Raw genomic sequence first — 220,866 nt, forward strand, 5'->3', positions numbered from 1 at the left:
ATATACTGGTAATCTCAATGGGCATGCTCATCTCGGATGCATAATTCCAAAATCTTTTTGAATAGCATGGTCAGGTAATGTTTTTGCAGTGTAATTCTTTTAGCGATACAGCAATCTATAAAACGACATTAAATCAAAAATATCCCAGGGTGGAAAAAAGAAAAAATGCTGATGCGTGACCAAGGTGTGCTTTGCTGGAAAATACATAGCTTTTCTGCTATGAAGAAATAGGTACAACTATTCCATATTTTTCTAGATTTTTATCTATAATCAGGTCTGTTGAATCTCGAATTTCTTTTTTATTGAAGGATCAGCTTCAAAGGACACTCAAGTGAATTCAAGGTAAACATTTATATGTTTCTTCTTATAAAAGGAGTTGTTATGAAATCTGTTATTTTCTATTTATTTAAATTATTTTGTCACTTAAATAATGACCAGAGTACGGTAATGCTGTGAATATAGGACTTCCCTCTGAGGTTTACATTTTACACATGAGGTCTAGGATGAATGATACTGGTCTCATGCCATTTAAAAAATAAATTCAGTGAAATGTCTGCTCTAAGTGTATAAGAAAGATACAGAAACGAAGACGTTACTCTGTATCATTTTAACACTAAACAGAAAAGTGTCAGTCCTAGTACTCCAGAACCAAAACCAAAAATAAACAGAAATAAAGGCAAAGCTGATCAGCCTCATTTAGCTGTCTAAAATTAGTGAAATGCAAACAATTAATTAGATGCAGTGTTTAAAGGAAACTGTATTTTCAAAATTCTATTCAGTGCCAAAAACTATGGGTTATTAGTAATAAAACAAGCAAGATAATAAATTATTTCAGCATAGTCTAAAACTGCACTCATAGCCTTAGACCCCAGGAGGAAAATACAAATAATCTACCTAGCTTCATATGTTGGATAAGCAAATGAAACCCCCTAACTGGACTATTTATTTTTGTACAGAGATTCGCATGATGTACGTATTCTTTGTGATCCCTTCAGATTACACTGCTGATCTCTTGACTAGGAAAAATGCAGTAACAAGTCATACTGCTGATATTCTCCTCTCTTTTTTTTTAAACACCTAAATGTTTTAGCAAATGTTACAACTGAGTATTCCGTGACCAAAACTGCTGCGCACAGGAAAAAAAAGGCACAGTCAAGTCCGTATTGCTTCCATGTTAATTTGCGTTTATGTGGTTGGTTTACATATTATTAAAGCCACCCATCTGATCTATAATGGCAGCCCTGCTGACACTGTCTGACCCAGTTTGACAATCTGGATAGAAATTGTAGGGCTGGCTGTTCAATGTCTGTGACTTTAACAGCATTGCTTTGGGTCTGGAATCAATTCTCTCTGTTTACAGACCATTTCACAGCCCTTTACCTGCAACATCACTTGTGTCAGTCCCATAAATACTTTGGTGTATATAATGCTTGAATTAGCATAATGGTTTAGGCACAGAGCTTTAAGCACAAAGAAGGACATGTCAACATGTTCTCTTCACTTAAGCAATTAAGAGCCATTATGCTGCTTCACTGGAAATATCATCAAGGTTAAAGACAATCCCAAACACCCCTCTAACCTTTTTATTCTAAGTCTAATAAATGAGGCATAGAAATTGAAATGTTAGTAAACAGTGCTACTTGCAAGCTCTTTTTGTATCATGTTTAATCAGACCTCTCATTCACCACTTGTGAAGTGTAAGGAAATGTGCACCTTAACCATGGTCACAAGTTAAAAGGATTCTTTACCTTTTTGCAAAAGCTCACTTCTCTGCAAAGGTTTATTTTATGTCTAATGTCAAGTTCTGGATGCTCTGACGTGGCCGTGTAAGAAAAATGAAGTACAAGTATGCACAGGTAACACACAGACTGGGTCACATCATAAATCTTGCCAAAATCTTTCTCGGTATGTGTAGGTAGGTGTCATCTGATTGGTTTTTTGATGTTTACTCCATGCTTTGTATTTTTCTCTCCATGTTACTTAGGAAAATGACCCAGTGGAAATTTGTTGTTGTAATGGCTTTATTTTTGTTCTAAGCCGGCAAGATTCAGCCTGGCCCAGAACTAAGCCACAGTTGCTCATGTGCAATTCTAGTGAGGCGCAGCATGGAGGAACCTAGGCACGGAACCTTCATGGCCTGATTTTGGGGTGTTTGGTGGTTTGTTTTTTTGTTTAGGGGTTTTTATTTATTAATTCGTAATACTAAGTCCCTTGATTCTGAGGGCTTTGAAAAATGGGAGAGAATGAGCAGCTGTAGCAGACAGAGAAACTGTAGGGAAAGGCCTTAATAGCACAGAGAGGACAGAAGCCCAGCAACACTCCTATAGGCAACGGAGCAGCGTGCTGCCCGCAGGCATCAGAGCAGCGGGGCAGGGCAGTCTTTTCACTCGGATACTGCCATTGTCCCAGAAGACTCCACAATGTAGTAGAGGCAAGGTAGCCCCTAAAGCTTCCCTTGGAAAGGTTGACCAGCACCACAGACCCCAAAATCTCTATCCCCCCCTCCTGCAGTAGCACATGCAGCCCACAGCGTGTCATTGTATTGCCTAGGTAGCTCAGCACCAGCTTTTGCACCTCACAAGCCTCATCTTTGACCAAAAGGGACTACTCTGGTAGTAGTAGAGAAGAGTCAGACTCCAAGCTCAGCAGTCTTGAGTTGGTAATACCCAGGACAGCGCTACCTCAGCGTTTTCCTAGATTATGTCTGTCTACCAAGCACCCTCCTAAGCTAAATTCTTCTTTTGCTATGGCAATATTTGAAATGTTTCATGTTTAGGAAATACTTGAGCTCTGTTGTAGGTCAACATAAATGTTGGAGATGAAACAACTTTCTTTTATTAATGCTTTGATTAATTTTTAATTTTTATTAATGCTTTTATTAAATTTTTAACTAATGTTTTGAGTCACTTCCCCAAATCTTCTGGAAAAAGAATGAGTGGGCAGTGTGGCCTCTCTCAGTTGTCTAAAGGCTTTAACAATTATATGGCAAGCACATGTGGTGGCCAAAAGCCAGGCTTCTCAGGCATGCGTTGCAGTAGTTGCTCTCCAATGATTACATGCTTCCTACTTACACCTCTGTAAGTTGTACATCTGTTAGCTTTCCTATCAGGAATTTCACTGGGCATCTAGGCTGCTAGAGGCCACACTGCTGAACACCCAAAGGCTCAGTAGTCAGTGGCAGCTCCCTTCCTATTACCCTCAGGAAAGGGGCAGCAACCCTAAACTGTCTAGCTGGGGCTATGCTTAGCAGTCTCAGTGGCTTCGTGGGCACAGCAGCTTGCAGAGTCACATCTCCATTCCTAAATCTTTTCTTTTTCTTTCTCTTTTTTTTTAAGTATATGATTTTTATGTGCTCTGAAGAGGATGGTTAGGGTCACTCTAATTTCAGTTTTCAAGAACCTCACCATTCACCAAGAGAACATGCTGAATTTTTGTATGAATCATCTCATCCCGTCTGCATGTAAACTCCATCTCCCCTTCCTACTGCCACTCCATGCTGAGATACGGCAGCAGCTGGAAATGGCTGTTTCACTCCAGAAGAGGTTTAAACAAATCTCACCTTCATTTCAATACCATCAGCTTAAGCTGCAAACCCAGAAGCCTGATGGAAGTGAATTGCCTTCCTATTTTATGCTACCCCCTCAGGACCATCCTGAGAAGATTGCCAAATTACAGCAGAGATTTCCTGAGAATGAGGCAGAGCTGAAATTAAGTTAGGCTCACTTTTAAAGAGATCCAGCTCTGGTAACTTTATAATTGAGCCATTTTGTTCTGCTCTCAATCAGCTTCAAATCAAAGGACAAATTGTTAAGCGATACCATAGGTTGCAGTTTGGAAACTGACAATAATAAGCAAACATTACAGTCTGATTTGATCTGCTCTCACTCCGGTGTAATAACTTTCTTTGAAGGTTGGTTTGAGTTACATGATAATGCCTGGAGGCTAAGAACTTGATTTTGTTCTTCCAAGTTCTGTGTGCTGCAATCTCTGTACTATATATCAGAGGATGCTTGGCAGCTTCTCTTGACTAACCATGAGTGTCATCCACATTCTTCAGGTGAGAGAGCCACAGAGCATAGCCAAGCTGCGCTGCATCAGTGCATAGCCATCTATATTTCATAAGTCATATGGTTTGATAAAAAGCTGCAGATTACACATTCAAGGTGTGCCAGAGCACCAGGGAAGCTTCTGCAACAGGATTTCTGTTCCAGGTTCAGATCTCGTGAGGGAAGTTGTGTTCCTTCCCATGAAGTGATGTTTGTCTTCCACTGCAAGTGTGCTCCCCTGCTTCCTGAAGAAAATATGCTGGAGGAGAGTCATTTGGTAGAATTTGGAGCTTGGATGGGAAACCTGTTTTACAGAGATGAGAGTTGTACAGAGGGGTCATTGCAGAAAGGTCTCTGCTCTCAGGAATAGAGGCAGTACATTATACACTTACCCTGTACGCTTCATACAACACCTTCCAAACTGACAGCTAGTTAATAGTCTCTTTTCTCTTCTATGTTTAGAGCTACAAAGATTGTTTTTAGTATATAGTAACACTTTAGCACCTTTTGAGGATCTCAAAGCAGATATTAATTAAGCTTCCTAGCACCTATGGGAAGGGAGTAAATAGCCCAATTGCCACTTTATAGAAAGGAAATGACTAGCCAAGGTCATCCACTGAGGCAGAGCCAGGAATAGCATGTGGGTGATAAAACAAGAATTACACAGCTGCCTTTTCTCCAAAGAAAGATAGCCCAAAAAAGAGCTCACCTGAACTTTTAATCAAAGTTGGGGGAAAAATTGTGCAAAACAATTCATAAGAATTTTCCCATCTACAGCACAAAATCTCTGTTACATTTTCCAGCCCTATATCTGAACAGCCTCACTCCACTTGAGACAGGACCTGTGCTTGATGAACGAATACAGTAGATATTATGCTCCTAGTAGGAGTCTTTGATAAGTCATTTTTTTTCTTTTAGCCTTATTTCCTAAACATGTGGACACATGAAGATAATATTAATTCTGATATGTTTTCTGTAGCAAATGTTAGTCTTATTGACCTATTACAACAGCCTCCAATAGATCCGAAATTATGAATCTACAATATTCCTAGGAATTTCCTGGTTAAAGAAAAAGTCACAAAGGATTATGACTACAACTGAGGATAAATGACATGAAGGACTTGAAATGTATTGTGTTGCAACTCCTTTTGGGACCCAAACAGTGTTGACCCATCCCCTAGAAATGACAAAAATACAGCTAGATTTGCTTCCAACCAGCTGCTAGGATTGAAATTCCTTGGTAGAAATAAGAATCACAGCAGTCTCTGCAACGCTGTGGGAGCTGTTTCTTTGGTTGTCTTGTGTTGGAAGTAGTTTGGTAGTTACTTCTCAGGGTTGTTCTCAGCAATGGATATTCAGCACTAGAAAGAGAACCCAGAAAATATTTTGATCAACACAGCAGAACTTTGGCCATTTGAAACTTTCTCATTATTGCTCCACAACAAAGGTTGTGACTGAGATCATGTGTTCACCTTCTAAAACCTGAATACCTGCTGCTTGCATTCAGGTAGATTTACCATCTTCTGTTGGCAGTGTGGGACCTACTACAAGAAGTCATTCCACCCAGAAAGAAAGAGCAGGCATAGCCACTAACTTTCTCATTATTTTATATCTCTCGTTTGTCATTCAAACATCCCTGTCCACTTTCACCCTATAAAAGAAATTGCAATTGAAAGCATGTTCATATGTTTTGAGGCTAGAGCAACCCTGTGATCATTTAGATTTATACAGGCTTTAATTTAGCTTTATACATTTATACATTTAATTTAGTTTTATAAATTTAGCTTTATACAGACGTTTCTTCCACTTTTTTCTACTGGAAGAAATAAAGAGCACTTGTACAAATGACATGTGTGTCAATCTTTAGGTCACAATGCTTCCTGCAGTTGCATCCCAAGTAGGAGACATCAAGCTAAAGGTATTTAAGAATTAACAGTCTGTACCCAAGACAGGAAATGGAGTTTATAAAACAGGTGGATGAAGATCAGTATTCACTTGCATCACATTAAAGCAAATCCATTTATATTTTATTTCCTATATACTGACTTGAATGTGCATTTTTACAATAATCAGACTCCATGGTTTCTGTAGGATATGTGATATTTGCAGGTGGATTGGTATGGCCTGGTAGACTTTCCATGTAAGAAATGATCCTCAGAGGAGACGAGGGGGACACTGCCCAGACAATTCTGTAGTGATCCACCAACTGCACCAGCCGAGGGTTTGGCTTTCCATCCTGAAGCCACACATAGATCATAGTACTCTTCGATAATGCCATAAGTTGCACTTAAATACAGGGAAAAGTTAGCACCCGGTGCTCTACGCAGCAACACTTCTCTCGATTTTTGTACAACTGCTCACTTATATCGGTATTGCTATCCTGGGTGCATATTAACCATGACTGAAACAACGCCCATTGGAAGTCTTAAAACCTTAACCACCAGTTTTACTTCTAAAATAAAGTAAACTGCCAAAAGTTCTGATAAAAGTGACAATTTATATTTTTAAGTAGTACGTCCGGAATTTTCCTATAGCTGTAGACAAAGGAATTCTTACCCAGATAAGTATAAGAGCACCAATAAATTTAAGGTAGCTTATGCAAGTTAGGCACTAATGAATGTCATCTTCTGTTTTGTCATGAAAAAAGATCTTTCTGCTGCTAAAGGAGACTGATTTAGATTATGAATAGCTGTAGTGATTTGCAAAAATGGCTCCAGAGAGATAGACTGAGATTCCATATACTCATGGCACTTGAGGTTTCTGCCCTTTTTGTTGAAAATTAATTTGTCCTGTGGGTTATTGGATTCTGGCTCAGCCAATGTATATTGCTCAGTCATCACAAATTTACTTAAAATTTAGTGTAGCTGAAGTTCATTCAACAAGACAAAAGTCTACAGTTGAAAGCTTCTAAAAATCTTTTTAAAAAACTGGCTAACGGTGTAATTGAAAGCGCTGGAATCAAAGTAGATTTACAAAATGTTTTGCAGGTATCCATATATGATTTATTATATTAAAAAGACTCTTTGGTTTCCTCTTTTGATGGGGAAAACAAATGGGTGGTTTACTGTCCCCTTGATGCAAGGGGCTCTTAGTGTTTGGCCCCTTGCCTTGAACCCAAACTCATATTCCTAAATTGAGAAAAGGTACCTTGTAACATGTTCTACAGCTTCCTACACTACTTCTTTAATTTGACACATATTCTTTTTTATGGAATAGGGAGAGAAACTCTGGTTATAAAATGTCAAATGCCTCCCCTCACATATAATTTTTTTTCCCTTTCCTTCCCTTTCCCACCCCCCCCCCTCTTTTTTTTCTTTTCTTTGTTTACCTTTGTTGCCCGAGTAGAAATTTTGTTTGTATTCTTGGAATCCCCATCTACTTAGTGTCCTTACTTCTTAGGATTAAACGTTGCTGATGCTTGTAAATTTGATGTCCCAAAGACAAATAGGTTAAGGCTAAAAAAAAATCTAATTCTGTTCAAATCAGCAAGCTTCTTGTTTAAATTAAAAGGCTGTAACTAATTTGATTGATGGGTCCAAGTCATCTCTTAGCCTCCATGTTGGTGAATCTGACTACTGAATCACCACCAACAGGGACCTGGAGGTAAAGGTTATCAGAAATACAACACACAGAGGTAGCTGTGGTGCAAAAACTAACAGGGGCAATGATATAAGGAGGAATGATTAAAGAATAAGCAGATCTTAAACATTCACAGGAGAGTGGTTTTTCATTAACTATAAAGGATAAAAATCTTCTTGAAGAGAAATAATTCTCCTTATTTTAAGCTTTATCGGAAACAGTTTCATGTCTCATTTAAATGATGGGGATTTTTAAAAAGAAAAATATAAAGGCAGATAGAACTGATGGCATATGGGAAAAGCTCATTTTGTGCACAACTACTGTGGATGGTTCCCAAGTAGAAAGTCTATAAACAGTTTGTTTGTGTTCTTTCTACCAGGAATTATGCTTTAAAAAGACAAACAAGAATTTAAAATTCAGTTTAAATTTAATAATAAGATCACTTCATACACACCTCAGTCAAATAAGAGGAAACCTTCTGAATAAAAATTCACGCACAGTCCAAATCTCTGTTCAGCTGGCTATTTTTTATGTTTCAATTTTTTTTTCCCTAGCTCTAGTGATATATCTGAATATAACTGATCAAGTTTAAGCTATGAGGCTCTCATCTTTTTGCTTGATACACAAGGCTTATACAATTGCAAGAAATGAGATACAGTGCGATAACCAAATCATGACACAATGGACTGGAAATTTTAGATTAATAAACCTCTTTCAGAAGAGAACTAAATAACTTTTACAGTTTTATCTATGGCTATTTGTTTCTTTGAAGATTTATGGTCCTTGCAACAGATATGCATCTTATCTTTCACTCTTCAGATTAAAGAAAGATGATTTTAAACAGGCTTCTGACTGGCATAATCTGGAATTGCAGATGATCTTCCTTTAAAAAAATGCTAAAAGTGAACTTGCAAGTCAAATGAGAATATCATTACATATGTCAAAGGGGTCTGAGAAAAAAATCTGCATACAGCTAAACAGGATCTAATCCTTACTATCACGACCCGGTATCCTCAGGCAGCACTTTATCAGCCAGGTGCAATCCGTAATGCTTAACAAGGAATTAAAACTTTTCATGCTGCTGCTGCTTTAATTGATTGATGCTAAAAGTTTAGAAACTAAAATCTAACCAGCTATTACAAAGCTCCTTTAACCAAGCTTTCTCCTTTGAAAGCGGGATCCTCAATTGAAACTGGCAGCCCACATTTTTAGGTTTCAAGCAGCTCTGTCATTCTAGGAGGAATGTGTCTGCCACTTCACACGATAGCTTGAGCTGAAAGACATGTACTTTGAATCAGAGAATCAATAGAACACTTAATGGACAATTAGGAGAACAGCTGTAGGACTGTCAAAGGCCCATCTGTACACGGCTCAAACAGCCTCGCCTGGACAGGGCACGGAAAACACAGCTTACTGCCCCAGGGCACCCGCTCCCATTACAAAATCCCCCTTTCATTTCACATTTAATGTTAATATAGTATTCTTTTTTCATTACAAATTTTAACACGTGTAGAAAATTATGGAAATTGCTCTGGCCATTTGTCAACTTATATCATGTGAATTGATCAATAAATTTCACCACTTTGTTGTTAATGTAGATAAATTTTGGCATTTAATTAAGCTACAGTGAAAATGTGGCCACTTTTAATTTCAGCAGATGCTACCTTTTCATCTGTAATACAGAAATACATTGGCAAATACAATCCAGTCACTAAATATTTATAGACAACATGACAATTCCTAAAAGAGTTATCATCAATGATTTTGGTTCTGAAACAATTAGCATTGTTTAAAAGAGCTCATGTGGAAAGCTGAAATAAATTCTGAACAGCGGATTAAGTTATGGCTACACAGATACATAGGATATATAAAAAGCACATAAATCTACAGAAGTTATAAACACATATGCCCACACTGATTATTATAGGAAGAGTGTCTACAGCATATATGTGCACAAACATGTAAATTCTGATAAACCAAGATACAAATTCCCGTATCTGTAAGTACTCATGCACTACACATACATCTTTACAGATATCTCTATGAATTAGACCTGTAAAGTGAGATTTATCTTTTATGGAGCTGCTTTGCAAAAACGTAAGAGAGAGATGGATCTCAGGAAGTAACATCACAGAAGGAAACATTTAATACATAAACAGTTTACATAGAATAACTAAAAGTTGACAAAGGCATGGTTGTTTATAACAATAAATGTATTTAATTTTAAAATACTGAATGAATTTCTAAACCACAGTAATCAGGCATTAGCCTTTAAATTTCCAGGTATTTTTAAAGCACACACAGATTTGGCCAGACAATAAGAAACATAAATGAACATTTTAGGTTTTCTATATGGCCTTAGGGACCCCAAGATGAAATCCTGCCTCTGACAGCCAGAGGCCCTAGACACAGCACTCAGCAGCAAGGCTTGACATGACAAACTGCTGTATCTCATTTGAGTGGGTAGGGGGAGGAGGTTGCCTGGTGGTGATATTGCCAGTGCCTCTGGGGTAGAAAAACCTTGAAATCCCATTGCTGGATTTGCTATAATCCCCTGACCAAGCAGGCTCCCACCCTGACCTGCAATTTTTGCTAAAGAACTTGTTTATCATTTAGAGGACAACCGTGCTGGCAGCATGAACTTGTGTGCCAGGGAACACGCAACAGGGAAATCAGTGGTGGTCACAGACCCCTAATCCTTATGAAGGGCTCCCAGTAACTTGAGCAGACAGGTTCAACATCTTCCCACACTCAGGCAATGAAACAATCCTATATTCAAGCACCAGGCAGACAGGCAGATGTCCAGCACCCCATAGGTAAAATTCCTTTTGTTTGACTCGGTTGTGAATTTCTCAGTCACTGCTAGGTAAAATCATCTAACTTGGTTTAAAAAAAAAAAAAAGAAAGAGACAAAAATTATAAAGGGATCCACTCTGACACACCAATCACTTTTAAAGTGGAGTTTCTGGTTTTGTGGATTTGTCACCACTGCTGCATGTTTTATTTTCAGGTTTTCAGAGAAACTGGTCAGCAGATTTCTTGAAGTCGTGGGGGAGTGCAGGGAAGGGGACCGGAATACTGTTCAAACTGAGACTAACTGGCTTTTAGCTGAGGATTTGCAATTCACACAGAGAGAACAGGGAATTCAAATGCAGTAACTGTGGTTTATGTATGGTATTTGAACCACAGGGATACGTCTGGACACTTCATAATATACTCAATAAATATGGGACATTCTAACCAAATCTTGAGTCATTGAAATTATCTCATTGGACTTTCCTCTAAAACAGAAAGCTTTGTCTCAGCTTACCAAGGCTTTTTTTTTTTTGCATTTCACAGCATAGGCATTTACTCCTCGAGGACTGGATCAACACATGAGTTCAGTGCATGCCTGCGAGTCCCATTCCTGCTGGCACTGCGCGGCAGAATCTCCTCTTGCCGGGAAGGAGCGTTGCTACAGAGGTCTCACAGCCAGGCTCTCGCTGCAGCTTCTGGGACATGTCACCCAGCCTACCTGCACACAGACAGGCTTTCTTGATGGGACTAAACTCCCAGCACCCTCCAGAGAGCCCGTGCATGTGTACATACACTCACTGGAATGCAGGCACACACATAAGGAGGAGAGCGCTTCAAGTGGAGGGATGATCCGAAGGGAGATGCTGATGGGAAGCTGTAACTTCTGCATGACTTGACACTCTGGTGAGTGGAGAGAGGCCTGTCAAGATGGTATGTGGGAGTTACTTTTAAAATCTTGTTTTGTGGCCTGGCACAATGTCCCATGCATTTCATGACAATTTTTTCTAGTAAAACTAGAAGAACTTCAGAAAAATAAAGCTAGCTTAAAGGTTTAAAAAAAATCTCAGTGCCATCTGCTGCAGTTAAATTTCATGTGCACCCACAGTGGATCAACGGTGATCCCCACTGCTGAGCTGTTTTAACACGTGCCCTTTCTCCCCATTTCTGTGGCAGAAGCAGAGGCAGTGAGCAGAGTGCGAAAGGACCCACCCCAGGCAGCGGCATGGCACCAGACCCCTGAACCCTGACCTGGCAACTACAGCTCCTGTGTCATGCAAGCCGGCCGTGCCATAGGGTCTTCTTCAGTGCAGTGAAAATGCTTGATGGTTTCAGACAGCAGTGCTTGTTTCTCAGCCTGATGGCATTATGAGAACTATTTACAAAGCTTTTAATGGTGAGGACCTCGACTTTGTATATAGGAGGGGATGACACTAGAACAAACAACAAAAAAGTCTGTTAAACAATCTTTTCTTTAAAAAGATCAAGAACAACAAATCCACTTGTCTGTTTCACCAGCAGAGCATTTTTGTGGGAGATCCCTATTTATCTGATTTATTAGAAATGCTCCATTGAGACACAAAGCATTTTTCTAATAAACCTAGAGGTTAGCACTATTGTTTTCAGTACAGCTGACCCTTGGATTTGCTGTAAAACCAGAATCATTAGAAATGCTCCATGGGTTATATTGGAGCATTTCTAATGAATCAGAGGGTCAGCTCTACTGAAATAATGTAAAATATCTAGATTCATGAGAAAAACTCCATTGAAATGCATGGAGTGTTTCTAATAAATCCAGATTTTAGTGGAGCTCAACCCTGAATCCATTAAAATGTTATGAAAAAATAGTTACTGAGCATGTACCTTAAGTACTTTTGTCTGTGTTAATCTCTCATTTATTTTAAAATGCGTTGTAAAAATAGCAAAAGGCATCAGTGAAAATTTGTTATTTAAAGTCTGCCATTTCCTCTACTTACACATGAGCAGAAAGCCACTGTTGCCACCAGAAAGGCAGCCCCTGGTAGCTCATGAGATGTGCCTGGCTGGCATTGTGCTCGGGCACCTTCCAGGAAGGGGATGCACACGCACGCACGGGGCTGTGAGCACATGCGCATCGCACCAGGTGCACGCGAGGCCCTGGTTTACTGTGGTCTCCCCCACATTCGGCACATACCAAACGGGAGTGAGCACTGTGAGAGCTACAGAGCCTCAGGCTGCCGCTGGCCAGAGAGGAGCTGTGTGTTGAGAGCTCTCAGGTACCTCAGTCTTTTCTCAGTGTGAGGTTTTTCACTGCAGGAGGGATCGTGACTTTCTCCACAGCCACTTAACAGAGGCCAAAGCAACACTGGTGTCAATTCCCAGGAAAATTCTTCCTGAGTCCCCAGAGCAGTTTGTTCTCAGGAGAGCCCCCTCACCCAGGGATTGCACTGAAGGGCAGGTGCAATTCTTAAGCTGGATATTTAACTGCCAATTACCTATGGCAGCTGAAGGTGGTTTGTGATGATAAGCAGCAGGTTCCTGGGCATTCTCCTCCCAGAAGCGTGTTGTTCCTGACTTCACAAAGGGCCAGCTCACTAAGAACAAGAGAAACACATGTACGGCGGAAGGCAGGTCAGAAGTGTTTGGCTTGTGTATCCCATGAAAGAAGCTGAGCCTGAAGCGTTTTCCCCTTTACTGAATAACAGATATAGAAGAGGATCTCTCTGTGGCTTCAGGTAAGGGGCGACTTCAGGTAAAAACCTTGGTACGGGTGTGAGGCACTTAGGGCGTGTGTCCCAGGATGAGCTGCCACGCACCATGAGGCTTCCACAGTTTATCAGTGTAGTTACTGATGGAGACGTTATGCTGTCAATACTTAAAGAGAAATCACAGCCTGCTTTCTCCTGCAAGTTAGATGTTTATTCTTAATTTACAATCACAAGGCTGGCAATAGAATGAGATTTTTTATTACCACCAAGCTGAATTGGCTTTTTCAACCATTTTTACTGTATAACACTATTCAAAGCCTGGCGGACTTTCAAGTTTACTTTAAGGCAGATTCAACAGCTGTAATCTTCTATGAGTGTGTGTCCTAAAGATGAGATGGTTTTGGCTTAATGCAATTTCAGACTTTGTTCTTGCCATACAGCTAAATTACATATCCATGGCAAGTGACAGCTTTAACCTACTTGTCTGTTCAACGTTGTCAGCTTGATAACACCCTGAAAACTGAGTCCTATGATAATAAAACCCAGTTATTATCTAGTAACATGTTAAGGGCCAGAACACAAAAACCCAAACAGGAAGTCTTTCTAATTTATTGTTTCACAGTGTAACAAGAAGTAGTAAACAGCAGCAAATTTAAGGGCATGCATGAGCCTGTCCCTCGTTGTCTCTCTCGCTTGGTTAAATCCCTCCTCAAAGCAGAGTTGAAGCTAATTTTGTTGATTTTTCAGGTGAACTTCATGTGCAAGTTGCTGTGGCAGGTTTTCGTGATGATGACGATGATAATGCCTGCTTCTCTTTTTTTTTTTTTTCAAAGCTAGGGCTTCATTTTTGCACCTCTTATCTTCCAGAATACTACTGCTGAAATGCACCTGCTATAGACACGGCACTGCACATACGGGCCAGGTACAACGCCGGGGAAGAGTTTTGAGAAAGGTTTGGATCAGCTACCCTGTGACAATCTCCTGCTTTCAGGTAACACATCTCAAAAGCACTGGAAACATATGCAAGAGGCATGCTTGTATTTATGGGCTCAGCCAACAGACCCTGAGTGAGTGGCATGGGGTTCAGCACACCTGATGCAGTAGGTGAAAAAGCCGAGTTGATTGTGCAGGAATTGATTAGACCAATGTTATGTCGGGCTGCTTTCTCCCTGCTGTTTATGATGACTGTCTGAAGGCAGGGTAAGGAAGCACCTGGAGGTCTGGACGTTGCTGCTCTGTAATCTCCAGCCCACATTTCAAAGTAATTAGAAGGCATTGCAAGCAGCTTCTTTTTAGTTCAAGAGCAAGTCATGTGCCACTCAAAAACGGCAAACCAGTGTTGGACAAAGGCGTATCTCCACTGCGCTGTGTAATGCTGGAACCTCCAATACTGCACGTTCATTGGTGAGGAGTCACGATGGGATCAGCACCAGGGCAGAGAGCAGCAAGGCTGTGAAGTCCTTAAGCAGCTTCTCACTTCTGCAGCTTTACAGCCTACCTTAAATGTATTTCAGAACAGTTTGCTTAAAATTAAGCACAGAAAGACAATACATTCATCACATCCCCTTTACAAGGCTGTTCAAGGAACTAGGCTTGTGTGTGTCGTAGTGTTTTATGGCAACGGTCTTTCTATAGGTCCCCATGCTTCCAGCAAATAACAGAGAAGCTGGCTCGCCTCAGATGTAGACTATGTTCTGTTTATTTTATGAATGCATACAGTCAGTGTATCTGCAGTTTGTCAGCTTATGGTGCTGTTCATTTAACTGCTTTGTACCTATACACACATGTATGAAATGTATATAAAAAGTATATTAATATAATTCTATCTCAACAGATTTAATTCTTAAATGCTACATATACTTGTTTAATCTCTCATTTTAGAAGCAGGAAAGGTTAGATTATAACATCAGGTTAGCTCTCTTTGAAGCAGGTAATAATTAAGTTGATTCACTGTTGCAATTACTGTCAAATCCCCCTTAATTACCACGGATTTTATAGCAGCTTCATTATACGTCTGCTGTAATGCATTGTGGCCCAAAGGAGAAGTGTTGCAGGAAATTCTGCATAGCATGTATAATTCTAACCTGCAGTTAAAGCTTCTAGTGAAAGCCTCTGCACTAAATTTATCTTTTTTTGACATTTTCCCCCCTATTATTTAAAGCAGTTGAACTGAAGGAACACCACTAAAATATACACCTAACTTCATAAGTGAAAATTGATCTCTTCACAGGTATTAGGAATAAAAATGGAGAAATGGTAAAATTAGCAGTGAATTATTCTCAGGAAACTGCTCAGCAAAAATGAAGAACACTTCTGGTCTGGTGTCATGGTGGGGAGAAAACTTCTGCCCCGTCCTGCAGATCATAGACCCCTGACCAACCTTTCCCCGCTTGAGCAGCCCCACTGAATACAGTTTTTAAGGTGGTAACAATTTGTCGGATCAGTCCGCTATATGTGAATATTCTCATCCATTGTTCCTTTTACATTTTATGAACTGGATTATATAAATATAAGGCACATGCACAACCAATAGCTTTGACAGATTTTATTTCACCTGCATATTGAATATGCTTTTACAGTATATTATAAAAATATTTGATGAAAATAGCAATTGGGGCAACCCTAACACCTGTCTTAATATCAATCACGTAAGAATTTTTAAAGCAACTCTTCTTTAGAACTGACCTTCCAACTAACTTTTGTAACAACATAGCCTCATGAAACTGCTGCTTTATGGCTCATGTGTCACTGCTTGTTTCCATTGGAAAAATCTTTACAAATCAGGGTCTGTAAATTGAGCCTGCAACAGTTCAAAACAGATAACCGAATAATGTGTCCCATGGATTCTCTTGTAACGAAGGAATTTACTCCACAGAATATATTAGATGCAGAAAGGGCTCCAGTGTCAGTGACACTATTGGCAGCTGTGTTAACAGTTAAGGAGCTGGCTTTGTATAGCAGTACAGTTATTAAATTTCTCCAGAGACCATGACTCATTAATCAAATATTCATACATCTCTGTAAATACACACTGAACAGAGAATACCCTCAGAGTTGAGCATCCCAGCACAAGTGCCCTTTCATGTAACACTGACAAAATCCTGAGAACATGCGGTCATGTTTTGCATTTCTAATGCTGTAAGTACTCTTTCGTACCCCAATTCCTAAAAACAGAACACAAATGATCTTACTGATCGCAAGTGTTACACAGTCACAATTAAAATTGCTTCACTATTGCTTCATACCATCTTTTTAAAAGTGAAGACAGTGAATCAATTCTTCTGTTCTTTGTTTACCATCAGACAAGTAACTTTTTCCCATACGGATGGAGAAACCCAAGGCCATGCTCCTATTAATACAAGAATTTGTATTAGCATGAAAACAACAAACCACTGGTTGAACTGTGAAGGCCAAAGAACTTCATATATTTGCAAAGACACGAGCTTGTTGTACTTAACAAAAACTCTATTTTGTGTTTCCACACTGCCATAAAGTGGCCTGTCTTCTCACCTGCTCCAGGGGAGGCACAAACATTGTCTGAACAGAAGTTTTGACCTTGGCCAGGTTGAGATCACAGTTCAGAGCTGAAGCATCTCTCTGTGATCAGTTGAAGCTCTTCTCTATAAGCCTTTGAAAACATCCAGTTTTCTGTTGGAACTCCCCATTCTAATGCATTTGTATCTAGGACTTTGGGTTTGATGTTGCAAGTTCTGATTTACACTTCTGATTCAGGCTGTCTGTGGGCTGAAGTAGTCAGATGCCTTTATATAGTGTTATTTGGAAATGGGCATTATCATGTTGCTGAATGTGGATTTTTAAATTTCTGTACTATTGTGCTCTGCTGACCTCAAGGGAACAAGGGAATGAAGGAAACGACCTGAGCAAGTCCAACTCCCCGAAAGTGTGGCCAGCGCAAAATCCCAGATGATCTTGATAAAAGAAGGGGAATTTACAGATAAATCCTGGAAAGAGGTAAGTCTCAGATTATATTTGTTTATAGTTTTTAGAGGCTGGGACATAGAATTCACTCCTGGAACCAGTCCCTTACTGCAGATTTTGAAGGGAAATTTGTAAATTTGCATAACATCTTTATATTCTGTAAGTAACATTCAAATGGCTCGGTTTAAGGATTGAATGCTGATCAGAAAATACTTCCTTTTCAGTTCCCTTGCTAATAAATATAGATACTCTAGCTTAAGCACCTCCACAGTTCCTACTACATTAATTTCAGTGCTTTTTAATTTTCTTTAACAAGGCTTGGCATTTACATTTTAAAATAATATCCTCTCCTATATTTAATTAGGGCACTGATTGAGACAGGATCGCAATAACCTCTCGCACTTCTGTATAAGAGAAAACCCACCCCCCTTGCCCCTCCACGAGCCAACACATGCCAATAAAGCAGTTGTGGGTATCTGCTGGTGCCACAAGGAAAGGAGCACAAGGCTGCAGTTACAACCCCCCTTGCCTCTTCTCTACCTAAGTACAGAGTCCCAATCCTGGGCATCCTACAAGTAATCCCACTAGCCTGCATAACCTTATCCACTGACCCAGCAAGCTGCTGGATGTGGATAAATACCTAAAACATTTACTTTAATAACGTTCCCCTGGGGCACAGGGATTCACTGGCAGGATCAGAACATAGGAAAGGAGGAGATGGAAAATAAGAATAACGTGTGAGTGCTGAGTGGAGAGCCCACAAAGCCTTGCTTTTAACACACGCCTCAACACCCACTAAAGCTAGGCGAAAACAGCAAACATTTATTTGTGCATCTTCCTGCATAAATAAAACCCTGCTGATTTGCTTTGATGGCATTTACGACCACATTTATTCATAAACATTAGAGTGAGCAAGTTTTTATTTGCAGGAGCGTTCATAGAAAACAAAAGCGTCGTGAATTCTGGTGTGAATAAATACCAGAGAGCTCTCACACGAGAAGGGCTTCTGCAGTCATTAAGTAAAGCTCTTTTTACTATTCACACTGTAAATACAAACAATTACAGCTGCCCGTGAACTGCTTACCAACAGGGAAGGGACCTGTTTATAAAGCTCAGTTCATCCAATTAGGCAACAGAAACCATCTCATGAAGATACCCAATCACAGGTCAAACGATGATCGCTCCGGGCTCAATCCTGACTCCCTCGAATGCCTCTACATCTTTTTGTCAATGCCAGTAAGCTTCCAGCATTTTAAGACCCCTTTATCGTGACGTTGGCATGACCTAACCAAGATGGTGGGAGGCTGTAACACCTTGTGCTGCCAGACAGCAGCTGTAGGCTGACAGAGGCACCAGCCGTATGGATGGCATAAGCAGCATTAGGCTGAAATACTGCTGTGTGTTACGCCTTCCTGCGCAGGGCTGGGGAAGTGTGCTCCACGCACGGGGAAGAAGAAAGGCATCCATACTGCCATAGTAATCAACTGCAGGGCGGTAAAGGACCGTACAGAAACCTGGCATATTCTGCCCTCTTGGAGGCTCCCGGCAGCACAAGAAGAGCTGGTGCTCCAGCCCCTCTGGAAGCTGTATCACCATGGATGAAATCGTTGCATAAACAGAACACAGGGCGGGCTGGATTTCAAATATGCTGTTTATATTCATTTGTGGCATTATCGACCTTTCATAACTCACTAACGGTTGCTTTTCATTCCATCATTCCAGTTAAAAGATTGTCAATAACTCTGGAAATAAATCAGGTCTCCAGAGTGAGTCCATTTTCCTACTGTAATTAATGGCAAGCAGGAGATCCCTTCCCTGCCTCCCCAACTACCCTGTTGTGTCCTTCTGGCTGCGTTGTGTGCAACTGAACCGCTCGTCTGCTTCTTGTTACCAATGCTTCTGGGTTTGGAGGGGGAACTGAAAGGGAAAAAAACCACCACAAAACACTTCCCTTACAGCAGAAAATTTGTAAGCCAAGGGCAAGGGCAAACCCCACAACTGGGGCCTCTGGTTGCCCCTCTAGCACAGCTGGGAGTGGCAGACTCTGCCCATGGCCACTGCGCAGGCAGGCAGCGCTCAGGGGAGGAGGGCGATTCCTTTTTTCACATTCACACTCCCTGTTTTCCAACTGCATTTTCATGCCGATTGCAGATAAATGAACCTGATGTTTGAGTGCCAGTTGGTGTACGTAGAGCAACCACTTGTTTGCTGTTGCTGCTTTAGCCAAGGAGCATGACACCATGCTGAATGCCAATCAGGTGTATTTACCACATTCTTTTAAAAGTCCAAGGCCACGTAGCCCCCTCTGGGAGCCAGCGAACTCCGAATAGATCCAGACCCACAAGGTCTCGCCTTGCACAGGAGCCAGGGAAGAGCGGGTTTTGTTCAGGAAGTGAAGCCAGTGCTGGCTTTGAAAATCAGGTGAGGGTGACACATGGCGTTGCCTCAACACCAGTTGCCACACTCGTAAGGAAACGTAGCAGCTGCCTTTATGTAGTTCTTATTTACGGATTCATGTTCTTGTTTAGGGGTGTCTCATTAACGCTGTGGGGAACTGCTGAGGGAGACACGCTTTGGAGACTCACACCTTGCTGTTGCTGGAGCAGAGCTGCTTGGAGACCTTCAGTGACAAGCTGGAGTGGCCTCAGTTTTACAGCTCTGCTGAAGCATGGGGGTCTGGCAGGAGGGAAAACACGTCTTTAAAGAAAGGCACTGCAAACCACTAATTCTGCTGGTAGCCGCAGATGGGCACTAATGGGCTTGACTATCTTTCTGTTTCTAGGCCTTCTGGAAGTTGGTCTGCAGTTCTCCAGGCTGTTTCTCTCTGAGGTCAGTTGTCTCTACTATCACTGGTCAATAACTCCCTCTCCTAAATGGCAACTTTAGAAACGCCCATTTCATGGGTCACAGAGTCACACCGCGAGGCAAAACCAGCCTTCCAGCCTCATCTGCCCGAGAGCCAGCCCTGAGGGTCTGCTGTCTTGTTCCCCATGGATTTAACCCAGCACACTGGGTTTCTCCACCAGTCTCCAACCCTGTCTAAGACTTTGGGTTGTAAAGCTGTCAGTCAGCTGCTGCCTTTCGTGATTGTCTGCAGGGAAGGTGGGCACGGGCCAAAGGTGTTTTTAAAGGTCACAAGTTTGGCTTGAGACAGCAGTGGCCACAGAGCCAACAGGAAAGAGATGTGGTGGCTGGTGGCTTTTTTCCCCATGGAGGAGCTGCACAGCCAGGTCATGCTGAGAGTTCCTTTACCCTACACCACACAGGCTTCCTGACTCCCAGTCCCAGCTCCGGCGGTGCTTGGGGAGGGACGCCACCTTCGCCATCAATTCTGAAAATGTGATGGGGTTCTGGTCGCTGCTCAGCTAGAGGCAAGTCAAAGAGGACCTTGAGGTCTCACATTAGTTTGAAAAATGAGGCCAGTATCTTTGCTAGAAGGGGAAGGCAGAGTCCCAGCTAATCATTTAGAATCCCGAGGTTGTGTCAAGCTAATATTAGATATTATAAACACACACAAAAATGTTCCTTCTAAAGAAAAAGGAAATGGCAAAAAAGAAAAAACCGAAAAGGTTATTAGGTGATTAAAAGCTCAGACTTTGAAAAGAACTACTATTTGCCACCTTCTGTGGTACGTGCAGTCTGGTTCTGTCAGGCAAGCAAGTAATCAGCCAGTGATTTGTGGAAGTCCTTTAAGAAAATAGGCCACTGCTGGGTGTGTGAGTAACTAATGCTCATTTGGTTTGTGTTTGAAGGCAGCAGCAGCAACAGTGATGACACAAATTAATTGCACGGTTTTCAGGAGATAATGCAGACGAGGTAAAGAGAATTACTACGCGATTAACATAGTTTCCAATTAAAGTCCCCTGTAGTTACCGAAAAACATTAATTTCTGGTAACTTGGTAATTTAACTTGTGTCACCACTGTACATGAGTGTACCAGGGCAACTTATGGGCTTGTCTATGTTTAAGCCTTGTCCAAAAAAAATGAAAAAAAAATTACTGAGAATAGCCATTAGTTTTTAACTTCAAATAGAACACTGTGGTGGTAAACTAAAGGATTTACTAACAGATTAAGGATCAAAAACCAGCTGCTGTTCTAGCACTGAAGTCTTTCTTACCATTAAGTCAAAAAGGTAAAAAAAATATTTTCCACTATTTAAATAAATTCAGCAAAGGTGTTTTCAACTCAGCAAAGGTGTTTTCAACCATTACATTTCTTTATCAACAAGTTGAAATAAGACAGAGACAAATGAAAATATTTCACTCTTCCAAAGAAGTTTGCTGTTGAGATGTCAGAACTACATTTTTCTTTTAAACATTTAACTTCCTATAGGTTTTATATTTCTATTTGAGCATTTCTATTACAAAAACACCAAACCGCAAGTCTTTTAAGTAGCAGCTCATTTCTGGAGACTCAGCTAGCTTAGGTAGGTACATGCACATGGGATAATTTTATTTTTTTTTTTAAGGTACCTGAACTTCAACCGGTGGCATTCTGGAAGAGGGAAAATTCCTCCTTTTGTTCCCATCTCAGATAACGCTTCCTGTGCTGCAGCGGGATGGAGTGGCCCACGCGGTACTTGTAAGTGCGCAGCACAGCAAGAGGTACAAAGGCCTAGACGTCAAAAACTTGCAGAATTATCATGTCTGAGCAGTTTTTAGTCTGATGACAAAATGCAATCACCAAGTAGCATCATTACTGTTTTCATCATGTGTTTCCAGAACATCCATCTGGTTTTACCCCATTTCAAAATGTAAGTGTACTTCCTGGCAGTACGGGATGAGCCGTTCTGTTGCCACCGTCCCAATTGCCAGGCTTGTTCCCGATAATGTTATGAAGGCTGCAGTGGGGTAGGATGGATAAAGTCTTTCAAAAGAGATGTGGGTCTTTGGATGACTTGAGACATATATCAGTGTTGTACAGTAACTTTCATTCTAAAAAATAAAAGTACCACATCATCGGGGACAGCAGTCCACCCTACAGCTGCACGTTTGTTAATTTCATGTAACTTCATGTAACTTTTAACTTCATGACAAATATTGCAGACTCCTGTGCATTAAAGCCTCTGAAGCTTATTACATTTTATTATTATTACTACAACAACAGAAGCTGTAAATGGAAAAGACATTATCGATTCAACTAATCCGCTGAATGCAGATTGTTCTTCACTGTGCATTTGTTAGCCTTTGGGCCAGTTTGGTTTTTAACAGCCTTACACGACAAGACTTTCAACGCTCCTAGGTGAGAATATTACACAGCCTTGTGCTCCTCAGCAGGAAGCTTTCCTTGAGCATCTTCCCCTTTCCCAAAGACGTCTCCTTTTACTACTCCAACTCCTCTCCCCTTACCAGTGCACACACACACTACGTATTTGTAAGCTGTAGCACTTCCCTCCCTTGCCAGCCTCGCTCTTCAGCTATAGAGTAACAAAGCCACATAGCTACGAGTTAATCTTCCTTAAATCCATCCCTGCAGGCTCCTGATCATTTTTCCTGTTCTTCTGTGCCCTTTAATTACTTAACGCCTTCCTCATGGAAAGGTAAGCAGAAAGGAGAGCATCAGTGAAACCAGATTACACCAATTATATCCCCCCGCTCTGTGACTGAAGCTTTTAATGATGCAGCACAGGATCGCATTATTTTTTTTTCAAATGTTAAAGCAAAGTACAACTTCACATCTAATTTCCTGTCCGCTGTTACCCAAAGGAACCACTCAATGGTTTTGCATTATTTTTGCTAAAGCTACATAAACTTGTGCTCTACTAAATGGGAATCTTCTATTTTCTAACTCTGCACTGACATTCACAATTCTCCTCATTTTGACATCTAAATTCCATAAATATGTTGTTTACTCCCTCTTCTGGGCTATTAATGAAAAATATTAAGTAAGATCAACCCAAACATTCTCACATACATGCAGCATCTAAAAGTAGTATTATGCCAATTATTAGTAGGAATCAACAGTGCACAGGTTACTAATTTAGACAAATGACGTATGGGGTCGTGTTTTTTTTTTTGAAAACCAGTGAACACAATCTTGTTTTGGCTTTTTGGAATATTAACTCAATTAACATGTGCAAGGGTACACTCCAGCCCTGACACATAACATGATCTAGTTCTGCCTGAAATCCATCGATTAGTCACTTCTTTCTCATAAAAGGAAAAAAGGTGTTTTAATGAATACACGTGATGCTTATTATTTGGATTGGCAACATTTGTGCCTTCTGTGCCTGAACGGCACTTAGAATAGGTTAACATTTGGTTTACAACACAACAATAAAATTTGCCTTTATTGCAAATAAACAGAGTATTCACACCTTACAATATTGTTTTAGATGCAGGACTATATTCACTCTTAGAGGATCTAATATTAATATAAAAGGCACATGCATTTAATGTTTTCCCACCTTTTTTATTTTCCAAGCAGTGTTAATACGTATTTTAAATATTGCATTTACTTTGTTAAAACATGAAACTACTTATGTACATTTGTTTGCAGTCTGAGAACACACACCATCAAATAATCATTTGTACAGTAATAACATGTATATAAAAAAAAAATAATCACAGCCCAGAATTTTTAACATCCGCTCCCCCATTTGCGTTGATTTAAAAGCTGCGCTAATAGGAGAGAAGCCTCAACATTATAGTAGTTGAAACAGGAAACAAACACCGCTCTCTTCTAATAATTGTCTTCAGCTGCTTTGATTGGTTGCAGTTAATATTAATAGTATAACCTTTAAAAATTGTGGGGAAAGGTAATACTTTATCTTCACTCCTCATATTAAGGCTCCAAAGCAAGCTTAATGAGAAACCATTATAAAATCATACTGCTAAATAGTATCTTAACTCACAATTCAGCCTATATAATTGTATCAGTATTGCAACTGACAATTACTACTGATATATCAAACTTATCTTTCTTACACTGTGCTGCTCGGGATGTGTGTCACGATTACAGCATTAACTACTATTGGGGCTTACGTAGCAAGACGGAGTAGCGTTCTACCCTTACCACATGAATACAGAACTCAAATTTTGCTTACAGACAGAAACACGGTCTCAAAACCTATGGATATGCGTCCATGACACAAACCCCACAGGCATCTGGCAGCCTCTGCTCGGAGTTTGTCCTGGGCTGACATGACATCAGGGTCACAAGTCAGGCTTTAGGGACTGGCCAAGCTATTTAAGAGGGCGAGACCAGGACAGAGGCACATTTCAGCATACCTGGCTCTAAACAATGCCCTCCATCTTCACTAGCACAACGTGACATTAAACTCCTCCAACTAGTAGTGAACAAAAATAATTAGTAAGTACATTTATAAATGACATTTTAAAGACTATTAACATATAAAACATTATCTTTATGAAAATAGACCAATTTCAGCGCAAGCTTGCCTTTTTTGGAGAGGAGGACACATTTTTTTTATTTTTGAAAAGGCAAGTGTTCTCCTGGACAGCTGCCAATAATCTTGTGTAAAATGTCCTTAAAGCAAGACAAACTCCTCTGTACTAAATCTTTTTAATCTTTTCTTTTCATCCTCAGAGAAAAGGTCATTTTCTTCATGGAGTGGACTGGAAGCAAAGTCATAGTCTCTAGAATGACCCTTTACAAAAGTAAACAAGGGATATTTCTCTTTAGATGAAGACTTCAGCATCTACAATGTAAAACACGCACCAGAGAAAATATTAATTGGAAACAAAGAAATACAGTAAGTAGTGATACTTATCTGATGATGACTGTGAAATAAAAAACGCATTTTTAAATTTGTATTATCATCATATTCAAACATAAGCATTGCACAATCTAAATGTTCCTTCCTCCCATTAACCATTCATTTATTTCCATTTCTTCTTCAGGTAGCTGGTAATTTTATGCCTAACTCTGCTTCTCGTTCCATACAGATCACCTCTGTGTGCTGTCTCTTTCAGTGCAGCTGGAGCTCTTTGTAGGAAGATAAAAACCCCTACAAAATACTTAACGGCTGTAACACTCTTCTCAAGCACAGGTATGAATTCTGCAGCAACTAAGCATCTCAGGGAGATATTTCTAGCGTAGAATCAGCATGTATGAAAATCAATGTTTTTATTAAAAGTTTAAACACCTACATCTATGTCAATAAGCCAATCGAGAGCATATGGCTCAAAACAGACTGACAACAGTAGCAGGCTGTTGTAACCAGAGTGCCAAAAATCTACGTATATAAATCTAAAAACTGAGCACGTAAAAGTGGCTGGTGGGGAAAGACAAATACTGAAAAACAGATCAGCAAAATACCTTTAATAGCAGATAAAAATCCGCCAAATACTGAAAGAGTTTTCACCCTTCCAGGCTGATTTGGACACTTAATTGTTTTGGGGGTTTTGGGGGGGTTATTTTTTTTACTTTTTTTAAATTTCTTACCTGCTTTGAAAAAACAGCACAGTCATGCAGTAACATGCAGAATTATGTTAGCCTAGACGTATATCCTGTGTGGAACTAATATCACTAAACATAATTTCATGAGAACAATTAATCTAATACAGTAAAAAAACCCTAAATAGATCTTTAAACAGTAAGAACTATTTTAAAAAGGAGAGTTGGGGCTGAGGGGATGTTTTAAAAAAAATAATCAATCATAACAAAATCCTTGATTTTTACTGTGGTCTGAAATTTTCCACTTTATTCTTGTCTATTTTAATTGCATTTGGCTACTTTAATGTGAAACTTGGGTAAAAAAGTAAGAAGCTATAGGAGAGACATGCACACAGTAATAGGCAAAAGCAAAAGAAGAGTAACAAATGAGCGCTAGAAAGTAAAAAGTTTGTAAGACATACAAATGCTTTGTTTCTTGAGAAGACTAGATAATTGGATGCAAACCCTTTCAACTCCAGGGGCTGAATACAAGCTGCCTTAGTAGGAAGAGAAATTGATAGCCACATGAAGGCTGTTTGCTGGTCTGTGAGTGGATGGATGGACTTAGGCCAGCTCCGAATTCCAAGTTTCCCACAGAAGACTCCTTGGAACACTGCATCTCAGGGGACGCATGGTGCCCAACAACCATCGCACCTTTAAAGATGGTCCCTCCAAATCAGGACAGAAATACACCTGCAGTTCTACTGCCATTGTCTGTGTTCAACTTCCCCTGACACCTCCCTCCCTGCAGGTACAGGTAACACCTCTCTGTGTGTGAAACACTAAATACAGAACACAAACTGGATAGACAGGCAAATGCCTAAACAAGAGTCGAGTGGAACTTGGTTAAGGTTACTGTAATTACTATCATGCTACATCACACTTAGTGATCACAGATGAGTTTGAAACTCTAAAGAATATTAAAGTTCTTTAGATACCACTGCAATGATTTCTACAGAGAAGTTTCTCAATAAACCTCAATATTTTTTAGTATTTCAGTGTTAGACCCAGACTGCCACTGTTGTTGCTGCAACGATTAATTCTTTGTGCTGAACTACATCCAAGTTCAACACTCCATCAGTACAGAGAACTTTTCATTTCTGCTGAGAACCTGGGCTACAAACAGGCAAATGCAGTTGTAGCCCAAGTGGATTATTTATTTGCTGTCATGGGTTTTGATAGGGAAACAATTCACTGCATTAGCAGCAAGACAAGCCTGGTACCAGTTAACTAACAATGTAAAGTAGCTGCAGAGGCTGTGGCCAGGGAAAGGCAGAGCCGTCCCAGGGGCTGTGCAAGGCCAGAGCTTCTTGCTGACCTCTCGGCTCTGCCACATGGTGTGGAGAAGCCAGACAAACTGCTGTGCCTGCTCGGTATTTGTGCTGGAAGTGCAAAACAGAACTAGGACTACAGCCAGTCAGTAAATCCATCCTTCTCAAGTCTGGATGTGTTTCCAGGTCTCCCTGATCTATCAGCTATTGAATTCCAGCTATTATTAAACTACTTAACAATAGCTGCCTAACTAGGCAGTACAGAAACAAAGGGTAACTTGAATGCGATTTGGATGGAGTTTCATCAGTCACTCCATTTGGGCCTTCGATTTCAATGCCCTAATTTCTCTATTACTGAATATATGGCTCATAAGGTTTATCCTCAAATAATAAAAGGTAGGTTTTTTTCTTCCACCTCTTATTGCCCACAAAAGCAGTGAGAACCTGCATTTTTTTTACGTACGGCACACTGGGAGTGTACTGTGCTTTGCAGTTCAAGAGTCATTGCACTCAAATTGCAAACAAAGGGAAAAATAACGGAAGAGCAAGAAAAACCAAAGCATGTGAAGGAAGGACTGAAAGATCATAGAATATTTCTCGCACTGTATTTGTACCAAAACTTTCCTCTGTTTTCATACTTATTGTGCCTGAAATGTATTTATATAAAATAATTTCACTAATATTAAATAATTTCTGTCTAAAGTACCAGGATACCAGCTCCAAGACTTAGATTAGCCATGAGTATTTTCACAACATATGTGCAGAAAAAGATACGTACTTAATCCCAAACTTGAAAGAAAAGACAGAAGGGGGAAAAAAGAGAGAGAGAACTTCCAATATGACCAATTTTGTAATTAGGGTTTTTTTATCGTGTTATTACACTCATTCTTATATATGATAGAACAGGAAATCACGGAAGAATAGAAACTTCACCATTTAAACTTCCCGTATATCTGTTGCTTAGGAACTTCTGCTCCTTTAAATCTATTTTCTACTTCTGTGTGTAAGAACCAAAGAAACAACTTCAGCATCAATCAATACCTATGAGAGATTATATACACTATTAAGTTTAAGAATGCTTTGTTGGCTATAATACTAATACCACTTAACAGGACGTTCAGAATGCTGCACAAACATTTAATTCTTTCTGCTGCTGTGATAACTACTGTGGTTAGAATATTAAATACGTGACCATCTTCTGCTGCCGCTGCAACCTTTCACAGACTATTTTTTTAAATCACAGAATGCAGTTATTTGCTACCACGGCCAACACAACCTCTTAACAACGCTGTATTTCATACACTCGCATGCTGTACTAATCAAGGCAGAAAAAAACCCCAGTTACGCTTGGACCTGAAGGAACCCCTCGCAGTGTTTTTCAAGCGGAGGGGCAGCACCAGATCAGCTGGGCAAGGCCCGCTCCCCGGCCTCCAGCGCTGCTGCCGAAGCCCGGGCGCTGCCTTGGGCTGGGCGGCCCCGCCGGCAGCGCGGCGCCTGCCGGACATTCCCATTTCAACAGCGCCACCTGGCGGGCGCGCCACGCCGCCACCGGCCACCCCGCCATCGCCCAACGGGCTCGGTTTCTCACGATTGTAAAAGCGGCAATAAATACCGAGGGCTGTGTCTGTTTAGAAGAGCGAAGCTGATTCTCTGCCCTTATCCCTACGCAGCACACGCATGCCGTGCTGGCTTGAGGGATCGATTTGGTAAGGTCGACACCCACCTTGGTGATTTCTTCAGATGCCTTCTCGAAGTCCTGTACCGTTCTACAATAAAATCCTATCGTGCAGCTCGGATCCATTTTTTTGAATGACATCTTTTTGGGAGAAGGACAGTGGAATGACTGCAAGTTTCACGATTAAAAACATGAAATACACAGTTACGGTTAGAATGGTGCAGACCGATGCATTTACTTTTTCCCACCAACAGCTTTAACATACAATCCCCCGTATCGCTTGAATTAAAACCCAGCACACACCTTCCAAGTAATTTCTCCCCCCGCCACCCCCAAACATTCAAGTAATTCCACTCTTCTTCACATGTATAAAACCTCCTGCTGTTTATGCTGTATATACCAAACTTCTGCGCGCCACCACGTTAGTTTGAAATCTGTCAAAGGTCTGCCGCTCAGAGCAGTACTTTATGAATATTCCCAAGGCAGAGGAGGTGAACGCTCTTCTGCAAATTGAATTTGTAACAGCTTTTGCACTATCTTACAATTACTGCTTTACTACCACCGCCCATTGACCCTCTCCCTCCCCCAGTCTCTGTAAAAGAGACATAATGGAATAAACCAACCTCATGCATTTTCCTTTAGTAAATGAAACGGGTTAAAAACCCTGCAAAACCCACAGAAGCAAAGCTAGATAACACTGATCCACAAGTAGGAAAAAACCAAACAACATGCTGTGCTTTATAAATGTTTCTTTCCTAACGTGAAATCTCTTTTCATGACAGATGATGCTCTGACAGTGCAGCAATCTGATACTATCAGCAGCCATGCTCTAAGAAAAAGCAAACAAATACAAAACCCCTTTCCCAGTCTCTTCATTCCCAGTTTATGAGAGAAAAGGTAAGTGTATGCTTTCCGCTGATCCTGTGTTTATTTGTTACAGGAACTGTAGTTTTGGTGAAGCTCACTGTTTAATAACTGAAATTATTTCATCACCCCTGACTGTCTCTCAAAGGTTGTCCTCTTTATTGTGCTTCCAGCATGCAGGACTAGCCCGTCCACCCTACCTCTATTAAATCACTAGCAATCCTGCTACAGCTGCTCAGTAACAAATGCTAACACGCCTCGTCTGCACCACTCTGTAACAGAGATACCGCTGTACTAACATGCAGATTTTGTTTTTCATGAACTTCCCCAGTGAATATGCCGTGCTATTGCCTTTCACAGCTCCATGTCAGCTGTACACAGCTCCAAGCTCCTCTGGCACCGCTGCTCAGCACAGAGCCAGGACAGCTTACTACCACCACAGGAACACCAGGACAGAGCAACGCAGGAGATTTCTCACCAACACCGCTGTGCTTCCTCTATGAAGGGTAACTACCAACTGTTACGATCTCACCTGACTATAGCAACAGCAACCCCTGACACCAAACATCAAGCAGCCTGTGTATTAGAAACTGCTTTTGTCTTTTTTTTTTTTTTTTTGCCAATCAGAAAAGTCGATCTGCAGAAGATGACAGCACTAGTTACCTAATCTGAGCGTGCCTGTCAGTGTAATAGTTTTATATATTGAAGTATATAATTCTTTACTTGTGATTACAAACCTCAGTATTTCTATTAAACCTCTGCTAAATAACAGAAGCAGAAAATAAGAAGTTCTATTTCTACAAGACTGATTTTAGTCACCATTTTTTCTCCTAATTCTGTTCAAATTTTAGATGCAGAAATTATATTTTGAAAATTCATTCCTGAGTCATCAAATACATAAATCGAACCCTGCCTTACATACCACATTTCGGCAACAACACTGTAACTACAGTTGTGCTGTACTGTTCAGGGCAGCAGTCTTAATGCTACACAAATCACCGTAAACAAAGAGAAGTGGGTAGGCTTCTTTTTTTTTTTTTTTTCCACTCCTCCAAACAAATGGATTCTGGAAGCCAATACAGAGTGGATTGATTTCCAACTTATTCTGGACAATTTGTCAATTTTGAAAATACTCCCTACAGATAAATCTAACAAGCAACTATCCACACTAAGAAAGCAATTTCTGTTTACTTTTGACATTTCTGGACAAAGATATAATACTATCAAATGCACTAAGCATTAAATTCCAATATATTTTCTGTCTGCAGAAAAGCATTAGGTTGCGATCAAGCCAAACTGCCAGCTTGCGTACATTCAAAATACATTTTAAAACCTCATTATTATTATTATTTGGAAATTCATATTGATGCCAGTCTGCAGTATGATCTGGAGGATTAGTCATGGAAACAGAAACCAAAAAGAAGTGTATTTTTTGTAGCTTGGACACTGAGCTGCAGTGTGACCCTTAAGGAAGTCACTTGAGCTCCGCTTCTCTGTGCCCTTCCCATCTTTTGTCTGACTTTCCCAATTAAACTGTAAAATCCTCAGAGAAGGCACTGTATTTTACTACAGTTATTAGCACAAAGGGGCAAGGACCTTGGTTATCATCCCTGGCTGCGGCCACAATACAAATAGGTAGAGCTGGGACTTGCTAACTCTTCTTCCAAATACCTCAACAGGGTAAAACTAAAGCCATCTCTAAAAATAATGAAACTCTCTGTCTAGGGTATTTTCTGATACATTTTTCTGCTATGTTCCTTTTTTTAATTTGGAATCTTCTAGTTTTCTATATTCACTTCTATATTATATGTCCCACTAATTAAAGCATCTTGTTAAGTATAAATACTGAAAAATATGTAGTGTTTGCTTTAAGTGGGCCCCAGGATTTGACATTAGCCCTGTGTTAAGTGCTTCGACATATTTAAGTACTTTTCCTAAATACTATTTGATGGTATTCTGATTAAAGTATTGCGGTCAACTTCAAGGTATGTTAACAATTCTTTCTTTTCATGACACCAATAGACAGGACCATTGCAGTCCACTCCACTGTTCCCAGTTTAAGTTAATTCTTAGCTGCTCTACAAAATAGAAGCCATGAAGATACATGACTTCATTACACACCATTTGACTTACATTCTAAGTGTAAATAGTCGATTTAAGATCACCTACTCAGTTCCTCAGGTGTGAGATTGAGTTGTGTACGACTCACTCCCACGGTCTATGGGACTTTCCTGTGAACCTTCAAGAACTCTACATTAAGCAGCTAGTATTTTAGAGGTGGTGGAGATAAATATATATTCTTCCTTATTTAAATGTGATACATTGTTTCTTAAGCTGTGTTTCCACATTTAGGAGTATTTAACTTCACAGAGCACAGTGGCATGAGGAACCACTACTAGTAACTAACCAACTCTTCTCCAGCAGTTGATGCTGTCCTAACCAGTGGATGCACCCAGAGAGTGTTTCTACATTGAATGAACAATTGCTCCAAGGAGACTGGAAGTTCATGTGGAAGTTGGACAGAAGATCAAGGAGAGTTTGTAAGGATGCGGCTGAGTACTTCCTACTGTGAGTACTGTTGCTACTGAACACTTACTTCTGCAACCGATCATGTTTTCCCATGGCACATGTAAATTGAGTTCTTTAATAATCTCCTTTAGCTTTATCTATTGTCAATTCAAGTTATTTGGCAACAGGTTAAAGGAAAGGGAAAACACCACTGTAAAAAAAGCCACGTATGATTTCGAAGACCTAGGCACAGCCCAAAAAGATGCATCCACTGCATCTAGATGAACCCAGAAACGCATGACCTAGAAAGGGGTTGGGGGCAAAGAAAGAACAAATGCAGCACCTACACTTTCAGACCTGTCAGTTTCTTGGAAACTGCTATTCCATAAAACCAGCTTGACTAAAAATAATAATAAAACTCGTTAAAAGGAACAGTTCAGAAGACTTGAGTAAAATTCATCTAGTGAAGCACAAACCTCACCGGTAAGCCTCAAAAATTTCTACTTGTATGAAGACAGACAAAGTGACCTGCAAAGTCATCAGGAGCAAAAGTTACAATTAAAATGATCACCACCTACTCCGGTATAGAAACAGGATGAATTTCTGAGTAAAGCAGCAGCAAGTAAACCTGCAGGAATTCTGGTTCCAAACAGATAACAGGCTTCTATTATTGAATACTACAGTAAATTCTCTCCATGATGTTGACTGCAACTTGAATTTAAAAAAAATAAAATTAAAATGACCAAAAAGACAAACTAACAAAACCAAATCCAAATAACTCCAGTTTAAAATCTGCAAATATGGCTGTTTTCTTTGATGGAAAAATACTTAAATGATCATCTATTTTTGAGGTTTTCTGATCATAAAGAAGAAACAGACAAAGATTAATAAGGTAAAAATTAAAACCCCATATTGAGTTTTTAACCTCTGGTCATTTTTGTTGATTATAGGCCTATAAAGAAGGGCAGGACTTTGATAAATAACATGTAACTGTAAAACCATAAAGATGCAGCTAGCCAGAACATCTCTAAATAATTAGTGTTTGATTCATATGGGAAGAAAACAGTGCCAGGTCTATATCCATACTACCTCAAGAGGGAAATCCTTTATGCTGACATCTACAAAAGATTGGCAGTAATGAGGATCCATGTAAATCAAACTGTCATCTACAAGGACAAAACAGAAGACAAGTAATTCAAAAAACACCTTATTATTACACTGCTTACAATCCAATTTCTATGCAGAACAGCTGGAAAAAAAAAAAAAAGCCAGCAAGTAACCGCTTGCCAGGCTGATATTCATTGACTGAAGCATAGGTTTTTGCAGGACAGATTAACTTTTGCATAATCAAATATGCTTGTATAAGCAGAATTTTTATAAAGTGATGAGACTGTCATTTAATTTTGGGTGATAAAATTACTTTTACAAACACACAATTATATTCTGGAGTTTGCATATGAAAAATGTATTGTGCTACTTCATCCTGACAGGAAGAATATATTGCTTGTCATTTAAGCATCAACTAACACCACTTAAACTAGTAAAAAGTAAATATGTAAATAAGAACTGCCAGATAGTAACAGCAAACGCTCCTGAAGTTTGGTGAAACAGATAAATTATGCCTTGTTTATGCAACAACGGAAATTAAATGTACATTTTACAGAATCCAATTACCATATGGAGTAAATGACAAATGACTGGACTTGGGTAGATATGATGAATTAATAAGGTACTCATTTTGCTATTTTAATCATGCTATTTCCCACTGGTTCGATATTAACTTCCTAACTCTTAAAGAAAAATATTGGAGAGACATAACATATTAAAACACTAACCTTGAAATCCAGCAAAGTAATACGACTGCTTGGGTTTGCCACCAATAATACCAACACAATACTCAAGGCTTAAAATTCCCTACAACAAGAACATTAAATAATTAGGACAGTGTTAAACAGAGTAAGTATTAAACTGAATTAAAATCTTTGCTCTCCCTTTACTGTTTTCAGGCAAACAGCTTTTTTTCTTTTATTCTCTTTTTTTAAAGACTGAATTCATGACTTTCTTGGGCCTTGACTCAATTTTTAGAGGCTTACAACTGACCAAAGTGAAAACATACCACCACAAATTCCAGAGAAAGTCCTCCCTTTTCATGGGATGCCCATAGATTGAGAGAACTGGCAGTATCATTTTTGAAGAGGAGACAAAACATGATGTCATACAAGCTGAGCACAGGTTGCTTGGTCAAAAGGCAAAGTGTTCAGATTTACAGAGTTCATATACATTTACATTCTGTGGCCCTGAGGGCCCTCTTCTTTTTGCATTCAAATGTACAAGTCTGTCTAGAGTATGAACTTTTACATCATAGGGAGAAATGCCAGTTGAAGCAAGAGTAATTACAAGACAAAGCTCTAAAAACAAGAGCCCAAAACATGGGAGGAGAGACAGACACCCAACAGACAAGCCCCATAAATCTTACTGGATATTGACTGTGAGGGTAGAGGAATCAGAACCATCAGTATGTAACCGCTTTGAGAAAGAGACATTACAAATACACCTAACAGGATTTAAAGAGGGACATGGGGTGAAATACAGGAATCGTTTCAGTCTGGAGGTGTAAAGAAAGATACTCCTCTACCCATGGCAAAGCTAGGAGCCGCTATGGACAGAAAGCTGGCATACCAGCCATGGGCTACAGTCACACCAGTGCTGCCAGCATATTTCTGTTCATTCGGCTTGAAAAGAGTTGGGTTCTGTAATCCTCGTGCCTGTGCTAGCACACAAACCTAGCAGATTTATCATTACGTAATAAAATGCTGATTTTATCGATATACTTGTAGTGCTGGGGAGAAGGATTGACCTGTAATACACGCAATTTTACCAAGGTAAGAACATGTCAGTAGTTTACCTGACTGAAATTCCTCTGTCCCCCACAAGCTCTGGATGCAGTCACAGACAACAGACACCAAAGAAATCACCCTTGATCATCTCTCTATTAAAAGTACCTAGCAAAGAAATGGAAGGAAAGAACCTTCCCTCCCTCTCCCCTCAACTTATTTCTACTCTTCTCGCTTTTGTGAGGTTCTGTTACTTAACAGGGCTCATTAGGATTTGTGAATATTCAGTCTTGGCTTAACACAGTTCTCCATTAGTTATCCCACCAGCTCCAGTGGGAGCTGAATTTTGCCAACATTGAGCACTTTGGAAAGCTGAGCCCAACTGTTCTAATGCAATTGAAGCCCAAGACCATTAAACACTCTGAAAACGGAACAGCCTTTAAACGTCCATAAATCACAGTGGTGTTCCTGTAGCACTAGGCAAGCATTGGGTCCAAAAACTTGGATAGTGGCCCAAACTGGGACAGCAATCCAGAAGATTATCAGCTGAGCTAAAGTGAAATCTCCATCAGCTGGCAGTCGTATCTATATCCTCTCCTCTAAGAGATCAACCATTAAAAGTATAACTGTTACATTATCACTGTATAAGCAGGGAAAACTGCTCTCAACAAAATGATTAGTATTTAGTGTACTAATAAGACCAAAGGTTCTCAAGATAAAACTTTCTCTGCTTAGACAATGATAATGTAACATAACAAAACCTGTTGTACTCCTCACCTGAGATGCTAATAAAGTCAACTTCAGCATGGTTTATACAGGTTAAGAGAAAGTACTTCTTATTTAAAATATGAATGAGAAGGCTTTTTAAAAAAATACTCCTCAATGGCTGAGCATTACAGACCGTTAAGGCAGATCAGAGGCAAAGGCTGTAACAGCTAAGGACACATCCTCTGCCTTTGAAACAGAAAGGGAGCAGAGCTGCTTAGAGTAATGACTAACTGTTTAATCTATGGGAATTTTCTTGTAAAAGTGAATTATAAAAAATTTATCAATTTTCATCCATAAATATAAAATCCTTTGTAAAAATTACCTCTTGTACTACATTCTAAAATCTGCATTTTTAACTTAAATCCAGACCCCAAGAAATTTAGTCGCTTCTTTTGAATAGTCAAGATAGAGATTGAAGTGACAAATATATGCAATTGAAAGCCCTCTCCATTGCTTCCATCTCTCTCCATCACAGCCTCCATTATAACAGACTGCAAAAGGCAGTACCGGGCTTGGTAAATGAGCAGCAGAAATCGCCCCAGTAAAGCCAGTTGTACCAGGCAAGCTTAGATAACGTGACTGTGCTGTGAAACCCACTGCCACGCAAATGTATTTCACGCTGCCCAAAGAGTGTGTTTGAGAGCTAAACTGAGAAAACCTCTGCAGGGTAAAACTAGACATAGATACCTGTCAATAATAAAAGCCAGTATTAAAAGAACTGGAGTCACTGAGAAAGCCTTATGAAAGTTGCAGAAGCAACTGTTTGTTAGCTTACAAACAGAGGCACTGTGTGTCTTCCTGGACCTGACTGATTCAAAGGCTTTTTTGAAGTTAACATTGAAAGTAAAGTTAGGTTGCTGTAGATCATGCCTGAGACAACAGGCTTGTCTTAACTGTGTCAGAATTAATCAGAAAAGAACTAAAACTTTTCCAAAAACAACTGTCTGAAAATACAAGGAAAAGAATCGGGAAAGAAAAATAATTTAATAGCTCCATCACTTAAATAAAAGGCTTCATCTCTTGATCTCCCCATGCCATTAAAAGAGACCCAAGTATTTTTCTTAAATTTTACAGAGAAGAGACAGGCACCAAAAAACCCCAAAGTGAAACAGAACAAAAAAAAACCCCAAAGATGTTACAGACTTAGATTTTGTTCATGCTACTACATTGTGGTATTTTGAAAAAATAAACGAAGAATTTAAAGACAGATAAACAGCATCATGGGAAATGATAAAGTAGCAGGGCTAAGAGAACAATGTCTTAAGAGATGTATTCTTGTGCTCAAGAGGCAGGATGACAATACATCTTCAGGTAGTAGTACCATATGCAGAACCTCTGCTGTGGGTGGGGGGATGGGGGGGGGGAAGAAAAGAAAAGAGGACATCAAAGGCCTTCCTTCCCCCTGCTTTCTCCTTGAGTTTTACTTTTTTTCCAGTTTGTTTTTATTTGTGGTAACTGCTTGCTACTCCTGCATCACTGTCCTTAGAAACATTCATCCTAATGTCCAGATAGTGGAAAACCACCCAAAGTTGTGACTAAAGAGATCAAAAAATTCTATCCTCTCTCTTTAAGGGAAGAAAAAGACAAAAGAAAATGGGAAGAACAAACAAGCAACAACCTTAAACCATTTGACATTTAAGAAATCAAGAAACGGAATAAGGTATTTGGTATATTTATATTTTTAAATGCTGTCTGATACTTACTATAGCACAACTCTAATAGCATATGTAACTAAATTACCGTTTGTAATTTCAGCCACTGCATTAATGTCTTTTCAGGTAGCTACTTTAGGAGTAGGACAGTTATCACTGCTTTACCAAGGGACATCATGTGCTCTGCAATTATGTCTGAACTTGTAATAGGGAAATTTAAAATCTGTAAAGTCAAACTTTACAACCTTCAACTGTAAAATCACCACCACGCATTTAATAGGTAGAAGATTACCATCATGAAGTCGCTTTTCATATCACCTCGTACTAGTATTTGAAAAGTGATTGAACTCTCATTTCATACCTTTACAAACTCTAAGTAGTCCATGTTTGTTCTCTCTCCACCGAGTCTCACAGGAACTAATATAATTACAGCTTTTGTGTCTGCTTTTCCAGAACCCATAAAAGAACACTGTCTGTCAATAACATCTGAACTGTAGACTGAAAGGAGACACACAGAAATATTCATATTTAAAACAGAACTGCTAGCTTTTACAAAGACACACCTACAACATGTCATCACTTAGTCTGACAAACTAAAACTGCAGTCCTTCAAAAACGGACTATCCTCCTGAAACACAACTCCTGAGTGACTGATGAAAAACAGTGTTATGCCTCCTCATTTTCAGCAGTATTTCATAGAATGGTAATCTGCTGCTGCTGACATAAGATACATTGCCAAGGAAATGCAGAAGGGGTAGGGTTAGGAGAAAGCCAATAAATACTTATTTACTTCATATAAACTTATTCTAAAAGGAGTAATTTAAAACTTGAAAGCCTACCAGTAACACAAACATCTATGCTTTTAAAGAAAAAAGACAATGATTGATTTTAACAAATACTCAAGTTCCCTGTCTAAAGTTAACATTGCACAGTCCTTGAAAATGAGTGAAAAAACTTAATGTAGTATTATTGCTTATTCCCTCCAAACTAAGAGAGATGTGAAAATCATCACCAGGACAAAGAAGCAAAAAATGAATAGAATTTTAAGTTTCCACTGTCATTGTACGTCAGGCAAAACTGGTTTGTAGTGTATGATTAAGCAGTGTCTCTTTAAATCTAGTTTGACTGATTACCCCAGGATGTCGGTCTCGTCTGTCCTATCCCAAGATCAGTTATGACATAACTAAAATTTCTGGCAGCTAAACATGGCTACTGAAGTAATACATTGTGCTTCGATTTGAAAGACTATAGTCATCAGTGTAAAGTTTCACCACACACTTAGTTTATCTTGTCATCATTTTCTGCTCCTGAATATCCAGCGCTCTAAGCTCCTCTGCCCGTTATTGATTATTTAAAATGCCATGCTGGAGCAGAAGAAAGGTTACCACTGACTCGGGTTAACTATCCTGCTCACATCTTTGAAAATGACTTCTAACTAGTCTAAGAGACTGGTGCAATGGTTTTTTTCCACTAGAAAAATGAGTAAAAGTCATAAAGAATCCCATGAGGCAGAAGACAAATAAAATGTAACTGACAAATGTAACTGAACTGAAGTATTTGAAAAGTGATTGAACTCTCATTTCAATCAGCAATTTCAACAAGCAATGTACGAAACTTTCAAGTTGTGATACCTGATTCTCAAAGAGAACAAACATCTACATAGATCAAAAACTCCTTTGTCTGTTTATTTTTTTCTGTTAGAGCTCTACTATTAAGTGCTTACTGAAAGTCACGGAAAGCATCTAAAATGTTTGCAAAAATCTACATAATCACAACATTTACCTGTACAATCCTGAGCAACATAGACTGTAACTCCTTGTAGCTCAGGGTCTCTGGCTTCTTCAACAGCTTTTCTAAGTAGAAAGACAAAAGTATTTAACTAATCTCTGATTTTAAAGACATTAACAGTAAGTAAACATAAATTATTAGATTTTTAGAAACAGGTTGGTTATAATTGTGGTTTGGGGTTTTTTTTGTTTATTTTGCCATTTTTTTGTGGTGGCGGTTGGTGGGTTTTCTTAATTCAAGACACGTTCCATTCCTGATAAATACAGATGGGTTGGGGAGTGGGTGTGTGTTTGTTTCTCAACACTGGATCTTGGTATCCAATGTAATATGGCAACATGTTGTTACCAAGCAAAGATGACAATATCTGATTATTTAGAAGAAACAATGAAAACCACATAAAAAAGCCCAAAGAAACACATTAACTTACACTGAAATTCATATTCACTACCTAATTCTTCTGTTTATAACAATTTTCTGTCATGTATATTGAGATAATAAAGGCTAAATTTGATGACAGAAATATTTTCAACTCAATAGATCTCTTTAATTGACTTCATTTATCTACCCACAAATTAGCATCTCATGTCTATGAAAATAAAGGCTAACACATAAAAACCTGTAAGGTTTCACCAAAATTTTCAAAAAGATAATTGCTATATTAGGCTATCCTCAAAAGAGTAAGAGTAACGGACCTAAAAACTAAAGGAAAATATATGTCGATAGTCTGAAGCATGATCATCAATCAAGGACAACATTTGTAAAGAAATTAAACTGTTCAAAATAGAAGATTAGCCTTTGACTTCAATACACGCTTGCATTAAATGGTCACTATCCCTTTATTTCACAGTATATTTTGAGGAATCGTTTAATACAGTCATTCTCAAGTTATGAGCGAGCTATACATTGTTAGCACTGCTGTAAGAAAGAAAAGAGGTCTAGGAAAGGAAACCTTTGCAGTGCTGGAAATTACCAGTGGGTTTGTGTCGAATGTAATTCTGGACCACATGCCCCCCTGCTCCCATTATGTAAACAGGCTACTGCAATTTAAAGTAGGCAAAAAGAATTCTGACAGTTTCTATCATCAGAAAAAATCAGAAGAAAACATAAATAATGCTAACCTCTCACATCACTGCATGCACTTGCAGGTATGCACATAGATACACCTCACTATTTCAGTACAGGTTCACTTAAGATTAATATACTTTTATACTAAAAATTAAATTTTTCTATTCACATGTATGTATAAATGTATGAACTTCAGCTTCTGCTACTTAAAAAATGTATTAGTGATGCCGTTTACAGGTAAACTGGAATCCACTGTGAACATAAGCTTATAAGGCTATTAAAAACAAACCAAAACAAAAAAAATCAGCAATATTCAAAGAAATGGCTTATAAAGGCAGACAGTATGGAGAAATTTGACTTTCGACTTTTTTCTAACCACACTGAATGTCACAGTCCTTTTACTTTTACTGTGATATAATTATAATATTAATAGTCCCATACATTTACAGTTTCACAAGAATTTGATGTGTGCAAAGAAATGCTGAAAACATCAATTTTAGCTCTGACATTTCATTACACTATCAGTACATTACAGCCCCCAGGTTACAGTATATATAAAAAAAAATAATCTATAATGTTATGCATGTTCCAAGGTTGAAAATGTGGTTAGTTTTTAGAACATTTCATTAAATGCAGCTCTACTTAAAAGCCTAGGTCTGGGAGAGATACTTGGCACTTCTATTGCCCAAAATACAGGAAAACAGGCATGTAGGTTTTTTCCTGAAATAAGATTGGATAAAAGCTCAGAGTTCAATCCCTGCACCTACTGCTATTTCCCTTCCTGCCTGTGAAAAATCTCTAGAATTGCTACTAATATGGACATTTTACAAAGCTAGTAATGAACAGTTAGATGCTCAATTAAGCCGAAGTAATCTCATGACACTTTGAAATGCTTCTCCTGTAATGTGTAAGGCACGGTAACAACAAAGAATAAAGGTATTTTTACCTTAAAATGTGTGCAACAACTGCAGGTCCGTACCAGTCTCCAGCAATTTTTCCAGACTTCTTTCCATATTCTATTAGCTGATGTAAGCCAAAAGCTGCCAGTGGAAAGTCACCAAACCAAGAAATTATTTTTCTATGATAAACTTCATTTCTCATTTCATTGTCATCACAGTTTCTCTTTAATGTTCCCTGATGATGATTTGACAGGATTTTGGGTTCTCTTTCTGCCGTAAGTGATGCTTCAAAGGATGCTGTCAGCTTTTTCACTGTATGGGCTGTCCATGATTCAGAATCTGAATTGTCAATGTCCAATGCATCTGGCCAGACCCAGGCTGCAGCAAGAAAGTTTAAGATGCGTATTAGGCTTAGCATTAACGTTTTGGTACACTTACCAAAGCATGTGCCTTTCTCCCCCATGTTCCTCAAACCAATAATATATATTTTACATATGGAGATGCAAATGTCGGTGTTAAAATGTAAACAACTAATTCGAGTGGAGTATAATTTGCTTTTATTTTCTGCTGAATGATAGGTGAAATGAAATACTAACAGTGGTACATTTGTTAGCAATTTATATTATCCAAGATAGAGGTCAGACTCCACGATCCCAGTCAAACATATAAGATATACCTGATTACAAGGCACAGGTTACAAAAAAGTTAGCTATTCAGTACCATCTAAAAAAAAGTTTTATCTGTGTCAAACAAGATGTTTCAAAAGCTGTTTTTAATTCTTCTGGTTTGTCAGTTATTAAAAAAATATAGGCAAACCTGAGGAATTATTCATGAAAAAACAAACACTTCTTCCTGGCAAAATGCCAATGCAGATCAGCAGAAAAATAGACATTTATTTATTCACTAGATTTGTGAATTCTTTGCCTCGATTACAAGACAAACTTGTTTAAATATTATTCAGCATAGTATCTACAGTCTGCATTTCTAGTTAAAGGTTTCTCTAACAATGCAGCCTACACACCGCGTTCCTCTTACAGCATAATGGTGGTTCAGCATATCTAGAGAACAGAAATGCTTCCCTTGTCAGATGACTGAAAGTCTCTCCCACAAGTTCAAACAACTACTTGCAACACAAAGCATGTGTTCCTTGCTTGGACCACAGCGAACATACTGTTAGATCAGAATGTATCCTGAAGGTCTACAACAAACATCCCTGAAGGGGAAGGCTGCCACGTGCAAGCAAGGAACAAACCACTACAGAAGAAGTGCTTTTGCTCAGTGAGCCAGATTTGGGTAAGCTCCTGGAGGGTCAGAAAGCCGCCATTACAGCACTGAGAGGCAGTAATTACTTTTCTGACAGGGCGCAAGAACTGCAGCCCTCCTAGCTCCTACTGAAGTACCCATGTAAAAGTCTTTGAGAAACAAAGAGGAAGCACAGAGGCAACGATATTTTAATTCTAAAATCTAACTTAAGGCTCCAGTAATGTCACAAGCATTGCTGGTGATAGCCATAATCCATGCCACCCACTCTTATTACAGTGTGACAACCACCTTGTATCAATGCCTCTTACCACGAGCGGCACCCCTCTGTGAAACCTCGTGTTCATTTTTCATTGCAGACCCAGGCAGACGCATGCATAAGCTCAATGTAACATCACAGGCCTTGCTATTCCTTTGCATTTAAAGTCAAGTGTCTTAAGTACAGGCACTTCAAAGTAAAACTTAGAAGCACCTTAATTTTTAAAATAAAAACTCATTTACAGCATCATTCAGCAATATCTAGAACATTCCACGGAGCAGTGGAAGTGTAAGTATTCCAGCTCGTAACTGCAGTCAAGTTTTGCTTTGTAACAGAAACAATACCATTAAACTATAATGAAAACATCTCTGGGAAAAGAGTAAACAGCGATGAAAAACTTAATGTAAACACTTAACTATGTTTCAAAAGCTACCCAGACCTCATAAAAAGCTTTTCAAAAGATAATTCACCAGCTGTCAGAAGACTAGGTGATGAGGAAAGTAGTCCAGAAAGACCATACATATTCCTTCTTCCTATACATTTGGACTGCCATAGAAACACTAGCACTCCAGAATCACCACATCACTTTCCAGATTAGGATGCATGGGGGACAGTGCAAGGAATTTTTTGTAACCATAGATTTTAAAGATATAAACCAGGGGGGGGGTGGGGTGGTGGTGTTTGGGGTTACTTTAGAACGAGCCATTACACATTCCTACTCACAGGTAGTCTTCTGATCAGATTTTCAATTTTTTTAAATGTATGTATAACAAAAGTTACATTCAAGAGATTTCTGTTCTCAGCGGAAGTATTTTCATACATCTTGATATTTGCAGTCAGTTGAAAGGGATAATGAATGTTTTATGACTTAAGTATCCACCACAAAAGGAACATTCTGTAAGGCAATCTGACAGTTCGGTCCTGACACTGCCAAGAAAGACAACTTTGTGATGCAGCTGGTTTGGGACTATGTTCACAGCTTACATCATAAATGCACAGTACAAAGGATTATCAAAACAGGCTTTCAGAAATATCTTATCCTAAAGTATTCCTGGGATCCAGCAAATGGCTGAGTAAACAATACACTGTATTCTCTCTAACTAACATGCCTGGGTGGCTTCAGGTCCATGTCTTGGATCATTTTGACAATAAGCAGTGGTGATAGAGGACACGACCAATTGTTTGAAAGGGGCAATGTGGTAGATTTATGGAAGGGATTGAGAAGAAGGTGGAAAGAAAAGGTGGCTAATGAGAAACAAAAATATCTCTATGCAGGACATGGCTCAGCTTGGAAGAATAGGGAGGACACGCACGCTTAGCCTTTGAAAGCAGAAAGTGTTCCGAGTCTCTTAAAGCTACCTCTTTCAAACAGCTGTGACAGAGAGTATTTTGAGCTAGACAGCGATAAAAAAGGGAAGTTCCTCTGTAAGTACATGCAGGGGGGGAGGGAGGAACTGAAATACTGAAAATTTCAACACAAAGAATGATGTATTGAAGTTAGATTAGAATCCTTCTATTAACTCAATACATTAATACTAGAAGAAATTGAATAATGTACAATTTTAAAACTGCTAAAAGAACATCACTTTTGCCATAGCCCACAGCTATGTGCTGTGGAACTCATTTCCACACCCTGAGTTCAAGAAATGAGCAAGTTTCAAGAGAATTGGACACTTGCATGGAAAATAACAATACTCAGGTACGGGATCACACATTTTTGTAGTGTTTTACCTCACAGTTAGCATCTGTGGAGTTTCCAGTCTCTTCCTCTGGCACGCTTTGGTATTTCCTTTTACAGAAATGGAAGAGTAGGACAGCTAGATCACTGCTCTGATGCAATGTAACAATTCCAATATTAATAAGGAGTCCAGACTCAAAATGAGCTTGTACTTTCGATTTGGGCTACATAAAGACCATCACACTCTCCACAGAATGGCCATGCTTATCATGCTGAACACTGAGATCTTCCCTCAAAACTTACCTCTACCAAGAAAATGAAGCATAAGTCCTTGAGCCAGCAGCATTTGACCAGTTCTCAGAGTGCAACCCCAACCACAGTCTGTTGTTAACACAGACCCCTTTATCTGAGGAAATTCCTCTCTGTAGGTCAGCCATATTCTAGAAATAAAATCTTTACGGAACTCCTCAACATTTCCTGAAATCTCTGTGTTGATTTTATCAAAATTGGACCCATCTGTAGAGAGTTCACCAGATTCTGTAAGGCAAAGCACAACTGAAGTTACAACTTGATACAATGCTCCTGTTATTAGAAGGAAAGTAAACCCCATACAACTGTTCTATTAGAAAAACTGAGAAAACTTGCAAAAAATAACAATCACTTCAAATAAAAGAAAGGAAAAATGGAAGGCAAACACAATAGAAATGTGCCAGATGGGGGGGACGCAATGCAGCCAGCACTACTGTGCCAACAGAATCATTGCCTTGCAAGTAAGCAATCACTTAACTCACCTAAACATAAATGGTCAAATAGATTCTTAAAAAAAATGCACACTGGAAAATGGTATCAAAGGCATTGGTGTAGTGACTCTTTGTACAGGTATTGACAGTATTTCAATCAGGAGCTTTTAGAAAGAAAATCTCAAATTGATAGGTAAATAAAGTGCAAATTACAGCACTAATACAGAAAGAACAAGACTTCAGTGTAAAATCTGAATAAAGCAGGTTAGGATGGGTCGCATTAGTGGCGGTATGGATATTTAAATGAGTATTTTCTGAGCTTTTCATAGTTACGTTTCGAATTCAGTAACTGGCAATGACAGACTTTCTAGAAGATTAAAAATATATCCACAGAGCTCCTGCCAAGTAAGATTAGAATGAGTTAAGTGCTATGTACATACCATCAGTTTTGAAGTGGTAACATTTTCCCAGCAGAAAGACCGGGGAGTTTCTACTGAAGTAAGTTTTTGTTTTCAACACCCAACCTAAAATAGGTGCAAAACAAATACACATCTGTGACTGAAGTATTCCAAACAGGAATGCTAATAGCATCTGGTTAAGACAAAGGTAACCCTTGAAAGGGGAATATAAAGAAAATGTATTGAATTTGGGGTTTGCTTTCATAAAAGTTTAATAGTTCTATAGATCACAGATTAGAGTTCTGGTTTAACAGTAACAATGTTACCCATATACGAATGTTTCAATATTAATACAATGGCACTGCTATGCAGAAATTGTTAGGATGCAGAAATCCTAAGGCTGAGCTTAAGTTGCTTTGTCTCCACTGTGAATTCATTACTGCATAGTTCGATTCTGTGAGGCTTCTGACTCCTGTAACATAAAATAGGCTTCACATATGACCAGTGAAAATGCATGAAGTACAGCTCTTCCCATAGGATTAATTAAACACCACAAAATTAAATTGCAGATTTCAGACACAAAAGGGGTAGTACAATATGCTATACAATATCAAAGGGCCAGAATTCTGCTTTTAGGTTTTGACAGTGTCCCCAGGCAGTAGCTTTTTCACTTAAGTCTAAATCCTATGGTCTTTCACATCCTAAACCCAGAGTTTCTTAACTTTTCCTTTCACATATAGGGTGTAATGAATACTATTCCCCTTCAGCCACATGGTAGCCTTAAAGAAAGAAGAAAAAGTATCTTTTTGTCTTGCCAGACATCTCCAAGGCTGTTATGAGAATTAACAAATTTATCAGAAACCTGGTGGTAAATCTGAGCAAACTCAGTCCCAGAGGGAAACTAGAAGAACTAAGGTTAAGGACAGATTAGTGAAGGGCACACTTGAAAATTTGTTTGCTTATAAACAAATTACTGATGTTCAACTGTGGAAAAGTACGTTACTCAAGTGTGTGAAGTAGACTCTTCAGCAGAGTTTGTATTTCACAGACCATCCTATTTTTTCCAGAAAAGTACATATAAAAATAAAAAAATCTTTGCGCAGATGATTCCATTTTATCCCTGTTTAAAAGCCTAAGCAAATCCAGTGTCATTTACATAATCTATTTACTGTTTTCAAAATAAGTAATTTTAAAAGAAATTATGCAAATCTAGTTGAAAAATTAAAAGTTTGTTTACTCAGGCTGCTCATATTATCAGAGTAAAAATGGTTTCAAGAATCTTATTGCATTTTTATTATTGGTATTAGTTAAGTTTCTGAGTCATGATCCCACTCATGTCAACAAGAAAAATTCCGTTCATTTCAATAGAGACAGGATCTTACCATACACTGTTTCACTTACTGTATTTCATGTTGTGCCATGCAGACATAAACTTTGATTTTATCTTTTCTACTTCATCTGTCCCCGTGGCCTCCATATTCAAATTCTAGAGAAAAAGCCATCGCTGTCTTGCAAGACATTTAATTCTGCTACTGTAGAAACAAAAACATAAACAGATCTATGGGCACTGAGAACACAGGGTACAGTATCACCACCAGAGCACACAGGTACTTAAGCCTAACATGACTAGAAACGGTAATGAACTTGCAGAATCCTCCACTACCAGGTACAGAGAAGCAATCACATGTTCCATGAATAACTAATAAAATAATTTCATTCCAAATATACACCAATAAAATTACTACACAAAGCTAAATAAAATATAATGTTCTCCAACAGCTCTCTATTGCTCAACAAACTGATCTAGAGCATATAACCTGTGCTGGCATACAAGTACACTCATTCTAATTGGCAGTGAAATGAAGAGATACCACGCTTTTCACTAAATAGAAGAGATGCTATTCTCTTCTGCTGAATAGAATACAATAAGCACTGCCCTCCCCCACCCCCATCAGGGGTTCTGAGCACCAATAAACAAATCTTATTTATTGCCTCAAGATATCTAATCAAGAATTTTCTAAGCCAAAGTTTACAGGCATTGAAGGAATTGAAAGACAAAGTGCAAGATGTGCTGTGTACATGTGCAAAGCAGAAAATGTGTAGCACTGAAAACGTGTAGTAAGTGACATAATTTTGTACAGAATTAACTTGCTAGAAAGGTAACATGAAAAGATTATTAGAATACTGTTATAAAATCCGTGTTTACTTTATATCTCTTCTAATTATTAATTGCAGTGCAAAAAGGGCTCTTTTCTGATTTGTGCTGTCTACAGCAGTCCAGCTGTATTACGAGTGGTAAAATGGTGGCAAGAGCCACTACATTGCAGATGAATTCTGTAAAAACTGCTTATAAATTTTTCAAGGGGACGAGTGGAAGGGAATGCATTTTTACTGACTCTAAACTGCATAACAAGATGGACTTCACCTTAGAAGCAACCTAGACTGGTAATAATACAGAAAGAATATATACTACCTTTATCTCTGTTTCTAAGAAATCTGAGAAAACCCTTTGTAGGCCATCTGCACCATTTGTAACAGGGAGTTTGCTATTAAGTAATAGAGCTTCCTTCACTGCATGTATTCTGTCAACGGTTCACTTTAAAAGAGCAGATACTGGAGGTTTTCTTGATGCTGTTTGGTAGCTCAAACCCTTGCACTGATAGCTGAAAAATTACAAGCTACTGCTGCAATGGGAGATCTTGTGGGACATCAAAAGTTGATCAATAGTGGTACATCAGTGCAACCTTCACTGAATTTTTAGCTAAGCTCTGATAACATCAGATGATGACACGAACAAAAGCAAACCATCTTATTTAATTAACAAACTTGGATCAGGAGCATACGCCATCACTGACGCTACACATAACCTCCTTACTTTAAAAGGAGAATCTAGAACTGTATTTACCTTTCCATGCGTTATTCTCCATTGAATTGGGATCAAAAGCAGGATGAATTCTAAACCATGTTACTTCTCTCTATGGGTGGCATATTTTAAGTAAAACCCAGCCACTGACAGTGTAATCGAAGAGAGTGCGATGACGTCAGGGTGCCAATGTCTTCGGAGCCTGAGGGTACATGCACAGCCACACTGTTTCTGGGATCTGTAGGTAGGGCAAGGAAAGCAGTGGTCTACTGCCCAAGCAATACCCAGCATGTTTTCCTGCTATTTCATTACATTATTTCATCAAAATCTGCCAACAGCTTTTTGATGAACAAGAGGCCGTGCAAGCTCACAAACACAGGGGAAGATGACATTTTTTAGCTAATGAAAACAACAAATGGCTACAACCTTACTATGATTAGCCTTGTGTTAAGGTTTTGTAAGGCAAGGAAGAAAAAGACAGTTTACGGTTAGATTTTAATTTCCTGCCTTTTTTCCCTTTCTTTTCTTTAGGGAAAAAAAGAAAAAAAAAAGACTGACTGACTGTATCACTGACTCTGGATGGCGAAGCTGGTAAGATGAACTTCTTCAGGACATGTGTTTGGTCCGGCCTGTCCTCACATGATCAATCAGTGACAGTCATTTATGCAGAGGCCACTGATTGCCTTAAAAGCCAATACCTACAAAAGCTCCCTCTGGCTAAAATTAGAAATGAAATAAACTCTACCATTCTGAAATGGCCGGAAGAAAAAATTATTGAAATGAGAAAGAAGCTCATTTTCCTTTAAAAGACAACGGTCATCCCAGCACATCTTTCTTTCATCCAGTTACTGTTCTTCCCAAGCATTATACTAAAGATGTGAAAAGGACTCCCAAGAAGAATGCTAACACAAAATGGGCACATTTATTCTACTGAAAAAATGCGGGCTCTTCCCATCAACGTAGGAAGGCATCAGTAATAGCTGTGCTGAAATTAATGGAACAGCATCAGGAGAATGTCACAGGGAATACAGACTGAAGCCCAAAAGGCACAATGCAACCCCCATTATTAAATCTAAAGCTAACGGCTTTATACTGAAGCTGCCTCATTTAAGAAGTTACCTAGAATGTACATTACTAGGACAATGTTACTTCAGAGAGTGGCAAGACACACCTGTAAGGAAAAGAGACCTGTCCTCTCAGAGCTGTCATCACTGTCTGCTGGGGGATGATGGCAGCAAGGTGACAGTTTGTTACTAGCCATGGAACCCCCCCCCTAACAACAGAATTAGTTTGTTTTCATTAACAACGCAAGAACAACCTAATGAAACTGCAGTGATGGGAATGAATGAAGTCTAAATGTGACTATCTTTATTAATTAAGAATGAAGACCCCCTTCACTTTTTTTTCCTACCTGGGAAGAAACTGAACTAGCAGCGGTGACAGTCAGCAAAGCCCACAGAGAAGTCCCTGACAGAGGATAATGCCAAGGGGTCATTTTTAAGGAGTTACCCCTTTCCAGCTGTAAACACATATTAAGACAGATAGAAATAACACTTTCTAAAAGGCAGGTGAAAAAACACAGCTTTTTTTTTTTTTTTTCCTTTTTTAAAATTCTGTAGCAAAGACGGCACCTTTCGCCCATCCAGCATTTAAACCCGAGCAAGCGCTGCCGGCGGAGCAGACGCCGCTCCGCCCGCCCGTTCACCCCCCAGCTCCGGGCGGGCGGCAGCGCTTTGTGCGCTCCCACCGGCTCCCGCGGGCTTTGTCAGCAGCCGCCGGGGGCCCGCTCGGCGGCCCCGTTCTCCCGCCAACCCGCTGCAGCGCCGGTACCGCGGCCGCCCGCCGGCGGCACAAGCAGGGCCGCCCGCCCGTGCTTCACCCCTCCCGGCGAGGGGCACGCGGGAGAGCCCCGGGCCCTGCCCGCCCGCCACCGGCCGCCTCCTCGCCGCCGCCTCGCCGCCGCCACTGAGGCGTTTCGTCCCGCCCGGCGCCGCGGGCCGCGCTCCCGGGCAGCGCTGCCCCCTGCGCACCGCGCTCCCCTCACGGAGCCTCACGGGGCGGCGGGCGGGTAACGCTCCCCAGCTCGCGCCGCCGCCGCGGCCCTCCGGGAGGGGGGTGTGGAGGAGCCGCTCGCACAGCACCCCGGCACCGGCGGCCGGAAGGCGATGAGGCCGCTGCTTACCCGCCCGGTGAGCTCCGTGGCGCAGCCGGCCCAGGAGCGGCCTCCCGGGGCTTCAGCCGTGAGGGAACGACGCCGAACTACAGCTCCCGGCGGGCGCCGCTGCGGGAGCGGGTCGAGCGCGGTGGCGGGCCCGCGCGGGGCTCGCTGGGGGCTGTAGGCCGGCGCGAGGGCGGGGGCCAGCCGCCGCCTGAGGAGGCGGGAGGAAGGGGCGCGGCGGGAGGCGCCAGGCCCGGCTGAGGCGCCTGAGACGGGCCGGGTTGAGGCGGGCCCCCGGGAAGGCGGGCGCAGCGCGGGAGGCCGCAGGCTTTGCGCGGGAAGCCCAGCCCCGCCGTCAGGCCCCACCAGCCCGGCCATACAGGCCCGCGCGGGCTCTCCAGCTGTCGCTTCAAGGTGTTTTCCTTTTTTTATTGGCGTTTGGTTTGTGTGGGGTTTCGGGTATTAGTTTGGTTTTGGTTTTTTGTTCTGTTTTTGTGTGTGGCTTTTTTTTTTTTTTAAACGGTCTGTTCTTTGACTCCACTACAGCAAAATGGTTCCAGAATCTCCAAGTTCTCTGGGGGCCAGTAGCACTTACATCTCCAGCCTGAACACATAACCTGTTTGTTCACATACCAACCATCTTTTCCAATTCAACTTGCTGCTTTATTTGTTTTCTAAAAGTATGTAAGAGTAACTACATATCCTCTCTTCTAGACTAGATGTGCTGAGGGTTTTGTGGTTTGTTTTAGTCTTTTGTAAAGTAGGTTCTTCATTCATCTCTCTTAAGCTGCTTAAAAGTAATAATTGGCTCTATCAGGAGCCAAGGGTTTAAAAAGAAAAAAAGTGCAGGATTTGGAAAGGATGTGACTTGAATTTCTTGACTGCAACTGGCACTGCTGCCTAACATCCTAGGGCAGTGTGAGGGAAAGGCGACGTGCCTGCGTTCCCTGGGCACTCAACAGCACAGGTTTGGGTTGATGCAGGTTGGGTGTTGGTTGGGTTTTTTTTTCATTTTGTGATTTTACTGCCTTCTGCTGGTCAAAGATGATCAGACTAATTTTATTTTTTTTATAATCACCACACAATTATAGCACGTGATTTAAAATTAAGCTTCAGTACAAATGCATGGATGTTTCAGGTATTTCATGTTGGGTTTTGTTGCATAATCTCACAGATAGAACGTATTTCACATAGTAGATGTGATAAGTAAAGAGGTATTAATGTTCAAAGCAGACAATGTCTTGTTTTAAAGGTCTAGGTATTGGTTTGAGGTGGGGAAGTAGCAGATCACCTTTGTAATCCTTCCCCTGCCTTTCAGCTCACTGCTTGCCCTTACTAACAGCACTTCATTTCTGTGTTCCGGTAAATTAGTGATCACAATTCTCATGTCTTTTAGGAATCCTTCAGACCCTAGCAGCAAGCATCTCTGTATAGTGGCATGATAGTAATAACACTACCATGATAAAAAATCTGGAAGAACAGTCACATGTGGTTACTGTTCCTTTTCAAAACTAGAAAGGAGAGGTAATACACAGAAAGTGGCACGCACACCATATATGTCTTTATATTTGAAGCAAAGATAAAGATTTAAAAATAAAAACCACGTTGCTGTTTGTACTAAACTCATGAAGGACTGTGGCCCCACAGTGGTGGGTATTCTGTCAGTACAGAAGGAAACAGGCCTCCTACCTTCAGAATTTTATGACCTGTTTGAGGAATAATAGTTCTTTAAAGTTTCATCTTTGCTTTTATTCTCAAAGACAAAGATGAATGTGCTTGTCTGTTTGTGTATGTTCTTGAATATTGAGAGCTGAGTAGCTAACGTGGCTTGGATTTGGCTAAATGCTGAACAAAAAATTATTTAGGTGATCAGATGAAATGGCTATTCCCTTGCCTGAAATTAGTTGCCTGCACCTTCCTGCTCTGAAATTTAATAACCATGCCCTGATTTCATAGGCCACACAATATGCCATCTGGATATACATTGTAAATCCCTCAGGCAATCAGGTTATGAGAATGAAGATATTTATTTTCTGCTTTTTGCACTAGTCAGATCATACAAAAAAAGCTTTGATTGCAAAATAATTACTCAGGCAACCATAAATAACTGTCTGCAAGGAGAGGATTTTCTTCACATTCATTAATTACTATTTCTGTAGGAAAGATTTGCCGAGGGAGTGGGAGAAAATATTGCATTCAACAAACTTCTAACAAATGTCACAGAGTTTACACTTAAAACATTTTAAAGGCATAAAGGCCATGCAAACCATCTTTGAGCTCCATTTCTACTAAGTTAATATACTACTAATAAGGAAATATTTTAAATCTGTGTTTGTGGAAAATATAATTTGTCTTTGCTTTTTTCAATAGGTAAACCAAGCGGGTAACGCCAAGCAGCAATGCCAAGAAGACAAAACCCTAGAGAAGATACTTTTTGCATTATGGTTCTTAGAGATGCCATGGCTGCACAACATTCACCCACCAAATACTGCAGAATGGTAAGATAACACCAAATTGCTGGGCAGTCAGGGGAATGAAGTTTGTAATCCCGTATCTGCCACTAGCCTACCAGATCACCTGTGGGAAGTCGTCTAAGCATTCATCAATAATCTGCAATATATTTGGAAAAGACCGTTAAACATTTGGCCAACAGTATGTGCTTTCCAAAACACCCATTTGCCTGTCTAAACAGAGCAGACCTTGGGTCAAGGAGCTATAAAGAAGAGAATTTTTCCTCATTTATTTTTAGTTTCATTTCCGAGGGAAGTAAGCCATCTGTGATCTATTTCCCTCTGGAAAGTTTTGAAACTGCTCTGCAATTTAATCAAGTTTGCAGAGCTTCAGAGATAGTAAATACCTCCAGTTTCTGTGGAAATAGCTGCTCAGGTAGAAAGACACTGTGGAATAGGATAAAGGGAAAACACTGGAATCCAGGCTGTGTTAGTTCTGCTGCTTACAGAACTACTTGTTAAAATAAATGACAATAAGGTTGCTCCCACCCATTTAAGAACAGAAAACCTCAGACGTGCTTGTGGAAGGGTTGCCTGCGCTTAGCAACACTACTGGAAATAGAATGGTTAGATAAATGATATGGAGCTTTATAAGGATGAGAAGCATTATTGATTAAAAACTAAAAGCTATGAGAAATCTTTTGTCTCTGAAGCAAGCCTGTTGCTCCAGAACGTCATGGGTTTCGCAAAGAATTTGGGATCTTCAAGGTTAATAGTCAATGCATGCACACCATAAAGCAGCAAAGCAGCATGTACGCTTGAGGGATCCATTCAGGGCATAAAGGATTCTCCCAAGCTGCTTCTAGAAGTTTTCCCACCTGCATGCCCAGACTCTGACTATGCTGTCTGCTAAGGGTGGCCCCGAGGTCCTTTCCTGGACTAGACTCACATGTCTACCGAAGTGTGGATCTGCTCACATGCCTGGTTATGTCAGTCTGCCTGTGCAACCACTGTGGCAGCAGTTTGTGCGCCATCCTTTCAAGCAGTAACGCAGGATGAAAGGGACCGAGTGAGTCTACCCCTTCACTAGGTTGCTGATGAGGTGTTTGTTTCCACTGGTTTAGCCAGCATGCTTCTACTCATACCGCTCACTACATCCAAACCCAGATTTTCTTACTTTATCCTAGGATTAGGCTAAGCAAGAGGAGGCTCCAGTAGGATACCTGTAAGAATCTGTGCCAAGGCTACCCTTAATTTAAGATCTTAGTTAAATACCTGGAAAGAGTAAATAAAGACCATATTAGTGGCATTTACAGAGTATTAAACTGGGAGAGATTGTAAGCTATATTCAGAGTAGAAACATAAACTACCTGAAAATTATAAACATGAGCAGAAATTAATGGAAGCTTGGTTGGGAAGACTATGAGTCCTTATCTGAGGAACTTTTAAGTTCATGAACCCATCTATTAAAATGAAGAAATCTGAAAGTAATAATGCCAGGAGAGAAAGGATAAAGGCAAAAATGATGCAGACATCAAGTACTGCCATACAAAGAAGGCGCAGAAAGGCTAATGCAGCTGAGGATTCTAATTTCCATTTCTTCTTCAAAAGGAACTCTTCCTCCTGTAGAAGTATGAGTCTGGCCACCATTCCTGCTGCAATGTCTGCTGGGCTACCCAGCTGCTGCACCTAAATTCTGGAGGTATGTCCAAGAGAAAGGGAGGAACCAGACACCACTGCTGCTTCCCCCATCTTCAAATAACACCAGTGCCTGGAACTGTTGTGCTTCTCCCAGGGAGCAGAAGCATGATCCTCCTGTGGGTCAGGTTCACAGGCTGGGAGATTCCGCTCTAGGCAGAATGTTTTACACACAGCTGTTTTGCTTTGTGCAATAGTTGATACGATTTGATTTGGTGTCCAGAACTACAAAGTATCTCCCTTCCTTGCCATGGGGTTCCCTCGTGGTCTTCTGATGTCTGGGATGAATACCACCATTCCCTATAAAACTGGTCTTTAAAATGCTGTACTCAGGGCACCTTGGATTTGCTTCAAGCTCTGCTGTCATTAGCTTCTGCTATGCCTGGCTTGAGTCATCTATAAAAGAATTAACATGGATGTGAGGGATGTAGTGAAGGCTGCAGGCACCTGGAGAGTCCTTACTCCTTCTTTACTCTCCTAGTTTCTCATCTGCCTGTCAGAATCTGGGCACTGGGCAAATGAGGCTGCTCTTTCTTGCTCTGAGAACACCAGCATCTTCACTCTTGCCAGACATGTCTTGAGAAGATAATGATGCTTTACAGTTTATATTATATGTGCAGTTCCTTGTCTGTAAAGCAAAATATTTGCAAAGAGAGACATAAGATTTGGCCCTTAATTAATTTAATTCGTTTCACTTAGTTGCCAGTAGATGGCTCTCTGAATTTGCAATCCCTTATTTACTACATTGTTTACTGAATTATGTTGGACGCGTTTTCAGTGGAAAATGTTTTCAGAGTGTTTGCTTTGAGGAAGTTTGCGTAAGAAGAACAAGGAAGCAATGGACTGAGTAAATAGACTGCTAGCAAACAAGGCACAGGATCAGTTCGCTTTTTGCGAAATGTTTCATGGCTACAATCCAAAAGATTTTTCTTCTGCAGGACTTAATCTTATAATTATTAGGCTCAAAGAGTTATGTCTGTGTTTGCATGACGTGTTTACCAAATTTGATTATAGCCAAGTAAAATTCACTCTCAATACAAAAAGCATTTTGGTTATGTGTTTTAAAGGATGTATGTGGTTTATGGACCCAGTACCCTGGTGAATTGATTGAAATGCTTCTTCATTCACACCCCTTCAGTGTGAGACATGTTGTTTCACGGATACATGTGTGTTGATGGAGCACTGGATCTAGGCCATGAACTTCAGATAGGTGCTTAGCCCAAATGCAGCTCGCAAATGTAGGCTGAACTGTTCATGCATCACCTTTTTGTTACATGTTATCAGAGAAGAACAAAATGTGACTTTCAACATGGCAGTCCATGTTGTGATAAATTGCTGGGCTTCCTCCCAGCCCCCAAATCAGCAAGGTTACTAGAAGGGAAATGGAACAGCTACAGTGGAGACCCATCCTCTTTCACAGCATCCCTCAACTCCCAATTTACTATATGCTCAGTCTTTGTCTTGGTGGAGTACTACCACATCCAGGACAGGTGAGGATCACCCCCCAGCTTCTCAGAGACCACCTACCTGGAGCAGCAGGTACTTATTGCTGACAGCTGCATAAATGGGCTAACTCCTTTTTGGAGGCAGTGATCTCTTTCAAAGACTGATGCATTCTACTGTATAGAACAAGCTAGGTTCCTTCTTTGCTTTCTAAAACATGATGAAGAATTGCAACATATTAAGGCAGAGTAACTTCAGAATGCTCATAATGTTGATAAAGTTCTCAGGTTTAAATTGGTTACTAGAAATATGTAGCCTCTAGCCAAACATTAATTTAAATTAAGCTGAGCTGGATGGAGGTATTAATTGCAGTATACACAGTCCCTCCACTGAAGGTCGTCTTGATTTGTCTTCACCCTCATGCTGAGATGCCAGTCACCCCTGAGGACAATACACAGGCACAAACAACTTTATGAAAAATAAGCAGCCTAACACTCCAAATACATAATCAATCGCATACAGTTTCACCCTAATGTAAAAGAAAATAGTTCTGTTTCCTACTGCAGGTAAAATTTGCCACACCACAGTTGTTTTTGAATTGGAGGAAGCTGCTAGTTCTTAAAGAGATGCCTGGAGAAATTTTTTTTGCACACTGAAATTCCAGGTAACAGGTCTGTGTCCAATTGGTCACATTCTCCTCTTTGCAAAGCATGAGTTTCTTTCTTCAGATGAAACATTTCCTTCAACTAATTTGCTTTTAAGATGAGAAAATGAGACAGAAAAGTTACGTGACTCACAGTGCCTGTCTGTGGCAGCACTCACCTTAGTACTGGGAATAACAGTGTTGCCACGACATCGATCGTGCTGACTTGCCAGTGATATGGAGGCAGGATTTGTTGATACCATGAATTTTAGTGTTTGGCATTATTGGATTTATGACAGTAAAAGACTGCATTTCCTGCCCCCCCCCCCCCCCCCCCAATTTCCCTTTTTCCTTGACTTCTTTTGATTAATGCTCCACGCACTACAGAATTTAGAGTCAATCTATAGAAGCTCTTGGTTCTCTTTACAAGGTCATGTGTACATTTCCACCAACCTCAGTGGTCTCTAACTATTCAAAGTCATTGACACCAACTTTGTAGACTTGTGTCAGGCTGTTACTGTATAAAAAGTAATGAGGAATCTTTGTTATTTTTCTGAAATGCACTTGTTGATGTTGCCTCTTAAATGAATTGAGGGATTTTGTTCATATTTATACCAATTCTATGGAGAAAGCCTATTTATCTGCAAAGCAATACCCTTCCCTTGAGAGCACATAATACATACCGTATTTGGTAGAGATCTATTGTATATCCATTTTGTATCTTTGAATTGAAAATTAGTTTTTTCATCTTTGTACATAGATGTTCCACATTTGATAGGGTGGAGTTAGGTTTTTTAAATCTCTGTTGATACTTCTGTACATTGTATGCTTTGACAAGATGAGTGACAAACTGTTCATAAAGAGGTGGGCTTCTGTCCCCTGCTGCATTTTAGCTTTGCAGCCTACTGCAGTGATGATCTGCAATTAGTGCAGGGGCCCTTCACTGTCAAGGAGAGACTGTCGCATCAAAGCTCTATTGCTCCCAGTTTTTGTCCTGCTCTTCCAGTGAGGCTGTGGCCTCTCTGGCAAGGGTGGCAGAGCAGGAGGTGTATCCTCACCTCAGCTAGCAGTTTCAAACTCTGGTATCCACACAGAGACTTTCCTTCCCCGCGGTTTCAGATGTCAGAGCACATCTGTCAGGCGCGGCTGAGGTGTAGGCATGTCTCATCTGACTGCTCTTCTGCCAGTTGCCTCCAGCACAGAGGTGGGTGGGCAGCTGGAATCAAGTCTGCCAGAGTTCATCTGGCCAAGCTCTAAGCGGCAGAAAAAGTCAATGAAGAGCAGGTCACTGACAGATGAGCAAAGGTGACATCGTAACTCAGCAACTTGTTGCTTAAGTCCTCATGCTACAGACTTTGGAGAGCTCGGACACCTTTGTGGAGGGGACAGGCGGTATGGGTGGTGAGTAGCTGCTTCAGGCTAAGCCACTCCTGCTCATCAGGCAGAGACATAAAGTCACCCGTGTCATTACTTGCATTTTGAAGTGTACCCTCAGTCTTTAAACGGCCCACGCTAACAAATCAATTGTAGAAAAAAAAGCTGTATGTAGATTTTGGTGATGATACTGAGCTGACTTTACATGTCCCACAACTTAACCAAGTTCTTCTGTCTGTGGTAGTAACTGACACGAGGGAAAAATGAAACCTAAAATCCAAGAGGTCTTGTGATTGACCTTGGATACTCTGTGCTCTGTATGTCAGGGCTTCTGGGGCTGGACTGCTCTTTGCACCTCCTGGCAGCAGTAAGGTAATTTCCCTTTCCAGAAATGCAGGATTCCCACTTTCAGTTTGAAAGAGTTAGGTGGTGATGTTTTCCCTTCAGGCAGGACTAAATTAGCCCTCCTGCATCTCAGACTGATGCCATTTTGGAAAGGAACTTCCATATGGGGTGCAGGATGGGAAAGATGAAACATTTCTGGTGGTCCTTCATGCTTGGATCTGTTCTTGCAAGCGTGCACACTCTGTGTGAGAATTTATTCATAGAGTCACAGCATGGTTTGGGTTGGCAGCGACCTTTTACAGACCACCCAGTCCCACCCCCTGCCATGGGCAGGGACCCCTCCCACCAGCCCAGGCTGCTCCCAGCCCTGTCCAGCCTGGCCTTGAGCCCTGCCAGGGATGGGGCACCCACAGCTTGTGCAGATATGAGAAGGTAAATGGCTCATTGGCTTACCCCGTCCCCGCTGTGAGGTGGGCTTATCTTGTGTGCAATTCTACGGGCAGGCAGAGTGTTCCAGAGGAAAAGTCTGTGTCTTGGCAGACATCTGTGGGATAGTTGCTCCCCTCCCCCTTGGAGAAGAGCAGCCCTTTCTCCGTGGTGTACAATAGGTCTTTGCTTTGCAGCATCTCCATCTGTGTGCACGTGTGTGCGTGCATCTGTGTAACGGATGACAGCACATTTCTGTAGCGGGCCACAATCTTACCCACATGGGATTCACTTTATATGTGCACAGAGTCTGATTAACTCCAGTGGGATTACTCACACATGTATATATTTGCAGATTTTGGGGTCTGACATTCCCTGTGTAAACAGATACAAACAGAAAAGCAGAATAATTGTGTGCAGCTGGAAATCAGTGGCTTCTGCTAGTGGAAAAATTGGTATACTGATCTTGCAGTCGCAGTGTGCTGGAAACATTAGCACAATGCAAACAGATGGAATGGAATGAATTAACACTCGCTACTTTTGGACACTTCCTGGATTACTATTAATAGTTCTCTGGTTTAGATTAATGCACAGCATGTGTCGTGTAGCGTTGACTTTGAATTATCTGCCAGAATGTGTCCTAGGGTCAATCTTTTTTTAAAGTCCCAAAATAGTGTTGTTTTTTTTTTTTTTACCTCCCCACCCTCCACCTCCTCATCCCATTAGGATGACCTCAAATACAACACGTTTACGGGGAGACTGGTAGTAATGGCCCGTTCGGATGGAAAGGTGGCTGTGACGCTGTTCCAGTTGTCTTCTAACTCCCCGGCAGGGGTGGCTTTTAGCTTTTCTGAAGGGACAGTTGGTGCCTTACGCAGGGTATGGCACGGACGGCCACCGGAGCCGGGGTGCGGGCAGCCGAGGGCCCGGGGCAGCCCGGGGCCGTGCAGCCGCTGCCCGAGGCCGGCCGGCGGGGTCACTCCCCCGCCGCCGAGAGCCGGCTTGGCCCCGCGGGGGGCCGCTGGCGGGGTGAAGCGCCGTCCGCCTCGCCACGCGTGGGGACCCCCACCCACTCGGTTTTCTTGGGGGGATGAAGCGGCAGCGAGGGCGAGCGCGGAGCAACCCGTCCGAGCGCGGCGGGGCGGAGACCGCCTCGCTGCCGGCCGCTGGTGCGGGGCCCAACCGGGCCGGCCCCGAGGGCCGAGGGCCCGGCACCGGGGCTGGGCAGGGGAGCGGGGACGGTCACTCCGCCCCGCCGTATGTCTGCGAGGAGCGGCCCCTGACCGGGAAGGGGGAGGAGGCGGGCGGGCGCGGCGAGCGCCGAGGGTGGGAGCTGGGCCGGCTGCGCCGCGCGGGTGCGCGCCTCCGCGGAGCATTACGGCGCCCATTCCCGGCTCCCCGGCTCCGCCAGCGCTGAGGAGCGGCCGCGCGGAGCCCCGCAGCGCGGCCATGGCCGAGCGCCGCGCCTTCGCCCAGAAGATCAGCAGGTAGCGCGGCCGTGGGGCGGGGGGCGCGCTCGGCCCCGGCCCGGGGAGGGGGCGGGCTGCCGGGCCCGGCCGGCGGGGAGGCGAGCGGGGAACCCGCCGCCGCGCCCCTGAGGGGGGAGCGGGCCCAGCGCGGCCCGCGGGCGCCCGCCGGCCTTCGGGCTGCTGACAGGGCGCGGGCCGGGGCGTCGTGCTGGGCCTGCCGTGAGCAGCCCCCGGCCGGGCTGCCGGGCAGGGTCCGCCCGGGCAGGGTCCGCCCAGGCCGGCTCCGCGGGGCTGCGGTTCCCCCCGTCTACAACAAAGGGGTGGGGGATGCGGCCGGCTGTGTGCGCGGTGCCGGCCGTGCGCGGTGCCGCTTCCCTGGGGAAGCGGAGCCGGCGCGGGCGGGAGGCAGGGAAGGAGGAAAAGCGCTGTTTGATTCAGCTGCCTGCGAACAAAGGCCGGCCGGGCGCATTGTGCAGCCCCCTCTCGCCGCACAATGGGCGGCCCAGCGCTCCCGGCAGCGCGGCCAGGGTTTTCCTGCCGGTGCGGGGGTGCGGAGCCTGCCCCCGGCCCTGCCCCGCACCGGCTGCTCGCGGCGGGCCCGGCCGCTGTGCGCCGAGCTCGCCCTCCCGGCTCTGCCCGCGGCGGGGGGCCCTGTCCCGGCGCGGCGCCGCCCGCCTGGGAGCACCAAGCCTGCCTGCTCGTCTCCTTGCTGCCTGCAAGATGGAGAGAATAGGTCCCTTCCTTTTGTGTGTGATAAGCAGCTGGTTACTGTTAGCACAGTTCCTTGGACATGCAGAACTACTTGAGACTCACAGTGTTAAACATCCTTGTATTTTACAGTTTTGTGTTGTTTTGTGGTGTGTTTTTTTTTAAAGAGGAACATTTATAGGAAATTACCTGCTAACACCAGGTTTCTGCAGATCTCTATTCCAAGTTAAACATGTGGTTCCAGGTGGGAACCACAGTTTTTCAGTTTGCAGGTCTGACTGAATAGCCTTTGGTGACCGCGATACCTCTCCTAGCTGTAACTAGCAGCAGAGTGGAAGTGGGAGCCATCAGTTTCGCTGATGCTGTTCAGGAGGCTGTGGAGAATAGTGAAAGGAGTATCATTTTCATGCCATTGAATGAGAAAACTGTAGGTACAAATAGTTGTAGTTACAGAAGCTGTGATGGAGAAGGGTCATGGATGAGGGAACATGAGGTCAAAGGAAAAGGCTAGGTAGGAGGCAGAAGAGTGGCATCAATCCCACCCCGCTCGCAAGCTGAAGATGAGTGAAGACATTGCTGTTCTCTCATGGTTCTCTGCAAACCTTGATGTGCAGCAGCCAGGGTTTAAAGTGACAGATCAAGGTCTTGGGAGCAGGGAGAGGTGGGTTTGCTGCCACACCATTTTCCTGGTTCTTGATTGTAGTCACAGAAATAGTCAAGTGAGAGACAAGTACTAGAAGTGAGAGCATAAAAGTTCTGCAGCTGTGACAGGAAGTTAAATAAAATGGCCCTGGGGTGACCACTGTGGGTGCTCATAATGTTTCTACCTGTGTCAGGCACTATCTCAGTGTTCAATACATAGTAGCACAGATGTGCCACCTTTGTGTACCTTTTGGGCTAATCCATTTGATGGGTTTTCAGACTAACCAAACAGCAGCAGTGAGTGCGTGCAGGCAGAGGTGGTATTTTTGACATGTTGCATCCATTTGTGGAGTTTACTGTTCATGGAGGCTGTGCCTGTGGAAGGACTCGGGTGGTCTGCAATGAGGTCAGCACCCTCATTGCACCTCAGGTCCACAATGAGGAGCAGGGCTGTTGCATCTCCAACTCTTTCTTTTATGCTTATTTATAAGACTGCTGTGTTTCTCTCTGGGATTTCCCATATTGTAGTGTTGTCTTCTGAGAAATCTCAAGTTCCTGGTTCCTGAGCTGCACATCCAGTGCATGTGAAGGCAAAATCTTGTGGGCAGAAGGAATTATGAACCCAGGGGTGCCCAGACAGAGCTGTAGCCCTTCTTGTGCTGACACAGAATATGCTGCTGTGAATGTCGCTATCTCAGAGGTTGAGAGATTCAAGCAAGCCGCATACGGAAGTCCCAAGAGCTGTATTGGTGGCTGCTGGAAGCTCTCCCCTGTTCCATTGTTTAAAGAAGAATAAATCCATCACATTTTCACATGCTGCCCTCCAGTTTGGCTTACTCATCAAGGTAGACATAGCATTTGTCTTATTCACAGGAAGTAGCCATGCTGCACTTGGTTTGCCTGATAGCATGTAATTCAAATGGGATGCAATTCAGATCCACGAAGGTAAATTACCTTAAGACCTGCCTATGAAACAGAAGTAAGCTTCTAAGCTGGTTATTACAGTACTAGAGTGAAAAGAAACATGAGATTTGGCTGTTCTGTGTCTTAAAGGACCACAGATGGGGTCTTCAGAGTCCTGATTTACTGCCTGTGCTTTCCTCAACCAGTGTGGTGCACCTCAGGGGTATATATAGAACTGCGGTGCCATGCTGCATCTGTTTATTAGTCCTGGCATCTTTACGTGTTGGGGATAGCGGCTGTCAGTGACTGCTACAGCAGTTTCAAAATATCTGTTTCAGATGGTCTGTTACAACGTATCTTTCTGATTAGGTCCTGCTGCATTTTTGTTGGAAGACTTTAAACTAGAACAGATTTTTAGCCTGAACTTTGGCCATCACGTGTACTTACTGATTTCTTCTTGACTCCCATCAGAAGAAACTCCTGAGTTAAACTTACTATAGTGGGTTAATAATATGTGAAATCTTGCCTGAAATTGTTAATTTTTAATTGGTAATACATTTTTTATTAAACTGTATTGGAACTGCAGCATCATAATACTTCTGGAGCTGCATGTACGTTATTGTTTTTCCATCTCAGTGTAAGAACAGATGTACTTCTATTTAGTACCCCTGTTCAGCTGATACACCGTTTGGGGGACTGGAGGACACTTAGTGGAAGGGAGGATCCACACTGGCAGAGGTAAAGTTCACTCATTAAGGTGTTTCAGTAAAAGCCAAACAGTTAATACATTATCCTTGAGGAACCTCTAAGCTTCCTCTTCACTCTCAGCAGGGCTGGCGGCTCAGTACCGACCAAGCCGATTGCCGTGCCTGGCCTCTCTGGGGTTGTGCTGCGCTGTTCCCACCAAGCACACCCCTTCACCTGTGTGTGCTTCAGATTCCTAGTGGCGTTATCCCAGTATGTGTTGTGGGTATGGGGTTGCTTGGCAGAGAAATGGGATGTGAAAACCCCACCACCAAAAAGGTCAGTTCTGAGTTCCTGAATGTCCTGGTAATTGAAGCACGTTGTATCCCAGCATTCCAGTCTTTCCAGGGGCAGGCAGAGGAAAAGGTATGCAGGTTTTTGTAGTTAAAATATAGAAAAAAGAAAAAAGTCGCCTTTTAAACATCACACAACATACACAGTTCAGGCAAACTCATGTAGCCTTTCATGTGAGCCCCTGCCTCAGTGCTTTATCATTGCTCTTGGACCATCCTGAGATCAGGTCATCTAGGGAGTCCAGAACTGGTTCTTTGGTTAGTCCGTCATGATTTTGAAAGTGTCTTTCCTTGCTTTTTTTTTTTGAAAAAGAAAGAGTTTAGTGCATCCTTTACTGCTCCCACAGTTAAAAGAGTATCTTCCTGACTTGGGTTAACATACCTGCCTTACCCTCCATTTTGCTATGCATTTCAACCTCACACAAGGCCCAGAGTAAAAAATCACTTTTTGCCACTGGTCTTTACTCTCTTGCTGAGAATTTTCAGTTTTCCAGACCCCACATCTCAGTGTAGTCTGGAGAAAATTGTTTTCACCCTCATGGGTCCAGCCCCTCCCGAGGTCTTTCTGTGTGGACAGGAACCTCACCGTGTCATGAGGGACTGCTGTCTGGGGCTGGGGACTTCAGCAGAGCCCCGGCTGAAGAAGGATGACCCTGCTCTCAAACATTCAGTGATTTGGAAATTCCCTGTCATCCAGGGCTCTTACATTGTATATGGACAGATTTGTGGAGTAATCACAGCTTGTTGTCTTTATGGTTTTGAACTGAGGGAAAACACTTCTGTTCACTATGTTCACAGCTAGCATCTTATTTCTGCTGAAGCTCTCTTTACACTGATGGGGTACTGTAAAAGGTGACTTGGGAAGGCTAAACTTACATTTGTGTTCATTTAGAGTCCTTTTACATGCCTGAATGATGTGTCGGGGAGACTGACAGTAGCTTTTGCTATGCCTCAGGGTAAAAACAGGGATGGTGTGAAACCAGCACCCACTGAAACCGGTAGCAAAGCTGTCACTGGCTTCCATGAGCACTGAATCAGGCCAGAAATGTAGTGGTTGCAGCAGGATATTCATCACAGTTTATTCTCTTCCCACATCCAGATGCCATTTGCATTGTCAAAACACTATCACGCATAATTGAAAGTATTTTTAACAGAAACTTCAGAGCAGCTTTTTCCCATTCTTCAATAGTCACAATGTCTGCCCCTGTGCAGCCGTTGTGGATGTCTCGTGCGGGCGTCAGCAGCGCTGTGGGAAGCCTGAGAAAATCTGTGGCTGCTTAAAGCGAGCAAGAAGGCAGGGGGAGAACAGTTCATCTCTAGGGCTCCACTACAAAACTGCTGCTTTGTACAAGGCTTCCTTGTTTGGTTGGGTTTTTTTAATGTGAGGTGTGACTTTGATCTCTTCTGAAGAATCCAGTGCTGTGGTGATTTTCACAGTAAGGTATCTTGGGAGCTTATTCCCTTTGCTGCAGCCTAGGGGTGACACTTTCAGCCTTAATAATCAAGTATTATCAGAAGAGCATCACAGGCAGCATTGTATGGTATTTTCTGTTTTAATTAATGGTAAGGAAAAAGGGAACACATTGTTGCTCATCTTCTGTGTTAATTTAAGACCCCACACTTCCTCTGCAGTGGTTAGTATCAGGCTGGGTATTTCCTCAGCTTCAGGTTGTAAATCAAACCCGTTTCACTCAAAGGGAGAAGAGTTCACTTGGAGGGAAAAAGAACCTGGAGTTTAGGAGGAAGGCTGCATCCAGAGCCTGGCTGAACTGGAGGGAAGCTCAAGGCCATAGCTCTCCTTCAAGCAGGTTCCCTCATCCACTGCGACGCATACTTGGTGACTCACACCGTGGTTCAGGCCTGGAAGGAGCAGGTCGGCAGGCAGAGAGCCCAGGTGGAGCACGTAGGGGCAGAGGGACAGGTCATCTCAACTGCAGCGGCAAGATGCATGCAACCACCCAGTGCCATTTGGCTGTGGGGACTCAGATCTGATTATAGTAGGATACATGCCTCCAGCCACGTGCAGAGTGGTACGCAAGTGAGCTGGCTGAACAGAGAGGGATGCTTTCACTTTAAAAAGTAAACTATGTAAATAGAGTTTTCTCCACTGCTGAGAGAGAACAAGCAGCTTTGCTATGGGTTGGCGCAGATGCCTCACTGTACCAGGCTGTCTTTCTCAAGAGGCAAAGGCTCGCTGAGTGTAGAGTCACTGCATGTGACACATAAGATGAAGAACAGGCAGGAGTAACAGTTCTGAAATTGGTGGGATGGGGAGAAACAAACAATGTGCATTGCTCTTTCAGAATGGGGAGGGCTATGGAAAAGAGAGACTTCCTCAAATCACTGCAGCAGATGATCTAACTGTGTACTGACCCACCTTTTCTGTGAAAAGGCAGAGTTCTTAACCTTGCATGGAATAACTGGACAGGTCTTGGTGAGCCTTTTCTTGGGGATATCAGAAGAACTGATATTTCCAGTATGCTGCTTAAGCTAAGGATGGGGTGGGAAGGAAGAATTTTTGATTTTGACCAGGTAAGCCACACAGAAACAGAATTTGTTTTTGTGTGTAGTAAAGAAACATGGAAATGCAAACAAATGGTTTCATTTTGTTATTTGCAGCTCAGAGTATTTTGAGAATGACCAGTCTTGTTTTGCTTTAGAAGCCACTTCCAAGGGGATTTTTTTCCTCGCCTTTGCCTTCCCACGCCCCCCCCCACCCCGCCCTGCATGAACCACAGGCACACACAATAATTAACCAGTGACGAAGGTCAGAAAGAAGATGACTAGGGAAGATGTACTTTAAACATAGACGTTCATGAGGCTGTGGGCTGTAATTAACTGAAATGTTTGTCTAAGGATCTCTGGTTACATTTTGAATAAAATATAGTTATTAAAGAGGCAGTTTTTTATTTGTTCTTTTAATTGTCAAGAGCGTTAATGGCTCGTCTGTTCTGCCAAATGGATTTCTTTTTTTCCATTTGGAGACTTTTGAGATTTATTTCTCTTTTTCTGGTTGGGTTTGCTATAATAAACTTTTAAACCTAAGTTGGTTTGGGAAGCATAGCTTCTAGTTAGAAATAGTGCTCAGGGTTATAATATAACGTGAACTTACTAGTCATGAATAAATGGCATTTGTCATGGACAAATTTGGAGGAGGAGAAGGCAAGCATGTTATCAGTTTTAGGGAAACTGTGAACCTCTGTGATGAAGCAGTGAGTAAGCAGTCCTAAAAGTAGTCAGCTGAGGTGTTTTCTCAATAGGAAAATACTCATTTGGTTCTATAAAGCCCTGGTCAGGCCTTATCTGGAGTGAGTGGTCAGGGTGAAACACAGTGTGTTAAAAGGTGTGATTGCCAACTGGAACATAGGCGGAGAAGAGCCATCAGGGTGATCAGGGAGCAGAAAATCTATTGCAGGACCTGACCTTGCTCAGCTTCATAGAAGGAAGGCTGGGAGGGGACATGACTAAGTTTTGTGAATACCTTGTGAATAGGAAGGAGTGAGAGGAGGACTACTGAACCTAACTGATGATTTGGCACAAAACCAAATGAGTATAGATTAGCCATAAATACACGTGGTGATCAGATTACATTAGAATATGGTTTCTAAATGTCAGAAGCATGATGTGTTCCATTAGGGAAAATGGTGTTCAATCCATTTGTGAATACATTGATACAGAAGGGTAGCCACCAAAAGCTATGCATTAGACTGTAGGCTTGGAGTAAGCAGTAGTAAGTCCTGCCGTCTCTGCTGAGGAATTTTGAGGTTTTTTAGACAGTGGGTAGTTACTTCATGAGGGAAGAGGTTTGACTGGTAATTGTGAAAGCCAGAGAGATAGAATCACTTAAGACTTGAAAGTAATGATGGCGTCTTGGTCAAACCAATTGTTCAGTTCTGACTTTCTGTGATCGTGCTTCAGGGGAATTTTTAATATCCAGTGAGGTTATTAATAGGGCAGCAACACGGAGCAGCCATCGGTGTACAGCACATGGTCAGAAGCTGTGCTGATTAGTGCCACCATCCCTTTTGTTTTACCATGTTTCTTCCCCTATTGCATGAAATGACCTTATCAGCAGGGATGATGTCAGGCAGTGTAATAGCATCCATGCAAACTCATAGCGCCCCTGAGCAATGCTATAATTGTAGCCAAGTTTGCTTCTGCCTTGAGTTGGGGTAAAGTGCAGTCATAGCTGGAGTTAAGGGTGTATTGACAGGCTGTGCTCCAAGTACAACGCAGCTCCCAGCTGCTGCAGAGCTGCCCAGCTGAGACCAACATGCAGAAGAAGAAAGGACTGAGAACCTCTCTGGAGTCTCTATCACAATGCATGTCGCAGGTTTGTAAGAGGCCACTGCACGCAGGAGGAGCAGTGCTGAGTAATGTGGCTGGGCATTGGCAGTGGCTGCACAGCTGAGGACAGGTTCCCCCTCTAGCTGTACTTTCCATCTGGAAACAATGAAAATGGGGAAAGATTTTTAGCTTTTCCTGTGCTGTGCTGCATGGTGGAACGTGGGTTCTCATTTTTCCTGCCAGCCATGTGGTGAAGGGCTCTCTTCTGCGTATCATCAGGAATTACACAAAACACACACTGAATAAGAGATTGGGTTTAAACCAGAGATTGTCTGCAACCAGGGGGCAAGCTTTTAAATTTCATCAGCCACAGATGCATGGTGTTTTCCATGCCAAGCAGCCATTTTAATACATTCCAAATTTTCCTATAAATGCTAGCAGCATGCATGGTTTGTTCTCATGTGTGCGTGTCTGTGAGTGTATGTGTGCACGTGGTGGGAGCAGGGAAGATGGTTTTTCTGAGGGCAATCAGACAACCTGAATGTTGTCCATCCCCAGCAGGAGCTGTTTGGTCTGCTTTCAGAAGCCACCCTCCAGAAGTGAAAACACAGTCTCCTGTGGATAAAGGCAAACATGAACGAAATGACTTCTAGCAGCCAGAATACATAAAACTTTTTTTTTTTTCCTTCTGCAATCACTTTTAAAAAAGACAAAATAATGCTTCCTTAGCTAATCTTACTCCCATACTCTGGCCTGAGGAAACATCTGCTCTCCATGGTAGGCTTGGTTGTCCCAGCTAGTTCCCTTTTAAGAGTTCCCTTCTCTTCTATTGACATCAGTTGCTTCCACCGGCCCCCATTCCTGCCCACCAGCATTCACTGCTACAGCAGTCCTGATGCTAGGAACCCACCCTGATGTCAAGGTTTTGCTCAGGGGAGGTTTAACCATCTTTACTTGACAGGATTTTAGGAGCTCATGTGCCATGCTGACACAGCACGTTCACTTGAGTGAGAGATCAGGAGTGAGTCTGTTAGCCATGATGCTGTTCCCACAGAGGACAGATACAGCAGAAAAAACCCCACCTTTGTCCATGCAGCCTCTTCTTCTGTCTTACACACTGGTTAGAGTCTCTTTGGAGCCAGGACTTTCTTCTGGGAGACAGAGCGGACTGCAGTGCTGTGATGTGTTGAGTGACAGTTGGGAGCAGGTTTGTCACTAATAAAATGGTCATTGACTCCTAGAGAAGAGCACTCTTATGTTGGTGAGGTCCTGTAGACAAAGGACAGTCAGCAGCTTTTAGGAAAAATGTTTTTTTTTGTGTGGAAAAACATGGGTTTGGGTTTACTTTTGAAACAAAACCATTTCCACCATACTCAAAAATGTGGCTATCCCTGTTCTGCTGCTGAGGTGAGCTGCAGCTTACTGCTAGGTTACAAGGTGGCTGCTGTGGATGGTTGTCTTAGGGCTCGACCCATGGCTGTTTGTTAAGGCAGTCTTTGGCAAACAGCATTTCCCTCTCTGATGTGCTCTTCCTTTGCTGAGATGTTCACTTGGTGGATTTACCCAACTCTTGTGTTTTCAGGCTTACCATTGACAAAGTGGCTTATTGGGGAAAATAGAAAACCCCAGAGCATCACAGGGTGGATTTTACCCTCCAGGCATGGAAGGATTGATGTGCATTTTTCCTTCCTGGTGAGAAAAGCTGCCCAGCAGTGGGATTTCTCTCTGGCAGAGACCATAAGGCACCATGCCCTGCTAGCCAGTGCATTGCCTGTCCCCACTGCTAGTCACCATAGTCTCATTGCTGCCTTTCACATCAGTTGTTTCCCGTTTGTCATTGCCTAGACATTTCAACCCACCCTGCGTGGGACTGCTTTTCTGCCCCTGAGCTGGGTGTTGAAGGGGTTGGATATTGGGTGGAAAGTGGCTGCCAGTCCTCATCTCTCTGACTGCAAAACCCAAAAATGGGCAAGGGATGAAAATGAGAGGGCAGAGCACAGAAGCAGATGTGTGACCAGGCTTGGAACTGCTGAGGGTGGCAGAGAGCACTGGAGGAGAGCTTTTCCTCGGTAGGAACTGGAAAGAGCCTGCCAGGGACAAGTTTATTTGTGCTCAGGGTCATACGCATTTTATTGTCACAGATGTGCACAAGGGAGCAGTTCACTAAAGGAAAAAAAAATGTAATTGCCGTTAAGAATATATATATGCAGCCTTGCAAGAATTTTGTGATTTTCTGGGAATTTAATATAGAAGGTCTGTTTTTTTGCTGGCCAGTGACACTCTTATTCCAACCAGTGCACGAATATTTGGTTTCATTCCAACAGCAGTGTAAAGTGGTTTTGATATATCATCTTCATTCTAATTCTTCTACAGAAATAATGTTGTCCCTGTCTTGTTTCAGAACTGTAGCTGCTGAAGTCAGGAAGCAGATCTCAGGGCAGTATGGAGGGTCTCCCCAGCTTCTCAAAAACCTCAATATTGGAGGCAGCGTCTCTCATCATACAACTGTAAGTAATGCTTGGAACATGGAAGGCTGAAGAAGGTGTGCATAGTTATTTCCATTACCATTTGGAAAGAAATTGCAATGTTAACAGTTTGTTGACGTAATCGGCCCTGATAACACAGAGGAAATTCCATGCAAAACCCATCGGTTTTGGAGGTCTCTATCTTGCAGATCAGTTAGTGTAGCTGGGAATTTGTGTTTCTGCAGAATCTTTGGAGGACAAGGGGCTCCCTTGACCAGATGTTGGTTGGTTTATCCCAGAACAGCCTGAACTGGGCATTAAGTTCCACATGCATGTGTGGTTTGCTCCTTTGCAAGAGCTCTTTGCAAGCTCATGCACTTCAGGTGGCTGTTTTCTTGCATTTCTTGTTGCTCTTGAGAGTGGGACCACAGTGGCTCATCTACTCTTCAGAGGTATTTTAAATGTCATTGTGGAAGCTGAATGTGGTTATTCCTTAGGAATGTGTGTTTACTTACAAATTTACAGTCCACTTTCAAGAGTGGCTGAAATGTAGGCCTTGTTGTTAGAATCACCCGTTCTGAAGTCAGATTTTCTTGCATGGCCTACAGGTACATTCAAAATTTATTCAGTGTGGTGGTAAAAATGTCAAGAGTTCAGCATACTTTTTCAGGCTGGAACTGTATTTCTGGAAGCGTTCCTTTGATTTGGGTTGTTGCTTGAGGTCACAGCAGTTTCTTTTGCAGTAGTCAACTTAGAAAACAAATATTATAGCTTCTTGTTTTCTTCAAAGAGAGTTGATTAGGTCAGGTGGTACTGGAAATGCGCCCTGAATTTGATGGTCTGTGCAAGCTGAGTTCACAAGAGTTCTTCTCTTGTCTTGGAATAGGGTCCTATAGAGTTTCCTCAGTTCATGTACTGTTTTGTGTCCAACATAATGCATTAAAAGCTTTCTCATACAGAGCACAAATGCATCCTTGGACCTAGTATCATCTCAAAAGGGATCTCCAAGACTGAGTTGACCTCTAGCTTAGAAGAGTGACTTCACTGTAGGCTGAAGGTTCATCTTTCAGGAGATCCTGCTGTGCCAGAGTCATTGGGGATTGAAGAGGGCTGGAATTCCTGTCATTTCCCTCTGTATCAGCCCTGTGAGTGCAAGGAGACCAGAAGGCTGGCTTTGTCAGCTGTGTGCCCAGCCTTAATGGTGAGTGAGCATGAAGGAGGAGGGGTTAATGAGAGCGGTGTGTCCAGGGCTAATGCTTTATCACAGCAATCTCTGTAGGGGTGTGGAATGATAATGCGAAGCCCTGACTTGGCAGTTCTCTGTGGTCTTTTGCATAATCCAGTATTAGGCAATAGGGAGGGACCCCTGCTATTAGCGGTGTAGGACTGGATGGAGCACTCAGGGTCACTGAATCCATTTCCCTGTGGCAAGCTGAGAAATAGACTTCTGCTTGTGAAGGACTCACTGGATGTCCATCCTACAAGCTGCAGTGCCTCACTTGTCTCACATGTGGTTTCATCTTGGAACAAGTTGGCTGAATTGCCTTTCTACTCCCCATTGCTTTCATAAAGCATGATCTCTTCTGTGAACCTCTCCAAGCTGTTCCTCAGCCAAGCATATTTTTGATAACTGTTTTTCCTTGTATCACCTCCTTTTGCTCTGAAATGTCTGTTCCACTTTTTCTTCCTATTTCTAAGGTTTTTCCATTCTGCCATCATCAAAGTGTGCGTGCTCGAAGCTTCAGTCCTGTTGATCTTCACCTGTAATTCTTAATTCAGGATCAGATTTGTTGGTCACAGTATTGGCAGCCCTGTCTTCAGTTCTGGTATTCCTCATTATCCTGTCACTGTTGTATTTTCTAGTAAATATATGCAAGAATCTATAAAAATCCTGGAAAAGGTCATGATAACTGAAAGCAGGGTCTGAGCCTTTCCTATCAAACTGCATTGTGTGATGGTTGATGTGATAAGCTCCTAGTTTGTCATACTAAATTCTGTGCTGAGCAGAGATGCTCTTCAGAAGCATGGAGCAGTAGTTTGTAGGAGATAGCCCATAGGAAAAGTACGTTTAGTTAAGTTGTGAGTCTATTTCCTGAGGGTGCATAATATGACAGAAGTTTGCTTCTACTGAATTTTGGGTTAATTTCTCTCCTTTAGGCATCCATCAATCTGCTGTGCCTGCCTGTCCTGGTTTGATAATAAACATTATGTGGAGAAAACGCATTACTGCTGTGAAGCTGAAGTAACTGTTTGCTCTGGAAAGGTTCAGAAGTTTGTGTGCTGTTACGCTTTTACAAAGAAATAGAAGGCCTTGTATCTGAATAGCAGTTTTGTGTAGTCATACTGGTTTGAAAGCCTGGAGTAGGGTGCGTAGTGTGGATTTAAATAAGGAAATTAACGCTAAAATGATGGATATTCTAATACAGCTGTGTGTGACTTGTGTTTCTTGTATCCACAATGGGAGCAAGTTGCATTGTTGAGTGTGCAGCATGGAACCGGGGGATTTTTAACAATAGTGGGGATGTGGTCTCTCTTATCCAGTGCATCTTGCTCATCATTTTGAGCACTTCCATAGTTATGATCCAGATAAGGTCAGTACTGATTCTATGTTGACAGTTGCCAACAGTAGCTGGCTTGTGGTAATTTGTCTGATAGTCTCATCACACGCAGTCCAATGGAGACACTTGTATGGAGAAATGTCTGCTTTTGTGAATGCAGGGCCCTCAGCACTGTGCTCAGGTGAGCATTCTGTTTCTTGTTGACTGAAGCCAGTGCAGGGACTTTTCACAGTTAACAGACTTGCATGTGGTTGAACCTAGGATAAATGCAAAAACCTGTCAGCTGGATTTTAGCAAGTCTCTTGCCTTCTGCTTCACGAGCAGCAGACAAAATGCTGCCAGAACTGTTTCTAATTTAGTATTTGGTAGAGCTGGGGAGAAGACACTGCTTTCAAATGACTGTACAGGAGCTTGCAGTTTATTATTGTCAGCCTCCACCCTTCTGACACTTTAGGAGAAGCTGATTTTAATTGCACATCCCTCAGATCTGCAGACCACAGACACAGGTCCAAAGCATTCAGAGGCTTTTCCTGTATAACCAAATGTGCCGAATTGGGACTCTGTGCAGGATGCAGTCCTTGCAGCACTGAGCTTTTATTTTTGAAATCCAGAACGGAAGGCACTGACAGTTTGTTACTGAGAAATAGAAGCTGGAAAGGTTTTGGAGCTAGATTAAGGACATTTTATTTTTTGAAGTTTTGCAAGTCTCTGTAAATCCACTTGTAAATTGAGTGTGTGTTTGCATCCTACTGTTTGTGTTCAGGGTTGTAAGCCACGAGCTATGCTCATTTTTGGTGCATCGAGAGGTTCAGTATTCTCTCGTGGGAGCTGGGGCTTCTTGCCACCAACCTCACTGATTGAATGCACTGAAAGTGGAGAGCTTGCACTTCCTTTCAAAGAATTCCCCAGCATCTTGCAGGATGGAGTATTTGCTTTGTTTATTTGATGAACCGGACTGTTTACTACAGGCTGTTATAACCCCTGGTGACTAACCACTTTCTTTTCTTTCCAAGGTTTTGTTTTTTTTTTTTCTTTCTGTTGAGCAACTCCTTGTGCTATGGTGCTTGTTTAACTCTGTCTGCTCACCCTCTGCTGCACCGGTCATTTCTGCTCATTGCTGCATGCTGCAGCCTGGCGGAGGCCGGATTGTGCTCTCTGGATTTCTGCAGTAGTTTTACCTGGATGAAGCTGGATTGTGGATTGTCAGAGATTAGTGTGAGTTAGTGTTGAAGCAACCCAAAGCTTTCTCTGAATCTTGGTGTCCATGCCTCAGTTTGCTGTTTAATGGCTGCTTGTTATGCAGCTTTGCTGTAGGAAGAGCAGCGTTTTGGTTTTTATCTGCAAATGGACTCAGTAGTCTACTCTTTTCCCCTGTGTGTGCTATCCCTTTATGTGGGCAAATGATGTTATCAAAGGACAGAAAATAATCACTAGGTATCTGGACCACTTTCCCCCGCTGTTTCCGTCTCTTGTTCTACGTTAAGCAACTTAAAAAGTTGCTTAATGATATTTATATTGTTCAAATTAGATAAAGACTTATAAAATCTTGGATTTCTGAGTACTTCACTTTTGAGTGCCAAAGATAGTCATTGAAATGTTTTTGGTTGTTGTCCAAAACTTGATTTTTTTTTTTTTTTTGCCTAAGAAAAGAAAACTTTCTTAGTTTTTTTTTTTCAATCTGTAGAGGTATATTTTAATTAGAAGAGCAGCATTTCACAGAAATTGCAAATAAGCAGAATGAGTGTATATTCAGTTGTTTTACAGAAAAATCACAGCTGTTTCCAAAGGATTAGGGATAATACTTCCTGTTGGTGTATGTTACGCTATAGTTGAATGTTAGTGTGAGGAGGGAACACTGTTACAAGAGATGTTAATTAGTCTGGGAATAAAGAGGTCTGGATTCTTGGACGTGATGTGATCTGACCATGTCTGCTCTTGGAGCTCCATTTTCTTCATGTGAAATAAAGGTGCTGGCATTTACATATCTTTGTAAAGCGCTGTGGGGTTTATGGGCATTATCTGGACTAATTGAAGCTTTGTCTTGGATTTATCGGATGTCAGATTTTGGTTGTGTATTCAAAGTCTGTAATTATTCAATAAGAGAATATAGGTTCCTTTATATATTCTCGCTGTTTATTTCGTGTAATTTAAAAGAAGAAAAAATAATTTGTGCAAATTAATGGAAAACATTACAAGGGAAAACATATCCTATGTGGCATAAAAAAGGGTGTTTTGAAGTGTTCAGAGCCAAGTAATTTTATCACCAAAATCACTAAAATGAAAAGGAAAATGAGCCAAGTCTTAATGCTCTCTCAAAGCTGATTAAGGCTTAATAGTGTCTCCCATTATATGTGTTTCCTGGAGGTTTTGCCCTGCCTTGCTGAATGGTCTATCCTCATCAGGCAGGGGAGGATGGGAGAGGCATCCACATCCTCTTCCCTGCCTCCTCCCATTAGCAGTTACTCACAGTTAACTCTGCTCTGGTGCTGGCGCTTTCTTTAGTGACTTAAAACTATTTCTAAAATGGGTTCTGAGTGAGTCCTGTTGCAGAGGTCACGAGCATTTTATATGTTAAATTGGTGAGTCTGATACCCATTGAAAGGTTGCTGAGTCTCATTCATCTGCAATAACTTAAACAGTTTATACATTAGCAGAGGTAACTAATTGTAACTAAATGTTATTCTACCAAGTAAATTTGGTTGCTTAAACGAAGCATTCATGACAGGCCTGTTAATAAATACTCAGAATCCAAAAATGCTGTTAAATCCTACTCTTTGTTTATTAAAGTTAGTTGTGACACATCTTTTTTTGGGGATACAATGCATAAACAAACTGATGTTTAGTGGAAATGCTGCTAATACCCTAAACTGCAAAAAGTTCTTAATATTGGATTCAAATTGCAATGTAAAATTTTTCAGTCTAAGTCCCTTGCAATCTTTCATGCTAATGCTGTCACGGTCCCAGCAAGCAGCAGTGAATTGGAAGATCACTGCTTCATGATGCTAAATTACAGCTGCTTTCTCCTTGTCATCTGTGTTGCTGCCGATTGCCTGTGAAGGCTCAGGAGAGCAGGTGGAGAGTGTTTTGGTACTGGCTGCGAGAGTGCATGAAGGAGTAAGTCTACGTCAGAGGACACGTGAGCATGTAAGGTGTAGATGCACTGCTGCAGCTGTTCCTTTGTATATATGCGCTTGCAGTCTTTTGCAATAATGAGGCAGCTTAGATGCATTGTTAGCCTTTTCAGCGCTCAGCTAATATGAGAACCATGTCTCTATTACCTGGGCTAGCAGGGCTGGGTGGATGCACCCAGGCTTTGCACCGGCCTGGCTGATGCTGTCACTGTGCAGGGGTACTCACGTGGCTCTGCAGAGCCAGCTCGAAACAGCTGGCAAGGAGACTCGAGGCTGGAGGTCCACTGTGGTCCCCAGAGCTTTGGCCAGCAGGCTGAGCCTTACTCCATGATGACTGTGCTGCTGCAGCGGGCTGGCTGAGCGCTAGGGCTCATTGCTGGTGTCTCCAGGCAGGGCTGCTCAGGTGCACAGAGCTGACACCTTGGGACTGTCTGTGCCCAAATGTGGCTTGGACTGGCATGGTTTGTTAGGTGAAGCTTTGCACCCCGTCAGTGTGGCAGGCACAGTACTTCTTGACCTGGGCACATACAGAAACCACTTCAGCTGTCCCATTGTGCTGCTCCTGAGCTCAATAACACAGGCAGCCCAGCTCTGGTGTCTTCATGTGTCTCGTGGTTAATTCATCCATACACTGGATGAATTACATTTTCCACTGATAATTGAGATGTGACTGTGCCAAGTATTTTCCACTCAGAAGAACATGCACGTTTGTGGTTACCACGGTGCAGCTTGCACAGTTCAGAGCCACCGTGGTTTGCCTGTGTGAACCCTAAGGGTCCAGAGGGATCCATCTCTGCTGATCTGATGTAGTGTTTCTGCCAAAAGTGGGAAGTCTGTGATTTTTCTGCAGTCTCTGGTCAAACTGTTTGGCTTTTTCATTTCTGTAATAATGGAGCTTTGATGTTTCTGTTGTCTCAGTCTCTGCGCTCTCGGTTTTGGCACAATTTATCAGAGGGTAGCTCCTTCAGATCAGTCTCAGCACTTGCATTTGCTGTATCAAAGTCTTGGTTCTTCAAATACTCTCTTGGTGAAATGACATTATTCCTAGTCATCAAAGGAGAAACTGTCTTTCTTCTTACCCATCCTTGGAGGCATAACTCATGGCTTTTTGGGTTTGGTAAGAAATCGCTATAGTATTCCCAGATAACTAATTAATCTCTGATTAATATTAACATTTCTATACCCAAATGGCTTCTTACATTAGCAACCAGTTACAACAGCAAATAACCTAGCAATATTTGTACATAGAACATTTCACTGGTTTTGTGACTGGCTGTTATTTGTTACATGTAGAATCCCCCTTTAGGTAGGTATATTTACAAATATTTCCTTTCATTAGAGCCTTTTTCCATTTTGAGCATTGTGATATTACATGAATTTGGCACACATTGCAGATCATTGAACTTGTCTGTAAAAAGAATCCAGAACTTAAAAATTCTCGGATCTTAAAAATGGAGGCTTCAGACTATTCATAAACAATTTTTGTCTTAATAGAGAGTGCTTACAGAATTTTTTGAGGTGTGTTTACAATTTGAAATGAAGGACTTTTATCAGTTATTTTCTATAGTAATTACGTCTTTCAGTACACCATGCAAAAGAAATAATAAGAGCTAGAGCAAAGCAGGAGATACAGAACTGCATTCCAGAGGCAATACACATGTATGGGGAGGTAATGACTGCACTTTATGACTGGGGAGGTGTCATCCTTGTTGAGGGTTGGTAGCTGTTGATGAAAAGCAGAGATTGCCTAGGAATCTCCTTGGTTCATTTGAATATTTCCATGTATTACAAATGCAGCAAAAAAATTAAATGCAGGAGTTCTCTGTGCTTACTAGTTATCAGGCATATGAAATTAGGAGTGTGGGTCTTCTGAAATGCAGTAATATCAATAGGCAAATAATGGGATTCTTAGAATTTGGATCCAGCCGTGAGAATTTTTGGAGTGTTTAGGTGAAAGAAAATGTATTTTATGCAAGTAAAACAACATGTTTTCTAATTACTTGAGCATTGTCAGGGGTTAATATTGTACTGCTCATGTTTTGAAACTTCTTAGGATGACTGTGGCCTGTAGTTCAAACTTAAAAATAAATCTGATGCCTGTGTTTACCAAATATATTTCTTCAAACTGTTATCTTCTTTAACTTGCCTGCAGATATTTTTTTTTTTAAAGCATGTTACATTTCCCATATTCTCAGATTTACACTGCGTCCTTCCTACGGGTACATCAGATTTGACTCTCGTTGCAGTTCCCTGAGATAACCAATATCCCTTTAAGGGTGACGGGATTCTGCCACAGCAAGAACAGGCCATCTGCATTCCTGAATGCTCAACAAGGGAAGTGACTGTTTGCCCTGGAGACCTAGGATAACTAAGAGAAAGCTGGGGCTCAGCTTTGAAATGTTAATCTGCTTCTTCTGTCCTTCCAAGATTTTGCCCAGGGAGGCAGTGGGTGGGAAGCTGGTATTAATTTAGAATGTGAAGCTTTGGCACAATCTGTTACAGTTTTAGCACATTATAAATTGTTTAATATTTAAGGAGGTATTGAAGTTAAGATGGAACTTTGTCCTGCTTTCAAAATTGGCAAGAAATATCACCCTGATTTTGAAGAAGTGCCTAGATGCTAAGTAAAAATAGTAGTCAGGATCCTCCCTGTGATGAGGAGCTCTGCAAGATTAATTTTTCAAGTTCCCTTATCATATCCTTGCAGAGAATTTTACTCCCACAGTGGAGCAGGAGGTATAACTTTCCAGTCTCTGCCATTGTCATTTTTACAGGCTCCAAACTGTACTGGGATCCTCAGAGAGACTATGTCTCTGCCCTTAGGAATTAGGCATCTCATTTTAGATAAAAGGAAAATTGGTCTTGGATTGGGCTATGAGCAACTTGAGTTCAAATCCTTGTTCTGCCAGATGCATCCTGCCAAGCCATCACATCATAAACATTTAAAGTGCTGTTGTGGCTCCCTGTGAGAATAAGCATCTTGGGAGGGCAGAGGTGAGGGAGGGAGAAGGAAACATGGGGGACACGGTGGTTTTCATGTCTCTGCTGACATATGCTAGCTGGAAGAGTCTGCAGAATCATAGCTGGGAGCTGGGTGTGTTGCTCTAAGCATGTCCCACAAGACTACTCGTGATGTTTAGTACAACACGTGTGAATTAAGCAACAAAGTTCTGGAACAGGATCTAGAAATATCCCCTCTGCCCAGCTGTTTGTGTGGGGAAAGGATAGGCTAAAGTCCTTCAGGTGAAAATCTGAATGCCTTTGGATGCCAGGGCACACCACAGTGATCTACATAAGACTTCTTCTGTGCTTCAGCCAGTATCTGTGAGATTGAGATGATATTTGTCCCTTTTTTTCCCCTGGTTGCTACTGTGGTCCTTACTGAGCTACTGTACAGTGCCCAGGAGAGCAGACCTGTAGTCTTTAGGTACTGGTATAGGTGTAATTGGTTCAGAAAGGCAGCAAACTGGAGAGGAAGGCCGTTCAGGCATGCTAATTAAATACTTATCCTTTGGTCATTTCTTGAGCATGATGGAAAAGTGCATCTATGGCAAGAATTCCCATTGCCTTTGTTAGTGAGGCATCCCTGCTGCCTTTTGAATCGCCTTGCCCTGCACACTTCTGCTGGCTGAGCTCCCTCTGAGCATGGCTACTGCTGCCTTCCCCGTACGCGGTCAGCACTGCCGCTCGGCAAACCCCTGGTCACTGGGCCAGGTGAGAAGTCCTGCTTGTCAAGAGGGGTCTGCTCCGTGCACGAGGGAGCTGTTTGCAGTCTGCTCTCAGGAATGCCACAACAGAGCAGGTCTAATACAAATCTGGCCTTTGAATTTTTATTTTTTCTTCCTTGGTGGGGTAGAGCAGGCTGTGTGCTTTGCAGCGCGGTGCACCGGGTGTAGCTTTCCCTGCCTGCTCACCCTTTGCTCCTGCAGTCCTTGGGTGAGACGCTTGGCTAAAGTAAATGGGGGCTTGTTACCCTGCATGGAGTTACACCACATCCTCTAGCAGAGGCTTCTGCCTGTGTTGTCAGGTTTGTGCAGATGCTTCTTTTGTAACCGATGATGATGAGGCAGGTAGGTGCTCAAAAGAAGGAAATAAATAGGAGAGAGACATATTTCGGCTAGCAATGCTCTAAAACTACAGCAAAATACAATGTTTGCTGTCTAGAGAAGGACAAAGTCGATAGGAAACGAAGCTTTATTTTCAAGCTTTTAAGGGGATATAACAGTGAAGAATAACACAGCCTTAAAGAAGAAAGCTTGACTGTCCACGCTGCAGAAGAGTTGTAAACCTTTGAAATAGGGTTTTGTGATGCAACTGCTGAGAGCCATAACTGCAACAACACAGATGCACCCATGGAACGTGTGTGTTAAATAGTTTCTATAACCCAAATCAATCGGGCTGGTGTCTTAATTAAGCTGACAGAGCGTGTGTCTCTGGTCAGGTTAAGAACATATATATGCAGAAATGTTATTTGCAAGTGATGTGTTTGATTTGGGGTAATTGGGCTGTGTAAGCCTGAAAAAGGGAGAGTCACGTTTGATTTCTCTGTACTTCCAGTTTATCAGGACATTGTATTTGGTGTTTACGTTGGCAGGGAGCATGTTATGACCCTTTTACTCATACCGGGTGGCTCCTTTCTCCCTGTGTATTCCTGTTCATCTTAATAACACGAATAGTGCTTGCCCTGAGTAAGGTGGTAGCATCTGATCCTGGGATAAAGACTGAGTGAAAACTGTGTTAAGGAATTGTCTGAAAGGCTGTGCAAAATTCTTTCTATAATTACAGCTCACACAAAACTGAAGAGTATTTTTTAGGAGAGCAGCAATTGCAACTCTGGGAGCAGGCTTTCCTTTGCTTATTTGCCATGTGTAGTTGCCATTACTTTAGACTGTTCCGTAGTCCTGGTGGGGAAGATGGTGGGAGCTCCTGTACAGCTTTGGTTTCTGGAGGGCCTTAATAAACTCTTCTTGGAAGGAACAGACACCCTGTCAATGATTTCTTACAGTAACACTCCAGCATTATTAGGTTTATTAGCCACTTGGTAGGTGGACTGCATGTTTGCAAATACTTGACTGAAACCGTCCCTCTGCCTTTGGAAGTCTGAGGAAGAAAAACTGGCTGTGTTTTGTGGAGGAGGCACCTACTATTGCTTCCTAGGAGCTTTCATGAGGAATTGAAAAGGCTTTTTTCCTGGAAGCGGGATGAAGATACGCTGTCTGCAGCCTGCCAGCAAGCAGGGCTGTGGAAGAGGACAGCTTTGTAGCTCCTCAGCTGTTCCCCCATTTCTGCTGCAGCGGATTTCAAAATCTTTTATTATGCGCCTGGAACCGGGGCTTGCTATTCTTGTGGTAATCTGGCAATCAGCTGTTCATCAGAGTGCGCAAGGATAAGAGTGGAACTTTTGCGAACTGGGAAAGTATCACAATCCTAATGGGCCGGGGCAGTCGGCTCTTGGGTGCCTCCTTATTCTTCCTGGTGCTGTGAGGAGGTAAGTTGAGCCTGGAGGCTTGGAGGTGAGGTGATAGAGCAGGTTCTGCTCCTTAGTTGATGGTGAGGTTGGGTAACCTGGTCTTTATGTGAAGTTGTCTTGATTCCTTCACTGTGCGCATTTGATCTGATGGGTTCAAATGACGATTTCAGGTGACTGATGCTTTGGCTGGATAAAGCAGGAATAGCCTCTTGTATATTGTGTCTGTTCTTGGTCTCATCCACAGGTTCAGAGTGCATAAATATGCAGAGTGCACTCATATGCAGGAGCATAAAGCAGGAGGGAGGAAAGGTTAAGCCATCAGCAGTGAGAGGCATGAGATAAGCTCTCGTGGTTCAGTTCAGACATGGGGACACCATTTGGGTTCATTTTCCTTTTGGTGCATTTATTCATCCTTATTTCCTCCTCCTCTTTTATCACTTCTTCCCCCACAAATATCTAAAGCTTAAAATAATGTGCTTGCCTTTTATCTGCCAATAGTCTGACACGAAGTAGTTCCTCTTCATAACCATGAATTTATGTTAGGCCTGTTTACTCAGGTGCTAGAAATTATTTCTGGCTGCACAGATGGTGAGTCTAATACAAGCTTCTGGGTTTGACTTTTATGTTTGTTTACATCTTCATGGTACAATGGTACAATCATCTGAAAAGACAAACTGGAAAATTGTGAATTGCAACTTTGGGCCTAATCGTGAGATGTGTGAAGGGCTTGGAAAGCCCTGGAGTGCAGACGGGGGACATGGTGTTGGATAGACCCCTAAGCACTGCTTGCCTTTCCCGATTAGGTGCTTTTAACTAGCGAAGCCAGTTCATTCATCTTTTGTCCAATACATTGCAATGATCTTGTTGGACAAGTGAAATTTGAGTTGTAAAATGCCAGGAAAGGGGAAACATGGTGTCTTTGGGGCAGTGGCAGTCTCTGTCTTGTGCTGGCTCGGTCCTGCATATCCCTCTCCACTCTGTGTTAATCCAGAGGGTTTATTCCTCACCTGTGTGTAATTGTCTTCTGTTTATCAGGATGAATGGATTAGTAAAATCAGAGGGAATGAGAAGTTTCCTCTTTGTTATCCTGGGGAGCCGCAAAGGTAATTGAGTTTGTGCAGATGGAGACACAACACTTGCATGGTCAGCTCAGTTTTGCTGAGAAGTGCACTGGAAGCTGCCTTAGCTTTGGAGCTGCCACTGGGGAAGGGAGGTCAGCAGGAGGAGTAAAAGTAAGCCTTAAAATGTTAAGGCTTAAAAAATAGGGTCAGTTAACAGCTTTAAGTCACCCTCCCGGGCTACCTTAACCCTCTGGCCTTCTTCCAGTGAGTGTGCTTTCAGTGTCCAGCTCTGAGCTGCATCACGGCATGGATAGGGCTCTGGACTGGTTGTGAGAGGAGCTGGGGAAGTGTCTTTTCCCAGTGCCTCTGCAGCTTTTGCCCAGTGATTTTTGTTATTTTTATCTTCATTTGCAAAGAGTTTCTTACTCTTCTTTGGTTTTGAGGTTTATCAGTAGAAAGGATTCTATGCATGCGAAGTAGCAGTAGTGTCATGCAGCGGCTCTTCTGAAAAAACATGCACTTTTAGCAGTTTCTCAATAATAAACTGTCACACTTCAGTGCTGTATGTTTTGTCAGTTATCTAGTGCCAAATGGAGCCGGTCTATCTGTATGTAAGGAACAGATAGTGTGAGGTGATGACATGTTAACTGTAATGTGGGAAAGAGCAATGACAAGTTCTGCTCGTTGTGAGTGTTGCAGTGATGAAAACAATTAAAAGTATCTGGTTTGTATTTTCAAAAGTTCTCCAAACCACATACTTTAAATTCATTTCAAGAGTTCAGGATTAGAAGGGGAAGAAAGGTTATAGGGTCAGAATTAAATAGATGATGATGATGGTGGTGTGTTTCTTTACACAGAAATTACTTTGTATTTTTTACCTAAATTGCAGAACTAAATACTGAGTTCCTAGACATCATATTTTTTTGGTGGACCAGATTCTTATCTGGCATAAAGACATCTGGTCCAACTCACCTGACTTCATTGGAGTCACGCCATTTTTCTGGTGAAGAATTTGCCTTCTGTATTTCAAGAAAATTGTAGTATTCATTGAAGTTGGCTGTGGTAGGAGAGATTCTTTCAATACCCCCTGCGTTAGCCAAGTCTTTTTCCTTGAATAAAAAGTTGATTCATTTCAGAATTTTTTGGCAATAGAAGTTTTAAAACTGGAATTTGGGATTGGTATAGCAAAATTTTTGAGAAGCATGTCTAGAACTTATTTATTAAATATTCTTTTTAAAGGTATTTCCAGCAGAAGACGAGTTACAGGATAGTTCCCTGTCCCACAGAAATAATCTGTATGACAGGAGAGAGGAAGCAGTAAAGAAAAAATGCTGAATTTTGTCATGTATTTGTGACTCATATTAAAGCACTCAGCTTCGCTGGGATGTGCCAGGGAATTCTAGGAAATCTGTCAGTTGCTGTAGAGACAGGTTCCTCAAAACTTGTTTTTAGTGTTCCATTTTCTTAATGTCTATGTTTATGTACAGCCTCAGAGCATAATGATCTCAGAATATATATATGTATTTATATAATATACATATGCAGAAATACAGTTATGCAATGTGAGTATGTATCCAGTTTATGCATCATTTCTTTTCATGTAGCTAAAAAAAGCTCACTTTTTTTTGGTATGGTGAGATCAGTATTTCCAGTGAAATCTGCTGGTTTCCTGCACGTGTGTTTGTTCAGTCATTCCTTGCACTTTGGGTGCAAGCTTTGTGCCCAGTAAAGATGCTTGTCAATGTCCATTTTACTTGGAGCAGTGTACCTTCCTGGAGTAGGCAGGGTCATCGTGGCACTGAAGGGCCTAATATCAGGGAGAAGGGGTGGTTAAACTTGTATCTGTGGTAGACAAACATTGTGTTGTGCTCTCCAGAGAGGTGGTTTAATTCAAAATAATGTTGGTCTTTAGAGTTCTGTGGCTTCTTAAGTTCCTGGTAAATCAGCCCCTGCTCTGGATTTCTGTCTGGGGGCCGCACATGAGGTTGAAAGAGTTCTTGCATCCTGGATCAGGATGAAGGTTTCCTTTGTGATCAGAGCACGGTAAAAATAAATCCAAAGTCATACACGTGGGGAATAAAGTACAAAATTTTCTTTTGATGCAAGCTGATGAATTTCTTGAAAATAGATGAAAATCCTTTTTTTTAATTTGGGGTTTGTTTTTATTTTTAGGTGATGATGGTATGCATCACAGAAATATCCAGAGACATATCAGATAAAAGATAAGACTTGAAAAATAGCTTTGTGATGTGTATTAGCGAAGGTTAACACCACTAAGGTTAATTATCATCTGATGTTAGCTCAAGTTTCCTCAAGAAGGCAGAAAAGCTGATTTAAAAAACAAAGTAGAGCATGTGCATGTGCTTTTTCTTTTTTCTTTCAGCGTGTTTTAAGACCTTTCTGTCGCATGTTTTTCCCCAGGTACCGCTTACAGAAGCAGTGGACCCGGTTGAGTTGGAGGACTACCTTATTACACACCCAATTGCAGTGGAGTCTGGACCCCTGAGAGACTTGCTTGAGTTTCCTTCCGATGACATTGAGGTTGTGTACACCCCCCGAGAATGTCGAACGCTTGTGTCGGCTGTGCCTGAAGAGAGGTAGGACGTGACAGGGTGACACCTGGCTCAAGGGAATTAATTGTACTGCATTTGAGTATCTGCAAGGCTGAAGCCTGGAATTGTTGGTTGCAGATGCCTGGAAGAGTAAATATAAACCGAAGTGAAAGTATGTGTGTTTAAGAAGTCGTTATCGTGTCTGTGGTTTTGAAGGTGTTTGTTTCTGTTCTTTCAACAGTGAGATGGACCCTCATGTGAGGGACTGTGTAAGAAGTTACACAGAAGACTGGGCGATTGTGAACAGAAAGTGAGTTCCCTGTGGTATTTGTCAGCTTGATTTCGTATTTTTGCAGGTTGACTAGCTGGTATGAGTAGGCTCAAAAATTACCGTCCTGGCTACTGATTCCATGTGTCCCAGCTTTTAGTTGCCTAGCTCAGCTGAACCAATGCTTTGTGTTTAGCTGAAATGATGCTTTGTGTTTTGAAAATCAGATCTCAGATGTCAAAACCCCTTGGGGCATTTTTGAAAATTTAGGCCATTTTAGTCAACAGTTGCTGCTTTAGAATGGTGGAGAAATTAGGGAATGCGAACAAGTAAAATTATTTTCAGCATTTGTTTCTTTCTTTGTTCCATATGTTTTCAGCTCTTTTTAGAGAGCAGTTGCATTAGTTTTGTAATTATATAATATTCATGTGCAGTTACAACCCCTTGATAGATAAGGTGCCCTCTGCAGCTTTCATTTAGTCCCTAAGAGAATTTGAGAAAGTACATAATTTAAACAAGTAATTGTTAATATTTGAACTATCACAACACTTACCTAATGAGTGAACATTTTAGAGAACGTACATGCATTGATTAATTTATGCAAATTAGCGGGAAGGTTTCTGAGGGGCTTTACTTGGAACATACACTCTCTCAGATGATTGAAAGTCTGATAACTTCAAGAGCCACTGTCAAGGAGTAAGTGATCCATGTGATGTGCATCACCTACAAATGACTTGACTACAGCTACAGCTCTGCCCTTGTGGCTATTGCTACAATTCACTGGTTTAATGTTGTCCTGCGAACCACTTCAGGGGATGCTGAAGATATGCTTTGCAGTGCTAAGATGACCTAATAAAAATGTGTTTTGTAATCTCATACCAAAAAAAAACCACCCACCCACCCCCCCAACCAGAAAGAAACATGAGAGAGAGAGATGCTTTATTAACTCCCAGCCTTTGTGGGCAGAGTCTAGCATGTGTAGTAGGCTTGGACAATGTGACCCACCCAGCCAGCACACCTCTTGGCTTCTCAGTGACTTTCACTGGTATCTGGAATACCTGGCTGTGATTCCTCACTGAGGAGGTTCAGTTGGAGACACCAGAGCTTTTTGTCCTGTGCAGATCAGCTGCAGGTTGCATTCTGTGTCAGGGAAGGCATGAAGCTAAAGACATCAGAGTTGCCTGAGTGGGTTGAAGGCATGATAAGTGATTGTTGAACTACAGTCAAAAGTTGTCTTGCCCCTTCAGAGGAGGGCAATTAATTACCAGCACCTCTGAAGTTAGGTCAGATTTAGAGTGACTTTACACTTGTTGGTGGAGCTGTGATTGAAATGCAGACATCCAGGTGAGGATTATACAGATCATGTTGTTCAACTCCCAGGAATTATAATCTAGTGAGGAAAATGCTTTCCTCCTTTTTCTCCTCCCTTTCGTTATTCCCTGCTAGCATCTCTGTGGTTTTCACATGTCTGTGCAGCCTTCTGTGGTGACTTTAGTAATGGGGCGTGATTAGAACAATTAATTCGAGATGTGACCCCAGCACTACTTTGGGACTGCCTTAGAGTGTGTATTGTAAGGAGGCTGTGGCTCTGGCCGTATGAGTGTGTAAATAAAGACATAGTACCATTTGGTATCAAAAAAATTGTTAGTCAAAGAGATCTGATCTTGTCAGCAACAGTAGACAGACTGTTTACTAGCAAGCACTCTTACACCCTGGAAAGCTCTGAAGGACCTGATTCTGCTTATAAAGATGCTATGAGAAGATGCTCATTTTTGTTGGGGTTGGAAAGTTGTGTGTTTTCCAGAGGTGCTCAGGACTTGGGCGCTTCATGCAGTCTTACCTGAAGTCATTGTTTTGGCTTTCAAGTTACTAATATTGTCTACTCCAAGTCAGCTCTTGCTCCAGCAGAACCACTGGCCTTCAGTCCTCACGTTCTTGACCTGTTTTAAGCTTGGCATCACAATTGCACATTTTATGATGACCTTAATTGGCCATTGATAATCCTCCTTTTGACATCACCCAGGGTTGCTTTACAGTTGAACAGAGTCACATTGTAGTACTGGAATACTGGTTGTTGGATTGTTACCCAGCTATGGTGGAGGGTGACTGGAAATATTGTTTGCAGAGAGCAGTTTATGCTTTCAGTGGACCCATGCTGATAATACTGGGTTTGTTCTGTAATTCTGCTTCTGGATTTGGTGTCAAAAAGCGTGCTAAGATTGTATTTAAAATACTTGGTTTTCAGATACCACAAACTGGGAACTGGATTTAATCCCAACACCTTAGACAAACAGAAGGAGAGGCAAAAGGGGCTCCCCAAACAGATCTTTGAGTCTGATGAAGCTCCAGATGGCAACAGTTACCAGGATGAACAAGTAATGTACCTTTAAAACCTTGCTACATAAAACCTAATTTATAATCGCATTTTTAAAGTGCAGTCCCTTTCCCATTATAAGTTGCTTTTAATTTGTTGAATCTCAGGATGACCTTAAACGACGTTCAATGTCGATTGATGATACTCCCCGGGGCAGCTGGGCATGCAGTATTTTTGATCTGAAGAACTCCCTTCCAGATGCTCTTCTCCCAAACCTACTGGACCGAACCCCAAATGAAGAGATTGACCACCACAATGAAGATCAGAGGAAGTCCAGTAGGCATAAGGAGCTTTTTGCACTACATCCAGCACCAGATGAGGTATTTTTATATACATATGGCTGAGCCTAAGTAAGTGAAGGATTTAAGGAATGTGAAAATTGTCAGTCTGCCATGGATTTAAAGGAGTTAAGATCACCTATGTTTAATATCCATGGGAACCTTAGCTATTTTGTGGGTCACGTGGTTTTTGTCATATTGTCTTGCCATAGATATTACTTCCTGAAGACTGGGTTTCCTCTATGATTACACAATCCCCTATTATGTAGAAACATTAAAGGAATTTAATTTAGCATATTTATAGCTGCTGTGGTATGCAACATGCTGGCAAGCCTTGGATGAAGTTGGTGCTAGTGTCTTTGAAGACAAAAGTGATACTTCTTTTTGCTTCATAATGCTATTAGTGGTTTGTACAAGTGTTGTGTCTCTTAATTTCAGGAGGAGCCTATAGAACGACTTAGTGTCCCTGAAGTACCCAAAGAACACTTTGGCCAAAGACTCCTGGTGAAGTGTTTGTCCCTTAAGTAAGTATCACTCCAACAGACAGCTGCATTACAGAAACTGAGTATTTAAATCTGCTGTTGTATCCATGTGCATCTGCAATAACTCTGCTGCCATGTTTATACCCTTGAAGGGATGTAACATTGTTTGGTTTGGTCATAGGCTTAAAAGTCAGTTCTGTAAAGGATAAGTTATACAGCAGTGTGCATCAGAGTTGGAAAGTGTTTGCCTTCCTTGGCTTTTCTCTGTGTCGCTTTCCAGCCAGCCTGTAGCTATACCTGTTCCATGTTACTAGCACACATGCTTTATTAGACTCATTCAGGGCTCTGAAGTTAGTTAGTTGTGTTCAGCTCTGTAACATGGATGTTTAGGAGGGGAAAAAAGAAAAAAAAAATTAAGAATGCTTAAGCCTTCAAATGTAAGACAACCAAAGATTTGCTGAAGTTTAGTCTCAACAACCTTGACTGTGTCCCTTTAAGAGTGAAGACTTTATATACTTAGCAAGCATTAACTGGAGGAATAGAAACCTGTTAAACAAGTTTAATGAAGTGGAGCTCCTGAATATAGGGTTACCTGCAGCTGGTTCATTGCCTATAACTCTTCTCTAATAACACAAGGTAAAATTTTACTGTTATTCCCTTGGAGAAATAAAGTACAAAACTGATTTTCCACACTGCTGTATTCATCTTCTGTGTCCTCAGTTAGGTCAACCCTTCTTATTAGAGAGCTCCAGTTAGACTACATTGTGGCTCATAACTGAGATATATGTGTGGGACATATCTCCTGCTCGTAGAGTACTCCAGGACCTAATATAGCCATAGAGATGAACTGATTTTGCAGCCTTTTATGAACTGGAACAACATAATATGCAGTAGCAGTGGAGCTTCCTCTCCAAAGGATGGTGTCTTTAGTGTAAATAAGTTAGATGCTGGAAATTAATGATTTCTGCTATTTAAGCATCTCTTGCTGACTGTAAATTTACAGCAATCTGCCCAAGTACATGCTTGTTTGTGTACCACAGTCATCTTTGAAACTGTACTCAACAGTTGTAATAGCAAGCATCCAAGATCGTGCTTAGAGGCAGAGAGAAGTACATGGTTTCTTGCCCAGGGAGAAGGCTAAGATGACCTAAGCAGGGTCATTTTCAGGTTAATCTCACCTTTGTTGCAAAACTAGAGAAAATACTTGTTTGATGAGGCAGTCCTGCATGTTCTCCCTGTTGGCAGAAGGAGTTCCAGGCTGAAAAGCTGAGAGCTCTGTGCATGGACTGGATGCCATGGGTGGATCCCACTGTGGACTGGGCGTTAATTTCACAGGGAGGAGGTGCAGAGAGGAGAATGGCATTTCAGCCCCTGCTCACTTAAGTGTAGGGACAGGTTTTGAATGTTTTTTAATTTCTTTAACTTCCCAGGTGATTTAACAACTTTAGCTCTCTTTGGTAGGTTAGTGTTTTTGTTGGAAGTGTTCCAGTTAGCATAAATACTTGATAACAGTTATTCTGAACAACTGACGCCTTTCTGAGAGAGTTTTTGAGATATGGGTGTTTTCTGACAAAAGTTAAATGTTGAAAATTGCAAAAATAGCTGTTCCCAACTCCCGAGGGAAGGAGCTTTCTGGTCAGTAATATTGGGAGGAGCAGTTGACTGTTTAGCCCTATCAACAGGTCAGCATAGTAAATCAGCAACTCCTCACGGTAATCACAGGAGCTAAGTGGTCTGGCTGTCCTAATTAATATTTTCTCTCCCTTTAAGGAAGCTATTAGGTTGCTTTGTTTAGCTTTCAAGCAACACTTGGAGAAGATAAAAGCATTTATGGAAGTATGCTTTATGTCCTGTGACCCTAATGCCAGCTTTTCTGTTGGGTCAATAAGTTGAAATGACTTTCAGAAGGTCCAGTGAGCACCAACGCGTGTCCTGGTGGAAGTGAGCAGAGACAATGCAGAGGAAGCAGGACAGGAGAGCAGTGAGGGCAAAACTGGGGAGCAAGATCCCTTTTCAGCAGGGGCAAGCCCTTAGGTTGACTCAGCTGTTCCTGACTGACATCTCAGCTTAACAGTGGTCAGCTGTCACCCAGGAATGATCTGGGGAGAGGGTAGGTTATTCTTTCTTATAAAATGCAGGTCAACTGATTTTATGTGTTTCTTTCTTTCAAGATTTGAAATAGAAATTGAGCCCATTTTTGCAAGTTTGGCCTTGTATGATGTTAAAGAAAAGAAAAAGGTAGGTTACTTGAGTGATGACATTTCCACTGAAGCCTTACCAAACCTGTATTAAAAAAAAAAAAAAAAGGGTGTAATTAATTCTGGAAACAAACCTTTATGAAGACAGTGACATACCAGTCATTGGAAGAATGATGAAGGCATTTCATGAACCATCTTGGGTGTTCTTCTTCTGCTTAGTAAAACAGTTGAAGTATAACCACTTTTCTAAAAATATTATCTAATATGTGAGTGCCTGAAATCAGAATATATATCTGGTCCAATCTTGGCTTTCAAAAGTCTATTCCCCAGAGAGGACTTAAGTAACTGAAACCTTTTATTTAGATTAAGTTTTTATGACTTTCTTAATCTCTTTTTTGTGATGCAGCATGGTATGTGTCCAAGTAATATTTTAATAATGCACAAAAAAGTCATCCATGCTAAGATTGCTAAAATCAAAACAAAACTGAGGAGTCTTTTCAAGGTCTAAGTTACAGGAAATGCAAAATATATTTAATCCCCTATTTATGTTCTGTATTTAATATTTGAAGAGTCTCTTAGTTTTCCTAATTCAAGATAGTAGCAGTAGTAGAGAGAAAAATGTTAAAAATATGCATTTTGACATTTATCTCTTTAAGACTTGAATTTAATGCATTGAGTTTTAAGTTATGTAGATGAGAGTATGTGGAATATTATGTGAACTTTGTTTAATATTTAAATCACATTTCATAAGCCAATTTTATCATCCCATTACTCCATTTTTTTTTCTAACGTAGTCAGTTCTTTACTGACCTCTGGTGTTGATAACCAGCTCACATTCATTTTGGATTTGAAGCCTTGATACAGTCCAGAATTTGGAGTTTCAGCATAGAAAGCTCACTGTCTGTCTTTCAAGATGTGTTGTTTTTTTTCTTTTCCTGTGAATGATCTTAAAGATCATTTTCTATTTTGGTACTTTGATATTTTCAGTTCAGATAGCAATTGTAATTTCTAGTACTGTGATGGAACTACATACCTTACAGGAGCTGGAGGAAATTTTATAGGTAGTGTGTATTGTTTCCTCCATTTCCTTTCTCACTGTCCTGCCTTGATTTCTTAAGGAGGCAGTCCTTTTTTTTTTTTTCTTCTTTTTTTTTAATATGTCGTTTGAAAGGAGACACTGTTGGTAGTTTTTTACTTGTGTTTTGAAATTGTTGTGTTTATTAAGAGTTTAGCAAAAATGAGAAGTATAACTAATGCTTGAAGCTATCAAAATTCTTCCTTAGATTTCAGAAAATTTCTACTTTGATTTAAACTCTGAACAAATGAAAGGAATGCTTCGTCCACATGTCCCCCCTGCTGCTATATCCACACTGGCCAGATCTGCCATCTTTTCTATCACTTACCCCTCTCAAGATGTCTTTCTGGTAATAAAGGTAAGAAATGCCAGAGAAATGTAATTTATTATTGTCTCTTGTTTTGTATTTAAAATAAAATATAAACAAGTTTGGCTGAGCAGTTGACTTCTTATTTACATTTGGAGAGCAGAATTCTTTTCTCAAAAGTATAAACACCAGCACCACAGAATTCTGTTTCATTTCAGATTTCTTACTTGGTACGTTGAGTTCCCTTGTAACAGAAACAGTTCAGTGGAGATATGATTGCTGTATTACTGAAAAGAGCACAAAGGTTTGCTTGATATAGAGCAGCTTTCTGGGGCTTGACCTTGGTTTTCATATGAAACAATGTGCTGACTCCTTAAAATGATAGATAAGTGAGTGATTTAAAAATATATATTGATCTGAATCTCATTTCAAAAATGATATATGCCCTTAAGCCAGATTTTCAACTGTCTTTAAGAATTGAAATTGCTAAGAGAGTGAGATCCTTAACTGAAATAAAATGCCACATTGGTCACTCCTGGAATAAAGTATACAAAGATAAAAGTTATTTTCTCTTCCTTGATTTGATTCAATGAGTGCACAAATGTTACTAGTTTAGATTGGCATTTGAATCAGTTTTTGTGGCTGGTCTCTGCATAAAAATCATCCTGTTGTAAAAAGGGATGTTTGAGATGTGCTTTCAGTTTACAGGTAGCAGTTACATTGCCTGCTGTGTTTTGAGAACTGTTGACTGAGGTTTGTGCAAGTTCTTTTTCCACTGCTTCTTACACAAGAAATAAGCTTTTGAAAATGAATTAAACCTTTGTGGCATAACAGAACAGTCCCAGGTGACAGAAAGGCTTTCAGCAGTGTTGGAGGATATTCTGATCTCCAGTTTTTTGTATGATTCTCTGAATTCCTTCTAAAAATCATGTTCTGCCTGTGTACACATATTCACTCTCCTGATTTTTACAAGATATGAGGAAGAGAAAACCCCATATTTATGAGATGGGGATCTGGCTGAAAGAGCTTGTGACTGCACATTAGTGCTTGTAAAACCAGTGATCCAAGAGGAGCTGGTGGCTTAGGTGATTTTTTTTTATTTGATGATGGAAAGGATATAGCCAGGGATAAATAAGACAGATGCATAGTATGCCTTATAGGGTGAATTTTCACATGGGTCTTACTCACTGGGAAACCACTTTTCAGGCAGCTGTTATTGCTAGCATAAACTCACCAGGGAGTGCAAGATTTGATGGAATGTGCTTTTGTTCCTTAGGTTGTGATAGCCTCTTGGAGTTCTAATAGAGAAGTATGAATGGCACTTTATAAGCATGGGAGAAGTTTAAAGATATTCTAATCTAGTAACAGCATGTGCAAAGTAGTGGGTGTGGGAGGAAGGGTCAGGATTCTGCTGAGAGGAACAGTCTTCATACATGTGATAGGGAAGAGATTTCTATCAGAAACTGGGTGTTAAGCAGTTTTGTGTTACTCAGACTTCAGAAGCAAATGTAATCTTTGCCTAACTTTAATTATTTGATTATTTCTTTATTTGATTCGCAAACACACTGATTTAAAGTAGTGCTTGTTTTAGCTGAGCGCATCTGACGCACCGTTTTGTGCTGCTGCAGTAGGTCCTTAGTATGGGGAACAGAAATAAGAATGGAATTCTGAAAATGATGATGCTGAAGACAGTGTAAGCTGTCTTTAAGACCTTAAAAATGAGCTGAAAGTGGCTCTAGAACAGATCAAACCAAAATGAAGTGGTTCCCTTTGAACCTGTATTTTACACTTGTGATTCAGTTATAGCTGGAGACCTGGGAACTTAACAGTTCTAATAACTTGAGTGCAGTGCTTGTTCCCTGACTCACAAAGGGAAATAAAGCTTTAACTCTTTTGTAGTAGTTTTTGCTTCCTAGTGTTTGTTTAATTTAACAGTCCTTGTTGGATACATGTCCTTATAACGGTTCGTTTTCCCTTCTCAGCTGGAAAAAGTATTACAGCAGGGAGATATTGGGGAGTGTGCAGAGCCTTATATGATTTTTAAAGAATCTGATGCAGCAAAGGTAAGAATTTTTTTGATGTTTTGATTAAACATGCTACAAGTGATTTAAGGCATTTTGTTATTAACAAATTAAACATACATTATTTTCTTTTACCTTGGACTTAACAGCCACTGATACTGTTCCTGTTGTTAGAAGGATCCATTTTTAATTAAGAAGGTAGTCAAATTCTAAAGGCCAAAAAGGAGTCAAAGACCCTTGAATCTTGATGCCTTGTTGGGGTAGAGTAGTTAAAGGTCGTCGGTTTTTGTAGCTGACAGGGGAGATGTGTGGTTACCATCAAGCTCAGTCATCTGTGATTCCCTGTCCCAGAGGATCAGCTGTGTGCGTACAGCTGGGTCAAGTGAAGGCAGCCTTTGATGCAGTAAAATTTCAACTTTTCCATTGCTTCTGCAGCTTAACCCCATCACAGTACCTCTACCTTCCTCTAGAAGGGTTGGAAAGTGGATGAAATATGTTAAGAGGAGATTCTCCTTCAGGCCTGGTTTTGAATTGCAGCGTATTTCTGTTTGGTTTTTTCTGCTTTTTTCTGCTGCTTTTTGGTTTTTGTAATATTGTAAAGAAAGACCACACTCAACAGCAGGATAAAGCTGTCTTTTTTACATATAGTAAGGGCAATTTTAGATTTTTATACTTTAGTGTTTGTGTTTTTCATTAACAGTGTTCCTTTAATTCCTGTCTTTAACAGTTTGGGCATTGTCCTGGGAATTGTGAAGTGCAGTGGATAACATTATCCTGCCCCAGTTTGGCGGATTCTTTGTCTTTCCCTCATTAAATCCATCCCTTTTAAATGCAGCCTGTCTCCTTGCAGGCCTGAAAGCAGAGGTTTACACACAGGGAAGAATGCCATCTCATTCTCTGCCGTTGGTAGCTGGTTGCTCATTGCAGTATATTGGAGTCTGAGTGGGAATGGCAGGTTTGGTACAGTCAGGAGCAAACAGGAGTGCTGCTGGCACCTGCAGAATTCACTGACACCTGGACTATGGCCTTTCCTTGATCTTTTCACCCACAGGCTACTATTTGTTTTTCTGAAATGCTTTCTCCAATACAACAGTGATTATAGCACAGCAAATCTCTGATGTTACTAGCAGTCAGAAGGAGAAATCTCTTAACTTGAGCTCAGTATGCTATTTTACAACTCCAATTTGTAAGATGTGCAAGTGAGCTTGGGAAGGAAACCTTGGGTAGATAAAATGTGAAGTGGTGCTTAGGAATCTCAAAAATGGTTTCTTGTACAGTTGGGTTGAGCGAAGTGAAGACCAAAGTGTTATAGTGAGGACTGGATGAAGACGGAAACAGAGATGCCAGCCCTTCTTGTGATCAGAGGCTTTCCCCTGTGCTTTTTTCAAAGGAGATGGAATGTTCATTTGTTAGTTTCAATCAAACTCTAACAAAGTTCTGGCTTCCTAAAATTCAAATACATTTTTAGCTAAAGAAGTTAACATTTTTTGTCTACCTCTGTCTTTATATCACTGCACCACAATATGAAAAAATGGGTATTTTTCACCTCAGGTATATATATAACAAAAGTAAAAAACTACATTTCCTGTGAACAATAAGTGGACATGTGGCTAAGTAACATTTTTGAATTGGATTTGCAGGATGCTTGGGAATGTAAGTGAAAAGGTGATTTTTGAAGATCTTCCAGGCAAAGTGCATAAGCATGTCCTGAACTAGAAGAATGTGAGAAACAGCGTGCTCTGTTGTTACCCAGCCCTCTGTCTGGGGGCTTGTTAGAGGCCTGTAGGGAACAACCTTTATAGAGCAAAAAATGGATCTTTAATATGCAGAATTATGGAAAAGTCCTCCCATATTCCTCTTTTTCCTCAACAAAACTTGTATGATACTGCTTATTTGAGGAATGTTCTCAGTTTCCCATGTAACTCCAGATGATCTGAGCACCTGCTGCGTAAAATCACATTAAGAAATGCCATTTCAGACTTCACAGAGTAAAATTCAGCTTTTCTTGAAAGGGCAGTGGGCAGATGAGCTCACTGGGCTTTGACAGACTATTCAGGAGGCTTAAAAGCATGAAGCCAGCCACTCTGACTGTCCACTTGTCCTGTGTCTGGTGCTGTTGGCCTGATGGCAGGTTCTGGGAAGCAGAAGTCCGTTTGCCTAGCGCTTAGTGATCCTCCTCTAGAAGGTGCTATTGAAGCACAAAATCATTGCAGGTTAGAAAAGATACCATTGTTACTTACCAATCCTGCTAAAAGAATCTTTTTGTTCCTATTCCTCTCCTTTTAATCTCTTGGATTGAATATTTTCTTCATAGAATAAAGAAAAGTTGGAAAAACTGAAATGCCAAGCAGAGCAGTTTTGCCAAAGACTAGGCAAGTATCGCATGCCTTTTGCCTGGACGGCCATTCATTTAATGAACATTGTGAGCAGCGCTGGAAGTTTGGAAAGAGATTCCACGGAAGTAGAAGTTGGCACAGGAGGTACAGTATCTGGTGTCTGCATGAGGGAATGTGGACAAATCCAGAGTTTACTGAAGTCTTGATTCACACCCTGTAGCTGCCATTGCTCCTTTTATCGCTTTCCTCCCCCTGCCCTAGGCCTTCTGATAGTCTTGGGTCATGGTTGAAATAAAACAGAAAAGTCCATGATAACAAATGGATTTATCTTTCAAGGATTTTACAAGCAAACCATCTGTTATATTATTTAAAACCAGGCTTCTAAGACTGAGAGAGCGTTACAGGCTGATGAACATTTTCCAAAGGAGTGGATTAATCTTTGTGAACCACATAGCTCATCTGAAACTGCTCTTCAGCATCCCCAAAACTGCCAACTTCATCATCTTTCAGAGCAAGAGAAATACATAAATCTCCACACGATAAAGACTTTTATAATAGCAGTAAGGCACTGGGGTGAGGTTGCTGTGAGAGGAGCAGAAGTAGTCAGCTGTGCTTCATAGCCTCCTGATGCCTCAGGAGTGTGATTGTCTTAGCATAACCACCTCTTCTATCACGCTTATTGCATAATTTCCAAATGCAGCACCTATCTTCTTGTGTAGAAAATCCTGGTTGGAACAAAAGTAGGCTCTTGGACTATTGTTTTTCTCCTGTTTTTTAATTCCTCCCCATTTTTGTTTTTTGAAGAACGTAAAGGATCGTGGTCAGAGAGGCGGAATTCCAGTATTGTCGGAAGGCGTTCGTTAGAGAGAACCACAAGCGGGGATGAGGCTTGCAATTTGACCAGTTTTAGACCAGCTACTCTGACAGTGACAAACTTCTTTAAACAGGTATTGTATGCAGCTATCTAATTAAGGAGTTGCTCCTTGGACAGAGTGATTTGATCATGTGAAGTCAATTTAGACCTGAATGATTAATTTGTGATGCTCTCAATGCATGTAATGTCTGTTCCCTGATCACAGGATGTCTTTGAACAGTACGCAGCAGTTTTGTTACATCATGTGCTTAATTCTGCCAGCAGTGGGTCCACAGTAGATCGGTGGATTCTTTCAATAAGTCTACTGTGAATAATTACGTTATGGAATTTTGAATTATTAGCTGGTTTTGACCTGAACAATAAAGCATCATTATGGCATAGTGACTTGGCCACTCCAGCTAATAGAACTGGGTCTTCCCAGAAGAACGCCAGTTTATTTTGCTCCAGATTTATCTAACATGCACTGGATGGCCTTTTGGTACACGTGTTTGGAAAGATGCGCATGGAAGCAAGTTCACAAAAACTGAGGATAACTTCATTGGGTTGGGATGTACCAAAAAGTATTCTAGGTGTTTGTCCTGGTCTAGGAATTGCATAGCCTTTATCACGATGGTCAGTTGGCTCCTTCAGTTTCATTGGGTGATAGACAATCCCGGTGAAACATCAGCAGGCTCAGAACCAGGTTCATCAATGTGGTTTGAGGTTGGCATCTGTTCACTGGACACAACCAGGGATACCTGAGATAATAAAGCATTTCATTTCTGAAGCTGCTTTGCTGAGTGGCAGTTCTTAGCCAGAGCTTGGGTTTTTCCTGAGAAGCAGTAGAAAACACGATTAAACAGAATAAAATTTTTAGTTAAGCTTAGAAAATGGTTTCAGTCTACTAATGTTTGCTAAGATTTGCTTAATGCCACATCTGGCTAAAGAAAATTGTTATTTTAATGTCACCTTTGTGTATAAAAAGGGATTTACTAGTATACAAATGGGATTTTTTTGGCTGATTTCTTGATCACTGAGAATACAAAGATGTAGATTCTATATACTGAAAGTTGGTTAAGCTCTTCTGGGTTTTTTTTTGATTGTTTTGGTTACGTGCCACTTTCACTGTGGGTAGCCATCCAAAGTCTGCTTTTAAATACAGTAGTGTAAATAAGGAGAAATGTCATCAAGGGCATCAAGTTATGTTGGTGCAAACCATGTGAGTGGAGGGTGACTCATGACTCCCATGCTCCGTGCTTTCATGAAACTCAGTGTGACTGAAACTGGGCTCTGGAGACGGTATCCCTGGGGCCTCAGAGACACAGGGCAGCTCAGGAAGTTCCTTTTACTTGGGGCGTTCACAAAATCCAGTTCTGTAATGTATTCACCCAAAATGTAGAAAGTAAGAATTAAAAAATATTACAGCATTGGTGATGCAGCCATTCCACTGACCATGTTTTGCAGCCCTCTTTGTAAGGTACACCAGTTCAGACCTGGTCACTAAGTTAGTCATGATTTACAAATTTATTTACTTCGTTGAGGTTGTTTTCACTTGGCAACTTTGAAGGAGCTTGTTTTATTAATTTGTCCTTTAAAAATTGCTGAATGTTGATTGAAAATTTTGGTTCTGATTTAAGATTTAAGTTTCTGATTCTTCTGTGTCTTTTATTTTTTATCTCCCCTTCCTTTTCTCCCACTGAGTACAACTAATTGAATACTACCCAGCATTTTTCTCCTTCTGTTTGCTTCTTTTTTCATATTGTGATTTATTACCTTTATTATCAGATATCTTCTACTTTTGGATAGTTAGAGGGTGGCAGTCACATTTTCTATAATGTTTCCAAAATTAACAAAATTCTGGCCTACTAGAATGTGGCACAAGGAAGCCTGACAACAGACTCCTTCCAGTTCCCACCATTTCTTAACACTTCTCCTGAAAAGTAAGGCTTTTTTAGACTCAAACCGAAGAGAAGGCAGAGGAGAAGGAATGAGGATCACTACCTGAATGACGGATACTTTTTCAAACTATTATACTTGCTAAAAAGTGGATATTTTGGGGAAATCTTTTAACAGCCATTTTCAGATTTGAAAAAGATAATATTGATGGGGAGAGAAAAGGTTTTCAATGAGAAGTTCCTGCAGCTGTCATGATGATTAATAAGGAAAAAAGGAAGGAAAAGGATGGAGAAATGAACTGTAATTTAGCATGTTAACGTTAACACCTTGTTCTGGGAAGGTACCTTTTGATATCTCAGAGGAAAGAGGCTATAGTATTAGATGGTTTATTCATTCTCTCACAATCCTGAAGGGTTGTGTAGACAAGCATTTTCTTCCTGACATCCAACAGGAGGGTGATCGCCTGAGCGATGAAGATTTGTACAAGTTCCTTGCTGACATGAGACGGCCATCATCAGTGTTACGGAGATTGAGACCCATCACAGGTAATGAGCGGGATCTTTTTGGCTCACATTTGGTGTTAAGGTATGTGGTTCGTCCTTCCCAATTGCCACCCAATTCTTGTAAGTGAGCAGATGAAGAAACCCTCAGAAGTCATCAACAGCAATTCCTGGAAGATGACAAGCACTAAAGATGGTGTTTTGGCAGGTTTTCACTGGTATGTGTGCACATGCAGCTCCTGTCACGCAGAGGAGCATCTGTGAGAAGAGGGTGCAAGCCCCAAGGCACTAAACCCAGCACTGAGGAGCCTGTTTTCCTGAGTAAAAATACCACTCTAGCTGAGAGGAGATCTCTCTCCTGGCTCCCACCTGGTTAATAGGAGCAGTCTCCACCTCTGTTTGAGAAAGGGAAATAAAAACTCTGGCACACCAGCAGTGAAACATCACTGGTCCCTGACCTGTGCTATTCCTGACAATATTTACTTAACCTGTTCTAAAAATCTCCAGGGACAGCAATCCTGCTGCTTCCTTAGATCATCTCTCCCAGCACTCAGCTGTCCTTGTAGTGAGGTTAGGTATTAAGAAAACTGCAAAATTATCTTGCTACAAATTAATCTGATTATGGTCTGTCATGCCCTCAGGGCAGTTATCACGGCCTTTCAAGTACTTGAATACTGTTATTAGTTCACTGTTATTCACCTCTGTTTTGTAGCCTAACCAATCTCAGGTTTTTTTCAACCCTTCCTTAAAGGTTGTGATTCTAAAAATGCCTGTTATTCTTTGCTAGAGTTTCTTTAATCTGCCCATGCTTTTCTTCAAGCACAGTGCTCTAAACTGGTTGTTCTGCTTCTTCTAAGACCTCATGCCAAGCAAAGCAGACTAATTTGTCTCCATTGTCTTACACATGACACTGCGCTAATGTATCTTAGAATGGTTGTGGCTTTCTTCTGGACATTGGCTTATTGTCACTGCGTCACCCAGGCCTTTTCTACAGAGTTGATCCATGCCAATTATTTTTGGAGGTTTTGTTTGTATGTTTGCCTTCTCCTACTTAATGCAAGTCCTTTGCTCTTTTTTATGTTTCATCTTAGTCATTTGATGCCATTTCTCCCATTCTCCTGTCTTCTAAGTTTTCACAGTCATTCCAACCTCAGTGCCATCCGCCAGCAATAAGTGTGCGGTCAGTACTGTCACCTGACTTGCTAAGGAAAACATTCAATAGTCTTGGTATGGATTATCTTTCAGCAGCTCCTGATGCACCCTTCCAGTTTGATAGGCAAGATTCCTTATGAGACTTTGAGTATTATTTCTAACTATGGTTGGGCCTCCCAGTAGCATTATTTAGACTGCATTTCCTCAAATTGCCTATGAGAACAGTATTTGGGACTGTTAAGATACGTCTCTTCTGTTGGTTCTTATTATCTGGTGTCCCGGTCGCCCTAGATATCGGTTTGATTCTCTGTTACTTGTTTTTAACATGTCTGCATTGGTTGTAATTTATAATTTGTTTAGTTATGATATTAATATATAGGATATTAACCTGAAGGAACAAAGCATGAATATAGTTTTTGATTTAAATTAACTTCTATTTATTTTAATAAAACCATTTTCTTCTTACAGCGCAATTAAAGATAGACATATCTCCGGCTCCAGAGAATCCCCATTACTGTCTAACTCCAGAGCTGCTGCAAGTCAAACTTTACCCAGACAGCAGAGTTAGACCTACAAGAGAAATCCTGGAGTTTCCTGCCAGGGATGTCTACGTTCCAAATACCACATACAGGTTAGAGTTTTGAAATACTTTTCACGTTTCAGGGCCTGAGACTGGCAAGCCTAGAAATTCCTACCTTATCATCTGGTTTGTTGCAAAATTTGCTGTATCAGTAGGTCTGCTGTGCCAGAGGCACAAAAAGGGTCCAGACTGACACAGCAGAAAACACACAGTTGTGAAGGGACAAACATATCTGCATAAAACTTGGCTGTGAACAAGAACATGAGGGAGGTTTCTCCATTTCCCAGAATTCACAGTGAAATTTAGCTGAGTTCTTTTCAGTTTTATGTAGATTCTTTTGTCTGCTAAAGTCATAATTGTCTTACTGGTTTTACTACTTTTTGAACATTTTCAGTGCCTTTTTTTCTTTGAAGTTAGGGTTAAAAATGAAAAAAACCTGCATCATTGCTTCAGTCATATTTCCATTCTGATTTAAAAATAATTTCTTTGTTTGCAATGGTTGAAAAAAAAATCTTCTGAAGATCTGGAAGAAAGAAATGTTTCTAAAGTGTCTCGGAAAACAATAACCTTTCTATAGCAAAGCCCAAGCAGGGAGCAGATCTCTTTTCATTGTGTACCACTATTCATTTAAAGCTTTTTTTTCACAGTATCTTTGAAGACGTTGCACATCTAAGTGGAATTGTCTGCTTCAGCTGAGTAATTTCACCAAATTACTCACCAAATCACTTACTTCTTGTGGTAAAAATTAGATAAATACAAACCAGTTTTTTATAAACCAAAGCTTAAAAGAAAGAGTTTCATCAAGTTTCCTCTCTCATATCTTTTAAAGTTCTATTTATTTATTTATTTATTTATTTATAGAGGTTGGACAGGTGATTAAACGTTATAACACACCAGTACAAATAAGCAGCACTGTGTGATCTCTTCATAATAAATCCATGAGAATTAAAAGCACTTTTACAGTTTTTTTATGTAATTAGTACATTCTGTTCATTCATTGTTTCATTCTGACACATTACAATTTAAAACTTTTTCTCTATGGTTGCAAATGTTGAATAAAAAATCCTTACTGTACAAGGGTTAGGTAAGATATACAAGTCAATATGACTCAATGTAACTGCAGAACTGGGGTCTTTGTCAGTCGACACTTCCACAGCTGGGCATCTGCAAGTGTGTCAGTGGTCCTTCTGCCTCGCAGCATTCTGCAGCTGAAGTTAAACAAATGTGAATATGTTCTCAGGAGCTGGACCAACGCTGTCACATAGGTCGTGCCTACAGGGTTTGTTGCTTGGTGCCATTGACTCCATGGCAGCCGCAGGCAGCTGTTCTCTATCTGCAAGGTGTTTTGTTGTGTGCTCGCTTGGTCTTTTATTTATTTCCTTAGGTACGTGTACTAAAAGGTCACAAAGGGGTGTCTCTGATTTAATTTGTAACTAGAAGAAAAGATCTCTTACTCATTTCAGTAAGGTTTGAAGCTTAGCTCTTAACTTCCAGTAAGAAAGTGTCATTCTTAAGTTATGTTTTGAAGTGTGGTATCTAAAAGATTAGGCCTGTGCTCTGGCTTAGGTAGCTGTGTGAGTACAGTGCTGCAGTGAAAGCTGGCCTGAGCTATGCAGCTGAAAATTTGTCTGGAAATATGCAGAACCTTAAAATGGGGAAGTACCCGTCTTTTGCTCATAGAAACATTCCACAACAATAACATAAACTGAACATCAAATTAGTTACTTTACAAAATGAAATTCATTTTTTCCCTATAGTTTAATACCTAAATGTCTTCTGTAGCATTTTCCCAGCCCTTTGTTTACTTGAACATCTTTTGTGTTTCCTACTGTACAACCCATAAACAAATGCAACAGCCTGAAAACCCATTCCCTCAAGCAGTATTATCTAATACATGAATACGTGGCTGTTTCCTAGGCATTAGAGTTTCATCCTAGGGAGGTAGAAGCTCCATGAAAGTTACAGCACATTGACATTGGGGCTAGAGGGAATGAGAGTACTCACCAAACATACTGTAAGACCATCACAAAAGTCTCAGGTTTATGTATTGCAGAATACACCATATAGTGTATGCATTTAGACATGCATCTGTTATTAAATGTAACATGAACTTCTTTGATGTAGTAATGGTTGTTGTATATGTTCTGTATTAAAATGCATCAGGTTGAGCATTCAGTCAAAACTTTTTAAATCTGTTGGGTGTATCATTATTTTGGTTGACTTGAGCAGGTAGTATCTTCCTTTCTTAGGCTTCCAGTATAAGCCTTTTCTTCTGTCTAGTCTTCCCCTTGACCTTGGTGCGACGTATTTCCCGTTGAGATTGGTTTCCTCACACTCACTGTGCCACCAGCCTCCTAAGGAAAAATATTGTAATGTCAGTTACTGTCAATTGTACTCGTAACATATTGTGCTCGGTTTCCTCGTAGACAGCTCCTGGTTGCAACATAAATCTTCTTTAGACCATTTTTGGGAAAAGTGACAATTACCCAGTATGCCCAGATGAAATGGTGCTTGTACGTATACCCACTTACACTTGCAAGCTGAGGGCCGATACAGAGATGCTGTGCTCCCTGTTATTGTCTGCTTCACATAAAAGTAGTGGTGCATAGAAAACTGCACACACAAATACTGCCACTGAATTGGGACACTTAAGAAGTTAGCACCACGCTTTCATGTTTCCCATGACCCTCTGGAACTGACTTTCTGACTTGCTGATATTTTTCTTGGGTACAAATAGTTAAATCTCTGCATCTACAGGAGGCAGAAGTGTAAACAAATTCTCTTTTTTATTGGCTGGTGTCCTTTAACCACAAGCCTTGTAAGTTGTATGCCCAGTTCTGCTTGCAAAGGACTGGCAGTGGCTCTGTGCTAAAAAATGAAAGTTTAGCACTTTGGAAGTAATTGGCCATCTGCTCTGTGGTCACTAGAGCTGAGTAACACTCAGCGTTGTTTCAGATGTTAACAATTTGCAAGCCTACAGTGATGTACAGAATGTTTGTTGCATGAAGCAGGTGCCTGGAGGGCAATTCTGTATCCTCTGGTTTAATAATTTAATGCTTTTTCAATTGTTTGGTTTTTTGCTATAAACTGGCAAAATATAAAAGCTTCAGAAAATCAAAGAATTAGGAATCCTTTAACCAAATTATCTTTAGGGAGAAATGTCTTCAGCCTTGCATCTCTCTTGCTCTTTTGAGAGTGATTATATCATGTATATTTGACAAACACTTAAAATCTGCCTTTGCGTGGAAACTCACCATCATTCTTAACTTTTGTTTTGTAGTCAAAATGGAGTTAAGAGTCAGTTTGTCTAATGTTTTTTTTGCAAAGAACGATTAAACAATCTGACCTAGGGCTGCCACAACAGACCAAGCATCAGAGGAATAACTGCCCCTCAACCTCTGCTGCTAGTTCTGTTTCTGATGTTGGCTGTATGCACACCCTCACTCTGTTTTTGTTTTACCTAGCTATAAAATAGAATCGTGATGCCTCGTTGTAGGACCCTGCCAATGAAAAACGTATTCTGCCCTTTCTTGCAAGCAGAAAGATGTTGCTACCCTCTCTTTTCCGTATCTAAAGCCAGGTTAATATCAGTAACTACCCACTAAAGCATACTACCGTCTTTTATGTAACAAAGAAACTCCTGTGTTAATATACCCAGCATACTGATACCTAGGTAGCTTTCTGGACAGTTGAAGTCATTCGTAGTGTCCATGTCACGGTCTGCAGTTGAGAACCGCAGTTCTGTTTGCTCTGGCAGGGCGTTGGGGATGCTGCCGGAGATCCGTGAAAGCTGGAGAGTGTAGTCTGTTTCAGGGCCCCCCAGGCTGAATGCATACTCGATGTAACGCTTATTTTCTTTCCAGTCCTGCAGCTCGATCCGTAAGATGTAGTCTCCTTGTTTAGTAATGGAATAGGTCTTGTTCAGGCCTAGCCAGAATTCCTCTGCAAAGTTGTAGTGAATAGGTGCTGTTAATATGGAACTAGGCATGAACACACCATGTTTTTCAGATCTCTAACCCATACCTCAGGTAGCTCGTTCACATTAAGAATATCAGCATCTGAAAATACATGTTCAACTAAGCTGCATGGTGTCAGAATCAAGAGATGTCAGCGGTGAGGATTAGGGGACAGAAGTCACTAGGCAGAGAGTTAATGGGGCAGGGGTTATATGATGAACTTGTCCTAAAACCCTGTATTGCTCAAGCTGCTGTTTAATTTGTTTTTACAGATAACCTGCGGGTAGTATGTGTGAAAATACAGTATTTAAAAAGGTTTATTCATTGCTTTAATTAAATCAATAATTTGAGTCTTGGGGACTGTTGATCTTTTCAGAGGTCTCCTGCTACATTCTTTTTGTTTACCTCTTCTTAATTGCACACTGGTGATCAATAAAAGCAAGAGATATAAATGAACTGAAGCTTCTCTCTTAACTTTCCCACCTCTTGTGAAACTGAGAGGGAGCTCAAGATGTGCGTAATTGGAACTGTGTGACAAATGAAGCAAATGACATACATAAAACTTAATTGCAATTGTTGTATTTTTTAAGGAAAGAGCTGCAGAACTGAACTGTGATTTCGATACCCATGTGTACAAAGTGAATTTAACTTGAGCATTTTTCTTTTGCTAGAATTCTTGATAATTAGTTTAATTAGATTCATAAATTATGTTCATTAAGTAGCTTATTATCAGTGCCACTGGTATCCGTGCATAATAGGTAATTGACACAGGTAGAAATAGCGTAGCTGAATGTGAGTGCCATACATGCAGGTGGCATTTAAAGCAATAGAAGACAAGATGGTTGAGTAAAATATTCCCACAATTTACAGGTAACGAGCAGTAGCCTGTTATATATTATGACCTTAGAATATGTGGCACAGGACTGAGTAGGACATAGCTGAGTGTGATGCAGTCCTCTGCAAAATCTTTCTGACACTGAGAAGATGTGGCTTTGTGTTAGTGTAGTATATGGGAATTGGAGACCAATCAAGGAGCAACTATAGCGTTCGGTATGATCATACAGACTTCACAGGTAGAAGTCTACCTCAGTTGTGAGCTACTGTACCAAAGTGTGGGAAAGGTTGTGATATAGCAGCTCTTTACTGTAAAAAGAGGTGGAAGGAAGTCAATATTGCAGCCCACATTGGTGAGGTTTTGATCTCTGCTGTGTCTGGAAAGTAAAAATATTTTCTAAACAAAAGTAGACTCATCTCATTGTATGAGAAAAATAGGGAAATATGCTGGATGGGGAGGTTGTTGGGCAGCATTTGGTGCTACAGATTCTTTGAAGTTGATGATTAACAGGGGAATGTGGGCGTTTCCTCACCCTTTCTTGCTATGGAGAAGATTGGCCACTGTATGGAGAAGCCGGAGGTGCTTGTGCAGGGGAGCACACACAGCCTCGGGCTGTCTTGAGGTTGGAAAAATTATTGTGGTGGTTTTAAGGGAAACAGGATTGCAGGAAATTTGAGAGAAATTGGTGACAACAACTTGGTGAGGTTTTGCATTTGTGTGTATTTTAATGGCCTTGGGAGGTGCTTCTATAAATAGTAAAATCTCAGTAATTAAAATAGCATTTAAAGCATTCTGGCCTTGATTCAGCAAACATTTCTAAACACACATTTGAAGGTGTGTCTGAGAATTTTACTGAGTTGTGTTTTCTGTTAAGCACTTTTCGGTGTTCTATGAATTAGGCAAGCTGTTCAGATTTGTTTGCAGGTTTTGCCTGCTCTCATGTGAATACCTTTCAGTAAGTAGATGCAGCTTCTCAGATTAACTGATACAAAGAAAAGACACAAAAAAAGGCATTTTTACCATTGAGGTCACCAAAACCGTTTGTATAGGCATCCCAGGTTTGGTTGAAATCCAGTGATCCATCCACTCTGCTCTGGATTACGGTCCAGGAACTGCCTGCAAATGCAAAGGGGGGAAGTAAGTCACAAGCTTGGCTTAAGTATTTAAAGCACTAGAGAGAAGATGGAAAGTAACTGAGACCATCAGCTGCTGACATACAGGCTGCACTGCTGTGGCTGCCCTTATGCGAGTGAGCTCTTTACTGTAGTGAAGAAGAAAATGGGTTTGCATTGAAGGTGGCTCCATATGAATCCCACTTACTCTTCCTTTTGCAGCAGACCTGAGTGCACGTGTACTGAGCACCGAGAGCAGATGCTTGACTCATCTTGGCCTTGGCCTCATTAACTGGCCATGAGTGTGTCTTGGATGCTCCAATTTTGAAGCAGAATGAATTAGCTTAAATCTTAATGAAAGAAGTTCAAGTGAGCACAGCTGAACAGAACACAGCCTGAGTGTCCTCTGCCACACTTGTGGTGACTCAGCTCCCTGGACTTATTTAGTTAAGCTGCCTTAACTGGGTTGCATTTGTTTATGAGGGCTGAGAAACACAAACATAGAGAAAATGGTAAAAAAGAGAGATAAAATGTTCCAGACGTTTGATCAGATTGTCAGACTCCTGCTACTGATAGCACTTGACTGCTGGGAACGCGGCTCCACAGAAGGTATGAAGTGCTGGAGGCCATGCCCATGCCAGGGTTGCAGCGGACTCTTTTCTCCTAACCAGGTCATGACACCCTCGTTTTACCAGTTTCAACAAATGTAAGCAAAGGAGCTTTTTGTACAGGGCAACCCCATGCCATTCTGTTTACACATCCAAACAAATCACATGGCCCTGTCACGTTTGCATAAGTGTGTTCCCAGGCTCTCTGGGTAGCTGTGGCAAAGGGACTGTGCGAGGAAGCTGGGCAGGACACGCACAGAGCAGCACTGCAGGATGCTGCATTGTAGGGTGAAAAAAACAGGGAACAGGGAACTGGCCAGTGATGCATGATCTCTGGGTAGTGGCAAAAGGAATGGACAAATGGGTTCCTTACAAAGACAGTTTGGATAGGTGCTGCGTTCTAGTCCATGACAGTTCTGGACCTATAGGATACATAGCTACTGACTTACCCAGACATGATACAGGAATCCTGTCTGCAGGACTCACCTGTCTGGGTTAGGTTGTTGGTTGAGACGTAGATGTACCATTGTTAATGGAACAAAATTTTACTAAGGTATTTACTGTTTACTGTTTGCTTTTATTGTAAAAGCTATTAATGATTGCAATGTAATGGCATTTATAATCACCATTTTCATTAGCTAAAGGGGCTTGGTTTTATGATTATACTTAATTTATGTCACGTAATTGAAAGTCCTTTCCTTGGTATAAACAAGAGGTGAGTAAAGAATATAAGCAGTGTTAAGGACACTTCAGGATATGGGAAACCTGAGTTCAAAGCACAGACGTGCCAGTAAGAGAAGTCAACACATAAATCGTGATAAGATTTTGTCTGCTTTGGGATGAGAGACAGTTTTTTGGCTTATAAGAAACTACTTATGTGAAAATTGGACTATCACTAGGACAGTTGTCTTACCAAATTTCATTTCACAGTAGACATTGAAAGCTTCTGAGCCATTGGGCTTAATAGTGTAAACACCACTGGAGTGCATGCCGCTGTTATAAAGGGCAGTGCAGTCAGGAGCGGCACCTAGGAAAGCAAACAGCAGAGAGTTACAAATCCTGTTTTGAATGTGATAAGTTTTAATCCAGCTTTGTAACTTGAATTTCTCTATGGGATAGAGCCAAACCAAAAAATGGAATGTTTTTGGTAATCTTATTTTCGAATAAATGTCATTAAATGGGCAACTTGCTTTGGACTTGGTAGTACAGCTACTAAGTTGTACTGTGTTTTAAGTTAGGCAAGTTTTCAATCTAGATAGTTTTGGAAACCTTGTAAGGCCTAAGACTAGACTTTGGCAAATGGACTTTCCTACCCCTTGTAAAGTTCCCAATAAATACCATTGCCATTGCTGCAGACTGAAAACACCTTTCAACTTTAAAGAAAGCTCTTCCAGTTCTTATAATTGGCCAGTGTGAAGTAAATTAGTGCTCTGTTCATACTCTCCAAGGCAGGCATTGGCAATGCCAGAAGTGTCAGATGGTCAGGGCACATGTTTACAAGAGGTGAATGGAGGGTGAAGGTAGGGGACAGAATTACTGCATTATTGGACATTGTTCCTGTATGTCACCCCAGAGACAAGTACACGTGCAGCGGGGCTAAGTAGGTAATGATGTTCTTTCCAAAGCAGGAGGCCTACCTCCTTCCCACAGTGCTGTATATAACATAAGAGTCTTTTGCTTTTTATCTTTGGCTATTGAAAAACAACGCAAAACTTTCACAGAGAATACTGTGAGTGCAATGTATTGTGTAGTCACGTCTAAGAGATAAGATCTCACCATCAGATTTGTATGTTGCAGCTGTGGCGTTGCGCACAGGAAAGGGGATGGCCTCTGGTTCGGTTTGCTCCTCTGTGAAGGAGTTCTCTGTGAGTTCCTGGAGCTCTATGTGGTTTAGCTAAAAGAACCGTAATTACAGACTGTTAATTTCCCAAGGCTCTGAAATGATGAGGTTCATGTATCAAGCCGAACAACGTCATGCAGAGAATAATTTTTCTTGTGAATGTAATCCTTTAGGATACCCAATTTACAACATAAAAATAACTTTAGAACTGCAGTGATGGATTTCGGTTGCATGGATGTTGGCTGTGCCACTGCCCAAACATGTAGGATTCATGAGGCGAGTAAATGACCCATCCTTACAAGGTGCATCTTAATGGGCAAACAGATTTAACTTATTTCCTCAGGTGACATAACTTAGACAAATAATACCAACATCTAAAGAGCACAGAACCCAGAGCTCCTTAGGCTGAAAGGCATTTTCCTTTTATAGCTTCCTCTTAGGAATAAATTAAATATGAGCATGTCAGTTATCCCAGCCTTACGGTAACACACTGAACGGCAGAACACGGCTCCCTGTTGGAGTGAATATTGGAAGAAAAGAAAGAGGGCAAAAGTAATGATACTTAGAAGACCAATGGAAGAACAATAATATGATAGATAATAAGAGCGGAGGGGCAAAGAAAATTAGAAGTCAGAAAATACAGCAGCCTGGTGTCGGTAGATGGTATTTCAAAGCTGCGTTCTTGGTTGTTTTGTGCCCTGGCCATAGCCCCTGCCTGGCAGCACAGCAGTCTCCCACCCAGAAGGGTACCTGTTTGTGGTCAAAATTGTTAATACCCTCTTCTACACCCCCAAACTGTGACCAAGAGGGATGGCTGGCCCAAATGAATGGCTGAGCCATTGACTCCTTCAGTGTTACGAGAGAGAGCAAATTGTGAACAGAGACATAGAGATGGCTCGTGTACCTTGTCCTCCAGCTCCATTATTTGATTGTGCTGTTTGTCAAGTTGCACATGCTGGTCCTCTACAATTTTGAGAAGTTGCTTGATGTGGTTGTCCTGCTCTTCCACAAAAGCCTGAGGATAGGAAGGGTGGGAGGAGGGTTGTGGTTAGAAACAGCAGAAGACCTTCATAGTGGCACTGCCTCTATAACTCTTGTCATGGGGGCAGGTTTGAAAGGCACAAACCATTTAACATCGCCTTTCCTTTTCCAAAGGGTTGTCTGCTTTGCCTCTGAAGGGGTGAATTTCTTTGCCTCTGTAGTGAACACCCATTTTTTTTTGAGACAAACTACAGGCAGCTTTGTAGACCTTTTTTATTGTTGCTATTTTCCTTCCATTTTCATGTCCAGAACAATCAAGCTCTGTGAAGTTGGCCCTTGATTCAAACTGGATGTATGCCACTGATCAAAAAAGGGAACAATTCCCAGCATTCAGGGTATTGGCTTGGGATTTGGGAGATCTGGTTTCATCTTTCTGCTTTGACACAAGCAGCCAGTATTTTCTCACACAGGTTGCTTAGACTTTTTATGCTTTTGCAAAATACAGTTAATACTTGCTTTTCCATAGGAAAATTTATACCCACCTGAATACTTGTATGTATTGACATTAAGTCAATTAACGCTTGCAAGGTTCTTTGGTCCTGGAGGTCATATAGGTACTATGGATGTCTAAGTTTTAACTTTATATACTTTATACTGGTTTTATATTAATGAATCATTTATTATGAGGTGATGGCACACAAACCTATGGGTTTGATAATCACATCATTTTCCTGCTAACAAAGTTTTTTTATCATTGTTATTACAGAATTTCTTAAAACTGATTTGCAACAAAAAGTACTGAAAAAGATACGGAGCCTTATAATTTCACAATTTTCTCACTGATTCCACTGGGGAATTTTACTGCAAAACAAATTATATATCAGATTAAGACAGGAATCTTTTAAGATTATTGCAGTGATTTATTTCTTAAAATACACAGTAGTAGTACAGTGAAAAGGAAGAGAAAACGTGAGCTTATGTTGCGTAACTACTGATAATAGCATTACAGTTTACTTTGGCTTTGTGTGTCAAGGGCTTTCACAAGTCTACTTACTTTGAGTGAAGAAATTTCTTCTGTCTCTTGCATTGAAGGCTGGATAACGGCCAGTTTAGTGACTTTGTCTTCCAGTCCCCATACTTGCTCTTGGAGCTGGATTTTGTTTTGTATGAGGTCTTCAATCTTCAAATTCATCTCCTGTGAGAGGTTCTTCATCTCTTCATTGTTCATTTGCAGTCTGGCTGTAGTTTGTCTGAGCTGTTCTTCTTCTTCTTTGATTTCACTAGTTTGCAGTGAAAGCTCATAAAAGGACCTATCAAAAATGTAAAGTTTTTGAAAGATGTCATTCATCTGCCCCTTTGTCTTATGGACAAAGTCTTTAAGCCCGTGCCCAAGCTGGAGGAGTCCATTGGCTAAGATTCGTACGTCATCTAACATGGCAAATCTTGATTTCGTCTCAGGAGACACAGCAGAATCAGAGGAGGAATAATCCTTCTCAGCTCTAACAGAAAGAGCAAGTGGGGCAGTGAATAGAAAGACTAGAATGATTTTCATGTTTCCTGCTCCTGGTACTCTTTAGTTGTTCAGGGTGCAGAGACTTTTCCTACTAACAGTTTTTGCTGTGTGACTGTTGAGTTGAAGAATTTGATCTATTTATACTCCTCTTCATTTTAAAAGAGGCAGACCAACGAGTTGATGATTAAACTGTGTGTATTTGAACGCATGTAACCCCTCTCGAATGTAGGTTGATATCTGGGAAGATAAAACTGAGAGACGGGTATGTTGCTGATTAAACTGGTTCTGAACTTTTCCATCTGCCAGACCTTCTGTTATAAAATGTTATTGATGGCATGGTGTTTTTCACACAACGCTTTTTAATAGATTAATTTTGGGTCATAATCTCGATAAGGGCCTAAATTGCTTCTTGTTTATGTTGTAGATTCCTTTTATTGCCTGAGGAATATGAAAGGGTTTACCATACTTAAGAGCGCTGGACGCTGTATTTCAGGTTGTGCAGCTCCTTGATAAGCTATGGAAGGGCAAAATATTCCCAGGTGATTCACACAACTTGATTCTCATCTCGTACCATTTTCTGATGTAACTCATTGTGCTGCAGTGGATTTACTTGTCATCTAGTTCAGATTAAGTGAGAAAGAGGGAATTGGGTCCAGAGATTGCCTGGATGTGATTCTACTATGTTAAGGTTTGTGCAGTAATTTACACCATATAAAACTTATTTTTTAAGAGCTACTTTCCAGAGGTGGGTGAGATAAATAATACCTCACTTACATTTTTCACCTTACCATTCTTCTTAGTGTTTAAGATTCACATTACATAAAGCAAGTCTACAAGTACTCTGAAATAAATGTTCTGTGCTGCAGTGGATCTCTGCATGGAAGCATGTATGTTTTTTGAGTAGTATTGCAGTATGAATGAAAGGCATTTTTCTTCCTGGAATCACTCACAGTAATCCAAGAAATCAAAATCAATCCATGCATAATATAGTCTGTACTTCAGAGAGTTTTCCAGTTTTCACTAGGTTCTTGCATGTTTAGTAATTCTTCCCCTGTTTGATGTTGTTCATGTACATATACCTGTATGATATGAAGCATCAATAGAAAAATTATTTTAAAAATGAAGTTGTTATCTCATACGTTGAACTTCCTGTGTGATGAAGGGTTGATAATGTGCAGGTAACTTCCCCACCCATAATGAAATAACGTGAAAGTATTTTGGACCTCCAATGAATTGGTGAAGAATATTTTGTACCAGTATGATTTGGATCAGACTTACTGGAGTATCTGAACAAAGCACAGAAAAATGGCAGGACCATGTAGATCATCAGGCCTGGCACTGAGGAGAACGAGGATGCATTCAAAGAGAATCTGCTGGCAAAGAGGGGAAGCAAATGTGGGACTCGCCCTTAAATGCAAACAATAATCCCTGTTCTGTACCAAGAAGCAGCACTTCATTTTCACAACCCAAAGGTGCAGTTCTGTCCTGTAAAAAGTGAACCCAGTAATTTCTCATCTTGCAAGGTGTCCCACTGCAGTAGACAGTCTTGAAGGTCCTCATCCTTGTACACTGCTGAGACCAAGTACTGAAAAGTGTCTCTTAAGGAACAAACCTGTGAAGGCAAAGGGCTAAGTAAAGTTTTCCTTTTTCTGCTCTACTTCAGATATTTATGAATTCACAGCCTCATAAAGGCTGTGGCTAATCAGGAATTGTCTCTCAAGCATAATTTTAAAGTACTTGAGCAAAGCAGCAAAATAATGATTTAAAAATCCCTGAGCGCTGAGGGTTTGGAGGATTCTGGCCTGAGGTCTCGGCTCTGGCAGCACCGTGCAGTCGGGGAACAGGAGGGCAAGGACAGCTCTGTGCCCTGGAGTGTAGGGCTGCCAAGGGTCAGAGCAGCCTTTGCTTCATCTGAATTGCAGCTTGCTGTTAGCTCTTTAGATGCTTTTGCCTTTCAGGACAGACTGAAGAGCTATGAAGAGTCTGAGGTATGTGCAGGCCCATGCAGATACCCAAGTGCTCACCTAGTTCTGTTCAATTCTTTGCAGCTTGTGTTTAATCAGGTTGGAAATGTGCAGGTGGGAGATGCAGGAAGAATGGCTCTCACCAACTAAACACCTGTCTGGTTCTCTGTTGACAACTTTTGTAAAGCCATAGTTAGCTGAGCCTGGCCACCTGAGGCTGGGCATTATCTGCTCACCATTGGCAGATGTAACACGTGATGGAGAAGTTATTTGCTTAAGTACTCATTTGAGCCTGGGAGGCTATAGGCAAATGAGGAGTTTGGTCATGGGCTGTTCATTATAGCTCACGTACATCCATTCACTTGCTGATCATTTATTTTGTACTGAATATTTGGTGCATGGATAAAAACACGATGACCCCTTCATTTCTAAAGTAACACAAGTCACTCGTTGCAGTCTGACTGGTTGAACGCATTCAGGATGTAAACAAGCAGCCAAGAGGTGAGCAAAGTGCTAAGACTTCTTGCTGTGTCCCAGAGCTCATGCCACTGTCAGATCTCCAGGTGAGCAGTGGGAGCAAAGTTTAGTGCGGAGAAATGAGAGGGAATTAAGGCTGTGCATTTGTTTCTTCTCTGAAGCTTAGACATACAGCAGTTGACAACCCAAGACTGCCAGTGACTGCACTGGAGCTTCTCATAGGTTGAAAGTTATACACAAACTTATATGTGTTATTCTGTGTTGGGAGTTGATATTCACCTTTATTATGGTTAATGCTGTTTATTCAGTGGGTAAGTATTACATTGGTGTTGGCCATTGGGGAGCCTTCCTAAATCACGTGCTTCTCAGTGGTATTGCAGTGGGGCAGGGTAGGTGTGTCATCAGGCAGAGCAAAGTAAAAATATTCTAGCCATGCAGTTGGGAAGCTCAGTCTACACAGAGACACAGAACTGAGCAGGGACTTTTGTTAAAATGAAACACAGTTTAATCATTCTGCTTCTGCCTTTTTATCGGCACTTTAACTCCATATGTGAAAGTCTGGTAAGTAGGGCTTGAAGGCTAATCACTATTAATTCTTAATTTTATTGTGATAATGACTGTTTATGATCAATTCTCCGATCTGTGTGGCATAGGGCTTTTTTCCAGAGATCTAGCTTTGACAAAGTTGGTTGCTTTCACAAGGGATGTCCATGAGGTTCTAGTCTGTGAGAAGCTGTTCAGTGGAAGGCTGTCATGCCCTATTGCCCTATTAAAATTGCATTTTTTTTAGATTAGTTTCTAAAGAACCTCATCAAATCAATATTTACTCAACACTACTAAAATTCTGTTAGAAAAAGTGTTAGAACAATTAGGGTTATTCATGGGACAGTGGTCGTCCTGGAGGTTTTGCATTAAGTCATCATTCCTGCAGAATTTTCTCATTTGGCAATATCAATGGAAATCTATGAAGAGCTGTTCAAATGAGTTAAAAAAAAAAAAAAAAAAGCATCTGCAGGTTCTGGGTGGCACTTATGGCTCTTATATTGTACATTTCTGGGAAGTCGTTAGGGTTCTTAACACTTTAACTGTGAAAGGTTTGTTTGATAGTTTTTGCTTTGAGTGATAGACCAAGATACGTAGTACTGATACTGCTATTAAACACTTCCCGTGTTTAAAAAAAGTAAGATAAGCATGTGTTTTTGAAGGATTTGTATTTTCTGTAGGAAACTCATTGGAGTTTTTAGACAAAGTTTAGGTACAGTTTTTAGCTGGCCCTGACACTGCTCTTAAATAGGGGAACAAAATCCAGCCTCTGGCATCTGACACAGGGACTTTGAGCTGCAAAACTTGAAGAACTGGTTGCAAAATTAAGAAAAAAACCCCCACAAACCAAACCAGAAAAAAAAGTATAGACTTTCTGCAGTCCACTTCAAAGTACTTTCATGGCTTTGGTTTTACAGGGTATCAAATTAATAATTTTCTGTTGTTTTAGCTATTTCTTAGAAGTCTTTCTGTTTTGTCTCAAATACTTTTGAATTCTTCCTAATCCCATCACCCCAGAAAATGTTTATTCTTGGCTTAGTCTTCAGAAAAATATAGGTTACTCAATAAATAGCAGTGGCCAAGCAACTGGAGATCAGACGTTTTACTAGGTTTCTACAGCTTGAGAAGCTCCTGCGATATAACTTTACTGCCTATTCCTGTGCTGCAGTTGTCGTGGCTCAGCCAGCACATGGTAACTCGGCAAGCTACAGGAGCTTGCTTGTGCCGGGACACTGCTCAGACAGGACACCCTTTAGAAAGGTTTGTTTTCCAAAGGGGAAAGCCAGTCAAAATGCTCTGATGTCAAATATTAAAACCCCACAAATAGCTGCCAAGCACATTTCCATATTAATGCCAATGAAGTCAGGCAGTGATAACCTCGCTACAAAATACCACCTTTAGATGTCACAACAGTCGCAGAATCCATAAGTAAAGCAGGACACAGGAAAGCAGAGGGTAGAAAACCTTCTGATATGATTAAGCTGTAAGATTCAGGGGCTGTAGAAACCCTAAGTGGGAATCCAGCCTCTGAGAACTGTTAGCTTAGTCAAGGAAAGTTGTATATAACAAACATGATCCTGAAGATCTTTTGTGCACCTGTATGACCCTGATTAAATGGGTTTTAAATGATTTTTATAGTAGAAATAAAGCAAAGAAAAAGGTCTCTGGGTTTTACTGAAAAGGGAAATTTTCATAGTAGTTAAGACATTCCCTTTAAGAGTTAGGATCAGCTCTTAATATTTTATTACCTTTATGAAGGATTTTGCAAAATGGCTGCAATCAGATTGTATAAATATTTAGAGAAGTGCCAGTGCCGTTATTTCCATGGCTTGGGAAGCCTTCTTCCTTTAGTAATTCATTTTATGGAAGTGAAAGTACTTTTGAAGTCTGTTTGAGATAATGGTGTAAGCTTTGAATGCGTTTTGCTTAGCATTTTAATAAAAGCTGCAGACACAAGTCCTTGGCTTTAAAGCTTCTGGATGAAACTTTTATAGACAGAAATCTGTGAGTAGTATCATCAAGAAGTAGCTGTTACCTGAAAGCGTAAGGACTGGCAGTCCTTTTGTTTCATCAGTGTATGCCTAGCATGGTTGTTGGCCTTGCAGTGCTATTTTCATGGACAATTCCTTCTCCTTCCTTTATCCCTTCTATAAAGAATTGAACACTGTGATATGAGACCTCCCCACAATGTCTGGCCCACCAGAAGGTTGTTCTCTCCGCTTGCTGGGAGAACTCTCCACTGCTTGTATATAATACGGTGCTGGGGATGTCCTCTCCTGATTTCTGAAGACTACATTCAGTGCCACGCCACTTACCTTGCCTTTAAAAGCCCAGCAACTTTGATGCCTGTCATCTCACCTGTGCAGTGAGGCAGCTTCTACCATCGCTTTGCACAGAAGTCGTTTCACTTTTTTTCAGAGGATGGTGGTTACGCCTCTGGTGCCCTACAAAGTCTACTGAGTCCTGGTATTTGTGCACACAAATAGTAAGATGAGAACTTGAGAGATAATGAATCAAAGGAGAGAGAATAACAGAGGAGAAACCAAGAAGTCAGCCTGCCAGGGTGGCTGTTAGACAGGGGTATCGGTTCCTTCAAGAGATTTATCATGTTCCTATCAGTTTTTCAGCTGTCAGTCTCTTTCCATGGCTCTTGTAACTGCGCTTATGGTAGACAGGAGGATCCACAGCTTTTACCTATGCAGGGTAAGGTAAAATAGGATTTTTCATTTGGGGTCATGTTCTGATTTGGAAGCTGGGGGATTTTTTCCCCTCCTGTGTAAATTTTCCACAAAAGGAAGATGCCTGTAGTAGGAAGCCCTCTGGAGAGAAGCTGCCTGAACAGGAGCAAGCATCCAGTGCTCCCCTGTCTTACAGTGGGATCTGTGCAAGGTGAGCTTCTTCCTGATGAAATGTGGGATAACTGTCCTCTGAGCCTTTCATGTGACAAGGGCTTGAGAGGCAGTGAGTGGGGGAGCACCCTGTGCGTTTCCTCCAGTGCTGCTTGTTATGAATGCAGGCAAAGCCCTGCCTGACACGTAACATCAGCTGTAGTGTCTGCTTGTAGGTCTCTAGCACCCTCTTCCTAGAGTGGCATCAAATTGGTGAAACATCCCCTTTGCTCCCAGCAGGCCAAGCCTTGGCAGAAGAGGCGGTAGGAGAACTGCAAGCTTGGTTTAGGCTCATCTCTGCTATTCAGCATAAATCAGTCCTAAGCATAAGACTGGTTTTAATATAGGGATCCTGTAGCCTGGCTTCACAAATACATTAAATCCTTCTCTTAAGCACTAATAATACTTAATAAAAGTTTTATGAGCAATGTACATTTTAGAGTAAATTTTCATATCCATTTTCATTTTAAAAAGAACATCAAGGAGCAAATGTATTCATGCCAGAACAAAGTAATTTAGTAGAGTAACAAAAACGGCACAAGCCCCCTCTGAAATAGTAAGAGAGCGTTGATTAGGCAAAGTGACCAATGGGGATGGGATTCAAAAACTTAATTCACCATGAAGGACTTGAAAGGGAAGAAATTCCCACATGCCAGCTAAGCATATTCCTGTGCCTGGAGGGGTGGAAAAGAGCCTGGCTTCATATGCTGCCCCGTGTAGCCTCCTGGAGCTGTACAGCTGGGCTGCTCTGTGCAGGTACAGACCTGGAGGAGGTACCCTTTCCTTCAGAGACTCTTAGGGAATTCTGTAGGACCAGGATTAGCCTGTTCCTCTATAGAAGGGAGTACCCTTGGGTACTGGGGGGCAAAGGGAGTGGCCATCGGAACCAAGTCCTCAGCTGGGATTCATTTGGCAAGATCCTGATGCCTGGTGCAATTGCAGGCAGCCTGGGGCAGCCCACCTTCCCAGCTACTCCGCCAGGAGACTGACCCACTGCTAGCCCGGTGCACATTGGGTACCCATGGCATCAAAAAAGGTGCCAGGTGCCTTCACTGAGCAACCGAATTACCGCCCCCCTGACAATCAAAAAAAGTGTCTTTTTGTTTTCAATCTACTGTTGCCAGCACTCTGTAATGGCTGCTTTATTATGCTTAAAATGTTGCCCTGCTGTGCTCCTCGCTTCAGTTTTCTGTGCCCATCTGTTGTCTCTTGTCTCTTGTCTCTCTGGGACAAGGAACAGTTGAAAATTACTTACAAATTGTGTTCAGATTCACTGAATAGTTCCCCGAGGGGGACAGAGGGGAAGGGAACCTCTTTTTCCTCTTGCCTTACAAACCAGGGCTTGTTACAGAATTGTTGCTTCATTGTTGGAGCAAAATGCAGCATGCCAGTCTTTTATCCCTAGCAGGTGCCAAGCAGTGACATGGACCTCCCACTGAACCACTGGGCTGCCAAGCAGCCTGTGGTGAGCATCCCTCTCAGTTCCTCTTGTTGGAGCCATAGAAGCTGGGATGTCCAAGGGGGAATGATGCTGGTCTGGTGGGCAGGGCTGTGTGGGAGATGGAAAGGGGATTTCCAGGCAGACTTTTAAAAGATGTGTAAGAACTCATACACTTTACTTGTTCGGGGGTAAAAGAAGGTGTATTTCCTTTGAATAATCGAGTCTGTTGAGCGCGATCATTCAAGGACTTTTTTTTTTGTCTCTAAAAGGACATGCAAAGGACTTTCTGCAGGTATAAATTACTTGCTGGTAGGGCAGGCGGGGGCTTGCAGCGGATGGTTTTGCTAACGATGTGTGAATCCAACTTGCGTTTTGTTGGCAGGGGCTCAGCAGGGCTAAGAGGACGGAAAATATTGCAGAATTTCACATCTTGTCACTCTTGCGTTGAAAGTAATCATAGACTGGGAGAAATGGAGCTGGAAGGGGCTTCCAAAATGTTACCCCCAACCCTGCAGTGAAGGTTGAGGTTGTCTATAAACTGATCCAGACAGGTCTTGGCCTCACATGTCCTCAAAAGCTACCAGAAAATGGAGATTTCACACCCTTCCCAGGCAATTTGTTCTACTGCTTAACTAGCCTTACAGTCAGAACATTTTCACTCTTTTCTAATCTAAATCTCCTGTGCTGCAATTTCAGCCCATTACATCCTGTCATATTGCCTGTGGATGTGATGATCACTTTATTACTTTGGTCTTTGCAGCAGTTCTTTAGCTACCTGGGAGTGTTGTCATTACCTGTGGCACCAGCCATTCCCTCAAAACTAAACAGTCCTGGTTCAGTCTGGCCATCCCCGCTGTTTTCCAAAGCTCCTGACTATTCTGGCTTCTTAGATGTGATTTTTCTAGTTGGTCCCCGTCCTTCCCAAAGTGTGGTATTCAGGCATGGAATTGGAGACACTGTTCCATCTGAGTCATTGCAAGGATTGCATAGCTGCTGAAGTTACAGATAGGTATTTAGTTTAATCCATTTTCAGAGGAGAGGTGTAACCTGAAGTCATCATGATGTAAGGAGATTTTTTTTTAAAAAAAAAGGGGTGGGGAAAGGAAGGTCACACAAAGGAAGGTGTTTAACAGGAACCAGCCACTCTGTGCTGAGCAAATGAACACTTCTCAGTGCTTCTTTATTCATATGTTTTCTTTCCACATTAACTTCTTAGATTGTAGAATCACTGGAAAATTTTTAGATGTATTTTTCGTGTACCTATATAAAGTTCAAAAAATTATGACTTTTGATGTCTAAAATAAGTGGTAATTATCAAATTGCTCATACAGGTGTGCACTTTTGTTGATGAAAAGACCACCTGGCTACTGGAAAACGTCAAACCCTTCACTTTGACTGTTTCCATAGATGTTTAAGTAATAGCATTGATAAAGGCGTGAACCCTCTCATTCTCACATAGAGATGCTCACCTGATGCCTTTGTCTCTTGCAGGAATCTTCTTTATGTTTATCCTCAGAGCCTTAACTTTGCTAACCGCCAAGGATCTGCCAGGAATATCACAGTAAAAGTGCAGTTCATGTATGGAGAGGACCCTAGCAATGCTATGCCGGTAAGGGAAGTACTTTGCACTCTATGGGAATGCTGCATGCCGATAAGGCAGAGTACGTGTTGCAGTCATAAAATCACTGTATTAAAGAAAACTTCACAGAAATAAATCTAAAAATTACAAGTCCAGAGGAATATAAAATTACAGTATTTCAGAACAAAGAGTATGTTTGTATACGGTTTGCAAAGTAACACTGCAGTAGCTAGTACTTTAACCTGAGATGTTTGCGGTGGACACCCTTGCATTTGGAATAGCATCTTTGCCTCTATGCCAGAAAAATTAAAGGTGGTAGTTATACTTTTGTTCAGGGCCAGAAGTGATCAACACCTGGTGAAGATCTGCGTAGGGGTGGTTACATTCATCAGTTCTTCAGCCATATATGTGTGCATGTGTAACTGGGATTATTAAAACTGTGAACTCTTCAGTGACTAAGTAAAACTGCATGTAAGTGAAGGGGCACATAACAAGCAGATGTAACTGTACACAGCTGCACGGACTTGTGAATGGAGCTGTAAACGACTCTCTGAGATTATGGAACAAATTCTTGGCACAGTTTTATAGGGGGATTTCTGTGGTTGTTTTCTTTTTTGCAGGTCATCTTTGGCAAATCTAGCTGTCCTGAATTTTCCAAAGAAGCCTACACAGCTGTAGTATATCACAACAGGTAAAACACATGACAACTTGTGAAAGGACATGGCTCCATATGGATAGTGTGATCCCACCCAAAGGAAGTTTTACCAGTCTGAATAGTAGAGTAACTCACCAGTGACTCTGTCTCAGTGTTAATTATTTAACAATGACTCTCTGGACAGCAGTCACAACAACTGCAGTGTCAGTTGATACTGTTGTTGGAGTTTTGCGATGAGTAGGAGCTGGAGTCTTTGTTTGCTGTGGTACAAACCAACATTGTGTCAGGGGCTGTAATCCTCAGCACGTAGCCCAGCTCAGCAGATGCTGTAAGTACAAGCTTCAAGTTAGTAGTCATGAAGATGTACGTTATAAACTCATGTTAGCATGTGCTTCGTAATTTTGCTGGAGCCTTTTAGACTTTAGTTACTGATTGGCAGTAATTGGTCTTGAAAATAATTTCTTTTCAGCCGGAGTAAGGAGTGCTGAACCTGGCCTTAACATGTTGATAATCTTTGTAGCTGTACCAGGGAGAAAATCCTGCCCTGCAGGCTGGGGGCTGGGGCAGTCTCCATCTTGAGACAACTTGAGTTTATTGCTCAAGGGGAGCAGCACGGTTCAGAGTGGCTGTGTGAGGAGGGGGCTGCTGCTTTCATTTTTTGTAGACTGTAAATGCATATGTGAAGTTTTTCCAGTCCTTGGTGATGAGAAAGTGAAGCTTTAATCCCTTAGAATAGTCCACATACTTACTTTCCTCCAGATACTCTAACTCAAAGGATTCGGTCTTGAGTGTGAGGTAGTAAACCACAGTTTGTATTGATGACTCAGCTGAGTGTCTGGTCTCTGCACAGATCACCTGATTTTCATGAGGAAATCAAGATTAAGCTTCCAGCCACTTTAACCGATCACCACCACCTGCTTTTTACTTTCTACCATGTCAGTTGCCAACAAAAACAAAACACCCCCCTGGAGACTCCAGTCGGATACACCGTGAGTGCTTTCAGTCTTTATGTTTTTCAGCACAGGATATATTCATAGGCCATTTCATAAACAACAATGTTTAGCATCATTGTTAACTCACATGCTATTGTAGAATTTCAGAATTTGACAATCAAGCCTGCAAGGTTCAAGAAAGCCTTAAGAAGTGTATGTTTTTGTTTTTTCTTTTGTTAATTCCTTCTCCTTAAAGTGGATACCAATGCTTCAAAATGGACGATTAAAGACTGGTCAGTTCTGCCTACCTGTTTCATTGGAAAAACCACCACAGGCTTATTCAGTGCTTTCTCCAGAGGTGAGTTGTCCTTCATGCTGAAAATCAGCAGAAGAATACTTCTGTTAAAAAGTGAGAGAATGTGTGTTTTTGTGTGTGTGTGCGTGCGCCTGCCTGTGTATCTTTAACTCTTAGGTTAGTTATTTCTTAAATACTGTTAAGTTTAGGTAGATATGTGTGTTTGTGTGGGGGCATGTGTGTATGATCTGACAATAAAAGGAAAAGAAATGGCAACTGTAATTAGAAGTGCCTAGAGCTCTGCCTTGTGGCATGTCCTCACTCGTCTTCCCATTAACCTGCAGGTTCCACTCCCTGGCATGAAGTGGGTGGATAACCACAAAGGGGTTTTCAATGTAGAAGTTGTTGCTGTATCATCCCTCCACACTCAGGTAAATGTTAAGAGCAGCCATTGTAATACAAAGAGTTTGATAGCCTTTTGACAGTTGAAAGACTGTCAACAATCTTATTTTCAGTTCTGAGCCAGCAGACCTGTTATTCCACATTCTGCTGTAAGTATATTTGAGAAGTTCTGCTTAAAAATATGAGCAGTTTGGCCTTTATTCACAGGGGTTGAATGGCCAACAGTGTTTTCAGCCCTCAGGCTGTTGTGTTTAATAGAACAGATCTAACATACAGTCCAGGCGTATGATGTTTTCTTGTTTTACCTTTTCCCCCCTGCCTCCTGTTTCTTGATGTGTTTTTCATCTTTCTTTGATCTGAAAAGAAAGATGACAATAATTTTGACTAATCGTTTCAACTTTTATTAACTCCCCGTATTTTTATGTTTTCTGTGTATTTTATTTGTGCTATAGACAGTAACGTGATTTTAGTGCGTTTTTGTCTGTTTTTCAAAGAATACTTGTCTGTGGGTCCTCTAATTTTGCCCTGACAACTTCTGAACTGGTATCAGTTGAATTAGATGTACAGGCAGAACTCTCAAAGATGCTGAGTTTCTGCTAATTTGGTGATATTAAATAGGCAGACAGAAGAAGGAGGGAAAGAATCCATCCATGAGATACAAATCCTTAGAAAGTGGAGTTATTTTTGGAACTTCTTGCTGATTACTGTTTTTTTTTGCTTGCTTGTAGGACCCTTATCTTGACAAGTTCTTTGCACTTGTCCATGCTCTGGATGAGCACATGTTCCCTGTGCGAATAGGAGACATGAGAATTATGGAAAACAACTTGGAAAATGAACTGAAGAGCAGCATTTCAGCTCTAAATTCCTCTCAACTGGAGCCGGTAGTGCGATTTCTTCATCTCCTGCTTGACAAACTGATTCTTCTGGTAGTAAGACCTCCTGTCATTGCAGGCCAAATAGGTATTCTATTTAAGTTTTATGGAGAATTACATAGCTGAAACTTTGACACTTCCAATTTTATCACATTTATGTAGAAATCAAAAAGTCCATTTTTATGCTTTAATTTAGTGCTGCTAATATACCATGTGTCTTCCAAATAAAACATGCTGGCATCCGGATCAGTAGTGATACATACAGGGACAATATTTAATACAAAGTTTTCCAAGAACGACTAGTAATTTGGTGTCCAAACTGGGACATCAGAAAGGAGCCTGACTTTGATAAGTTGGATGCTCAGCATTTTCCTAGCACTGCAGCCTTTTCAGGTGTCCTATACTGATATTCAGAAAGTAAGAATTTCAACCTTACTAGTCACCTTGGAAAATCTTGAAGTAGGTAAGATAAGAAGAGGCAGATGCTCTGTGTTCCTGTAGCTATTGTGGATCTCATACTGTCAGCACGAATAATCCCTCCCTTTTCTCCCTGTTACGCACGATGCTCTGGCAGTACAAAAAAAGTCTGAAGTGGGTGTCAGGATTAGATCCTTAGTATTTAAAATAGCAGTTGAGATGTTTTGGACATGGACATGGAATATTCGTATCTAAGACTGCTTTGGAAATAGCAATAACTTATTTTAGAAGGGTTATCTTTCTGGGGAAGAATTTTGCTTGAATTTTTATTTTATGTTTTCAAGCTCTTTCACTTGTTTAGGTGCTCTGTATTGGCTTGGTTTGTCTGTATGGAGCACTGAGGACATGGGTGTCTAGTTTTTAAAAACCTAAGATTTACAGTCTCCAGCTGGTGTCTGCTTCATCCCTAATTTGTTTAGAATATCTACCTTGGTCCATGTGTAGATTTCTGTGCTCATTTTTAGAACAGACATTTTTCCAAAACGCAATGGAATTGTTCTTTTTGATATCTTTTACATTTTGGCTAAGGCTTAAATGGAAGAAATCATGAACTGTGAAAAGTATGATAAATATCCAAAGGATATTATCCATCTATTAAGCAAGGATTTGATCTTGTTACCATTGCAGTTGATACCCAAAGTTGGGCTGGTTCCAGAAATCAGACCTAAATTCATTAAATTTGTTATTAATAAAAGTGGAACCACATCACTGCAACACCTGTCTTCCTGTCAAGGTTTTTATTAGACCCAGTTCAAATACCAGGTTCAGTTTTTCATGAGAAATGCTTGCTATACTCTAACAAGCTTCACAATTTATCCTTTAGAAGGTGGACAAAGTGTGTGTTTAGGATTTGCTCATGGGTACTGCTGCAGTCTAAAACAAACTCCTCACTTATTACTTTCAGTTAACCTGGGCCAAGCATCTTTTGAAGCGATGGCATCAATCATAAACAGACTTCACAAGAACTTGGATGGAAACCAGGACCAGCATGGCAGAAACAGCCTTCTTGCCTCCTATATTTATTATGTTTTTCGCCTACCAAATACCTATCCCAACTCACCATCACCAGGTAGCTTTTTTTTTTTTCCATTTTATTTCAAGTCACAGTGTGTTAAAAGCAAGCAGAAATTGTTTGCTGGCAGGTGTTCTTGAGCTTCAACTGTGTGGCAGGTTCCCTGCCAAGCCCTGTTATTAACTTCCTCTATGATCCAGTGTAGCCATTTACAAGATGAGTTTAATTACAGTTAGCTATGTCAGAAATTTAACTGTTTGATGGTCTTAAATAACAGTGTCACCCCTGAAAGGCCATGAGGCTAAATTATGGAAAAATGCTAGGTCTTTTAGTTTGTTTTTTTTTCTGTGGCAGGTTAGACAGATGTGGTATGCTCTTGGCCTCCCATGTTTCCCAGTCTCCTTCGCTAGTACTTTTGGACTTTTATCCAGGTCCAGCAGAAGTTGAAACACTGGCAGAAGAGCATGAAGTACTTGAAAACACATGTCTGGGTACAGGAGGGAAACAAATTAATTCCACTCCTGCTGAGAACAAGGGATATATCTGTGTGAGGGAAGAGGTGGTGTGAATGACAGCCACAGAAAACTAGGCTCTGGAAGGACTGTTGTGCACAGCACTTGCTTCTTGCATGGAGTGGAAAACCTCTGAGAGGTGTTGAGAAGGTTTTGTACTTAACACTGTGCCCAGTCCTTTGGTGGTTTTCAAGTGTGGAGTCTGGAAAATACCCCTTTAACTAAAGACATACCTTACACTGGCTGCCTAAATCCACAGGGAGCTTCCTGCTTCCCACAGATCAGTGGATAAAACAGGTTTTTAATCCCACCTCTTTCTCCCTGCTGCTTGCCTTGGAGAACCAGGCAGGGGAAGGCATAGGGAGGATTTCCTTATGGGCCAGACCTACCGGTTATCCAAAGGGTTTGCTGCATCGGGCTGGTGTAAAGCAGCATGGGATCAAGGCTCTGACTGCTGATCTAACAGGATGTACATCCCTGTAGGTCCTGGTGGCTTAGGGGGATCGGTGCATTATGCCACCATGGCTCGATCTGCTGTCCGACCGGCAAGCCTTAACTTGAACCGCTCACGGAGCCTCAGTAACAGCAACCCAGATATATCTGGGACCCCCACCTCACCGGACGATGAAGTTCGCTCGATCATTGGCAGTAAGGTACGCATACACTGCTGAGGGTCTTCCAGGAACTTCAGCATCTTTTATTTAATCTTTAAATAACAGGGAAGTTTTTGTTATTTTTTTCCCTATGAAAAGATGTCCCTACTAATGGCCCCTTCTCAGACTTTTTTTTCCGGCAGTTGCTGGTAACACTGCTGAAACTCTGCTCCTTGAAAATAGTTGCTGCTCTCTCTGACTCGTTGGAGACCACTCTGTCAGTGTTACTTTCACAAATGTGGTGGCTAGGGGCAAGAGTCCTTCTGGACTTGTCTGCCCAAGACCAGTAGGACAAGAACGGTTTTACTACCTCACTTTTCACATGGCCAGCAGCCATATCCTCTGGTTATGTCTCCCCAAACCTTGCATCACCTCCCTTGCCACCCTGCGATCCCACTCTCACCTCCCAAACCAAAACTCTCTCTTCTCCTCTGCATTCAGCACTAACGGCTGCTCAGATGCTTTCTCTAATATTTATGTCCAGAGCAGGTATCTTGCACACAGCAGGAGCATTCCTATTCCCTGCATGGGCCAGAGAGGATTTTGGATGGTTAGCGAGTCAGCTGTAGTCCAGCCAGCTGAGCTGCAGTGTGAATTTATGGTGTGCTAACTCTGCACCCACACTGACTCTCCACACCTAAAAGTGACTTTCCAGTGTGGACACATCAGTGCAAAGCATCTGACATGGTCTTACTTGGGCTCTTAAGGGCTCAGTATATGCACCTACTGCAGAAGGGCCTGTCCCTCACTAGTGATTTCCAAGTACGTAGGACTGCTATGGTCCCAATTTGAGTACTTCAGTTTTGCGCCTAAAATAGTGGGATGAGCCAGGGCACACCTGCTGTGTTGGTAATTCCCTTCCCCAAGAGGGGTGCTTTAGCTTGTTTGGGGTTCTCTTTTTTAATCTTCGAACTGTGATAACTTGCACAAAGATGAGACGCTTTCCCACCTGTGACCCTTCGCTCTTCCAGCACAGATGAACTCCTGAGCCCTTTCAGAGAGCTGTTACGTTCGATCCTTTGGAAGATCAGTGAGCAGGTTTGTTAATAAAGTCATCAACCTGACTAAGCAGGCTTGACACTGGTTGGTCCTGGGTTTTCTAACAGCAAGAAAAACATCATTTCAGAAAGAGGTTACCAATTTGAAATGAATAACAACATAACTTGCTGACCAAGTAAGATGCTGAAGAAATGTGGGAAGGCAAATTGTTATTTCTTACATCAAATTTTGGACTTAGAAGTCTTAAAATATTTTAAAGACCACTTCACTGTCTTGCTAATTAAACAACCCTGACCTTTTGTGAAATGCCATAGGCACTAATGTGCATATGGAATTTACACAGGCTATCAGAAGTTTAACACGTGCTGGCTTAGTGAATAATGTCACAATACAAAATGAAGAGAGATTTTCTTCTAGAAGTGTTCTCCAGGCTTTAAAGAAAAACCTATTCTGTGAACAATTGTTGAGGGAAAATTTTCCTTTAGGGTAGTCTGAGCATCAGAAATTAAGCTCAGTCTGACTATGCAGACTTGTGGTTGAATATCATTATTTCTGCTTGTTAATAGACAAAAGTAAGACACTTCTTGAAATGCTGAAATGAGTAAAAGGGTTCAAAACCTCCTATTCTGTTTCTCCTAGTTAATGGTTTAAGCACATATACCCAAATAAGGAACCTGCACTTCAAATTAGAATCTATTGTGGGAGGCTTTCTGCTTTAAAAAAAACAAATAGTGTTTTGTTGTTTGATAGAATCGAGACGAGTCCTGTATTTTTTTTTTATTGTACTGAAAGATATTTATAGGTTTGGTAAATATGCTTTAAGTCTCCTATTTATCAGCTTCTTACTTAATTTTGAAAATTCAAATAGTCATGCCCTTTGCAGGGTTTGGAAGGTTTCTCTGTATTTTCATAACAGAGGAAGTTTTAGGTCTGCCACTTAATTAGCCTTCATTTGTGAATTGAAGCCGTGTAAATTTTATGCCCTACTAAAGCAAATTTATTAAGTGTCTAAAAAGACCTATGGTGAGATTTTACACTTTGTGTTGTGAACTGTTTGAGATGTGCTGGGATAACCCAGAAAAGATCGTAGAGTTTCATTGCTCTGACAGTGGATTTTTGCCAATGTGTGTCATGTTCCTGCACAGATCCAGCTGCAGGTTCAACCCCAGAGGTAGAACAGGATCTAATAGCAGTTTTGTGAACTTTTGAGTGACTCTACCAAGCAGGAAGAAACTCTTGTACTCTTATTTTCCAAAGTGGGAAGAATATTTCCCTTTTCAGACTTATACAAAATTACTTCTACTTCTGCAAACATGGTATATGTTTAACTTTATCTCCAGAACCAGAGTGACATGATTAGGAAGGCTGTGAGCAGAAATGTGAGTGTGATAAAGGCATTTTCAAAATTAGATCTGATTTTACAAAACATGAGCTTAGTTCAGCATTCTGCAAAGTCCTTTCGACTTTAATTCACTGTGAGCAAAATAAAGCATGTTTATGGGTCTGAGCAGGGCAGAGCACTTTGATTTATTTCTTCCAAGAAGTAATTGAGATTAAAATGCTCTCCTTATGTGTGTTCAGTATTTTTTTTTATTGGACATCTTAAGCAAAATTACAGCATTGCTGTACTCTGCATAGAGGATAGCTTCATGGATTAATGGTTTGAATCCCAGTTTACAGCTCTCACTCTGGGTTCAACCTTGAGGTGGATTTTTCATTGCTGAGAGAATAGATTGTTAGGCTTGGTGGACGTCACAGCTGATGATAATCGCTGTGATGAGATGGGCTGCACTTTTGCTTTCATGTATTGGGAAAAAGCCCCAAGCTGGCACAGAAACTAGGATTGAAGGCTCTCACTCAGGTAAGGGTCAAAACCAATGTGTGGAACTTGTACGGAACTGCTATTCCATTGTGGCATTGCCAAACTGTCTCTGTTAGAGCTGGTTCCTGGGACCCAGGAAAATCTGTTGCATCCCACTGGGTGTTCCTGACTTGGGAGCAGCCTGGGTGATGACACAAGTTTAAACTTTTCCCGTTCTTCTTTCTAAGTGTCTTGAGAGGAGAAGGGAGTGGAGAGAGAGGAGGCATTCACAGTATTTTTGCCCATATGATCCATTGCAGGAGTAGAATTTGGAGTACAAGCTAGACTGAGCTTTTACAAAGCAGGATGATTTTTCAGATATTTTGCTTTGCAAAGCAGGTTGGTTCCAGAAAAGGTATGTGCTGCGCTGCCCAGAGGAAATACCCAAGTGTCCGTGTGAGATCTTGTTCACAGGGTTACTCTGCCAGTGGTGCTGCATTTTTATTCCATGAGTAGGAAACCTTGTGAGAGCTGACAGTCAGTCCCTTTGAAGTGCCTCAGTGTTTCTGTAAGGCTTATAGAGCTTCTGCGCTGTGGGCTAACAAGCAATCTACCCTGACAGTGGCAGAAACCTCAGAGAGCATCCTTTATGGTTTTCACATCTGTGCACCAATTTTCCTCTGCCACACCCTGAGTCTAGGCTGGCTCCATCTACTGAAGTGAATGGGTTTAAACTGATGAAAGTGTGGGATTTTTCAGGAGGATAGTTTTTGAATGTTAACCATTACAGATAAGACAGGTTGGACCAGAGCTGTTGACAGGATTAATGTGATGTATGTATGTGATGAGATATGAAATAATCCTCTGGACTAAAATGTCTCAACAGACACCTGAGAATGCAGGCTGCTGTAACAGTGCTATTTGATGATGTGTTTGCGGTGTACCCAGTTTGATTGCTTTTAAGGACTAAACTTTGACTACTGTATGGCATGCAACATGTAATATTTCTTTCCTTTCCCAACTGCTTTCTATTACATGCCCAGGGTTTAGACCGCTCCAATTCCTGGGTAAACACTGGTGGTCCAAAAGCAGCCCCATGGGGATCCAACCCCAGCCCAAGTGCAGAGTCAACACAGGTGGTGTCTTCAGTAGAGGTTTTTCTGGCTTTGTTTTCCCTGATGTTTTCCTGTAGAATATCTTCCTTTCAGTGCATACTCCAATTTTGGTGGTTTGGTGTTTTTTTAATTATGTATTTATTCCTTGAAAATTATGTGACTTTTACTTTATAAATTAGCATCTCCTCCACCACCGCCTCACCACACTGCATGAAAAACCTCAAATGCGTGAACGTGTCCCCTTCTTTCATTTCAGTGGTTGCTGGTCTGTGAAATGTAAATGCTGTGACTGCTTTTCTTTTTGTTTTCTTTTCTCTGTCTGTCTGTCTCTCTCTCTCTCTCTCTTCCTCTCTCTCTAGTTTCAACTTCAGGTGGAACACATTTCTAAGTGGGAACATTAATCACAGCTTCATAGTTTTGTCCATGTTTGCCATTTCTTTTGATGTTGTGAACCATTTTACCATTTTCATCAAGCATTTATTATTCATCATCAAGTAATCCTTCATGACTATTTGAGTGGAATATTGTTAAACCAAAATTGATTACCACATGTAAAATTCTCTCTTAAAACATGTAAATTTGAGTGCTGGAACCAGTGACTTGCTAGGGCCAATTGTATCTGTTCTGTGTTGCAAAGTATGAAAACTTTATAGCAGCTTCAGTCAGAAAGAGTTAATTTCTTTAGCCCCTGTTGCCTGCTGCTTTCCACTGCATGGTTGCCCTGAACGTACCTCTCAACTGCACCTTCTTGCAAGTTTATTAGTCTTCCAGAATTATTCAGTTGGAGTTCACTTGCACTCATGGCAAATTATTTTCAGCAGAAACAGAACTTCAGTAATTTTCTCATTCCCTGTGCCAGTAGCAGCATCGCTGTGGGGTACATCCCCACGTGCTTGGTCTCTGGTAGATTGAGAGGTACGGACTGAAATTTCAAGTATTACCTCCTTGACATATGCATGTTGATAAAATACAATGATGAAAAAGTTTCATGCTTTGCAGCATTAAGTGTCTTTGTGCATAAGAACATGCAGTTATTTAAATAGCCTGTATGTCTTAAACCAATAAAAAGTACTGTCATTTTGTTAAAACCAAATCTATAATGAGTAAGAGTTTGAGAATGCATAAAAAGATGTAAAGACAGTAAAAGCCTACAGTTGGAACAGTATTTTTGTAAACGTACATTGTCCTTGAGCTGCAAAACCCATCCACAGCAAACTTTAATGTCCTGTCATCATTCATTCATCTCCACTCCGTAGGCTACGGATCGAAGTTGTAATCGTATGTCTTCGCACACTGAGACGTCAAGTTTCTTACAAACATTAACAGGACGATTACCAACTAAAAAGGTAGATTTCAGTGAAGACAATTGATATTGTGGGGCAGGGAGGTCAAGTCATTCTGAAAACATGATGCAATCTATTCTTTTATTTACAGCCTGATTTTTTCTGAGGTCATTAGGAACTGCTGTTGCTTAGCACCTCTGAATATCCAGGCTGTAGTGAATATGAAGTATCCTGACAGAGTTGAATTGGGAAGAATAAAATAAGCAGGAGTAGCTCGTCTGATTTAATGTCCATAGTGTTTGGAGCCAGTTTATTACCGGCTCTTTAAAAATATGAATAGTGCTGTCTAGACATGTAAATGATACATTCTTGTGTGCAAAATTATAATGTGTTAGATGGCTAGCATTACAGCTGTGTGCTGAACTCTGTTACATAGATGTTAATCCAAAGTGACTCTAGAAAGTTAATGGGAGTTACAAGTGCACTCCCTTGGAGGAGGCGAGATCCTCCTAAACAATGTCAGAAAGGCAAAATGCCCGACTTTTTGTGTAATGAAAATGGGATCACTGACAATGTGCAGTCTGTGGGTTGGTCCTCCCGAGAAAAGGAATCAAAGAGTGTTTCTTACCCCCATGTTTCCTCCTTACTGTTTTAAGTCCTTTCTCACAGAAAATATACATCTTTGTACAAATCGCTTTATATGTCCACTTTTTACTCCCTTTTCCTGCAAAAATCAGACCAGACAGAAAGGTAGACTTTTAAACTAAACTAATTTGAGCACCAAACGTTTGGTTTTTTTTTGGGAGGGTGGGTGGAAAATTCTTTTGACACTTGAAATTCAATTTTGGAGCAAGATGCTATGAAACGTTTCTCATATCACATATCATAACATAATCCTTCATTGTTAGTTGGGGATTTCTTTAAGGGATGCCACCACTGCTGTCATGTTTCCAGTTATTTATTTTGCTTAACCTCATTGTTTGCCATACTTTCCATGGACCGTGCTACCATTTCTCATGCGGACTGTTTTGCGAGCTGATCTTGAGGCTTGGGCTAACTCTAGATTTGAATCTGTGTAGCTTTTCCACGAAGAACTGGCCTTACAGTGGGTCGTGTGCAGCGGGAGTGTGCGGGAGGCAGCCCTGCAGCAGGCCTGGTTCTTCTTCGAGCTGATGGTGAGCAAACTGGAAACACCTTGCTTATTGTCTTACAGTTTGTAGTTTAAAACATGAACAGCAACAACTGCAACTGACTTTGTTGTAATTTATATCCTATAGGTGAAGAGCATGGTACATCATTTGTATTTTGCTGACAAACTGGATGCGCCAAGAAAGAATCGTTTTCCTGAGCGTTTCATGGATGATGTAACTGCTTTGGTCAGCACAATTGCTGGTGATATAGTCTCTCGGTTTCAGAAGGTAATGGCAAACAATTAAACTGAACCCCAGTCAGAGCTCAGGCATCAGACCTCCTGCATGTTGTTTGCGGGTGCCTAGACCAGGAATTGCTTGAACACATACAGTGTGCTGCTCTTCATTTTCTTTCCCATTTTTCTTTTCCTTCTTTCTAGGATACAGAAATGGTCGAAAGGCTCAACACCAGTCTTGCGTTTTTCCTCAATGACCTGTTGTCTATCATGGACAGAGGATTTGTTTTTGCTCTTATTAAGACCTGCTACAAACAGGTGAATGCAGATAAATATTATGACTTAACTGTGAACTGTAGCATAGCCTATTAGTCTAACTTTCTTTGGACAGACAATAAAGTATAGGCACACAATTCTGGGATTCAGGTCTTTTTAGGGAAAGCAAGGCATTCTCGGTAGTGATTTAGAGTTTACGCCTCTCTGATTACACTCTCAAATGTGCATTAGGAGTAACTCCCTTGAGTGAACGGACATGCAGCGGGAAGAAAGAATTATTCTCTCTGTTCACCATGTTCAGAGTAATTGAATCCAAAATTAGTAGGAGGTTTTGTGAGGGAGCACCATGGTTTGTCAGCGGGTCTCTCAAGGACACATTGACCCTGTATGATCATATTGATCACCACGCTCCCTTTCCATCCTTCTGAGGATGCAGGGTCTCCTCCCCCATGAGGAGGGTTCCTACGTTAGGCATTGGGAAGCTTTTTTTGCTTTATGTGTGGGAGGGAAATCACCTTGAACCACAAAGTTTTCATTTGACTAAAAACGTCTGTGCTGACACTGTCTACAAAGGAGATGACAAGGTATCAGGAGCTTAAGCTTGGACTCATTTTTGCCCCACAGTCTTTAAAACATTTTGTGTAAGGTGCAAGAACAGCAACATTTGAGCTTTGTTGCTTACTGTATTTTAGCCAACCTGCATCTTTGACCTGTTAATGCATGACACTGTGTGGTCCTGCTTCTCACAACTCCCTACAGAAATCAATAGGATGGGGATATCGTATGTGAAGTACATAGTTCTTAATTTGCTTATATAAATATGGCTGTTATATACACCTTGTATTAATAGACATGCCGTTGGCTGGGCTGTGTGTGGCTCCTGTGCATCAGAGGTTTAATCTGTAGCACAAGGAGATGATGTGGATGTGACCATTTGATGATAGCAAACTCTTCAGTTCTTGCTTCGGAAGTGTTTTTGGGGAGCAGTGGTGGGACAGGGGGCTCATGGCTGCATTTATACTCTTTTTTGGTGTTAACTGCAATTTTGTGGGATAAATTTGCCAGGTGTCTTCAAAGCTGTATTCCTTAACAAATCCAAGTAACCTGGCATCTTTAAGGCTGGACTTCCTTCGCATCATTTGCAGCCATGAACACTATGTCACCTTGAACTTACCCTGCAGCTTGCTCACACCACCTGCATCTCCATCACCATCTGTGTCTTCAGCAACTTCTCAGGTATGCTGTGACAAGGATCCTTTGTGAAAACGCAAGCTGCGCTTTGTTCTGAGACTTAAATCGTATGAGGCAGTTGTATCACCTGTATTTTCAGTCTCTGCTTGCTAATATTTTTTCCAAGTGTTTATTTGGAAATTAGGTTTACATACCACGTAGGTTTTGATTTATTTTGATCTTTTATTACTGAAAAAAGAATGCCCATATCCCTGTCCTCATAGAGACCACAGACTGTCCTTAGGAACTTAGTCCCCTCCTATATTGGACAAACGCGTGAGCATGAATAAGTCACTAAAGAAAATGCTTTGTCCAGTGTTACCTTTTTCTTACAAAACAAGGATCTTTCTAGCACACTGTAGCCTAGTTGTAGCCTGCTCAGTAAAAGTAATTTGAATTAACATGTCATTCAAGTGGATTAATTAGTTACAAAATTACATAAACTAAATCAAATTAAAGCCTTCTTAAGAACATCCATACCCGAGTTCAAAATTTAACTAATCCACTTTTAAAGGTGATTTGGCTTAACTTCCTTAAGGCCTGCCCTGTGGTGGGAAGGCAACAACAACAAATGATTAATAGAAGAGGTAGTGAGTGAGCTTGGATGTAACGTAAGTAGATGTGCCTAGATCCAAACAAAAAAGGGAAAATGTAGTTTATGTGAGATGGTGTTCAATTCTGAAAAGTGCTTCTAATATATTTCATAAGCTTTGACTCTGTGTTCCAAGGGGCCTCATTATGCAACTTCTGAAACTTGATTTTTTCACAGAGTTCTGGGTTCTCCACAAATGTCCAAGACCAGAAGATTGCAAATATGTTTGAATTGTCTGTGCCTTTCCGCCAACAGCATTACTTGGCCGGGCTTGTGTTAACAGAACTGGCTGTCATTTTAGATCCTGATGCAGAAGGGTAAATCTTTACAATTTTTTTCCCCAAGAATTTTCTGTAATTCCAAGCAAATGGTGGATGCAAAGCAAGTTCTGGCATGGCCAGAATGGATTTGAATTTGTGAGCTGAAAAGATAAGAAACCATTTCTTGAAGAATCCTCTTTTTTCTCCCTGCTCCTCATGTTTCTTACTTCCTTAGCTCTGACTCTGTAAACATGATTTCAATCACATTTTTCCAGCTGAGAAGAAGGGAAAGAGGTTCCTGCTGGAGCCCCCAGCTGCCACAGGGGCACTGCTGGAGCTCTAAGAGGAAAATAGCTTTTCTCAATTGTAACAAGAAAATAATTTTCATCATTTAGGAAGTTTCTGTTGCTGGTGGTTTTAAATGTTACCGCATATTTTGCCTGTGGTCCTCCCAGCTCTTTTAAAACATAAATTATGCATTGATGAGGCCCCTGCGGGTTACATAAATAGACAAATACAGTCAAGCATGCAGAGTTTGTTGGTGACTTGCCTGGCTTGTGCAGCAAATAATTTTCTGAAGTAGGAGTGTAGCCTGTAGTCCTGACATCCAGTCTGTTACTTGTGTTATTTAGAGCTGCATTTCTGCCTTGCCTCTTTAAAATGGTTTTCAATGGAAATTATTGATTGCTTCCACAGTCCTAGGTTCTCTCACAGGCATTTTTCTCAAGGTGGACTCAGAAATATCAGCCGAGTCGACAAATGCTGATGATTCATGGTTAATTCTGCCCCTTTACCAAGAGGTCGCAGGAGTTAAACATTCATTCTGTTTCCCGTTGGAGAAGAAAGTGATGCCATAAATTAGAATATTTTCTTGTATATGTACATAACACACCGCAGTCCCATTTTTTTTGCCTGAAATGGGAAAAGTGGCAAATTTTACCCATATACACTGTCTACAGAAATCCTTTTTGTAGCATAGGAACATCCTGTTCACTGGTTAGAAATCAGGTCCTGTCTTTTGCCCTTGTTCTTCACAAACTTTCTGTTCTGACCTACCTGCCTCTTGACCTTTCTCACCTTGCTATTCTCAGCAATTAAGCTTGGACCAGGTTGGTAGTCTCTGCCCAGCTGCGTAAAGGAGCTATCAGCATGATCTTGCTGGTGTCCACTGGGGAGACAGCTTCTTTCTCAAACCCTGTCCAGACAGGAAAAGGCCACTGATAGCAGTTCAGCTCTGGAGATGCATTTTGAACAAAGCTCCTGAATTTTGGTGGAGATGTATACCAGCAATGCATTTGGAGTTTATTGTTTTCCAGAATGACTTGCAGTTGGCAGCTTACTAGCTGTTCTCAGGCTTCAGTGTTTGCCCTGGTAGATCCACCATATAAAGTAAAGCAGTTTGTTCAGCTCTGCTCTTCCCTTGCCCATGAAGACAGTCATACAGTATCATCAGAGGGTTCAGACATGCCTGCCATTCAAATGTTTTGGCCACCACTGGAAAAAGCTCAATATTCTTCCCAGTTGCATTATTCTGCAGCAGGAGTGGAGAGGGATGTCCGTCTAGTTGCTTATCATGTTAGAGCTTTGCCTTAGGTCTTGAGAAGTGATACAGAGCCGTAAATGTGTTTTGCCCTGAGCAAAATATCTTAAATTTTAGCTCACCCATTTTATAAGAACTCTTTGGACAGACAAGACTGTGGTACCCTGGTGCCTGAAGGTGGTGCCTTAGACAGATCCCTTTGTGCTAGGTGCCGTACAGTGACGCGGTGCGGTACAGTCCTTCTCCAGAGCACTGGCAGCCTTGGAAGACATTACAACATGCAGATGATGGAAGCTAGCTGAATGTGAGAGTTACAGAGAGGAAGTCCATGCAGCTAGACCCTGAACAGATTGTCTCTGCAAACAGTGCTGTGGCGCTTTGTTTATTAACTCATATTGTTCATTTCATCGTGCCCATGTTGCCCGTATTGACTGATGGTACAAGGCAGAAGTGAGAAAATCGGAATTTGGCCCTCAGTATTCAGTGACAAAAGTCAATTTCCCAACACTGTGCGGTGTTGACACAAATTCAGGCCAGGGCTGAGGTAACAGAGGGGATGGTTGGAGGGTGGCAAGATCAGTTCATTGCATTATCAGCCAGAAAGTTGAATGGGCCATATTTCCTCCTCTTCGCTATGGATCGATCCACCACAGTACTTGCTCTGTTCTGGAAAAGCAAAAAAGAAATCCATGTAGCCCTAGGTTTGAAGAGCGCTGCTTTGTTTGGGTGTGTTTTCCCTATACGCAGTTCTGTGGCCTGCAGGGCAGTTTCCCTTGAACTGTTAGAAACACAACTCAGGTGCCACTCCTTCAAAATAATGCAAAGACTTTTCTTTAACCTTCATTTGAAGGAACCAGTCACTTAAATAAGCATTTCCTTCCTACTTGTTAAGGCTCTCCCTAATTATATAGACAAGGAATTCTAGGATCTCATTACAGCTTGATGAAAAACCACAGGAAGCATGTAGCTACAGCTAGCTGATGTCCTCCTAACCTGTACTGGTGTCGTTTTAATCATTGTAAACCCCCAACAACCCAGTCAAAGCCTCTCATCTTTTTTAACCAGAACTCAACTCTACTTTTCAGGTAAAGTGGATACTGCCTGAAATTCAGCACTTGTTTTAATACCTCAGGTCTGAACACTGAAGCTTATGTTTTGCTAATGCATAATGTATGAGCTTCCTTGGCTGCTTCATGCATGGGGTAAAGTTGTCTTCTTGGCCTGATTTGCCTACAGAAGCAAATAGCTACAGAGATACCTGCTATTTGCTCTGAGAAAGTTTTGCCTCTGTGTGGTGGCTGAGGGAATTGAAAGAAGCAGAGCGAGTTCTTGAGAGATTCAGGGGAATTTGTGTTTTCAAGGCATGAGCACCAAGTAGGCTCATGCAGGGTGCCCTGCAAAAGGGGTGGTGTTTGGGCTCTGCCATCATTTGCATCTTAATAATGAAGGCCATTTTTTGCTGTTTTTCCTTCTACCCTTCCATTTCTTTGGCACTTATTCAGAGTTACAGATCTGTAGTCTACTGTTTTGGTTGAATAATTTCATGGGGGGGTCAGGGGACTGAAGCAGAACCTTCTTCATCATTTGATAAAAGCAATGTTCTGTCTTAGGAGGGCTTTTCTCTCTGTAAATGGTGTTAAATAGAAACAAAAAAAGAACACAACAAATGGTTTCGCTAAATCCACTGTCCTCTCAAGTTTCTCTCCCTGTTTTCCATATTCCCTAAGTTCTCCTAATGGTCTTTAGTAAACTCAATACTTCAGCATAGCAGTAGCTGGGACTTTGGTTTTGTATGGAAAATATGAGAGTCCTTACATTATATTGGGTGTGCACTTCTGCAAGATATTTTTGTACATTTTATATGGCTTAGTGGAAAGCCAGCCGTTTGTCAAATCCGTGGGAGATCAAAAAAAAAATGTGCAGTGGGTTTATGTGAAGTTAAAAATAAAACCCAGGGGTTTTTTTTTCTTTTTTGAAGCCCTTTAGTTACAAAGTATAGTTTGCTTTGAAGATATTAACTAATCTGCTTGACCCAACTCTCTTTTAACAGTTTATTTGGATTGCATAAGAAGGTCATCAACATGGTACACAATTTACTGTCCAGTCATGACTCAGATCCACGGTATGCTGACCCACAGGTAAAGGCCCGGGTGGCCATGCTATATCTACCTCTGATTGGCGTGATCATGGAAACCGTGCCTCAGCTTTATGACTTTACAGGTATTTTATATTCTGTGCTTTGAGTATACGTTCACCTGCTCACGGGACTTGAGTGTTTGGGTGGTAAAACTGACCTACAAACCCCTTTAGTGTTGGATGAGATAGTTTCTATTTCTGAATTATAACTTTGACATGTTTTCACATCCATTTCCTAAACTGCACTTGCAAAATGTATCTTCAGTGACTGTTAACATTCAAAAGCTGCACTTGCTTGCATGAAGTGAAGAACTAGCAAGGCATTTTAGTTTACAGCTGGCTGGCTACTGTGTATGTGTAGCCAGCCTCCCCATATGCCTCTGACCTGCTTAAAAAGTCACCCCGCATACTGTACAATTCTCACAGCAATTCCAAAGGATAAGCAGAGTTCCTCTTCTTCCTCTCAGTGTGTGCGCTGTCAGCAGTTCATTTCAGGGGTGCTTTGTGCAGTGCCCTGAAGAGCAGCAGAGGTGGGTTACTTCAGACCAGGGCAGGGAGTCCAATCTGGGATAGTTTGGAATTTGGAGTTGTCTTCTACATCCTTTGAATTTAATGACAAATAAAGCTGCAAGCAAAGATTTGGTGTGAAGTATTCAAAGGGACAAAAGGTCTATTTTCAGAAACATTCTAGATACTGAGGCTGTGTGGGTTGCATTTGAAAATGGTTGTTTTCTTTGCTTTGCATGACCTGAAATAATAGTCCTGTTTACTTGGATCCCATGAGTGTGATGATTTTCAGTTTGCATTCCTAGACTGTTCAATGAAACTAGCACTGTGGAGGGAGGCTGGGGAGAGAAGCTTTTGAGTTTGGGGATTGACTAGATGCACGTGTTTCTCTGCAGAGAGTCACAATCAGCGAGGGAGGCCAAGCTGTGTCGCTGTTGATGATTACGAAAGCGAGGGTGGAAGCATGATAAGCCAGACAGTTGCCATGGCCATCGCAGGAACATCTGTCCCGCAGCTCACCCGGCCCAGCAGTTTTCTACTCACCTCATCGGTACAAAGCCATTTCTCCTTATTCCTTGACCCTCCACCTGTGTCAACAAGCAAATATTTACGCATGCAGGTCCTGGACTCATATCGGTTTGCAGCTGGGTGTTACCCAGGGAGGCAGAGGGTGAAAGACAAGGGGGAGCAAATCATGTTTGCATGTTGTTCTGCCTGTTTCAGAGAGGATATAAGAAAATGCCAAGCAGGGATAAAAATCAACAAACCTCAGAAAAGAGAAGAATTTTTTGAAACAATCTGATAAAAGCTGTGAAGTGCAATAGTCGTTATGACCTCTAAGCCCTAAGCAAAAATTCCTACCACATCTAAACCCCACCTAGCTGAAAACATACATGGGCCATTTCCCCTGTTTTCTGCACAGGGAGAGAATCCTCTTGATTCCAGTAGCAGGCAGGCCCTTCCATTTCCCCATCCTCCTCCCTTTAGTCCTGTCAGGACCCTATTTTGCTGGGGTTTACATGCACTCAAAGTGAGACACTGATACATACATGTGATAATGAATGGAGCCCCTCTGCTTGACTGTTAACCTGCAGGAGGTTGTTAAAGGCATCTTGAGGGAAGTGGGTATTGGCTGCCTGAACTGAAACTCATTCATATAACGTGATTATTCTGGTTCAAACTGGTGCTTCACTCTTGCAGCTTGACTGTCTGTGGGCTCCACTGAACTGTTGGGTTGGGAAGGAGAAACGTGTATCTCCCAGTTGTTAGTAAAAAATGTCTGTTCTCCTTCTGTTCCTATTTGGTACTTATTCAGGCTGGGGTGGTAGCTGGTGCAGATCCATTTGGTGATGGAGTGTTTGAATGCGAAATACAGTGTGGCAAATGTCTTGACCTGTCTGTTTTAGAGTGGCAGGCAGCACTCCACCTTCTCAACGGAGTCCAGCCGCAGCCTTCTGATCTGTCTCTTGTGGGTGCTCAAGAATGCAGATGAGAGTGTCTTGCAGAAATGGTTCACAGACCTGTCAGTGTTGCAGCTCAATCGCCTGCTGGATTTGCTTTATCTTTGTGTATCCTGCTTTGAATACAAGGTACTGCTATACTGTTTAAACCTCCTGAAGTTTCTTCTCCTGAAGTTCCTTCTAGGGCTTGCTGAGAAAGTTTACACTCCCATCCTTTACACGACTGCAGAAAGGCATTTCCTGCTCTCTCCTAAGTATTTCCTGTATTCACAACCCCAAGGCTAAGCACGTCTCTGTGCAACCTCTAGCCTTTTTCCATGTTTACTTTTCAGCCATGCAAGTGTCCGTGCCTTGTTTCATTTAAGCAGTTTGTGTTGCTTTACACTCATCTGGGAACTGCTGTAGGGCAAGGGGATAGCTCTTGGGCATCTTGCTTGCTATCAACAAGAAGAGAGTTTTCTGTAGCAATGCTGGAGTCTAGGTAGATTAGCTAGCTAGCAGTAAAACCTGTATTCCTTGCTTGCTGTGTATCTTTAGACAGGAAAGATATTTTGACTTGTTAATACTTAAAAAATATCCCAGATTGAAAGGATCACCACTCATGGTCTCATTTGAAACTTGCAGGGCAAGAAAGTATTTGAAAGAATGAACAGTCTGACATTCAAGAAGTCAAAAGACATGAGAGCCAAACTTGAAGAAGCTATTTTGGGAAGCATAGGGGCAAGGCAGGAAATGGTTCGAAGAAGCAGAGGACAGCTAGGTGAGTAGTCTTCTGTGCTGTCCCCTTTTTCCAAAAACTGCTACTCCCATCCCCAACAGTTACTTGCAGCCACCTGTAGTATGGGATTCTACCCATCAAGATCTTCAGGCAAAGAAGCCCCTAGCTGTTTGCAGCTGGCATCGCGCTTCACTGGGTCTGCAAAATCTCTGCACTTTTCATGAGTTCCATCTGCAGGCAGTTTATTTGTTACTTCCTTGCTTTTGTGTGCATGTGATCACGTCTCACTTATGGGGTGTTCTTGCCCGAACTTCTTCCATTGTAGCATCTTTCAGAGCCACATTCTAGTACATCCTGTGCAAGGATCAGAGTGGAAAACAAACCGCCTGATCTTGCTTTGATAGCTCTGAAAACACCTGGATATTTCTGCTAACTTAATGAGTCTTGAAATAGCCAGTAGTTGGGGTAACAAGCACCTTCTGATGATTTTTGCTGTTTATGTTGTTGGGGAGGAGGGATGGCCCAGGGGTTAGGATGAGAATCAGAACTGTGGTTTTGTCTCTGACTCTGCCACAAGCCTCCTGGTACATGTGAGCCAGTCATTGTGGGCTAAGCTGAATAAATATTTTAGAGCCATAATTAATGAATCACTTCAGAGAGATGGGGACCTTTGTGGGTTTTTTCTTAATCTGGCCTGATTTCCTTTATTACTTGAAATTCACCTGCCCTCCCAGCAGTGAGAATAAAGACATAGAAGACTGTGAGGTAGGAAGGGGGGGTCTCAGCACCACTCTGAGAACATCACTGTGTGCTGGTTAAGAACAGCAATGTCAGACTGCTGAGGATTGCCACACCCAGGCTCCTTATGTAGTCTGAGGAAGGTGCTTTTCTCACCAGCCCTGATAGCTGCCTGCCTGATTTGAGTATCTCAGCTGCCTCTCTCCGTTAGCTCTAGAGTGAGCTGGCGTGTGGCAATGCACGAAGTGGTCTGTGTTGCTCGTTGCTCTCTTGCATACAAAATTGCTGCAAGTAAAGTTGCCTCTCGTGCCACTCAGCAGTGACAGAATTAGGGGGCATGTAAACATCTTGGGTGAGTGCCACAGCCTTGGCCTCTAAGAAGTCATTGTTTGCTGTCAACTATCACTTGTGAACAAATCTAGGGTTGCTACCCATGCAAAAAAAATTAGCATTAGATGACTGCTGTTGTTTTGATATTATCCTGCAGAGAGAAGTCCTTCTGGGAGCGCGTTTGGAAGTCAAGAGAATTTGAGATGGAGAAAGGATATGACTCACTGGCGTCAAAACACAGAAAAGCTTGACAAGTAACTCTACCTTATCCTTCTGCATTAACAATGTGACAATGCCTGTGAGAACACAGGGTCTCTCTCCCTGTAGAAGGTCAATGGCAGCAGTCCACTTAGCTCTCATGCAAGCGAGTTTGGGCCCTCAGCTGGAACAGGGCTGGCAGTGTGCAAACAGATTTTAGTGCAACACTTCCCTGTCTAACTCTTTGCTTTTCCACTGTCTCTTGCTTTCTTAGACTTAAAAATGGGATTTAAAGAGACTGATGTAATCCATTACCTTCTTAAAACCCTGTAGTAAGCTGTAATTTAGAGAGAAGGTCCATTAACAGTTTTCACAGATAGCATATATAGCTCATGTCATATTTCCTTTATTCCATAAGAGCATTCTGGAGTTGTCAAAGCTCGCTTTCCTTTCCTGTCCTAATCCATCACTTTGATTGTTTTTCCACATGTGCTGTGCTTTTAGAAGCCACAAACCAGCCAGGTACTGTAGCATTGGTGTGCAGTTCTTATAAATTGCCATTTTGTACATCTGCAGACTCAATCATCACAGTGTTGTTTGTGATGCTTGGCAGAAGTTTTCAGTGTGTGTGCACAACTGATTGGAATGAGCTCTTTCTGCTTATTACACCCGTTTCCTTTAAAATTCCCTCTCTTGGTGTGGTTTAATCCAGAGGGCTCAGGAGTTGTGTTTGAGCTTCGCTATGCACGTTTTCTGTTTCCTCAAATTGCAACCTGCAGTCTCCGTCCTCCCAGCAAAAGAGTTGTTCCTAATCCTAGGAAAGCAGTCTCAGCCCAAGTGAAGCTCTGAAGAAACTGAGATATAGTGTCCTCGGAGTCCAGATGAGAGATCAGGCCAAATGATACCCTTAAAGACACTGACTCTTCCTGGAGTAGAAAGTACATCTTTACAGCTTCTAATTGCTTTGTCCAACACAAGAATGCAGTCTCATTTTATGTTGAGTAGTGGCTTTTTGTCCAAGACTCCAGTCCTGTTGAGGCATCAGGAAAGCCAAATGACCAGTGTGTTCCAACCTGCTAATGAAGTGTAGGTACAAATTCTGCCACGGTGCAACTCCAGAGCTGCGGACAGAGTTACACTAGATTAAAATTTGGCCTGAAGAACTCATCAGTTCACCGCTGGCACTGAATCTGAGCCCACTTCTTTCCAGAAGGAGCTCACATACATGTTAAACAGCTGTGGAATAACTTGATGGTCAAAGAATGGTATCTTACTACACAAAATAATCTTCTTGGATAACTCTGGAAACTTGCTTTTTGATCCATACTTGCTCACTGTGACTTGAGTCGATCACACTCCACTGCTATGACACTGCAAGTGTGTCCTGCATGCATAGGTAGAGTCTGGCCCTTTGAAACCTAATAAGCAAGACATTTCACACCGAGAATTGTGCACAGCTAATTGTAGGTGGTATTATTTTATGCAGATGGTATTATTTCATATAGGGCCAGACCCCAAGCCTTCATGTTCTGGAGCCTGAGGAGTAGATTACTGAGTGTATGGCCCAGCTCCCAGGGGAAGCAGAGTGTGGCAGGGGAGGGTTGCTGCAATATTCAGGTCCAAGAGCCGAGTCAGCTGCCATCCTCTTTGTTGTGTATTTTGCTTGGATTTTGTCAGTTCCCATGGGTCACACTCCTGCTGTGATTTGGCCTGGTATGTGTCTGCTGGAGATGGCACCTGTGGTAGGGCAGGCCATGGTTGGACTCTTTAAATACACTACTGGATCTTTGCCAAAGGCAGCTCATGCCACCGAATTTTGGTGGTTGCTGCCGAGTTCCTGGGCCAGCGGTGTGAGTGGGTGTATGAATTTTGTAAGACTTTCCAGGAAAATGAGTGCGTGGCGTATAAGAGCAAAATTGTGGTTTTTCTTGGAGATTTCTTGGAGAGGAAGGTATTCTTCAAGAACTGTAGTGTAACGTGGCTTAAAAGGACAAAGATTGCACCCTCGCAGTATTGCCCTCTGTGCTACAGCTGGTCTAGCTGCTAGGGTCACCAGTGCAGATACACTAGCTCGTGTAGCACCACCTTGTGTCCATAGCCTATAACATAAAACCATATGTTCTGTTCCTGGTTGTGCTGTTGCATGCCTAACGATGCTACTAAACCAGTTTTGAGTTGGATTTTGATTCTAAACTGTTGTGGTGTTCCTAAAAGAGTAACAAAGTGTCAGAAAGTAGCGTGATCTCTCCTAGCATGATGAACGTAAATCCTGTGTAAGTTTGTATATGTAAAAAACCAAGTCTTTCTTCCTGTGCCGTAATGGTTGTATTGAAATATCCTTGTAGTGTTGTCTGGTAATAAAAATATGCGTTTTAACTGGGAGTTTTTTCACTAATGAGAAAATATTTTTGACTGGAAAGTATGTACATCTACTACTTAAACAGAAAGTAATTTTATTGCTTTCTTTTGTCTGATTAGATCGAGAGCAGAGATAGAACACGAGGCACTTATCGATGGAAATCTTGCAACGGAAGCCAATCTGATTATTTTGGATACACTGGAGATAGTTGTACAGGTAAGTGTGATAAGAAAATAGAGATGTAATAGCATTATGATCACCTGGCCAGGCAGCAGTTTGTTAAACAAAACCGTCCTGCGGCTTTTAACTGCCTCAATGCTATCAGAACTGTTCAGCTTCCCTGCTGCAGTGGGATAGGTGGTAATGCCTCTTCTAGTCCTCAGCCTGTAACGATCTGGTTTGACATTGCAATAGCTTCCTTTAGTCCTCTTGAAAGTTGTTCCATTTTTGTAGTATAAGAAGTCGTTGTTCAAAAACTCAGTAATGAACTGGAAACATTTCCGAAGTCCTGCCTTATTCTGATTGCTGTAGTCCTTCCCAAATCTGCCTCAAGTCCTTAGGTTCCAGGTCAGCCTCCTGTATCTGTGCTTACTTTGCACGGTGCAGGAAAGCTTCCAGGCTCCTTGGTCTGTGTGTGCAGGTGAGCAAGGACACGTGGCAGTTTTGTCCCCTGCTTTCTGTACAAATGGAACCTGGGCATGGGCTGGAAGCAGGCAGCAGCAGGCTTACCAGATCTGTGTGAGCTGCAGAGACAGCCAGGAATCCCAAGACTTGCACTTTGCACCTGAATAATCTACCTAGAGGCCAGCTACAGACCTTCCCTCTAGTAGAACAAGGTCCCCAAAGGTCAGAGTCTCACTGGGTGGAAAGCATCATTATTTCTGTAATGAAACAGGTCACGTTTTGATTACCTGGGGGTTGATTCAGTAATGTGACTGTTTTGCAGGCCCAGCTAAGTGGGTGATTTCTCCATGCCAGAGGGCTTTTCAGCAGAGTTCTTCTCCCTCTCCCTCTCTTATACACACACGAACATGCATGGAAGGTTAATTTTTGCTCATGCAACTCTTGGTTTACTTTTGACTACAGACTGTTTCTGTGACGGAGTCCAAAGAGAGTATCCTCGGTGGGGTGCTGAAAGTGCTTCTGCACAGCATGGCCTGCAACCAGAGTGCACTTTATCTCCAACACTGCTTCGCCACACAGAGGGCTTTGGTTTCAAAGGTGAATTCTCTGCAGATGCTATAATATATCCTGAGCAGCACTAATGGAGATAGAACTTTTTCTTCCTTTGCATTGGGGTCACTTCACCAAGCGTTTTTTATCTTGCGCAGTATCGATTTTCAGGAAGTGTGATCGGGAGATTGATAAAACCTGACTGGTTTTCATGATCAGTACCTGTATTTATGCATGTTGGGTTTGACAGCTGCACACAGAGGTGTGGTTCACACAGTTTGAGTGTGGTGTGGGTTGCTGCTGGTTGGCAATAAATGGGCAGAGGCACCTAGTTTAGGCGGGACCACAAAGCACAGGTGGAATTTAAGCTGTATGAATCTCACTTAAAATGGATTTGTTTTACTGGGCCCTTCATTTAAACAGTTTTCTGGTTTCTCTAAGTGTACTGGGAAAAGCTCAAAGTTTTAAGCCTGAGCTTTTGGAACTGATTTGAATCAGTGTCATGGGTGTAGATGTAGGAGCAAGTTGTGGGGGCAGGTAAAAGAAGATGCCTTCCAGTGCTGCCAGTGAGTATGCTTGGCCTTACTGTAAAAGTGAAGTAATTGAAATTAGCACCAGCCCCCTCAAAACAGAGGGGACTGAACTTCCTGTCATGCCAGTGTATGCTCATTGCTGAGGGTTGCCCTGCCTTTTTGTCTGAGTGCTCATTCCTGTCTGTCCCAGCACTAATTTTTTAATTTGCTTTTTTTCCAGTTCCCTGAGCTTCTGTTTGAAGAAGAGACTGAGCAGTGTGCAGATCTTTGCTTGAGGCTCCTGAGACACTGTAGCAGCAGTATCAGCACGATACGGTCGCATGCAAGCGCCTCTCTTTACCTACTGATGAGGCAAAACTTTGAGATTGGGAACGTGAGTACCCTGCTGCACTTTATTAGGTTATTACCTGTAAAGTGATTGGGGATTCCTGGATGGAGCTCTGTGTATTCCTGTGGGAGAAGGGCTGTTGGAGGGCTTACCATCAAAACAAGTGTGACAGGCAAAGGGTAAAGAGGCATGCAGCAGTGACATGACTTTGCCTAGCTCCTGATCTTGCAGCACCTCACACTGCTGATCAGTGCATAAGAGGAGTGTCCAGTCTCCAGTGTCAGGGTCTGAGCTGTATGCCCAGAATCTCTTTGCAGGCAAGTTGCCTCTTGTGTTGGTTTATAGAGAGATGCAGAGCCCTGCCTGGAATATCCACTGCGAGAGTTTACAAACATGTCTGTTTGGAAGGTTTTTACACTCTTCAGAATGGACAATTTGCATTCAAGGTGCTGTTTGGAGGAACTCTCCTATGCCTTGCACGCCTCTAGGTGAGAGCAGAAACAGCCACATGGCCCTTTCTGTGGCAGAGCTAGTATGTGTGTCCTTTATGAAAGGGCTGTGTAAGTGGAGGTGAGTTAGCAATGCTGGGATTTTGTTTTCATTCAGATCTTACCTCTAATTACATCTTTGCTTGACTCACTCATCTGCACTTTAAATTGTCAAGAAAATTCCCTGCATTAACTCTTCAAGTTGGTATTTTGCAGGCATACATGTAGCTATGTATCACAAAGTGCTCCTCCAGACATCTTTGTTCACACTGCTTTGGTTACAGTCCGCTACAGTGGGTAGCAGAACTGGAGGGACCCACTGGTTCTGGGCCCAGGGGCTGTTAGTAGATTGATAGCAGCAAGTTAACAGGTGCTCCAGTTTTTAGGCTACACCAAACCAAAAGCAACTGTCTAGAATGAAGGCTGTATCATGAGAGGGAATTGAGCATCATCCTCTTCAGGGTGTGTGAGAGGAGAGCGTACAGAAGGAGAGAAAACTAAAACTTTTGCAGGAGAACCTTCACCTGGAACTAGATAATGCTGTCATCGGATTATGAAGTTCAGCATCACCAGAGGTTTATTGTAATCACTGCTCTCAGACAGCCCTTTTCACAAAACTGGAGGTTTGTTTTTAGTGTCAGGTATCTGTCAGGAGGAGGGTACAATGACCAGAGCACTGATGTTGCAGCAGACCGTTGCAGTATCTCCAGGTGGTACCGTAACAATATCTCTGTTGCAGAACTTTGCCAGAGTGAAAATGCAAGTGACTATGTCTCTCTCATCCCTGGTGGGGACATCCCAGAACTTCAATGAAGAATATTTGCGACGTTCCCTGAAGACCATTTTGACATATGCTGAAGAAGATTTGGAACTTAGGGAGACAACATTTCCTGATCAGGTAGAAGAAATGGTCTAGTGGAAGGTGTCCTGGCCCGTGGCAGAGGGGTTGGAACTAGATGATCTTTAAGGTCCTTTCCAATCCAAAACATCCCATGATTCTATAACTCTATGAAATACCAGAAGAGAAATGTGTAATTCATTAACAGGCTGTTGTTAAACCCCCATCTAGAGCTGGAATTTGCATGCATTCCATGAAGGAGGTACTTTTTTTTTTGTTTTGTGGTGTTTTTTTTTAAACATCATCTAAGTAGATAAAACCCAGGTCCTTGATTAATTCTGACAAGATGCAAACACCACAGTGACTGTGGTCCTAATGTAGCAGTGTGTAGCTTGATTCCCATTGCCAGTTAATACAGCAGTGTATTTTTTACAGGTCCAGGATCTAGTGTTCAACCTCCACATGATCCTCTCTGATACAGTTAAAATGAAGGAGCACCAGGAAGATCCAGAAATGCTGATTGACTTGATGTACAGGTAGAGTTTATAACCATTGCAGTGTAGTGACAGTAGGTGTCAGTACTCCACGCGGTGTTTGAACGGAGCTTAGTACCTATTGCGCTTTCTGTACTTAAAGCGTGAGGGATTGTATTGCTGTGAAATTTGATTACTTTTTTTTATTAGCAGTTATTTTACTTTGAACTTAATCCTGTTTAAAATTACTTGGCATGATTCACATTTCACCTGAAAACAACACAGCTACTTGCTGTTTGGTTCTGGACCTAGATATTGTACATTTGAGCCCTTATAGAGCTTGTTTCTGGAGCAGTTCCAGGTCTCAGTGCTTGTGCACCGATATGTACCTGTTTGTGGTGTTTGAATGTGATGTTGGTAGGTTTTGTTTGACATTTATGTGGCTTGTCTTGGATAAAAGTAGTTTCCATTCTCCAGCAGTCTCTGATAAACTCATCCTCCACCTCAGTAAAGACAATGCTTGCATCAGGGAAAACTTAAGGATCTTCCAGGACCTGCTTGCACAAAAGGCTTTTTGGTGGTGATGCATATGTTAATCTCCATGTTGAGATCCCAGCTACCAAACTGCATGGTGGTGTCCACATGAATGGTCCTGAAGGCTTCTTAGAAGGCAGCAGAGATTTTGTCGTAAGCAACCAGGCAGGTCTGCTCTCATTGTCCCACACCTTTGGCTTATTACCAGTCTCCAAGTGAAGTATGAGCTTTGGCCGACAGCTTCAGCAGTCACCCGTAACAGCATTCTGCCGTCAGTGGGTAGCTGCAGTTGCTTGCCTGCCACTAATAGGATCAGAAATCTGTAACGTAATTTAGGGTAACTTTCTATCTGTATAGCTTCTTATCTCATATATTTGTAGATAGCCTAGCACTGAGGGTGGATGTTATTTAAGTGGAAGTAGCTAAATCCTAATCACAGAGGTTTTCTTTTCAAATAGGATTGCAAAGGGCTATCAGAATTCCCCTGACCTGCGCCTGACGTGGCTGCAGAACATGGCTGGAAAGCACTCTGAGAGGAGCAATCATGCTGAGTCAGCCCAGTGCCTGGTCCACTCTGCAGCCTTGGTGGCTGAGTATCTAAGCATGCTGGAAGACCGAAAATACCTTCCTGTAGGATGTGTTACATTTCAGGTGGGAATTATCCTCCATAATGTATTTTTGGGTTTTGTCACCTGTGCTGAGGTGCAGAGTATTTCCATGTGCCAGGTGTTACTGTGCCTACATACTCATGCTGCACTTAGTTTATTTTGGGGAGAAGGCATTGCAGCAACTTCTACAAACTTTTATTATGCTTGAAGATTGTCCTGATTCCCCTAAGTCTTTACATCCATAGGCTGGGTGAATCCAGTTCTTTGTATTTCTCCATTTAAGTCATGGGATTTTAACCTCTTTGATCTAGCCAGTGTGTAGTGGGTGCAGCTGATGACAGTGGTTCCTGCCACCAGTGATGTTAAGCCATGTGGCACTGAGCACAGCAAACAAACAGCACATACTTGGCTTTGAGTGTATAGGTGGCCCAGCCCAGTTAGCTTAAGCATGTGCTCAAGTACCTTGCTGGTTCAGAAAGAAATTAAATAAAATGCATGTGAAAGCTGCCTCTTTAAAAACTTTAATATTAGATTGAAAATCAGCTGGCTTTCAAAGTGTTGAGTGTTGTTTAAATTGAGTAAAAATATTTTATCTACATTATCTCTCCTTAGAACATATCTTCCAATGTTTTGGAAGAGTCAGCAGTTTCTGATGATGTTGTATCGCCAGATGAAGAAGGGATCTGTTCTGGAAAGTATTTTACAGAAGCTGGTCTGGTGGGATTGCTGGAACAGGCTGCAGCATCTTTCTCTATGGTAGAATACTTTATTTTCTTTACCTATCTTCTTCGGCAATCTTACATTGCTAGGCAATATGAAGGAAAATGTTTTTTCGGTGAGGTTGTGTAATTCTATTGTAACCATTTAATTTGTGTGGAGCATTTGAAGTTGTTCAAGGCAGCCCAGTTTGGCCTCTGGAGTGAACTGTGCAAAGAACGGGATCTGGGACCAAGAGGCCTTTGTGTGTTTCCAGTGTCTTTCACACTGCACATTTGGGAGTTCACAGTAGTAAAAAAAGGCCGTGATGATTTTCCTCCTCTTCAGAAAGAGTGGGACGAGAGCTTTGTGTGTGAGCAGTGTTAATGAGTTGGTAGCAGTGTATCCATCAGAAACCAACGAAAGCAAGTGAATTATTTCCCACAACACAATGTGAAATGTCATTCAGTGGGTTTAAGTACAAGCAGCAATAACTCCAGGGTAAAGACCTAGAACCTCTGCTGTGGGCTGGCTAAGCCGTGGGATGCAGCGTCTGCCTGTGCTGGGCTGGATCCCCTCCGTTGGAGGCATCCTAAGGAAACTTCACAAAGCTCATCTCATGGAGTGCTAAAAATGGATGCAGAAGTCTGAAGGTGTGCTAAAATAAAAATGAGCTGTGCACTTAATCTTCCATATTTAATTCCATAGATTTGGTTTGGATCCTATTTAGCTTGTGCTCTTGTGCATATATCCATCCAAAGTATTCCAGTTTTGATTCAGTTAATAATCTTATTGACTAGTAGTAATGTGTAATGCAGCAGGCTCTTGATTTCAAGGGTAACTGAGGATTTTATTCCATTCATGTACGGATGTATTTTGAGAAAAGATGCTGATTATACCACAGTGGTATCTAAGCCACCTTTTTATTTTGCAGTTTTACAATTTAAACGCTGGTAGTATGTATTATTCTTGCTGTTGAATTGATGGACCAATCTGATGGACCTTATTTTTGTAGGCCGGCATGTATGAAGCAGTTAATGAGGTTTACAAAGTCCTTATTCCTATTCATGAAGCTAATAGAGATGCCAAGAAGCTATCTACTATTCATGGTAAACTCCAGGAAGCGTTCAGCAAGATTGTTCACCAGGTAATGATTTGAATTTTCAGCTGCAATGTGAATTGTGAAGAAACTTAAACTGCTCAGTGCAAATAAAACCCACCTATTAAGGAAAAAACATTGTAATGAGATTGTGCGAGAATTGTCAAATGGTAATCCACAGTAAATGCAAAGATTGCTAACAGGATATTTTTTTTTCTCTCTGGACATTTAACATGAGAAACATGAGAGAACATCACATACCAAGTTTCATTGTAACTTCCACGGGTTAAAAATTGCCATCATCTGCCAGTCTCAGATGTTATTTTAAACTGTGTTTTGCATGCTGGGGGAAAACACTGTAACCTTGCCTTTAGCCTGGTAGGTAACATTCAGGAATGTTGGGGGTTTATTTGTCTGTTCATATGGTGGATAAATAACTGAAGGAACCTTTCTAAACTCAGATGGTGCAAAACCCACCAGCTTAGGTGCTGAGCATTTGATGGGAGACATCAGAAGTTAACCCTCTTAAAGCTCAACAGACCTCAGCTAAGCAGAAGAGGAGAGCACTTGGCAACTCTCAAGAAGCACATGTTACCTCCTAGGAGAGGCCTGTTGGGTGCATGCCTTTCTGTCAGGGCAGGCAAGGACTCAGCAGGCCTTCCTCCAGTATGTGCCAGTGCTACTCCAAGTCCCCCGCCCCAATCAGCCTTCTGGTCGTGGGCTGCTGGGTACATCGTTTGTCTGTTGGTGCAGTTACCCTTATGCTGCATCAGCTCCTCAGTAGATGTTGATTAGTGCATCGATTTCATAGGATCCAGCTGAGGGTCTGGTGGTTTTCTCCATGTTCTGGCATTGCCAGATTTCTGAGGTTAAATGAACCAATAAAGGAGTGTCCCTTTGGACAAGAGAAGGCTGTTTTGGGTGCATGATGACTTACAATCATTGAAACCATTTCAGGTTTATGATACCTTACATTGATGGTCATGTTTTGGCCTTTGAAACTTTTTTTTTTTTGTTTCTGTGACATGCGCTTTTTACTTTTTATTACACAGAGTACTGGCTGGGAGGTAGGTAACTCCATTTTAGTTAGTAAAGAACGCTAATAGATTTTTCAGATGACTCACGCCAACGCTTGCCCACATGTGCTAGTTGTGGGTATTTCTGTTGCTGTCTGCTGTTAAAACAATTCATTAACCAAAGAAATACCAATAAACCAATTGTGGTTGTAGTAGGAAATTCTTCATAAGAAGCTGTAGGTAGTGCATGGATGCTGATGTGTTCCACTAATGAGGTTCTTTGGTGAATGAGCCACTGTATCATCACTAGTTCGTTTTTATAATTTGTTTATATTTCTTTTCATCAGCATTGACACAGAATATCATCCCTTCATACCATATTTTCACCCCACCCACAGGGGTCGATTTAAGCAATAATGCTCAGAGGTACTGTAACAAAACAGGCTTGTTCCAAGTGCAGACCGTATCTCAGTGAATAGGCTGCTTCGTTCTGTTCATTTAAGAACAATCAATTGCTGCATAGCTGTTTTATGTGGCAGTAAAATAGCTCAGTTGTGTTAACTGGAGTCAGTTTTGCTGCTTTCATTTTTGTAGAGGCTGTTTGCTCACATTTCTACAACATACACCGTGAGAACCACATATTTGGATTAAAAACAGACAAAGCAGTCGGCTTCATCTGCAGTTGCACACAGAGTGTGTTTGATAACAGGCCCTAGTCTGGTTGACGCAGTGGGTACATGAACGTCGAGAAGTCTCAGAAGACATTTTAAATGTTTTGTGAACATGATGTTAGATTATTTGCTTAGACTTTACCTGTCCAGTTTATGTCTGCTTTTCTGTGAATCGGGCAATGCTGTATGGGCCATCTCACACCAGGTTTGCACCACAGGAGAACGTTTAAGCCCACGCTTATGGAACTGGGGCCACGACCGAAGTTCTTTTGCATTGTGTGACATAAATAATTTGGGCTGATAATATCTGAACATCAGTTTTAATTCCGGCCTAGCAAGAAATGAAATTCAGTATCTTAAAAGTAAACCCTGACACTTAAGGGCTGGCCCTGTAAATCATTTACTTGGTCCTGTGAAAAGCCCCAGCAGATGAGGCAGCACAGAATCTGGAGTACATGTTGTAGGGAGTGTAAACGACACATGTTCAATAGCTAACAAATGGTAAGGCCTGTGAGCATCTATTTTGATTAGTCTGCCCCTAAATCGACCCCTGAAGAAAATCCTGTCGTTGGTTATGATTCTAACATCACTCGGTCATGTTTTACTGCATGGTAAAAGACACCCATGGTTTCAGTTCTTGTCTTTCATCGTGCTCCTTCATTACCACACTTTTTCTGATCTTTGTGCTTTGTAGCTTTCAGATTTGTTGCATGTTTTGCTCTTTTTTCCTTATTTAAATATTTTAATTGATGCGCACCCTTTTTTATTTTAAAGTTTATTTGCTGCCAATTTGCTGCTTGTTTGTTTTTTGGAATTTCCCTAATTAAATACTTTCTGTTTTCTCCTCTATCGCCCTGGTTGCTGACCCTCCTCCCCACTCTTACTATTGTCTGTTGTGGTAAGTTTCTACTTGTGGAAATTTTTTTTTTTTCCCCCCTTTCTCTCCCCTCCTCACCCACCACCCACCCCCCCACCCCCGCCTTTTTGTTTTTTGTTTTACACTGTGGAAACCCCAATTTCATTTTACCAAAGAGCTATGCCAACAGCAGGACCCCCTTCGTGTCACAAGGAAAGCAGTATTGCCAACTACAAGCACCGAAGTATCCTGAGTCTGGCACCAATGCATTTCTGAGATCTGCTTAAACGTACCAAGTAGTGTGTTTTTCTGCTTGTGTGTTTGTTCATTGAATAAATGTTGAATTGATTCTTTTTGTTTACTTACCAGTTAGGAAAGTTGTTAGGAAAAATCTTTTTCATGCTATGCCATGAGAATTCAAAAACGTTTTTTTAAAGTACACAGGGTGAGGTTGCCATCAAATAGCAGGACTCCAGGAGCTGCTACTTTCAGAAAATCGTTATTGGAAGACTTGTAATAGTTGGCAACACTGCAAAGGACCTTGGGTTAGAATTGAGCAAGACAATAACAGTGCTCATTTTGGTAAAGGTGGTTGGATTTTGCATTCTGCACAGTGCGTATGAAGGAGTTACTTTTATTCCTCCGTACTTCAAGCTGACTGTCTCCAGGCAGCTGCTGCTGTGTTGGTCTTGGTGAAGAAAGCAGATGATCACTCTTGCACCTGATTTTTTCAAATCTTGTTGGCAAAGCTTTTTGTGTGCGTGCAAGAGATAACTCTAAAACTTTATTCCCAGCAATTTTGAAAGGTATTTACCATGCATAATAACAAATCATGAACCTTCATAAATCATGGTGGCTGTTATCTGCTCTGCCAGTTCTGTAATGGCTATTCAGTGTTCACCTTCATTCTCTTCTCCTCCCAAAGACCTATTATTTTTCATAAAATAATAGGAGATGAAATGCTTTTAATAATTTCTGCCTCATATCTGCATTTTTAGCTCTTTAAAGAAACAAGACCATGGAGTACTTTTAAGTTATTTGTTTTCAGTTCTGTGATTAGATAGACTTTGGTATCTGCTACGTTTCAAAGGTCCTAGTACAGACTCATCCCGTATCCTTAATTCCAGGCATGAAACAGCTCTCCTAATCTCAGGGGACTGGCAGCTACTGAATGTCTATGTGAGGGGTGGAATGGCCCATAGACGTTTACTCTCCCGAAGGAGTTTGTTTCCATCCCCTTGCTTGCAGGTACAGATCCCCCAGCATGAGTCACAATTTGTGGCTGATGGATCCAGGGCTTTGTGGGAAGATGCTTGTCATGCTGGGGGCTAACCAGTGCTCCTCACTGCTGGCTCTTCTCCTTGGGATCTTTATGATAACTGAGTTTTCAGCAACCAAATTTATCAGTGCAGCTGGTTTTCATGACTATGAAACAAGTACATAAGTTGGGAGCTGCCTTCACATGGAGGCACTGAATCTCACCAGGCTTCCCTGCTGCTACTGCTCCTGGGACTTCCCAATGGCTCATTACTCTTATTTTACGTGTTTAGTTAATGCCACTAGAACTCCCCATTAATTTGTGCTGATTAACAGACAGCATGATTTTCTTCCTTCCTTCTTGTTATTTTTATAGCAACAGAAATGAACGCTGCCTATAATAAACAGCTGTCTGGGCAGATGTCCACATGGCAGATACCTTGTAGGGACCAGATTCTGTGAAAGCTTTATACCCTGGAAGTCACTCACCAAGGAGGTAGGAAAAAGCACGTGAATGAGAAGAGCAGCAGTAGCAGCGTGTCCTCCATCTCTGGGGCCTGCCCTGTGCCCATGGGTTGGGGTTGGATCCCACCAGCTTCCACATGGAGCAGCCCAAGACCCATGTAAGGTCTGGGGAGCTGTTTTGTATGGTAGTTCCCCTTAGGCAGACATGATGGTATCTTGGGAAGTGCAGGCCTGGAATCCTGCCTATAGCATTGAGGTTGAGTTGAAAAAAAATGGCAGAGGAAGCTGGAAATGCTGGGTGTAGGGGGATTTTAGCATAGGTAATATTGTCCAAATATTTGGAAAGGTAGTGACGGCTTTGAAAAGGTAGTGATGAGTAAATTAAGGGTTCAATAGGCTGCTCATTCCTATACGGATCCAGAGGGATAGGCTCTGGAGAAAGACAGGGAGTCCAGGGAAAGAGCAACCAGATGTTGCCAGATGGTACTTCCAATAAAACAGGAACAGCTTTGCAGCTGGGGGTTGCACCTTGGGAGGTGCTTGTGGGGATGGCTGTGGTGTGACAAAACCCTGTAGTCTACACTGGCAGGTGGAGCTGGGTAAAAGCCTGTTTGGAGGAGAGATGCTTGGAGGAATGGGCTAGAGCAGGGGTCCAAGGAGCCACCTGTGCCACATTAAGCATATGAGCAACTCTTGGTGCAACTCCTTGTTTTCTTAAATTGGAGCGTGTGTCTACACTCTTGCCAGAGCTGAGCCAATGAATTTGTATCTGTCGATGTCCCATAGTGAAGCCAAGATGTGGCCCACAGGCTGCTGCTGCCTCTGGTCACTTCAGGCTTCACTTCCACTTCAGAGCTGGGCAGCGGTGAGCTTTGCCCTCCTGAAGGTGCTTGGGTCGAGCAGCAGCCCTCGCCCCAAAAAGGCAACGCCGTGTCCTCCTGGCTGTGCCTGTCCTCCTGGCTGTGCCTCGGGCAAGAGGAGCCAAGCCGTGCCTGGGCAGCTCCAGCATGATGCCTCAGAGTTTCCTCCAGCCCAGGAGAAGGCAGTGATTTGCCCTGAGAGTGGTTTTTCCAGTCTCTGGAGTTTTCCTGAGGGTTTTTTTTATTATTATTATTTTGGCTTATGTATCCTCTTTGCCTTCCATAGATCATGTTCACCATCACTACAAGAGATCAGTTTTGCCATAGTAAAATACTAAAAAAACCACCTCCTATACACAGCAGCCAGGACATCTGTAAGTGCTGTTTGAAACCAAACACTAGCCCAGATTCAGAAACATTGAGCATTATATACTACATCACACTTTCTCACGAGAGTAAAGGTGAACATTTTGGAGTTTCTTGCTGAAAGGCATTTCTAGTTTGTGCATGCAGCGTGAGGTTTTTTAACAAAGCCAAAGGTGTGATTTATTTTTAAAGCATTTTTTTTTCTCTCTCTCTTAATCAGATTTTCTTCGTTACTTTTCCAGCAAAAATCTTTCTTGTTTCTCTACTTTTGCATTTCTGGGCCAAATTCACCACTGGCTGAAATGGAAGCAGGTACATGATACAGTGGATTGCATCTGCTTTCACCAGGAGTGACTTTGGCCCTCTTTACTAGACATTAGTTACTAGAAGAGAATGTAACACCTTCCAGTTGACATGCTATTTAAAAAGCACTTGCGTGTGTGTGTGAGTGAACTGGACATTGACTGCGGCCCAATCCTGCAATTACTTGAGGGTGGTTTACGTGGGCTCTGGTGGGGGCACTTCCCAGGGGTGGCTGTGTGCAATATCCTTCCTGTGTCCTGCAGGCAGCTGGGCTTCCCTGCACCTGCAGGCTACGGACCAGCTTAAGAGGTGTCTGCACAGGATTTGGAGAGCCTGAAATAATTACCCAAACGAAGGGACTTGCCTTTGACTCTTCCTCAGAGACATCTGACACCTCCAGACTCCTCCTGGGGTGGGAAGTCATTGCAGGGTTGGGCTAATGGTCGTGACTGATCCATATAATATCATGTTAGTTTGTTAATTTCATTGCGGTGTTTGCTGCTAAATGCATTCATGCTGAGTTCCAGGTGTGTTTTTCTTTTCCTTCTTTCTTTCTATTTTTTTCCTTGTTTTTTAAATTTCTGTTTTACTTTGCATAAATTCAGGAGCCTGCCTGCAGCCATGCTTGGGGGTATGCATGTCTCCATACTGAAATAACCTCTCGTTTCTCCAAACCTAGGATGGAAAGAGGATGTTTGGCACCTACTTCCGGGTTGGTTTTTATGGAACTAAGTTTGGAGACCTGGATGAGCAAGAGTTTGTTTACAAGGAACCCGCGATAACAAAGTTAGCTGAAATTTCCCATAGGCTCGAGGTGAGATGCTTGTAGCCGTCCTCACATTCTCTCTCTGAGTTGCAGTTTAACTCCTTTTGCATCACTTACATAAGAGCTGTAGGGCCAAATCACAGGAAGTGGTAAAAGTGAAAATCGTTGGGCAAAACCAGTGCTGTGCCTCTTGGGGACTGATGCTAGGCTGAGCTGAGAGAAACCATTGCCTGGCAAAAGAGTTTGCAGAGCACCGTGTGGTGACCCAGAGCCGGGCCAGGTGTCTCCTGTCCTCTTGCCAGTGCCACCTCTGCAGGAGGTGGAAGGAATGCAGGGAGAGGAGTCCCACAGGTTTTCCCTGATCTTGCAGCAAGAGCTGCAGACCTGCTATCATCATTTGAGAGTTTCTGGTGTACCATACTGTGTTTGCATTTCTCTTCAGCCGCCTGATGTAAATGGGACGATCTGGCCTTGAAAAAAGGCTGAGATGCGTTTCAGGGTCGGACTTTCAGGAAGTATTGCAATTTGTTGTCATTTTGTTGCCTTCACAGCATGTTCCTCTACTGGTAGAGACTGGGCCCTGTAAGGTGGCTGAATTTCAGAGCCCCTGAAGTGGGATATCACAGGTCTAAACTTTGTTTCAGCCCTGAACAAGCGAAGGCATCTCTGATAAATCTAACTGGGGTTTGGGTGCAGTTCCAGGTACCACCCAGCGATCATCTGTACCACGTAAGGGTTAGTCTGGCCTGGGTTTGTGCCAACTAACCTGTGTTTAGACAATGTCCTAGCACAGTCTGGGGGACATCATGGGTCGGAGGCTGTTCCACGTAGGCACTGTGCACAGACAAGGCCAGTCCCAAGTGGGAGAGGAAGAGCGTTCAGCAGCATGGCTCCAGGCTGTGTCATGCTGCTTGTTCGTAGGGCCAGAGGGCAGACCTGGCCCTGCTTCATTTGCTAGAATAGATCTGATGTCATGTTGTTGCTCACAGCAATTCAGCTGCTGTCACATTGCTCTGAAAGCAGCAGCGTTGTTTGAGGTTTAAGCGCATGAAACTGAGTTCAGAATCTGGCCATTCACCCAGCCCAGCAAAGCCATGCTCCGATGCAGCACCTGATTTCCAGGCAGATCCCGTATTGACCCCAGTTTTCAGTTGAGCTCACAGACACACAGCAAGCTCAAATGGCTTGTTCAGAACCACGCAGCGTGTGTGCATGCAGTTGGAAGGCTCCCGAGTTCTCCTGCCTTCCAGGGCGTTAGGCTTGTTTTTTCCTGTTGCCCCTGGAATGTGGCTGATTTAATTCTCCTAGGTTCAGCAGATCACATTCAGCCCCAGTACAGCTACTGATGAAGGCATGTTGAGCTTCACCTCCCCTGAATACGCATTTATCTCTCCAACCCCCTTCTGTAGTGGCTGCATTTGATGTTTTCTTTCAATGCATTTGCTCTTGATTGTAGGGATTTTATGGAGAGCGATTTGGGGAAGATGTGCTTGAAGTGATTAAGGACTCAAACCCTGTGGACAAATGTAAACTAGATCCTAACAAGGTAAGAACACAAGTACAGGTTTAGAAGTAGAACAGATCCTGAATGTTTGCAAATGTAATGGGGGACAGATCCTGAATTTCACCAAGTAGGCAATGAAATTCCATGTACAGAGCATCTTCTGACTGCTTGGGATGACAGTTGGTGAAAGTCACCCCAGCAAAGGAATGCAGAATTAACCATTTCATTCCCTGCCACAAGCCCTGCCCTTGTAGTGGTTGGTGGGAAGGGAGGAGGCCCAGGCTGCACTTGCCTTTCTTTGTAGTCTCCACTGAGTGCAAGGAAGGAAGGGACTTCAGTGGCCTCTGGCTTTTTTGCAGCTGCAGTGTTTTGTCATTCTTGTGCCACGTCCTTTAAGCGTAGCAGAAATAACAGGAGCATGTCTAGGAAACAGGACTGTGGCTTTGGGCAGGGCATTATCTGCAAGGAAAGGAAGGAAACGCTTCATGTGAAGAGCATGAGAGGAGAGGGGCAGTGAGCTGTGTTTTATCCAGTCCAGAAACTGCTGAGCAGCTACCAGCACCCCTAGTCCCCTGTCAATGCAAGTGTGATTTTTCTGAGCAAAGGCAAAAAACATTCCTAGTTCTTCCAGAGATGGCTTCAAGAGGGAAGAGCTGGGTTATTGCACTGCTAAAAAGCAGGGCACAGGAGTTGGTTTTTCTCCTCTGGCTCTGTACTTCACCATGCACGCCTGGGTTCCTTCCTGCAGGCCTACATTCAGATAACCTACGTGGAGCCGTACTTTGACACATATGAGATGAAGGACAGGATAACTTACTTCGATAAAAACTACAACTTGCGGCGTTTCATGTACTGCACACCCTTCACGCTGGATGGCCGGGCTCATGGGGAGCTGCACGAGCAGTTCAAGCGTAAAACGATCCTGACGACGTCCCACGCTTTCCCTTACATTAAAACCAGGATAAACGTCATTCACAAAGAGGAGGTGAGGCTTGTGCTGTCAGGAGCTTCCTGTGTTTGAAGGGAAATATTTGAGACTAAGGGAGTGGATGTTGCTGAAACTCAAGCATAATGGACTAGTGTACATGTAGTTTAATACCATGGCCGTGTCCCTTCACGCCATCACATTAACACAGATGCACCCTCCTGGCCATCACTAGCCTACCTGTCCCTTCTCTGTTAAAGGTGCAAAAATTTGTTAAGAGAGCGAGAGCAGCCGGCACTGTTGTGAGCTGCTCTGGGTGTTCGCTGCAGGGACTGGGTATGACACTCCTTCATTTTCAGTTAAGAATGTCTTGTTTCTGTTGCACTTTTCTCTGTTCCTATTCTACCTCAACTAAAACCAGACCGATGTAGTAATGCAGTATGTCCTGCCATCTCTTTCACCAGTGTATCCGGATCACAGCAGCTGGTATATGCAGAGGCCCTTGGTGAGCTCTGTAGTGATGCAGGTTGCTCCCTTCCATTCTGCGTGAATAGCGTGTCCTTTGCTCTGTGTTGCTGCTTACTTGCATGGCCTCAGCAGCCCTAGGCCAGTGGGGCCCTGAGGCTTTACAGAGAGTTATCCCATAGCTATATTAATTTTTAAAGGGTAGGTAGGGGCTGGTGAGAGTGATGGGACATAATGGAAAATGCTTAGGCACTAACATGGTGCTGTAACCCTGGGCAGATGGTTGCGGTGACTGTTAAAGGATGCAAATCTGCCCGCTCGGAAGCAACCTCAAAAAGCTCTTGAGTAGCCAGATGTAGAAACACATGTAGAAATCAAACTTTTTCTTGATGTTCCTGAACAAAGACTGAGAGGATGCATTTCTGAAGTGCTTCTGTCCAGACTGCCAGTCCTGGTGGTGTCCTCCACCACTTCGGTGTGCGACCCCAAAGCTACCTTGGTGTTTCTGAAAGTCTGTGTCTGGATGGCAGTCTCAGCCATAACAAGTGTCCTCTATTCTGGCTACACCCTTAGATCATTTTGACACCCATTGAAGTTGCCATAGAGGACATGCAGAAGAAAACACAGGAATTGGCCTTTGCAACCCACCAAGACCCTGCGGACCCAAAGATGCTGCAGATGGTGCTGCAAGGATCAGTAGGTACCACAGTAAATCAGGTGAGGATCACTGTCCCAGTTGTAGACAGTGGAGTAGTACGTATCAGTGTGGTGGATGCTTTGGGCCTTATTTCTAAATTAGCTTGGCTTTTTTTCCCCATTCAATCTATGGGCTGTGTTTAAGGTCACTGGTAGGTCTAGACCAGCTGCTCTCAGTGACTTTGCCATTTGAGTAAGAGTCCTGAGAATGTGATTAGATCTGGAAAGTGGCTGAGAAGGGACCTCACTCCCTCAGTGACCTGCTTCTTCCTAGCATTCACAGTAGTTTCTGCCTGCTTCTCCCTCTCCCTTAAGAATAAAAAAGTAAAAAATATTTTATTGCTTTTCCTTTGGTTAGCCATGCTCTGGTGGGTGGAAGTAGGGTTGTGTGCTGTTGTGGTTTTTGAACAGAATGGAAAGCCAAACTAGTGAATGGAGAAAAACTGAGGAAAAACTGAGGCAGTAAGAGTAAAGCTCTACTAATACGCAAGCTGGAAAAATATCAGCTGGAGTGTCAGGTTCTGGGTTGAGTCTGCAGTGCTGGCAAGCAATTCCTTGGTTCTATCTGCATTGTTTAAATTTTGTCTTAGTTGTGAGTTGAGCAAACTTTGTCGAGAGTCCTTGTAAGAGAAAACAACGTAGAATTGATGCCTTTTCTCACACTGTCTTCCAAAAGCAGAGTTTTATTAAAAAAAAAAAAAAAAAAAAGCCTAAAAGAGATTCAGTTGTTGTGATGTTCAGTAATTTACGCCAGATGTACCAGCTGCAATTCAAGATGCATTCTGTAAGGAAATGTTGCATTTTACAAATGTTTCTATGTGCAAGAAGTTTCTCCAGTGATTGGATATAACAGAGGGTTCCAAGAAACTTTCTCTCTTCTGCTTCTAAAGGGACCATTAGAAGTTGCACAAGTTTTCTTGTCTGAAATACCCAACGATCCAAAGCTCTTCAGACATCATAACAAACTACGGCTCTGTTTCAAAGACTTCACAAAAAGGTATGGAATATTGTCTTCCAGCTGCCTGCCAGATGCAGTTATTACTACCACACCAGACAGGAACATGTACAATATAACATGGGGGATATCCAGAGAGGGGAGTATCTATGTTGTAACTCCATCTGTCCAGTTTCCATATGCAGCTCCCAGTTGACTCCCTGTTTCTCTGGTGCTGCTGGTCCATGACTTCAGGGCCTGAAGTTGTTTGGCTTTGCTGTTTATCAGGAATGACTTGGTGATCACAGTTCAGTTGTGAACAAGCGTTCCTGTTTTCAGGAAACACAGCTAGCCACGCTGGCACAAATGAACTCACAGCTTGGCAGTGTCAGGAGAAACTGCTGAATTGGCCAGGAGATTTAATTTCCTTCTGAAGTCAATTTCTCCAAACGGAGTGGAAGCATGCTGGCAGAAGTCTCTCAAGAAATAAAGAAATGTGATGGCTGCTTTACTTTCCTCTTGAGTAATGCAGGCTGCAGTCCTAGTCCAGCATCTTTTGCAAGCACCAAGAAATTAAAAAATGCATATATAATTGAAATAAAAATGTTCCAAGCAAACAGATCCAGTGGCAACGTAGTTTTCTCATATGTAATAATGTCATTGATGATACAGCTATTTTCCTGCTCTTTCTTGAAATTACACCTTTGCAAGTAGAACAGTTCCTGATGAACATCTCAGTCTGCTATTTATTAATCTTTCCTGAGGAGAGCAGTAGATCTACACATCTTTAAATCCTCTTGGGCTGGAAGTGGCTATGTGGAGATCAGCTTTTCATTTCTCTTCAGAATGTAACTACAGAGTAAATTTAAATAAAAAAGGAGTTGTCACTCTACAAGTAAAATGGAAATTGGAAATATGACACCCTCTCCTTTCCTCATGGACAGCAAATGGTTTAACTGAGTCTTTATTACCCAAAATACAAGATAGAAAAGGATATTACGTGTCATCCCAGAGGAACAGAATTAATTTTTTTGGTGCTATTAGATTAACAGCTCTGTAGCAAGCAGGTTCTTTTTTATGTGCCCAAGTTTCACGGGCTTTTGTTTTCTAGATGTGAAGATGCTCTGCGCAAGAACAAGAGCCTGATTGGTCCAGACCAAAAGGAGTATCAGCGAGAACTTGAAAGGAATTATCACCGGTTAAAGGAAGCTCTCCAACCTTTGATAAATAGAAAGATCCCACAGTTGTATAAGGCAGTGCTGCCGGTCACGTGCCACAGGTGGATATTTGATTTTACTCTTTCAGCAGAGATAAGGAGGGTGTAAAACTCGGGACTGGGATGTCTGATCTTCCTGGTGAACCTGTGACATTTATTTGTTTTCAATTGTGGCTCTTTTGGTTGAGTCCATTCCTTTCCCCTTCTGTCCTGACTTCAGAGCACATCCCCTTCCCAGCAGTTATGGTAGGTGGTGTTTGCAATGGTTCCTTTCGATCCTGATCTATGACAATTATTTTTTTTTCATCCTGCATCCCATTCTTTTTAGATTCAAAACCACACTCAGTTTGGCAGGACTTTGACACTTGTTTATTCCCAGCAAAACTGGGATGACGAGCTCCAGGGGCAGGCAGGGTGGAGAAATAGTTGGTGTCCTCCATGCTGGAAGACCAGTAAACTGGAATCCAGGCTGTTTGTTCACCTGTGATAAGACTGAACACAAAACCCCACCGGGAATGTATGAAGCAGGTCAGAGCCCATAGCACTGTAATCCCCTGGCACCAGCTGCAGCTGCGCAGGGTGACTTTGGGTACATAAAGTTTCTATCAAGGTTCTGGCTCCCAGAATAAGGAACAGAAGTGTTTTCCAGCAGGTACTTCCCATGTAATCCTTGGTTGGCAACCCCTGTTGTATCCCCTGTCAGCAAGGTGGGCTGATGCAATCCAGCAAGACTGCCCTGGCATCGTGGGCTCACACCAGTCAGTGGGGTGGGGGGTTGCTGGAGGGCGTTTTGTTAGCTCCGAGCAGGACACTGACCATTGTGTCAGTGCTTTTAACAACAGACTCTTTAGGAGATTTGTGTGACTGTGGACTTGGGCTCACGTCCACACCATTGGTTTAGGAGAATACAGCCCTGATTTTGAACCTCTCCTCATGTAAATGTTGTTCAGTGGTAAAGAGCAATGGCGAATAAACATAAAAATGTTGTGAAGAGAGAAACTTGGCAAAACTACCTTACAAAAAGAGCAAGACTTAGCGCTGGAGGAAGAAGGAAATGAGTGTTCCCAGCTCACACAGCAGTGCTTAGAGATGTTTCTGTAGTTGAATTTGATGTATTTTTCTGTCTGCTGAATACTGCGGAAAGGCGGCTTTCCCTCATGACCTAGGTTCATGATGTTTTAAGCTCCCCCCAGATGATGTGCTCAGTGCTAGCTGTTCTCTGCTGGAGTCCGGTACTGACTGGGGATGGTGGGAGTATCAGGGCTCCCTTCCCCACCCAAGCTTTTGGCATGGTAATTATTTTCTAATCTTGTGAATTTCAGCCTGTGCACGGAGTCTAATACAGGTATTCCAGGCAAATTCCACTTAAGAGATTTATTTGAAAGTCTTAAATTAAGATTTCAGTAGTGCAGATGGTTAGTGCCATTTCTCTGCGTATGTGCAAATGAAACTTTCCATCAGCTTCCATGTCGGTAAACCTTGGGCGGTTGAGTAATCCCAGATACAGACCCAAAACCAATTCATTTGAAAAGCAATGAGTTAATGTCAGTGGACTTAATGTTTGTAGTAGCCAGCTGTAGGAGATACCGGAAATCAAGTACAAAATCAATCATCTGATGAGGCTTCTTACTTCATCATGAAAATATGAGCTCATCATTGTATTTTCTCTCCCTCAGAGACTCCTTCAGCAGGATGAGCCTTCGCAAAATGGATATCTAAACAAGTTAAAAACCAAAATAAAATGGCACTTAAAATTAAGGTTTTGAAAAGAAAGAGCCTTGTTATCAGCGCTGGGAATCAAAGAAGTTTTATTGTGAAATAAAACTTGGACTTCGTCCTGGACATCCCACACACCTCTTCTTCCATCAAAGTGTTCAGTGGCCAAAAATCATTCTGAATTGTCAAATGTAGACTTATCAATGTTTGAAAAAAAATCATGACAGTGGTATCCAGAGTGTTGGTGATAAGCTGTAAACTTACCTGTTTTTTAAGGCATTTTTATGACTCAAAGGTACACTAAACGCATTTACCTTTATTTATAGCATTACCTAATGTTAAATTTATTTACATTTAGTTCATATATTTAATTTATATTAGGACCATACGCAAATGCATTTTTGAAGTTTTTAATGTAGTGACGATGGTTATTTTGATGGTACTATTAAATATGTGAATGTTTACACTTTAATTCCCTGTGCATTGGACTTCAGAGCTCGCCATCCTTGGGAAAAAGGTTCAGAGAAAGGTAAGTCTTACAGTAACAACTTCCTAACCAAGTGGTGATTTTTTAATTATCCCTTTTCCTTTGTAACTCTGAGTACAAATTGCTGCAAAGAGAAATCCATCTGTGGCCATCAGAAGAATGGACGCACGTGTTGTTACCACTTCACCTCGTTTGGTACCAGTGAAGTGGAGTTTCAGCATGACTTCTGTGTGTACGTGGTCATTTCCACCAGATAGGAAGTCCAAAGAGCACAGTCATCTCCTCGTAATTTTGAATGTGCAATTCATCTTAGCAATGTACATGCAACTAGACTGCTTTTTGTGTCCCTTTTTCAATTTAAAAACTTAATTTCATGGGGGAAAAGAACATAAAATGACTTCATATAGTTTAAGTTAAAAGCTTACATAGAAAGCATTCTTTGCATTGTTACTTACGTAAAGAAAAACATCTGTTTTACAGCCGTTAGTTTGGTGGCTAACACAGCACTTCAAGGAAACATCATTACTGGAGCTGAGTACACAACTCCTACATCTAGCCCTTTATATTTTTGCCTCTCTGTATTGAACAAGATTCCTTGGAAGAGGTGGTATGTGATTAAAGACAAGCTTATTCTCTATAAATACCTAAATATGCATCCATATACATATATACACACATATATATTAACCTTCAATTTTATAAATATACCTTTTATGTATATAAAAATAGAAGAAAAAAATGGCATTTATACATGAGCTGTTAAAATCTCAACAATTATACATCATCACTTCCAATTTGTATTTGAAACTGAAATTGTTTTTTTACCTTCAGTTCTAACATACACATTCCTGTATGTTAGAAGATGCTGAGGGTGTTTCTTTGGGGTTCACCCCTTCTATTTTAGCAGCTGGAGCTGCAGCATCGGCACCTTTGTGCATCAGCAGGGAAGGTTTAGGGTGGGGAAGGTCTTTGTTATTCTTGATGCTTATTTCAAGTGATTAGTGGCTGACCATCAGTGTGCTCGTAGCAGGAATACTATACACTTACTGCTGAGCAGGGCTGGAAAGGCACTGTGTGTGGGAGCCCCTGCGGGCTGTAGGTGCATGGCCTGCTCCAGCAGGACGGTACCCCACGGGATGGTGCAGGGCACGCTGGCTGTGGGGACAGGCAAGTGGTACTGCCAAGTTTTGCTCCCTCTCCCATGCTCTTTTGTTTCAACAGCTTCACAGCGGCGGTGCTTTTGGTAGCATAAATACGTGCTGTGCTCTGCTCAGCCTGCTGCTCCCTGACTGTTTCCTGTGACCACAAGTAATCCTGTGTTACAGGGTATAACACTGGGAAGCCTGCATGGAGTTTCTTGCCTAAAGCCAACAACTCTAACCTAAGCCTTCCCCCCTACCCTGAGCCACTGCAAAGGCCTATTGCAAACACTAAGGAAGGAGAGCGTTGCTTTGCAGAAGTATATGAAGAGGCATGTGAAATATTTACGAAGTGAAAAAGGTAAAAAAAAGCCATGAAAGAATGAAACCTTCATTTAAGTAGTCCTTGTATATTGTTTCTCCAGCTAGGAAAGCATCTGTTTTAATCCAACTTTATATAAATATCTTTTGATTTTACTGGGTGGCCCCACCTCAGCATAAATCTGACTGGCTTACCAGTACATAGAGCTCAACAATTGTGCCAAACTCAAGTGTAGCATCATGGACATTTCAGCCAGGTTTTGTTTTCCACTGCAGCGAACTGTGGGATGTGAGTTGCGGGGGGGAGCGACTAGTTCAGGAAGGGTGGCAAGTGCTTTACTTAAAGTCTCCAAAAAACTGACCCCATCCTATCTATCCATATGCCAGAAGAGTGGGTGTTTTCTCATTCAGCATATTGCAGCTGATTGTTTTCTCTTCAGCTGCCTACAAAGAAAGTTTCTCTCAAGCTGTATAGCATGATGGAAGGCAGCTGGATCTTCCTTTGATTACACTGAGCCAGTATTTTGTTGAATGTAGCAGCGTTTTTGTTTGCTTGGAACTTTTTCTGTTCCTACAATGGAATAAGATAAGTCTCGGGTCAAGTGTGGAAAAATAAACTTTCATTTGCAGGCTGAAATTCAGCAAACCCCATACTGCAGGCAGTAAAAAAATGGCATTCTGTAATGTGATTTGGCTACCCTTGCAAGGTAAGATTACTGTTCCTTTGTAAAATGTAGCTATTTCTTTGGTTTAGACTATGAAATTATTTGTTATGGTGACAATGCTTTGGAAGAGGGAAAGGTCTTAATCTATTTGTAATTCAAGATTTTTCTCCTCTGCTGAAGATAATTACTACAGACATCTATTCAGTATGAGTTCATAAGCAACTCTAAATTTAGTCCAGCTTTTAACACTGTTTTTCTATTGACAGTACAACCTTTCTAGACTGAAACATATTTTAGTAATACGTCATCATCTAGGATATACTGCAAAATCAAGGCCTGTACAAAAATCAGAGGTCCACCATAACACTGAAAATACACTAAAGATACTTCTCATGAGTTACCTCAGTGTTTATACTACATTGTAGTAAAAGATTGTAAAAAACCTAGGTATTGCAGAATAGACTAGGTAGAGGTTTCCTGGGCTTATACTATAAATAGATTATTTTTTGTATGAAAAAGTTTACATATATCCAGAAAACTAGGGCATACTCACATCTTGCATATCTTTCCTTGCCTCTCTCTGCAGCAGCACTTCATTCCATCCATCACATGACAGCAGAAGTAATATTGAGTCATATTTTTTAAGATTCTAATTGTCTGCAGTTTATAGGATTCATATTAACATTTTAGCATCTAATAGATGATTTGGGATTTTAATCCCTAGTATTTAGTGCCAAACATATCACTTGGTTTTGCAATAATCTGTTTCCCTTTCCCCTTGCCTCTAGTCAAGTGCCTTTGAATTAGGCTTGAATTAGGATATGCTGTAAAAGAATTTGTTAAAAACCAGTGAATGTTATTTTTTTAAAGCACTTTAAATCATCCATTCGCTAAGACAGTTTCCTAGCCTTTGTGTGAGACTGCCCAACCACTTCCACTTTCTGCTTTTCCCTCTCCAAACACAAAAGTCTGATCTAGTAGTCTCAGATGCGTATCATAAATTTTATTTCATATATACATTCTTGACAAAGCATCAAAGCCAAATGCTTTTGTTTTCCCACCTTTCAGTGAGCTCCAAGTACAAATTAACTGTTATAAGATCACCACTAAGTTCCAAATTCACCCAAACAGATATGCATATTAGAAGGCTTTACTCTTAGAAGTACAAAATTATTTTAATTACACTACACACTCCCTCTGTTTTGAAGTATTAATCACACCTATTTACACTTTGCCCATTTAACACCTATGCAACAAGATGCAAATTAGACCATTCAAACATTTCTATTAAGTTCAGTTCCTTCCGATACACTAAACAAGGTTACAAGACCCTTTTCTTGTGCTTCGAGTTGCACCGAGCAGTATAGAACTGGATAAGGAGAATAAACCACGCTGATTACCCAAAGACTAAATATGAAGTATTACTTCCCAAGTTACAAAAATACACAACTTCTGATGAAATTTGCTAGTTAATATACATTTACTCCAGGATATGAATACAAATAACTTTTATTAAAAAAAAAAAGCTAATAATACAATAGGCATGTCTGAGACCTAGAGTTGTGTTAAAACCACTACTGTGTACTGTAGGCATCATTTAGGAACTATAGAAATTGGTATTTCTAAAAGGCAATTTCACTATTCTCCAGCATAAAAGTTAATATGTGAGTTAAGTTCTATGTCATGGTTTGTTAATTCAAGTTGAGCCACTTACACCGAACAAAAAGAGCAGAAACATGATGATCCAGTAGCTTCAGAAACAGCCATTTCTTCCAGGTAGTTTTGATGCAAATCAGACCAACAGGTGTATGCAAATCCCTAATATTTACAGTCAAAATACAGTATCACTCTACAATCTTCTTATAAAACAGTAGGTAAGGAGTTGATGTAGAGGACGACGTTGGAGAAAGAGAATTCAGAAAGTCCTTTTCTTCTGTGACCTTCACTTCAGAATCATCAAAAAGCAACCACTTCCCTTCATACTCTTTCAGGCTCTGCAGTACATACAAAGCTTTGTTTTCTAGTCCACTGGAAGCAACACCATTCTGCTCACCGTGTTCCGTGCTGCACTCCACGCTTCCATTACTACTGCTAGACTCAGGGTTTCTGTTTTCAGTAACTACACTAAGAAACTTCTCGGGGTTAGCAGGTTTGTTGTACAGGTCGCAGTCAGACTTGCTCTTCTGCCCCCCAAGAAGTCCGACAGCTTCCATATTCTTTTTGTTCAGAACTTTACCCGGCTGTGTGTTTCCATTGACTCTAAAAGAGACTTCGCCATCGTCGTAGTCTTCAGTAACAGTTCTTGCCTCCTCCTCGTTCAGTGGTTCTGGTTTTATCATGTCATACATTTGGTCAGTGATGAAGTTTCCCTTATCTAACTCTAGGCTATTAAGATCTGTAATTTTGACAGAAGCTGTGTAGTGTCCACTGCTAATGGTAATGCCGCTGTGCATTACCACTGCAAATAATCCATAGGTGTCATTGGTTGGCTTTGTGCTCCATTCTTCTAGAGACAGTTTGAGAGGCGTCAGTAAGGGAGTGTTTATCTTGGATAGTCCACCATAGCAATCGAACCTTCAGGAGAAAGGGAAAGTTAAAACCTCTTGCTACAACAGCTGACAATAAACACTACTGTAAGCAGCCCATATATTGGCTCTATATGTTTTCCTTCTATTAAAAAGACATGGGCAATTTGAATGTGAGAAGTTGCTCGCTTTTCAGCTTGCTTATCATGAGCCTGGCTCAGGCACCCCTGTTCAGTAAAGAAATTTTTACAAGTATCTATGTTAAATCTTACAGCCTTGTAACTATTTATTTTGAAGTCCTTTTTTCTGAAGTATTGACTAAAGTTAATTTTTAAATGGTAACGATAAAGGGAGTTTAGCGAATTGTTTGGTTATCATTTGTGCTTCTGTGCATGAATACTTGCACTTCCCAGACACCACCCTGCATTCCAGATTGAAAAAAAAATTAAAAACACTCTTCAGCATCCAAGGTCGAAGTAAACAGGGTTGGGTTGGAGTTTTTTTTTCCTCTCCAAACCTCTGAACTAAGTAAAGGCATACAAATCTATTTTACTTTCAACTAGTTTTAATGTCACTCAGAACAACTGAGTAATTAATTTTTCTCAGGTCATCTCTGTGCACTGCAGTATACTGCCAATGCTAAAGATTAATAAATTACCAACTCTTTCTTATTACTAGGGAATCTTCATTAACCATCCTATGTTATTGGGTTTTTTTAAACAATTATCTATAGCTGCTTTACTTCCGAAAAGCATCCAGTACTCCATATTCAAGCATTCCGTTTGTAGCGCACACATGTACAATGAGAAAAGTTTAAGTCCTTTCATTACAATAAGAATCTTTAAAGAGTTTGAAAAGAAAGTAAGTGTTGGAACTTCTACATTATTGTGTATCAGCCACCTTGAATGATTCTGATCTTACATGATTTACATATTACATCAGCCCAATTTAATTTGCCCCTTTAGTTAACAATATGTTATGATCCTAGTAGATTTCAGTGGTGATTCAGTCTTGCTCAACCGTTAGGGTGTTGCAGGGAAAGACAGAGGGGAATAAAGACCAACCCTGTAAAACTTGGGTTCCAAAGAGCTAACTCCTATCACTCAACTTGCATTTTATCACAAAGAAAGAATAACTTATCTTTAACCCAAGGAAACTGTAGATATGCCGTAACAGTATAAGCATAATTGCAGTAACAGAATATTACTTTTCTTTTACTGGGTTTAGTTTTGACTGCTGTGCTTCTAAACATTTCACTAACATTCCCAGCCATAAACCCTTATAAACATAAATACATTTACACACACACAGATGGCCTCAGTCACTCAAGTCTAACTGAAATCTCATTTTAGACCTAGGCTTACCATAAACATTTGACTACACCAAAAGAAACACAAAAGAGCATATAATCAGAAATTATATAACTTAAATCTTCTGAAAATCCCTATTATTAGTAGCCAGAAATAGAGATATTCAGAAGTGAGTCAAGAAACAGAGAAACTGCTTGCTGATACTCTAGATCAGAAATCCAGTTCCACTCAATCACACTAAGACAATCATATTAACATAAAACATTAAAAAACAGGCTCTACCTTTCTTCTGAATGAGATCCAGCATCAGAAAGATTTGGAGAGGAGGAAATAAGAGAGGAAATCTTTTCCTATTAGCTTTTTGTTCTTCTTAATGATAAGAATCTGAAGACAGAAAAATTGCATGCCAAGTACTCTGCCTCCTGCCATCTGCACTGATGCACAGTAGTTCATACACAACAAACTTGATTTCTGCAACTACATCTTTTGAGGCCATAAATTAGTGGAACTTTACCCACTGTACTGAATTAACACCTCAAGTTATTATAGACCCTTAAAGACTTAAGCTATTTAACTGCAATGCTTTTAACACACGAGGATGTGAAGTACTCCAAATAAAGACTTCCAGCAGTGTAAGCACCGTTGTCGCTTATCAGCAAATGTGACTGTAATGAAACCTAAAGTAAGCCTTTTAAAATTAAAAACGAACAAACAAACAAACCAATCACCTGCTCTTACCTGATACCACTTCAAGACAAAAATCTAGTTTTCTCACCAGTTGTTAAATTTATATAGTGTAAATGCTTAATTAGATGTTACCAGTTACACGTTTCTCTTAATAGGTTCACATTCTGAGCACATATGGCCTAGCATTTTTCCCCACACACACAGACTTGCCAAAGACAATTACTCATCCCCAGGCAAGTAGATTTTCACACTGGCTGCTTTATTTAAAAAAAACAAACACTCTGCAAGCCAGCATCTAGCAAAGATGAAGCAAATCCCTACTAACTGAAAACATTTACATTACCATTTCCCTCTGCTACATTTCTCTTCATTTATTTCAAACTCAGTCATCAGAAAACTCAGTAGAGCACAACTGAGAAGACAAGATTTCAAAATTTACATGGGCACTGAGAGAAGTTGTATGAAGACTCTTAATTTAAAAATCTTAGTTTAAGTTAGAGAAACAGTCTCATTACTTTTAGGGCAAACCACTGCCATCTCACATATGAAATGCATAGTAGTTTCACGGTAAAGGTTACAAGTTTATGTAAGTCAACTGGGGGGAAGTTCCATCAAAGCTTACTGTTCAACCACCACCATAAGAGTGACTCTGGATACTATGGAGTAAGCCAGTGTTTTGGCTCACAAGCCTCTGCTCCTCCCAACTTGATTTGCATCTGTGCTTTACTACTCCAAATCAAGATGTTTAGAAATGACATGGTTTTGCCCAAGATAAAATGTCCAAGCCAAAAAAACAGGAAACCATCTTCTAAGCAGTTTCAGCTTCACCACAGACTCCAATTCTACATCTGATTTTTCCACTCTTACTTCCTTAATCTCTGGCAGCTAGCACTTGGCAGAAAATGTATGACATGGTTCAGAGGACACATAAGGAACAGAAGAGACTGGATTCAGTCTGACCCGGATATAGGTCTGAGTATTTTGGAGCAAGGACCTGAAGATTGCTAGGACAGAAGAACAGGTAAGTGATTCAGGAGGTGGCTGGTTACCCTACAAGCTGCAAGTACTTCCTCACAGAGACAAAAAAGTAGCAGCTGTAGAAGCACACTGAAGGCAATATTCAGGGTTCCTTTCAGGTGAACATCTCAGGTTGTGGTTTTTTGATTGGCCTGTAATCATACCAGAATACCATCTCACACCAAGGGCTGCTCAACAATAGCATTAGGATTTTTAAGAAGTGTGCAACTTTTTCTCTGACTTGTTGTGACAGTCAAATAATACGCAGAACAATGAAAAGACAATTTTGTATATTATGACCCTAAACTTGCATGAAAAGAAGTTCGCAGACATTGCAGAGACAGATTAAGCTTCCTTTCTACTTTGTCAGAAACTTAGATAGTCCTAAAACCAAATACTAAAACCAGCCAGAGTGAGAATTCTAGTTTTAACCTTGGCAAACTACATGTAAAAGTGTCTTTATGTAATCCTTTACACTAGTTACTTTACAAATCTTATTTATTTATTTTGACCACAGTCACCAGCATTTGCTTACAGAGCATCCTCTGACAAATCATCTGTCAGTTAATATCTGGTATCTGTATACTGCCAGAGGCCCCTATACACTTTCCAGTTCTACAATACTGGGGGGACAAATACCCACAGAAGACTTCATGCATTACACTTCCTACTGGCAAGGTGGCTCTGAAGCTCTCAGGCCAACTAACAGGGAAAGGCAAAGCACAGGCAACTTGGTGGATAAAAGGCCGAACTAGTTTGTGCCCAAGTAACTTCCTGCACATCCCAAAGTAACACCTGGGAGCTACGCCTACCATCAGGTTGTGAAACACAAGCTGCAGCACAGAAGCGTGCTCAGCTCTCCAGCACAGGTGCCAGCTAGTGGGATGCTGACACCAACACAAGTTTATATTCTTTTGCTGCATCCAGCAAAGTATTGCAGGTAGCAAAAGTCACATTTTAGTGAATACCAGGAGAGGTTGAAAATACAGGCCAAGTCTGCGAATGTTACTAAAATTGTGCAGTTGCTCTCAAAAATGCAATTAATGGTGTGACAATTTTCTAACGGATCTGGGGGAGTATTTTATAGTTTTAAGAAGTTTTTCCTGATGAAGCCTTCTGTCATTTTTCATTATTTGAACATCAGTGGATAAACAGTTTACTACACAATGCTGTGCTTAAATTGTCATGGCATTGTTTCATTTGTGTACAGTACCATAGGGACAGGTATTTTGTTTGGGGTGTTTTTCCCCCTCCCAAAGAAAATCCCTAAATTCCTAAGTATGGAAGAAAAAAAAAAAAGATATAGAACACTCTCATAAGAATAATCTTTCAAAAAATAAGGTTTTCCACAGTATATAACATCAAACTGATTGCTTAGTAGTTGAACATCAATAATGTTGACATTATTTATTTTTAAAGGAATTGATCAATTTTTGTAATGTGTTAACCCTTTAAAACGTTTATCTCCTGATTTTTTCCAAATTTTAGTACTCGCATTCAGTTAGAGACCAAAGTGCTACTAGCTATGATCATATGACCGTAAAATTCAGATTTTTTCTCATTACTTGTTCCGCTAAAGTACTTAAACCTGCCTCTAAACTCACACAGACAGGTGATACAAAAAGTAAACACTTTAAAGAAACATCAGGACATCAGGCTGTTGTAAGAATATAGGTAAAACAATTTTTGTTAAGAAGTCTCCTGAAAGTAGATTTGTAATTTCTGCCACTACTGGTAACAACAGAAATCCTTTATGAAATCAGGGGCTGTGTCCCACTGATTTAAGTTAATTTCAACCTAGAAATCTGCTTTCGCTTTTGGAAAAGTTACAATATTTTCATCTCTTCTGTTAAGACTTCCCTTCCTTCAGCACACTGTTTCGTAATATAGTCAATCTGCATACTCACTCTAAGCCACTAGCAGCAAAGCACTTCAAATGAATTGTTATAACTTCAGGCATTTTATCGAATAAAAGGCTGCGTTCTGCTTCTGTGTAATGATGGCAGTTTTCGCAGAAATATTTATCCTCTCCCACAATCCTTTCCACTGACGCAAACTGCGAAATTGCCCATTTAAGAGTCTTCATTTCTGGTTTTGGCTCTGGAGAAACTATAAAAGAGAATCATTACATTCACAGATAAGCTATTATTCACGTTTCCAATGCACCCCAACAGAATAACAACAAAACAAAATATGTCAAGTTAAGGCATGTTCAAAAACAACTGTCAATGCTGTAAAGAACACTCAACATGTAAGAAATAGAAGGTGTATTCAAATCTTTGAATCATTTCAGGAAGTGATAAAAATATCACTTAATGAATATTATTACTCAAAATCTATGGTTTTCCCAAAGCTTGTGTTCAGATCACCTACTAATTCTGTTGCCACGTCCAGAAACTGGCTGCATGTATTTGAGACCAGAGTTTCACTCATTAAGGCAAACCTCCAAAATCACCAGAAAGTGCCCTTTCACTTTTCACATTTTCCATCCCCTGACAGCTTCACACTGCTGATGACAAGATCACCTACAGTGCCGGTAGCATTTCACATACGAATGCCACCACACACACTTCACACTGAAGTCCTTCGGGAAAACAGGATGGGGCAGCAAAAATACAAAAAGCAGCTCCAAATTAAGTCCACGGGAACTAAAATTGTTTTCCTTAAACTTCTGAACTTCAAAATATATTGTTGCCATGCTTACTTTTGAAAGTAACTAAAAACTATATATAGATCACCAGAATTTGTGAAAGATACCAGGGGACTAACATTTACAAATATAAAACAAATGCTATTGAAGTAACAACAGTCTGAAACACTGAAAAAAACCCCAACAATTTTTTACAGCAAATGAATAATAAAAAAAAAATCTGCATTCTAATTTCTTTTATTTTTGAGACAAAAATGCAGATATTTCTTATAAAATTAAGAAAATGCAGAATTTCTTATCCAGGAAGAAAGAGAAGACCCAAATCAGAGAAGATAAGTATTTGTAAGCAGGAAAACACATACATCAGTGAAGGAATGTAAGTAAGTCCATGTTATGTGTTGAGATCTGAAACAATTTTAATACTATCTGGACCTGTCTACATTTCAGCCCTGTGTTTCCAAAGTCTAAAGTTAATCAGGACAAGAGATCACAGAACAGCCTCTAATTTTAACTACCACAAACAGGAGCAGTTGTTCCCTGATAACAATGGCACTGTCCTTCCTCAGTGGAAGCAGAAACAAACACCACCATTCTTTTTAATAATTACTTACTTTCAGAACTTTCTTCAGTTTTAGAAAGTTCATCTTCTTGCACTGGAACACTGATGTCCTGAAAATCTTCTCTTCTTTCAGTAAAGCACTCGCACTCCAAGCATCTTGTTCTCAGTACTAACTGGCCCTGGAACAGCTTCTCCACTAGTTCAAAAGCAGCCAACTCTGTACATAGAGAAAGTATACGCCAGATCACTTATCAAGATGCATTTTACTCCAAAGACACTTCAGAACCTGGCTATCCTTGGAAAATCACCCTGTTACAGACATTGCCTTATAGGGATTCCAAACAGGAATAACAAAAAAAAAAGAAGAGGAAAAAAAAAAAAAAAGATGACAAGGGCTGCTTATCGCATTCAATTTTCACAGTATCATCTACTTCTACCTAAATAGGAAGCCTCTTTCTTTTGGCCCTCAAATTTCAAATTCTGTTTAAAGGTTAGGTTCTTCTTTTAAACTTGAAGTGTGATGGTGTCACATACTGGAAAAATCTGTCATCAGTGCACTTCCTTCTTAGCGTGGACTGTCAGCCTCCTTATGGAGCATCACACTTGTGTTTTCATCTGGTTCCTATGTATTCTCAGTTCTCTCCTCCAATACTTTCTAAACTTGTTGGCCAATTTTAGACACATCTGCTGAAGAAATACAATCTCAACAGATTCTGCATGCCTTCAATTTTTTATAAAAACTGGCGGGTGAATCATAAACTTCCAAATTAGTAAGTACCAAATCCATAGCAAGGCCCTTCCCTCAACAGGTATCTTCATTGACAACAAAATCCATACCTGCCAGCCAATTAGCATATATAATACATCTGGTGTCTTTCCTAGTTCTTGGGAAGGCTGGAAACATGAAAGGACTAGAGGACAGGGAGGGGAGGATACTGTTTGTAAAGACTTGAGACAGGCGGCCATAGCCAATGGGGTTTGATTCTGTTTGCTCCTGAGTAATCTTCCTTTACATCTGGAATCCACTTGCTATTTCTACATATGACAAGTAGTCGCAGTAATACAAACCTGGTAATATACTGCTTTTTTATATTGTAAAATGATTACATAATGCTAGAGAAATACTCCTTAAGATCTAAGCTGAACAGGTCAAGTTATTTAAAAAAATAATTACAAACATGTATAAAAATCAATTCTCTTTTATAAAAATCTTTTTCAATTCCTGAAAATGTAGTTTTGTAATTAGAGTGCTCTGTTGGCTATGCAGTTTGCAGGCTGACTTCCCACGCATAGTGATTTGTTATTCATAGTATCTTTAATCCCATACACTTGTTCACCAACCTTCCTTTTTTGGTTCTTTTTCATTATGGCTTTCCACGGGAGACGCTGGTTCATGGTATTCTTTAATATTGTTACCATTTTCGCACTTTACAGATGACTCTTCAAGCTCACCATCGTCATATTCTTTCCCTGGGTCTTTGGATCCCAAGTTTGTAGTTAACTTTCCTAGACTATAAAATTTAGACAGGATACTAGGCTGTTTGCATGAAGATTTTAACCAGTTTAATCTAAGCCGTGACTTCTTCTGTGTTGGCTTTGCACTCTCATTTTCACTGGAACACTTGGCAATGGCATCAGTTTGATTTTCTAACTTTTCTCCTGTTGCTTTTCTCTTCGACCTGGTTTGTCTTTGATTTTCTTCTGCTGCAATTTGCTCTTTCGATACTTTGGATTTTTTCTTTACGTTGCCACCCTCAGCGTCACTTTTTCTTTTCCCATTTCCTTTCAGTAGCTTGTCTTCAGCCAGGTCTCCAATGTGGCTACTAGGTACATTCTCCTCCTCCTCAGCAGGGTTGCCAGTTCCATTGCTTTCAGTATTTTGATTAAGTTTTTCCTCGAGTTGAGCTGTAGGCTCTTCCATGGGCAGTTTGTTCAATTCTTCCTTCTTCAGTAGCTGACATGTTTCTTGAATGTTACCCAGGATACACTGCAGAACTTCCTGGGCATCGTGCTGCAAGTAGCCTTCATACATAGGGTTGAGCTCTCTATTAAAAGTAAACGAGCAAAACAATGAAGACTAGTTACTCTCTGCTTACTGGCTAACATAATTTCTATTTAAATGAGGGGGTTAAAATATAAAATCAGGGGAGGATCCTCTCCAGGCCTAGAGAGGAGTCCGCTCTGTCACAGAGAGCCATGGGAAGGTGGCTACAGCCTTACACATTTGAACACACGTTTAATTGCAACACAGCAGCAGTCCCTCTCAGGTCAAAGAGAAAATGTACATATGTAAGGCTAAGTACTGTTTTAAATCCACTGCTGGATTTAACAATATATATTTTTTTTTAATGAAAATTTCCTTTCAAGTTTATGGTATCATGGAGGTTACAATAAACATCAAAAACTTACTTTCTGTAACAACGGCCCGAATTCAAGACAATCTACCTTCCACAAGTGTCTAATGCTGTGCAATGATAATGACCTCAAAACTTCAGGTGGAAATTCTGACAACGTATTTAAGATAATTTGTACCTAAGGGTATTTAGTAGCCTTCGTGGCTGAGTAGCAAGTTCATCTGTGTATTTTTCTGGATTTAAGAGAAAGCTGGCTTGAAGCTGCTCGACTGAAAGAATCAATGAGTGCAAACTGCAGATTAGTTCATAACTTGCCAGTGGATCTTCTTTACAATTTCCCTGTAATAACAATATAGAAAGAATAAACATACTTGCAGTTTTGTCTGTACGACAAGTTAAAGCTTTTTCTCTCCTGCACTCACTTAGTTTTCTCACAGACATTTGACTGATTTTTTTTGTTTGCTAATATGAAGCAGGTTTCAGGCAATATATTGTTCTTTTGCCAGTAGAAAACAAATACAAAAGCTAGACTAGCCATCATTTTAAAAACCCAAACTCCAATGTCCATCCACAGAAAGTACTGTATTATAATTATCTTAACATCAGAAGCACAGTGAGATATCTTCTTGAATTTCTTCTGTCAACGAACTGTGCTTACAAGTTTAAAGACACTCTGAACACAAGTTCAAAACAACTCAAATGTTATCTTTACCCAAAATAGCACTGTAGAAAACAATATAGTCAAATTTTCATTACACTCCTGGCACGCAGCCTCACTTGCAAAATTACAAGTGAAGGAATGTAGTGAGATACATTACCTTTTCTGTCTTTTGCTCTCCTTCATCCTTCAAAGTTTCTTTCTTCTTTGAAATGATGTTATATAAATGTTTTACTCCAGTTTTAAAACCAGGACAAAAATATAATACCTGAAAGCGACAGTTGGTAAAGTAAGAAGTTACTCCATGTACATATCCACGTTGCTTTGCATCTCCCAAGGCTACTGCACAGCACACAAAGATGCAGGACTGTTCATACCAGGGAGGTACCCAGAGTATGTAAATTGAATAATTACCCAGTCAAGGCAACCTGCGGTGCCCACATTTCCTGCAGTATCATCTTTTTTCCCCTGCTGTAATTAGATTCCCTTCATACTACATCCAGACATCTGTGTACTATCAAACTACAAATCTCATCCATTTGCGTGTAACCAAGTAAGATCACCCTTTCGAGGCACCCTAAACATGACCTTACCTGAAGTACGCTGTTAAGGTAACAAGTGTTACCCAGGTTGTTCAAGCCCACAAAAGGCAACATGTTGTCTTTTTTCTCACTGCTAACGAGCGAGGGAAGCTGTGCTGCAGGAACAACCTGATCACTATTAAACAAAGAAAACAGGAAAATAGCATGTAAGACAATTTTTGAAAACTACTTTCTGGTATGCATGCCCATCTCTCTTCTGGCCATCCACCATCTCGGAGCTAGCTTACAGCACTAATGATTAATATATACAGATCAAAACCATGTCAGGAGTGTTTGAGAGTGTTCATATGGCTACTCTAGGCACTCAAACACAGGCTGTAACACTTCCCTTCAGCAACCTACACAAAAAGAGACGGGTTTATAAAGAAGCAGGCAAAGCCGCTCTTCGTTCCAATAGTTTTCAAAACTTATCAGGAGACCAATTTAAGGAATCAAAAAAGTTCTCTTTAAAATACTTTTGCATGTTCTTTGTTCATTCCAAAGGCAGGACTAAGAAAAACATGTCTAGCACATATTTTCTGTTACTGTCGCCTCCTCCAGATTCCCACTTCATTTCTGGATGCAAACCAAAAGGATAAACACAGAAAAGATTAAAAAAAAAAAAAAGAACCAATGAACCTGGCACGTTATATACAGCGATTAATGCACCATACTGACACAACAGAACCAAATCTTAGGCTTCAACACATTTGTAACTGACCATGATAAAGCAATTTTTCTTTTTCCCACTTAAATTTCCTCACTACCTGCAATGAAATGAGTTGACAGATTTGCTCAGGGCTTGAAACACCCTAATGAGCTACAGTAAGCAACGCAATCAATTCTTTTCCTTCCAGCAGAAATAACCTTTAAAACTAAATGTTTTTTCATTAAAACTCAATTTTGTAAAAGCCTACATTTTGACATACTTTAAACAAAGCAGCATCCCAGTAACTACCTTATTTATATTAACTTTGAACAGCGTAAACTTCGTCAAGTTATTGAAAAGTCTGTATCAACTAAAAGTCCATAGCGTGGCAAAGTTGTTTTCTTAGAATAGTTATAGAAATTTACTGCAGCAAATAGCTAGTTTGGTTTGATTAACTTGCTGCAGTGTTTACTGCGTACGCGCCGAGGCACGCAGCGATGCACGAACACACGGCTTAGAGTGGTCGGAGCAGCCGTGTTTGCCCCTTACACCAGAGGCCCGCTGGGCTACCGGGCTACCTTCACAACTCGCCAGAAACGCTTATCCAGAGCGGAACTCTTACATACATCTCAGCGCCTCTGAACTCCGAACCCTTTTGCTCATTTTCCTGGGACTCTGTAAAATCCAGCGCTCTTTTCGCTTCCTTTTTTTGGAAGAGCTTCAGCGAAAGCCTGTTCTTCTTCGAAGGGCTGCCTCTGGCGGGCCCGGCGCTGTCACTCGGCAAGACCCCGGGCATCTTTCCTGGGGCGCGGGGGCGCGGCCGGCCCGGCCGGGAGGCTGCGCTGGGCGCTCACACCTGGCACACACACGCACACACACACACACACGCGAGTCGCCGTTTACTTTGCGCGGGGGGAGGAAGCGGGAGCGGAGCGCGGCCCCGCAGCCCCCCGCCCCGGGCTCTGACAGCCGCCCCCGCCCCGCGGCAGCGCGGCCTCCCGCCCGGCCCGGCCCGGCCCCGCGCCGCCCGCCCTCACGGTCCCGCCCGCCCGGGAGGCCGCTCGCCCGCCGGCGGCGACAGCGCGGCGGGCCTCGGGCAGCCGATGGCGGCCGCGGCAGGGCCGCCTCTCCTCACCGCTACATGGTGGCACGGCGCGGGCCGCCGCCGCCGCCCGCCAGTTGCCATGGAGACCGCGGGGCGCCCCGGCGCCGCTCTCCCCACCACGGGAAACTTGGCGCGTTTTCCGCGCCGCCAGGACCCGCGCCCTCACCCCTCCCCGCGCCCGGGTGCCCGCGGCCGCCCCACTCCAATGCCGGAGCGAAAGCCGCCGCCGCCGCCCGCCAGCACCGAAGGGCCATGGTGACCGCCGGCAGCCCGTCTCCCACCGGCTCACGGCGGCCGAGAGACGCCTCCGCGCCCGCCCCGCCGGCAGCGCCGGGGCCGCGCCGCCGCCGCCGCCGTCAGGCAATGCGGCAGGCAGCCCACGGGGTCCTGCCTGGGCGCGCGCGGGCGCTGGTAACGGCCTGGCCAAAGGGCTCGGGCTCGCGAGGGGGGATGGGAGGCGGCTGGGCCGAACCATTCCGCTGGGATTCCCCCCCCTTCGGCGGCGGTGGATTGGTCCCGCTCTAGCATCGCCCCTCCGCCAATCACAGCGAGTGGCGCGTAGCCCCTGGCGGCGTCGTTCGAGCGGGCTGAGGTAACGGCCGGGCAGGTCGGCGCCTCGGTCCCCCCGGGGCCTTCCCGCCGGTCCCCCCCGGGCCGGCACAGCCCGCTGGAGCTGGGCGGCCGGCGGCGGGAAGCGAGCGGCAGGCGAGGCCGGAGGCGGAGCCACGCCGTCCCTCAGGCCCCTTCTCCCGCCCCGAGGGTCTCGGCGCCGCCCGCTCGCTCCCGAGGCCCCCGGGCGTGTGTCTGGCAGTCCCTCGAAAGCCCGCTTGGTTTTAGCGGTCGTGCGCCCGCCTGGCGGTGTGTGTCGCTGCGGGAGGGACGTGGTTCGCCCCTAGCGCGGAGGGGAGCGGGGCAAGGCCTGCTGTTGCAGCCTTCGGAGCTTCCCTTCGCCGCTGGGTCTGTGCGGAGAGCAGGGGCAGGCGGCCCCCGGCCCCTCCGGAGCCTGGGCGGCCCGCACGGCGTTGCATCATAACGCGCTGGGGATGATGCGTTTCATGATTCAGCCCCATTTTTTAAATACATAAAGTGGCTCTATCATATGCTTCCCGCCTTTTTCTCTGCTCATCCCCCCATCCCCCCCCCCCCCCCCCCCCGTAAACCAGGGATCACGCTTGTAACTTGGGGGAGATCTGAGTTAAAAGGCTTTACCAGCACAGCTATGAAGAATGCAATAAATCATAGTTCTTACTCAGGCTGTTAAGACTGCAAAAACCTCTGGTGTAGGGATCAGTATGCTCACAAAAGATGGTATGTGGGAAAATAGTAGAGAATACTCTCTTCTGCTCTTTAAACTGACTCCTGCAGCGAAGGTCTGCTGGTGGGGCTGTACCAGAAGGGTAGCAGAAACCTTTGTGCATAAAAGATGCCTGCATGACTCAGTCTGGCGATGGTTGGGAGTAGGTATGTTTATTGACTGTCGCATCAATGTGGTAGCCATAGCTTCATCACCCTGTTTACAAAGGCCTTGTTCTACAGAGAATACTTTTTTTTTTTCCCACCAGGCTAAAGATGCGTTTTAAAGAAAAAATCTTTGACAGTCAAACTAATGAGAGCTTGTAAAATACTTCATGTTACCTCTGGAAATGTATCAAAGTACATTCTAGGCCCTGTAACCCCATCAGCAGATGCCGTCTATGCTTAACCCAAAGAGAAGGGCACTTTCATTTTTTTAATAAAAAGAGTGAAATATTTGAAATCTCATGTCAGCCTTGCAACAAGGCAAACATCTGCGGAACACACAATCATTCTGTTTATGATGAAAGACCTCAATAATTTGTGGCTTCACTTGCTGTGAGTTAATGAGGTCTTGTCTTTACATATACAATGACTTCCACATTTCACAAATTCATCTGGCTCTGAAAATTGTTCTTTATTTACTCCATATAAGGCCTTATATTTTTCACAGCTCTCCTCTGGCAGGACTTGGGTAGTGTGAGATGAAAGAAACATGAGGGAGGCTTTGCTGTAGTAAATATATCTTACAAAACATGAATTGGCTACTTTTAAGTCTATATGCTGTGTTGCTATGTCATTTAATATTGGCCCTAAAGGTCAGGAATCTTTTAAAGATTCATCTTTATCTTGAGAACTAAGGAACTCCATGTGGCAATCACACTTTTAAAGCACTGGTGTTAACAATTATATTAAAAGAAAATCCTGTTAAGCTAAAACAGTTGTTTATTGAAATGGCATCCGTGACTCCACTGGAGAACTTCTGTAAAAGTTTTCTAAGTTATTCAGTAAGATATTTCGTAGGATTAGTTTCATAACTGACTTTAAACCATGCCCAGACCTAGACCTTAGCATCCCTTCACCTATATGTTGACCTAGTGGGATTTACAGAGCTCTGAAGTTGGCTAGATACTGAGCTCCCGTTGGAAGTCACTGGATTTCCCGAGTTCTGCAGCATGACATTTGGCTCCACTTAGCAAACATTGCTAAGTGAATTTAACACTGCAGTTAATAGACAAGCAGGACTACAGAGGTTCTTTTGTATGAGACAGCAAGCATGTGTAAGGAAGTCTTATCCAGGTGGGTGGTGCTCAGACGTCATGTAACTGCTTGGTTGCTTAATATTGTTATCCCTTAAATCTGCTTTATGCTGCCAGTTTGAGTAGCCAGCTGAGGAGTCACTTCACCAAGAGCTGGAAGGTGCTGGGCAATCAAGACAGGATGAAATCTCCAAGTGTTTGGACCTTGAATCAATAACAGGCTGGAATAAACTCCAAGGGCAGGAGTCCAGTTCCTCCAGGTAGGCTTGTGTTCGATATGGCAGCACGTCCTGACAGATCTTAAGGCAAATGGCATGACTAAGGCTGTTTATTACTTACTAGTATTGTGTTTTCATAAAAGGCCGCCCTGTCAAGTGCGTGGTTTGCAGTCTGCTTTAACAAACATGATAAAAAGACTATTCATGTCCAAGGATTTTACAATCTGAGAATCTTAATTCCACATGTACAAGCATAGGGTATACTTGTGCCTAGGAGCACCATCAGTGACTTTGGAAAACCTAGCTTTGGGTTTAAAGTTAGGCTTGTGAACATTTACATGCTCATGGTTTTAACCTTCAGGTGCAGTAACAGAGTGAAAGAGGGAAGGGAGGTGTTAGCAGAGAGTATTTTTGCAGACGCTGGAAGTGTATACAGCTTTTCACATGGTAGTTATGGGGCTTTGTTCTGTGGGCTAATGAAGTAGTCAACTCAGTTTTAATAGGTATAATGATTATTTTAATCAACAAATACATCTGCCACACAACGAATACATCAAGTAAGTACAAGACAGTAAAGTACCTCTCAGTGTACTTGGTCAGCACACATTTGGAACAAACTTTACCTGCCCTTTTTTCTGAAGTGTGGGGTCTGTTTACAGATGCCCCTCTTCAAAGAGGCTTCTGTGTCAGCAGCCCAGTAGATCTCAGTATCAGTTTTCTTTCTGAATGTGTTTTACTTTTTCTGCTGATTCCATATAACCCTCATCCTGTTCTAAATAATATCTCTCCCTTAACATACTCACAAATTGTTTCCTCATTCCCCATCATCATTATATTGACCAAACCATACATACTTAATTTTTTTATCTTTACTTGTAAGTTAATTCTCTCTGGCTTTTAAAGACAAAGTCAGTATAATTATAAGAGACATTCTGGTTGAGTGATCTTTAAATTCCCCTCTGTCACTTGTATGGAAAACTGCAATATACAGACTGTAAGAATTCTGTAACCAAATTTGATATTCATTAAAGCATTAGTTGCTGTTGATTTTAGTGTACTTAATTATGTGCCATCAAGTGGTGGTTTACAGGCCAGTGCAGTTACAGGATTTTATAATTTGGTCCTTTCATCTTGTCCTATATTTTTTAACCATTGAAAAGGACGGGAATTTTCAGATGGTTCTTGAGTAGAAATCAGCAAGATGAAGAGAAGTGATGTCAAGGAGATGAGGTTGTTTGGGCAGGAAGCCACAGGACAAGAAGTCGAGGGCACAGCAAGATAGGCTGCCTGCATCAGGTAATCAGACCAATTTTCTAATACAGGTGGCAGCAAGACTTGAACTGCATTTGAAGTATAAGAACTACAGGAGAAGTCAGGATTCTCTGTGCATTCCTGGAGGTGATTTCAAGTCAAGTGACACAAGGTAATGCTTGGTGCATTAGATGAGTCCTTATAATTGGCTAATTTTAACAAACGCTCCAAGGAGACCTGTTTCGTTGATGGCTGGGGTGAAATCTTAGCTGCGGTTCCATCAGCTGATTGTTTTTTTCAATTTGGCAGTGCAGTCACACCCCTGCCTTTGCTTTCTGACATAGCTATACATGTGTACATCACCTGTAATTACAGTCCAGGTAATTAATCATTGTGTCTGAAGGTTTACAGCACATGAAGCTCTCCAGGCAGTGTCACCACTTGGCATACCCAGGACAGCTTGGTTAGCCAATCCATGACTCAGCATTAAAAAATACCAGTAAAGCCATGATTTATGTTTAGACGGAAAATACAGAGAAGCAGAAGGTCCCCTAATAGTGTTCAAGGCCAGGATGGATGGGGCTTTGAGCAGCCTGGTCTAGTGGAAGGTGTCCCTGCCCATGGCATCTAGTTGGAACTAGATGGTCTTTAAGGTCTTGCCAACCCAAACCATTCTCTGATTCTCTGATGCCTTGGGAGGCGGCTGCATCCACCAGCCTGACATGGTGCTATGCTGCCTGAAAGCAGCCACAGAGCTCCATCTCAAAACCAGCCATCCAACAACATCTCTTCTCACTTGGAGAACTACAGGAGAGAACCCTCAGCTTAGTGACATCTCCCCTTTACCAGCCTTTCACCCTCTCCAATTTTTATGCATCCTCTTAATATATGTCTCCCTGTCCCTTGTTAATGCAGGGAAATTTTTCCAGCAGGTAAGTGCTCTGTTTAAATGTAAGGAAATGGGGACTTATTTTTTTTCTGTATCTCTCCAAAAATAGAGCAACACCTAATTAAATATTTATGGCAGCTTAGCATGCTCAATAAAGGGACTGTTGTCTAGAAGCCTCCGAAACCTTGGCTTTTTACAATAAAGGGGTGTTTCAAATACAGACCAAAGATGGAGCAGGTGCAAGAGGCAGTAATTACATACGTATGGTCCTGAGACACTCAAACATGCAAGTTTAAATTAGGTCTAATACTATAGACTTAACAGCCATATGTTATAAAAATAGCTGCACTGGGAAACCAGAAATCTCCACAGACATAGCCAAAAATAACCATATGAAATGCTTGGAAAGAGCAGATTCCCAGAGGTGGGATTTCTGGACTCTTAGAGGAAGTCTCCAGTACACAGCACTATCCCCTGCAGGAAAACACCTCCACAACCTCTGGCTGTTGCTGAATCACGTAAATTACAGCAACTTCCAAACCCTGCAGCCATATCGGTGATAGGCTTATAAATCTGTCAGGGTGCCCGTATTGGCGGAATTATTCTGTGAATTTTGTGAACATTGCAAATTGTATGTGGACAATGTGCTCTTTCAGCAGGCTCAGAGCACCCAGGGACCTCCGCGCAGGAAGGTCTGCAGCCTGCGCTGGGCTCTCCACTGTTGACACTAGCAAAACCTATTTCATTCATGAGGAATATGATTCTCCCTCAGACGCCCCATGGCAAGAAAGGTAAGAAACCATTCACAAAAATGAGAATACTGACTATAAAATGTCAAAACAGGACTGACTTCAGGTAAAACAAATAGAAATTCGTATTTAGGACTCTTACTGTTTGGTGATCCACAATTTGTACAAGCTCTGCCCCCTTTCACAACCAGAAACACAGGAACAAATGTCTGACACACTTTACCACACTGGAAAGGAAATCTGACTTTTCCCACAGCAAATACTCGGGGACCGTGACGAACCCTAAACTGTGCCTACTTGACAAGCTACATCTGCTTTCAGAGGATCTCAAATAATTTCATAATCAGTTTTTTTAACTTCAATACTGTTATGTTGGTGCACGTGGGAACAATTTGGCCACTGTAGAACTACAGTCCCTTTGAGAGCAGTACCTCTGCCTGGTTTCTAGTAACTGAACAGGATGAGTTTGTGCGATTTAACATCAGACTGGGGAGGTCAGGCAGCAGCAGAACTCCTGTCTCGTACCAGGGGTGGGATCTTCTTCATCAGATGTTGCTAATGTGGGTCGCAGAGAAACTCCTTCCCACCTGGGAGGGACTCAGGGGTTACAGCAGCTCGAGTCTCTGCCATGTAAAACCTAGCCCATAAGCTTTACCTGTGTGGCCAGCTGTTGTCTAAAAAGCCTTAGATTAGGCATCCTTAAAGATACAGACTTCAGGAAAAGCAGGAAATAATAATTAAAAATTGCCACAGTTCTGTGAGCTCCACGGTAAAGCCTGCAGTGAGCTCCTTTTCTTTTCAGCTTCCAAAAGGCAAACATCAGCTTGGAGGCCTGAGCCACAAACCACGAGCATGTCAGTGTGCAAACCATGATGTGCGCCGCTGTGCGGGAGGTTTTATTGCCTTTGAGATCAAGATGTATAGCTCCTCATACCACAGGCAGCATGCAGCCTTAGCTCTCATTTATATCTCTCTTAACTTAGAAGAAAACACAGTTGGATGTGATCTACAAACTTCCTGGCGCTATATATACATCTATTATACCTAAGAAAATAACAGTAATGACACCCATAATGGATAAAGCAGATTTGTTCGTAACAATATAACCATGTGGTTCTGTACACTGAAAATCTGCCGCAGGCAAGGTGGATCTGCGGCCAGGTCTGAAACAACATTTCTCCTCAGATCTCTTTGGAAGCTAAGTTCTGTCCTACAGAAAGAAGTGATGTTCTGTAAGTGGTCCCATTGCATCCTTAGGGGTGTTTTCCCTACTTTTTGCCTGTCTATGCATATTTTCTTTCTCGACTCACAGCCTGCTGCTCCGTTTAGTATAACATATGGATCCAGAGCTTTGTCAGTAGCAGAGGCAGCGCTGTTTTCCGTTATGGGCTGGAATTCAAATGAGAGGCCAGCTGCTACCTTACAAACCATAATTAAAATAAAATAAAATCTCTCCCCATCTCTGTTCTTAGGTCGAAATAACATCTCATGGAGCTGTAACTCACTCCTGGAAGCTGAGACAGAAAGAAACACAAGCTGCACATTCTTGCACCATCTGCTGGTAGCATCTCCATTGACAGACATACCTAGAATGGATTTTGTAATTGCTCTCAAACCTGGAGGGATACATCCACCTGGAGGGAGACCACTGCTATGAAGATTCATGATTCAGGTGAGGGCTTGTTATGTTTTAAAAAAATACCAAACTACAGACAGTCAGTTCTGCATAGCAGAGCCATTTCTGCCAGATTTTTAAGGAATTACACAGCAAGGCCTCCATCACCCCAGTGTAGCCACATCAGGAAGGGTATTGCAGAGCCCTTTGTGTCTCTGCAGCGCAGGACAGACCAGTCTCCACCAGCTGTTGCTGGCAGTCAGCATGAGCCATAGCACCCAAAGAAGAGGCCTAGCCTCTCCGGCCCGGTAGCCTGCTGCCTGCAGCTGGCTGTGGTCAAGTGTCTCATCACCCTCTGGACAAAGCAGAGGTGCAGACAGGTCTGTGCTGGCCCTGTAGGAGTGCTGTGCCAGGTCTTGTCCCCATCACAGAGCCATTCCCTCCAAAACTGCTGAACTCCCTGCTGGAAACTCTCAACTGAAGAATGGGATCCAGTGGTGCCTCTCAGGTTCCTTGCCCGTCCCAGAGATTTAATACATATTAAAATTAAGCACAGTGCTTTGTTATTGTCAAAGACATCATAATGTGAGTAAAGTGAAGGAATCACTCCAGTAAAGGTGAAACGTTACTAAGTTTTTATGGTGTTAAGGTGTGTAGGAAGAGATCGGTTCCTCCTTTCTGCCCCATCCCTTGGTACTAGAAGGGGCTGTACCTTCTAGTGGAGTGCGATGTCAAAGAAAACACACAGGAGAGTGATGTCTCTTTGTGCAGGCTACCAGTCAGTCTGCCAAGTTCACAGCTCCAAGAAGACACAACATTAAATGTCCTTGTTTGGCTTTTAAATAGGGTTGGCATTTCATAACAAATAACATCTTTGTCCATGGGAGGCCTGCGAAGCTGAGGCGTCACATTTCGCCCCTCAGCCTGGAGGACAGAACCACAGGAGTCTGGGGAATTGGTCTTCTCTAGGGGCAGCTCACTGAGAGCATTACAAGTTGTCCCCTAAGCCATCAGCCACTAAACCATTGTTAAGGCACAGAAACTCCTAGCATGGTGGTCAGTGTGAATTAGTCAGACCATCGCTTGGACCAGAGTGACAAATCCCATATGACTAAAAATCCAGAAAACCAAAGCTAAGGCAGGGAACAGCTGAGCATCTCTGTTACGTGTGTATGTGTTCTCTCTCCTGTGGAGAGCTTCATCACAGTAAGCCCAGGGTCATGAACACACATATGCCCACTCCCTGTGTAGCTGTCACACTCAGCTGCCATCACTGACACGAGCACACCAGCATATGTTGCCACTGGGCTGGGTGAGGGTGTGCAGGCAGGGCAGTCTGGCCTATGCTGCGGTGCCAAAACCTGCTGGAGTGCCCGCTGCCTCCTTCACTGGAGCTTCACATCAGAGCTGCAGCTTGTCACCCTTCAGTCCTTTATTGCTTTCCTCTAAAATAGAAATATTCTGTGTTCCTGGCACGCAGTAAAAGCCAGCACGCTCAACACAGAGCTGAGGTGCTGAACGAAGGCACTCGCCTTCAATGTGATCTTGTATTGCTTTCAGTCAGTGTGGCAGGAAAACAGCTCTCTTTAATAAGAGACACATGAGAGCAGCCAGTTGTCAATACATACAGCACGTAGGGGTATGCGCCCCATGGGTGTTGCAGAGCAGTGCCGAGCAGAGCTCTTGTCCTCTCTGAGTAACCTGCCCATTTGGGTGACCTGTTGGTCATGGAGCTCTGTGCCGACCAGTTTACCCAGTCTCTCACCATGCTTCCCTTTGTCATGTCACAGTTCCTGCACAAGCTCCATGCTAGCTAAATCCATGTTCTGCATAGTTGATTTCTTCTACCCTTTTTTTTTAGTGCAGAAACATACAAAATGTAATCGTACCCTAATAGCTAAGTGGTAGTGGAGACTGGGCTGACTGATAGAAAACAGGAACAGAAAATACAGCAGTGAAAGTAGATTTACAGAAAAATGGTAATTGTACTTTACAAGATACACGTTTAACTGAAATGAGAATTTCCTTTTCTTTAAGTAGATTTGAGGTCTATAGACAAATGTCTGAATTCCAGCTGTGGCTGCCCAGTGCTGACTGCACTGTAAGCAATAGCATTTCTTGTTTATGCTTGCAAAGATGTAGCAATTTCTTTCAGGCAACACAACTGTAGCAAATTGATTTGACAGACAAGCTCACATGGTGTGATGTGAACATTAGAGGAGTTGTCTATGTGTCATAAGGAAATGAAGCATTTTCTGTACCTATTTGGGGATCACTGGATGCGCACAGCCCAGGACCGCGTGGGGCTGGCAGCTTTTGAACAGGCACGAGGTTGGCTCCTCTGTCTTCTTGTCCCAAACACAGAGTCACATCTACCCTCCACATCTTTTCTTGCCTGCATCCAGCTGGCTGGGCATGTAGGGAAGCATGAATACTTGGTTTGGCATGTGAAAGGGGATGCACAGTTAGGGAAACACCTCAGGTGTTTTTCAGTGTTATGATAATTATGGCATGGTTCATAAAATCTTCCCAAATCAAGACACTTTGTTAGGTTGATATTTGTATTCTTGTAGCTCCCAGATACTTGCAGAAGTATTTTGCCCCATTCACGCTACCGACCAAAAAGTGCCCGTGGCGGGCCATAGGCATGCCAGCCACGTGCGGGTGGATGGGGCAGGATTTTAGCATTCGCAGACCATACAAGGCAGCTCCTGTGAGCACAGCAAAGGGGGAGCAACTTTGCAGAGTCTACAAAAATGGATGTTGGCACAAGCGTAACATCGTATAGAACAATAGTGATTTTGTACTGCGTTTCCAAAAGGACTCCATCACATCAGCCCCCTGGCCCCATTGCTACATGCTCCGAACACTACATTAACTTTGCCTGCCTCCCAGCATGGGGAAGGAGCCTCACCCCACTCCTGTCTGTCTGCTCGCAGAAGCTGCAGGGAGAAACCCCACTGCAGAGCAGGCAAGAGCAGTGTCTCTGGGAGGAAGTAATCCTGTCACTGGAGGGAAACCTGCTTCCCTAGGGAGTCCATACTGCATCCAAACTGCCATCCACCATCAGAGGCATTACTGCCAGCTGGGAAGGTCTGGTCCACGTCTTAAAACACACGCATAAGAAAAGCTCAATCAGGTGGTAAAAGACTGTAGGAAACCACATTGTTGTTTTTATTCTTTTCCCCTCCTAAACTGACCTTTGAAAATGAGACCACTTTAAACCTGAACTGGTGGCAGCCCTTGGGCGGGATCCGGCTCACAGCATTTCAGGCAGCAGGGCTGACCTCTTGCTGTGGAATTTCACCTAGTAATTTCTGCGGCAGGAAGAAGTCCTCCGAGTGGGTTGTCTGGCTTCAGAAGTAATTTTAAGTGCCTGTGGCTTGACAAATCAACATTTCTGAAAGCGCTTAATGACTCACAACCTCGCCTAAGAATAGCTGAACTTTGCAAGACGGTATTACATAGCGGAGAATATGGCCTCTGACACCGCCTGAGTGTGGAGCTGAAGGACTCGGTGGGAGAAGGGGAGGGAGAGGCTGTGGCTGCGCCATAGCTGCATTCCTGCTGTCCCCTCCCGGCTCCTGGCAAGCCGCATTGAGGAGGCTTCTTCAACGTTCATGTGCATCAGCCACCTCAGAGCTCTCCTCCACAAATTCACCTAATCCGCTTTTAAACAATTTATCATGTTTCATTTACACACGCAGCAAAGTACTCCTCGTTTATCCTGTTTTGTTTGAAAGTGCTGTTACTTTCTTGGATTAAAGAGGGGTCACAGAAGTTTTGTGCATCTACATGTTATACCTCTGAGTGCCTAACATTTCATAGAAGAGAGATTCTTTGTCTTCAGGTTATCAAGCAAGTAAAACCTCAGTGACTGAAAAGGGGAACTGGTTTTGATTCTGCTTGCTCAGGAGTGGGGGTTTTGGTAGTTGTTGCTTGCTTTTCTGGGGCACGCTTGCAGAAGTGTGTGCTGTGAACTGCCACCGCTTTACTTCTTACCCCGCCATGCACACTTTTTAGTGCTTTAATCTACCACCAGGGAAAACAGAACAAAACACAAGTTCAGCTGAATGTCTGTGACCACAAGAGCTTCCTGTAGCTGCCTGAAGTTCCTGTTGCAAAAGCCTCGTTGTTGTTGTTGTTGTTGGGGATCAGGGATTGTCCTGGCTTTGGGGATGAACCTAAGGGATGGGTTATGGTTAAGCTGCACCATCCCAGGAGCAGCAGGAGAGGTGCTGTGTCTGGAAGGCACAACTGCACATAAAAGTAGGTTTACTGCTCAGGGAGAAGAAAATAATGTAGAAGTTGTCTCTCGCCTCCGGCAGCCAACGATGCCAGAAAAAAAAAAAATCTTTCTGATATCACAGTCCCTCTCTTTTGGGCCCTGCCAAAATAATCTGAGCAGCAGTGGAAGGTCTTGTCCTCATGGCATGAAGCCTGAAGGCTCCCCTAAGACACACTTTGCCTTGATTCTTTGATGTGTTGTGAAAATCATCAGGAAATGTCTTCCTCATGTTCAGCACCCCAGCCCCTCAGATGGGGGTGAGGGCAGACCAAGCTGGGCACCGACCTTGTCTGTACAGAGCCCCAGTCACTCCCGAGCTGGGTAATGGGAGATTTTCTCTCTCCTGTTTTACCAGGAGCCTGGGCACCATGAGGAGGGCTCCAGGCTCGCCTGGCAGGTGGGCAGCAGCAGGAGCCCAACCCTCAGATACTTTCCGATGATGTGGGATCCCCAGGGGCTGAGCCCAGGCGTGACCCTGCACCGAACTGTGCCTTGGGACACCCACTCCAGACCCACACATTCCCACAGTTGGAGCCCCCTTGCTCTGGCCACCCACAGACCCATCAGAGCTGGGCTCTGGCAACCGTGCAGCCCTGCTCACAGGCCCCCATGTTTTTCAGCCTGGAGATGAAAACCCAAGAGGTGCAAACTGTGGTGTCAATGGGAACCACAGGAGACTGAAGATTCTGATTTACAGCATTTCCCACTCAGAGCTGAAACGTATTTGGGCTTCTCTCGAGGGAAGGGGGGAATCACAGCAGGCCTCATTCATCCCTGGTGGATGCTGAGTTCATAGCCGGGACGGAGGCCAGGCAGCTGCCCCCAGCATTGCTGGAGCCGCCACTCTCCCATGATCTGCAACAGCTGGGAGCAGGGCTGGGGTTTGCCTCTGTGTCTCAACACAAGCAAAATCAAAAGCTTCACCTCAAGTTGAAGGTGTTACAGCAGGTCAGTAAACTACTGGTTTCTGCCTGTCCTCCACAGCCTAAGAAACCCTGTCATTGCAGTAACTTGCTGCAGCTGGGTGTGTGACGAGCATGCAAATCACCTGGGGTAAGGCACACCCGCGAAGCTCAACACCTGAAACTCTGATCGTGTTTTCTTTACTTTTTCCGTGGTAGCAGGGTACCTTGACGTTAAGGCACAGGATGCTGGTGTAAACCGGACAGTGTTGAACAGCTGAACCAGAGAACAGCAGTCTCAAGTACAGGTACAAGTTCTGTAGCCATGGCCGGTCCCCGCAGATTTCCCCTTCCCGCCGCTCTTGATCTCCATCTGTGCAAACAGGATGAGCTGGAACAGTATAAATAATGCATTAAAAAGAAGAAGCCAACACAATACCGCAGTCATAAGAAAAGGAAAAAAATAAACCAACAGAAAGAAGGAAAAAAAAAAAGAAAAAGTGGATTTCTGGCCTCCCACGGCAGCCGCTCCCTTTGGCTCCCGCAGCCCATCCCCGCGGCCTCGGGCTCCGCCCCGGGCCCCGCCCGCGGGAGGCAGCGGGGTCGCCGGTACCGCCGCGTTACGTCCGCCGCGCTTCGCCGCTCCCAGGTAGGGGGAACCGGGGCCGGGAGGGGAGCGGGCCGCCGTGGGCACAGCGGGGCACAGCGGGCGGGAACCGCCGCACCCCCGGGATTGCTCTGGCGGGGCGCGCCGGGAGGTGTTGGTGGGATGCTGCGGGGATACTTGGGGAGGGGGGGTGGGGTTCCAGTGGGTGCTCGGCGGGGCTTGGGGGTGCTCCGGGGGTGCGCTGGAGTATGCTCAGGGTGTGTGCTGGAGGATGTGCAGGGGAATGCTTTAAAAGTGTTCAGGCGTGCTCTAGAGTGTGCTCCGGGGACACCTGGGAGCGCTTTGAAGGGTGCTCAGGGGGTGCCTAGGGTGCCTGGCCCCTCGGGTGGCTGCCTGCGGGCAGCAGCAGCCCTGGGTCACCTGGGACAGGAGTGTTTCCAGGGCACCCCTGGGTGCAGGACGGAGGTGCTGAGCGTGGCTGGGCAGCAGGGAGGTGGCAGGAAGGCTCTGAGCCCCTGTGGGACCCTTGGATGTCACTGTGTGAGGGCTGGAAAGGGCCCCCAGGCCCCAGCCAATGCAGTGGAAGTCACGGAGATCCCAGAGCAGCCAGAGTTGCATTTAGCCTCCAAGCCCAACCATAAAGCCTTCCCCAGCCATGAAGCTGTGGTTCAGACAAGCCCCAGCCCAGCCTCCGCGGCTCAGCATGGTCGCCGGCGCCTGCCTCCAGCCTTTCCCCATTTCCTCGCTGGCTTTCCAGCTATCCAGACACAGAAACTCTTGGGGCCGTAACTCATGCCTGTCTCTAGTGAGGTTTGCGCTCTGCTTCCCAGAGCCACATGTCCCTCCGGGCTCAGCCGCAGGTCTGGCCTGGCTGCAGAGCAGGGCCAGGCTGAGCCTTGGGTTTCTGCATCCTTAGGGGGCTGAGAGAGGGGCCGCTGTAGCAGCGCATTTGGCAGCGAGTAGGGGGACGGGCAGTGCTTCTCCCTCGCAGGCAGCATCAGCTTTCCAGAATAGCAGCTGCTGCCAGGGCATTTCTGAGCAGCCCAACTCTGCCGGGACCAGGCGTGCCCCGTGCAAGCACTTTCGTCAGCTCCCGGCGTTCGGCTTGGGAGTTCTCGCAGACCTAAGGCAAAGGCATGCTGGGCTCTGACTCTGCTCCTGGAGAAATCAGAGTGGAGTGTGAACAGGGAGCCGCTGCACTGGGGTAGACCATCACTGGAGATTGGTGACAGTAGAAAGCCAGTTAGATAATCTCAACTGCAAGTCCAAGTAAGTTCAGCATGGAGGAAGTCATGGTCTGGATGCTCTGGGTGTGGTGTTCACCGTCCAGAGATGGAAGCGGGACTGTGATGTAGAGAGTTACTTCATTTTCCTTGCAGCTATGGGATGCGACACCACCAGGAAGGGTTTGCTTTGTCGGGGCTAAACGAGAAATTTGGTATTTTAGCTGTGTGGCCCAAATGGAGGCAGTGAGCACCCAAAAACGTTGCTCGTGCAGGATAAGGATAGTGACCACAGTGATGGGCAGAGAGAAGGGGAACACTGTAAAAAATACTGGCATTTACCTTCATACCCGTTTTGCAGTCTTCTGGTGTTTTGTTTGATTTGGGATGGACTAAAAGGAGAAAGCTGGTCTCTTAAATGATTCTGAAACAGTAAATGAGAGGAGGGAACCCATAACCTCGGGTTAATGATTATTTGTTGCTTTGTCTGTAATATTTAAAAAATGTATCTGCCAAAATGGCAGCCAGTCTGATGGACGGTGACCTGACTGGGAACCTGTGGTTGAGGAGGGATTTGTTAAAATAATCCTGGACCTGGAAGATAAGATGGCTGGAGCCCGTTGCTTCTCTGGGCTCTGTCAGTCTCCCGGTGCAGTTTCCAAACCACTTGCGAGTAGGAGAACCAGGACCGTGTTTGGCTGCTTTCCGGAAAGTCTGGTTACGGAGAAAGTCTTACCTCCCAGGTGCAGAAATCATCCCTTTCGTGCAGTGCTGGGGCTGTCCCATTCCCACAGGAGCCATCCAATTTGGTGTCATAAAGTCTCCCTTCATCCTCAACTAACAAAAATACACACCCACCCATCTATTTGCCGCTTTATTGTTGCTTCCCGTGAAACAGCCTCCGTGTCCCTCAGCGTGGGCGCATTTTGGGAGGGAGGGGTTTGGTCTCAAAACATCCTTCACATCAGGAGCAGTTTTGAGACTCGAGTTGGCCGGCATTAGATGAATACAAGCTCATTCACAAGCTTGCTGCCGATTTGGATCCCTCCCCCTGCGGTTTTACCACCGCCAGATATTTTGAAAGTCGAATTTTTATCACTCAGTGTTATGCATCAAATCTTGGGTCTTTTTAAGAAAGCTTTGGGAACAGCACCAGGGATGAACATGTCCCCATTTGTTAGAGAAAAAAGAAAATATGGGAAGTTTTTGTGTTTTATGCCTCATGTGACAGGGATTATGTGACTCTGCCTTGCTCAAGAGCACTGAGATGCAAATTTTGGTCAATAAAACCCTGATCCTGGCTCGGGGGCATGAAGGAGCCCTTGGCTTAGGGCAGCAATCCCGACCGTGCACATTCGCACACAGCTGGTGCTAGGGGAGAGCAGTGGGAAGCAACCAGCTGCAGAGAGTTCCTTCTTCAGCCCTATTTATTTTAGACCTCAGTGGAATTGAAGTTTCCGGTGCTGTGCCTCAGGAAGCCTCAAGTCCTGCCCATCCCAGGGTTTAAACAGCACATGAAAAAGAAGTTATTGTCATAATTACGATAATAAACTACCAAAATGGACAATTTGGCAGAGTCAGAAACCTGAAATATAGTGAAAATCCCACCCGCATGCAGAGGATCCTGTCTTCCAAACATGATGAACTTAAATTCATCATTGCAGCCAGTTCCTAGGTTCATCAGGGTTGAACATGAGTCTTGGTGCAAGTGAGGAAGCTGAAAATACACCAGCAACATGCAACCTGAGCTTGGTCAAAAAACTGGAGGAAAGCCCCCGTTTCCTAAACCCTCCCCATAACCTGGGTGAGCAGGTGGGAAATGCGGCTGCAGGTCTCACCTCCCAGCATCCATGTGGAATTCGCCAGCAGAGAAGGAAGGCAGCATGTCCATCCCTTCCCCAGTCCCAGTCAATAAATATTGCAGTTTGAAGAGGAGCATGATCAATCCCAGTCTCATTGGATCAGCCCAGGAACTGACAGAAAATGGCCCTGTGTCTCCGTGGGGGACTGCAGTGATGGCCTAGGGAAAAGGAGAAAAACAGGCATGCAGAGTAGGGCTTTCCTAAAAGTCCCACTTCCAGCAGAAGAGGATCTGTGTTGATGGTGGGACCTTCACTGGGGTCAGACAGGACGGATGCCAGATTGTCATTTGACTTTTACAACCACAAACACACTTTTTGACTATTTCTCAGGCTGCTGGGTTTAAGAAGCCCTGTTTGTGTGTCAGTGGTTTTTTCCAGTTGCTCAAACGCCAGTGTTTCATCTCTCAGTAAGCACCAAGGAGATCAGACACGGCGCAACACGCTTCCTGCCCTGCGCTGCCCTGTCCATCTCGTGTCTTGGCAAGCGGCCAAGTGAGAGTAAAATGGAAGAGCCTTTCCCAAGAAGCAGGAACATTTTGGTTTGTTGGTTCCCCTCCGCACCCAGCTTCCAAAAATGCCCAGAAGATCCTGTTTTTCCTTAGGAAATGGAAGATGTTTCCAGCCAGCTCAGGCTGAAGCTCTGGCTCTTGAGTGGGATGAGTGCAGGAGCCCCAAGAATGCATCAAGCCCTGTGTTGTTGTAAAGGTGCTACCCTACCAGCTTCTTTGACCACATGGAATTTATTCAGTATCATGGCAGCAAAGGTCAAGGTCTCCCAAGGTCAAGAAGATGGAAAACAGCAGCTTGGAAGAGACCAGAAGCCAAATGAAGGCTTCATTAATCCCCCTGCTAAACTTGTGGGATTGAGGCAAAAAGAATAAACATTAGAAATGAGGCACTTTGGATTTTTGTCTGCCTTCTGACTGTGGAGCACTTTCAATTCATGGCTTCAAGTGGTTTTTCTGATCCCCTGACTCTGGGAGAGGATACTTTAGGGAAAATGCTACAGTTTTCAAGGCATGGGATAAAATCAGGAGAATCAACCAAAGCTTTTATAAGACCATGGCTGGAATGAGCTGAAGGTCAGTTGGAAGAGAGGTTATCAGAGGAGGGGATGAATGTGATCATTTTCCCCTCCTGGTGAGCCATAAAGGAGGGTGAGAGTTTGGATATCTGATACCTCCAGGTCTTGTCCTGACCCGTTTCTAATGGAAATGCTGGCAGGAAGCTCACGACATTTATTAAACAGCAATAAGCAGCTTTAATAAAATCAGTATCCACACAACTTTATTACTGCCATTTGAAAAGATGCCTGAAATGGCAGTTTAAGTACCGCTGGCTGCTGAGGGTTGCACACATATGCTGAAAGCGATTGTCGTCTTTATTAAGTGGTGCTGGGTTAATTATTCAGATTTCTCATGAGTCTGATGCTCTTCCAAACACCAGTGAAGCTCTGCATGCCTCCAGAATGTTTTACATGTGAGCAGCCCCTGGCTCCAGCTCCTTCTGTTGCTTCATGTACATAATTTTGCAGAGAGGGTGATGGCTGGCAGAGGGTGGGAGGCCAGCCTGAACCTCTCCACCAGTGCAACCATGAGCTGCTGGGCTGCAGAGCAAGCTTGTCACTATCAAGCACCCACAAGCTGCTTCCAGCTCTTCTGTCGAGAACTCCTGGGCAAGCAGCAGCCGAGGCAGCTTCAGCCTGGGGTGTGATAAAATGCTGGGGCCAGCACTGCAGGGTACCCATTGCTACAAGCCATGTGCTGAAGCCATCCGCTGGCCCAGGAACGAAGGGTGAATTTTAAGCAGGCATCTGGACTGTGTGGCATTTTGCTTTCAGAGGGGATTTAAAGATTTATGTCCCTTTTTTTGTCATACCTTTTTACCTGCCACATCCACTTTTCCCATACAGCGACTAGTTTTGCATCCTCAGATCTAGTTCTGCTCCACTTGGGCACATGCAGCTGGGTGACACCAGTGCAGAGGGAAGCCATGCCAAGCCATGCCTGGCTGCAAGGTGCATGCTGGGCTGGGCTGGGCTGAATTCAGCCTGCAAGCTCACCTTTCTGGATGCTGTTGGGTTTATAGCAACAGGCTTCCTGGGGCTCAGGCATCATCTGGTCTCCCCACTTTAATTGTGGGTCTGCTTAGCTGTCTTCTGCCCCTCAACAGGCAGCACGGACCAGCCCAGTGTATGCCCACGCCCACTGTGGTCCGAGCTGCCGTTTCCAAGGGATGCCATGGGGCACCGGGCTGCTGGCGGTGACGATTGCACCATGTCAGATGCATGCAGGAAGGCGGCTGGTGGGCTCCCAGAATGCAGATCTCTTACAGGGGAAACCCCATTTGCTCTCACCGTGGAAAACCTCATGACAACTTCTTGGAATGCACACCAGGACTTTCAACTGCTTTTATTTACTTATTTATTTATTTAATCCCAGAAGTTTTCAAACTTCTTTTTTCCTCCTGGAAGGAAACTCCTTCCTATGCCAGTGCCAGCCGGCAGCCGATCACAGCCCACCACCGCGCAACAGAGATCCCACCCGTGTGGATGTCCCCAGCAAACTGGAAATGGGTTATTTTTCTTCCTTTGCAGTGAAAACAGAATTGAAAAATATGTACAACAAATATTCCCCGAGAGGCTATATTTATTCCTGGTATGTCCACTTGCAATAATAGCTCGGCTGGTTGTGCAATCCAGCAGACCTCCTGGATGGAGCAGGTTTGAGTGTAACCCTTTGGGTACCGAGGGCAAGCTCCTTCTGTGGGTCTGTGTGGGGCCGTGGGTGAAGCCCGAACCTGTCATCCCAGAGCGATTCTGCTTGGGGAGAGGAAGGCAGGCAAGCGCCTTGCCCACTGGCCCTGTGAGCATCCAAGGCAGCAGTGGTGGCCGTAGTGGGGATGGGCAGGGACTGATGGGATGGGTTTGAGCTGTTTTGTGGCAGTCTGTTTCCTATCAGCCATGGGAGCAGCCTGCAAAGCAAAATCCCCCCGACAGCTGTAGTGCGTAATGTAGAGCAGCAACAATTTTAGGCCATGACCTCAGCCCTGACACTTGTGGGATAATGTCTGGCTGTGCCCAGGTGAAACCCTTCCCCATTTCCCACCCTGTACTGGCCCTGTTGGGGGAAGCTATCAAAAGCCAGTTGTAGATCGAACCCATAGTTAATTAATTTTCATGTTTTCACTCTATCCATTCATAGCTCCCCATTAAAAGCTTATTTAAAGGGACACAGACTTGAAGACCTTCTTCAGGACCATGGGGATTAAATCAGGGAAAAACTGTAGGTCTTATGTGTGTAATTACAGTAAGGAAATGCTCCAAATTAAAGCTTCCTGCTTGCTCTTTCCAGTGGGAAAATGAAACAATTCTTTTAGGCTTACTTTAAAATCAGCACCATATAGAAATATGTTGGGGTTTTTTTTCATCATGGTGCTTTGTCTGGAGAACATAAGCAACAGAATATGCTCAGAAAAGATGCACAAGTGTAACTAAACCAGAAAAATTTGACAGAAAACAAGCCACTGTGCTCTTAAGTGCATTTTGAACCCTGAGCTCAGTAATTGCTTGTGAAAGCAGAAAGCTGTCAATGCAGTGTCATGGCCCTGCATGGTGTGGGATGCTGGAGCCGTGTGGGAAAGACGGCATTTGGGAAAGGCTGCATTTCTCTGGCTGCTGAAATAGGGGGTTATTTTTCATTCCCCAGTTAAGAAGTTAACCCATCCATGTCTTGGGGAGCGCTAGCAAGGACAAACTGCGGCTGTTTCTTTTGTGTCCATGCTATTTTGCATCTGCAGAGGGAAAACTTTTCTGCTTTTCTCCAAACTTAATCTGTTAAAGTTACATTTAGTAGTTTCACAGTGCTGTGAGCCTGGAGGAGTGCCAGTAGCTCTGTTCTGCAGACAGACAGTGACAAAATGTTTTTGTATTCTGAGATAGATGAGCATTTTGGTTGCATTGCTTGTTAAGTGATGGGAAAGGTGCTGGCACCACTCTGTGATGCGAGTCCCTGGTCAAAGCCCCCAGGTCCCAGTGGGATGCCTCTGCTTTTCAGAATTTTCTTTCCCAGCCCTGGAAGAGGTTCACAGCCCAGCTGTGGGAAGCCAGGCAGTGTTTGAACCCCTCTGCCTTTGCAAGCATGAAGTTGTTGCAAGTATAGTGCAGAGGCTGAGGGTTTTTCTTCCCTGTTGCCAGCCTGGGGGTGCAGCAATCCAGGATGCCCGAGTGGAATGCCAGCCCAGGGGCTTGGGATAGGCACTCTGCCCATCACTGAGCTGCATGCCACAAATACCCTGCCCAAAATCACACCACGCCTGCTCTATGAGCTGCCCCCTGCCTCACCTGCCTGCATTTTGAAGTTTGTGTTGTTTGCATTGAAGTTTGCTTGAGCACTTTATATGGAGAGTTGCACTGGCACCCACAGGAGCCCAAGGGCTACCCATCCCTTCTTGCAGCAGCTGGGCATGGCACAGCAGGTCAGGCATCCTCTGCCTGTGCTGCGGTTACAGGCGGCCGCGTTCCGTTCCTGCCATCACCCGTCCTGTTCAGCATCTCCTGGGAAGGGTGGATGGATGGCTGTGATGGGAGGAGCTGGAGCTGCAGGGAGAAGGGTAAAGGGCTGAGGGGCTGTTTCTGCTCCGTGCATGGGAATGGGGCTTCAGCAGGATTAATTACAGGCGTTGAGACCTTCTGCGGCTTCTGCTAAAGATGCTGCCGTTTCATCGCGGCAGCCGCTTGCATTTCCTTGGGAGAGGCGCTCCGCAGAATAACTAATGCGTTCAGCCTGGGAGGGTGCAGCATGCGGAGGGCGAGCTCCGGCTGCAGCCTGCAGCATCAGGTATAATAAGAACTGTATCATTAATAATTGACTGTCCTTTCAATAATTTTTCATGATAAGGCAGGCAGCCCAGTGACAGCACTTAAGTGTTTTGTGTTCTATGGAAAAGGTAACTGTGCTGTGAAAAGTAACTCATTTTATACAGCTGGCTTGAACTGTCCTCAGAAAGGTCATAAGAAAGCAACGGTCTGCTTTATTAGAAAATTAATCGCTCTTTTGTGCTTCTTGTTTTAAACTTATATTTGCTTTCTGAGCAAGGTCGCTGCTTAGCTGACCAACTTTTAACAACTGGAAAAGGCATGTTTGGTGCTCCGAATACTTCGTTGCTGGCTCTCGCATGGGAGAAGATGCTTTAGAGGGAGGCAAGTGCTTCTGCTCTATGATGGGCTTGTAGGTGGGAGCATGAGAAGGTAACGTGGCAAGAGGCTTTTCTAATGATAGTTTTTCCTTTCACCACAAAGTGCTAAAGCTATTGCTGCAGTGCAGGAGAACACGACAGGCAGAGCTCAAAAAAATGTTGTGTTATAGCTAATGAGACTGTGCTAACGTGCTGCTCAGTGGGGATGAATTATCTTATTTATAGGCACATGGTTAAACGTTTCCAATTTAAATTGCTAGAAAGAGGCTCTGGGAAAATGAAATTCTTAATATATTTGTCTTTATGGTTAATTTGTTCTTTAAATTTCTTGGGGTGTAAGGGTGCTCTCCTTTCTGCTGGCTGGTGTGGGTGGGGGAGCCAGCGGGTGGTTGCTTTGTCTGGCAAGTGGGACAGAGTAAGAGGGGTTAAGTGTGACTGTAAAGAGCCAGTGTTTGAGACAAGACTAGTTAAAAAGACAGTGCATTGTGCCTGCAAATGGGCTGCCCCAGGGAATAAAACCACTTCACTGTGTGCTGTTGTCTTCTCACATATTTGGCTTCTTGATTTCCATTTCTGTATATATTTATTCCTGCCTTGAGAAAAGCAATGTAATTCAAATCTGGCTTAATCCTCCCCACTGCCTTTCTGTGTAGTATAGGTAAAAATCAGCGATGCTGCGCACGTGGTGGTGTTGCCTGCCCAGAGAGGAAAATAAGTATGCTCCAGTTTTTATTCAATAGAGGAAAACTCAGCAAATAAAGAGCCCAAGAGAGGGTCAGCCTAACAGGTATTAGCAGGATGGAGACCCACCTAAAAGTACTGCCCAGCCCTGAATTGCGGGCCGGACCCCGGGCATACAGGTGTGCTGCTTCTGGTGGATCACTTAATTTTTTTTTGGTCTCATTTTTATTAGGAGCAGGCATCAGAGAGCAGCCGTGGGGTCCAAGGAGCCACATTTTCTGGCTCAAAGCCACCCGTTGCGCACCTGAGCTGCCCCGGGGGTGGGGATGGGGGAACATCAGCAAGCTGGCAGGGTACATTCAGCATGCTTTTATGAGGTGATTTTGAAGTAGACTGGTCAAAAGAGAAAAGTCATAGGATCAATTTGGGCTGGAGAGTTGGGACCCAGACAGCTCATAAATGAACCAAATAGATGTAATTATCTGGATATCAAAAAGCATCATATTCACTGGCTTTCCCCACCCCCTTCTAAATAACTGACCTAGAAGAGTGAAGTGTAGCTGGTCAGACTGTTGCTAAGATCCATAATTGACTGTAATGGGAAAATTTGAAAAAAACCCTCCAAACCATTTGAGAAAGGGGTTAGTGTTTGTTTTGGCATGTGCTGTTTATTGGCAGGAGGAAACAGAAGAAATTGCCCTTTATAGAAGTGCAGTCAATAGGAGAGCATGTCAGGAGGCCGCTGGTCAAGGTGTTTCAGAAGGTTGCATGGTGTGGTGCAGGCATCAGTGTTGCTGTTTGGCCGCATGAGCATCGAGGAGGTACCAAGCCTGGAGGAGCTCTTGAGAGTTTTGATGTTCTCCTTGGGCTGGGACCCTCCTAACTTTCCATCAGAGCTATACATTGAGAATAAGCTTGTCTGTCTACCTGATGGACAGAACTAATTGTTTCTTTAAAAGATTTTGAACTTTCAAAGTATCCATCCTATGACAAGAATACGGCAGGATTTCACTTTGTTTTCCCGCTGGTCTTTGTTGTAGTTAAACTATGTTATTTCAGTGCTTCTAGAGGAGAATAATAGCAGCACTGCCATAGTCTGCATATCCTTATCTGCACTGCATATCCAGTTATCTTGCCATTGCCACAAGAAGAAAGATGAGTTACACAATGCAGAAATAATTATGTGTTAAAAGGAGAATTTAGAAGCTGCAGAGTGGAGAAGACCAACAAGGCAGAGCTGCTCCTGAAACGATGAATGAGCCAGAGGTCCTGAGGGATGGTTCTGCTGATGAATACTGCAGAAGAGAAAACAGAAAGGTGAACCAGACTGGTGCTGGATAAGTATAGTGCCAGGCGAAGTGAGGGGTAAAGGTTGTCTGGAGCCCCTTCACAGGGAGCTCTGGAAGCACGGTCAAGTGCTAAAGCCCTCACTTAGGTGAAATACTACAAGCAGAAAAATTAATTCAGACTCTGACAGTTTGATCAATGAGATGAATGTAAGATGGGGCTGGCTCAGCGCAGGCTTTGTGCTGCTTGGTCCTACCCCTGAGAATCTTGCATAGCTCAAGGATGCACTGGAGAAGCAGGGATTGACTTCCAAGCTGCTGTGGGACCATCTCTGGCTAGGAACCAAATTAGATACTTGAAGGAAAATCCTAAGCGAGTAATCTGCTCTCCAAGAACCACCCCCACCCACCCCCCTTTTTCCCTCGCAGCAGGAATTAAAAACCAGCCCTTCTCACTCTGAGCAACGCTGTCCTTCTCATGCAAGTCAGGAAGTCTACAGTGATGGCCCACTGCCTCAGCCCCCTTTGCCCTTGCCTGCCTCCTCCCTGTGTCTTTCCAAAGGGCATGGAGGAGAGAAGTTTCACCCAGGACCTTTCTTGGTTGTTCCCAGCCTTAACCTCCTCTTGTGCTCCAGGAGGGTCTGACCTGTGTCCACATGATGGGCAGGAGCTGGAGGGCAGTACAGACCAGGAAGGATGTGAGGTTTGCAATGTAGGCGGTGGTAGATCTCCACCTGAAGATCCTCCCTGATATGAAAGCAATTTGTCAGTGGTTTAGTGCAATTTGGTGAGGGTTCTTTATAACAGTATGGACGTGCTCTGAAATAGTGGCTTTCATTTGAACCAGAATTCAACATAAATTTTGAATCTTTGGTTACAGATTTGAAAAAAAATAAATGACAAACCAGTCATTTCTGTGCACTGTTTATATCCCTTGCTCTTTTTGGAGTTACGTTATGTTACGTTGGATATATCCAGCTTACAGGCATCAGTGAAGAGTCCCTGTGCCATCTATCTCAAGCCCAGTAGAAAATATCCTAATTGTCTCTCTTTCCTCGTTTGTAGTCAAAACCATCTGTAATGCAGGGGATGTTTTGTAAGAACCAGCTACCTGGGATGTGTCTATGAAGCACAAATTGTTGCCCCTGGAAAAGGAACTATTGATTTAAGCAGCTTGAAAATGCTTAGTAGACACAGTTGGGCTGCAGAATATGGAAAAGATGGGGGTGGGCTGTGAAGAAGTGTAAGGCTTTAAGAAGAGATTTAAGTTCAGATGATTGAGCTTTTTTAAAACTTAAAAATCTCTCTTCCTTTTTTCAAGGGTGAAGCAACTCATCTGCCCTAGCTTGTCAGAAGATGTTTAAGTGACAGCTTGATTAGACCACACCATGGAGAAGACAGATGGTATGGAGGCTATGGGATGGATGTTTGCTCATTTGTTTCTTGAAAAAAACACCCTAACTGAGCCTTGAAGTAATGTCCTTACCAGAAATACTGTAAATAACTTGTTTTCTATAGATAGGCAGTAGGGCCAGGAGATGAAAAATGCATCATTCATGTATTATGCAGACTTGATAAACCGCAGCAAGAACACAGTCACAGCTCTCGGTTCAGCACATATTGTCCTCCTGTCCTCTGTGGTGCATAGCCAGGACAGATCTCCTCTGCTCCCACTGTCCGGGCTGTGCTCTTGTGCTGTATTACCCCATGTGATGTTTTCCCTCCATCACTCCTCTGACTTTCATGTGCTGCTTCCCCTCAGAAAAGCATCTGCATCTCAGTGATGCTCTGTGATGAGCAGCACCGAAAGCCAAGCCAAGTTCTCCTGGTCCCCACGCAGCTGCTACACCAGGATGGAGACAAAGGGAGCAGCCATGAAACCTGGTTTCTCCTGGTCGAGCTGCATCTCCTTGTCCTCACGGAGCGCAGCTTGTTTGGTAAGAGGTGCGAAGCAGCCCAAACCGCTGTGGTTTGAGGGACTTGTGCATAAACTAAAATGAGCAATGATGCTGCGGTTTGACTACTTAGACCCTTAAAGCCTAAATTGGGGGCTGTGAAATTTTGCAGGCTGGATCTGTATTAAGTTGTATTAAACCGGGAGCCTCGGGCTGCACTGCTGGAGCCGCACGGTTTGCCTGTGACGGCTGGGTGGGCAGACACACTGTCGTGCATTTCATGGTGATTTACCTCAATTAAAAGCTGCGCTCGGTGCTGTGCAGCCGGTCACCTTGGGAGGCACGTGTTTCGCATGGATGCGGCTGTGTAAAGCAGCCCCGGCTGGCACTGTCTGGGTCCAGCCTCTGCCTGGTGCTGTATTTGTCATTTTCAAGGAATAATTTGTGACACGGTGTTTGCAGATGAAACAATGCAATGATTTTCCTGCTTGATGTGCCACTGAAAAGTTAAAACCAAACCAAAAGCCTTGAAAAATGTAATTGTCACAGATTGGTTCCACCTTCTGTTTTTGAGCTGGATTTATTATACATCGGGCAGCTCTTTATACTTACACAGGCACGTAGCTCTGCCTGCAAAACCTGCTGTTTGCTTAATTGCCAATTAGAGCCATGATTTCAGCAAATTTTCAGCTTCCTCAGTGCAACAATTACCTGATTCACCTCTGGAAAACCATATCAGACCTTTATGCATGTTGCTGTGTCTCTGCAGCTTCACCACGAGCCTCCACAATGCTGAACGGCAGCCCCCTACCTGCCTGAAACTGAGATGAATAAAGCAGTAACATTTCCCCCCTGCTCTAAATATACTTTTTGTTAATTTTGTGGTGTCTTCAAAATTCATGCATCTTGTTGTTGTTGTTTCAGCAGACAGCCAGCCACCCAAACCTGATGGGGAGAGGGAGCAGCCCCGCAGCCTCCCTTACTCCGTGGAGACACCATACGGCTTTCACTTGGACCTGGACTTTCTGAAGTACGTGGATGACATCGAGAAAGGGAACACCATCAGAAGGGTTCACATCCACCGGAAAGCCAAGCAGCCAAAATTCAGCACCCTGCCCCGAAACTTCAGCCTGCCTGAGAACAGCTCCCGTGGATGCACATCTGCTCCCAGCAAGAGCTGGACGGCAACCTGCTCCTTTCCCCAGCGAAAGGCATCACTGGGGGCGGAGGAGACCCCCCATCCTCTCCTGCCCAACGAGGCACCCTTGCCAGCAACTGATGAGCTGGCTTACCGGAGAAAAGCCCTTCTGACGGAGACGTGGCGGCAGGCAGAGCTGGGGTGGCAGGAAGGTGAGCTCCGGGGGCGGCCGCAGCTGCTTCGAGCCTCCAGCATGCCTGCTGCACTGCCGCCTGGCCAGCCCCTGCCGCGGGACGGGAGGGTGCCCTCACCCCTCTGGCCACCTCCCCAGCACTGCCATGACCGGAGTGGCTCCGAAAGCACGTTTCACCCTGTGTTGCATTCGTCCGGCTCCGACAACATAGTGTTAAATCTCCCCCGGGAGATGAGTTTGGAGGAAGATGTCTCCTTGGGGCATCCCGGTGGAGGCAGCCCAGGACCGATGCAGATGCAGCCGCTGTGGCAGAACCAGCATCCTGCGGCGCCGCAGCTGCAGGTGGTGATGGAGAGCAGAGGTGAGGAGGGCGATGCCACCGACACCAGTGGTCGCTCCGCCTTGACTGGGAGTGAACCAGCATCACTGGCTGCCAGCCAGCTCATGGAGGAGAACACGAACCCTGGGGAAAGGGAGTTAAGTGTGAGTGAAATGACTCCGAAGGTGCTGAAGCAAGTTGAGGAGGGGAGTGTCTGGGCTGAGGAGAACAAGGAGAGCTGTGGTCCTCAGCCTTGTGATGCTGGAGAGCCCGGTGGGGTTGCTGAGCTAAAGCAGCAGATTGCTGCTCTGGAGGAGCAGCTGGGCAAGAAGAAAGAAGAGCTCGAGCAGATCAGGGCAGTGCTGGAGCAGCAGGATCATGAGATCAAGGAGAAGGAGAAAAGCATTAAGTTACTGGCCAGCTCTAAAGCTCAGCTGGAAGAGAAACTGTGCCGGGAAAACACCAAAGAGGCCACGGCGCTGTCCAGGTGGAGCAGTGGGGCTTTGCAGTGCTATGATGCTGCGGTGAACACCGACCTCTCGCAGGTAACCGGGGCCAAACAAGCCCACGATAAAGGCATCAATGTAAATATCCCAGTCTCCACCAAATCCGTAGGATGCAGTGTCCAGAGAGCAGACAACGCAAACGTGCAGGCAATGAAGCTGGGTGCTCGGAGAGATCCGGGACTGGCAGATGCTCACACCAGCGTCAGTGGAGAGGGACCTGGAAGTTTTGGTGAAGCTGGCGTCAAGGCTGGACTTCATGCACCATGCTTCACCCAGCTGAAGACTGATGAGCACCTCGGTGATGACAATCAAAATCACAGGAATAACTATGATACCCAGAGTCTGGCTGCTCATGCTGTGAGTGCAGAAAGCTATCAAGGAACAAGAAGTGGCTCAAGGGCAGGTGAAAACGAGGCAGGCTTTGGAGAAGATAAACCTCAAGATGGGCTGGAAGAGGACAGTCCCCCTGACCATGAGGATCTCCCTGCTGTTGACCCCATCAGCCAATATGTAAAAAAAATCCAGGAGCTTTTGCAGGAGCAGTGGCTGTGTTTGGAGCATGGCTACCCTGAGTTAGCAAGCGCTATTAAACAACCGGCCTCCAAGCTCAGCTCCATTCAGAACCAATTAGTTAATTCCTTAAACTCGTTGCTGTCTGCCTACTCTACGCAAGGGCCCGCCGATAAGGAGAATTCGAACACGCACTATCAACAGTTGGGTAAATAATACTGGCACAGGTTTCAACCTGTCTGGGCCAAAGCTCTTCCCATTATTCAAGTGTCGAGCGGGGATGATGCAGTGGTGTAATTAGTATCAGTCAGATCAGAAATAGCCCCTCCTAAACATGTATGAGAAAGGCAAATCATAAGCTATGTGGTCTTAAATGAAAAAAAGCAAATGATGCAGGAGCTGATAAAGCTGTGGCTCAGTTATACTCAGGATCAGCTTCAAAAATTGGCCATACTTTGGGCTATCCCATCAAATAACTACTTTTCTCAATTGGGAATATGGGACTTATGCTCATCTGGGGTAGACCTGCATGGGGTTCACCAGAACCAAAACCAGTCCACGCTAACTGAGTAACTAGGCTTGGGAAGAGGCCTGTCCCCACTCGCAACCATTTGTCTAAAATAATTTTGGCTTATATGAAAATGAGAACCCAAAGGCTGCCTATTCATTGTTGAGGCGGGGGGTGGGGGGGAGGGGCTTGCAAATAGATAAGTGACCTATTACTTAAAAGCAATACATAATGAGACTATCCAAAGTCTGATGGAAAGACTCATCTGTGTAGTATTATAGGAGATTTATAGAAGAGATTTCCAGTACATTAGTATTGGGGAAAAAAATAAATAAATAAACATTATTATAAAAGTAAAACCTACTTATATTCGTAGGACACACATATAATTTCCAGTCACTTTCTTTATATTCCCAGTGACTTGGAGATGTTTGAGACCTGTATTTTAGAGGTGCCAGGGCAGGTTCATGTTGTGGCCAGGTGCAGCCATAATTTTGCAAGACATAAAAAGAATCTCTTAAGATGAAGAAAGATACTTACAGTTGTGATTTGTAGTTTGTTGCTAGAAGTTGGTAATAGTTACTGATAGTTATGGCACATCTGCTTAATTAATCTATTATTTTGTATTTTGCTAGAAATCTCTCCAGCCACAAGTCTTAAGTCTATCATGAAAAAGAAAGGTTATGGTTTCCATGCAGGAGGCAATGGGACCAAAAAGAATCTTCAGTTTGTTGGGGTAAATGGTGGGTAAGCATCTGTTCAGAAGACAAAACTGCCTTTTTTAACATGTAATGTTCTCTATATTGCTGAAGAAGTCATTCTTTTTTCCCCTCCAAACCTCTTGATTAAAAGGCCCTTTGAAACAGAGCTTTTCTCCCTTCTTTAATCCAGCACTGATAACCTGTAGGTAAGCCCGTAGTAAAGATGATGGTATTTTCAGAGCAGCAGGGGCTGCCCTGGGGACAGACACCCTCTGCACACCCATCTTTTGGGGCTTCCTCCAAAACCCAGCGGGGTCTTTGGGGAGATTCCCACTAACTTCAGTGGGTTTTGGAGGCGGTCAGCACTGCCTGGGTGGCGTGCTGCCACTAACCTGCCTCCACGCTCCAGCGACAAAAGTTGGTTCAGGGACTGAGAAAAGACTATTCTAGTAAATAAGGAATTACCTTGGGGTGAAGGAGATATTTTAGGACATGCTCCAACACCCAGTTCCTAACGCCCTTTGAGCTAGCTAGATACAACGTGTGCCGTAGGTGTGTCTCTAAGGGCAGCACTGGCACATCTTCTACCAAGGAGTATGTGTGCTGGCATGCAGAGGGCAGGATGCATGTCACTGTCCCTCCGCTGGTTTCTGCAGACAGATGCTTCTCTGACTTCCCAGCTTGATGGCTACTGCTGTTGGGTTCATCAGGTGTTACCCTTGTGTAGAGCTTCTGCCAACAGTTGCTGAAATAGGTACAACCTGTAGCAAGTAAAGGAATCTTGACTAGCCTGAGAAGAGTTTTGGGATCCCTCAGAGTGAAATGTTCTGTCCTGTGGAAGATGTTATTGTTGTTAATGCTTTTGGACAATCAGAAGAGAGGTCTTTCTGGTGGGGCTGCTCGAATGGTGGACTCGGGTCTGTGCTGGAGCTGCAAACCCAGTTTTTGTCGAGCAATCTTCAAGGCTGCCAGCATGCTGCCTGTCCCACCTGGCCACAGGGCCTGTGTCAGGTCCTTGGCAGCTCCGGCCTGGAGGCAGCACACAGCCCTTGCCTGGCCGCGCTGGGGCTCGTGCGATGGACAGCCCTCCACACCAGCCGAGTAGTTCCTGAAGTAACCTTGCCTGCTGCTAATTAACTGCTTCTGTCACACTCCTGCTGGCTTAAGAAGCCAAAAACCAGACTAACCCCCAGTTTGGCTGTGGCTCTAACCTTTTAACTTGTCTATCACTCTGGACTTCATCCAAGGCCCATTGGAGTCAGTGGGTGTCTTCAATGAGTCTTGGTCAGGCCCTGTGGTTGCCGATGGGGAAGGAGTGAGTAACGTGTGGTGTCCTCAAATAGCTACGAAACGACTTCAAGTGAAGACACAAGTTGTGAAGAGGGCCCATCGGATGGCGACGGGGAGAGCGAGACGGAGAAAAGAGCTGATGATTTGGAGCCCACACAGGCAAAAGCTGGAGGTGAAAGCAAGGGGGCTTTGTCGGGGACCTCCTCGCAGGAGAGGCGTGAGGGTGATGACCTGCAGGAGCCACCAGCAGAAGTGCCTTGCACTCAGCAGAAGGCTGACAGGTAACCAGAAAACCAGGCAGCGATCATGCTGTCCATCACGTTTCTGCAGCCACAGGATGCGCAGCGCTGCATTCACTTGCTCCTACAAGGCTGGGGTCAGGGCTTCATCTGCTCAGTGCAAAGGCAGCCACTTGCCTCTGTAGACACGGGAAAAGGCTTTAAAGAGCTCAATATTTTTTGAGTTGCTACAGAATCTAATGGGGATTGATTCAGGCCCTACGCTTGACTGGGGAAAAGATGGAGTGAGTCATATTTAGTGGGAATTAGCTCATTTTTCCCCTCTCATGTAAAGTTTCACAGTGAACTTCTTTGCAGATTCAGGAACAAGATCCTGCCCCCCCACCCCCTTTAAGGATTCTTGTACCTGATGAAGTTGACTGTACAGCTCAGGGACTCTGGACTTAAACACTTATTTAACAGCTTAATTTTGTACCTAAAATGTGTCCAGTCAGTGGACAACTTGTGTCCATAAAGTTAAGCACTTAGTAAGTGTTGAACATATTCTGACCTAAACTGCATGTTCTCCTTCCTGCTTCAATACCTCCTGCACGTTTTGTCCAGTGATGGATTTACAGAAGTATTTTCCCTTTAGATGCAAACCCTCTGAAGATTTCCTTGCCGACTGCCAGCTGCTCAGCAAGCACCTCTCAGAAATCAGGACCACAAGCGACAAGCATCTGGTACCGATATTTTTCAATCCCGTTTCAGATGAAGTTCCCGCGCTCTGTTACATATAATGGATAAGATTATCCTGACGGCACGTTGCAGGCTGTGCCCTACCATGCCATGGACAGCTTTGTGAGGAGAGGGGCTGAGATGAACTCTGAGTCAATTTTAGAATAGCCAAAAGAAATGAGAAGGGGGGGGGGGTTGGGAGAGAAGATGAAGGTTTTCTCTGCTTACTCATTCAAGTTACCACAGGAAATGCCTTTCCCCCTTAAGTTATAGCAGTAATCACAAAACCACAAGCTAAAGACCAGCTGGGGGATGCCGGAGCAGAGGACAAAGTGGTGTGGGGTGAGGTGCTGGGGCAGCAATTGGTTTGCAGGATGACTACCCAGGAGTAACGGTGAGACCTTGGTGTTTTCAGCGGCACATTCTGAGCACCGTCTGCCAGGAGTGGTTCCGGGTGTCAAGCTGCAAGTCTTCCAGCCCAGAGGTGGTTGCAGCGTATCTCAAGGCATTGGGGGCCATCCAGCCCCAGCTCCTGGTGATGGTGGTGAACCTGGCTGACAGGAACGGCAACACGGCGCTTCACTACAGCGTTTCCCATTCCAACTTCCCGATTGCAAAGCTCCTGCTAGACACAGGTAGGAAGAGCCACTCTGCTGAGCCATGGCTTTTGTTAGGTATGGGTGGGGAAGTTACTTGATGTTGCTCTTGGCAATGGGGCACAGTCCCAGAGGGGATGGCCACGGTGTGCAGAGCCAGGTAACAGGGTCCATAAACAGTCTCAAATATGGCAAACAGTGAATGAGATCCAGGGTCTTCCCAGGGAGTTCAGTCAGGAGCAAAAGGAGGTGGGGCTGGGGACCAGCTGCCACCTAATGCAAGGGAGCCATCCAGTAGACAAGCATGGGGCTAAGGACCATCCAGGAGGCAAATGCAGGGATAAGGTCCATCCAGAAGACATAGCTGATCTGAAAACCAGCATCCTCCCCCACAGCTTGGCCACGGGCCCATGGGTGTGGGCACAGGTCCCAGCTGAGGCTCCTCAGGGCTGTTAAAGCTCATGAAGGCCCTCAGGGCCCTGGCACATCTTAAGGCAGGGGTCCTCAAACTACAGCCCGCGGGCTGGATACGGCCCCCCCAGGGTGCTCAATCTGGCCCCCGGTATTTACAGACCCCCCCCCGCCCCCCCCCACCGGGGGTTGAGGGGGAAACCAAGCAGCCGCAGATGACTGCCTGCCACTGCATCTGCGCCGGCCCCCTGTTTAAAAAGTTTGAGGACCCCTGTCTTAAGGGCTTTGCAGTCTGACTTTGGGGATGGCTCGTGATCCCTGTGCCCAAGGGGTGTCTCTCACAGCCCCAGTCAGGTGAGATGGGGTGGCTTCCCCAGCTTCTTGTAGTAGCAAATGCCACATCATGGCTTGGAGCAGGAGGATCAGATCCCTGAGAGCATAACAAACCCTACAGCGCTGCAGAAAAACCCCATGTTAAACTACTGAACTTTCAGCATGTGATGAAGAAAGAAAAATCTCAGCTGAGCTAGTGTGGGGGGTGGGGGTGGTGGAAACCGCACACATGCTCCGAAAGAATAAAGGCACTTTGGCCTTTTCTCATGGGCCAGACAATCTGTTGAATGTTGGGGAAATGGCAGATTATCATACACATCTATAACCTGATTGTTGCTGCAGACTTGCAGAGAGCTGTGGCAGTTTGTCCCCTTCTGCTGCTGAGTGCCCAAGGTGGCTGGGTCCCTGGGGCAGGGCTGGACCCGAGCCCTTGCTTGTTAGACACAGCCCATGCCTCTGGTGGAGCTGTAAATAGGGGCTTTGGGGTGGAAATTGGGTGAAATGGGGCCAAGACTGATTTATGCTGTTCATTGGGTGATGCTCGTCTGTCTGCTGCTCCCTTGCTGCAGGAGTTGAAGCAAACAGCCCACAGCTCCACAACTGGCATGTGCCCAAGGCATTAATTGTCCTCTCCGACACCCTTTTTTTGTTTTGTTTTGTTATGGTCTTCAAAGTTAATTGAGTTGACCTTAACAACTGTAATTAGCTCTAGCAATGCATACACCAAGGGCCGTTTAATGCTGTGCTCACAAGACTAGATATTTAACATGGGGAAATCTCAATCCTGTACAATTATGGAAACTCCGTTTCTAGGAATGTAAGATGTCACACATTCTATAACTTTCTCTTTGCTTCCCATTCCCTCCGGTTGATTCAACATGGGGCTGAATCCTTCCCATGCATGGTACATCGCCTGCCAGGTGTGTGCCGCCTGGACCTGCAGAACCGTGCTGGCTACACAGCGGTGATGCTCACCCCGCTGGCAGCTGCCGAAACAGGTGAGGACATGGAGGTGGTGATGAAGCTGCTGAAGGAGGGAGACATCAACCTGCGAGCTGCCCAGGTGTGTCCCTGTAGTTCTGTTGTTTCTTTGAAAACCAAGCGTGGCCCCGTGTGGGATCGTGCCACGGGCGGAGGGCAGCCAGCCTGCAGTGGGGATTTATTTGGCAGAGGCATCTGTGAAGTGCCTCCTGCTGAGCTCGTAGCCTCCTGTTTATGGCCGTCACTGTGCGACGCCAATTCAGGCTGAGGCATCACCATGTCCCCGGTAGAGATCTCAGGCTGTGGCGGGGTGTATCATTTGCATGTGCAGCGCCAGGCTGAGACTCGGCAGCAGACAGTGGGTTGGAGTTGCTGCTTCCCAAAAGTTACAAAAGCAACCTCAGTTGAACTGCAGCATGGCTGCCCACCGGCTCCCTGTGGAAGGACGCGGGAGCTGGGTAACATGAAGAGGCTAAAGGGAGGCTGAAAATTTTGCAAAATGATTTTTCTGGGCTAAAAAATCAGAAGTGATACCAGGGAAGAGCAGCATGGGGTGGGCCCCAGGGTATAGGAACCCCAGGTCTGCCGGCAAGCTGTTGTTTCAAGGGTGTCACACATTTTGGTCTCAGGATGACAGTGCCCTCATCCAGCTTTTCTTCCAGCCAGCTGTAAAAGTTAGTCTGGAGTGAAGTTAAAGTGCCCAGGAGTGTTAGGGGGACAACTGGGACGCCTGGGGCAACTGGGAGCTGGGCAGTTTGGCCATGCTGCTGCAAAGACCCTCCGCATGGACAGGGCAGTGGTGCAAGTGAGCAGGCATCTCTCACACCACCTGCTGAAGAGCCCCAGGGTTATTTAAGAACAATATGCAAGAAGATGCAATATGCATTAATAATATTATTACTCTCTATCTACTATGCAAAAAATATATGCAATTATATATGCAATAATAACATTCATTATTATTATTATTATTGTTCTATAACGGTCTGAATGAGCAGGACTGTAGCAGGCCGGTGGGTGAGGGGTGCTCAGCCTTTCCCTGTGCGGTTGCAGGGAGGCCAGACTGCCCTGATGCTGGGGGTCAGCCACGAGCGGGACGACATGGTGCGGGCCCTCCTCGCCTGCCAGGCTGACGTCAACCTGCAGGATGAGGAGGGGACGACGGCCCTGATGGTGGCCTGCCGGCAGGGCAACGCCGACATTGTCAGGCTTCTCTTGGCCCAGCCCGGCTGCCAGGTCACACTGACAGACAAGGTGAGGCTCCGGGGCTGCGCTCGGTCCCGTACACAACCTCATGTGCACTGGGTGGGGAAAACTCATGTGGGATCACAGTTTACAGGCAGCAATGCCCAGAGGGTGGGTTTTAAGTGAAGAAGTATCATTTTGGTCTTCTTTCTAGTCAGGGGACCACATTTAGGAGAGTAGCCCTGGTTTCGGTGCTTGCTGGATGGGGTGGCTGTGGCAGTATCCTGCATCCCAGCCGTAGCCTGGGCAGGAGCACTGGGGGAAGAGCCCAACCCAGTGTAAATCTGAAAAAAACCAGATGAAACCCTGGCTATGGAAGCAGCAGAGCTTCAGCTCCAAGAAATTAGCAGCAATTAACTCCCCGCTGAGAACAGATACCTCTCCAGGGGGATGCATGGGATGGGGCTGGGCTGGGAGCAGCCTAGCTGGCCAGTGGAAATCTGCGTGGGCTCACAGCGACAAGCTGCGTGGCTGTGTGTATAGTTACTATACTTGTAGTTCTAACTAAATTACAATTTTGTCTAAGATGCTGGGCAGCACCGGGACCAGGAGAGGGCACGGCAGGGACGCATTTTGTGCAGTTGAGGTTAAGCCCCAAAACACCACGGGAAGGTTGCAGGACGGTGACTCATTTTAAGCGAGGGAGTAAGTGCAGGGGAGGAGGTTTTGGGGGTAAACTGCTGGGCGTGAAATACCCGCTGAGAAATATCATCAGCGCGCAGGTTGCAAATAGCAGGGATGGGGCCGAGGAGTGGAGGCGGTTGAGAATGGAGCTGGGTGGATTACAGGAGTGGCTGGGGCGAGAGGCAGTGATTCGGGCAGTAACGTCTTCACCTCTTCCCTCCCCGCAGGGCGGTAACTCGGCCCTGTCGCTGGCCCAGCGTGCTGCCCGTGAGGACATTGCAGCGCTCCTGCGAGCCCACGCCGAGCAGAGCCCGTCCCTCTCTGCGTGACCAAGCGGTGAGAAGAAAGTGGGATGGGGAGTGGGGAACAAACTGCTCCTTCCTGCAACAGCCCTGCTGCTCGCCTCGGTGGCCACGGCCGGTGTAGTAGATTTCCATACATACAGGGGGATGAACCCTGTCAGTTACCTGCGTATGTTCCCCATGTCTAATTCTCCTCATTAAGCCTGTTTACACCCCCCCCTAATCTATGCACATTGCCACAAATGATTCCAGGCTCTCCTATACACTCCTTTTGGTACAGATTTGGCAGGTGAGCGACCAAAATGAAGGAGAAAAGCACATTAGAAAAGCAATACTTAAGTCTTTTGTAACCTTAGATTATGTTTGTCCTTTTAATCAACTACTTAACTGTATCTCATTTAACTTGTAAGTTTGTGTCCTAATATTTATTATTAGCTCTTCTGTATGTAGCGGCAGGCAGTGATTATTCAGTATATGTAACGACAAACACAAGCTGGATGGATTATGTAAAGTATAAAATCCTATTTATGTTTGCTTATGTGGGTCTGATGTAAGAATTAAAAATTAATGCTCTAGGAAAATATTTGAGTATACCAGACCCAAACACACAGACATTGTTTTGCCTGTATTTGGAATTACCATATGGCTCTTATTTTTCCTAATTAAGTTTGAGCTAACAGGGAAGCGTAGCCCATTGACATGCACCGTGCATCAGCACATGTGATGCTCAGGCACAGCAGGGTGGATCAGGTTATCCCAAGCATGGCACAAGATGATCACAACAGATTCCCATCCCAGGATGCATTAATGTCCGAGAGATTGGTGGAGTGACCTTGCTGACAGATGCCTTCCGGGCAAGCATCTGGTCTCCCCTTTCCCTTGTGCTTAACCTCCAGATGCCCAAACCACTCCCAGCTAAAGCCATGCCGTGATTTAGCTGCTGGAGTTGGCTGGTGCCAGCCGCCCCTCCCCCCACCCCGCCATGGGGCACCCACAGGGTCAGTCCAGCATCGCCTCAAATCATACGTGGGGCAGGGAGTCTCTCTTAAATCCCCCTGCTGCTGCTGAAGAGGGAGGGCTCCAGCCCCACTTCTCCAAACACCTTTATACTGTCATTAAGTTGCTCTGTGCTGGGAAATGCCGTTTCGTGAGGCTGTGCTGCACCAGGACCCAGTGGATGCCCTCCACAGGCTTTGGGGGACCTGGATGCCACCACCAAAAGCCTGGATCTACTTGCCAAAACTAATTAGCTAACTAGGGAGATTTGCTTTTACTTTTCTTTCTTTTGTTACTAAGCAGAAGTTAATCCTAGACTACTTTGGTTACTTCCAAGTCAATTCACATCATGATGAAATCTCTCTTAAGCTGCCTTTACCCTTCCCTCATATTGCAAAGCCGCTGACGAGCCCCCATCCTCACACCGGTAACACTTACCGCCTTGCAGGGAGGGGAGGACAGCCCATGCCCTCCGTTTTCCATGGAAATCTGCCATCTGCTCCATTTTCTTTCTTCATGTTTTCAGAAGCATTCACCATCTCAGATGTCTAGGCGCCTTTTTTTAACTCTATCCCAAAATGCAGTTACCTCTTTTACATACAAATAAACTCGAGTTAAACCTTTACCTGCATTTGCTCCTGTGCCTGTCCCCATTGCCACGGTGCTCTCCCGGTGTGAGGCAGCAGGGATGCTCCGGTGGACAGGGCAGGACAGCCAGGACAGCCCTCGGCCCGCAGTGACCGCACGTATGTGCACATGGTTAAATCAGGCATTTCTGAGGTGTTTCTTCAGACCAGTGCCCCCCGGAGGTCCCATGCCCCAGCTCACCACACAGACAGGGCAGGGTGGGAGTTTTTTTGCAGGAATTGCCCCGATTTATGTTCCTGGGGCTGAGCACTGAGCACCCAGAACCAGTGTGAGCACCCACAGCATGGCCACTAGGCCCCGGCTGCAAGCAAAAAGAGCTGTAATAGCATCCAAGTGACAATTT

General features: G+C 42.8%; 5 protein-coding genes across 27 annotated transcripts; 2 read left to right on the forward strand and 3 right to left on the reverse strand.

The window, feature by feature from the left end:
- Nucleotides 1–23,435: 23,435 nt before the first annotated feature.
- ATG4C (autophagy related 4C cysteine peptidase) lies at nt 23,436–52,585 on the reverse strand. Of its 4 annotated transcripts, none has more exons than XM_080406423.1 (12): nt 50,147–52,585; nt 49,376–49,483; nt 46,503–46,633; nt 45,144–45,227; nt 44,267–44,500; nt 40,814–40,907; nt 38,797–38,867; nt 37,376–37,512; nt 33,596–33,674; nt 32,850–32,926; nt 28,437–28,556; nt 23,436–24,705 (listed from the first exon to the last, which is right to left on the reverse strand). In XM_080406423.1, exons 3-12 carry the CDS (start codon nt 46,576–46,578, stop codon nt 24,535–24,537), a joined length of 1,143 nt encoding a protein of 380 aa, XP_080262549.1. In that variant the 5' UTR covers nt 46,579–46,633; nt 49,376–49,483; nt 50,147–52,585; the 3' UTR covers nt 23,436–24,534. The 4 variants fall into 4 exon arrangements, with proteins under 4 accessions (XP_080262549.1, XP_080262548.1, XP_080262546.1 ...); XM_080406422.1 differs by lacking the exon at nt 49,376–49,483 and adding an exon at nt 48,007–48,202 and having other exon boundaries at nt 40,814–41,144; nt 50,147–52,578; XM_080406420.1 differs by having other exon boundaries at nt 40,814–41,144; nt 50,147–52,577.
- A 4,570-nt stretch (nt 52,586–57,155) lies between these two features.
- On the forward strand, nt 57,156–166,817 carry DOCK7 (dedicator of cytokinesis 7). Of its 9 annotated transcripts, XM_080406319.1 has the most exons (50): nt 57,157–59,988; nt 69,949–70,054; nt 84,654–84,829; nt 85,026–85,094; nt 87,298–87,427; nt 87,534–87,746; nt 88,143–88,228; nt 90,358–90,424; nt 91,668–91,817; nt 93,749–93,829; nt 96,102–96,267; nt 96,928–97,070; nt 99,324–99,417; nt 100,993–101,155; nt 120,754–120,871; nt 121,462–121,532; nt 122,347–122,485; nt 122,685–122,786; nt 123,068–123,154; nt 123,854–124,085; nt 125,379–125,543; nt 126,482–126,651; nt 130,495–130,587; nt 131,823–131,912; nt 132,929–133,024; nt 133,127–133,267; nt 133,420–133,533; nt 134,557–134,727; nt 135,491–135,630; nt 139,164–139,333; nt 140,152–140,306; nt 141,163–141,345; nt 141,841–141,976; nt 143,160–143,256; nt 145,679–145,775; nt 146,646–146,780; nt 147,486–147,638; nt 148,821–148,979; nt 149,355–149,455; nt 150,385–150,577; nt 151,147–151,290; nt 152,246–152,377; nt 153,382–153,396; nt 158,812–158,937; nt 160,346–160,435; nt 161,142–161,378; nt 162,357–162,500; nt 163,370–163,476; nt 164,525–164,692; nt 166,306–166,817. In XM_080406319.1, the coding sequence occupies exons 1-50, from the start codon at nt 59,270–59,272 to the stop codon at nt 166,346–166,348; spliced, it is 7,077 nt and encodes a 2,358-aa protein (XP_080262445.1). In that variant the 5' UTR covers nt 57,157–59,269; the 3' UTR covers nt 166,349–166,817. The 9 variants fall into 9 exon arrangements, with proteins under 9 accessions (XP_080262444.1, XP_080262448.1, XP_080262445.1 ...); XM_080406318.1 differs by lacking the exon at nt 166,306–166,817 and having other exon boundaries at nt 57,156–59,988; nt 164,525–166,299; XM_080406321.1 differs by lacking the exon at nt 153,382–153,396 and having other exon boundaries at nt 57,158–59,988; nt 158,803–158,937.
- ANGPTL3 (angiopoietin like 3) lies at nt 101,171–120,525 on the reverse strand. Its single transcript, XM_080406432.1, has 7 exons — nt 111,491–120,525; nt 110,360–110,470; nt 109,392–109,509; nt 108,529–108,642; nt 106,916–107,011; nt 104,774–105,046; nt 101,171–103,458 (listed from the first exon to the last, which is right to left on the reverse strand). Exons 1-7 carry the CDS (start codon nt 111,986–111,988, stop codon nt 103,277–103,279), a joined length of 1,392 nt encoding a protein of 463 aa, XP_080262558.1. The 5' UTR covers nt 111,989–120,525; the 3' UTR covers nt 101,171–103,276.
- Nucleotides 166,818–169,940: 3,123 nt separating the features above from the next.
- Nucleotides 169,941–183,452, reverse strand: USP1 (ubiquitin specific peptidase 1). Of its 4 annotated transcripts, none has more exons than XM_080406351.1 (9): nt 183,334–183,452; nt 182,574–182,803; nt 181,311–181,434; nt 180,878–180,985; nt 180,238–180,398; nt 179,047–179,750; nt 177,758–177,922; nt 176,404–176,605; nt 169,941–171,531 (listed from the first exon to the last, which is right to left on the reverse strand). In XM_080406351.1, exons 2-9 carry the CDS (start codon nt 182,741–182,743, stop codon nt 170,802–170,804), a joined length of 2,364 nt encoding a protein of 787 aa, XP_080262477.1. In that variant the 5' UTR covers nt 182,744–182,803; nt 183,334–183,452; the 3' UTR covers nt 169,941–170,801. The 4 variants fall into 4 exon arrangements, with proteins under 4 accessions (XP_080262477.1, XP_080262476.1, XP_080262479.1 ...); XM_080406350.1 differs by lacking the exon at nt 183,334–183,452 and adding an exon at nt 183,083–183,241; XM_080406353.1 differs by lacking the exons at nt 182,574–182,803; nt 183,334–183,452 and adding an exon at nt 183,083–183,240.
- Nucleotides 183,453–183,970: 518 nt separating this feature from the next.
- On the forward strand, nt 183,971–220,500 carry KANK4 (KN motif and ankyrin repeat domains 4). Of its 9 annotated transcripts, none has more exons than XM_080406341.1 (15): nt 183,971–184,509; nt 185,731–185,864; nt 187,145–187,245; nt 188,619–188,753; nt 190,184–190,383; nt 193,653–195,824; nt 207,693–207,775; nt 209,191–211,140; nt 212,076–212,187; nt 213,485–213,712; nt 214,305–214,392; nt 214,803–215,022; nt 216,648–216,790; nt 217,762–217,962; nt 218,805–220,500. In XM_080406341.1, the coding sequence occupies exons 7-15, from the start codon at nt 207,760–207,762 to the stop codon at nt 218,904–218,906; spliced, it is 3,060 nt and encodes a 1,019-aa protein (XP_080262467.1). In that variant the 5' UTR covers nt 183,971–184,509; nt 185,731–185,864; nt 187,145–187,245; nt 188,619–188,753; nt 190,184–190,383; nt 193,653–195,824; nt 207,693–207,759; the 3' UTR covers nt 218,907–220,500. The 9 variants fall into 9 exon arrangements, with proteins under 9 accessions (XP_080262467.1, XP_080262469.1, XP_080262468.1 ...); XM_080406343.1 differs by having other exon boundaries at nt 209,194–211,140; XM_080406342.1 differs by lacking the exon at nt 193,653–195,824.
- The last annotated feature ends 366 nt before the right edge of the window (nt 220,501–220,866 follow it).

This window comes from Falco punctatus (assembly GCF_963210335.1).
Source record: "Falco punctatus genome assembly, chromosome: 11".
NCBI lineage: Eukaryota > Metazoa > Chordata > Aves > Falconiformes > Falconidae > Falco > Falco punctatus.

What these genes read in the sequence shown, in the direction of transcription:
- ATG4C (XM_080406422.1), bottom strand. Translation starts at nt 46,578, where the DNA reads ATGGAGGCCACGGGGACAGATGAAGTAGAAAAGATAAAATCAAAGTTT. An exon ending in TTACCACTTCAAAACTGATG is followed by an intron (nt 44,501 to 45,143) that starts GTATGTACATAG and finishes TTTGCCTTACAG; the next exon opens with AATCTGGTGAACTCTCTACA. An exon ending in CATCTGAAGAAATCACCAAG is followed by an intron (nt 24,706 to 28,436) that starts GTGGGTGTCGAC and finishes TTTACATTGTAG; the next exon opens with ATGCTGAAGTCTTCATCTAA.
- ANGPTL3 (XM_080406432.1), bottom strand. Translation starts at nt 111,988, where the DNA reads ATGAAAATCATTCTAGTCTTTCTATTCACTGCCCCACTTGCTCTTTCT. An exon ending in TAATGGAGCTGGAGGACAAG is followed by an intron (nt 109,510 to 110,359) that starts GTACACGAGCCA and finishes CGGTTCTTTTAG; the next exon opens with CTAAACCACATAGAGCTCCA. An exon ending in CTACTGTGAAATGAAATTTG is followed by an intron (nt 107,012 to 108,528) that starts GTAAGACAACTG and finishes TTGCATTTGCAG; the next exon opens with GCAGTTCCTGGACCGTAATC.
- DOCK7 (XM_080406318.1), top strand. Translation starts at nt 59,270, where the DNA reads ATGGCCCGTTCGGATGGAAAGGTGGCTGTGACGCTGTTCCAGTTGTCT. An exon ending in ACAGTTACCAGGATGAACAA is followed by an intron (nt 87,428 to 87,533) that starts GTAATGTACCTT and finishes GTTGAATCTCAG; the next exon opens with GATGACCTTAAACGACGTTC. An exon ending in ACGTCATTCACAAAGAGGAG is followed by an intron (nt 161,379 to 162,356) that starts GTGAGGCTTGTG and finishes CTACACCCTTAG; the next exon opens with ATCATTTTGACACCCATTGA.
- USP1 (XM_080406351.1), bottom strand. Translation starts at nt 182,743, where the DNA reads ATGCCCGGGGTCTTGCCGAGTGACAGCGCCGGGCCCGCCAGAGGCAGC. An exon ending in GAGTTCAGAGGCGCTGAGAT is followed by an intron (nt 181,435 to 182,573) that starts GTATGTAAGAGT and finishes TTTGTTTAATAG; the next exon opens with TGATCAGGTTGTTCCTGCAG. An exon ending in AACTGAAGAAAGTTCTGAAA is followed by an intron (nt 176,606 to 177,757) that starts GTAAGTAATTAT and finishes TCTCTTTTATAG; the next exon opens with TTTCTCCAGAGCCAAAACCA.
- KANK4 (XM_080406337.1), top strand. An exon ending in CACGGAGCGCAGCTTGTTTG is followed by an intron (nt 208,309 to 209,190) that starts GTAAGAGGTGCG and finishes TTGTTGTTTCAG; the next exon opens with CAGACAGCCAGCCACCCAAA. An exon ending in AAAGCTCCTGCTAGACACAG is followed by an intron (nt 215,023 to 216,647) that starts GTAGGAAGAGCC and finishes ATCGCCTGCCAG; the next exon opens with GTGTGTGCCGCCTGGACCTG.